The 246,286-nt window shown below is 35.4% G+C and overlaps 1 protein-coding gene across 1 annotated transcript; it reads left to right on the forward strand.

Annotated features, from left to right (window-relative positions):
- The first annotated feature begins 26,731 nt into the window (after positions 1–26,731).
- Dad (Daughters against dpp) lies at positions 26,732–230,964 on the forward strand. Its single transcript, XM_085945399.1, has 5 exons — positions 26,732–27,470; positions 90,938–90,994; positions 164,639–164,716; positions 228,216–228,494; positions 228,988–230,964. The coding sequence occupies exons 1-5, from the start codon at positions 27,149–27,151 to the stop codon at positions 229,308–229,310; spliced, it is 1,059 nt and encodes a 352-aa protein (XP_085801525.1). The 5' UTR covers positions 26,732–27,148; the 3' UTR covers positions 229,311–230,964.
- Positions 230,965–246,286: the final 15,322 nt, after the last annotated feature.

A 246,286-nucleotide genomic window follows, 5' to 3' on the forward strand; every position in this document is an offset into this window, starting at 1 on the left:
GGTACTATTGAATATTGATGGTAAGATGTATACGAATTTATAGCTTTTGCGGCATGCAGAGGCATCGGAACCGGGGACCATGGCATACGAGGCCGGAAGAGATGTACTTTTTAATTTCTGTATTGATGTAATGAAAAGAATAAAAATAATAAATGGTGACATGTAATGATGATTCATGCCTTTCAGATCCAGTGACTGCAGTCATATAAGATAGGATAAGTATATGCTCAAAATATCAGTCCTATGCGACATTTCTTTTACCACGGGAAAAACTCGGCTACAAGTCGAAGTCGTCAGTTCCCAATGAATACGACAAAATATTTATCAGAATCACCACCGCCTTGCGCTACAAATAATTTTCCAGGGTTTTTGCAAGGCAGTTTCATAGGCCCTGGCCGAATTCAAATTAGTAATACCCGATGCGGGTAGAAGAATAGTTTTCAATAAGGCATATTCTCTCAGCCGGCACAATTTTCATTTGACTAGCATCAAGTAGAGTAGTTTGCGAAACCTCGATAGTAAATGTGAGGTATCCATAAAGGCATCTAGAAAGAGAAAAAAAGGCATTGGAAAAGACACGCGACAAGCATTTCGCCCGTAGGCTTTTACGAGAAACTTTCGCGATTTGAATATGGGTGGAATAAAGTGAGATATCATTTTTGTCGTGGATACAACTATTTTTTGAAACACCCGGAGCAGATTTGAATGGTTACGTGTAAACTGTACGTATTACGTTTCTCCGTAGCAAAGTTTACCATGAGTTGTCTTACTAGAAAGAAATTCCGGTATAATATTGACATAAAAAAAAAATCATTCTTCGTGGAGCATTGCAGACAGTAAGTAGATATTGATTGGCATCACATGTTTGTTAATAACGATGTCATTATAATCATATATTTGATAGGTACTACTTGATACGAGAACCTACCAGACATACATTATACGATATTATTATGGTTGCATTTCTAATTTACTTACCTTCCTATTTTTTCTGTATTTCTCGTGTATTCTGATGGGTTTTATAACGTATTTTAAGTGGTTTTTTATGTAAGGAATTGATTTTAATATTTTATTTCCGATCTCACGATGAACTGTGTTATGGCAAAATACATACGTACAAATTTGACACTCGCAAGTCACCGGACACAGATTTGATGGTCTCTACACACGCACGTAGAGTTGGGTATTTCCAGAGAAAATCTCAATCTCGAGATTTCCTGAAAAAAAATCTCGAGAATTCTCGAGATATCGGGAAACTTAAAAAAAAACCTGTAAAAAATCCTAAAATCAGTGTAAAAACAGACAAATTCCAAAAAAATATGTTTTTTTTATTTATGTAAGAAGACAAACATATAGAAGTAGGAAATCAGTAGGAAATCAAAAATAATTCAAAACATTACTTATTAAAATAGAATTTCAAAAAACACAGACTGTCAATCGTTGCGTCTGACAATCGCTTACGTTTATGAGACACAAAATTCCCTGACGTTGAAAAATTGCGCTCATTTTGAATAGAAGTTGGCTTAATTGTGTTAAATGCCCCGATCAGAACGTTTTATGTTTTCTGTCTATTTTTTTCATATAGAAAAATCGTTTTTCAATTAATATTTTATAATAAAGAAATCCCGATTCCCGAGAAAAGATTCTCGAGATCCGGGATTTCCCGAAATGTTAAAAATTTCAATTCTCGAGATTCGGGATTGAAAATCTCGAAAATTTCTCGAGAATTCCCGAAACCCAACTCCACACGTACGTATCTAAGAAATGCTGTAGTTTTAAAGAGAAACTCGCTTCGCTTCCACTGGTTGGTGGTAGCTGGCAGTAGCTTCGCTAATGGCCTATACGGGTTGAATGAATCGAATTAATTATTTCTTCCGATGAAACTTTATTGAAGCAGACATCATAATAATGTTTCTCTTTTATTTATTACAATAATTATTTATTACGATACATTGACTTCTTTTCTGTGTTCTACTTATTTGCTTGCAGATTCGTTAAAACGAAACTATTGTATTTTATTACCTACTTCTGTATGTATTATGTCATATTGTCTACCTAGTACCTACTAGTAACACTCAATTATAAATCAATGAAAATAATAATTATACTTTAATGAAAATATTAATTAAGTTAGCATCATTTTTTGTTAAAATTCCACTTTACAAAATGTTAATATTTATAAATATACCTCCACACTCCTCTACACCAGGGTTTTTCCATCACCAAATTTAACTGTGGCCGCACAATTGATATTGACAGGTCTATGGAAACATCTGGTGCCCGCACCAAAATTCACGTTTATTGTGATTGAAAACATTAAAGCTAAATTTTATTTAAGTACTAAAAAAATGGATCAATTTATTTATAATCCATTTAATAAAAGACATTTGAACATTTTAGTACATATCTATTTATTTAAAAAATAATGCAAATGGAAATTCCTCAATATGTAGGTACTCCTTTTTTCTAATGCGAGCCGCATGGCTGCGTCTATATTTACATCTGTCAACTGGCTTCGATATTTGTTTTTTATGAAGTGTATTATACTGAATGATCTTTCACAGTGTACAGTAGTAGGGAAAATCGAAAATATGAATGAAGCAATAATTGTTGCCAATTTTTTGAATTGACTTTATTCTCAGAAACGGACTATTTCACACATGAATCTCATCACAAAAACACATTATGGATCATTTGAGCGTGGAAAGAAATTTAAGACAAGTCATGTGTATTCAACCAATTTCATAATTTTATAAATACATTTTTGAAATATTATTCTGTAAAGCGCTAGTGGCCGCAGCAAAATCCTCTGGTGGCCGCACATGAGAACCACTGCTCTACACACGGGCCTGGGAAAACTGCATATATTATAATAATATAAATGGTGAGTTTGGTGTGTTTTGAAGTCCAATTTTAATTATTTGTTTGTGGTTAATTAATTAATTAATTCAGAAAATTCATATTTTCAGTAGTTGAGAATGAGTCCAAACGGAGCTCTTCATGGGAAGGTTATCTTTTTTAGCACCTTCTTAGTAATCTTGGTAATAGTTAATGTCCCCTACTCCCCCCTAATGATAAATACCTTTCCTTAAGATTCTCGATATGTACGCGCTTTTTTACATTTTTACGACTCAATTCCTATGGGTCTACGGTGCGATCGACGCGTTGAACATGCCTGCATTAGACCAATTATTTCTGGATTCATACAAATATTGCCACTAATAATACAGGTACTATTATAAATTATTACTTCTCAAGATTCGATCCTGTGATCCACAGCTTGAGCAATATAACGCAATGAAACTCTATTAAATCTAGTTTTTAGTCCATATTATAAAGGTAGATGGTAAGTATAAGAACGAGCAAACAAATTTCAAAGAAATCGGAATCTGCAACCAATGACGCCGTTGGTAGGAACATAATATTATTATTATCTGTCTGCACTTTTGGCAAATCCATTGGCCACTCAGTCGCCAAATTTTCCTCTACATAAAGAAATCTGTTTTGTCTAAAAGAACATTGAAAACTTTTCGCTACGGAATCGCTAGGCACTGATTTATTTTTGTTAAAAATACATGTCCACATTTTTTTTGTTATTATATTATTGTTATAAATTATTATTTTATAATCATAACTAAATATATACAAGATTTAAGAATTTTAGATTCGTTATTATTACAAATACACCATTTAAAAAAAATCAGTTACAAAAGAAATCCTACGTATGTTTTTGAGGAATCTATATACCTATTCTTATCATTGATAGTTTAATACTGTTAAAGTACGTACCTAGGGGGGCAGGTTATATGAAAGTATGGTGAAGCAGGCAAGTATGGTGAAAAAGTATGGTGAAACAGGCTGGTAATCAATTTGCGGCAAAATTTCCACGTTAACATTATATTATATGGGTACGTTATAATGACCAAAGTAAATCCTCCGTGATGGCCTGCATTTTTTTTATCTCGTCGCCATTTCTCGTGAGTTATCGGCATGCTTCATTCAATTGTATGAGGGAGCGAAATCGTTGCCTATCTATACTTTTAATACATCTATGGCACGTACCTACTGTTTTCAATACAAATAACTCAAATATCGTAGTAATTGAGTTCTACCACGTAAACGCATGCTGTATTTATATGTATTTTATCATCTTCTTCGTCGGCCATGTATGCTACTTACACATGGACACCACACGGCGCCTCCAAGAATCCCTGTCACTCGCCAGTCTTCTTGCGTCATTCCAGGTCATACCAGCATCCCGTAGCTCCGCCGTATACAATATATAGATAGTATTTAGTGGCCTTCCTTTACGACAGAATCCGGTTGGCTTGAAGACAGGCAAGTCAAGTTGAAGTTCTCTACGGGCGTCCGCAGCAAGTGGCCGAACCAGGTCCAACGTCGCATCTTCACTATCAGCGTGATGAGAGACTGTTTGGTTCGTTCTTTTATCTCATCGTTACTTCTAAAGTCATACCATCCGCACACTCAAACATCTGTTCACGGAGCTTAGTATACGGTTGCTATTGAACCTTCGCAAGATGCCATGATTCTCTTCCGTCGAATAGGCGATATTTAATAATTGTATGTAAATGCTATGTATTTTATACGCTTCGCTACGTATTTAGCACGAATCAGATAACCTGGAGAGACTGAGAAGGACCTAACTGGTTGCAGCCGTCACTCTACCTTACTAGAAGCAGAGTAACGCGAAGGGTGGAGGTATTAGTCGTGTTATGTATACTTACTCAAATTAATTATGTAATTTTAAATGAGTCAACGTTATTGCTAGCTTCGATTCTGGCTGGAAATAATCATTCATTGTTATACTAATTTATCGTGTTGAACCTTGTTTAATTTTGGTTTCTTTCATCATCGATCTTATTCTTGCCTATCCAGAAATATAAAAAACATTCTTTCGTTGGACTTCTAACGAGTAGCACATATTGTAATTATTATGTTAAAAAATGAAAAATAAAAGGATAATATTAATTTACCTAATCTAATATATAAAAATTAATATTTGTGTGTTTGTTTGTTCGTATTTATTGCGCAGCCATACCGTTCATCTGATTGCGATAAAACTTTGTAAACTTATTGCTTGCACTTGCGGGAAGAGTATAGGCTATACTAATATATAAAAATGAATGTCTGTCTGTCTGTATGTCTGTCTGTCTGTGTGTCTGTCCCGTATGCGTTCCTATACCATTCATCCGATTGCAATGAAATTTTGGTAAGTGGTTGTATGCATACCCATAAAGGTTTCTGAATTAGAAAAATCATCATCTTCTTCTTCTACTTCATTATATTTTCTTTTATTCGTATGGTTCCTATACCATTCATCCGATTGCAATGAAATTTTGGTAAGTGGTTGTATGCACACCCATGAAGGTTTCTGAATTAGAAAAATCATCATCATCTTCTTCTTCATTATATTTTCTTTTATTCGTATGGTTCCTATACCATTCATCCGATTGCAATGAAATTTTGGCAAGTGGTTGTATGCACACCCATAAAGGTTTCTGAATTAGAAAAATCATCATCTTCTTCTTCTTCATTATATTTTCTTTTATTCGTATGGTTCCTATACCATTCATCCGATTGCAATGAAATTTTGGTAAGTGGTTGTATGCACACCCATGAAGGTTTCTGAATTAGAAAAATCATCATCATCTTCTTCTTCATTATATTTTCTTTTATTCGTATGGTCCCTATACCATTCATCCGATTGCAATGAAACCTTCATCAGTTGTTGTGGTAACACCCGCAATGGTTTTTTAATTAGTACAACCATCTTCTTCTTCTTCTTCTTCTATTCTATATTCTTCTATTCGTATGCGTTCCTATTTCATTCATCCGATTGCAATAAAATTTTCGTTAGTAATTGTGCCTACACCCGCGAAGGTTTCTGAATTAGTACAACCATCTTCTTCTTCTTCTTCTTCATTCTATCTTCTTTTATTCGTATGGTCCCTATACCATTTATCCGATTGCGATGAAACCTTCGTCAGTTGTTGTGGTAACACCCGCAATGGTTTTTGAATTAGTACAACTATCTTCTTCTTCTTCTTCTTCTATTCTATATTCTTCTATTCGTATGCGTTTCTATTCCATTCATCCGATTGCAACAAATTTTTCGTCAGTAATTGTGCCAACACCCGCGAAGGTTTCTGAATTGGTACAACCATCTTCTTCTTCTATTCTATCTTCTATTCGTATGCGTTCCTATACCATTCATCCGATTGCAATGAAATTTTGATCAACTGTTGTGCTCACGCCGCAAAGGTCTCTGAATTGTTACAACTATTTTCTTTTTCTTCTATTCTATCTTCTTCTATTTGTATGCGTTCTTATACCATTCATCCGATTGCGATGAAATTTTGACCAGTTGTGAGCACGCCCGCGAAGAGTTCTGAATTAGTACAACCATCTTCTTCTTCTTCTATTCGTATGCGTTCCTATACCATTCATCCGATTGCAATGAAACTTTGGTGAGTTGTTGTGCCCTTGCCCGCAAAGGTTTCTGAATTACTACAATCATCTTTTTCTTCTTCTATTTGTATGCGTTCTTATGCCATTCATCCGATTGTGATGAAATTTTGACCAGTTGTTGTGCGCAAGCCCGCGAAGGTTTTTGAATTAGTACCACCATCTTCTTCTTCTTCTATTCGTATGCGTTCCTATACCATTAATCCGATTGCAATGAAACTTTGGTGAGTTGTCATGCGCATGCCCACGAAGGTTTCTGAATTAGAAAATCATCTTCTTCTACTATTCCTATGCGTTCCTATACCATTCATCCGATTGCGATGAAACTTTTGTCAGTTGTGTGCGGTTTCTAAATTATTATTATATAACATACAAAGTTTGTTGTTTGTTTGTTCCATCCAATTTTGATTTTTTTTTTATTACATATTTATAACATTAATAACGTTTTCATATTTTGGTTTCGATTTTAATTTAGTGTTCTTATGTTTGACCTTTACTCCTATTATAATTATTTTCATATTGCCATATTGTATTACACAGATATTTTAATATTAAAGAAATAATTACCTCTTAATATTTTTCAAATATCTAAGATAAATATAACCACGAAGCGACCCCGTGCGAAGCCGGGTACTTCAGCTAGTTATTAATATCTTTTAATATCTCCAACCCATAACAATCGCTCAAAAGATGACTGCATTTCAGGGTGGTCACGATCCTCACTCAGCCACGAGGAAACGACCGGGAAACGCCTTTTCTTCTTCACCAGATATTAAAATAGAACCGGAACCAAACCTTGTAATCCTGAGAACCACTAAATTAATTTAGAACCGGAACCCTTGATTTCTAACACCCCCAGTCACTGTGTTAAGATTGCCTGCGACCCTAAACGGTGGCGCTTGCATTCTATTTCTTGAGGAATTATTTATTGTGGAGCATACCAAGGGTACCAACCCAAAATACAGTCACACACATTATTACTTAATTAACTTATTTAAACTTATTTAAAATACCACCTTCACTCTTTAATGTCCCAAAAGTGCACAATAGTAATATTCTGTGACGAATTATTTTCCGCAAGGTATTTAATAAAACATATATACATAATAAGACGAAATCAATAAATTACTTTTTTCAAATATTCACTATCGTTATTTTGGCGTTGCAGAGTCTATGAGTAGAGCGCCGACGTAGCAGCGTAGCAGTCCGTAGCGCTATTCGCGTAGCGTAGACGCCGTAGGTCGCGTCAAGTCAAGACGCCGGCGGCAGTTTCCCTGTCCCCTCCCCTCGCAGACGACCCCTCCCCTGATTTACACGAGATATTTACAACACTACAGCATATCTAATGATGCCAACTCCTCGGACCATTGATAAGGTCTCGTGAACGCATACGTGTACACATGTACGGGCGACAGATAAAAACGGCACGCACACCGACGCAGCGAAAGTACAGAGTGACACGTGAACATGTGATTTGATCGAAACGTCAAAAAACTGTCGTGAATAACATCGTATTTTTCATATAGACAATAATTTATTTTATTTTCGTGACTACTTCTTCTTTTGGTTTCATATTCTATTGAAGCTTGACTATCGACTTGCAGTACGTCTTCCTGTATGGGCATAATGATAATGCAATCGATTCATCAGAAATTTAAAAGGGCCTCGAAACAGTTTATTTATTTATTTATATAAACAGTATTACGGCATTACAGCTATTGGCCAATGCGCCATAATACATAATAAATACAAATGTATAAAAATATCTTAATTACAAATAACAATAAAAAGACAGCATGTGTAAATATTAATGAAATATGATAATTTATACAATTATAAATTTAGCCTATTTAATACGTCCACAAACATTATATAGTTAATAAAAAACAAATCAACCTGTATGGTGCCATCAAATAAGCTAATTGCACGATACACAGCATCATGAAACATAACATCTGTCCTGCGACGAGGTATCTTGAAGACCATGGAGCTACGAGTGATATTGGTGGGAAGGGAACATGAAAATTAATATTTGCCAGTATATACGGATTGTAAATAAACCCACGAAGAAGTAAAAAGAAATGCTTTAAAAGAACAATCACTCTTCGGGTAGACAGGGATTGCATTGATAGCGTACCCAGAAGAAAACGAGTCGGGAAATTCATTTTATTGTCATTATCATAAGGAAAGAACCCATATGTTCTTAAGTAGAGAAATCTAAGAAATCTATTGTGGACTCGATCCAACTTAATTGTGTGGATGGACCTATTAGGACTCCAAATAATGCTGGCATATTCAAGAATACTCAACACAAATGATACGTATAATGTACTCGTACGTAGCACTCGGACGTTTTAGAAAGATTTTGAAGTTGAAACCAGTAATGCAATAATACATAAATTATACCAAAATCATAAAAATGCGTATTTCTCACAAATTGAGTATGTATACAATATTACCCCAAAGTCTATCATCAAACAATGTTTGATGAACATAACGCTATTAAAATAAAATTATTGTGTCATCAGTGTTATCCTCAATAATAAATGATTTTAATTAAAAGGGTCTTAAAATCAGTCAATGTCAGGCCTCCACGTCGCTCAACCCGCCACTGCCCCTCCAAATGAACTCGCCAAGCATGACACCCGGTCTTAATCGGACGTATCACGAGGTCGTACTTTTCGTGTGAAGCATCAGCAGTTTTTACGCCTGGAGATATATCAGGACTCAGGAGTACCTAGATACCCAAAACTTAGGTTGCCACGCACTCAATTGTGGTTTGACTGACTGTACTGAGACTCGCTAATAAAGTGTCCATGGGAGAGAGGGGCACGGTGAACTAACAAAAACAAATGACTCTAATTAAAAATATATATATCTAATATATTAAAAAAAGCAAAGCTAAAACAATACTTTGACATTGCACCACTTACAGGGGTTGCGTAGTCAATGAGATGTATCCATACCTACGCTTTTGCTGCGCACTACCTTCTCCTGCATTACAAGTTGAAGTAAATCATACTTTCCATTGAGGAAAATATAACCGAAGTATGCTACTTTTCTGCGTTTGATAATAATAGTTATACCCATTGTCTTATTGTTTCCTCATTGGTTATGTTATCAGCCCTAAATCTTTATACTATACCGAGTACCGACACACTCACATTTTTGAAGCCTTCAGTCCTTGCTCAAATGCTTCTTGACATCTCAAACCTGATCTTAATCTCATGGTCTGGTCTCCAGTCTTCATGTAGACGGTAAATGAGGTTTTACATACTAAACACTCTTTACAGGCCTGCCCTCATTGTACAAGCAGACATCTCCAACTTTTTGTTTACTGACAACCATAAAAAATGGTTTATTGCATATTTGTACTAATTTGCCCAAGCAGTCGATATGCGTTATTTAATTGTGGACAGTGTTTACTTTAGTCAGTAAACGTTAAAGGTCGTCGGCATCATCCACTGTGTCGTCGGCAAATGGAAGATACTATTATAAAAAAACGGCTGTGATCCGGAATTGATACCTATTCCTTAATGATTATTATTGAAACTTTGTTTTCATTAATATATTCTGGTTTCAATTCTGAGTTTAGAGCACAGCGGCCCGATTTCCTAACTATCATCTCGTGTGACACCAGACGACATGGCGTAATTGTGCCGTCAGCCAATACACGCTCAAGCGGGCGGCATGTATTGGCTGACGTCACAATTACGTCATGTCGTCTGGTGCCACACGAGACGATAGTTAGGAAATCGGGCTGCAGTCCATGTACCTATATCAGGCATGTCCAACTTCAAATAGGCCGTAAGCCACTATCAAGTATCAATACTCTCTATCATAATCTCCTATTGTACTGCTTCAACTTGAACAAAATATTATATTTAGCTTAGGACATTGGTGCGTTACCAATGTTATTGCTTAGTTCTCTATAAATTTATAACTAATCTGTTAAATAATGATAATGATATCGTTAAGGCTAATTTATAAATTCCAAAACATTGTATATTCCTAATCCCAACTAAATAAATAATAAAACACGATGTTTTCATTGAATTGTAAATATCGGTATAAGTAAATAATATATAGGTACCTATGTTCTAATGTACGCATTTTTATTCTATATTTTATTAAAACAATAAGTCATAAAAATATGCTTATTTACCGTAATTCTTCATGCACACCCTGTGTCAATACTACCAAAGAACACCAACACAACTGCAAATCGTTTTTAGCGTACAACAATGCCGATGTAGAACGAAACTACTATACCATCATAAAGAAATACCAGTCATCGTGAAAATGATAAGTAAGCATTTAAGGTGAGCCAACCCCACTAGCGAAGGGTGGAGGTAGACTGTTAAGATCCGTCATAAATAGTGCACACTAAACTTTGTCAGTCATACGTATGTGTTTTTAGATGGATTTGGTTAATTCTTAAAAATTAATCAAGCTCTGCGTAAACCAAGTCATTATTGATAATAGTCAAAAAATAGTTGTCTATCTTTAAAATATCTAAAATTATGCCATTAAATCAAACATAGTTTTAGATATTTTATAGACAGAATAATATTTTTTACCTCTTGTGGTTTGTTTTAAACCAATGCCTACCATCTGTAATATGTATTTAAATTCAATGAAAACAAAATAAACAAGACTGGAAAAGTGTGCACTATTTTTATCGGATCGCCCATATCACACATAAACTATTATGGTTTGGTTTAGGCAGAGCTTAATTTATTTTTGAAAACTAACCAACACTATCTACAATAATTGTAGTCTTAGTTCAATGAAAACAAAAATACACATGGCCGACAAAGTTTAGTGTGCACTATTTATGTAGTATTTTGACAGCCTACCTCCACCCTTCGCCACTGGCCGCCCGCCCAACCCTCAGTGTAAAGCGTGGGAATTAATATCTTATCTTTCTCTCATTCCTGCAACAGACCGTCCGTGCTGCAATTCGAATCGAGTTATACTTCGAGGTCAAGTGTTTTTTAAGTAAGTTGGTTGAAAATATAAATAAGAATGGTTAACGCTTATAACGCTAACGGTTATATTACAACACTGAATTTTAATGCTTTACCAAAATCCATCACCAATCAATGCGTGGGACACACCTTATGCATGTGATGCAATGATTCATTATTGTAATAATACCTCGTGCTTTTCGTAGTGCTAAAATGTTACATTCTTAAATCTTGTATACTTTTAATCAATCTTAAATAAAATATAATTAAAATAGACTCCTTAAAACTAGTTTATTACTTTCATGGATTATTTGTATTACCATCTTACAATATTATCTTGTACGACATTCTTTATTCGAGTGTGTTTTTTCTTGTCGCATGAAGTATCTAATAAAATGTTTATTTTCCATGTCCCCCGCTGTACCGAGGAAGATCGGCGTCGTCACATTGGTATCGAGCACCACCTACCAGCATCTTTACGCTGGCGCCACGACTAATCTATCGCCTAATTTATTTTTTAACTTTATTGCCAAAAAACAAGATTCATTGAACCATTGCGGGCAGAGAGAGAGAGGGCTCCATATTTCTGAAGAATAATTGTACGTAACACATAACACAATATCCGTGATGCTAAATCTAAATAAAAAATGATTTATTTTGTTTACAATGAATAAAATAGAGTAATATAATTAGGTACTGAATATTCTCATATATACGGGAAAAATACAAATACTTATTAAACCGTTTTTATGCGGTACACTAAATTTCCCATCAGCAGACCAGCTTCCACCAACGTCAAATGCATTTTATTTTGAATGTTCTATATTTTTAAATTATATTTTAATTTTTTTCTGGCAATCACCTCCTTCATATTTCTATTCACCGGATACATCGACATCTGCTACCGGCATTCTACGACATGCAATGGCTTTTTCAGTGGAAGATCTGTGGCACTCGTGAATTATTGGTGCAACCATCTGAGACATCCAATGTTTGGTTTAATATTCTGACACGGCATCTCTAAAACATAACAAAATTATAAACGGACACTAAATATCCTAAAAAATATGATTCGCATGCGACAACCAATTGCAGATACGACTGGTCGCAATAACTCATATATGAGCACCTGTATGTATAGCTGCAGATCAGGTCTTCAATGCTATAATCAAAATGCGGAGTGTTTGGGTATGGGCAATGTACCCGGAAAAACGCAGGGTCCTCGGTTAAAGTGATGAGAAACCATGCGTAGTAGGCGGTGTAAATGCGGAAGTTAGTGGCACCTGTTAGATTTTTATAATGCACATTTTTTTAATTGGACCCCCCCATAACATTTTTCTGTACGCGCGCCTGTTTTACATAGTATGCAAATTGAAACAAAACGAATCGACAGAAATTGTAGAATAATTAATACTGTCGTATTTTATATTATTTACTATTTATTTATTTATTTATTCAAATCAATAAAATCGTTTGTTTATAATTATTTTCACCATTTATTTTAAAGAAGTTTATCTTCTACCGACGTGCCTTGCGTATTTTAATAGTGTGATTTTTATCAAAAATTAAAGGCGAAAGGCAGAAACAATGACGATCTACGTACACACTGTAATTGTACGCCCACGATGGGCGAGCGGTTTACTATTCGACTTATAATGTCTTGGGTCCCAGGTACGAATCTTGGCTCTAGCAAATACAGATATTGCTTTTCAATTTGTTGTTGGAGTCAGAGTATGGACCGAATAGGTTGAACAAGTGGCTAACATCCATTTAACGTAAAAACAAAAATCTCTTAATATAAACATCCACTCTGTGGAGGCCAGTGGCGCATCCAGGAGGGGGAGGGCAAGGGCCCCCCGCACCCCCCAAACATGAAAATTATCAGAATGATTTTAAACATTGAAATTGAAAGCCAATAAACTATACCTTGGGCCTAAACAAATAACACGGCAAAAAAATGATTTGTAATTCTCCAGCAACCTTTTTAGAAAAATTCCTTAGATTTTAATTTCTAACACAAAAATTGACACAGACAGGTGTCGATGGATCTGAAAAATAATACATATTACATATCCCTAGAACTATTATTGCTCTATGAACTATTATACAAACTGTTATTGATTTTGTGATACAATTTTGATTTATGTATTTACAATGGAATATATTATCTTCTGTGTGAAAAAAAAAAACACTAATGTCAGGTTTTTTTAGAAACCCAATCCCTAATGGAACTGTCAAAAAATTCTCGGTGTCCACCCGAATTCCGGAGTGGTGTAGGTCATGGCTGGGGAAGGCTGACAGGGTTCTAGCCTGGGGGCCTGGGCTGTGGGGGGCCCGGCGTGTCGGGTTGACCAGATAAGTGAGATAAACACACATCATAAATTAGCTTTAATAGTAAAAAAGTCACCTGCGGCGGTATTATACTTCATGACCATGAACATTTTCAATTATATAGTTGTGCAATATATTTTTTGATTACTATGTGTCGATACTCGACAGCTCCATTATTATAAAGATGTATTAAAAATCGCCAATAATTCACTGTATAAGTACCTTAATTTGAACTAAAACACAATTTGAAAAACGTTAATGTAGTGTTTCACACTGCCTTTAATCTTAGCGGTAGGTAGGGGGCCCGCCAAATATCCTAGCCTGAAAACCCGTTTCAGGATGTGGGGACCATGATGTAGGTACACCGAGTGCAATAGACAAAAGACTGATAAACGAGAAATTAGGCTGTGAAGAAGCAAAGGAGCCTATGGGACTAATTTACATCCTCCTCGTTGACCCCCCCAATATTAAATCCTGGGTGCGCCACTGGTGGAGGCCCATATAATTTAACGATCTTATTAGGATCGGGCATGGTAAAAAAACTGATAGTTTCACTCTATACATAAATAATATTAAAAAAATACAATTTCACTGACGTTTAGATGTTACATGGATATTTAATGCTTTGAGGTACGCCAATGAAGCTTCAATATGCATGGTGAGTGGTGACTAATAATTAGTACATAGTACATAGTAGCCAATCATTAGTATTTGCAATGCAATAATGACAATATTGACTTTAATAAAAATGAGTCCATAGATTTTATCGCTAACTAGACAGAAGTTGAACATACTCGAAGAAAACAAGGACGTCTGGAATTTTGGCGCCAAAATACCTATGTATATTAAAATCACTGCGGTATAAAACCAATGCAAAGAGTGCAATACGAAATAAAAATATTATTATGTGGCTTAACTACGTATGTAGGTACTATGAAAATGTAAAATATATATATCTCGGAAATTAAACTACTAATAATATATTAGGATATATACATAGTCAAATGATGATATGCATGACCCCCACAAGAGGGGGGCTAACATGACTCTAGCCTGGGGACCCGGGCTCATGGGGGCCCGGTGCGGCGAGTCGACTAAAAAAGTGAGTTCACACATCACAAATTTTCTCTAATAGTAAATAGAAGTATTTTCTTTAATAATGGTTATATTTCAATATATATTGTGATTCAAGTGGAGGAAAGTATTAAAAAAATACCCTTAATTTTACCGTGAACGCCATTTGGAAAACGCTACTGTAGAGAGTCACACTGCCTTTAACCTTGGCGATAGGTAGGGGGACCCGGCAAAGATCCTAGCCTTGGAGCCCGTTTCAGGATATGGGGGCCATGATGATATGACAGATGAACATTTTGTCGTCATTCGCGACGCACTGAAAAATAGTTATTACATAATTGAAGTATACGTGCATAGTATAATATAATGTTGTGGTTGTCAAAACACTGAAGAAAATTTTGCAAAGTATGAAAAAGATTTACTGGATGGTTTTAGAAGGCATTCTGGCCATTTGGATGACTTTATTAATTTTATTATTAATTATTGTGAAAATAATATTTTTCCACGTGCAAGACATTTTCCTTGGGAAGGTAAAACATAATGATGGGATTAGGTACCAAATTTATTGGAGAACTTTAGGCAACATTTTTCTTTAATATTACATATGTCACATTCCTAAATTATTATATATATCAGCATAAATAATTTACAAGAATTTAGATATTAATTTGTACATCCTTGGATGGGGAAACGTAATTTAAAGGTTATGTAAAAAAAATAAGAAGCAATCATTTATCCATCATCGGGGTTGCAATTACCTCGAGTTGTTCCAGGTTTCCTTCAATAGCTATCTTCGCCTGTCTCCATCACAAGTGGCTGTTTTATAATTCGGCAGGTATCTACCAGTCTAGGGCAAGTCGTAGGTAGAACGAGGCCCGATTGGAGTATGGGTGCGAGGCGCCTAGATATAATTATTATGTTCCCCTCTAGACACGGTAGAGGTGTGCTAATTATAATATATGTAAATAAAAGATTAAAACACTATACCTTGGATTAAAGAATAATACACTATACCTACCATTTCTGCATCAACAACCCATATTTTGGATACCAAGTCACGAAAGGAGTATGTGACCCAGAGCATAATAATATGTGATTTTCAAACATTCACTGCGAAGATTATCCTGGTGTGTTTTAGGAAGCATGGTTGATGCCTCAGCCTTAATGGAATACATTACAATAATTATAGATATAGTCCCTAGCTAAATACTAGAAGCAAACACGTAGTGACTAGAAAATAATTTTGTTTTGTTATGCAAAAATCTTCAAATGAAATGTCACTTTTAAAACATAAACAAATGAATTTCGCGAATCAATAAATTTAGTATGACGCTGACAATTTTGAAAATGGAATACAGATAATATTGATAATGTTGACATATAAATAAATATATTGATCACAGTGGTAATACTTGTCAATGAAAGAAACTACATAGTTTAAAATAATAATACGGAGGGGAATTTATTACAAGTTGTCCAACTAACTAACCCCTGCTTTCGGGGTTCCCCATGCGGGGCGAATGGCGCCAATGGTTATAGAAATGGATGGATGCATCACCCTATTGCTTTTATGAGTACCAAACTATGTTTTCTTGACGCCACAAAACAAACAAGCATCTAAATAATACGATATCAGTCTTATGCGATATTTAAGTGCAAATTTCAAGGTATTCAAGTTGCATATAAAAAGCATTAGGCATAAGATGTGTGTACATACATTATTTATGTATTGTTTACATAATAATAATATTTATATGGTATTATATTTTCATGCAGTGTTATTAAAACTTGACACACCGCAAGCTGTTTGAAAAATATAATTATTCCAGACAATCTCTCACAACATAAAATTGTTTTTGAACATATTATCTTTCCTTGGCAACTGATTTAAATTCTAAGGAAGATTATAATTTAATTGAGAAATCTTTTTAATATAATATGAGATAAATGAATGTAGAGTGATATTTTGTGCGGCTAGAAGTTGCCAATGTAATGCTGCTTCTAAACTCATTCGATTACCCATTACGAACGAACCCACGACGAAAGAGTTAGATAAGAATGTTACATTTTATGTTAGAGTCTATCATCACAATTTCGCTCTCATGAAACTACGATGGCGCACACACATTACAGTCAACCATAATTATGTCGAATATGGTTGAGGATGCTCTTATTTGGAGACATGAGACCCTCAGGAAGAGGTGCGAGCCGTCTCCTTTACGGTCCCAATCACACGAGGTGACCGGAAGCCCCAAATGTTGCATTCAGGGCTGTGTTCGGGGGATCTCAATCAACATAACCTACCAGTGTTTCTCAGAAAGGGCGCCAGCTCCTATACTTTACTGTAAGTAAAGTGTAAAGGAACACATCTATATTACCATCAAGATAATTAAAAACTAGAGTAACTAAAAGTTAGATAGTATAAATTCACTTCAAAAGTAATTACATGGAGTCTTAACTAAATACAGTGGATTAGATGTAAATATAATAAAACAATAACGAAGACTAATCGATGATGCAAATTGAGAGTATGTGAATGATAATTGATTGCACGAATGTATTACACCAACGAAAATACTTCACTACACGTGACTGCAGTTCGTAGAATTTTATAAATTCTCTAGTGAACAAAAAAAAACTGTAAGAAAGGGAAACATTTAAATTTTTCTGATGAATCGATTGCATCTTTGCGCTAAAGAAAATTGCCGTTGGGTGTAATGCGGAGAACACAATTTGTTCTGTGGAATAACGCCAACATGTCATAAATATTTTTGTGTCAACATATAGCTATGTATATTGTAAAACAAAAAATGTTTCACTTTATAACCGGGGTCGGTCCATTACTGAATGAATTCCTCCCCGTGGCTTAATACATTCATTCATATTGATTGGCGATTTTCAATTCGTTTTGACAGCGGCATTACTCCTTTTATCCAACAGCCTCCTCGCATAGCGACATGTCCAGCCAATTGTCATTTCAGTAGGTGGTTGCATGGATGTAGATTTGAATGAGTCGAGAAATGTAGTAAATGATTGTGCTTTGCTGAGCAATGTGTACAGACAGTCGGCCATAACACATATTTTTATGTACTATAGTATAATATTTGGTTGAGCTTTTGTGGACTGTAATTTGGAAGGATGCTTGTGGATTCCGGATCTGGGAGGGAGGGGGGGGGGTGATTTAAACAGGGTGCCAGGCACCGACCTTTGATGTTGAGGGCTGGCGCGCTATGGAACTGGTTCAGGTCATGCACTCACGACTAGTAGGTACATAGTGTTGGAGAGTCACTCTCACTGTTACACTTGAGATGATATGAATGATGATGACGTTTGTATGAATGATCAGACACCCTATGACGGTAACACGGCTTGAATAGATGTTCTGATTTACTGAGCTCGTATGGAGACACGTATTGAGTTCTTGCTTAAACGACGGCTACACTGTAGCGAGTTGATTCTCTCATTGTCTAGTAATAACTGACTGTCATTAAATCACGGTCTACTGATGACCCGTGATTGTAGTGCCTGGATGACAATAATAATAAGGATGGTGGGTGTGACATATTTTTTGCGGGTTTAACGATGAGATTGGTATCATAATCGGCCCAACCAATATTATTTTATTATACTTAATATTATGAATCATCTTTTAAATAAGTACTTCGGTAAGTAATATATTAAGAACCTATCATATGAATGATATAAAATTTATTGTAAGGTCCAAGCGTCACCCCCCTCAGTTGTTTACGCCAAAATGACAATTGCCGTATTCAATGGAGGCATGCCGATGAACTGTTAAAATTGTCATCGGTTCGCCGTTTGTTCTCTTTGTTTTTGGCTAGAGCTTCGGCTCCGCACAGCCTCCGAGACGTCGGCCGGCGTCGCGACGTCTCCATGGCGACGGCCGCTGAATATAAGCGACGCCTCGCCCGCCACGAGGGCCATTTCGATGCCGATTGTCGCGTGGACATGTGACGCGTCTTTAACTCACGGATCACACGTCTTTTAAAAAGTTTTCACGATTTTTTAAACTCAAAAAAAAACGTAAAATATTATAAATTAGTGCTAAATAAATACTAATGGGAGTAATTAAAAGACTTTTATTTTAAATCAATGACTTTTGTATGATAATTAAACATTGTTTTAACTTAAAAAATAAATATTACATAATTAAAATAATTTATAACAAAGAAATAGTTATTACAATAACTATGGATACATTATAAGTACTTAACTGTAACCGTGTAACCAATGTAACCTAACAGTAGGTAACTAACTAATTAGAAAACTATTAAAACACTTCTAGTGAAATCTAACGAATTATAATATTAATTCGATAAATAATCAATTAATTAGAAACGTTTAATTAGTATAAGTCAATAATTTATTATTAAATGACAAACGCTGTATATGTGTGCCTTTTCAAACGAGTTTCAAAATTTGAAATAGTTACTTATTGTGTCTTTGAAAATTGAAGTTTTCATAAGTGCCTGTTATTTGTAATGATTATTAATTGCCATGCGAGACATAATTAATAAAGTGTGACCCCTTTTTCTTCTGAACCTTCTAATATACATAATAATAAAACATAAGATTAACTTGTAAAAAAAAAACTTTAACTGTTAGTTATATGTGTAGAAATTATAGTGATTGACACGGATGCATTTTTCGAGAAATTATGGGTATGTACAAATTAACTTTAAACTATCATTTCGTACCCTCAATACTACAACTAGATAACTCTGATTTGGTCACTATTGGGTAAAATAAAATTTAAACTTTACTTGACTAACATAAATTTAGGCTATAATTATTATTATTTAAAATAAAAATGGAAAATTGTGCTTGTCTAATCGGTTACAATTAAATAATGCTAAACAATTAAATAATGTAGATAATATATTATTTTATTTATTTAAAGCATTTATGGTTTTTAAGTTATCTAATATTTTCAAACACAAAAGTAATACAGTCCCCATTAACTTCTGACTTACCTAGTTTTATCATTTTGTAGAGAAGGACATGTAGAATCATATTCAATAGCTAACTCAAAAACAGTGAAAATCAAGTTATCTAGTTGTAGTATTGAGGTGACGATTTATTTTGAAATATATATTTTTAATTACTAACGTCATTGCGTGAATATTTGTAAGTATATTTTTAATTATTTTAATTATTTTTACCATCGATAATATATTAAATTATATCTGGAAAATGTCATGAAGACTGAAATATTTTTCTTCTTGTCCCATCCCCTATGGTCGACCACCATCAGTGCGATTTGTATTACTAGGAACGGTTCGGTGAAGCTGCACTTGTACCAATGACAGAGACTCTTAATTGAGTAATATAATGCGTCCTCTTACCCTGCCTCGAATCTGATTAATAATGAGCTGGGGGATATTATGCTATACAGTGTTGGTTATCCGTGAAACAGATGAGGTGGTCGATACATCAGAAAGTATGAACATCTTATGCGTTTGTTCACAATCTGAGTGTAAAAAAAACTATCAATGAATTATTAGTAAAAAATCCTGCCAATATTTTCTGTATTTGTGCCATCAATGACGGTTTATATTTTTTGCGAAGGGGCCTCCAAACCTGCCAGCGCCTCGAGTCTACCGCACCTATAACCGAAATAGCTGTTATTGTATACATTAATGAGTAATCTATGTAGGTCCCAATAGTCATCACATCACATATTATTATTAATCATTAAATTAACAATATTAAATTTAGATAAGTAGGTACCAATATGACTAATATAATTTAAATTAACATTACTACCGAAGAGATTGAAGACTGGGCACCGTCCAATCTCTTTGATTATTACTGTGACTGTGTAATAATTTCCCCGGTCAAAATGAATTTAACTTCTATTTATATTATATTTGTAGGTAAGAAGATAAATATTAAATTATGTAGTAATTAATGTCTTTTTCTCTAATAATTGATATCTAACTAAGTAGGTACGTAGGTAAATATATTAACATCTTCTGGAAAATAGCTTGAGTTTCCCAGGCTTGTTATAATTTTCCGAAAGTTTTCTTCGATTGACATCTAGCGGCAGTCTATAAAACTTTAATTGGAAAATAAGTTCGCAGACCAATAAAGCCTTTGTTCATAAAGAACTTTCGAATTTACGTAGTTTCATTGTAAAAACAAAAACATAATATTATATTTTATGGCTGTTTAATATAACACATTCATCGACCGTAAAAAAATAATGTTCTGTTTTGTCACGAATCCTTTTAAGTTTTAGTATGCATAGAAAGATAAGAGTTATAATTCCAAATATATATTTCGAATTCAATAATTTCCTTGATTCCATTTTAAATTCTCGGAAGCTTTTAAATATAAAGAGATCGCATTTTTTTATTACGGGCATTCTTTGAATTGTTGCATATTATTCTTATAAAAATGAACAACCAACAGAAAACACAGACTATATTTTAGGTACCTATGTAATATTAAAATGTATCTATCTATAGTCTATGGTACCCACCGAATGCATTGTCTCATCGGTGTCAATATTCAAAATTTAAATTCTATATAGAATTAGAAAAGAAAAAAATAATAATGTTCAACGTATACTGATTAATTATATCGAACAATAATTCATATTGCATCTTACTGATTTTTTAATTGCAAGCTTACATTTGACTTGAATGTACCTACCTATTTTCCATGTATTTACAATTAATTAAAACACTTTTAAATAATATGTTTTCAGCACAATGTCGTAAGATATATTATATCCCTATCTGAAGCCCCCTTCCCCAATCTCAGTACCCTATCTTTGTAGTCTATAAATCATTTTTAATAAAGTGGAAAAAAATAATAGTAATAAAATAAAACTTCGTGGATTATCCATCAGAAGTCCTCTCTCACTATTCGTTTGTGATGAATTATTAAACATTTTCTTTCATGTCACTTTTTTTTCATCTGGCATATCGGGTCTAGGACGATTTGGCACCGGACAACTGGACGCCACGGAATTCGAAAATAAATAGACGTTAGGTACTTATAGGTACTTGATAAATGATTATATTATGATTTAATAGTTGGTGAGAATGTAAATATGCAGACGTAAATAATGATTTAATCGTGCATATGTTTAAGTTCCAACGAAAAAAGAGTTTTTTTATTTTATATAAAGCCTTAGGCATGGTAATTCTCAATCCGCAATAAGAATACATTATGTTTAGAGTAAAATGAATTAAAACTACTAAGTAGTAGATAGAAACTGATTAAAATACCTCGTCTACGTTCTGTATACGTGTCTACGACAGTGCGGCGTCCAATTGTCCGGAGACCAGTCGTCCCATTCCCGGCATATCAATCAATGGCTCGGGAATACGGTTGTTGTTAATTCTAAAATATTGAGATATCGATAGATGTTTCAGCAGTGAATCCACAATGAAAAATTATGATTTCAAATCATCTATTAGCAGTAAAATAAGGTAATTATATGGGAGGAAGACGTACCATTACCAAATGAAGGCGTCCAATGGATTATGTATCTCTCCTAAATCCTAATGTTTAGCTGCCTCGTATTTTCGGTGAAGAAAGCAGTTTGATGGTTCAGTTGGGTAAACGTGGAATGCCCCAAAGAAACCCATAGAAATCATCTTGCGACTCTTGGATTGGGAAACAGTCGTGGTCAGTGCTTTGAGGTATTCCTCCATGTAAAATAATATAATGAATCAAATCATAATATTGTTACCTACCTATCATCAGAAAGTTTTAACCAAGTCGAGTTCTATTCGTTCTATTGGTCTCGAATCCGAAATCGGTTGACTATTAATTATATAAAACGGAAAGCTGAAAAGGCTTATAATACTTTCCCAGAAATTTTAAAGTAAGTGGTTCTAATTGCATTTCAAAGAATTGAATTAATGTTTAGTCAACCTAGCATCTGAAGAATTTTATGAATGGCAATTTCCTGTGCCTACGTATTTCTTTGAAGTATCTTCAATGGCCATTGCCATAAAACTCCGAAATCACTGACTGTTTGCACATTTAATTTAAACAATGCCTCGGTATTTGTTATCAAGTTAATTTACATAAATAAAATGTGCATTTACCACAAAAAACTTTAATTATGCATAATATTTGAATTTAGAACTCTTTGTGGATGTAACATTTTTATTTATACCAGAGGTGGCACCAAATAATTTTAATTCGAAGAAAAAAGTGATAAATATTATTTTTACACGAGATTGTCGATTTTATATAAATAAATGAACGAAAGTTGTTGCTGCATAAAAACCAAGTACCTAGTAGAATACATAAATACGTGAGCGTATTTTTCAGCACAGGTTTCTAAAATCATTGTATTAAACTTGAGACTCTACCAGCTAGTATATCAATGCAGCTACCATATTTTCTATTCCACGGAACTAAAGATTAATTAAGTTTTATAAATTCAACGAATCTAATGATGCTCTACTGATAAGTATCCAAAATACATGCACATTTCGTTTTTATTCTACTGTTAGATTAAATCAGATTCTTTTCAGTTAGGTATCGATATCTGCTAATGTCTGCGATAAAGGAAAAAACATTATAATGTGCTGAAAAGTAGTTATTACCTAAATAAGACAGCTACCGATGCATTATCTAGACAGGGTGATGGGATCGAATCATAAACAAGAAAATTATTATACTTTTTTCCCACATTTTTTAATTGGGAGTATTAAAATACCTGCATTGCGGATTTTTGTGACAATTTTTTACCTACCTTAATTTAAGAAAATGCGTATTTAGAACTATAACAATAAAATATCAAACATCACAAAATGGGAGGCTAACTCCCAGTATCCTCATAACAGCTATGCTCTAAGGGAGACTGATTATTGTAACGTGTATACATCATACACATGCACGATCAGTATCGATTGAAAATGAGGCAAGTTTTAGTAAGTATGCCAATTGCATTAGCTGACATAGTAGTAAGAGTCCAGGGCTCGAAATGGACCGGAACGCACCGGAGCGCCGTTCCTGTTCGTGAAATCGGTAAAATTATCGCTCCGTCTCGTGGAATAAATAATTTGACCGTCTGAGCTGGATAGGCCATATAATAGAAATTCTAACACACTTATTTTTATGAAAAATAAACACATAAACTTTGATAACTTTACTATGTAAAAATCTTCAGAAAACTGTCGAGCGCTCCGGTTCGTAAATTTTTCCATTTCGAGCGCTGCCAGGGCTCGAAATGGACCGGAACGCACCGGAGCGCCGTTCCTGTTCGTGAAATCGGTAAAATTATCGCTCCGTCTCGTGGAATAAATAATTTGACCGTCTGAGCTGGATAGGCCATATAATAGAAATTCTAACACACTTATTTTTATGAAAAATAAACACATAAACTTTGATAACTTTACTATGTAAAAATCTTCAGAAAACTGTCGAGCGCTCCGGTTCGTAATTTTTCCATTTCGAGCGCTGAAAGACGAATTATTTACTGTTAAATATCACGTCTTGTTACCAACGTTTTCAGCGTTTTACTCTCAAATTTATTGTATCAACTATTTCGTAGTATTTCTAGAATATCAGAATAGAACACGTCATTTGTTTATTTTGGCATTATAAACTCGAGAGAAGCTGCTTTGCACAGGCCTGGACGGAAGCAGATGCTGGTGAAGGTTAAGACCATATATGGTTGTAATGCCAGGAAGAAGGCATGTTTATTTATTACACCTATGCTCATTTAATTGTAGTACGCTACAAATGTATAATTTTATCTTCAATTTTAAATATTGGTGATCATTATTTTCCAATTGGTAATCGTTTTTAAATTAAGCCTCTTGTATTCGTTATAATATTATTATCCTTCGAACGGCACATACATTGCGCCCCATCCAGATATTATGTTTCTGCAGTGTTATTTTTGAATTTAAAGAAGCAGGATAATAAAAATACATGTAAACTTAAGCAGGTAGAAAATAACTATAATTCTAAAATTAAAAAAAATATATTAATCTTCTTATAATTTTGTACTGAATTACGCTCGGGCGCACGTCACTGACGACATCTCTGTGCACATGCGTGCGTAGTACACATGCATGCAAGTGTGCCTCGTAGTATACGTGCACGGCGCCGTGTGAGTGTGTGTGTCTTGTGGCGCCACACAGCCGACCAGACTGGCGACCGCTGGAGGCCGACCGCCATTGGTTAGTTATCTCTCGACGTAATGGGAGATTGGCCACTATCTAACTCTGCTTGGCACACGCGTATTTTTGAAAAACGAACATTATAGGATTCATTAGACGAGTGTGAAATAAATGAATCCTTGTAAACAACCGTGACCATGCAACTCATAGTCTGCCCGAGTCCGCTCATACATATTAGTAAACATAAATACAAATTTGTTTGATTTAATAAAACGCATTTTTTTTGTAGTACTTATTCCACTTTTAAAACTGGATTCTGGAAAAAGTACTACAAAAAACTTGCGTTTTATTAAATCAAACAATAGAATGCAGTTCCACCATGAATTGACAGTTAACAAAATAAATGAAAATAAATACAAATAAAATGGTTGAAAAATTAACTATACCTACATTGATATTGCATTACCATAACGGCGATTTTTATAGATTTTCGTCACATGTCTGACCAATTCTGCAAAAGATGTCCACTTTAGTGTTGATATTTTGTATGGGAGGTTGTATCCTGTAAATAGTGTAAATCAATGAAAAAATATCACAAAATTCTCATGTTGAAAATGTAAAATGGACAATACCAACAAACATCGAACTATGTTTATATTTGGAAGTTTTTGCACATCATTCTAAGATATCTTCAATAATTCAATGCTCACCTATGAGACTGCTACCTGTCGCATACATACAATAATTAATTGTCGTGTTGGCGTGTTCTAATGATTAGGATCGAGTGTTTATTCGTCCGCGTAACAAATGAGGAATATTTTGTATAGAAATAAATATAATCCATCGGTGATACAGCTTGGCAAACCGCCGTCAGGCTACTACCGCTGCCTAGCGATGATTATGAGAAGCTCGTAACCAGTTGCTGACTGTTGCGACGCGAACTTCACAGCAGTCTTCTCACAATGTCGGCCGGGGTGAGTACGTGCGGAGTGTCAGTGATATTGTTTTGTGCATTGCCGGTGGCGTGTTCCTCAAATGTCGCGTTATAATCCCGCCGCATCGGTGTGTTATCCATTTTGCATAATCAAGAAAAGTGCCTGTGCTTTCGTATTATTAATGCCGTCCGACGTTTCGTCATCATAACCTATCGCCCGCGCCTCTCGAAAAATAGTTCTACTGTCGAAGTACATGCGAACAACCGCGAGTAATAGAAAAATACATTTTTTGTGTCGTACCGTAGCTTGTCGCGACTACAAAACAACATAATATCATAGTTAATAACTCATAGCTTTTTACGACAGTTTGTCATCAATAATCTAAAGTTTCAAACAATATCATTGCGAATTTTTTCGTGCACTGTTTTGACGTAGTGATGAAAATAACAAATACGGAAGAAAATCACTTTCCGTACGCCTATTCGGATTGCGAAGCAATTAGAGTGAATATCAGTGGAAATATAGATCATCAAACGGTGACTTGCTTGTGGATACGTCTTGTAAATAAAATACACGTAAAAGTAAATAAATACATAACCGGAGTGCTTGTTTATCAATTTGAAACTCCGGCGGTATTCGCGGGGCACGGGCCCGTCGAAAACCCACTTCATATCAATTTGCCTAATAATAAATAAGGCAATAATTCTTCAGTAAGGTGCTTTATGATAATAAAACAATAAATAATTAATTTAATTAAGATATATATCAAATTGTTTCCCAGCGCACTGGGACATATCGATAAGACGTTTTGTCTGCCAACCTACTTACGTTTACAATATTATATAGTCATTAAAATACCTAGTTTTTAAATATTAGAAACCGCTTTATTTCAATCAAAAAATTCAACATATCAAAATTACACATTTTGTAATAATATTATATGGTGTGGGTGAGTGAATAAAAGTGTCTTGTATTGAAAGTTATCATATCAAATTTTCGTGAAATCCTCACAATTACATGGATAGTTTTGTTTCTTTTATTGGCAGAGGTATTCGGAAGTATCCTGTCGAGCTATCCAGCCAGTGTCGTTTGTCGGCATGCGCGCAGGTGGTGCAATGCCGGTGAGTTTCATCCAGTGGCACAGCCGACTGCGCGCCAAGTGAGGACCGTGGGTTGTTCTTGTTCGTGAGAGGCGAGAGAAGACAGAAATCTGCGCAGATGCGCGCGCGCCCTGATGTTCCTCAACAGGCGATCGTTGGCGGGGCGGCGGCTGCTGGCCTACGCCGCCGCCCCGCTCGACCGCACCCCCCAGAACGACGACTGCGACGTGCTGGCGGCTCTGCCGCAGCAAGACCTCGACGTTCTGATGGTGGCCCTCAAGTCCCGCGGCGCGGAAGGCGGCTGCGTGAGGGGCGGTCCTCCTCACGCCGCCGTCGCCTCTTGCCGCCTCTTCCTCTGGCCGGACCTGGCCGGCCCCGGAGACCTCAGGCCCCTGCCGGAGTGTGCGGCTGGCCTCTGCTGCAACCCTTATCACTGGAGCAGGCTCTGCAAACCCGGTATGCATACCACACGACTACTTTTAACCCATCTCCACGTGTATCTATAACGATTTTATTATTGACGTAAGGCACCCTGCAGTAAGAAGCTTTTTGGTGTTTCCATCAATATGTACCAATGAAACTTTATTTTATGAGATGACCGAATCTTACATTGTCCACTATCAGTTTGGACTTATTTGAAGTTAGCGGCACAATAACATAATTATTATTAAACCTCATTGGTTGCACATTACCTCTTTGCTCATTCATAACAATGTGCGGCCCCGATTGCGTTACGGCTTACCCCTTCCACGACACGTAAACATATCAAAATAATATGAACGCTTAAAAACCCTGTGCAAAGTCAGCAACTATAAATGACGATGCAGATGCAGTAGCTTTTCCGATTTAAATTAATATCATGCGATATATACGAAGCTGCTGGTGTTTGTCAATTAACTATGCCAGTTCCCTATTAAGACACCAAGATCAGGAGCTCTTGCGTCGACAGACGACGGTCCACGTTCAATACTAAAATGAATTAATCGATGGTGATCATTGATCAACCAAATACAATGCTTCCAGCCGATTAGGTAAAGTAAATATCTATTCCATTTTCAAGGGGATTAGAAGACCCATCATTTTGTAACCATACCAATATGTTAAATTATCCTTGAATAATTAGATTTCTTATTAATATTGAATCGCCTACGTCTGGCTCGTTATAAAAAATATTTTTGTTTAACTTTATCGGCATATTTTTTATCCGATACACCAATTTGCATAAATGCAGCGGGTATTACGAATAAAGAGCGGGCGCCTGGCGCCTACCGCCCATGTCTCCATTTTATTTATAGGCACGTCACTGGTGCGCCGTATGTTTCATCTCGATGCGATTAACCCTATCTGTGCATGGGTGCCTGTGTATTTTATTTCAAATTTATAATATTATCTTCCCGCCAACAAGATGCACTGGTTAATTTGAAATATTATTATGCTGTTACCGCATGACAAAATACTACAGAGATAGCACATTCTCCGGCTACAACATGTATCGATTTAATTACAATTATGTACACATACACCTCAATTATCCGGATTAATTATCGAGGAAGTGGTCTAGATAATGAATGAATGATCAAATCAGTTGTCAAAGAATCTCACTCTAGTAGTTGACAAAGTAACAGCATTTTCTTCAGCTTTTGTTAAATTGCATTTTATTAGTGATTTACATGAAAGTATGACTGAAGTTTTGTCATCAGAGACCCGCATTTCACCATATTATCCCTTGATGATCTGTACTCAGGACCGGTGCCTGGCGGGAGCCGATCTGCTGGCCTTGTCCAGATAAGACCATACAAACCATAGTAATGACAAAGCTAGTCGCCATGGACCAATGCTTTGAAGTCGGATTAGATTTATTATTTTATGACAGTAATACCTAGAACCAACCCAAGAAACGGTGTTCTCAAATATTACCAATATTGAATGCGCGTTTCGTTTACGTGACACATTTCAATGCATATTATGATTCAGATAAGACGTAACTATTGAAAATAACATAGGTAGGTATTAACACGTTTTTAAGTTTATCCCATAATTATCCACATTCTTGATTTAACCTTGTTACTTACTTTCCATTATTTTGTATCCCCTGTTCGAGTCGAGACCCTCCGACGCTAGATTCGCTTTTCATGCGGTTAGCTGTTCCTTTTCGGGCGAGACTGTCAAATGTATAATAATTGTCGCCATCCTTCTTAGCCCTCGTAGCCAAGCTTCTCCTTGATTTAAATTATACCTTATTATGGACATTTGATCCCATTTCATGACATGACATGTCATCGATATTATATAGTAGGTATGTACCTATCTCTCACCAATCCTGTCTATAGGTACGGCAGCATGTAAGAGAATTCCATAAAACACCCCAAACTAACACTTTCCACTTATTTTTGCACATGTTTTAAATGTTTTTCAAGTAGTTTTATTCAATGTTTGTTCATCTGTTCACGGAAAGAGATATATTTATCTTGGTCCGCACTAGGTTTTTAATTATGTATGGAAGATGTTGTTACATCAAATAAATATAATATAAGTCTTATATAACTACAGAAATTAATAATACCGTCGAAATGCCTCGCAAGTATATTGAACTCTTGAATATTATGAGGTAATCTTCCGCGATATCTGCATCAAAAGCGGTCCCCCGACTCAGGTGCCTTCAGATTTCAACACCACCTGTGCAATTAACACGTCTCTGACCTCCAAATACCACTGGGTCCACTGCTAACAATGCAACCGACATGCCACCTGTCTTCTCATTCTCGAACCTAATACCTCTTTTTGGTTATGCATTCCTACTAGCTAATGTCACAATATGCATAATATCAATGGCGCATTTTCGCTTTAAATTTTATTTATAAATTATAACTTCCTGGATTTATTAAGCTGTTCACTATACTTACAAGTCATTTAATCGCTTAGGTAGTAATGTTTATACACATTACTTAGCAGTGGCGAAGGGTGACTTTTGGAAAGAGGTAGGCTGTGGAGATATGATAAAAAGAGCACACTTGTCAGGTATACTTACGAGAATAGTACGATATTTACTACTAATGAATAGGCACACACTAATAAATGATAACGGCACACTAATTCAATGAAACTTCAAAAACTCATTGACGACATAAAAATGAGCGATGTGTTTAAATTACGTATTTTTCAAAACATGTATACTTACCCATCAAAAATCATTAGATAAAATTTATTTTTATTTTTAAAAACAATCTATACTTACTTATTTATTAATATTCGATTAAACGCCGTTGAAATTATTTTTTTAATTATCTAATTATTAATGATTTTGGACAAAGTGCGCAGTCGTGACAACAATATTATGCGCGAATGTTTTAGGCTCTGCGAAAGGAGCTTGCCTCATTTCGTACAAATCAGCAGACTTGCTGAGGTTACGAGACGTAAAGTCCATACAAAAAAAAATCAGAATTATTCCAAACATAATCGGAAATTTATTTACGTCGAGAAGTCGCGGCATTTATTATTTAATTTACGGCGCGGCGCGCTGTGGTTTTTTTAATACCTTTGCAGTTGTTTTGTAAACTGTGTAATACTGTAATACATTCCTACATATGCGATCTCGTTGGCAAAATAAATTATTTTTATATAACATAAAATAATGAAGTGATTAAGTATATAAATATGTCAATATGCAATTAAAAAATATTTTTCTTAAGAAGGTAGGCTTTAAATAATCGCCTAGTATGGAGTCTTCGCCACTGTTACTTAGTACCTATAACATTTTAAAATATAACTTTTTTCACGTTATTTGGTACTTTATAAAAGACATTGTAATATATAATATCAAACACTTCATAATGGTTATTTATTGGATTGGCATTTACGTTGTGGAACTCCATTATAGTGGAAGCAATCAACTAATTCAATGCCTTTAGGACAAAACAGTTGTAACCACCGGTCATGTGATTAATAACATTGTGGATATTAGTTAGGTTATTTCATAATATTCGTAATGGATTTTATACAATTTTCAAACCTGTACCTGGCCTGAACGTATCATAATCCCAGAAATTTTGCCTTATATTTCAAAGAAAAGATTATCAAAAGTTTCTTTTGTTTACTACCAATAACCGATAACGTAACTCATTTAATTGGGTGTAATTCGTCGCTGGAAGTACTTGTTATTCACCTGATTTAGTGGGGCAGTTATAGTTTCACAAACTTATTTAAAAAAAACTGACATAACAAAACAATTTCACTCAACAAAACGTAGACATAATACGGATTAGACTCAGATTAGAGTGTCTTCTATCTAATTTTATATACATTGAGTTGATTGGATCAATTGTTTTTTTCTTTTCATCCATTTCTGAACTGAGCAACTAGATTCTAGAAAGACAATATTATAGGTATCAATTGTGTTTAATGACAACTAGCCTAGATTTAATATACGTTGTGCTTGAAACTGCGTGATTTATGGAAAAGGATGTACAAACAAACCCCTTACCTTTTTTACACACTGAATTGAAAGATCTTTCATTCAAGCCACGTAGGTCGTGGTTTCCTCATACTATACCTACTACGGACCAATCAATATGCATTGCTATTTTTTCCCTCAGCCAACTTCGGACAACTTTGCAAAGAAAGCGAGATATAAGGTGTTTTTTTCTCAATTGGTCGAATAGTGCGTGGGTAGTTCAATTCATAAAATGTATGTCGGCAACGCAACAGATCGATTCATAAATAATTATGGATGCAGAGAGCCTTGGCGTGCGACAGTAAACTAATTAATATTGGATGCATAAATAATGCGAGGCGTCTGACGTTTTAAACATTAACCCGTCGACGACAGGACGCCGTCTTTGATAGTAAGTAAGTCATTTATAATTATAAAGATTGTAAGCGTAATAAAAAAAAATACTTCCGAGAAGGGAAACAATGGTGGAATCAACAATCAATTTTATCAGGTAAAAAGAATCTTGACACATCTCATATTTTGCTAATAAATTCCGTCCCGTGGCGTCACATTACGTTACCTTACTATTTGTAACTATCAGTGTTGCCAACCGTACTATAATTATAGTACAATACTATAATTTTGATTCTGCAATACTATAATTTTACGCCAAATATGCCAAAATACTATAATTTTAAAGGATTTAAGCCAAAAAATGTTCCTGTACTATATTTTTTACAGAAATACTATAATTTTTACGCCTTTCTACTATAATCAGCATGGAAAAAGATGGCAACACTGGTAACTATACGAAGCTATGTATTTTTCAGTGGCGAAGACTCATTATAGATTCACCAGTATAAGTTGTCCGCTGAGTGTGAGCGCCACATGCTAATCTTGTGAATAATTCGTTGAACAATAGAAATGGTTTATTAAAAGTTGTTGGCAAGTTCAAGTGGACGTTATAACTAAATATTTGGTGAGAGCCGGGCGTCGGTTAGTAATTAAGGCAATTAATATTCCTTGATTTAAAACACAAAAACCTATAGTCAATAATAACGCAATTTAATAACATTTCATGTAGGACCTACTAGTTTAAATTATCGTAATTAAGTAGGAGGCCTGTAGCTTTAAAGCATATTGGCGCGATACCAGTGGATATACAATCCCAAATCAAATCCCGTCAGGCATCGTATTTTTTCTAGTGGGTATATCTGAGGTGTTTTCAATTGTTCTATGTTTAATACTAGACATAATTTAAGTTTAAAGTATGTATAGCTTCAAGGTTCAGCGGAATTACGTTGTAGCGAATAATAAGGGACCGATAAGAGTGGATAGATCTTGAGGAGGCTTTCAACCAGCAATTGTAACAGCTGATGATGGTATACCGTCGAATAATTTAGTGATTACTTAGTATTATATTGACTTATATTATGAGGATTACGAAAGAAAGCAAAATTAAGTAGGGCAAAGAAAGATAAGCATTGTTGCAGCTGACGTTTTGTACGATTTGCTGACGTTTGGAGAATGCACGACGTGCAATTAGCTGTCAGTTCTGATGAACCTATATTTGAGGGGTGTATTTTCAAAGTGAACTTATTCCACTTCAACAAATTTTTGGCAAAAGCCAAAAAACTGTTTACGGTGTTGATGTTACATGAATGTTTTAATAAGTAAGTTACTTTTGTAACTGATACCGATTTTGAAGTTGATTTTTCTCCTGTATTGAATTCTATTAAGTTCTATACAAAAAATATTTCAAAATTTTATCCTTTAAATTCTGGCATTCATAACTCATTTTCATCAAGTAGTGGAATAAGTTCACTTTGAAAATACACCCCCCATTTTGATAATCTCTATGATATATTATTGCCTATATGACATGTATATGGATTTTACTTTGAATTTCTTATAGTTTTCGGGTAAAGTCGAAGTAAATGATTATTTAATAATATCAATGTGAAAACTGTCATAATGTTAGAATCTCGCTAATATTGGTGGACCGATTCATTCGAGTGTTGCATGTAATCACCACATCCATTTCCAATTGGTTAGTGAACCATTTTAAGAATCGCATATTTTTTTTAAATCTCAGACCACTTTGTAATAGGAAACCGGAATATTATACATACTTTATGATATTGTGAATAATGCTTACAAAAGTTCTCGCCTGATTTACCAAGGAGTGAGAACGGCTATGATCAGCTACATGTATTTTTTAATGGCACCCAAGAAATTCTTCAGCGCGGTGGACATTGAGATGGAAATACATGCGATATAGATTTACTTTTTCTTCCTCTGCACTCTTCAGCTTGGTTCCATCCTCTCAGTATTCAGTGTTAAATTATTATACCTAGTTACTTGATGGATAGCTATTCTAAGGATGTACGAATAAATATCTAAGTTCTCTGTAATTATTAGGAACTTTATGCTAGCATCTAGAATTTAGGAACGTGCCTTAAAATAACAGAAAGATAATGTCAAAAGCCCCCTATACTTTGAAGTTGTAATTTTGTTACCACCACAAGGAAAATGTCTTATGTAAATAAGTATTCTTTGCTCAATTAATAATTAATGATTTGAAAAATGTTCTTCAGTATTTTAGTTTTAGACAACCACAACAATATTTATACCTACTTAATAATATGCGCGCATAATTGAATTGATAACCATTTACCCATTGCGTAATACGAATGACATCAACGCCATTTTCATTTGTTTTGTTTTTCATCTGTCATCGGCTTCAAAATTGTGTTTTTAAAATTGTAACTGCGCAGAAGATCAGTGCGCATTTTAAGATTCATTTTTTGGAAATAATAAAATTATATTACATGATATTATGTAATATTATTATTGTGCCTCATCCGTTGACAGACGTCGGCGTTGATTTTGGCAACCTTTCCTTTGTCTTCGGATCCTCAGTATATTCATTCATCATATTATTATGCCAGGGTATCGCGCATCAGTAATCTTTGAAATCGAATCTGATATTGAAAACGTCAGTTTCGTTGATTGCATTCAATTGCATTGTAAATAAATAATTACCATGAAATATTGTGACTTATTGAGAATATGATGTTTTGACAGCGGCGTTGATTGAGAATTTACTTTTTGGGGTTACGCGCTGCAATGTGCAATATTCGGTGTTAAAGAGTATTTCACATTGACTGTTCGGCATTTGCATAAGTGCACCGCGCGGCAGTGGCGGCACCCGCCGTCCGCCGGTGTGCGGGCGGGCGCCTGGCGCCTCCGTATCGCCCCCCTGCCCCGCCGGCCTCGCCGACCGCGCCGCGCCCCTCGACGGTGCACTCTGTTCTATTCTACCTTACCCGTCACTGGCTTGGCATTTTGATATCGTTACAATTTACTATCGCACGTTTAAAATATCATTTATGAATGTTACTCTGCGATATAAAGGTATTCGTTTTGGTATATAACACGAGCTGGGAATTATTAATTGAATATTTTATACCTAGTTGCAATACATGCATTGCAAATACTTATCTATAATACTGATATAAATTCAGTTATTCCCAAAGAGTACGAAATCGAAAAACTAGAAGGATTTCAAACGTTTTTAATGTTATTGAATTAGTACCAATATAAAAATATTATTACTAGGTACTTAATTACATTTCGTATATTTATGATTTTTTTTATAAGCAACAGCTTTTCTATCGTCTCGGTGTTATGTACGGATGGTCATAGTCCTTCTAAATATTATTAATAAGTGTTCGGTGTATTTGTTACTTGTTTGTGGTCTATTCCTTCAGAGCTATATTTTTGTCTTTTAATGTGAATGTTGTCTCAAGCTGACCATGTGTTATATTCGAAACTATAATCTGTACAATATTTGATAATTTATGAAAATTAGTGATTATTGAATTAAAAATGGTTTGTATCTTAAGTATTTGCGGTTTTTGACAGATGCGGGCGGTAACGTGAAGTTTGATACAGTTGAATCTGGAATGCATTTATGATTTTTTCTCATAATTACATTTTCAGTGCTGAACTCAGTTGAGTGGGTTTAGAAACAATTGTTTGATTATACTTAGGTACATCTAGATTATAGAATACGGGGGAGACCGAAGCCATTGGGAATGTATGAAGTTTAAGCCGAAAAAAGGTTACTACGGCTAATCATTCAATTAGCTGCAAGTTATTTCGCATTGCAGATTAATTTGTAACATTTAACTCATCGGTTCACTTTATTCATTCGATGATTGATCAACCTAATAGTACCTACGTTGTTATTTTAAGCCAACTTTAAGACAGCTGATTAACTCGGGAGTAACTACCAATTCTTTTTCGTCAGGAGAATCCCTGTGCCATTATCGAATTGGTGCGTCCCATCATCGAACCCCTCGTCTGACAAATTCACATGATGTTTTTCTTTGTATGTTTGATACTGGGGTTCTACCCGGGCTAATGATGTATCAGGCGAACAGCAGAGGTGGATTAATCGGAAATCAAATTCCCTGTCGTTTCCTTTTTCCCGCCTTATAATGTAAAATACAAACTAGAATGTATCAGGCGAGCAGAGGTGGTTTTAATCGGAAATCAAATTCCATATCGTTCCTTTTTCTCGATTCGTAATTTAAAATAGTAGGTAGGTACGATAGAATATGCATTGACACAGTATCCACTAATATGAAGTGGATTTGTATGCATACTAGGCGAATAATTTGGTAAGATTTAGATTTAGGTGGTATTGTCGATGGCGAGCGGGCTAGCGCCTCTGTTGAGTTGGGCGGTGACCTCACCGCGAATAAAATAATGGCGGAGCTGTTCGGCAGAACAGCGGCGCCGCAGACGATGATGTCATAATCGCTCTGCGCCGGCTCTTGTCTTGTCTTTGACGTCTATCGAAAGACAGCACTGGCATTGCTGGTTTACTTTTTTTTTTTAATTTATGGCATTTGCGCGATGTCGATTTATAATATTATTTATGGTCGTATATTGCACTGCTCGTGCAGTCTCTATTTTACGTATGGCTGTGTTGTTCTTTTAAATTTAATTCGATGTTTGAAATACGTTTTGAGTGACATTTAAAAGACTGTTTTGAACACCCTAATAATTGTCATTCATACAGCGGATACTGAAAAATCTATTTTGCACATAATATGTACAAATATAGGTATTATGAATGTAATTAGCAATATAGATTATTCGAACGAGTGACGAAGGCTCGATTATTAATAATTTAATGTTACGAGCCGTACTTCAGTAAAACGGCAAATAATTTTCAACAGTAGGTGCGACGAAATTTGGCACTCGTCGCCAATCGGAGACCGACAGTCGAGGTGTGTGCACGTCGATTTGTTTTGTCATGGCGTCGGATGAATATATTCTTCGTGTAAAGATTACTAAAAAACTTTACGTATGGACTTGAAAAAGAAAACATGTCAGCGAATATACTATTATTATCAGTAATATAACAATAAACATAACATTAAATGGACGCATGTCGAATTTTTATGACAAATTATATTTCGTTCGGTACGCGTCATGCACAATCCGCGCATCGCCTAGCCACGATTTTTTAGACCATGCCTCAACTGAAGTGACTTAACATATTGATTGCCTAAAATAATTTATATATGTACAAGAATTCTCTAAACAATAATTGCCATGTACCTTCTTTTATTTGTTTTTCCACTTGACACGTAAAACAGCTTTAAAAACTAGCGACATCTATAAATAGGTATTGTGAAATTATTGGGTCCGTAATCGTACATAACAAATATTTGTTTGTACTATAGTCTATACAGATAAAAAACTTATATTACTCAAGCCGAAAGAGACATCTTCGCAGTAAATGAACATTTTATATTGCATATTATTTCGTTTAATTAAACATTATTATCTACAAATAATTGCCATACTAATGCATTCAAAGTATGGATCAATAACTAGAATACGATCGAAGTTTAATTTCGTGTCACGGCCTGACTATTAGTGGGCCCTGTTATTAGTCCCACCGTGGGGTATTGAAAACGGAAAATAACTGACTGTTTAGTATTATTATTATTATTGCTTGGCTTTTATGCGAGGGATGCGTTTATTTATATGAATGGCAACAATGCTAATATAATAATAGTGACGTGCATACATAATAATAATAATATTACAATGAATACTAGCAAAGGACACTACTTTCGTTTTCTGTCAGTCCGGGGTTCGTTGACCCCACCCAGCATGGACACTCTTCGTTTGCTTTGTGAAGATTGCCTTGCCAGAGAATTCAAACTCACGTACGGTATTATTATTTTAACGAAATGCGATACTAAATGAATATAATTCGCATTTGTATTATGCAATATGTCTAATTTTGTTCATACTCGTTAGTAATGGTTATATCGCCGATTTGGTAGAGGAAGGACATATTATTTTGGCATTGCGGCTACGACGTAATCACTTTGTAACGGTGTTAGTGTCATTTGAAAGTGACGATACCAACACCTAAATGAGTCGCCTGCAATGACTGCCACAAGAATCTGATACCATTAGAGTTCTAGACCGTAATACCTACTATTACCTACACCATTGAGATAATTATACAGCAACGTTCAATCGACGGCTCTTTAATCCCAAATTCAATTGTATTCTCTAGAAAAATATCGTACTTAATACTCTGGACTTAAAAATGTAAAATACTATAATTTTACGGCAAATATACCAAAATACTATAATTTTAAAGGATTCAAGACGAAAAATGTTCCTGTACTAGTGTACTATATATTTTTTAGAAATACTATAATTTTTACCCCTTCGTACTATAATCAGCATAGAAAAAGATGGCAACACTGCTTGAAACGTATTACTTTTAACTTGTTAACACCTATACAACTGTCTCAAATCATTCAATTAGTGTGTATCTGGACTGGTTTTTTATTTTTAATAAATTATCTCCCACCTTTACCAAATATTATAATATGCAGTCATATGGCTTGGTTAAGAGAGGCGGTAATGTATTGAGGAGAAAGGAAGTAAAGTACACGCGACAACCAGTAGACGTTTACGTCGCATGCCAATTAGTGTTCCGGGACGGTTTGGACATGGTGATTTTACGAGGGGACACGCGGATGTACCTCGCGCGCGTCAATCCGGTAGAGCAAGTTGTATACGTGGAATGGTGGAGTTTTGGTATTTCAAGGATTAATTTACTTTTAATTCGTGTGGAAAAAATAATTTAATTACAACGTTAATAGCTAACGACATCTATTAATGGTATGATTGAAATTATTGAACTTTTAATTCTAATCATCATTAAACTGCTACCTACCCTTCGAAGTAATAGTAAAGATGCAAAATTTTCAATTAAAAAAATATATGTTTTGTATGTGTGTGTGTGTAGTTATTCTATTCGTGTATTTTAATCCAACATACAGTCTTCGCCATGCATGTGCAACTTACTGCGCTTGTGCATGCCCGTCTTCCATGGCGCTTTACGGGTAAACCGTCGCGGTCGACAATTCGAAACACCTGCCCGCGCGTCTGCACGAGATGCAGGTTGCGCGCCGCTCGCAATGGGGCACCCGCCGCATCGCAGGTACCCCTCCCCCCGCTCAAGCCTTGCGCCCCCCGGGTCCCCTCCGGCGCCAGAGCCCCGCTCGGCCGCACAAGAAGGGCCCCAATCATAATAACAATAACGCGAACAAAAAGGGTATGATTGATTTTATCGACTTGTTTGGCTTTTGATTCGGCCTGTTAGCGGCTGGCTGTAGGCCTCGACTTGTTTTGGAAATTGTTTTTTAGTTATCGTTTTGCGTTAATGCAGCTATAAAATATTCTTTCTTATTACTACCCTAATGATGGTCTTTATGGAGACAGATTAAAACAGACCCTTTATAATGTTTCTGATATTAGTCCTGCAGGTCTCATCGGGTGTTATCAGTTCTCAATATTGTCATTCTAATATCAAGAATGTGTAAAATTTGGTGGGTATAATAAAATGTTAATTTTTTTAGTCAAATTAAACATCTGATCACACACATACTGTCCGACAACAAGATCTCATCGATAACAAGAAGTCGCTGTAGTCGCATATAGAAGACTTCTCAGTGACGTACCTGTCATGACGGCAACGCGTGTTTAAACACTAAATCGGCTCTCTTTTTAGCAATAAACCAAAAGTTTACTAATAATATTTTTTACATCACTCCTGATCGTTTTAGACATATATTTTTTTAAATTATAAAAAGCATCGTTACGTACATTGTTAAAATACGTACACCACGGAAGCGTAAAATGAAATGATAAATTTGGGGGCGTTCCTCATCTGAAAACGGAAGTGCAGATTAACTGCACAGGATGGGCTTGTTGGTTCACTGTTTTAACACGTGGACAAGAAGTTATGTTCGACAATACTTACTACTTTATATAAAATTTCTGACACTTTATATATATATAATAGTGCAGTACCTTCTGATGTAAACAACTTCGTGAAAAAAACTTCGCTAATAATGATGCCACAACAGCACTGATGTCGTGGTTCTTCGATACGAGTACCTACGGACTTTCGGACGAAAATTCTTTCAAAACCCTTCTACACCTCGATATACATACTTGCTGGGAGGTTTTAGTGAGGTCCAATCAATACTTGTCGTTCAATACGATAATTTTTATCGACGTCAAATTCGGAAGCATTTACAAACTCGTTTAGTGACACTGCTCTCTGTGTTTCAATGCATATTTTCTTGATAAAGCTGTCATTATTATTTACTTTGGTGGGTACATAATATATAATCAATAATCATCGTAAACTTACACAACAAGTACTTTGATCACAATCAGTTTGGTGATGTCATCTTTATTCCTTGCCTTGTTTATTTTTGTTCTATGAAGCTAAACATTATGTCGGAATTATATCCGTTTGATTTTTTTTTATAATAGCTGCCAATAATAATTGGAAGGAGATGTTTACAATATAATATAATAATATTATGCCGGCGCTATCTGTACATGCTGCAATGCTGTTTTGTTTTGATTTCCTCTGGGATCGAATATTTGTGCATGGCTTGGTTAATGTCATCCACCAGGGCATGCGTTAACGTTATAAGTTACCGATATTTTGTCTTCCCGCGAATAGTAATCTGCAGCCCTATGTTCTAACTAGTGGTATCAAGTCACCCGACGACATGACGTAATTGTGACATCAGCCAATACACGCTCGAGGCAAGCCGCCCAACACACACTGCTCACCATAGATATTATTACGCTGAAACACCTATTTGTGTATGGGGACAATGAATAACGCCAGCATTTGACTAGCGTTATTTTCTCGAATGCTATTATCACTCCGGTAGTACGTCACAATGATGTCATATGACGTCATGTCGACTACAACTCGTAAGTTCTAACATAAGGCCCCTGGCGAATTAACTGGCATGCATATGGCTGAGGAATTTCCGTAAAGTTCTCACTTTGCAAGTGTCAGATCACGGAATACGTCGTGCAGTCATGCAATTTGAATGTTTATGTGACTAGTTTTAAGATTTTATTTTTGTGTTGTTTTTTAATCGAGGGCATCCGTTGTTTGTTCTCCCAAGGTGCGGAACTAACTTGCCATTCGTAATGCCAATTGGGAGGGCAGTAACCATGTTTAATGAAATCGCTTCGGATATTGATATATTCCACTTACGTGAGGATGAGTATAGGTGGACGTTGTTTTATAAGTTTTTAATAGTTCACTCTGCTTCCATCTACTTTTATTTTTGTTATTTTATTTCTTTTCTTATTCTATTTCTTTTCTTATTTTATTACTTTTTGTATTATTAACTCACATTGCTCTGTAATTTTGTAAATAGTAAATCTGTAAAATAAATTGGAATTGAATTTGAATTTGAATTAAAAAACCAATTTTTCTATTACCATCGCCATTTGATTATATTATTATACACAGCACATACTTGTGTATCTGAACTTATGATACATAAGTACCTATGTGGAAATCAGTGATAAGTGTACGCTATTTCAGATATTTTCTCTATTACATGTTATATTTGTCTTTATTTAACTGTCTGTCCGTCTGTAACGCACAAGCTGTCACTCTCACGCACGCGTCTTTGTTGCGTGATCGCATACGTAGAATACCCACGTTGCACCCCTCATGCGCCCTGCATTGATGATTCACGTATATACATTTCGCTCTTGAGCATCGGTTTTCAATACCTTCGACAAGAATGTTGACTTTGAAATTGTCGTTGTCTGCCTTCGTGGAATCTATCTCTTATATAGGTTCGTTTGTGTTTTTTTTGTGGGATGTTTCGTATCTGACGATATTCAAACCTAAACATATATTGTAAAAATAATGCACTTACATGCAACATTCAAATATACCGCACCTTAGGTAATAATTAATTACCTCGCTTATTATACTTTCATAATATATACTGGTTAACATACGTAAGGTACCGGTTTCCCATTAAGTATGTGATAACGGTAAAAAAAACGATGTTTCGTAGTAACGACAAACCGATATCGCAACCCCTAATATAGTCATGATTATTTTACTTCTGGTGTAAATAATTCCCGGGATTGTGTCTGGCATTGGTGTGCACATTGCCACAATGTATTCCGCGTATCCTATAGTCGAGGGTTTTCCGTATTCGCCCACGCATCACATGAATCGCACTTATCGGATTTTCACGAGAAAACTTTTGTTTTTATTTCCAGAACCTTTCTCGCAGCCTTTCTATCTCATTTTATAATCTGGAGGTTTTCATAGACACCATTCTAAATGATAGATTAGGTAGGGTATCAGGATTGTGATTTATTTATGTTTATATGTCGGTAACAGTGATTCACAATCACTGATCCTGTGTACAACAGTTGTACAAAATAATACAACATTGTTAGTTACAAATACATCAATTATCTATCTTCCACATTTTTGATTACCTATTCATGTGAGAAGACCTTTTCGACCATGTCAGTAATAACAACGAAACAAAAACCGACTGGTTATCAATGCAATACTTCGTCTCTGAAACAACACTGAAGCCATGTTATTAACTATTCTAGTAAAGATGCAGCAGCAAATTCCTCACTAATCTTTTAATACTAAATAGCAGTGGCGAAGGGTGACTTTTGGAAAGAGGTAGGCTGTAGAGATCAGAGAAAAAGAGCATAGTTGTCAGGTATACTTATGGGAGATAAGAAGATAATACTTACCTACGATATTACTACTGATGAATAGGTGCACACTAAAATGAGAACGACACACTGAATCATTTTACAACTGCCAGTTAAAAACGAATATTTGTCATATAAATTGTTGTGATAATATCTAATATAAGTTTATTTTGCTGTGTGCAAATCTAAATGAACCCTTGACCTTCCAGCTTTGATAATATATGATTTTTTAACAAACGTCAAACTCAAGAATGATATTCGTAAAATTTGATCTGTCGTACTTATGGCAATTTTCAAAATCAATCGGAAAACTAGATGTTTAATAAATACTTATATTTATAAAGCACTGACAAATGACTTAGGGTACAAAATAAGATAATCTATCCACATTCAGAACACAATAAATCACTGAATTTTGTCTAACGAAATAAAACTTTACCACCGTGTTTCGAACAACAATCTGACTGAATTAAAATGATATAATTTATGTTTGTCTATGACTGAACTAATCTAAATAATAATCAAGAGATATAATTATTTATTATTTTTAAAAACAATTAATAATTAAGTATATCTGATTGAACCCAATAGACATTATTTTTTTTAGATCATCTTATTTATTTATAATTTGCTTAAAGCGGCAGGCATAGACAATAAAATTTGCATAAAGAGTTATAAGCGGTGTCTCGAGCGCTTACCAAACGAGACAAAATTTGTAGACTTGCCTGAAGAGATGAGTCATCATTAGTATAGAAAACAATTTTCGATTATGATATCAATAATCGTCATTCAAAGAACAAAAACAGATGTCGCTACTCGCGTTTAATTTTTTGTTTGATTCTAAACTTGACTAATAAACAGTCGCCATTCTAAATGCAAATTCTGACCATAGATGGATGACTCAATATTTTAAAATATTCCTCATTTTATTAATGTGTTTAAATTTGAAATAAATACTTGAAGATATAGTTTTCTTGAAGGTAGGCTTTAAATAATCGCTTAGTATGGAGCCTTCGCCACTGCTAAATAGGTACCTATCACACTGTTATATGTATGTTTGTACTGTATAACTGTTATATAGGATAAACATACTAATAAACTAAATATTATAAATAATAGTTTTTTTCTGCATTCAGTGTAAAACAGTTGAGAAACACTACTATAGACGATTCAGGTCTTCAATTGTATATCTATAGTTATCCAAAATTTTGTGAGATGTGACTTGGCTGAACTTAGAATTAATCAACACATTTTTATACTGTCTCTTATTTAGTCATGAAATATAAGTCGGTGGACAGTAATATTTGTAGGATAAGTGCCTTTTAAAGTTTGACTGTTTAAATAATGACTTATTATCTAGTTTTATGTTATTTTCATGGAATCATCTGTTAAAGCAGGTCGGGTAAATAATAATAAAGTGTAGTTATCATAATGACCTGAGAAAATACGATGACCTCTCCACGATTAAATAATAAATTCATTTGAAATTATTGTATATTTATATACCTATTCATTTGTGTAACATGATAAGTGAATAATTGACAGAGCAAAACATTAAGCGCAATTAGACTACAGCAGATAGTGAATATTATAATGAATTATTGCTAAATAATAAAAAATAATACAAGCAGATTATTTATACGGATAATGGAAACTAATGTTATTTATTATTTATTGCAATATATTGAGTGCAGCTGCAAACTACCGGTAAATTAATCTATAAAAATGATTTTAGCAACATCTTAAACTCTTCTCACACTCCATAGGTTCATTTCTTCTACCTCCACAGTACTAATTAGACTACATAAAAACAAATGTAAATTCCTGTACTCTTGTGACGGCTCACTATGTGTCGTTAAAACAATTTTTGATTCGTTTCGAATGTTCTATATTTAAAATTTGCCTTTATTGTTTTCGAGTTCGTTTATTTTTGAATCGAATACCTCTTCTCACATTATGCTGCCCTGTTAATTTATGATATTTCGTGACGAATTTTAGTCTCACATTCCTTTCTTCAGATAATATTACGCTAATATAGTTAATTAGTCTACAATGATTATATAAATTATATTAAGGGGGGACATGCTCGTCGAAGGTCAAAATTGAGTTTTTATTGTATTTTCAAACCATGATCCTGGACACTCCTTAGACGTTGTAGATAATCTATTTATATAATTTTGAAGCCTTATTATCCTTTATAGTTATTTTAAACATTTGATAACTGCATAAAGTATTTTTGTTACATAAAATAGTATTCTTTTAAACCTCTCGCTCTAATGTTTTAGAATATAGTCATATTTCGGTACATAACTGTGCAGTAGTGTTAAGATTTTTTACATTTATTAATTTTTAAACGCATTTATAAAACCATTAGCATAATTTATTACGAGATAATTTTTGTAAAATATTCACGATAAAAAATTATATTGATAATCTCTGTGATCCCAAATTTGACAAGAATTAGGCATTTTATTATTCAAAAAATCGGCAAGATTAACACATTTCAAGATGATTCTAAAGATATTTATTATAAGCTATGTCTTTGACCATTCAAGTGTGATAAACATCTTATGAATAATGATTGCTTTATAATAATTATTGACCTAAGAATAAGGTAGTGTTTTTTTGAAATACGCCATTTCTTTTGTCATTCCCCAGTGGTTAAGCTACAACATACGGCCGTAGCCATAAATTGACAAACTATAATTGAAGTAGGGAGTAAAATGATATTGACGCGCGTGTTTGAACATGTACCGTTTAAAAAAAAAAATAAAAAAAAAATTGGTTAGGTACATGTTCAAACACGCGCGTTAACATAATTTTACTCCCTACTTTAATTATAGTTTGTCATTTTATGGCTACGGCCGTATGTTGTAGCTTAACCACTAGGGAATGACAAAAGAAATGGCGTATTTCAAAAAAACACTACCTTATTCTTAGGTCAATAATTATTATAAAGCAATCATTATTCATAAGATTTTTATCACACTTGAATGGTCAAAGACATAACTTATAATAAGTATCTTTAGAATCATCTTCAAATGTGTTAATCTGGCCGATTTTTTGAATAATAAAATGCCTAATTCTTGTCAAATTTGGGATCACAGAGATTATCAAAATAATTTTTTATCGTGAATATTTTACAAAAATTATCTCGTAATAAATTATACTAATGGTTTTATAAATGCGTTTAAAAATTAATAAATGTAAAAAATCTTAACACCACTGCACAGTTCTGTACCGAAATATGACTATATTCTAAAACATTAGAGCGAGAGGTTTAAAAGAATACTATTTTATGTAACAAAAATACTTCATGCAGTCATCAAATGTGTAAAATAACTATAAAGGATAATAAGGCTTCAAAATTATATAAATAGATTATCTACAACGTTTAAGGAGTGTCCAGGATCATGGTTTGAAAATACAATAAAAACTCAATTTTGACCTTCGACGAGCATGTCCCCCCTTAAGAAAAATTACAAGTGATTTTATTAGTCAATAGCTATTTAGGCTCTACTGAAGTATTTAACTCACACAAATAGACATGATCCCCTTTCTTGCTCACTTTTGTGAATTCAGGAATAATGCCCTATTGTACAGTATGTTTAATTAATTTTAGTTAACGACAAACAAACATACAGCTAAATCAAGAAAACACTCGGTTTCCTTCGCTTTGAAAATTAGCCACGCTAAGGCCAGTGGATGATCGTCTGTTTTATTCGCTCGAATTTATCTTTTTTTACGTCTAAAATATTATCCAATCAGTACTTTTAAGTATTAAATTGGTTCTGTCCATATGATTTCGTCATCCGCGTGGGACACGCTTCCAGCAAAACTTAACTGTTTTTTACGAGTTTTTTCGTGCGGCCACACTGGACTGACTTAATCATTCCCATATTTAGTAAGGGCCATCATTAGGCTATCATCAAAATGTCACGACAGATTTAAATCCGCGCAGAACCGCCTCGTGCGAGACGATCGGAATAATTCGATTGTTTATATATCTTCCTCGAACCCGAGAGGTGAACGGTGTTGATTTTGTGCTTTTCAGGTGAAAGAACACACACCTTCTCTAGTTGAGCACATTTTAAAAATATTCAACATTTCAATGTTATTGTTGGATGCAATTACCTATTGATAAATAAAATAAATATTAAACCCTTATCTACATAAGTTTGAACGGATAAAACAAAAACACAAATAAAGTCAATTAATGCTCGTAATGTGAAGTTAATTCTAGCTTTATCCATGTAGTATTTTGAATTATTTCCTTTAGTTTAAAACGTATGCCTTTTAAAATCAAATGTGTATCATGTTATAGCTATCGAAATAGGTAACGTACACATAATATCCATTGCTAAAGGCGAATGAAAACAACAATACGTTTTTAATATAACTCATTTTACCTGTCGGGTCCAGATGTTTTGATGTTTTCGTGAGTCATTGAATTTGAAACACAAATCACTCCATAAATATAAATAATTTAATTCACATATACGTCTCAATGTACTCCGTATTTTATCTCTTTATTTTTGTGTTGGTTTGAATTTTTAGTACAGATTCATCACATTTTAACGAAAAAAATGGTATTAAGGAAATATTCATAGAATAATAGGTATATAATCGTATTTGTATTGCGCAACGCCTGTTTGTTTGTATATGGGAAAGGAAGCTCGGCATTCTGTTGGGCCGATCGGCTATTCGTTTCATAGGTGTATGGCGGGATGTACGTCTCTTCTCCTTTTTGTGATCAAACTGAAATCTTTCATACTCACATTCTATCTCAACTACATCTGTCAATTTTTTATATGAAAAAAAAGTAAAAACGGAACAATGATGCGGTTCGTCGAGTGTATGCGTAAATGTGGAATAACTTTATGCGGCCTAATTGTAATATAATATAATTACTTATTTAATATAATCATTTCTAATTTATTGTCAATCTTGTATGGAGTGATGTGTTTTTCAAAATTCTGTATCAAATCGATGATTTTACCTGCATGCCTCGCTTTAATTTTCTTTACGACTTTATGTTAATTTCTTATCCGCGACCGATTTTGACAAAGAAAATGGAATTCAACATTCAGGTCTGGTCGTGAGTGCCTTCTTGGGTAATAAAACGGCGCTTTCCTGCATTATTAATTCCATGCATTTAGCATATACTCATCATACAAAGAATGCGATAAACTCAAGCAGTCAATAAACTTTGCCGGTCGCAGTGCGGTCCTGCCGATGCACACGTACCATCAGATGCCGCGGCCCCCCTGTCACTCACCATGATAAATATGTGAATTTTACCAAGAGAACAAAGGTGTTCGTCATTCCTCGGGTATATTATCCTCCTTATTAATAATTATTCTACATTGTTTGCTTTATTTGCAATTGGCGCCACTTTATCAAATTATTTGCACTGTGGGAAACCTTCCGATGCATTCGAGACATGCACGGAATCGTAATTATAAATAGTTGCACGTCTAAATAATATTTGCAGTGGATATTATTAATGCAATATTGCTGTTGGTGTAGGTACATTAATTTGTTAAAAATCTAACTATTGTTTAATAAAATCATGCAGTAATCTGCCATAAATTTGTACTCGTAGGTAGACGTACTATAAACATATTACAATACTTTCATCATATTTGAATAACAGTAAGGTCCAGTCCCAATATTGTTTGAACAAGTAGGTAGGCATTTTAGCTTATGAAGTTGTGCGTCGCTAATTCACACGTTGTTTTTCAGCGTGCGTTTGTATCCAAGATACCTCTTTGTGATGTAAATAATACAAATTTGAAATAAATACTAATTCATCAAAGTGTTCGCTATTTCGTATGAATTGGGTTTAGTGACCCGGGTTTCGCATTTTGGTATTTTCATACATATGATACTTATATTAATGGCACACATTATTGGTGTTACTTACAGTTAAGTGTTAACATAACATAATGTTTTAAAAGATCGTCAAAATTATATTATTCATACATAAAGAATAGTCTGGGTTTTTGAGATTCTCAATTGTTATAATTTTTTAGACTTGTTGTTTACTTAGCATACCTATAAACAGTAATTAAAAAAAAATCCTACACCTTGACCGATGTCTCTGGCTGGGGAATTAGACATTTATTTATTTATGATTGTCATGTTTACATTAGAAAAGTAATTCATAGTCTCTGCCGATTATGGAATTCACAATTATTATATTATGTAGGTACATAGTGATCAGTGGGTGAAGTTGCCGAAAGGCGAAATCAGGGCCACTAAAATCGATTCTTAATTTGAATTAAAATCCCATTAAGTGCCCTCACTTGATGGTAATATCAATATACGGTATACAAGAGTTCAGTATTATTTACAAAAGTAATAGTAGAAAACATGGAAATAATTTTTAATACGCATTCGTCAGGTCTCCTTTGACAATCGGCTCTCAATCGCGTATCCCCCTCGTTAGTAATTTATGTTCTCCGGATGTCTGCACTTAGTTTTTGTCGTTTATACCTGAGGTTATCTGCAGCTTTTACCTTATATTAGTTTCGAATACCTCCTCTTATCCGCTGCGCTCCTTATTGGGTCGGATCGATTCAGTCATATTATCGCCACATCCGAAACGTAGGCGCCAGCTCTTACGAGGTTAATGGACATAGTATCATTCGTATCACACTATTTTTTTAAAATCCATTCATACTTATTACTGCCTAATACTTTTTATTTTGGTTCTCTTGAAAGTTTTTGAGATATTGTTTGTCATTCCATAATGGATTCAATGAAACGTAGCATTCAATAGATTTAGTAGGTACCTAAGTATATCGTGTTGTTTAATAATAATATACGTATCAATTTAATGTAAATAATAATTTTCAAACAGTTTTTTTGTTGATTTCCCCACCACATCAGGAAAACACATTTAAGCGTAAAAGACTTTCGCTTTCTTATCTTTTAATGTATAATTAAATTAGTATAGAGATATTCATAGGAATGTTGTAGAACAAATACTAATATACACAGTATCAGAGCTAAACAACAGGTTTAAGTTCATTCATTCCTACGCCAAACACATCTCACAAAATTTAATATCATACTCGCGTCTGACCACCGGATGTATGCATTCAGTTTTCCGTCTTTTATTATCATCACTTCACCCAAACCCACCGTTATCTCGTTCGGTTTCCACACCGCGAGTGTCGAATCAACCTCCTCGCACGGTCTGCCCTCCTGGCATGCACTCTCCGCGGCCTGCGCGCCATGTCCGCACAGGTATCCCATCCCGGCCCGCTAAGTTGATTCTCGTGTTGTCTCGCGATGGCCCCCGAGATCGGCGACTCCGCCCGGCGCTAGGGCCCCGCGTGGGAAGATAATACTGCCTACCTACCGCCCCCGCCAGCCTTCTTTCTCGTCGCCTGCTACATTCGCCTTATTTTAATCCATTCTTTATTGCTGAGAAATCTCGCTCTGAGTGGACACATTGTGACATAAATATCCAATTCGTTCATTCATAAATAGATTAGCATATAAAAGGCTTTTAAAAATTAGTCATCGGAATAAATTCATCTTATTTTTATACCTTATTGGAGAGGAGTTCTATGGGTGTTTATTTATTTATATTTCTTAATACATTGAATAGGATTTTATACATATTTAGAATGGGACAATGACTTCCTTGTTCTATGTTTCGTATGGATATTATTTCGGACGCTAATGCAAACTGTTGCCATGAGTCTATAATATAATGGTGATTTATATAAAAAAATATGTTTATAACACAGAACAGATTGATAAATAGAATTCTGATAGGCTATATTCAATACACTACATTTTGATGCAAGGTTTTGAATGTGTGAGTGTCCTACGAAAATGAAACACGCATTATGCACGTGCAATAGTGTGTGTAATACACCCATATTAAGGCCGTACATCAGTTGAGGCACGGTCTAAAAAGATCGTTGCTAGGCGATGCGCGGATTGCGCAAATCCGCCTGTCAAACGAAATATTATTTGTCATATAAATCCAACATACGTCCATTTTATGTTCTGTTTATTGTTCTATTAGTAACAATAATAATATATTCATTGACATGTTTTCTTTTTAAAGTAAATGGGTAACGTTTTTAGTCATCTTTACACGATTTAAGAATTAATTGGCCCGTCGCCATCACGAAGAAAAGTGACGTGTTTATAGCTCGACGTTCTCTCACTGAATGCAAGCGAGTCCAAAATTTCGTCGCGCCTACAGTTGAAAATTATTTGCCATTTCACTGATGCGTCACCTTAAATGAGCGTCAATGCATAAACCGAGAGCAGTTGTCAGTATTCGACGTACCTATGACGTATTCTTGCCACGTGTTTTAAGTTTATCCCGGATTCTTCCTTACTCGAGATCGGTTGCCTGCTACTCCTTACGCGTTAGGTATTTCAGTTGTCGTTATTTCTGAGTTTCCTAGTTTATAAGTTTCACACTATGTTGAATGGTTAGTATGTATGTCTTCGTTTAAACTTTAAACATTACACATATTATAAAGAAATATTAACATTCATTCATAGATAGTCGTAATCTGTAATAATCCTTCAAAACTAGTCATCATTAATTAGAGCAGTGGTTCTTAACCTTTTCGAAGTCACGGTGCACTTTTGATCATAAGAAAAAATTGCGGTGCACCAAAATCAAACGGTCAGAAAACCGAAAAACAGAAAAAAAGTGATGTGAAAATCAATTAATGTGATACTTGAGCTTGTCGGATTTTGCAGATTTCAGAAATATTAGGTCGACTATTACCCTATAGCTAACTAATAGCTACCCCCTAAATTCGTAAGTCGTATTTTAGTTTTTATATTAGTTATTGTTGAGAAATCGAGCTCATACAAATATTATGATGTTGAAAACTGTAACAAGATTTTCAGTGCCCTCATGTAGATAGCTGGACAGAAATCCAAAATTCTCCATAATTATATCAGAAAATGTAATCTTTAGAGTACGATCTTTTAAGGTGACCAATTATTCTTCTTCTTCTTGGTGCATTTTCATAATTTCGCGAAGGACTTTTTCGGTTTTCACTATTTGGTCGATTTTTCTGCTTTTATCATTTTTTCGCGGTGCACCAGTTAAGAACCACTGAATTAGAGAATTTTTATTTAGAATTTACAATTGAAGACAAGTGGATGAAGGAGTTATGTTACAAAATCAAAGTTTTGAGTAAATCGAGGTCGAAAGTTTTTTTGATGTATTTTTTTCAGTTGAAGATAATTTAACTAGTGACGTATTCAAGTGGTAACTAAGGATCACACAATTTTACTAACGTCGGAAATAGTTTGTTAAAATCTTCAAATGTGTAATTTATTTATAAAAACGTGTACATGACACCTTCATCCACTAAAGAAAATAACAAACTAAAACTAAAAAAAATAAAGTAACATAGTCCCTTCATCCCTTGCCATAATGCCAGACCAATGAACATTTTAAGATGTTTGATACATCCGTATAAAAGATGGGTACATATCACCTTCATCCACTTGTGTCTTCAATCGTTGTTTTAACTTTGAAGTCGAGTTACTTAACTTGGTCACCAGTAAGTAAGTGCACTAATTATTGTAGTCCTTCAATCTTCGGCTCCTATTTTGGGAGTTTAACAAACGTAAAAGTAATTTTATATTGCGTAACTATATGTGTGATTGGATGTTTAGTTTTACAGAAATCATACGTTAGTATATTTGTTCAATTTTCGCTCGGACGCGTTGAAAACTAAATGCATTTACCGTAATGACGGCACAACTTGTATAATTCGAATTCCTCCAATGGCATCTTCTCTCGCATGGGCAACGAGCTGCATCTCGACGAACGCATCGGACGCTGGCTCCCTATATCGCAAACCGGTCGGATTCGGATCCCGGTCGGGCGACACTCGGGAGTCTCCGGCCGTGATGGCGTCCAATACAAACATCCCTGGCCGAATAAATAAATGATGAAACTAAAAAATAAATTATAAACCAACAATCTCTGGACCGGCAAGACTGTATATCTACCGAACAGCTCGTTCGCTCCCTGTATCTCTTTTTTGTATGAGTATAAATTTAATGTGACCAGTCACATAAGAATGCAGTGATTGAAATACGTCTTGTTTTGGATGCAAAAGATAAACAGATAATTATTTAATTCATTACATTACATATTTATATTACCGTGCCCTTACGTTATCATTTGGGTGGTTAGCGTCAAATCATTTTGATTTTATTATGTGGATTAGTATTACTGCTAATTACTTACATACATGCCTTCGCACTGTTCTTAAACATTTCAGAAACAGGTGCCTATCAGAATCTTCAAAAAAAAATATGCGACGCTGGGCAGGACTAGAATCTGCATCCATGGAATTCCGGCAATGCGCTTTACCAATTTAGCCACATGCGTCCTATCTATTCTCCCCTGCCAAGTAAACAGACAGTGTTACTGGTTTTAGTGAAATTGCTGTAGGAGAACCCAGCTTTAAAACTACCTTTTGTCTTATATTATGTAACATTATTGGATTGTTTTGACTTGGTCTCTAAAGTCTAAAGCTATATATTATTTATAATATAATTTGAAATTCTATTAAAATAGTTGGTTTATGTATTTTTACATCCAAATACATAAATAGTGTGGTTGAGATGGTTGTTGTAAGTAAACAAGCAGTGTTTCATAATACTGTGTTTATATATTATACAAATTGTATGACAATATAATGTGTTCTTAATGTAGTATATTGGCGCCTGGCTTTTGAAGTTTGATGGGTAGGTACTTACCTTAATTACTAGTCAGCTTCGGGAATTTCTCAAAATTTTAACGTATTCACGTTCTTGCACTTGCTAATAATTTTATACACATTTGAGAATATAACATTCGTTATTAAACATACTGGAAACTGAACCGCAGAAAACGACTCAAACCTGAGTTTTTCTGCATTATTTTGTTTGGATTTTCTAATATCAATTAATAAAACCTTAATTTACTTTCTGTTTCTACTATTTATTAAAATTCATTCATGCAGGTAGGTACTATCGAGACATTATGTTTAGTATATACATGGATTTTACTTAGATCTAAATATATATCTCGGGTTTCTTTATCCATAATTTTTTTGACCCACCCATATGTACATAATAATATGTACGTAGTTCAATTTCATTAATGAAATATAGTTTGAATATTTTTTCGTATGATAAATTTGTGGAAAATGACATGCTTAGCGTCCCCTTAATTTTTTTTAAATATATTATTTTTATTTGCTTCGATGTCGTTATAAAATGTATAGCATTGATCAATGTGAAGTTTAAGTATGTAATATATATTATGTTGGCGAATTTCAGAATGAAAATCCTCGTTATTTTACTGGCCAATTTGATACTTTGTCTTTGATAGAGTATGTGCGGTGTGGACACTTTGTCTTAACACTTATTTTTCTCAGGTGTCAGACGAGAATTTTGTATATTTATTTCGTTTGCTAGACATTCGCGACAGTTGACGTGATAACAACGCGGCATCACAGGGGATTAGAAACTAACACGGGTAGCAGAATCGTTTCATTTTTGACACACTGTTATCTCTTATCACCTGTCATGTATTTGCATACAGACACATAAGATCACACCTATTATATACACAACATCGTGTCATTTAGACACGGGCAGATTCTTCTCTAATTGGCTAGGTATCTTGTGTTCGTGTCAACGGGATATGTAGGTACCACTTAGTGATGAATGTTTATCAGTTGAATAATTAGCGTTTACTTTAAACGTAATAAATTGGAACATGATCTAAATCCAATGAATGCTTCAGAGTGATTTTTAATGTACCGTTTCCACAGTGGAAATAATTATGTACCACAACCGCTAGACATATTACCATAAGCCGCAGGTACAGATCTCTTCATCAGGTCGGTGGAGATAATTTATTGTGCAAGAATTATGCTCCGTTTTATTTTTGTTGAGTATTATTACAATGGTGGTTTTCTGGATATTCCCAAGGCGTCCACTATAGTCAGACCGTGACACCAAACTGTGACAGCAAACTTTGATGATAGTGCTAGTTATTGCTCGTACTTCGAATATAATATTATGGTCAACTGTTTGTTGAAAATGACGATTTTTGCGTTTTGAATTATGTGGTAATAATTTAAATGGAGTAAGCAATCGAACATCTTCATATATTGCGGACAGGTTACCGCATTGCATTCGAAGATAATCATGCAAGGTAGGTAATGCGCGATTCAGTGCCACGGCCTGAATATTGTCGGCCTTGGGATATTCCAACGTACTATGTAATGGAAGATGGCGCAACAGGTAAATTATTTGTGACCACGAATTAATAAGATTTTAATATGAAAGCCAGTCGCCATGAACCAAGTGTTTTGAGGCCGGGTTCAGTTTATTACTTTATGACGGTTACTCATACTATTCTGTTTAACTGAGACATTCGATATTGTAAGACAAACGGGGTCTTTCGCCATCAAAATATTTTTGTAATTGTTTCAAAATCATTTTGTCATCTTCTTATCAGTAAATACTTGGGTAGAAATATTAATTTTCCCGTTGTGAGAATGAGTATTTAAATAAAGACATTTTTGAAGGCACAGTTCTTACCAAATTGTACCGATTCCTTAGTATAAAAATGGCCATGTCTTGGTTTTGCCTTTTCTGTACGTCCATGGTGTGAATCACAGTCCATTCGCCTGTGCCAGGCTCAAGAAACTCATGGCATTTAGTTTGTATTGCACTGTTTGAATGTTGTGACCCTTTGCCACAATTATGATTAATGTATGTATGTATATAAAAACTTTTGTAGAAGAAAATTTTAAAATATAATAATGCAGATTGGCCCTTCTGCCATCCGACTACCGAATTGCGTGACTCTTTGTTTGGTAGCAATTTAGTCAAGTTTTATATCTTGTAACATTTCAGCACGAGGAGGTAAAGTGGTCAAATGGCAGCAGTGGAATGAAGACATGCGGATAGAGTGCTATCACTGGTTATTTTACTATGACATACGCCTCGTATTATCTGATTGCTTGGGCTTGGTGATTTGTTGTTATTTTTGCAACACTATGATTTTGTTACTTTACTCCCATAATCATTAATACTTAGCAGTAATAATATCTCATTCTGGTAAAACTATGTGCCTCCTAGAACGGCTAACTAATCATTGACTAATGATATCGTTAAATATGATATCATCGCTCTGGCGCCAAACTCTATTTTTTTATTGTGAAAATCATCGCTTATCAGTATGAAAAGAATTTAATATAAGCATCTCTCAGACTCGACGCTTATAATATAATAAGTCTCGACTTACGATGTAAGATATTTAGTAAACACATAAATATTTGTTTTAAAATAATGCGGGATTTTTTCTAGAAAATATTAAATTTCATGTTATCAGGTGAAATTATTATTTTTCTTGTTGGAGTTACTTGTCTCTGTTTCTGAGATCTAGAATGAGAGCAGGGAATCTAATATTTTTTTTTTGCCTGTGCCAATTCAATTTAGATATTATTCACAAAATATACAATAATTGTACCCTATCTTAGAGATTCATTTATTAAATTCTCGGGCCTCTCTTATTTCACAATGTATGCGTACTTGAGAAAAGTTGCGTGCGCACATGTTTAATGTGTAGATGCGTAAAAGACAGTAACTTTTGAGATGGCACGAATTAGCTAAGGTTACACGAACAAATTAAAAAAAAAACAAGGCATTCATTCATACATATACACAGTAAATACAGCAGCTGTATACTGACGATTTGGGGGGCAATCATTTTTCATTCAATCATCCCTTAATAGTTTTAATTAAATTATTCGATTAATACGAGTAAAGAGTTGACACTTTCTTTTAATTTACTCGCCCCAATTATGCAAAGCAACCCGAATAGTCACTAATCTAATGAACCGCGTTCTGGCTTCAGACGAATACGCGGGGGGGGTCGCGGTATTGAATGGTTATAATTTATAATGTTTTTGGTGAGGGGGGTTTGGTGTGTCAGGATGAGCACTGCTTTATTGTGTCTAGAAATTATAAAAGTTAACAGTAGCTATAGTATAATATTGTATTTTATCGTGTGTCAGTATTTAGAATATTTATATTTAGATAATCTTGGGCACAGAGGCTGTCATTGGATATGAAACTATTTTTTGTTCATTTGGGGGAACACACGTCATAGAATTGGGTAATATCGTAAACCAAAATGCGTTACATATCGTCTTTACGACCGAACGCGAGGAATCGCTCCACTACACGTCATGTGTTTGCTGTCACGAGTAGTTGGGGTCAGTACCCACATTGGTAGTGGGTAATGAACTTTTCCCATATTTTGATTGTCGAATAATTCATTGAATTAAAATTATCAAAGTTTCCCCATAGTACCGATCATATTATCTGATAGATTAATTTACGTTATTAGTGATTACAAGAAAATTGATAACACGTCTTATTCTTGTGAAAATTATGTTAAAAATGGCACCTCAAATAATGTTAGAAATCTATTTTTATACTGTACATAGCAATCCGCTATCTGGGACATGAGACTATGGCCTTACTAATGAATATTAGATATTATGTTATTTATAATAAACTACAGTGCGATTTTTATGAAGAATCGTGGCAATTTTGATAACTAAAATGCTAAGTATTTATTTTCACATACGTATAATTATAATATCTATAAGTATAAGTACACCCACGATGGCCGCGCGGCATAAGTGTTGGCCTATTGCGTCGTGGGTCCCAGGTTCGAATCCTGGGTCTGGCGAGTACACATATTGTTTTTCAATTTGTGTATGAGTCAGAGTATGGACCTAATAGATTGAGCAAGTGGCTGACATCCATTTCTCGTAAAAACAAAATCTGTCAATACAAACCTCCACTCTGTGCAGGTCCATATGATCCTATTAGGATCGGACATAGTCGGAAAAAATTATAATGATACGTTTGCTCTCGATTCTTCCTAAATAATTATAGTATGCCACTCTGTAAGAATCAATTTTTAACTCTGATTTGATTGAAATAGTTATGTAGTCATCACTTTGGAGGGCAATCAAATTTAATACTGTCTTAATTCATCTACAATGGCCGGTATCTTGTGTTCTCAAAGGAATGTTTCCAGAACTCTGACGTTCTGTTTTAATTTAAGGTTTTGCATCGGTTTCTTTTAACTATGAGAACATTTTTGACCGTCAAGCTTTCGTCAACTGTAATTTCCATGAATTACGAAGTTTCTAAAAAAGTCTCCAGGCGCCAGACAGGTAACTATTTACGGTTCTGTCTCTGTGGTTCTTCGTAAAACGTCGAAACAACGTGTTATTAATTATTTTTTTCCGACGAAAAACAATGACACAGCCGCCAGCTACCCTTCTCCACATGCTTTGATATTATAATCTGTATCGAAAATAAATTTAATACCGTTTTTCTTCAAAGTAAAGCTTACGCCTACCTACAGCTACAGCCGTGTCATTCTACGGTCGGGTGAATTTCAAATTATATTAATATGTTGGTTTTTTTACCTGTTTAAGAAATCGTTGTTTTAGTTCGTCCTTGTTTGGTCTTCATCGTATTATTAGTATGGATCCAACAACTGTTGTATCTAATTATTTTAAACACAGAACTGCTGGACGATCTCCATACCTACCTAATTGTAGAGTAAATTTTAAATACGTACCGAACTGTTACAAATACATTCAGTTACAAACATATTTTAGTTCCATAAAATATGACAAATACTTTTTTGTATGAAGTCTTAATCGTGTTTTTATTTCTTGGAAAATCAATATTCTCAATGTTTCATAAGATAACTGCAAAAATCCGTTTAATAAGGAATCATTTTGTTTTCAATATTAGCTGATGATTTTATTAAAAAAATAGATTATCATCATATAAATTAAGGTTATAATGGTTCCGTTTGTTCATCAAAATCCTCACATAGGTATACAAAAATTCGTGATAGTTTCACAATACTTACCTAGTTTAATTATATAGTTGACAACGAGACTTGTCTCGACCCCTAAACCATAACGATTCTGGTTAGTTTCCTCTTGTTTTGTTACATGATAATGAATCCACTCAATTTATTTTATAAATAGTATTCTGTCAAAATTAGAATATAAAGAATGTGTCGTATTAAATTGTTTCTACATTATTACACCATCTACTTCTTCCTAAGAGGAACGTGCGATGTTTGTGTCTGTATGCAAAAGGAAATGGGAAATGAGTCTAAAATCATTACTTTTCATGAAAGCTAATAGAAGATTGAGTTGTAGACAACTTTCTGTGTTATTTGTTCATTTAACGACGTCAATTAGACTCTTTTCTGTCCACCTTTGCGCATTATGGTTAATTTGAGGCATTCAAGTAATTTTCAGAATGCTCAATTACAATCAAATTACTTTTAAAATGTTAATAATATGTTACGTTGACAATCAATTATTGCATTTTTCAGATATCATTAATTTTAAGTTTCTTTTATTTGACTTTGATTAATTAATGTATCATTCATCTTGAAAGTTTATATTAAGTATTTATATAACTTATGTTATACACAGTGTAGTAGGCATGTTGTTGTTTTGATGTCTCCGTTAGTCCGGTTTAGTCGGAATAATTAATTTATCCTACGTATTCATCATTATTTAGCAGGCCAGATATCATGAATATCGCGAATCGTATAAAATCATCGCTGTAAAATTTTGATTGATTGCATTTTTATAATTGAATTCTGAAAATAATAGATTCGTATGAATAAATAATTAACTGCCCGACCACTTACGGGCACGACGTATTAATTATCCGTCAAACTCATCCGCTGGATTTGGTTTTTTTTTTGTTATTTTTTCGACGGAGGGGTGTATTGGTTTTCTTATCTGATTTATAATCTTTAATTATACGTCAATTTCGTTGGATACCTAATCAATTTGACGACGCGGTGCCCACACACGGCGTTCATCTTCCACCACGTTGTATACTTAATCGAATTCCTTGTTAACCTAACTAACCAGACGAGGCGGGAAAAAGAAATGACGGGGATTTTGATTCCCGTTTAACCTCCTGATCGCCTGATACAATTTAACTTCTATACGCCGATACTGTCATTTCAATGGTTGGTGATTTTATTTCTAAAATATATTTATCACTAAAATATTATACTTAATATTAAGAAAGCACTATCTATTATTCTATTGGTTACCCTGACGAAGTAATGCTTCTTCATATGAGGCGGGAAACGAAATGTTGTGACATTCTGATTTCCGTTTTTCGTTCTGATCCCCTGATACATTTTCGTATATTTTCGCTGATTATTATATATCACCAATATGTTACAAATCGACTATCTATTATTATTGCTCGACGTATTACCTACCTCAATGGAGTGAGGTTATTTTCAGACGAGGCGGGAAAAAGAAACAAATTCGTTTTTTGATACCCATTGAACATTCTGCTGGCCTGATACATTTCAACAGTTACAAGCACTGACATATTGTTACGAATACACTATTACATGTCATTTAATTGACTTATCATCATTGTTACATTGCTCAAGTGATATTGGACCATTAACCAAAGGTTGATTATTATGGTTTTAGTCTTCTTTATCTCACTTTCCCCCACTGAACGAACAACCATAAAATACCAGCTACCATACTCAACGCTATGCAATTCGGTCAATTTTTAATTTATGAAATTATCTCTGCTCAAGAAACCATCTTAACGTAAGTCAATTTAATTCTACTTCTTCATGCACCCCACTATTCTGCATTGTTTTCATCGCCATCCTATTCATATTTTGAAAGTAATGATGTTCTTTTGTTCGAACTGCTAACGCAGATCCAACAGCCAGGATATGCGTCTTATCTATCTCTATCTGATCTCCCCCCCTCGAACTTCTGTATGATTAACTGAATCAGTGCATATTAAATGTGTCATATCGTTTGGTGTGGCCAACGAATAAAGTATATTGGTTTTCTCACACTGAATTCATGTTTTTTTTAACCCGTTTATTGGGGTCCATCTACATACATAGTTACATATTGTTTACAGTTTACATGACAACATGTCCGACGATGTTTCACTATCTTATACTATTACAGGTGTTCTCTAATCGTTAATTTTTGTCGCAATCGATCTATTTCAATATCATTTGTTATCTATATGTTTATATTTATCTAAATTGTATTGAATTGGATGTCTCATCATTTCGACAAAATTTCGTGCTTCCGGCAACAAGAATAATTCAAAAATTCTAAAACAATCTGTTCAGGATTGCATTTTGCAATCCTTAGTGGAAACTCTAGGCTTCCTAATACATAGTTTTACTTATTTTAATCTGTTCAGGATTGCATTTTGCAATCCTTAGTGGAAACTCTAGGCTTCCTAATACATACTTTTACTTATTTTATAGCTCGGCGGCTGTGTACTATGTACATAGTTAATTCTCACACTCATTAGATAATAACTATTATATAGCATGACATAGTGGGAAATTATTATCATGTTCTTTGTAATATTTGGCCAGAACAAACGGTGAGATTATCATGAGATACAAAATATTTATTTTGCAAAGAACTTTGGCGCCATTCAATAACATTGAGCAATCTCTAAATATATGTATTGGTAATCCTATCTTATCTCTGTTTACCTATGTACCTGTTCTGGAAATAATACGTTATTATTCTTGTTGTTAGGCATTGCATTATTATCTGCGTTATCAGATATCTTTCGCCGTTTCCGCAACCATTTCTCGTATCGTATGATTCCAGTATCATGCAGTTCAGCAATAATAAAACTTTTAAACTGAATATTTAGGTTATTTTTAAGATAATCCGTATCTCGTTTATTGCGTTTCTTAGTAAAGTTATGCGATCGCTGTGAACTCTGTCAGTAAAAATAAAGTGATCGAATTTATTGCATACATCGAATATTATGTTGATAATAATAAGTAGTCCGATTATTAAGATAGTGATGATAGGTATCTGTTTGATTATGATCGGCGAGACCTGGTTCACCTGGAAGTCACGTCGGCAGTGTATCCATGGTGGTACATTAATTAATTGTTACTATTTATTATGAAGTTGTATGTATATAATCACCGTTTCTCCACGATTGTCATTTGCAGTGGCGAAGGGTGGAGGTAGGCTGTTAAGATTCGATATAAATAGGGCATACTAAACTTCGTCAGTCATAGTTATTTGTTTTTGTCGAAATAAGAATACAATTTGCTGGTTAGTTTTTAAAATTCAATTAAACTCTGCCTTACCAAACCATAATAATTTAGGTATGGTCATTTGTAAGATACGAAACGAACCTGGTGAGTCCGACCCCAACCCAATTCAACGTTCGAGCCAAAGGGATTGATACGATTGTAGCCCGAAACATCACGATGCATAAATGGGTTCCCTGCATCAGGGAATGGCCGTAATTTATTATTATAAACGTATTTAATTATTAATTAATTATGTTGTATTGGTACTAGGTGAGGTAATAAGTATGTAAGACTATTAGGTGCGATTTTCGGCAAATTCATCCGTCGATAATAATATAAGTAAGGTACATTGTTCCCGCCCACTACACGATGATATTATTCGTTTAAATATAGGTACATACAATATTGCGAAGTCCCTTCAAGGGGGGAAGTCGTACAAGACAAACCGCGTAGAATGTTTGGCCATATTTTTCCATACAAAACTGTAAGGACCAATAAGCATACTATATTAACTTATGCGGGTATATTCTATGCTTATCGATCGCTGAAGTGATAAATATTATCAAACTTAGGGTAGGTTTGTATCAAAGTATTAGCACTTATTATAACAATTACAAGAAGATGTTTGTAATATAGTAATTGTTACAATAAGTGTTAATACTTTGATACAAACCTACCCTAAGTTTAATAATATTTATCACTTTATCACTTTAGCGGTCGATAAGTATAGAATACCCTCTGGTACATATAGTATTACTCTACAATGGTGATTTAAACTGTACAGTGCTCCACTAAATAATTTTATGTAGGTTTACGAAAGTGTACCCCCCACTCTGCTGAGCAGGATATTCTGGAGCTGTGGGTCTATTCTATACTTATCGAACACTAAAGTGATAAATAGTATCAAACTTAGGGTAGGTTTGTATCAAAATATTAGCACTTATTGTAACAATTACACGAAGTTGGTTTTTATTGTTGCAATAAGTGCGATATTTTAACAGCAGCAAGATAGGTGCTGTTAAAATATAGCACTTATTGCAACAATAAAAACCAACTTCGTGTAATTGTTACAATAAGTGCTAATATTTTGATACAAACCTACCCTAAGTTTGATAATATTTATCACTTTATTACTTTAGCGGTCGATAAGTATAGAATAGACCCACAGGACGACCAAAATTCAAAGGTGATAATTTATAATAAATTATGATGTGGTAGAGGTGGAGATGCGTCTTCGTCATGTAAAAGAATTGCTATAGCTTTTGATTTTATAGATACATTCACTGCTATTTTAGTAGGTACCTTGATAATTTTTGAACATTTTCGGTTCCCGAAGCATGGTATGATTAAGGCTTTGGAGCTTTTTTAAAGCACGCAGCACTCAGCTTGGGTTCGGGACGGCAATCCAAGGCATGTAATTATGACCGTCTATTCTTCTCTTCCCTAACGCATGCGTTTCTGAAACTTTTTTTAAAATTCATACTAAGTACGTTGGGATATTACCTACCTATTCAATATATTATGTAATATAGTATTTTCATTTTTATGTTTTTACATACGAAGGCTTTATAATATCTACATATTATATTTGTTATTTACTGTGCATGCTATCCAATGCTAAAGCTGTCGTATTATGGCGATGTTTTCCTCTTCCGATTCGCTACGTCTCGACGTATGCGTGGCGTACTGAAACAGTTGAAACGTTGATAATGGCTTGAAAAATACACATAGATACATGTACATAATAAAACACATAGAATTTAGTTGCGATACATAATAGGACATTGAGACAGTGACAGTTTCCATGGTCCGCAGGAACGCAGTATTGGGGTGAAGTGTGGGAGACAGTTTTAAGCCATTGTCTTGGGGCGGGTGGTGGACTCGATGAAATTACGATGAACTAGCTGTATATTGACTAATTTTGATTACGGTATCACACCCGAAATTGACAATCATTAAAAAAAAATCAGGGATTTGAAACGGTTTTTTGTAATATTACCCCTTTTCAAACTGCAATATAAACCAAAACTGTCCGAATTTTCCTTATAATGAAGTACCTACACATTTCTTTCGGTGTCAAGAATTAACAAATACTACTGTTATGACTGATCTCTCACCTCAACCTGGCTTGCTTGTTCTTCAAGCCGACCGGATTCCGGCGTCCTGGAAGGCCGCTAAATATTATATATATTATAGTGTATACGGCGGAGCTACGGGATGCTGGTTTGACCTGGAACGAAGCAGGAAGACTGGTGAGGGACAGGGATTCTTGGAGGCGCCGCGTGGTGTCCATATGCTCCGACTAAAGGGCGGATATGGCCGAAGAAGAAGAAGAATGATACTCCTAAAACCGAAGCATTTCATTAAAAACATCGCCATTTTAAGTTTTTGAAAAAGCGGTGTTTTTTATGTCAGTAACGTGGATAGACGTTAAGTTAAGGCTGTACTTCAGCTGGGACACGGTCTTAAACGATCGTGACTACGCGACACGAAGATTGTGCAAACGACGCGTCCAGAACAAAACATAATTTGTCATAAAAATTCAACATGCGTCCATTTAATGTTGTGTTATTGTTCTACTAGTAATAATTATAATATATTCATTGACATGTTTTCTTTTTCAAGTAAATGGGTAACGTTTTTTAGTCATCTTTATACGATTTAAGAATTAATACCTCCGTCGCCATCACAATACAAATTGACGTGTTCACATCTCGACTTTCGCTCTCCGATTGCCAGCGAGTCCGAAATTTCGTCGTACCTATAGTTGAAAATTATTTGCCGTTTCACTGAAGTATGCTCTTAAGATGATGTCTTCGTGTTCTAAGCGACTTCTATTGTAGGTACTTTATTTACATGTTCATACGGTAAGGAAACCCTTGTTCACTCACAGCACCGCGATTTCCTAACTCTCGTCTCGTGTGGCACCAGACGAGATGACGTAATTGTGTCGTCACGCTCGAGGCATGCCGACCGCGCACAGAATAACCATAGAAAATATTATTATGATACACCTATATGTGTATGGTGACAATGAATAGCGCCGCTGTCGGAGTAGCGTAAAAGTGGGGCCACACCGAAAACAAGTCGCGCGACAACTCGTTAAATTTTACGATAAGCATGATAATTATCGTAAAATTTCTTAAGCAATTATGATAATTATCGTAAAATTTAACGAGTTGTCGCGCGACTTGTTGCCGGTGTGGCCCCACTTTAATATTCTCGAGTGCTATTATCACTCCGGTAGTACGTCATAATGATGTCATATGACGTCATCTCGACCGGGAAGCTTGCACTCGCAAGTTCTAACATAGAGCCCCTAAGCTAGGTTTTTACAGAAGGCAGCAGCTTCTGTGTGCAATTTTAAAATCATAACCATTTGTATTTTTAATATTGATACTTGTTTTTGAGCCATCTAAAAATACGTTTAACCTTTATATTCAAGATTCTGGGCACACTTGATTCGTTTAAGCTTAAAATTATACCTTGATAATGTAGGCAAACACCAGTAGAATGTGTGTGGATACTGTGAGAAAGATGATTGAGAATCGGTACGACGATAATGTCGGGCATGTGAGCCGCAGCGGTCGGCAATCTCCATGATGACAGGTCGGCGCATCCCTGCTCCCCTGGTACCTTCAACCATACCACTTTAACTCCCAGACAATTTCACTCAGAAGAAAAACTCATTATGCATCCTGTATTTACTCTTGTACCGTCTCTGTTGTTCTGATCGCCTGGTAGGTAGGTAAAATATTTAGAAGATTCGTTATGAAACTGACTTAATATTTTTTTTTCAATGTTTAATTATGTCATAAAGATATCACTGAAATACATTTTTACACAATTTTACTTATGTTTACATCATCACTTCAATTAGTTTGTACGGAAGTCTTGTTTGTGTAAATATTTTTATTAATTTGACCTCATACTTTCACATGATATTAAAATATTATATCTTTAACAAGTCATGAATCTCGGTTTCGTGAATTAGTGATGGTTACTGGCAAATATATTTTCATAATGTATCTACAACACCTAGACGTGAAGGTGCCTACATTATTGCATATGAATGAATATACCGTGGATATATCCATTAGCCGTGCACAATGACAGATATATGAATGCGTAAACATAACATAATTTTGTAGCAGACCACCTATGTTCAAAAATGTGTGACGAAGAAACTTCTACTCTATAGTCGTATATTTAAATTCGCATCTACACTTTCCATCAAATATAAATTTGTTATTTTTTTTTATTAAGTTAGTAGGTACATAAATGTACATAGGTATATAATATTAAATCGAGCGATCATAAATCCTTAGCACCTCTGACATGAACCGTGCGATACAAACAAGCTTATGTTGGGTCACTTATTCGCTTCAATGTTTTTTGTGGTAGATATTTACACCTACCCTTAAAATGATCTTTTGGCTTAATTGATTTCGCAACTTCTTGTCAAATCTACGATTCTTAATGCAAACCATTTGACAAATAACTGCGGAATATACTTTATTTTAAGCTGGCATACACGTCACACGGAAAGCATTGTGCCATCGCGTTCAACTGTTGCAAGTTTTCAATGGGAGGAAACGAGATGGATGCTGAAGCGGGAGGAAACCGGCACGCCAGCTTATAGAAGACATCATTAATATACTACTGGATGAATCATGCTTCTTAAAATGACGCCCGATTTTCAGCGAGTCGGCCTTTGTTAAAACTTACTGAGTAAGCCCGGTCTAGCTTGCATCTTACTCTAACTAATAGTCAGCGCATGACGACTTGCTCTGTCTGTTTTGCGTTGCAGCACCCTTAGGTTCACTATTCCAAGAACGCAAATTTAGTTTTACAGCCAGGGCAATACGGGTGAAATTCGGGGATCCATGTTAACGGTCTTAACGCATTATACCTACAAGGAAATATTATAAGACGATATTCGTTATATCTTTTGTGGTACATTTTTAAAATGACACTTGTATGGGAACTGCTCATCTAGTAGTATATCAATGGAAGACATACTCTACATATTTATGATTTGCAAAGCATTGGGTTAATGAGAGAACCAATGAATCAAATTAATATCAGACACGGATGCAATACGTAACTAAGAGCGCGATGCAGAATAACTTAGCGATACACATTGCTAATTTAGTTTGACTTAGTTACGCCTGTCTTGACTGTATTTTAAATAGTTTTATTCCGGGTCCATTATGTACCTCTTTTCCCTAGATTTACTACCTCCTGTATGACGTATTATTATTACATTATGTGTAGTGTATACTGTATGCGACGCAATCTATGTTGCCGTTATTGGCCTCTTAAAGATACTGAAGTAGGTATGTATGTTCTGAGGTTTTTCATAGATGTACGTACTTGCCAAATAAAATGGATTTGTATGCTAAATAAAATATCTTGTGTAGATTCATTCAAAGACAGATTATTCATTAGGTGCCTAATTTCTTTTTGTACCTACATGGTCTAGTTTAGGTCCGTAAATTAATTCCTTTACTCCCTGAACGGCACTGCAATCGAACATTTTCGTTAATTTAGGTCATTTAGGATCTTTTTATATAAGTATTCACGTTTCCATGACATTTATTACAAACAATTGCCCCAATTTTTAATCGGACGGTTTAATTGTAACGTTGAGGTGATATGCGAATTGCATGTATGTCGTTATTGGAGATTTAGCGCATTAGTCATTGGAGAAAGATCTAAATTCTCGATAAAAAGTAGACTCCTTTGAAATATATTGCACGCCTGCGCACTAATTCCGTATAGATTGAAGATTTAGCACGTTAAACTCTCATCGTCTCGTATATTTGGCGTCCATCTTCCTAATAAATTATTTTCGGCCAGACACTAAAAACACGACATCTAGGATTTTGGAGTAACATTGGAGAAATTCATATGCAATTTTTGGCGCTGATTCGACAACGTTTTCGTGAAGTTAAATATGTAGCCATATACATTATTATTATGTACGTTGACGCGTTGAAAGATTGCGGTATTAAACTCTAATTCTAAATATTCTAAATAATGGTGGTTCGGTGTATTTGGCTGGCCTGTATATGTACAACTAATTGAAGCAGCCTACTTTCACATGCATTTAAGTCTTCGCGTGTTTTATAAACGAATGTTTGGGTTTAATTCAAACGTCATGTTTCGTGGAAATCTATGTAGTAATTCAAAAACAATACCATCGGTTCCATTCGTGGTTTATCTGGGAAATTATCGTTAAATATTATGAAATTTATGCTGGATTCTATAATTATTTTGGAAGTGTCAAAAATAACAGAGAAAGATTGGCTAACCTTTAACACATATACACGCTATATTCATTGGTTTTGTTCATCTGTCATCGACTGTAAAATATTGTTTTTAAAGTTGTAACTGCGCCTAGAACCCGTGCGCATTTGAGGATTACTTTTGTAAAATTTAAAATTATAATATATAATATAGAATTGCCTGATTTGGGTGAATCTAAAATCTATTTGGAATACGCATGCTACATCAGTGTTAGTTTGATACAAATAATAATTATGCAGTATGGAATTACCTGTAGTTAATTTAATTTCCTTCTGTCTTCATGACCAACGGCATAACTATTTGATACAAATAATCTGACAGTACACAACCGAATTAGCCTGTGTTAGTTAGATGTAAGTAGGATCTACAACTTTATCGCAATTTCTACGAATTACTTAGACTCTTATAAGCTTCGATACGCTTATCATATAGCACTAATTATTTTCGTGGAAAATAAACATGATTTTACGGACTTAACCTGACGTATTTTAAATTTTTAGTGCTCCAGTGAAGAAAAATGACAGTCCTTCTAAACTAAACCTTCAAGATGTCGTGGTACGAGTCGTACATCGTAGTCGACGTTTTATATCTGTTTCTTTCATTTGACACATTGAAAATGTATATAACTTTCTCCAATATTTATGCCCATAAACTTTTGATTTGAGTACTACGAATATTTTGTATTATAAAACTTCTGTACAAAAATATATTATCTGCATTATTTGCAATATAAGTACTTATGTGATTGTTGATATAAATAATTTTAGTTCATTGTATAAACAAAATCATCATTTATGCTTGTAGCACTAATGTATGATGCTTTTATTGCAGTGTACGTGTATGGAGCTCGCTACAAATGAAATTGCAGCTGATTTAATGAGTAGTCTTAAAGCCATAATATTATTCTACTGCGGACGCCTTTAGTGTTGGTCTGCGGTATTACAAAAATCACTCGCTCTTTCACATATGTATATTCCTCTACTCGTGATATCCGCGTCTGCCGTTGGCCATGTCGCACATTGAAAATCGTCTCGTCCGGGATATAGTCATAAGTGCGCAATGTTGTAACTGTCTTCCGTGCGCATACGCGAGGCCATGCCGGAATAGTGACGTCACATGGTAAGCCGAAATGAATAACGAAGTGCAACATTTCAGGATTATACCTGCGCTTCACGTCGAATGAAGTTTGTTGCTGGCGACACCAGCTGCTTTTTTCAAATTAAAACGATGCACTCTAGCATTGTACGGAGGTATGGGTAAACCATTCCACAGTGGCACCATAGGCGATTCGCTCGTGTATTGAATTGCTTGCGGCAATGTCTGTTTCAATGCTAGCAAACAATACCACTACACTGTGTTCACTTTGACGCGACAAAACAATGTTGTAAATATTTATTTATCTTTCAAGATGAGATCGCAGTCTACTTACTTACTGTCTTTATCTAATAATATTTTATTGTGTAAGAGTTACATACTTCAGACAACAATTATATTAATACGATGGCGTCTGCGATTAACACGTATTTGATAAAATGCTTAGAATAACGTCTTAAAATAGCGATGTAGGTATTAACTCGGGGAAAAACAAAAATACTAAATTTAACATTGTACTAAAATTGTTTTTGGACCTCGGACCGGCGATTGAGCTCCATTGGCGCCAGGCATGAAACGAATCAATCTATCGGTGGAATGCTACCCACGTTTATGCCCGATTTTACGGGGAAATTATATGCCCTGGCGTACCTGAAGTGCATCGTCTCACTTCGACTGCAGTCGTTTTCGATGGTCCCATCCTTTTCGTTTTCATCCCAGACAAGTAGTGTCTAACTGTGGTTCGAGATTTGATTACATACTTATTTTTTTATGTTTATACTAGTTTGTGATATGTACATACTGGGATTCCATTCAATTTATTAATACCGATGTCACGGGATTTCAGAATAATACTTACAAATTTTATTTGTAGCTTACCTAGATCGGTTGAAATCTAGGTAACTTTTAGTATGCCATCTGCGCTTACTAGCAGAGTCCACGGAATTACGGTGGTAGTGCTAGTGCTAGTTAGTAATAACTATCTGCGAATGAAATGTGGTAACCTGTTCGCAATAAATGAAGATTTTCTATTGCATATTTCGTTCAAATTATTATAATTCTTTTCAACTAACACTACGATCGAAGTTTACAGTTTCGTGTTGTTACGAAAAATTAGCACACGTCATATTTAGCACTTGCGATTCTCGCAATTTATTCTTTTAAGTTAACGCAACTTCATTCCATGCATCCGGGGAACACAGAATTGATGGGAACTGAAATACCTAACGGATTTGAAGTAACAGGCAACCGATCTCGAGTGTGGAAGAATATGTGATAAAATTAAACACGTGTCAAGAATACGTCATTCTAAGCCTGTTCTTCGTTCTGACAAGTGCTCTCGGTTTATGCACTGACGCTTGTTCAATATTTGTGTATTTGAAGGTTGTAACACACAATTGCATGTCTATAATTTATAAATATGAAGCCTCCCCCTCAATAATGATCTGTTACATTTTGGCAGTTTTGAACTAAATATGCAACAATGATCTACATCACATTGCCTCTGCTTTGGCATTTTTTTTTATCTAGCAACATTAAGTCACTTGTCTTTGATTCGTAATATTGGCCTCCCTACAATAACGATTTATGCATCTGTCAAAATGGAGGATGACACGAGAGTTTTTGTTAACTCTGCGGATGCAAAAAGACTTCACAGAGAAAATATCACATGGGAAATTGCAAGAGGAATACAAATAAGTGATTGAGGAATTCAGGAGAGGCCTTTTAATTTTAAACATATCTTCTCTCCATCGATTATCTCAAAATGCCAAAAGTCTCAATGTGACATGGATCATTATTGAGTGGACGGCTTCGTATATATAAATAACATTTTCGTAGTATACTCACACATTCAGAACCCTGCTTTAAAATGTAGTGTATTGGGGTATATCGGATTTGTATTTATTAATCTAATGAAATAAATAGTTTATGAACAGTTTGAGAATCCCCGTCGATTCGGGATGCCGGTCATTACGTCAGGTATTTCGGGCCGAAGGAACACCGATTATTTAGATTGGTTTAAGAAAATAGTATAATGGAGGAGTGAACGAGCAAGCCCAAAGGAGAGCTTAGCCAGTCTTTGTTATTTGTTTATTATTTTCGTGTTCGCTGCGTGGTATTTGTTTTGTGTGTGTTTTTTTTTATTATATATTATTCGACGAAGGGTTGCGCCACATGAAAATAATTGATTTACGACCTAAGGGCTTTTACTAATGGCCGATTAAATTGGTGCATGTTAATAAATTTCAATATTATGGAGTATATTTTACTTATAGGTATTCCCATCAAATTCTCCGGCCGAGATGAATGTCCACATAACGTTAAATCGATATAACCTCGCAAGCTATGCAAATTAAATGACAGATACGAAATCCTAATTAACAATCAATGTTGTTGCATTTTTAAAAGTCCTATGTCAGACGATTATAAAAATATTGTTAGAGTGAGGTAACTGCACAATGAAGTTAAAGTCCCTCCACCAAACCCGCCCCGTACCACCCTCGGTCTTAATCGAGAGTATCACGGGACCCGTCAATTGGTGATGTGAAGCATCTAAGAATTGGCCTGGGAGTGTCCTGGGAGAAGATGCCCAAGACTTGGATTGCTACGCTCAAAGTGAGCTCTGACTGAGTTTACTGAGTTTACTCTAATGCAAAGTGCCAGGGAGAGAAAAAGCACATGGAAATTACTAAAAAGAAAATGAAGCTACTTGTTATATAATATTGTTTCCTACAGTGGCTGTTGCAATGCTATCAAACAGTACCTACCCAAGGATGGTTATACCTATTCAGGCCGTGCCGCTGAATTGCGCACTGCGTTCGTTGATTGATTATCTTGGAATGCAATACGGTAACCTGTTCCCAATAAATAAAGATTTTCGATTGCCTATTACGTTCAAATTATTACCGTTTATTTCAATATGTAACAATCATTTACAAACAGTTTTACCATATTGCATTTGAAGTATGAGAATAACTAGCACTACCATCGATGTTTACAGTGTTGTGTTGTGTCACGGTCTGATTATTGTGGGGCTTGATGTATACCTACTGTGTGTCTGTAGGCCCCTTTTTTACAACGTTTTTCTTATGTCGTATTCTTATTTGTCCGGTGGTTGTTTGTGCGGTACAAATCTTGCAATCGATTTTTAACTAACTTCCCGACTAGCTAGACATATTAAACTTTAAGAATATTTCAAAACACGATGCCAATGCATTTTTTAATACTTTTAGCCATCTTTAAGTAGAATTGAATTCATTTTTAGTTAATTCTCTTTTGTATGAAAAGTTATTTCGATACCATTTATGGTTGCTAGGGGGTCCTAGCAATTAAATTATTAAATAATATATACGTGCGTTACTATGGAAATCAATATGAAATGACATTCCATTATTCAGTATTTCTATCAAGTACAATTTTTTTTGATCGTTTAAGCTAGTCAGGCCAAGTTTATATGATTCAACAATAAATTTAAAAACGTTGAATATAAAAAGTTCTTTTTATCTTGTAATTATTATTATTGACAATGGTGACTAAATGGTATATTTTGACCATTAATTCAAATTTCATAGCTGATTTCGGCAAAATTCATGAATTCAAGAATGTAAACCTAACCTAGCAAATAATCCAGTATATCGGCTATTTTCAAAATTTGTTAGCTGCTGGCTTCCTGTAAAGTGTAAACCGACAAGAACCGTGTTTTATTTAGACATGAATGTTCTGTCATTACTGTACGACCAAAGAGGTTGGACGGTCTTTAATATACGGCCATATACCTATTACCGATACAACATTTCACGGTGAAGTATGATACGGGGAGCTGCATACGTACAAGTTTCCGGACAGGATATCAACACAATATTCCGACTGTGAATAATGTAAAAATAATTATTTAATAATGCTAGTCTGTCTTGTTTGCATATTTATAATCTGAATTTTCCTTTGTCGGAACAAGTAAAGAACATTAAAATCTTTATTTCATTTCTGGTTAAAAATGATCATTGTCTCTGATTAGTCTCCATTCTTTTTGAACCCGTCGCGCGTCCTTTGCGCAAGATGCGCGCGCAGTCTAAACTGAGCGATAATTCCCAGAATAATGTCTAATAATTGGTGATTACTTCAGTGACATTGTGTGCACCTCGACCTCGGTGTCGAACATTTACGTGTAATTTAGCAATAGAAAGTTTAAGTTTCCTGGATAATAAAAAAATATTTATTTGACTTGATCATCGCCACTTTATTGGATTGTCGTCTTCGAGTTTGCAGACGATTAAATGAGTTCCACCAGTGGATTTTTCACTTACTGCATTCGTTATTAATAAAGATAGAAATATTTTTTCTAGTATGGATTCGAAGATGTTACGTTTTATTTTTCGAAGAGAGTTATCAAAACATTCAAAACTATCCAATCTACAGTTTGTAGCTCTTATAAACCGTTGAATTATTAGACGTTTTGTGTTTACAACTGAGATTATTGGATTATTCCTTTTGTTGGATTAATAGTTAACTACATATTTTTCAATATTACGTAGTACGTAGTTAAATTTCTACAGCTAAAACAGCTAACGCACAGGGTTGCCAAGTCTGATAATTATTAATTTACGCGCGTTATTTAAATAAATTATACATCTGTTGGGTTTTTAACATGGCAAATGCCATTTTATGTGGTAATTAAATAATTACTTTGTAATAAAAACGGATCTTAGCGAGATTTACGTCCATAAACAAGTATTTAGTTTGACGTTAATTACCTTATCGTTTATCCATATAATTAATTTAAATCCCTTGTATTTAGTTGGCAAAACCCATAAAGTAGAATAAGTAATTATGTACATATATAACAGACCGTATTGGTTATAAATAAGCGAATTATACTTGTGTTATTTCGGTCAATTTATATAATACGTAAATGCTAATTATTATGTGTTGGGTGGTATGTATACAGTTTTTACATTAATTTGGAGATAAGTCACATAACACGATACGTATTATTATGTCACAGAGTGCCGATGTGTTCAAATAATTAATCATAGATTATCATTGGACAAGTCTTATCTAATGGTACCCAAAATATTACATTAAAATACAATGGCGACGAAGAACCCGCTGGATCCATAAATAAGTGATTTTGATAAGTGACCATTGCAGTGCAGTTCTCTACTGATTACGCGATGCGTATGGAGATATTCAAGGTTTAAACTTTTCCGAATGAACAATGACCAAAGACAATTAATATTGAAATGTTTTCCTCGCATTAGTATAAAGTTTTGCAATAATTAAACGTATCATGTTCAATAGCTGGTGTTGTCTTTCTCACATTATTTTGGCTGCGTGACGTTTTAACAAATGGTTTTTTCGTGTCCTCCGATCGTCGAATAGCATTTTTCTGAACGAAAACACGGCTCCGATAATTTTTCGCTCGTTTTACAAAATAATACATTATTCATTATGTGTTTTTTTTCGGCCAGTGTTCAGGATTAGAAAATAAACACTCGCAAATAACGCTCTGACTAATATCATTTTGAGCAGATTTATCGCTGGCTCGATTTGAAGATCGTGCAACATATTTTAGTGAAATATAATTTTGTATAACTTTTTGTGTATACGTCAGTGCTTCCCAACATTTTTTTCCTTTGCGGGCCTTGAGTTATTTTTTTAAATCTCGGGAACCCACCCCACATGATTGGTGGACAGTAGGTTTCGATTGATATCTATAATATAAAATGTCGCTAAGTACTGTGTATTTATATTCATTATTATGTCAAATTGATGTATTTTACATCTATTAAGTACTAGTCTAAAATTCTAAATTCATCTCGTTCACTTCAAGGCACTCAACACTTCGCATGGAAAAAATTAACAGTATTTAACAATATTTACTTATATAGAGAGAAAAAAAACAACCTAGGTGTATATAGACAAATCATAAAGTGCATCGAATGAGCCAAGTTGACCATAATATTTTAAAGTAAATTAACGTATTGTTGTTTTTATTTAATAAAACGCAATTTTTATGTAGTACTTATTCCACCTTTAATCAAGAGATTAGGACCGGCCTCAGAGGGACATTGTTGAAAATGTCCCTTTGAGGCGGACGAAACCAGTCCTAATCTCTTGATTAAAAGTGGAATAAGTACTGCATAAAAAATGCGTTTTATTAAATAAAAACAACAATACAATGCAGTTCCACCATGCATTGACAGTTAACAAAATAAAAGAAATTAAATTAATGTAGGTAAGTACCTACTTATGTATATTTTTTATAAAAGCATTTGTTGCATAAGAATTATAAATTTTGATTGTGTATTTTGAATAATTTTGTGAGACAAATATTCATTTTGATTTTCTGTTTCCTAAATAGTGTAGGCAAGTGAATATAATTTTATTCAAGAAGGGAGGAACCCACTAAGTCTATTAGTGTTGATAGTTGGCAGTAAATAATTGCCATACCTATATGGATTTTTTCTACAGCATGATGCTTACGAGAAAATCTCATCGCACGCCTTTGGTCTTTGGAAGATCCCCAGAGAAATTTCAGTTTATTAGCGTCCTATTGTAGTAGTAAATCTATGTAGTGGTGTTACTGTATATAACGTTAGTGTACTACTTTTAAACGCTTTGGCAGAAATACAAGGAACAGTGCGTAGTAGGCGGGAACATTTATGGCCGAAAATTGCATTCTTTGCCATTACAAGATATATCTTCCCGAGTAAAATTCCCACTAGGTACTTGAAAAATAATATTTATGACACGATATCTATTTGTCAAAATGCTTTATTATTTAAAAGTGTTTTTTCTCTTTTCGGAAGCTTTTATGATTTCTCGCGAACCTCTGCCACAGCCCGTGGAACCCGGTTTGGTATCACTGGTAATAAGCTCTGCCATTTAAATAGAAATGCAAGAATATATCTTGAAGAATCCCGGCCTTCGTTTATACTTAGCAGTGAGTTATTAACCTTGACTTTGAATAGAAACCATCAGTCAAATGATGTACCTATACACTGCTTGCGTATATTATAATATAAAACATTCTTATTAAGTTATTGCTAAAAAGTATTAAAGAATCAAAATACTCATTTATTTGTATTTTATAAGTAAAAGCTTGTGCTCTTCGCTGTACTTGTACTAAGTACCTATTTATTTTTTCGACCATGTCCGATCCTAATAAGATCATTATGGGCCTCCGCAGAGTGGCGGTTTGTATTAACAGATTTTGTTTTTACGAGATATAGATGTCAGCCACTTGCTCAACCTATTAGGTCCATACACTGATTATACACAAATTGAAAAACAATATGTGTAATTGAGTTAGCATTTACATTGGTAGAATTCCATTTTACAAGAAATGAAAATATAAATAATATTACTACAGGTTTTTGATGGTAGGATTGATGAAGGTTTTGTTGATAGCTATTTCGGTTGTAACACCATTATCAAGATTATTTAGATAGGCCGTTTGTCTAAGGTCTAGCAAAGGTAAACGGCCTATCGGAATAGTCTTGATAATGGTGTTACAAACGAAATAACTATCGACAAAACCTTTTTTAAAAAACCTGTAGAATTTATTATTATTTATATTTTCATTTCTTCTAATATGTGTACTTACCATACCCAGGATTCGAACCTGGGACCCACGGCGTTAGAGGCCGACGCTTAAGCCCCGCGGCCATCGTGGGTACCTATTAGTAAGACAATATTGCCATTCGAATGAATTACAATTTTACAATGGGTGAGTACCTTTCCGGAAATGTGGAAGATGTCAAATGTTGCTACAACTACACGCATGTAACTGTTCTCTCTGCACCAGTAGAAGTTCTAGACATGATCATTGCATAGGTAGCATGGTGTCTTCAAAATTTGGATAATTTATAATGGCATAGTATCTATAGTCTGAGAATGGCATGGTTTTAGAGCAGGCCGATCAACAGAAACCAACCTGATGTTTGGGGTGTTGTCATATTATGTGTCGGATATGTAAATGCACGGATCATGGACATGTTCAAAAAAACGAATGTTGAATATTTTCATAACAGGAAATATTTGGAATACCTTACAGAAGGTCACAATATCTTGCAAGGATGTTTTTCAAAAACTCCCACATACCTACTTGCGTGCAAAAGTGAGTGTCTTTTAATATGAACTCTCTTGCATCAATTTTATTACTGTATTATGTATAATTATCATATTGCCAAAGTATTATTCAATATAATACGTGCACATAAGTATCAATAATCGAGGTTCTGACTTCTGGGTATAAATCTATAAATGGTATGTACACCTATGTACTAAAATATTGTATCGAGAAAAACACGTTTAAACGTTTTAATTTATAGAAAAAATGCGTATTCACAACTTAATTCGTATTGCAGCACCAATGGTCTGCCACAGGAGTGAGAGAAAGAGACGACGCGAATCCCCGCGCTTTAAACTGAGGCGTAGTTCTTTTAACCGTCGCGCAATAGTTTCTTTGCACAGTGTTAGAATGTGTAGTGTGATATTGAGTGCCTAAAAGAAGACCAAAACTCATTCTCACGACTAATGAGAAGTTGAGGTATTTGTAAAAGCCAAGTGTTGTTTAATTTGTAATTAAGCAAATCTAAATACGTTTGTTTATAATGTTTAAATTGATAATTGGCAATGAGAGACTATGGTAAAATGGAGATCACACACGTCACGCCTACTTGAAGTTGGACATGCCTATACCATAAAATGAATGCATTCAAACTACCCGGATAAATGCAGTGACAATATCGCGTATGTCGCAAACCAACACAGCTAAAGCGTTACAAACAATCGCGCACATAGAGGCGCGAGTCATAAAAACAAATCGTAAAAATTCTATATTTAAATTTGTCCGCCGCTAACGTGGCGCCTGCGTTCACGCACACCGCCACAAAACAACTCTTTAGTTAGAAAGCACCTGTGTGCTCTGCTGATGTGTGTGTGTGGGTTTTCTCATTTCGTGGGTGTGAATTTGCGAAACACCCGGAAAATTCGCATGAAGTTTGCGACGAATGTTTGCAATTATTGTTAGCGATTATGGCCGTATTTATTGCTGTGAAAGTATGACGATTTTGTATAGTATTAAATAACATAACAAACAATACATCAAGGCCGAATATAGTCGAGCCGCGGCACTACTGAATTGTCAGTTACGATGGTAGTGCTAGTTATTGATTATCTTAGACTGCCCGCCCATGGCATATCACACGGCTCAGCTATTTTTCCACCTATGTACACTAAAAACGAAACAATGATGCGGTTCGTCGATTGTATATGTACGTATACGTACGAATACGCGGTCATCGGCTGCCAGGCATTTCTCTCGTCTCCCCATACGCACGCACACTATCGACCGACCGCATTATTGTCTTGTTTTACTGTACACCACCTCGCAACGCACACTCCACCGTATTGCTTCTACAATCGCAACGGCGAAAAGGTGCTGCGAATTCGTAGCAAATTTATTCGAACTGTGTTGATTCCAATTTGATTAATTTGTAAACCAAGTAAGAAGGATCTGCATCGCAGTCTGCGTCGATTTAGTTACCGTTTCTGACTTATTATGTACCTTTTAGTTTACGTCCATCCATCACCAACATTGGCCGAGGGTAATCCATTTTGATTAAGGCTCCCTTGGATATCTAGTTTTCTCTGTGACTTTAATGCCACCTAGACTTTATTAAAAGGTTAAGTGAAAAATTATATCATACGGTTTTAAAGCTCATTTTCGGCAATAATCGATTTGGATAATATTATATGTTTACGCCAACGCCACATGGTGATTTAAAAATAGATTAATCCTCGTTTAATCGTGTAATGCATGACATTTAATAATTTAAAATCAGAATTATGTGGAATTGCACAAACACAAAAATCAATTATTTAAAGAGAAAAAAATGAATCCTCTCACCCCTAATCGTCAAGCTTTGTCACACAATCTTTTACTCCCCTGTTTAAAATTACGCCGCATTGTTAACCATCCCTTAGTTAAAAATATTCGTTGAGAATATTGTCAATTTCAGCAAAAAACATAGTTTATATTGTTAGTTTTGAGACGCACGTTTTCTACAATCCCTCCTAAACCCCTGGGTCACAATTCATCACAGTATACTTATACCATAACTAGACCCGTTACTCCTTATTTAGTTAAAATATCCAAACTCTATCTATGCTATGATCCCCAAACTGGGCTTCGCGAGTTGCGTCAGGGTTAGCCGTTTGGATTCGCAAAAGCTTGTGATGAAAGTAATACTGAAAACATTTTTGAAGCAAAAAAGGGAAATTTTGTAGAGACATGGATCGAAAGGGTAGAGTTTTCAGCATGGCCCCCACATCCTGAAGCGGGCCCCCAGGCTAGGATCTTTGACGGGCCCCCTACCCATCGCTAAAGATAAAAGCAGTGTGACGCTCTACAGTAGCGTTTTCCAAATGGTGTACGCGGTTAAATTAATGTGTACCTATATTTAGTGTTCAATTCATCTATTTGGATTATGGAGTTGTCGAGTATCGATACACAATTTAAAATTGTATCGTTAAACCACATAATGTTAAATAATAATAATATTGATTATTACTATTGATGACTTTTTTTACTATTCGAGATAATTTGTGATGTGTGTTTAAATCACTTATCTGGTCGATTCGCCACGCCGGGCCCTTCCTGAACCCGGGCCCACAGGCTAGAGCCCTGTCAGCCCCCCCTTTGTGGGGGCCATGGTTTTCAGTAATGAGTATCATCACCTTTGCATTATTCCTTTTGTTTTTGTCAGAACGTTTAAAATTGGAAAATTAACCTTACAGTTAGTAGGTACCTGAATAATTATCCATATTATTAATACTGTACTAAAATATTATATGTAATATAAAATTGAGATGTCGATTTGGACAATATTGGAATGAGTGGAAATATGTTTGGATAACTAATTCGTATACAAAATAAATATTATTTTAATATATTTTTAGACTTCTTGTGTCTATCGTTAAAAATTTTCGTCATCATTTTTAAGTTAAACCAATTTTAATTAAACACAGTAAACTTGTGGGATTTACACGATTTTTTGTCGTTTACCTCGTGTGTCAGCCTAGTAAGGGTTCCCCAAGATTTTACAAAGTGCTTCAACGGTTCCGTCAACCAAAAAAAGTTGTTAATCACTGCTCTAATATGCCTATAATAAATTGGGCGTAATATTCAAGTACTTTAAACATATATTTCATTTTTATCCATCCATGTTGGTTGGACACAGAAATACATGCATGCCAGTAAACATTGGTAACGGATAACGACGGTTCTGCTTTCATATTGTATGACGGCTTTCAAGTCTAAAAATTTATTCGACATTGTCATGCCATACTAAAAAGGCTTTTTATTTCCTGCGGAATTGCGGTAGTACATATTCAATATCGTACCGATCTTGTCAGAGGTTTATCGCTACTTCATTGCATTACGTATTTGTAATAAATTGCACGTACGGTAAACTACTCGCCGTAACATTTATGCATGATTCGTGCGAATGTCATGGCAACTAAATAAAACTACGTAAATGTATTATAATAAACTAGAAAACTAATATTTAATGAATATTGGTTGTTAGATGTTAGCTAGATACAGGTATTGATTGGAAAATTACGTACTGACTACCACAATGGGATGCGTAGTTGTATTATGTATTACATTAATGTTTAATTGTTTCTTTTTTAAACCTATTTACTAACTTCACTCCATTGGCGTCCAGAAGCAATGTTAATGGTTTTTTCACGAGTGTTGTTTCTTGTTGTAAGTCGTTTGCTGAATCTTCTTACCGTGCCATCCCCTTTTTAAGGTCGGTCACCTTTTCGGCAACAATTTGATCTATCATCTGCTACACGGACCCGTTTAGTAGATCTGCGCTCGTACCAATTACGGAGGTTCTTAAGCCACGAACTGCGACGCCGTACTCTGCTACATTTACCGTTGATCTCTCCTTAGCCTCATTTGATTTGTAAGGACGAATTTCTTTCCTTATTTTGGTCCCTCCCGCAGAACAGTTTAATAAATATAAATATAAAACCGATTGCGATAAACCAAGGTTTTGAAGCAGTTATTAATCATATGTTTCGTTGCATTGACGTGACAAACTTTAATGCATATTATTATCATACATCCTACATATTGAAAATAACACATTGCATTTTTTCCACACTCGACATCATTATTCTGTTATACCACACCCAGTAGAGCCTGAGCGAGTTCCCATAAATTTTGTGTTTCCCAGTTTTTTCATTAGGACCAGACCACTAACGTTTGTTTTGTAGCCAATATAATCTTCTCTAGTATTTTTTAATTCCATTGATTTTTTGAAATTCAGTTGTGTTGGCCATTTCATGTTTTTGTGATTTTCTTATCTTTCAGGAATTCTTGTTTTTGCAAAATTGCTCGCATAGTTAACCAGGTGCTCGACCTATGTCCTATTCATATGACAGGCCAGCGAGTTTTCCGTCTCGACGCTGCTTTTAAGGTCGAGCGTCGCGACGCTATTTTTTAAAGCCAAATATGTTGAGCTTTCAGGCGCCACCTGAATGTACTACGCGCCTAAGATTCCAATACGTTTTTTAAACGCCATAGGTACTATTAGTACATATTATTTCATTACTATTACTTATGTACTTTGTTGAAATAATGAACTGTACATTTAATAATACAAGGAATTCGCTGAAAAAAATGTTTATAGGCTGGTATCGTATTTCGGCACGCATTAAAACGAAGAGTAGTAAGTATGAATTATTATTCATTATTATAATTATTTTTGTTGGCATTTGTTTTAAAATAAATTCCAATCAATTATTTTTATTAAACGACAAATGAATAACAAAAATAATGAAATTCAAATTTATTTATTTTACATATAATGAACATAACAAATTATAAATTTAAAGCGTTCACGACATGACATAAAATAAGTGTTAACAGTTTTTAAAATAAAAATGCAGAGAAATGTGAGTTAGTAATACAATAAGTAATAAAATAAGAAAAGTGAACTTCGATGGACGCTATCTTAAAAAACATATAAAACAACGTCCACCTAAATTCACCCTCACGTAAGTGGAATATATCAATATCCGAAACGATTTCATGAAACATGGTTATTGCCCTCCCAATTGACATTACTAATGGCAGGTTAGTTCTGCACCTTGGGAGAACAAACAACGGATGCCCTCGATTCCTAAGGTAATTATCAGAGACACACAAGCCAACACCACCAAGAATGGCAGAGTTCACATTTACGCCGCGTATAAGTCTGAAAAAAATATGTAGCTAAATAAAGATCCCTTTTAAATTGTAAGCTACAGTATGTATTGTATGTACCTACGTAATGATATTAACAGTAACCGGAAATTTGTACGTATGTAGTTGGCTGTATCACAGTTTACAGTGAGCTGTTGAATTGGAAACCGATGGCCGTATAGAATTTCGATCAAATTCATCTCCAAATATGTAATTAAAACCACCGGAATTACAAGGGAAAGACAAGAAAATAGGCTGGGAAGTAAATTAGAAATCCAATAATGTATATATTTAAGTATAATATACAATTCTTAATGATTCACAAATTGGTTAGCAGATGCTCGTAAGTATCTAGAAAATTATGTTCTTATTGAATCTGATTTAATATATTTGGAACACTTCTGTCTGTAATGAATTTATTTACGAAAAATGCGTCATCTCAATGCTATACGGCGATTTTCCAGTAACAGCTCACGGTAAAATGTGATTTGGTGAAATGTACATACAGTTTTCATGTAACTGACATTAACGTGTATTGTACGACAACATCTTTTTGGCTACGTGTTAAAACTGTGTACTAACATGCTCCGCCCATTTAGTAGACAACAGCGCCTAGAAGCGTAGCCAAGAAGATGTTGTCGTAAAATAAATATACATATTATTGATAATGTAACATTACGTAGTCACTCTCAACATATAAATTTGAAGTTGTTACCTACTACGATGTTTATTTGTCTCATTATTTTGATAACCATCCCGTTCATACTGGTAAGTGAATACATATACCAGAGATTAACACCAATTTCGTCCAGATGGCAAACGCCTAAAATTAGGGGAAAACCACGTGTATGATGGAGAATCACTAGTACCTACATAATAACTAAATAGGTAGCTGCCTCACATTAAGTTGAAGTGGGACGTCAAACCGGCGCCGTCCCGACGCTCGGCGTCGTTCGCTTTATTCGAGTAGCGCCGGCCGAGTGGGCGCCTATGCCCCCATCTCCCCCCCCCATACCTTCTTGCGCACTCGTGTTTACTGTCAAATTGGCCCGTGGAAAAGTAATTATTGCCCCAAGACAAGCAAACGCGGTCTACAGGTGATAACGGCGTCTGTTTCAAATACGCCTATTAAAATTTACCTTCGTTTAGTAACCTGCGTATTTTTTCTATAAGTAAACAACACACGATAACGTTTTACGGTTGAGATGCCGCGAAATTTAACTATCTACCGATAGTACCTATATTAATTGTGAATCTTGAAATTGTGTTCATTGAAAGTATGATTACGATATTATAAGGATTGAATTATATTGGTAGCTATTTACGCCTTATCTTATGTATTAAATTCCGCATCTTATGTCGATTGATGAAATATAACGTTGTAACTGGTACAAAAATTTAACTAAAAGGTGGAATAAGTATTAAAAAAAATGTGTCTTATTACAAATAATTAATCAAATAATACAATGCAGTTCCACCATGAATTAGCAGTTAACACTATAAAGGTAACCAGAAAGAGACCAGAACTGCACCCACAAACTTGGTAACTAATGACATTCAAAAAGTCTTTTACCTCTTAAAACAAGTTTCATTAATTTCTAACATCCGGATATTAAAGAATTTTAGTTTTTATCCAAATAGTTCAAATAAGGTTTCATAATTTTATAAATTTTATTGGTAAGTACCTACCTTTAACTTTTCGAACTGTTTTCTTCGTAAGTTTTAAGTGATGATTTTATCAAACAACATCGTCATATGATAAGTTATCAAAATAATAATATGTTAGCTGATGTATGATAATATTATTATCATCAGCCGTGGTCGATCCATTGGTGGATGAAAGCCTCTTTTAACTCCTTTCAGTCCTCACAGTCCCTAGTTCTTCGTTGTGCCACGTCCTTCCACCGAAGTTTGTCTTTATGTGTTTTAATACTATCGACCGAATGACTTGATGGAATTTGAATTGAAGTCCATTAGAATTTATGTGTTTTATGGCGTCCTTATGGTCATTTAGTGTCTCTTGGGTACCACAGGATGATAGTAATTAATTGTCGAGCCGATTGCCATTTGCTTTGTACAACTAGTAAATAATTATTAGACTCATCATTCTGTCTCTCAATTTACCGAATCCGCACAGTTTACCAAGAATACCACCCCTCGAAATATTATCAAAATATTTCTCTGCCATTGTTTTATTTGCTGTGGGATTTCGCTGAATTCCCAAGCCGGGATGCATGCTTTGCTTATATTTTGCGGTTGCGCCCCTCTGCCTCTCCTGTAATTCCCTCTGCTAATACCGCTAACCCGCCTGGGTGGGCCGCCTCCCGTATGTCTCTGTCAGTATTTTGGACCTACCATAATACTTCGTGTCTCGAGGAGGGAAGAGTGCTCGCCAAAACATCTCTTCAGGTCGGTGGATATAATTTATTGGCAAGAAAAATTCTTTGCTTTATTTTTGTTGATTATTATTACGATGCCGCTGGTGTTTACAGTACTTCTGAGATATTCTGACATAAATAGAATGACATAGTATGCAATGTAAGGTGGCATTTTTACTACTAACTGCTTGAGCAGGTAAATTACTTGTGACAGTCAAATCACAAACGTTCCGGAATATTTAAATATTTACACTTGAATGAGACGAGTAAATATCCATAGTTTTTCAGACTGAGTTCCCGTCTATGTTGTGATAAAAGCAAGTAACTATTAATTATGCTAAAATCGTTGAGGAGAAGGAATAGTTTTTTTTGCGACATACGTTCTGACTGCGCTATGAAAAAATCCTAATGCACCAAGGGCACCGAATAAATTTGGATTAGAGAGGATAAATTTTCCCACCTCGGAAACAAACCCATTAGATTAAAAAAAAAAAAATATATATATATATATAGTATATATGTGCATATATTACGCCGAATGTGCGAAATTGAATATTACATGAAATGGGCAAAATTTTGCCTAAATCATGAAAAATGCAAGCCCGTTGCCTTATTCATGAATTAGACAAAATATCTGGAGAGTGCGTGAAATCGGCAGTAATTTTTCTGCCTACTTCATGTCTTGGACAAATTAGATAGTAGCGCTACGGTGGTATTTTTTGCAACTAAACTAAATGTATCAAATGCTCATGGATTGGTCAAAATGTACATTTATATTATCTATGGTCAAAATAGATGATCGCGCTCCGTGGTGTTTTTTGCAACTAAACAAATGTGTCAAATGTCATTGATTATAATATAAAAATATACCAATCAATGACAATGACGTTCATATCAATGGACTATGCGCAAAAAAAATTCTAGAACTATAATATGATAACGGAAGAATTTTATTGAAAAGTATTTTCGCGATTTGATTCGTGCTTGGGTATCAATTGTGCAATGGTCGATTGAATGTTTGTGATAGTTTGTTGACACTTGATAGCTAACCTCAAAATGGACATTCAGTTGAATAATTTCATTCAGAATTACAAAACCTAATCTAACCTAATAATAATAATATTATATTATGTCCAATTATAACTAATAAAACCATCCGTATTAAGTTTACTTTTTCTTCTGTCATGTTGACAGTTCAAGAATTCCATACCGTGGCGAATTCATGTACTCAGCAGAAAAATTACCTAATTCATGAATAAGGCAACAGGCTTGACTATTACATGAATTAGCCAAAATTTTGCCCATTTCATGTAATAGTCAATTTCGCACATTCGGTGTAACACATATATCTGTATAAAGACGTTGCCTATACAGATTAATATAACTACCTACGCATATTTTCGTTTCTAACGCTAATGATTACATTTTTTGTTTTCTGCATTTCACATTGCAGATTTGTGTGTAGCAAAAGCCAAACTGTTATCGTTCGTATCTTTGATAAAAACCGCCAGAAATCAATACGATTTTAAGAATTTCTAATAATGAAGAAGTCCTGTTTTCGAATTTTCGATGATTTTAAATTAACACCTGCATCAAATTGATGTAAGTGATTTGGCCAAAATTACTAATATTGTGTAGACTTTGGACACTGAGCTATAATATAATAACTACTTATAATGATATGCGCTCCCAAGTTTTGCATTAGCGCCGGCAAGCTTTTGTGTCTTTATTATATTTCCTTGCCGTTATGGTCGGTGTATCCCTTTGCGGATGACACGTCGCGTTTATTATACCTTTTCATATAAACTTTTATTATAATTACGCCTCCGAATAGCCTCACGGCTCAACAAGGAAGGGCTTATGATCTCACCGCCACTTGTTCAATATGCAAATGCAGTATTTCACGGTACGCATTGAGTACCCACTTACATATTTCTCATTGATCGGCGCCGCCTATCAAAACAGTGTTTGTGACATTGTCGTATACATAATAATATTATATATACCTCCTGTCATTTGCTGCACTCCTGATACTTTTATCAGGTGTTATGTTACCAGAAATCTGTGATAAAAGGAAAAAATTGTGGATATAGGTGTTGGTACTTACCGTGTCTGAGTGCGGTGAAATTTAATCCACGGAGTATTTTATAATATGTACTGTAGGACAACGTTTCGTACCTATGCGGTATTTACGTATTTCTCATTGATCGGTGCTGCTTATCAAAACAGCATTTTGTGATAGATAATATTATGATGTACTGCCTTATATCATTATACACCAGTGGCGAAGGGTGACTTTTGGAAAGAGGTAGGCTGTGGAGATATGATAAAAAGAGCACACTTGTCAGGTATACTTACGAGAATAGTACGATATTTACTACTAATGAATAGGCACACACTAATGAATGATAACGACACACTAATTCAATGAAACTTCAAAAACTCATTGATGCCATAAAAATGAGCGATGTGATTAAATTACGTATTTTTCAAAACATGTATACCCATCAAAAATCATTAGATAAAATTTATTTTTATTTTTAAAAACTATCTATACTTACTTATTTATTAATATTCGATTAAACGCCGTTGAAATTATTTATTTAATTATCTAATTATTAACGATTTTGGACAAAGTGCGCAGTCGTGACAACAATATTATGCGCGAATGTTTTAGGCTCTGCGAAAGGAGCTTGCCTCATTTCGTACAAATCAGCAGACTTGCTGAGTTTACGAGACGTAAAGTCCATACAAAAAAAATTCAGAATTATTCCAAACATAATCGGAAATTTATTTACGTCGAGAAGTCGCGGCATTTATTATTTAATTTACGGCGCGGCGCGCTGTGGTTTTTTTAATACCTTTGCAGTTGTTTTGTAAACTGTGTAATACTGTAATACATTCCTACATATGCGATCTCGTTGGCAAAATAAATTATTTTTATATAACATAAAATAATGAAGTGATTAAGTATATAAATATGTCAATATGCAATTAAAAAATATTTTTCTTAAGAAGGTAGGCTTTAAATAATCGCCTAGTATGGAGTCTTCGCCACTGTTATACACAGTATTATTAATATACATACTTCCTGTCGTTTGCTGTACTCTTGATACTAAAATTCAATTTTGTCAGCTGTTTTGATATGAGAAAACTCTGATAAACGAAAAAATGTTTTATAGGTAGATAGGTACGTGCCACAAAAATGTATACTCTTATCATGCGTGAGTGCGGAGCAATTCATACCACGGAGCTACACACTAGTTTTGTTATGTTGTTAATTATAAATTCCCTGTTGGTCATTTGCTGTACACTTGATGTCTGATTAAAAAGTGATTAATGAAAATTTCTCCATGAAGAAGAATTTATAAATTTCGTGTGTACACCTAATAATTGAGCAGTAAATACATTATCATTTTCAACGAATTACGTTACCGTCCAATTGTGTTACATATTATGTATTCACTGTTGGGCATCAACGACACCTGCTCTGTTCGCAAGTGTAAAGTGTGCATTGCTCGAGGGTGGCAAAACATCCATATTTATTTTCTTATATTAGTATTAAATTTTTTACACGTCGGCGACTGTCGGTCGTCCTTCAAAAATATATTCACCCGTCTTTCTCTCTACCATCCGCCACGTCTCCCACGCTCGTTCAGGCATATATACACATTGGTATAACGAACGAGAAAATTATGTATGTAGCGTCTTATGAAGAACTTCTCCACCCATAGGTTGTGTCAGATTATTGCTAAATAATCTCTCCTATGAAAACCAGATCCCGTAGAAATCCTCACAATTTACAGCTTCCAAAATATATATCATATGACGTGTCATAATATAACTATTGAAATGGTTACATTAGCGAATTCGCATGTCATTTACTCAGATAATTTTCTCGAATACGTAGTCGTTGATCATGAATGATGAACCTATCTTAAATAAGTCTTAATGTATTGTCCTGGAGACCCATTTCCTTGGCAGTTCTTTTAACTACATCTGGATCACTGGCATACATGTCCAAAGAGTTGCGCGTCTTTATTGAATACGTAATACTATATCGCCACCATGGCCCCCACATCCTAAAACGGCCCCCCGGCCAGGATCTTTGGCGGACCCCCTACCTATCGCTAAGTTTAATGGCATGTGTGACACACAACAGAATTGTGTAGAGGTACAAGTAAGGGCCTTCGGTCTATTTTTATGGATTTTTAATACATCTACTTGAATTATCTAGTTGTCAAGTATCAACACAAAACAATCAAATTGCATCTAATACCTCATTTTTAAATGAAAAATTACCACTTGTGAAATAGTGCCGCAGGCGACTTTTTTTACCTACTATTAGAGCAAATTTGTGATGTGTGTTTATCTTAAATATTTGATCGACCCGCCACGCTGCCCCCCCCTGAGCCCGTGCCCATAGGCTAGAGCCCTGTTAGCCCCCCCCTTGTGGGGGCCATGATCGCCGCCCTTGTTTAGATTTCCGAATCTCTTTCTAGCCCTGTATTCAATAGTAGACAAGAAGGGCATTAGTTAGCTGGAAATTAGATTACTCGAACAGTTCAAATACAAATTCTGGTATCAATAATGTCTAAACTAATCGACCCGTTAGATGCCCTTGTTCCCAACGATAAGATTAGGAATGGGGGGTTAGGGGCGGCTGGATTCCTTGGAGCCTGCTCTGGCGCCAATCAAAGACATTGTCTTAAAACGGCACTGACGGCATCAGCCAGTAGCATTATCATATCATTATCATGCGGTTATGTTCTTTAAGATATTCCGCCGATAGCGTCTCGGTTCGCCTGCAGAATTTCAATGGCATCGATTCCTAGAATTCTGGCGAAAACTTGTATAAAAAATTCGCGTCTGGTGGGCCGGGCCGGTGGTGAGTGCTTGTAATGAAATTACCAGGCAACATAAAATCATGCGTTTAGCAATAATATGTACAAAATATGTGAAGATTATTCTTGAAATTACGATGTAAACATATCTATATTCTCATATCACCGCATTAACCAGACTCATGTCACCAAATAAATAGTGATACGTGAGGGTTTGTGTCAGGTTGTTCCACTTTAATTAAAACCAAGGATTCGGGGAAACTGAACATTACGTGTATTTGACTTTTCACATGAGATGATAATATATGAGACAAATATATGGATTGAAGTAACAAAACTTTGGCACGAAAAAAAAAGACTGCGAGTTGTGTTTGACAGTTTCAAGGAAGCTTCCCCACTCCCATCTCTATTCATTTTTCGCTTATACCTACGTGGTGTGAATGAGAACTCTGCCATTCTTGGTAGTATTTACTTGTGTGTCCCTGATAACTATCTTAGAAATCGGGAGCATCAGTTGTTTGTTCTCCCGAGGAGCAGAACTAACCTGCCATTGGTGATGCCAATTGAGAGGGCAATAACTCTGTTCAACCAAATCGCTTCGGATGTTGATATATTCCATCTACGTGAGGATGAGTATTAGGTGGACGTTGTTTTATAAATTCTTAAAATAGGGTCTGCTTAAGTCATCCGGTGTACTTCCTTGTACCTATATACTTTATATTTTTTGTATTTACACATTTATACTGTAGAATAACTTAATCTCTTTTTTATGTACCTAATACTGTTTTAATAATATTTCTTTGTTTTTAAATGTCATGTTGTGAACGTCTTGAACTTATAATTTGTAATGTCCACAATATGTAAAATAATTAAATTGAAAATTCAAATTCTATCTTACAGCCTCGTTGAGCCAAGATAACGGTATTTTTTCACCATTTCATTTCAATTCCCAAATTCCTAAAATTGGCTAGACGGGTAGGGGGAAACAGGTGTCGATAACTGCTTTCCGACGGGCATTTTATGTGAATAGCTAGATGTTTATGCTGTACTTGGTAATATATATCACTATTGAAAAAAATCGCTGAAAAAACATAAGCTGGCCGGCGCATTTCGTTAGTTAACCACTGATTATTTTCATGTTGATTAGTACATTACTTTTCGTGATTTAGATACATTAATTCATATTATGCTTATGTACAGTAAAATGGTTGAATCTACCAGTATGCCCATACTAATAATTGTTATTATTTTTTTGTTACAGAGTCCCCACCACCCCCTTATTGCCGTTTCGCTATGGACGATAAGCTTAAACCCGAAGGTAAGTCTCAATTAACTTATTAGTGTTATTCCCCATGCCAAGTCCGGACCCAGATACATCGGTGTGTTAATAATAATTTGTAATGTTTTGATTAATAGGCACAAATTTTGTGCGACGTAAACTGTCCAAACTACATTTAATTTGACATCTGATAATGAATAGCTATGTGGACGTACTTTGAGTTTTAAAACTTGTATGAACATAATAATATTATTATGTGTTGGGATATTTTGTTCACTTTAAGGGGGGACATGCTCGTCGAAGGTCAAAATTGAGTTTTTATTGTATTTTCAAACCATGATCCTGGACACTCCTTAAACGTTGTAGATAATCTATTTATATAATTTTGAAGCTGTATTATCCTTTATAATTATTTTAAACATTTGATGACTGCATAAAGTATTTTTGTTACATAAAATAGTATTCTTTTAAACCTCTCGCTCTAATGTTTTAGAATATAGTCATATTTCGGTACATAACTGTGCAGTGGTGTTAAGATTTTTTACATTTATTAATTTTTAAACGCATTTATAAAACTATTAGCATAATTTATTATGAGATAATTTTTGTAAAATATTCACGATAAAAAATTATATTGATAATCTCTGTGATCGCAAATTTGACAAGAATTAAGCATTTTATTATTCAAAAAATCGGCAAAATTTACACATTTGAAGATGATTTTAAAGATATTTATTATAAGCTATGTCTTTGACCATTTAAGTCTAATAAACATCTTATGAATAATAATTGATTTATAATAATTATTGACCTAAGATTAAGGTAGTGTTTTTTTGAAATACGCCATTTCTTTTGTCATTCCCCAGTGGTTAACCTACAACATACAGCCGTAGCCATAAATTGACAAACTATAATTAAAGTAGGGAGTAAAATGATATTAACGCGCGTGTTTGAACATGTACCGTTTAAAAAAAATAAAAAAAAAATTCGGTTAGGTACATGTTCAAACACGCGCGTTAACATAATTTTACTCCCTATTTTAATTATAGTTTGTCAATTTATGGCTACGGCCGTATGTTGTAGCTTAAGGTGACGCATCAGTGAAACGCCAAATAATTTTCAACTGTACGCGCGACGAAATTTTGGACTCGCTGCCATTCACTGAGAGAATGTTGACCCGGGCACACGTCACTTTGCTGCGTGATGGCGACGGGTCAATTAATTCTAAAATCGTGTAAAGATGACTAAAAACGTTACCCATTTACTTTAAAAAGAAAACATGTCAATGAATATATTATTATTGTTACTAATAGAACAATAAACAGAACATAAAATGGATGTATGTTGGATTTATATGACAATTAATATTTCGTTTGACAGGCGTCATTTTCACCCGCCACCCGCAATCCGCGCATCGCCTAGCGACGATCTTTTTAGACCGTGCCTCAACTAATGCATGGCCTTAACTACTGGGGAATGACAAAAGAAATGGCGTATTTCAAAAAAACACTACCTTATTCTTAGGTCAATAATTATTATAAAGCAATCATTATTCATAAAATGTTTATCACACTTGAATGGTCAAAGACATAGCTTATAATAAATATCTTTAGAATCATCTTCAAATTTGTTAATCTTGCCGATTTTTTGAATAATAAAATGCCTAATTCTTGTAAAATTTGGGATCACAGAGATTATCAATATAATTTTTTATCGTGAATATTTTACAAAAATTATCTCGTAATAAATTATGCTAATGGTTTTATAAATGCGTTTAAAAATTAATAAATGTAAAAAATCTTAACACCACTGCACAGTTATGTACCGAAATATGACTATATTCTAAAACATTAGAGCGAGAGGTTTAAAAGAATACTATTTTATGTAACAAAAATACTTTATGCAGTCATCAAATGTTTAAAATAATTATAAAGGATAATACAGCTTCAAAATTATATAAATAGATTATCTACAACGTTTAAGGAGTGTCCAGGATCATGGTTTGAAAATACAATAAATACTCAATTTTGACCTTCGACGAGCATGTCCCCCCTTAAGATGTATCTATTTTGGTCTGGACTAATCATCATGATAAACGTATTTAACGATAGTACCTACTAGGATGGTTAAGAATTGAACTCTTGTGAAGAAATATTGATTCTGGTTCCATTATGTTCCAATGTGTGATTGATATTATTTTCAATACGACATTGTTGATGCATGCCATGTCTGATTCGATCACATCATGCGACATTGCGTGCCCGGTTTCACTTGAATTGACATTCGTATAATTGTATAGATACCTTGCCAGGTAATTTTGTACGAAAGTGACAATAATCGTATTGATAGAATTTGATTTCGATTTGAGCAGACTTAAAATGCCAGCCTTTTTTAATTTTTAGTTTTAAATTATAAGAAAATTTGTTGGGTTACCTATCTTCCTATTTTATTGGTGCCTATTTATTTTCTGCAGCAAAAAAATGCATATACATCATCCACTGATGATTAGAACATATGAGTGTTTCACTAGCATAGTGAACCAAGTCCATTCTGGTTATTTTTGAGTAAGCTAGGTTCAAATATAATATTTGAGTATTTCTTATTCTGTAAGGGTATGATTTCCCTTACAATAATAACTTAAATGGACTCAAAATAAACCTTAGAATTGCAATCATACCCTTACAGAATAAGAAGTACTCAAGTATTATGTTTGAACCTAGCTTACTCAAAAATAACCAGAATGGACTTGGTTCACTATGCTTGTGAAACATTCTTTTTATCATATCCATGAAACCTACTTTCAAACATCGGGGTCTTTCATTTAGATACCTGATACATGGAGGTTTGTAAACCCGCCACTGCTCTCAAAGGTTGTAATATTCGTATTCGTTCCTACATTTTCCGCCCCTTACCATCGCATGGCCTGCCTACCACCCCCAAGTGACGTACTGGTTGCGTCTATTATCAATACCGATCGGAATATTGGAAAATAATATTATATCGATTACGTCCTATTTCTTGCCTTTATACGTGGACGACCACTACAAGCAATCTGCGAAACTCGTGGATCATATCCCTCTAAAAGGTTAACCAACTACTATCGGCTCCTGTCTCGTACAGTTTTATTGTCGAATGCATATCGACAGGGCGGGTAAAACATGAACCGTGTCGGTTAAAGTGGCTATTAAGCAAACCGCGTGTTTATTACCCGTATCGAATAAACGATTTTAATGCTCGACCTATATTCTTATTATTACATGCATTAACTATGGACAGTGCTCGCGAACCGTCAAGACGGTACTTTAGTGAAACGGCAAATAATTTTCTACTATAGGTGCGACGAAATATCTGATGAAAATATAGACTGGCTGGCAATCGGAGAGCGAACGTCGAGCTGTGAACACGTCAATTTGTTTTGTGATAGCGACGGGGGAATTAATTCTTAAATCGTGTAAAGATGACCAAAAAACGTTACCCATTTACTTGAAAAAGAAAACAGATTGACGTGTTCACAGCTCGCTATCGATCTCCGAATGGCGACTAGTGAGAAATTTCGTCGCACCTACTGTTGAAAATTATTTACCGTTTCACTGAAGTACGCTCTTAATTGATTAGTTTAACGGCTAGATTCGTGACGGTGAAATTGGTTTGTCATTAGCCGTTGTTGATCCACTGCTTAATAAAGGTCTTATCTAGCTTGTTCCACTATTCCCTAGTTTTTCACTGCTTTCGCCGACCTTGACGATCCAGCGGGTTTTAGGATGTGATCGTTTAATCCACCTCCGGTACCACTGCGACTGCATTTGTTGAGCGGGTTATCCAGCAACATATCGACCGATATACAAGTTGTTCGTCGGAATTAAGTGATCATGATCATTGTTTGGCAGCTCATCTACACGATGATCGATCAGCAAACTGACCCCTTTCGCGTTTAGAGTGTCGTCAATGGTTCGTCTGTTCCCGCGCCGTGTCCCTGTTGACCGTTGTGATTCGCACTTTGTTTATACGGATTGTCATGTCCATGTGTAATGATTACTATTAGCTGGGTCGTACATCTGAAGTCGTCCCGACTGCATTTATTGATTATCTTCACTGGTACCTACTTATATCGTAATAATATCATCTTTATTGGAGTGCACAACGCAAGTTGTAACCGCATCTGCGGTGCATTTTCTTCGCCATTAAAACAAAGTGGTTAGGTCCAACATGTGGTTTATTGGGGGATTCACAATAATATATTATACTATTACCCCCGTTGAAGACGGGACACCGGTGTCGCGCTCGTATATAATAAAGAGGCCTTTGTATTCGAATAAAGGGACCTTTGTATTATGTTTATGAACGCCCAGAGCTAATGAGTCAACGCATAATTTCGCGTTATAAATTAGAACATAAACTGGCTGCGGTAATAAAAACATGTGTATCGGCGGCTTGAAAATGTAGCGGCCGACGGAAAAGTGTACCGGACACGCTTTGACTCATTAGCTTGGGGCGTTCATAAATATAATACAAAGGCCCCTTTATTCGAATACAAAGGCATCCTTATTATATACGAGCGCGACGCCGGTGTCCCGTCTGAAACGAGCCTTAGTGTCGAAGGGTTGCTATTTACGTGTAGTACCTAGTTTCTTCTGTCCCGTTTCATTTTAGTACAGTTCCGATTTTACGGTTGTTCGTACATTGTTGAATTCGTTTTTATTTACTACAATTTACGTCCGAAATATTCAGAATTCAATTAATAATATAAATAACTGTCTTAAATGTACGTATTAAAATTATGAATCCTATTTATTTGAACACATTCAAATTCAATGCAACGCGATTCTTTTAAATTCTAATCGATTTTAGTTTTGTAGGTACTATTCCATTTCAGTATGCTATCCGGGTTTCACCTTTCGGCATCTTCAGACACAATTCACACTCGCATACTGACAAAGAATGGAGTTAATTCTTGTTTATATAATAAATTTATTCAACAAAAGAATGTAAAAACCTTATTAGGTACCTTCTTCTTTTTTTTATTTATACCCGTTCAAATAATGTCCTCAGCTAAGATAAACACTTGTCAGTTTAAAAGAAAAAGAACTTTCTCGAATAGGTGAAAGAACACGTTGACATGATATACTTCAAATCAATTTGTATATATTTTTTTGAATACTCCCCAATTATATTAGTTTGGTCATTTCTTCAAATAGTTAGGTACGTAAATTGGGGTTTCACTGTATGCTACGGTCTTATTCGCTGTTACGAAAAGTAGGTATATCTTGGGAATATTGTTAAAATGATTTATTCCAATATACTGGCTGGCAACAGAAGTGGCATACTACTTCCAATACACTCTTCATATTTTCGTCTATGACTGAATGCTGAATCTCATGCGTTGAGCGCACTTCTATTTTCAGTCGTTTCTCTTGTGTTCATTTTGTTTTTGCTACATCAGCTGTCAAACGGGATGATATTGTTTGTTTGGAACTGTTTGGAAAACATTGTTCGCCGGCAGTCTACAGACCGTCTCGAGCGCCGTGATATTTACCTGGCGATATGGCTGCTGTTCCGGAGTTATTAATTCGATATAGATACCCGGTATTTCGTATCTTCAGTTCCGACCACCCCGCTTATAAAACATCAATTTTTTTTTTTAATATGTATCTGCATTACACATTCGAGTGGTTGTCATTATATTTAGCTCTATAATCCGGTGTGGATCTCCAGTTTTAAAAAACCGACCCGACCGTCAGAGGCGGTTTTCTTTAAGAGCATACATAAGAAAAACGGCAAATAATTTTCAACAGTAAGTAGAACGAAATTTCGCAGTCGTCGCCTATTGATAGTCGAGGTGTGAGCACGTCAATTTGTTTTGTGATGGCGTCGGAGGAATATATTCTTAAATCGTGTAAAGATGACTAAAAAACATTCCGCATGTAGGTACTTGAAAAAGAAAACATGTCAATGAATATACTATTATTATTACGAATATAATAATAAACATATTAAAAGGACGCATGTTGAATTTTTATGAGAAATTATATTTCGTTCGGCTCGCGTCATTTGCACAATCCGCGCATCGCCCAGTCACGATCTTTTTAGACCATGCCTCAGTAATTTAATAAACAATAAACAGAACATTAAATGGACGCATGTTGGATTTATATGACAAATTATATTTCGTTCGGCACGCGTCATTTGCACAATCCGCGCATCGCCCAGTCACGATTTTTTTAGACCATGCCTCAGTAATTTAATAAACAATAAACAGAACATTAAATGGACGCATGTTGGATTTATATGACAAATTATATTTCGTTCGGCACGCGTCATTAGTCTGAAGTATAGCCTTAACGGAGATAACGCAATCGATTCGTCAGAAGTTTTAAAAGAGGGGAGTTTCGAAACAGGTCTAACAGGTCATGTAATTAATAAATTAAATATTAGCCACTCGAACGTTTTAAATTTATGTTTTTTTTATTATCGTTTTTATCCCATATCGTTCCGCCTTTTCTAATCATGTGCTTTCAGTAAATTCAGTCTACTCAAACGGTAGGCGACCTTACGTGTCACGTTCGATGTATTCTTTTTAGGACCTTTCTTATCCACCGATCATCCCTTACCATCTATTACCGTGACCGGCCTTGTGCCACTGAAGCTTGGGTTTCGAACGGACCGACGTCTGTGAGTTTTGTTTGAATCACATAATTTTATTCTATGTTCAAGTGTTACCCCCTGATACTAGGTAATTCATTCCGCAACCGCGTATTCCCGGGTATACAAGAACCAGTGGCGAAGGGTGGGGGTGGGCTGTTAAGATCCGCCATAAATAGTGCACAATACATTTTGTCAGTCATACGTACATATTTGTTTTCATTGGAATAAGATTTACAGATGGTGTTGGTTAGTTTTTTTAAATTAAATTAAACCCTGCGAAACCAAACCATAATAGATAATAGTCAAAAAATACTCGTTCATCTATAAATTATCTAAAATTATGCAATTAAATCGTACATAATTTTAGATATTTTATAGATATAATAATATTTTGTATCTATTATAGTTTGGTTTAAGCAGGGCTTAATGAATTAAAAAAATGAATGTAATATGTATTTCTAATCCAACGAAAGCAAATAAGTAAGAATGAAAAAGTGTGCACAATTTTGTCGTACCTATCCCCCAAATTATACCGAAACTATTATGGTTTGGTTAGACAGTTAAAAACTAACCAACACCATCTGTAAATTGTAGTCTTCTTTTTTCTTTCGACCATGTCCGATCCTAATACGATCATATGGGCATCCACAGAGTGGAGGTTTGTATTGACAGATTTTGTTATTACGAGAAATGGATGACAGCCACTTGCTCAATCTATTAGGTCCATACTCTGACTCATACACAAATTGAAAAAAAAATAGGTGTACTTGCCAGACCCAGGTTTCGAACCTGGGACCCACAACGCAATAGGCCAACGCTTAAGCCGCGCGGCCATCGATGATCTCAGTTGTCATCGGTCACGCGGTTATCGTGGATGTAGTCAGTTCAATAAAAACAAATACGTATGACTAACAAAGTTTTAGTGTGCCCCATTTATGGCGGATCTAAACAGTCTACCTCTCCATCCTTCGCCACTGCTAAGAACTTTACTAATAAATGTCACCATTATTGTGACAATTTTCAGTTGTTACGTCGTATTTCGTAGCTTAAGAAACTCTGTGCAAAGAGTAAAGATCGCCCTGATGGTAGCCAACCTCCGTTAGGGGATACCACGAGAAGAAGAAGAAAGACAATACGTTACATGGAAAGAGTACATAAGCGGAAATTTCCACTCTAATAATTATTACGTTTCAATTGTACTTACACGTTATATTTTCGCGTGCGTACATTTAATCGCGGAATTTTCCATTGCTTTTTTTTTTCAAGTGGCATATAGCTGTATTTTTTCTCGTTTCCATAGTAAATTAATAAACTATTAACGTAGAACCAGTTTATTGAAAAAATCTAATCAATGAAATGCGTGCGAAGGAATCATTAAAATAGTAAAATATGTAAGTATTCATATTGTCACGTTTAAAAAAATATTTTACTTATCAATAAGTATTGTTTGCAAAATAGAGAGCGAGCTTTGTGCCTATCTCATTCCTTGTTTATTTTGGCACACGTTGGAATTGGGAAATTATCAACTTAAAATGTAAATTTTTAAAACGAACGAACAAGACTTCAACGGTAAATCATTGATGGTTAATAATTCAATTTAATTGCTCATAAGGATATATTCTGATAGTGTCGAATATTGCCCATTGTCTAGAAGTAAACTACTAAAAGTAACTAAAATAATATAAATTACACACTTAGTAATTAATCTACCTCCTGCAGTAACGTCTAGTTAAGCCATTTTAATTTTGTTTTATCATAGGTATTCGGTTTACATAGAAGATTGTAGAAATTCTGACTTATTTTTGTATAGATATGGGCGAGTTTATAAACGGTCCGCTTATGAAGTCGTGGGTCATAGATTCGATCCCCGCGTCTGGTAAATTCACATGCATTTTGATCCAGAGCATGGACTCAATAGGTTGAGCAAGTGGCCAACATGTTATAAAACATATTCGGGAAGCAGCCAAGATGCATCCATGTTGAATTGTAGATAAAACGCTTATCATCTACGTCCATAGAAATATATTAGTTACGATTACAGGGACAATAATTTAATAGAATTTAAAAGTGCCGCTATAATTTTATTTCATTCCTTACTGTCGGAGTGATGAATTAATTAAATCTCGCTATTCGCGATGATTGTCTTGTTTCGGTCACGTGGCTTAAAAAGTACATACTTGTACTTAATTTATTTTATAGGTCAAGATAAATAATCGTTCAGGATCGGGTCTTCGTCACTGGTTTACATCTTCGCTTAATAGTTTATGTAAGAAAACAATTACATTAGTCTCAGGATATCTAATTGTAATAAATTCTAATAATCCTTTTCAGTGTGAAAACTATCCGCATACAATCTTTGGATTTATTCATCAGAATAAATATGGAAATCTGTTTTGGTGTAATTTAATCAGTGTACTATGTTAATTATTCTACCAAAGCTCCACTGCCAGAATACTGTCATATTCGATTCTTGGGGTAATTAATGCGACTTAAATTATTCTAGATTCCGCTTATGGTGTCGTGTTGTTTTTATTCCTAGGAATATTCGCGAATGGTTAGCTTCAGTAGCACTTTTCACATCTACAGATTCTGTTGTACTATCTGGCATGATGTTTATAATACTCTTCTCATTGGCAAATAAACACGAAAGACGCAGTCATTCAGCGATAAACATTAATTTTTTATGTATCTCACGATGAAAACCAGACGCGTGAAACTCGTCACTCGCGTAATATAATCAACAATTCAAACGAATTCGTTTTGAATTAAAATTATTGCTCTTAGATTATCAATACGTTCTTTCTTCCTACTTGTTAATCCTGTACGATCTATACCAGGCATATCCGATGTCAAATAGTGTGATCTACTATCCCGTATCAAAACTGGTAGTGATAAACCATACTCTCTCCCCCATTGTCATTCTAAAATGGTATTATATTTAGCTGAGGACAATTAAACACCATTTACTCGATTATCCCACTGTTCAAAGAGCCTACTGCGTGACGGTTAAGTGAAACTACTTAATTTAAAGCGCGGTGATTCACATCTTCTCTTTCTCTCACTCATGCGTCAGACTGTGTTTCCATAAATTATTTCTACTAATTCGTCCTGCTGCATCAAATGTGAAATACATAGGAGTAATATGTTATTTTATGTGTATTTATTATATATATATACTATATCGACGTTTTGATTACGACCCGTTTATCGTCTCATCTAGGCGAGGATCCGTTGTTAAGGCCCAACGGTTCTGTTTTCGTATAATTCAACCGAGCTATTTTACCCCCACATAGGTATCTTCCTTTCAGAGGTGTACAGCAGCTTCCCCTATCTTTATTGTGACGGGTTGGAAATTCGATCCATAGTTTGAAGAGCTTCGTATTATATGTTTATAGATTTTTTTTATTGTGTTGCTTGCTCTGTGGCTCTCGACAATATGTATGAGACACATTCTGCAGTTTGTTGGACATTATTTTTCGGCGCGGAACGGACAACCTGGAGAGACTGGTGGTTTTGGGTAGCCTCCAGGCCTGAGCTGGAGCGACCGAGTGAAGGAGCTGACCGGGGGCAGCATTCACTCTGCCCTGACAGAGGCAGAGAGGGATGTAAGGAAGATCGTTCAAAAGATGACAACATTCAAAGGTGGCCACGATCCTCAGCCATGAGGAAACGACCAAGACGATTTGATACTTAGAATTTACCGACTACAACTACATCACATTTCATCATCAGAGCAGAGCATAGGCAGATTCAAAGTTACTTCCATTTCCCTCACTCTCAGTCTCGTACGTGCTGTCACGTGAGACTTGCATGCCGAGAGGGTCAGAGCCACGTCGATATATTTCATGCCTGTAGACCGCGGAGTGTCGCATTCTCAGGCGGCATCCGGATCACATGTCCCAGATAGGTGAAGCACATTTTCATGATCCGTCACCAATTAATTTCTTTTGATTTGAAGAGGTGATGACAATTCAGCGGTTTTGACTGTATTGCACACGTCTCTGGTGCTGTTTCCCTCTTCTGTGTTCGCTGCCAGTTCGGTCAGCCAGCCAAGTATCGTCTCTGATATAATATATTAATATAGCGATAATATGTGATATGAGTGTCGAGTGCAAATCGATATTCGGCGGCGGACTGAATGAAGTGGCAGGCGCCGGCTGGGGGCGCCGCGCCCCCCGCGCATACTTCAGGCGCGCCGAAGACATTGTTGAGTCGCCGACGACGAGAACCTCGCAAGACCTCGTTCGCAGTTTATTTGTATACTGCGTAAAAACACCAGCAGTCGCTGATTGATATGATCAGGTTTGCATTAAAAATTTCCACACGAATAAAGTATGTGTTGTTTATTATTCTACGAACGGAAGTTTTTCTGGGTAATTCAAGGTCTTCTATGAAAATTATATTTGCGTTATATCGACGTTACCGTGCACTCCCCGTATTGCTTCCATGGTACTTAACCATAGAGCAGTTATTCCTGATCTCGGCACTGAAGGGTATCTTCTTTCTCGATATCCTTCATTGGTTTTGTTACTCAGAACAACACTAACGTAGACCCCTCCGAACCAATCCGCCTCTCAGCATACTCGGTCTTAATCGAGCGTATCACGAAGCCCTACGTTTGGTGTGAAGCATCAGCAGTTTTTTTTACGCCTGGCAATGTCTCGGATTGGCGGCTCTCGTGGTGCAGTGTGTAAGGCGCTGGCCTTCCACCGGAGAGTTCTGGGTTCGATCCCGGTGAGCCTGGGTGTTTGTGATTGTTCAAAATTATACTCGCACGATGGCGTCTCTGACGTATCCCCACCCCCGCCCACGCGATTTAGAACGCGCGACGGGAATTGGGAAAAGTTTGAAGAGGTGCTTTCCAAAAAGCTTGACAGGACATCTAGAACCCGATTTCTGGACCTACACTCGGCCGCCTCACGACTGACTGAAGACATCACCGGATCAGTCGAAGCTTCACTCGGACGCTGCAAGCCCAAGCCACCAAGCCAGTCGCCGTGGTGGACGCAGCATGTTTCGCGCCTGCGTGACCTTTTCAGAAAAGCACGCAAGGCCCATCAACGTGCACGCCTGCGCAAGCAACCACCTGCCTCCATCGATCCCCTTGCAACCATGGCCAAATCCACCCGAATGGAATACAAGAAAGCGATTACTCAAGCCAAAAAAGACTACTGGCGTAACTTCGTCACCATTGAGGGAGGTTCGGACCCCTGGGGTCCTCCATACCGTGCACTGAGGCTGGGACTCAGACCGACGAGCCTCTTGTGCGGCATCGAGAAACCGGGTGGCGGATTCACCAGTACCGAGTCTGAAACGGCTGCGGTCCTACTCGAGGCCCTCATCCCCCTGGATGACGAATCCAGGGATGATGACGCCATGAGGATGGCCCGCTTTGAGGCTTCTCTTCCCATCGACACGGATCACTCATCGTTGCCTTCCGAACAGGAGATCAACCACATCATACGCACGTTGATTGCTGGCAAGGCCCCGGGCCCGGACTGCATTGACAATTTACTTGTCAAACGCACATGGGCCATCGCCGCGCCAGAGATTACAGCCCTCCTCAGTGACTGCATCAGAAGCGGCACGTTCCCCGACTGCTGGAAGAGGGGCTTACTTAAGGTAATCCCCAAAACTGGCAGCCGAGAACCGTCTAGCCCCAAAGCCTACCGCCCTCTAACACTTCTGCCCGCTCTGGGCAAAGTGCTGGAGAAGCTACTGTGCCACAGGATTGAAGCCCACCTGGAGACACACTCGCCGCTTTCCGATAAGCAATTTGGATTCAGAAGAGGCAAATCAACAGTCGACGCCATAAGGAACGTGATTGCCATTGCTGAAAATTCTCGCCGTAAATACGTCCTAGGAGTTTTCCTGGACATTGCAGGTGCGTTTGATAGTGCGTCTTGGCCTCTTATACTTCGAAAGCTCCGGCTGAAGAGACTACCAGGAAATTTGTTCGCGTCAATTCAAAGTTATTTCACCAATAGATCGATCGAGTTTCGAGTTGGTTCAACCACAATAAAGAGGAACACCAGCATGGGATGTCCCCAGGGCTCAGTCCTCGGGCCCCTTCTCTGGAACGTACTCTTCGACGATATCCTTAGAATTCCGCTTCCAACCGACTGTACTGTCATTGCCTACGCAGACGATGCGCTGCTGCTGGTCGAGGCCGACAGCAGGGCGAAGATTGAGAGCACCGTTGGCGAAGCTTTAGCATCAATTGAGGCTTGGGGTAGATTAACTAGACTATCATTCGCACCTTCCAAGACAGAAGCCATTGTCCTTAAAGGACCGAGACGACTTAGCTGTTCGAGACTACCCACAGTCCGATTCGGTGACACGAGAGTGAAAGTGTCGAAGATCGTCACCTATCTAGGCGTCAAAATGGACACAATGTTAAATTTCCTACACCATGCCGAAACCCAAGTCCACAAGGCTGGGGTGGCCTTCCAGAGGATCGGCCGCATGGCTGGTGAAGGATGGGGCTTAAAAGTAAGGGCGCTCAAGATCGCCTACGGCGCCATTTTTATGGGAATCGCGGCTTATGCCGCCAGTGCTTGGTGCCCGCGCATTCCCAAAAGTGTCAAACTTAGAATCTCTCTTTTAAGAGGACAGCGCATCGCGCTTCTGTCCATTACCAAGGCCTACCGTACTACCTCAACTGACGCGCTCCCGGTCCTGGCCGGCATTCTCCCACTTGACCTGCATATTCAGGTCAGCGGCGCTTCAATATTGCTCCTCAAGGGCGAGGAGGCCGACGTTGGTGATTTTCACCTCGTCCCTCCCCCTCGGCTAGCTGGCGAAGGAGTAGCATTATTGAGGCGCAGAATTAGACTCATGTCGCTTAACGCGGCCATTACGACCTGGCAGCGAAAGTGGGACGAATCGACCAAGGGCCGGCACACATATACGTTTTTTCCAAACATACAGTGGCGAATGGAGATAACCAAATATCTGACTCCAGACCATTACACCAGTCAATTTGTGACTGGTCATGGTGGATTCGCTGGCAAGCTCTTCGAGCTTGGACTTGTAAGCCGTCCGACATGTCCATGCGGAGGGGAAATACAGGATGCCAACCACATCCTATGGGAGTGTCTGAGTATGTGCTCCGAACGGGAGGAAATGCTCAGGTCGGTCCAACCAGCTGTTGGACCCATCGGCCCGTCCGACCTGGTTGCTACTAAGGCCAATTATCTTGCTTTCAAAAAATTTGCGGCGTCTTACTACGGGCGTGAAGATCTCTTCACATAAATTTTGCTGCCTGTATGATTAGCTTCGTTCTTTAATTTAATAAACAAGTATTTTCATTTTCTTTTTAGTAATTTCCATGTGCTTTTTCTCTCCCTGGCACTTTGCATTAGAGTAAACTCAGTAAACTCAGTCAGAGCTCACTTTGAGCGTAGCAATCTAAGTCTTGGGCATCTTCTCCCAGGACACTCCCAGGCCAATTCTTAGATGCTTCACATCACCAATTGATGGGTCCCGTGATACTCTCGATTAAGACCGAGGGTGGTACGGGGCGGGTTTGGTGGAGGGAGTTTAACTTCAATGTTCAAAATTATTAACAACCACTTTGTACGAAAAAGCAAGGACATGGTTATTAATAAATCTAAATCAGTTACCCAAGACTAAGGTGAGTTTACAGAAACCCATGGAAGACACAACCATAGTGAACTAACAAAAACGATCCTGTTAATAAATATATTGGTAGTACAAAAAACAAAGCTAAAACAATACGGGTAGCCATTCAAAACTATGTGAAGAGATTTTGTAATTTTTTTATGTATATGACGTTGAGGTACTTTCGTCTTTGTTCTTCGCCTATTTAGTGTTCCTTGTACGTGTCTATGTCTGATGTCTTTTTAGTCATCAACTACTTTCAAATCAGGGGTTTCTATTACGTGCCAACCTTCACAGAGGTAGAGACCCGTGAGCAGTAACAATATAGACATTGATAGAATTTATAAGATACTCTAGAATAGGTTAAGTTACAGTTTACGTTGGAATTGGAATGCAGTATTCCGCGATGCTTATTCGTGCGTCGGGTGCATTCGTATTCGTTCAAGTCACTTCGGATAGATTTTCCCCGTTTAAATTTATCGCAGTCACGATTTTCCTTTTGAAACGCCTAGTGATGTGAAATGTGAAGGGCGTTTCTGTTAAAATCAATATCTTAGTGTTTTATATCTTCGGGTGTATTTCCCGAAGGAAAATATAGCACAGAGTTCAATAGTTGAACTTTAACGTGGTCAAAAAAAAATCCTCTGTCTCTATGTTTGAGAATCGGGTGAAAATTCTTTCTAGTAAACAAAAATTTCTAGATATTTTATGAAATCATCTTTTACTGAAGTGAAGGTCTATGTTTCGTATGCTTATGTCGGTGATTCACAACCCGGAAGCTCAGGGAGCTTCTAGAGGTGCAGGTAAAACATCCATTATTTAGGGGCAGCACATTATAAGAAGTCGAGGAATTAAGGATTGAAAGCGAATAATACATTATTTGAGAGTTGTTTCCTTGGAGATGTTAAATTTCGCCTGCGGCGCTGGCGCTTAATCATTGTATATATATCAGAGCTTTAATGAATTTGCTTACATATATCCGTTGCCGAAATAATATAAAACAACTTGAGGCTACAGATAGTATGTAAAGGTGCTGACTCTGTTTATAAGCGGCACTTTGCTGATATCCTCTTCTTCGCCCCTAAGTTGCAGGATATAGATACCACGCGTCGCCTCCAAGAATCCCGGTCGCTGGCCAGTCTTCTTGCATCGTTTCAGCTCATACCAGCGTTCAGTAGCTCCGCAGTTTACACTCTATTATAGATAGTATTTAGTGGCCTCCCAGGACGCCGGAGTCCGGTTGGCTTGAAGAAGAGGCAACCCAGGTCCAACGTCGCCTCTTCACTCTCAGCGTGATGAGAAGCTGCTTGGTGCGTTCTCTTATCTCTTTGTTACTCCTAAACTCCTAAAGTCATACCGCACACCCAGTATCCGTCGCAAACATCTGTTTTCGAAGCTTAGTATACGATTGCTCTGAACCTTCGTAAGGTGCCATGATTCCCTAATGTCAGTGCTCACTAATTTATGTGCCTATTTTGTAATAATTTACCACTGTGGATCTCAATAGGTATGGTTTCCAGTCACTCGTTCGAGCCGTTGATGAGGGCTTCTTTCCGATAAGTAGGTATATTCACAATAATTTAATGGCGTTATATATTGTGATATCCGCACGTATAATTGCATAATATTTCACGGTTTCAACATTTCACCAACCGGCGGATACTCCTGATAGATTTGATTAATATGAAAAGGAAATTGATATATTCTGTAATTGATTGGCTACTTGCTGATTAATTGATTCGTAATAATAATTAATACATCATTCACGAATAATATCTAAATTTCATTGGGGTCATAAAAAATTGAAATCACGATAATTTCAATATCGATAGTTTTTTTGGGACTCCCTACCAGACTGTTATTAGTTATGTTATAATAATTATTAATTTGAATTATGTACCTATTGAGTAAGCATACTTATATAATAATTTATTTTATCCATAATATGTCGTATTATGTGTTACTGGTTGGAGAGTTTTGTGGGCTCTTTTTGATCAATCCAAATTATTGAAATAATGATTCTCAGTTTACACAGAAACTGCGATTAATGGTTCAAACTTTAGTTCTAATGGATTTAAGTTTTGTATTATTCCATTTGAGTGGATTGGGTGGACAAATGGAATAGTACAAAACTTAAATGCATTAGAATTTAAATTCAAATTCCATCAAGTACCTTCGGTCGATGCTATTAATATTCAAACTTTAGTACTGAAAAATATGTTTTGCTTTTTAGTGTATTGACCAAAGACTACACAGACAGATAGATATACGTATATCTTGTGGAAACAAATACATCGACTATTTTGTGGTTTGAATATAATAACTTAATAACTTTTTTTATATAGTGTAAATTACTGTAATCTGTCAATTCATGTTGGAACTGCATTATATTATTTGATTAATTATTTGTAATTAAATGAAACACAATTTTATAGTAGGTACTTATTTCACTTTCTTTAAAAAGTGGAATAGGTAGATACTATAAAATTTGTTTCATTGAATTACAAATAATTAATCAAATAATACAATAACTGTCTAAAAATCCTTATTAAAAGGGTTCTTTACTGTTGGCATAAGCTATGGATTGCAATACATATTTTATGACCAGTTTCGTCTCTCGAATTTGTATCTTCAGCTCTACATAATATCGTCATCCCATTTCTAATAATATGCTGAGTTTTGATCTTCACATTATGTGTTTGTTTGCTATTATATTTCGAATCATTAGCTTGTGTCTTTGATACCGTAGTAATGATCTGTCCACAGTCATTATCATAAGCCTGCATCATTCTACTGCTGGATGATATCCTCTCCAATCTGATTTCATTCCTCACAGTTATTTGCGTTGCACTATCCGTAGATCTTAACTGAACACCAATGAATCGTACCTTGGTGATAAAAACTGGATACCTACTATATTACTAATTGCAGTTATAACTATACTAGAAGATACATCATACATTGACCTATCATCACTTGATCCAGCAATAACCATCTTACTGCAAAGCCAGACAATGATACTATTAACAATATGATAAACAAACAAACCGCCCCCATTGTAGCATTCCGCGTGGGACGCAATTCGTGTCTGTGCGTCCCGTCAGCCGGCGACTTCACTCTTGTCACGACTCAGCGGCCGTTCCCTTCCCTGCGATGGGCGTCCCGAGACACGCAGCGGTGAATACCTACAAACCCCACTGCGGAGATTCCTCTGTATTAATCGGGTCGATGGACCATAGTTTCCTTGAATTCACCGGACAGATGATATTATTATAATGACAATTTAATGTCCTCTGATCCATAGAGTTACATGTGTAGAAAGGCGTGGTGTTTTTTGTTGTTGTAAATATAAATATATATTTTAGTATTTTTAGGCTGATTTTTTAATATTACGTGGTACCTTCCACTGAATGGGTCTAGGATTATAGAGATAATCACCTCACTTTTAGAAACACGGTTTAAAGATTCGCTCCTGGGGCCTTATGTTGTAACTTGCGAGTTGAAGTCGCCCGGTCGACATGACGTTATATGACATCATTATGACGTACTATCGGAGTGATAATAGCATTCGAGAAATTAACGCTACTCAAATACTGGCGTTATTCATTGTCCCCATACACAAATAGGTGTTTCAGCATAATAATATCTATGGAGAGTCGTGTGCTTGGGCGGCTTGCCTCGTTGCGTGTATTGAGGTTACGTCACAATTACGTCATGTCGTCGGGTGACTTCATGTCACAAGTTATAACATAAGGCCCCTGGCTTTGCTACTGACAATGTAGACAAGTGAATTCGTCGAAGTATTACGCCGCTGAAGAAAGTAACCTAACCATACATAACAAGGAATTAATTAGTTTTTATGAAGAGTTAAATATAATAACGTGACATTTGTCTGAAAAAAATGTTGAAAAATTTGGTTGCTGGTAATTGGACACGTTAGTCGTCATCATTTCGTCTATTTAGATTTTACTACTATTTTCTACGAAATTTCTGTGTGCGAGGAGCTTGGAAAGATTTCTCCTGCTGATACGACAATAACTGTTTTGACCCCGGACCATTACACCAGCTAATTCTTGACTGGAGATGACTTCGCTGGCAGCATACATGAGCTTGGTCTTGGAGAAATACAGGGTACAAACGACATCGTTCTAAAATATGTACGTACGAAACTGCTCTAGTCAGTTCAACCAGCAGTTGGGCTCCGTCCGACCTGGTCGCTACAAAGGCCAATCTTGTTGCATTTAGACAATTTGCTGCGTCATACCCACTTTCAACGTGAAGTGTTTACTTAGAATAATTAGATTGTTCGCCAGTTTTATACCAGTTTACATAATAATTAATTTTAACGTAATCATATTGTAAATTCAGTATGTGTATGGCGACCTCAGTCTTGAGTAAGTGCTCCCGAGACATTCCTAGTCATACAAAATACTGAAGTTCTCTTCTCATCCAGATGTAATGTCCTATTAAAACTGGTACACGACACATGGTTTTGATAGAATAAGTAGGTACTACATAATTAGTTAAAACAAAAATCTCAACTAACTTACTAGTTAATCAATATAATGTGATTCATGTCTTACTGGGAAAGATGGACACCCAATCTGTTTTAATGGTTGTAACCTTTGTTACTTTGTCTAATTGTTATTAATAATTATTACTTGTCCGTGGGTGCGTTGCAATTCAGCGTCGATTCAAATTATACAAAGATTAATTACAATAATAACAATGCGTTGCAGCATTGGTAACTGCCATCATGATTTATTGTTGCTGTTCGTAATATTATCTACTGTTATTTGTATGTGTTTACAATTCCATTTAAATGTAAGCGAGGGGGAGGTCCCAGTCCTTATATCTATTTTTCAGATGAACTCGACCAACGTTGCTCGACAGAAAATTCTACAACCCAGAGTAATAATATAAAGAGAATGGCTATTGTTCGGCAAAATGAAGCCGTGTTTCTAGCGTATAACGCACAGTAGAACTTCAATTTTATTATTATTAACTTAACGTTGCTTCTCAGTACGGCTACCAAATTTAAGTTTAACATATTTTCTACTGAATTAACTAAAATAATAAGCACTACATAACTTTATATTTAATACAAAAACAATAAGTTTCAGCAACACGTGTTTGCAGTTTTTAAATTAATGTAATCATTCAAATCAATATTTACCGGCGACGTTTCCAAAAAATATTTAATTCAGCCGTAGAAATTCTATCTTACTCTAACGCATCTTGCGGAGATATAAGCGTGCCGAATGCTTTCTCATTCGCACCTATGGTCCGTTTTTGTTAAGGCCTTGCTTACAACCGTTTTTTTTTTGTCGAGACTAGGCCGCACCCTTGGGATTCATGGGGCATATTTTAGCAAAAACTGTTTAATGTTTAATTGATGAGAGTTCGGTGTGAGGACGAACCGATACTTACAGTTCCCACCGGTAGGTAGTTATCATAATTAACAAGTGTTTTATTCACCTCAGTGGAGGCCCACATACAAAAAAATAATATGTATGATTGACATGGTTTAGTGTGCACTATTTATGTCGTATATTAACAGCATATCTGCACCTTGCCCACTGGTTAATATTATGTGTAGTGTAAGTCAGGCATCTTCAACTTGCCGTGCTGTGATCTATACTATCTAGTAACATTCTAGTTGTATCAAAGCTGACCCTTAAGTGTCGACCTTAAATATAAACAAACGCATTATAATTGGGTAATGCCACTGGCGTGGCGTTACAACTTAATCAGAAACTCTTTCATGAATAAATAATCAATTTCTGATGGGGACACTCTTTGCACTCATCATCGAAATATTTTTTCCTACTATGATAAGAGCCTACTGCTCGACGGTAAGAGGGAGGTATCATTTAGTTTAAAGCGCGGGGTTTCGCGTAGGTATTATCTTTATTTTACTCCTGTGATACAATACGAATGAAACGCTACTAATAAGTCATGCGGGCAACCTTATAGTTAATTTGAATATGACTCCTGAATGCTTCTCCTTCAAAATCTCAATGAAATCATAGTATATGTAGGTATTACTACTGAAAGTACACGTTTTATATATTTCCACAACCCAAATTCTTGTGAACTTATTGTGTGATTGATGAAATCCATACCACGATCTGTTGACATATAACGTGGTGTATGTAAATGTGTGTTCACACTGCCTAGTGCAAAACCATCCTTAGACCACACAGATAATTGCCATTAATGTTTTTTTCCCCATTGAAAACAGATAATAATAATTATCATTGTGGCGCCGCATGCAACAACAGTATTAGATGTTTGAATGTAGCGACGAGCGATGCATTAAAATTATTGGAATGTTATGTTATGTTTCGATTCGACTGACGAGCGATTCCATATTCTTACCGTGTTTTGCTAACTCGTACAAGAATATAAATTGCAACTAAATAACGTGTCTGAACGTGCATACTTATATATTATTTTATAAACACCATTTTCAATTGATTTTGAATCAAGATTTTCCGTCATAAAATAAATACATTCACAATTATACAAACTATAGGTGATATTACTTCGTAGCGGACATGTCCAACATAGGGTCATAGAAATTAACTCGTGAAAATGAGAAAATGTAAAAGGCGTGTACATTCAGTTATAATATATAATATGAATTCTTTGTTATTTTGAAGAGGAGCATTTTTATTTTTGAAAGTAGTTTTCTAATTAACCATGAGTAATTCTGTGTTTACTCTTTATATGACATGATTTGTAATTGTATCACTTACGGCCTGACACAGGAATGGGTGTGAGAGAAGATGTGAATACTATGACTGTCACGCAGCAGTGTTTTTACACAGTAGGAGAATAGTTTGACGATCACTGCAGTGAGTAGGTACAGAAGAAGACTATTAGGAAACACTTTCACGGCGAATAGGAAATTGAGTATTTTGAAAATACAAGTGTTTTTGTTTTATTTGTAACGAACAACAGTAGGATCAAAATTATGATCAATCACGGACGTAGGTACTAGAGGTGAGTTGGAGATACTGTCGCCAGTTTGTGTACTCAAGTTTCGGATGAAACTACCCATGCCTCAGTATGTGTGGCCCAATAAACTTATTCCAAAAAACTTGTGATGATATCATCGCGAGTCGCTGTTCTGTGCACTCGCCAGTTGGTAGACTTTCAACACTATTGACATAAAATGCGCACGAACGAAATAGCACTTGAATATAGGTATATTTTAATTTATTAGTCTATTGCGTTCGAATGTATTACATTTTGTGTTGCAGCACAGTGGTGAGATGACGCACAGGCTTAGGCTTGTTATATACCACTCAAAACATGTTTAAAATTAAAAAAAAAACACTGTTATTCATTTTTGTTAACAATAATATTGTAACCTAACAGAAAAACAACTCATAAATTTATAATTCTATAATAAATGGGACTTTTCGACAAGCGGAGCTCAGCGTATTTTTAGCGATTATATTGAAGCCGATACACAGTCTGAGTTCCCTGAGCCGATACGTATTTTAAAATACTAATAATATGGAGTTGGTTTTAGTTTCAGTTGAGTATGAAACTTTTGTCGCAATACGCACGCCAAACGATCTATATAGTATTCCAAATACTAGTAAGTATTTTGGGACAAGTTTATATACTAAGTATTTTTTTATACTGGTAGTAAGTATACTTAGTCTTCAAAATCGACCAGTTTTCCCATCTCTAGTAGGTACACTTCACTGCCACGATAATTTTTCGTGTGTAGGTACTTATCATCTCTGTTGGACGAACCACAGAAGAAACTGCGTAGCTCATATTATTACACATACGAAATTCCCCGTAGCACCCGCTCTATAATACCCTACACTTCAGTTGTTTCCATACTTTATGTTACTAAGCCTCCCTTTAAAAAAAATCTAATCTTTTCGTCTCCCCCCACTATATTTCATTAAATAATACAGACACCTTTTTAAATAGCCATAAATGTCTGTACAATAATGATTGTACTGTAGTAATACAAAAATGAAAAAAAAACTTAATTATAAAAATAATCAAGGTTTTTAAATTAATTTATTTTTCATGCGACGGATGTGCTTGTTTATTAGCACAAAGTGATCTTTTTCTACTAAACGGGATCGATATTTGGATTTCATTGCAGCTAATGCAGAAAATCCCGTTTCACATAAACACGATGTTACGAATCAATGGTAACAGTACTTTACTTACATCTTGCATTGCTATTATTGGCACAGTATTGTATTATTCTTCATTTCGGTTCAACCAAAATTGAACTAGGGTTTTTGTTTCAATGAATTATCGCATGATAATTCTATATTTTTTCCTTTTCAATAGTAGTCAATCCAAACTCATCATCGTTCATTGACAAATGGATTCTATCATGGGCCCCACATCTTGAAGCAGGCCTCCAGGCCAGGATCTTTGTCGGGCCCACTTACCTATCGCCGATGTTAAGGGCGGTGTGGTGCTTTAAAGTGGTGTTTCCTAAATTATACACGGGAGTTATCATTTAAGTATAGCAATCATATAGTATCACATCAAATTGCAACGCACAACCACTTGCGTCTTTTTTAGACTGTAATGCCCGGTCCACACTGGTAACATGTCGCCGGCAACCTCGTTAAATTTTACGATAAGTGTGATAATTATCGTAAAATTCCTTAAGCAATTATGATAATTATCGTAAAATTTATCGAGGTTGTCGGCGACATGTTGCCAGTGTGGACCCGGCATTAGAGTAAATGTGTGATTGTTTTATGCCCAGGCACTTTATAAACTATAAATTTGCAAACCTGTGGCTACATTTGTGTTAAACTTTTCGCGCCTCCCTTTGCAACACACCGCGCCTCTCAGTTTATACTAAATACAGTAATACTTATTAATGATTAGGCTGTTTGAGTTTCCCGTTATTTGTCAGATTGAATATTCGTTGACGTATGCACATTTTAAGTAATATGATACAGATTAGAGTGCTAGTTCAGATCAGAAAGTGCACATATAGGAATACGTACCTTCACAATACAAAGAAAATAAAGCTCAGATGTCTTAGAAGACATGAACTGCGATATTTGGATTTTGTAAAAAGATGAATAGCATCCTCGTGGGTGTAGTAACCATGTTGATGATGACGTTTTTAAAATCAATTTACATGTTTTAAATATTTTTAAAGTCTTCGCTGGTGAAGTCAAGTATCTATCATGTTAAAAATTAAATTATCCATTACACATAATAGTGTAAATATTTGTTTAGTTCTAAATAAAGACGATTTTTCCTATACGCCATTAAAAATAATATCTATGGCCGTGTTTATTCAAGCCATTGTGTGCGGATGGATGTGTTTTAGAAAGCTTTTGAAGTATTTTTTATTTGATAAAAAACAGAACGAAAAAAAAGCTACCAGGCGGACATAAGTGCTTATTTGGTGTGCTCAGTACACAACCCCAAGCCTGCATACAAAATAATAACCGACGATTCGAAAAACGAACAAGTGCATCTCGGCGACCGGTCTATTTTTAAACATCAATCCGAGCATCGCAAGAAGGCATGCGTGATCTTCTCTTTCTAATGTATCAAGGGCAGGCACACTTCCAGTGTTCTCTGACTGACGTTTATGCGCTCCGGATATCGGCATAAATTCCATCTGTGACCACATTATACTGACTTTCGCTGATCAGGAATATTTATTTGCTGGTTTTCCTTGTAATTCTGAAAATGTTCTGTATTATTTTCTTCTCAAAGTAAGATCAATTTTAAAATAATAAACATTTCTCGATCACGTATGGAATGTACCAGAACTTAATCTGACAATATAATGTTTGAGACTTTCACGGTTTTTTATCGTAATAGATTTTTGGGTTTCCACCGTGTGTACTTCTTATTTATTTCCTCGACGTTTCAGGCTCGTTGCAGAGGCCATTATCAAGAGATGATAATGTTTTCCGATTAAGTGTAGTGTAGGTGTATGAATGCAAACATCGCTCTAAGAAAGCCAAAAGAAATCCTATTATCTAAAAAACGTCACAGCTTCCAGCACTGTCAGCAAAGTCCAATATTCGATCCGGTATCTCTGGTCGTAACGATTGACACATTACTCTGAGCAACGTTTGCTCTTAATTAATCGGATTTTTTTGGCATTATTAGAGCGACGTTTGCATTTATACACCTACACTACACTTCATTAATCTAACAAATTCAAAAAAAAATCACTCAGTATTGTTCCGTTGTGTCCAAGAATTGTGATCTACAGATGTTAGGAGTTTAGGATGTATTTTTTGTTCTTAAATTCTCGTCCTGTCCAGAATCCGATCATCCGGCGCTACCAGTTATGTAGCAACATCGACGCCGACTCACTGTATAAAAATTGTTTTATTGAATTTATATGTGAATCCGGTTGTATGGGTTTGCAAAGACGACGCGCTACCTATCAGCCGAATACCTGTTTGTAATGGGTATTACAATAAAACGTGTCATATGTCTAGGTGATAAATTTCTCATGCCATGTATTTAATAAGCTAAATTTTATGTTCTAAGTGTTATCTTATGACGTAAAGTATTAAATATCTTCTCGATTATTGATAATTCTTTTTCTTAATCGACTTGGAAGATTTTTTCTTCTCATCTCCAATCGTTCAATTTTTCAATAAATTTTCTATGACGTTATTCATTCTTCTTTTTATACGATGATGCTATAGGTCGAGGAACTACCTATCACTGACCTTCTCCGGCTGGTTCTCATCCCCCTTTCACCATCGATCTTCACCCTTATTTTCATGCCTTAGGCATTGTCTCTGTCTCGGGTGACAAATTTTGACGATTTTGATAAGTCATGCGTATTATGAAATGACACAATTACAGCAGGTACTCTGGAAACATGAGAGGAGAAGTCGTTATTCAACGAAAGATAAACGTAAACGTAGCTGAGAAAGATGTCGCATTTCGTGGCTTAACAACCTTCGTTATTGGTATGAGCAAAGATCGCCCCGATGTTGACCGCCCTCCGATAGAGGATGTTACGATAAGTAGATGTTTATGAAAGCTTTGTATTTTTCATAATGCTCGTTTTTAGCTATACCGTTGGTACATCAGGTACAGTTACAAAGTTTGAATCTCATCGAAATACTTTTTGATTGATCTGGCATTGCCTTGTTTTATTTTTGCTAATATTTAACCTTTTTTAGTTGATAGGGCTTCAAAAAGATCTATAGCAAACTAATTATAAACAATACTGAATTTACTCGCAGATACATTTTAATACATTTTAACATATTATTATTTATGTATTATCATAAATGTGTAACTGCATAATTACAGTGGTGGTCAAGCGTCTCTAAACGACCACAGAGACGCGCTAAAACCAGCTGGATAAAAATTGGGTGGATGTACGTGGCAGTGTAGAACTAGGGACTCTGAATAGTGTTATGAGCTACGGGATGACTTCATTCAGCAGGGGATCCACCCCGGGTGATGATGATCATAAATACTACGATTCGTAGAATATTTGTATTGTCACTATCACTAAAATATCAGGACACCAGAGAATTGAGGAGGTATTTTATAAATTGGCTAAGAAACGTTGTAATTATCGCAGATTAGTATGTTTCTCTCCACAACGATTGATTTATAAAGGACTCTCTGATACTGTATCAAGTTGAGCAGATTATGTATGTACCTATGTTGATGTTTGCTTACAGACTACCATTAACCAGCTGTTATAAAATATTATCAATATGAATCAATACCTATATTTATAACTGACTAAAATCCCACAGTATTATGTTATATTGTTAAATATTATAACAAGGGATGTTTTGATATATATACATAAGGGATACCTTTTAGATTAAGCACTGATTAGACTAGATTTATTGTGTAATTTTAAGAACTAGCTAGCTATATTTCCAGAATATTGTGGAGGATGTACCTAGTAACATGAATTGTAATTGTTCATGTCATAACATCGATAGTTTATAATGTTTTTCTGCTGTTCCACTATACATATTATTATATCTCTAGATAGGTATTCTCATCTTGATTGACCCATGTCCGTGGGAACATATCGCAAATACGATAAATTTCTATCCAGTATCCAAGCTATATAGGTATTAAGCATCTATTCTAGTAATGTTAAATTGACTCTTGTATCTGATTTACATCTAAAATTGTCAATTAATTGAATCCAATAAAGTATTTTAATGAGATAAAATCGTTAATTACTAATTTTGAATAATTTATAACACGGCACCTAATGACGATACCTGCATAGCCCGCGTGCAATAGAATTGAAAACATTCATTGACAAAAATGACAATCCATTCGTTCGTGGTCAGGTTAATTTTTAATTTGAATACCTATTTAGATTGCACAAATTTTACCACTTCGTTTGCAGAATAGTGACTATTTCATAGCCAATGTACGGGCACCTAGTTACATACAAAATATGTGACAAAACAGGAGTGCAAAGCGCCGCTCGGATAGATTCTATTTTTAAACTGAAAACACCGCGGAGCTATGGCGCCTGTTGCCTCCTACCCCTCGCCCCCCTGATAGACTAGCCGCGCGACGCCGGTTGTCTCATTTCGACCTCCCCCTCGCCCCCCGCCGCTATAGTCGTCCCAAGGGCAACAACACTCGATTCACCTCCTCACTTCTCGTTATCGGCGCAAATGTATGATCGCCTGATACATGTACTTTTCGGACATGGATTACCACACTTTCGTCTGGTCCCCTGTTTGGGAAGTGTTTCCACACATTTTTCTTGCGAGACCGATCCTCCGTATTCAATAATGTTCATTTGAAATAAATTAGTATAGTAAACACCTCTTCACTTCTCTGAATCCGGACAGATGTATGATCGCCTGATGCATATTGTAGTTTTGTAAATGAATAACCATAGTTCACCCATACCCATTTTTTATATGTTTTTGTTGTTATACTGGACCCCAATAATTTACAATAATAAAATATTTTTTAAAATAAACAAGTATGATCGCCTGATACTTTTTAGATAAGGATTACATACATAATAATTGTGAATTAATTATTATTTATTACACTCCTTATTGTTATGTGAAATTGAAGTACATTTGGACACTCATATGCAGAAAAGATCCAATCCACAACCTACTAGTTTTGAGATAATTGAGGAAATAGAAGATTGGATAAATAAAAAATCACAGTAAACTGCCAACTTTCAAAAGTTATCGTAAATAATGGAATGCATATCTATCTTGCTAATGATGTACAGTTTATTCGAAATTTACATTTCATTAATGAGTTATATAGTAATTTATGGGGTTGGATCATTATTGCTTCGATGAGAATTGGATCTTTTATGAATTTCTATTATGATTGGAAACATGCGTGAAAGATCCAATTCATAACCTACGTTTTGTTGTATAGTACCTAACAACAGAAATTCTCGATCATTTTTTTTTGAATATTATGTAAAAGTTTTGTTTTGTTGTTATCTAACAATTTTTTTAACAGGATATTTTTAAACAAAACAATTATTAAAATACAAAAAATCAGTGTGAGTACTTATGTACGCGCGTTAGAAGTTATATTTCTTTGGCGTAACCAAATAAAACTTGTGATAACCTAGATTCTTCGACTAGCTCTTAATTATCTTGTTAAATTACACACTCAAGAAAAAGGGCCGCTTATTAGAACGCCGTTGATTTATTTCTATACACTTTAACTTATATTAATAAATTATATAATGGTTTCTCGTTGTTTTTATTTTTCAAGTAACAACTGTCGTTCAAGTAACGTTTGCTTACGTAAGGAATTGCAACTGGCTGACAGTAATAAATTCGTTGCCTAGGAAACGCAACAATTCTACTTGTGTTTGTATACAGCTGACTAGGGAATCCAATCCCGAGCCAAAATTCTGATCCCGGGATTTCGGGATTACAATTTGACAATCCCGGGATCCCGGGACTGGTCCCGGGATTGGCATTTTTTTCCATTGTTAATATAAAATTTTTATATTTACAAATAACATTGATAAAATCGGTCAAAAATAAATCTAGTATAATTTATACTATTTAAGACATTTATTGCTAATATTGTATAACTTCGATCTTGGAAATATATAAGTTTAATGGAGTAAATAATATTGCAATATAAATAATAACGTGAATTTAATATGAGATTGCTGTTTTTGATAGTAAAAGTTTAATGAATGGGTTAGCGAGATTTAAAATAGTAAACCAAATCATGGTGTATCTTGGCCTTTCCGCTTCATAAATCTAATTAGTCAGCCAAATATGAAACTGCCGTAAAACGTATGAGATCATGGTGAAATTACTTTGTTAATAGTGCGAAGCATTGTTTTTTCCAATCTTTCTCATTTTTATTAATTTATGTGAAAAAATAAAATGAATCGGCAACTTACACATGGATATAAATCAAACTTCATTCAAACTCAGTTTATTTCTAATGCAGTTATTTGTTATTAAAAGTATTTTTTCTGTTATATTTTCGTTTTTATTTTATTCTCCATAAAAATTTATAAAAAAATCAATCCCGAAATTTTTGAGAGTATGTTTATCAATCCCGGGATTCATAGGTACCGAAAATAGCTCGGGATCCCGAATCCCTACGATTGGAATCCCTACAGTTGACTGATTCGCATCTAACTTCATGCTGTCGCGCACTTTCGTAACGGTGTGCGCGCGCAGCTCTCAATTTCACTCTCTACCAAACGCCCCAAAAGAAGTTTAACTTTAACAATAAAAGAGGTTTATTTATATGAATCTTATTTGGTAAACAAACTATGAAAATGTTTTATTTAAAAAATATCAGAATGCTTCATATTATAGGAAAAAGTCTAATGGACCACCATAACCTCCGATGTCATCATTATAGTTTCTTCGCAATTTATATTATCATAAAATGACTTAGCATCTGCAGGTATCAGATACATTATTGACTTAATATCGTTAAGCTTGGCAGACAATATAAGTTTTCCCTGTGCCACAGTGGAATCAAATGCTCAAAATGGATTTTTACCGGCCTGCCCTTCACCATTCGCTTTAAGCAAACTTCTGCTTCAGAACCGTCCATTTTTATGAAAATATAAAAGGGTTGGTCTTTTTTATACAATTTTTCCTGGTTATTAGTGATCCAATGCCATAGAAAAAATGTTGCCATTGCGAAAGTTAGTTTCAAGAACGATCCAAAGCCAATTGGATCTTTTATACAAAAATGTATGTCATTGGAATGAAGACCAATTATCACTGGACTCTTTTCGCAAAATGTAAAATTGAAGATTTGCATTTTGGCATTATTTTAGAAATGGATTGGCGCGAAAGGAATAACTTTACGGGCTGGATCTTTTTTACATATAGGTATATGAGATATCCTCAATCGGATTATTGAATAAATTTAAAAAAGATCCAATGAGCTTTGGATCTTTTCTGCATATATGGGCATTTTCGCCAAAGTTTGTACATGTTTGAAATTTGGGTAATATTATTTTTTCACTCAAATTAACCATTTTTATATAGCTAGCAGATTCCTTGTTCTATTGCTGAATTGGTGATAGCAATTTTTCAGCAAAATATTGATTAATACAATATTTATATCATTTTTATTATGAAATTGGGCATAATAAGTTTCCGTTCCGTGACTACGAAACTTAGCTTTTAAAACATGAATGAAACACTTTTTATCACTTAAAAGAGCTCTATTAGATTAAAAAAACCATACACTTCAAAATAAAACTACAAATAGTCAAAAAATATTATTGAATTTTAATTCTTGGGCACATTTCGTTCCCCTCCGTTACCCTATGTCTATAATGGCAGAGCATTTTTCCTTTAGTATTTGAAAAAACCAATCAATGTTCGTTCTGCTATTTTTTTAAAGACAATAATCACTTTTACTAAATTTTATTGGAAAAATAAATAAGTTTCGTTATTTAATAATCAAATGAAAAATAGTTAACGTTCAACTTTTTTGGGGACATTTTCGGAATGGAACGAAATGGTAACGGAGTGTAATTTGTAAAGCTTAAGTTACATGTTACCATAAAAACAAATTTTTGTTTTATGAAATTTATTTGAATTTTTTGATAGACAGATAAATATTCAACGTGCGTCAAAATAACAAAACAAATCAAACTTAATCACTAAAATAGACATATTTTATAATAAATTTCACAATACTTGTAAAATAAGGTAGGTAATAATTTTGACACACTATACATTACCATAACTTTATTTGGCATTTATATTATTTGTAACTCAGATAAAAAATATTTTTAAGCAAATTAACAATATATGAAAAAAAAAATCAGCAAGGGATTCAGACGCGAGTTCCTAGCGCGGCACGGAGTATATAACTTTTACGAAAATAATTATAGTCAAACTCGGTTATTACGATCTCTGACATAGCGAGATCTCGGATGTAATAACGAAACATTTGTTGACAATTGGTTTATGATTTTCGCCATACATTTAATTTTTTCACTGTTATAACGAGCAACTTATCGGATATACCGAGCTAAAATACTGTTAATGTGTCGACCGTTTTAAAACATTTCGACCCTAAGCAATAAAATCCGATTGGAAAGGATGCCGCCGGGGTCGGATTACGTTTATGACACTAGTAAAGTGTCTAAGTACCTACCTTATTGGTGTTTCACCGACAATAATAAAAAAGTATCCACGCATATGGTTGAAAAATCCAAGGTTTGTGAAGTCCGTAGGTACCTACCAGCGTTAATTACAATAAACAACTTCTTTTGTAGTTTATGAATGCCATGCTCGTTTCGGGGATTTTTACGATGGTTTCCAAATTTTTTATTTTCGGCTTTTTGTGTAATGTGACATGCTCATTTAAAAATACCTATTCTCTGATATAACGAGTAACGCTTATAACAAGCAAATTCAGTCGGTCCCATCTTCCTCGTAATAACCAAGTTCGACTTTATGTTGTCTTGAAATTTAATTGTATTCATCAACATAAAATGTAGCTATACAGGTTGATTGTAATCAAGACGTACTTTTCTGACATTTCGTGAATACCTACAGTTCTAGGTATTAAATCTAATCGAGTACACATTTCTGTTAAACGTGACAAAAAAATACTTTTTCATACATTTTTATAAATTTCTATGCCTAAAATGTATGGAGAAGTTTTAAAATTTTGGTGGCGTATAACAGAAAGAGTATGACAGAGCCAGTGCCTGTCTCGCAATTATTTCAGTCTGGTGTTTTTTCTTTTCCTTCTGTTGTTTTTTTTTATCTCCATACTTTTATGTGCGCTATTTTTGCGTATTCAGACATATCACATACTTTTTTAATCTTTATTATATTATTATATTATAGTCAGGTTATTTTCTATATTTTTTAATGAAAATATTTTTGTTTTTCATACGAACAGACAAAATAATTTTTTTTATAATCTATGAAGAACTAAACACACACTGTAAACCCAACTTTATGCATGCCATTTCGTTACTTTTACATTCCACATATACGTTACCACCAATATAGTTTCGGAGTGGAAGTAACGGATTCTGTTTCAGAAGTGTTTGAAGCCAAAATTTAGCTTAGTTTTATTGTTAAACCTGCGATATGTTTTATTATATCTGTAGTATGAAAGATAAGCTCCATATGTGTAGTATGTGAAATAGAAATATGTGTTTTCTTACCTTATAAATCGTGGTAACAGTAGTGGAACTTCTTAAATGACCAACCCAGAAAGCAACCTGTTCCGATAGCGATACCGACACACACCAACAATTTAAAGTGTACATGGCGATCAGTGTTATACAAAAATGTTGCTACATTAAAAAAAAACATATTTATAGTGAAAATTTTTCGCCTTCATGCTAAAATCGTGGTAACGGAATGTGGAGTTCCACTTTTTCAAATATCCTGGGACACACTTTAAACGTGATTTTTTTTCAATATTGGTACAAATTTACGAAAAAACTATATATTTTCCAAAAATATATAATGTAAGCTGTTGAAAACACTACGAATTTAATTTTACACACTCAAAATTAATGACGAAATCAGACTTTGTTTATTTGAATTTATGGGTGGGACATGGTAAAAACGCACTACCTTTCGATCTAAATAATCAATTAAAAATATATACAGGTCAGATAGTTGTATTTAACTGATTGAATAGAGTAAATTAATAAATTTGCATGTTAAAAGTACATAACTTTCCAACATTTTATAATATAATAACTATGAAAAAATCAATCAAAGTCATGGGACATGCCAAAAACGCAATGTACAAACTTTGGCGAAAATGCCCATATACGTCCATTTGGTACCTACATTGATTTGAATTGGTTTCCTAAAAATTTGATTGGTTTTTAGTTAAAATCGTATAGGTTTGACGCGCACGTAATTTATATTATTTAGGAAAGTAATCAGGACCGTTCATTGGTCCAGCCTATCAGTATTAGACGGTGTGCGTCCAATGAGATATCGCTAATATAATACAGGGTGGAGGTGAATCAAGAGGTCACGAAGAAAATATGCATTATTATTGTTTTTTTAGTATGATATCCAAGGGAAGGAAGTTTCACATTTGAATCAAAATATACACATATTTGATTTATGTTCGTTGTCTTAAATTGATAATAATTAAAATTATATAGCGTTTATGATTATTTATGTTGTTTTTACTGTACATATTATTATTATATCAAATACTAATCCATTATATTTTTACAAATTGACGCGCCACAGGGATTTATTTTTGTTTTTCCCCTCCAATAAATATGACAAGTACCCACCCTTTGTGTAATATTCAAATTCAATTAAAAATTAACATCTTAATTGTATCTAGATATAATAAAAACAACTGTTGCACAATTTCAACCTTCATGGACATCTTTTTATTTTTTGTTTTTCATAAATTGAAAAACAATAATATTTATTTATTTAAAAAATTAAAACACTCATTACTTAACGTTTCCGTCGTTTTATAGCTATAAAATTAATTTGAAATATGTACTTACATATTTCTAAAGAGCTTGTTTTTTTAAAACCACGGTAATCTTTACGATTTACTTGAATATGTAGTTATGTAAATTGCAAATGGTTTGATAAAATTTTGTTTTGTCTGTTTGATATGTAATATTCCAGGTGTTTTTAAAAATAATATTTGTTTACTTTACATTTTTACAACATGTTTTAAGATTTTTTTATTTAGATATGCATATTTCCATAACGTAACGCATATATGTAACTATATTTTCATAATTTATTTATTGGCAATAATTGGTTTGATCAATATTGACAAGAATGCATTTAGGTACATATATGCATATACGTTGTGCTATTTTTTCGTCAACGTCATTGTTGTCGGCTGACGAAATTTTTCTATTGACCACTACTTTGCTAGACCTATTAGGTGCATGCTCTTGTTAAAAAACATGTGCATTTGCCATCACATACTACCACATCTCAGTGGGGACAATTTTTTACAGGTATGCACGCGTACACCATTTTATTGAATGTTAGTACCTATGTAATAATTAATAATAATACAAACTATTTTGTGTAAATACGATAATATTCTATTCATTCTCAGGGTTATGTATATTATCAAATGTAAGCACAATGTTTACAGACTCAATTCGATTTCTTAGAAATCGTTGCAGGGACGTACATATTTGTTTGGACAAGAACAATATATTATTATGCATTGTACTTATTGCTAAGTTTTGCTTTATGGCACAAACAAAACAAATAGGCATAATATAGAAAGCTAGCCATCAGTTTTGATTAGTGCCAACTTCTTTTGTTTCCATACATAAATTCGCAGAAATAAAATAACATTTTATTATCATTCTGTTTGTGCTACGTTCAAAAATATACTTATTGTGTAATTTTACACTGGCAGATGGATAATTTTGATGATTCTAATCATACCTTCTTCTCCGTCTTGGTCATCCAAATGATTGATGATTATAGAATAAGTACTGTAGAAGTCAAGATTAGCTCTCTCCAATTTTCCCTATCTTCTGTATGTTTTGTGGTGGATGCTGAAGATTATTTTCTTGGCTAAAGCAATGATCTTTCCCAAGGCTTCTCGACCACAGTGTGTCAGGAGAATTGCTTAAATATAAAATGACACAGGCATACCGAGAACAGCCAGATGTGGAAATACGTCGTGTACTTTCTTTTACCTGGCTCATAATATTCAGAAGTCTATATACGAAAATTACATATCTAAAATCGAAGAAAATGAAAACATCTTCTATAGATGGCAACGAAAATAATGTATGAGATTAAAAAGCATAAAAGGACCTCCGGTCTACTGATTAATTTAGCTATAAGTGACACTTCATATATTAGGGTTATTTTAAGAGAACTTCACCTTACTACTATAATTATTTTAGGGTCAACCAATTAGATAATTACACAAGTACATTAATGACTAAGTACAAAAATATTGGTGTATCAAAGTAGATTATTTTCTCGCCAATTTTATGTAGGCAGTCAAAAGCAGTACATTGACCATTATTTTTAAGATGAATAATCATGTAAAACACCGAGAAATACGTACGTAGGTTATGTAAACAAAGCAGCAGCTACAAACCAGAACGCGAGCCGCCATTTTGTTTATTGGGGAAGAACTCAATTGAAATTGAAAAGTTTCTTCAAGAAGAGAATTTTCAATTTGTTACCAATACAACCACACGTGTATAGTTCGATTTGAAAATCGAACTGCCTTAAAAAATCCTAATACAGAATGTGTCCCAAGTTATTTTCATTATTACAATGAACCGTCAGACTACACAATTATCAGGTATTGCAGAATCGCTGACAATATTGCGTTTCAATGTATGATTCATTGAAATTGATATAGTACCTACCTATTAATTACCCTTCAGAGCATTTATTTAGTTATTTCGTTCTAGAGAAAAAGAAATATCGCTCTATACGTCCTTTTATCTTTGAAAGTTATTTATAGATGGTTTCGATACTTTTTATACCTATAAAAAGGCCTCATTAAAGCATTATCTAATATTACGATGTCGTTATCAATTTTATCGGTTATCTACGCTATCGGTGTTATCACCGTTATCACACTGACAGTGACGATTTAAAGCGAAACAGTAGCTGACCTGTTCGATTACACGACATACCTGTCTATTGACGTAATAAATTTCCTAATCTATTGTAATGATTCTGAGATTGTTTAGCCAAAACGTTGTAAAGTGACAATTTGCGATTTTACATGATGCCAAATTTTATTGATTTCGCCATATTATGTTTTTCACTCCCTATCAAAAATAGTTCTCGCGGAATATAATTTTTTGGATGCTGAAAATTACATTATATACTGAAAATACATCATTTTGAAAAACACTTTCTGAGAGAATAATATATTATAACCAATTGAAAAAATCTTTTTTTGAAAAAAGTAGGCCACCAAGAGCGGGGAATCGAACCCTGAATCTCCCGGGTTTACGCCCCATCCGTGCATTACCACTATGCTACGCATTGACATACTAATTGCGACAAATTTTAACTATTGGTCAATTTTAATACCTACTCATCAGCGCTGTTCCAAACCAAGCTACTTTGGCAATCGATTTTTGTTTCTTAAATCAAAGTAGATCTAAGTAGATCAAAGTATCTAAACTTTCGTATGTAAACTTTCAACACGTGCAATGAACTTAGGTGAGAATATTATGTTAATTACCAATACGTAGAATTGTCTTATTCACTCCATATATCCAGATAACTATATATACTAATTAGTTTTGTTGATTTGTAGGTACCTACCGATTTCGTATTTTTTTTTTTCATATTATGAATCGCTTGTCAGAAAAAAGTTTGATAGCATTCTATTACTTCGTACGTTTTTAATATTAAGGACATTTCTGTGATAACTACTCCAATGGCGCCTATTTGAGATAATACAAATTACTGGGAAAACTGAAGTGTAAACGAGCTGTTTAATACCTAATCATTGTTATTTGAATTATTGAGTAGGTACCTAATTACTTCAAAAAATTTGCTACAAAACGTATAGGTAACGATAGTCGTTTTTGTTATTTTAACGCGTACGTACAATCTACTTTTTTGGTAAATACGAGTATGTTTTAATTCAAGTACATATCTACCACATTTATTTTAAAAGGCACTATAAGACCTAAAACCTCTCATTTTATAACAGAAAAATAAAATAATATAGTGTGCGGTATCTTTATAATACAATTGAGTGTATCGAAGTATTCGAAGTCCAGGGGCACATACAAAGTACACACTAAACTTTTGTAATTGGATTTGTACCTAAGTCATTAATTGTAAATTTGTATTTTTAGTCCAATGAAAACAAATAAGCATGACTGACAAAGTTTAGTGTGTACTATTTATGTAGAATCTCCACAGCCTATCTTCACCCATCGCCACTGATATTAAATAAAGAATGTTAAATTCTTAAATGTTGTGAATTATTTTATTAATAAAATGATTCAATTACAAATTTGTTGGTTTTTTAAATTACTGAGTTATATTATTGTAGGGAGGTCTAACTGACATATTCTATGTTCCAATACCTTGGATTTCAGGAACAATGCTATTATTAGCGTGTTTAGTGGCACTTTATAATATAATTAACCCGCTCTAGTATATAAAAATATATGGAAAATGTAGAGACAAAGATTTTGCGCTCACCTTTCCCCACACTGTAAACGTATTATATATATTTTTATATTATCAATTATTATAATATTTGGAAGATGTTTATTATGTTTAATAATAATTAGATAGATACCTACGTAGTCGGAGTCAGTGGTGGGACGTCAACACACTCTCACTCGATCGGCCGAGGAATGCGAAGGTTCCTCCCTCTCCCCTCCGCCCTACCGGCCCTGCGTCATTTCGGAGGGACGGGAGAATTCCATTCAGATACTCGGAAACTTTAAATTCCAGAGCTGATCATCGCTAAAGGACGCCCCGTTTGTTTGTTCCCTTTGATTCATGGCGAAAGAATGCATCAAGGCATATAATAACTAAGGCGTACCAACTAGGAACAATTTACATATACGTACCGACCGTTGATTGCGTTTGTTATGTGCCAAATGTAGATACTAAAATTAGGTTACCTACGAAATTCTTAATTATTATAAAGTAGGTGTTATAATTTTTTCAAGTTTGAAAACACAGGTTTTCGGCAGATTTAGTGTTTATTTGATAATTCATCGGTATCATTCACGTTTATTATAATTAAAATTATGTATTACAAATAAATTGTTTTACAATACGTGTTTCATTCACCGTATCAAGTGCAAGTATCGAAAATAATGTTTGAGTTTATGAAATGTTTGGTGTGACTGGAGAGGGGGATTACGTTAAATAAAATACGCCGTTTAAACAACCAAATTTTGAATTAGTTTAATTAGCTAATCGGTAGTGACAGAGCGTATGTATTTTTAAGTCATAAAATCAGGTCTGAATCCCGCGTCTAGGAAATTCACATGTTGTTCATTTTCCACTTGGACAACCCTCATTCTGTGAGGTACATATATGTGGGGCCGGATTTTTAGCGACATTTGCAATTTGATGTTTTACTGAAACCTCATTTTCAATAATCAATTGGCTTTTTTATTGTGTGTCTAGGACGATTCGGCGCCGGGACAACTGGGCACCACTCAGTCGAATGAAATTTGAAAATAAATAGACTCATGATTTATAGGTACTTTTAAAATATATATTTAATACTTCGTGAGAATTTAAATATGCATACGTAAACAATGATTTCATTGTGCATATTACATATTATGTTTAAGTTTCAACGAGAAGAGAGTTTTTTTAATTTTGTATATACAGCCTCAGGCATGATAATTCTTAATCCGCAATAAAAATCGTCATTTTACGAGCAAACTGAATTAAAATTAGTAAGTAGTAGAAAGAAACTGATTAAAATTTCTCGTCTACATTCTGTATAAAATCGCAATGAACGTATATTTATTTCATTCGACAGTGTGGTGCCCAAATGCACTGGTGTCCAGTTGTCACTATTCCTTTTATTCTTCTTAATTTATACCAATATCCCTGCGATTATAAAAAAATAAAACTGTCGTCATGGTTTTAAATTTTTTTTTAAAAAAAAAACACAAAAACCTGTTCCAGTAGTAGGTACCTAATTAATGTATGGTTTACCATTATATGTATTATGTAGATAGATGTACATAATAGCCCTATATAGTTATACTGCAGCACTTACCATTTGCAATGTTGGGAACCTCTACGCTATACCTAAATGAAAATTTTCGAGTGCATATTTCGTTCACATTAATTGTTAACATATGGTCATTATTTTCAATCAACAGTTTACCATATTGCAATCGAAATATAAGCAACAATTAGCACTACGATCGAAACGTTTCGTGCCACGAACTGACTGTTAGGCGTAAAACCCACTTAACGCAGCAAGTGTGGCTCTCGCGCAAAATTTCACAAGTGGCGCGTAAATCAACGAAAATATAACGTAATCAAATACGCCAGCGCCCACTGGATTTGACGACGCATTATACGCGCCCGCCGCATGAATCATCGTTTTTTCGCGAATCACCGCTTCTCGGCGATACGAATGAAAGAAAATACAATGGAGTCCATTCATTGAACACAGCGAGCAAAATCACGCTCTATCTGGACGGCGTCGTCGATCGACGGGCGAGAAGTCATTATTTAATAACAGAGATCTCATTGTTTAATTTTATTGCATGTCCTATATTTCGCTGGTTGAATAATGTCGTCGTAAATATTAATTACAAGCCCCGAAATAATATAATATTTTTATTGCTTTGTTATGAGAGACGCTGTAATAATAATTATTTTGTGCTGCTTGGGCCGCTTATTACATAGGTGAAGGGTAATGCGCGGAAAGAGACGTGTGATTATGGTTATGAATAAACGCTTCATACGCCGACTTCGCCCGCTCGACGCGTTCTATGGGCACTATCGCTTATAGTCGGCATTGAGTGCCACCGTAGAAAGATTTACCTATACCTATGCATTTACACTGACTCACTTTCATTCAATTTCCATCCTACAATTTTTTCGGTCATTAGCTGAATATTGGTCGTGTGTTGGAGGGAGGAGGAGGCCTAAGAAATAAAATACCACCATATTCTGTCCAAAATTCTTGTCCGATAACCCCTGGTATTATTCATTGCGTGACACATTCATAAATTACACCAACGAACGGTCTTTCCAGGCCATTTGCTGTGATATATTTACATTTCGTCCAAGCGTGCATTGACCACTGCATAATTTTTCATTTCCGATCGATATAGAGACACGCCGGTTGCATTTTAACAATGCATCAGTTGCAGTGTGCCATCGTTTCTCCAAGCGAATGCAGTTTCGTCGAAATTATTCTAGCTGAAACATCGAACTGAGGTTACATATTAAGAGCGTTCTTCAGTGAAACGGCAAATAATTTTCAACAGTAGGTGCGATGAAATTTCTCACTAGTCGCCAATCGGAGACACACAGGAGGTGTCCGCGCGTCGATTTGTTTTGTCATGGCGTCGGATGAAAATATTTTTAAACCGTGTAAAGATGACTAAAAAACTTTACGTATGTACCTAAAAAAGAAAACAAGTCAATGAATATACTATTATTATTCCGAATACAATAATAAACATAACATAAAAAGGACGCATGTTGAACTTTTATGACAAATTATATTTCGTTCGGCTTCCGTCATTTGCATCCTCGACGACCCGCATTCCGCGCATCGCATAATCACGATCTTTTTAGACCAATGATACTCAACCTTTTTTTTCTTCGGGCCAAATACATCTATTTGTAAAGTAACGCGGGCCGCATCACTACTGGTGTGACGACAAAAATCATGGAACACCCCTGTTTTACAAAAAAAATTGAGATTTTAAAAATTATGCGAATTTTTTTAATTAATCGTGTGCAATAGCAACACTCTCATACCAGATCTGATGTGGACCATAATGACAATCCTCTTCGGGTGTCACTATCTGTGCGTCAAAGTCGAAACGAATCTAAAGATATACGAAATTCCTGATAATAAATTTGTTTCGGGCCGCACGTAAAAGCTTAAAGGGCCGCATGCGGCCCGCGGGCCGGAGGTTGAGTATCGCTGTTTTAGACCATGCCTCAGCTGAGGTTATAGCCTTAATGATTAGTTAAACTAAAACAAATTACAAAATTTTCTTCTTAAATTTAAATAACATTCCTGATTACTTCAATAATTACTGAGCGATCAACTAATTGATAAAAGTTCGTGCTTCACTGAAAATCACAATCGTTGTTTTTTTTCACTTCCAAATGTTGGATTCGTTCAATTGGCCTTCTTCGGCTTTTGTGTAGGACGCGACTGGCATGTCAATTTGCACGGTTGCATTCTTTCTCGCATTGAATTGAAAAGACTACCCGATAGTCCTAACCGCTACAATAACGCTAAAAGCAGCGTCATTGTATATGCCCTCGGTCCTTTTTGCTACCTGTCTTTTAAAGACGCAATCCACCGAATATAAACACATTTATTATATTCCAACGTGATAAATAGCCTCACCGCAATCATTCATAATATTATTAACACTGATGCATTATAATGGCTGACAAATTAATGGGGTTTTAGGAAGCCCCAAAATGGGATTTTTATGCCATTATTGTCGGATTACAATAGGCGTTATGTCAAAACGACATCGGATTCAATGGGGCGTATTTATTTATTTCGACAAATGATGATTTATCAATACAAAATAGAAGAAAATATCAGTAGTAATGTGACAGATTATTTTAAACACATCTTATTTTTATTCGCGTTCAAAGTTGTGATAGAACATTAAAAGTGGCTTAGTAGTGTGATTAAATTTAATGCTCGCTATGCAAAATGTTTTATAGAACATAAATGAAGCCATTAAAACTTAATTTATTTTATAACAACGCGTATTGGCTAATTATTCTTAGTAGGAATCGATGGATTTATCAAAATTATCGGCGTGAAAACTTACTTATGTAGATTTTTGAATATCAAATAAGCACCTAAGCATTATCAATGCGACAAAAATGCGTTTAGTACGGTAATATAGCTGTATAGTGTTGGATGCGGATGCTGGTTAAACAAATCTACGAGTCTATTATCAGCGAACAATTCATCCAACTATATTTGTTATACCCAGGACGTTGGAGCAGACCCGTTTTTGAGTTGCTCCGCTCCGGGACATAATACTTGCTCCGGCTCCGCTTCGGGTAAAAAGTTTTAATAAATATTATATTATTGTAAGTATGTAAATGTTGAAAAAACAAGTAGTTTTAAAAAGATAGTCATTTTCATTACCTATTAATTTTATTAAACAAACAAATCATCTCTCATTATTTGCCTTTTCTGTCAAAAAAGTGAGGTTATTTATCACTCGGCAGTGTTGCCATATTTCAAATAATTCCAGTGCTACAAGGTGTCAAAATATACTATTTTCATTGGTTTTAGGACGAAAATTTAATAATAAAAAAAAACATCCGGAGCAGTGGAGCACTACAAATTTTCGGTGCTCCGGCTCAGCTCTTGCTCCGGGTAAAATCCCATTGCTCCAGTGCTCCGTGCTCCTGCTCCGAGCTCCGCTCCAACCCTCTGGTTATACCTACCTAGCCCGCAAGAAGGATGACAACCTGGAAAAATGTTGCAATCAGGTCGAAGTAAGGAGAGGACAAGGAAGAGCTGCCTTCAGACGTGTTCTACATTACCGCAGGCCCCGAGTGCTGAATACCGACATGGGTGAACTGAAAGGGGCGACCGATGCGTGGAGAATGCTGCCCAACGGAACAATAATTATCCGGTTAATTAAACCTCAGTCGTTGCCGAGTGTAGAATATTTATTTAAACTCTTGAGTTAAGTTATGGAGGAATACGATTTAGATATTGAAAGGTTGTATTTGAAGGAATTTTGGTACTTGTCGGTTTACAGGAAGTCAGGCGGAAAATTCATGAATTCAAGAATGAAAACCTAACCTAACAAATAATCCAGTATATCGGCTATGTTCAAAATTAATTTGCCGCTAGCTTCCTGTAAACGTAAACCGACAAGAACCGGTATTTTATATTAATTTTAATCATTTACGTCGGAGTTATTGGAATATGGATGTTAATTCGACGAAGTGATGGGGGAAGCATGATGTCGTTTCCGGGACATTGGAACATTTGGTTCTGTAATTACAATTCGTACCATCTATTAGATGCGTTGTCAGAGTGATGATGGATGAAGAAAATCATTTGGCTTGAATGATTTACTCCCTTTTGTGTATTGGCGTCATGTCTTATGCCAATTTTCCTGCAAACAAATCGTTTTCGTAGAAATTACCGCAGACAGAACACACGTCTCAATATATTCGCTTTGTGACAATGACTTTCACAATAATCTCAATTCAATTGTGTACAGAGCAAGTGAAAGAAAATTCCTCTAAAATGTAATTATGTATGAGTCTCGACCACAGAAAAAGATGATGAGCAGTTCGACGACGAGATTAGAATTGGCACACATTGGATGCTTTGGAAACACCACAGTAAAATCTACACAATTTGATAACATACTGAACGTCTAATATAAAATTATAACTCATCGATGTAGGTACTGAGTAATATTAGTACCTACATACATAAAAGAGAACACTTCCCCGAATAAGCAATGTGAGATTTTGCAGTATTGCCTTATGGTTTCTGTTTTAAATATGTATTAGAATCAAAAGGTGAATCGATTCAAAAAGATAATATGTAAATCTAGGTGACATATTTGTATTTAAACTAATTTTCCGCAAAATCGGTCTTAATACACACATTCTCTGCGGTAGGTACAGATATTAGTAATTAGTTGTTTAGTGGATTTTAATTGTTTTACATATCAAAAGGGTTTTCTTGCTTTAACTCTTGGGTCAGTTTATAATTTATTCTTATTATTCAATACATCGGACATCGATAAAGAATAAGCTTAACATTTACTATGAAGTTATGATATTAATGTCAACCCCCGAAATTTTCCTACGCTACGACAAAAGTTCCTTAGCGATTCAATGACGAGTGAATAATTACGAATAATCACGGTGTTAGCTTTACTGCCCTCGAGATCGTACTTCGACGAAACCCTGAAAGTCTTACTTCATTATAATACTACCTACTTCTATTAGGTAAGGAGTCGTCAATGCGTCTATTTAATTAGTGTTTAAAGATGGTTTAAAGTAACAGAGATTCATATTAAATTATGTTTTGGGGTGTATACGAAATATCACTTTCGGCGAATTTGGTTTACGCGTTTAATTTGTTTAAAAACAATGCGCAATAATTGTATTTACACAATCATCTGACTTATATTCCTGTATTGAGAAAAATACCTCGAACTCATCTACTGAGTAAGTACCGATATCCACTACATTGACTTGGGTGATTTTACAATAATTACTGGGAGTTAGGTTAGTTAGAATAGGCTTAAGTTTGGCCATTTCCTGTCAATTGCAAAATGTTGAATTTACAGGAGAGCAATTTTGTCCCATAAATCTCGGTTTATTTTTTTTTGTCTAACATTGAGAATACATTTTAAAATAAAATAAATAAATGAAGATGAATATGGCAATAATTATATTTAAAATTATTCCACTAATTTGATCAAAATATGATAAGGTCTTTGGTCATGTTTTGGCACAAACTAACCGCTGTAATTTGTTCACATAATATCACCATATTATTACTATGGCGTTTTAAGCATTTTCAAATGAAATACAGATAATATCCAAGCTCCTTACCAAATGGAAGATGAAGATACTACTATTGTTACACATTTTTTACATTTAACATTCAATTGCCAAAAAAGCAGTTATCAGGTTATGCCCCAAACAACAACGAATTTAATAATATGTAATAATTAAAGATTTAGTTGGTTGGTTTCTGTATTAAAGATTTAAATGTAACAGACTTCCTGCTGAGACAGTGTTCTGGCCGTGAGCCGTCCGGAGAAAACAACTCGGTAAAATGGAGAGCTCGAAGAAGCGATGATTACCTGGAGATTGTCGCCACATACCAGGCCGCTTAGCTCCTGGCATTTTAGTACGCCGGCATGGTGTACCGGTCTTTCGTCCTTTCAATTAAGGCTATACCTCAGTTGAGGCATGGTCTAAAAAGATCGTGGCTAGGCGATGCGCGGATTCTGCAAATGACGCGTGCCGAACGAAATATAATCTGTCATATAAATCCAACATGCGTCCATTTATTGTTCTGTTTATTGTTCCATTAGTAACAATGATAATATATTCATTGACTTGTTTTCTTTTTCAAATAAATGGGTAACGTTTTTTGTCATCTTTACACGATTTAATACCCCCGTCGCTATTACGAAACAAATTGACGTGTTCACAGCTCGACGTTCGCTCTCCGATTGCCAGCGAGTCCAAAATTTAGTCGCACCTATAGTTGAAAATTATTTGCCGTTTCACTGACGTACCGTCTTAATTGAAATAAATAAACAAAATGATGTATGATGAATGAAACAAACACAACGAAAATGATACATTCAATAAGAAATAATGTTGGAATTAAAGTATTATCCAGGCAAAAATACTAAAAATAATTGAAATACTTACTGCAACCTGTAAAATATGATTAACGTCACTCTGTTTCGTGATGGCGACGGGCGTATTAATTCTTAAATCGTGTAAAGATGACTAAAAACGTTACCCATTTACTTTAAAAAGAAAACATGTCAATGAATATATTATTATTGTTACTAATAGAACATACGTTAAAGTGCCCACCACCACCCGTCATATATGCACAACCGTGGATATGCACGGCCGCTTTCTATGACGCTTTAAACGTGTCTGAAAGAAGTGATTTTAAGTGCTCATTCCGTCCCGAGACGGAGCCGCACGGGACTGATGCTGACCGTAGTGCTTAAAGAAGAAAGTTAAGAAAGAAAATGTTTGTTTTTGACTGGCTCTGCTGTCCGCTGACGTTAAGCGCTTTGTGTACCCGCATACTGAGTGTCACGAATTGAAATGGATGAGTCTACAGAAGAGTCGATAAACAGAACATAAAATGGACGTATGTTGGATTTATATGACAAATTAAATTTCGTTTGGCATGCGTCATTTGCACCCGTGACCCGCAATCCGCGCATCGCCTAGCCACAATCTTTTTAGACCGTGCCTCAACTGAAGTACAGGCTAAATACGTACTTATCCGCCGTCGAGTTCTTGTTGATTATTGGAATTCGCCGCCCTTCGGTGGTAACAATACTTATGTTGAACATTATTTCTACAAATTTAATATCGTACGTATTTATCATAATACGTTACGATAACACGCTATTGAATTCCTTGAATGGGCTCAAACAATTTAATACGATTCCATTGTGTCATTGTTGGAAAGCGCGCGTGTCCTTTGGGTTGACATCTTGCGTATGCGTCCCTCTACCGTCAATAAGTTAATACATCCTTCACAATCTAATGCTGTCCTTTTGTAGGTTCACTTCACCTTTCTTATATTGTAGTAGTGTGGTTCCTTTGTCATATCATGAACGGATAAATGCTTCTCTCACGATCGTTTTATTAATAGGGCTATACCTACTTACATCGCAATGGTAGATTTTTTTGTTGTTATTTAAATATTTGCATACAAGAACAGATAATAATATAATTCCGATAGACCACATTCAATTATTTTGATGCAGAGTTTTGAATGTGCGAGTGTCCTACGATAATGAAACACGCATTATGCACGTGCAATAGTGTGTGTAATACACCGATATTAAATGAGTGCCAATGCATAAGCCGAGAGCAGATGTCAGTATTCGACGTGTGACGTATTCTTGACACTTGTTTAAGTTTATCCCGGATTCTTACTCGAGATCGGTTACCTGCTACTCCTTACCCGTTCGGTATTTCAGTTCCCTGATTGTATGTCAAAATGAGAATCACTATTGTGACCACTGTACCCCGGCCAACTATGATAATCATGCGATGACACGAAACTATATACTTCATTGGTAGGGCTAGTTTATTGCGTATTGTAATAAAATAAGTAATTTGAACAAAATATGCAATCGATTTATTACCACCAGGTTACCGCATTGCATTATAATATAATCAATAACTAGCCATGCCATTGTAATTGGCAATCCAGCACAATATTGAGTTGGCGCGTTGATCAGTTTTAAGCACCGTTGCAGGGTGAAGAGGCGTCGATCGCAGTGACAAAATCCTTGAGACCGTGCGACAAGGGTAGGTACGGAGTGTCGCACTTTCTGGCGACATCCAACACATGCATAAGGCACGTGAGCGTGTCTTCGTGACTACTTCAATCATCGAAGGTTGACGCGTCCGCTCACAAACTAGAGTGTCTGTAACCCGGTCGTATGAGTGTACCTCTAAGTTTCAGCGGTGAAATCGATTCTTTTACCCCCTTTTCAATGTTTTTATAATTATATAAAACACTTAAAATGTAAATTATCAATGAATTGTCTCAAATTGCAAAGTCTGTATTTTCCTGCTAGGTGCATCTGGCGGGCTGATTATTCATTCATTACAAATGTACTTCTTGTTTCAACGTTCTGATTGTTTATCTTGTTTTTGCCTGCCACATTAGTTTACGTTTTATTAAACCTTTCCTATAGTTATATCTTAATTTAAATCGTTATAATAATGAGAATTTATTGCATTTACCTGACTCGTTCGTTGTATTCTCATTATTTACCACAGTGTTTCAAATAAGTGTGATGTTTAAATGATTGCTGAATAAGTAGTTTATTGAAAAAAGTATAACATTACTTATTGTATGTACTTATTAGAACTCGATACCATACATACTCGTAAACCGCTATCCACACTTATTTAAAAATTTTGCGGATGTAATCTGGCATTAGTCAAGATCACTAATTTCTCCAGCGGGGGAGGGGGGGGGGACTTTGGGTGGTATTCCAGCATAATACAAATAAAACGTGATATATATGGTATGTCGTATTCCAATAGTTAAATGTTAAGAACTATGCAATGAATGTAGATTATGATTTGTATCAGCACCCTTGGCAGCCGTGCTAACTATGTAGATAAAGGGTGATACAGAATAATTATTTCAATCTTTGTTCGGCATTTTAGAAAAATAATACTCGGCGCACTTCTTGTTGCCGTTTTGTCTAAGGGCCGTTTCAGACGAGACATCGGTGTCGCGCTCGATATACATAATATAGGAGGATGAGATTCGAATAAACAGGCCCTTGTGTTATGTTTATGAACGCCCAGAGCTAATGAGTCAGCGCATAATTTCGCGATATAAATCAGAACATCTGGCTGCGGTCATAAAAACATTTTTATCGGCGGCTTGAGAATGTAGCGGCCGATGGAAAAGTGCACCGGACACGCGTTGACTCATTTACTCTGGGACGTTCATAAAAATTATACAAAGGCCCCTTTATTCGAATACAAAGGCCTCCTATATTATATCCAGCGTGACACCGGTGTCCCGTCTGAAACGGGCCTTACACGCCCGCCCACAAGCTATCAAATATGAAATTATCACCTGACACACGTTACTATGATATAACAATTACTTACTGCGATATAGCGTGTATACAATTCCAGTTTGATATCTTTTTAAGATTGATACAAAAAAAAATCTTTTGGCATCCCGCATGCGTATTTAGTGAACTAAAGATTCTATGGTACGAGTATTAACTAGTTGGAATAGTAATTTAGTTGTAATAGAAGCAGTCCCAGAAAATAATATATGAGTAAGTACTATAATACCCCCAATAAGGCATAATAAGACATTTTAAGTCCCGCATCCTATCTCGCCGAACTAAAAGCACTCTTTACAAGACACTTGTAAAGCCAGTGCTCACTTACGCAACGGAAGCCTGGAAATTAACTCTGCGAAATGAACGAGCCCTGAACATTTATGGAAGAAAAATTCTCCGCCGTATATGTGGAACGATCAGGGACGGCACCAATTGGAGGAGAAGATATAATGCTGAGCTCTACGGGCTATACGAAGATTGCAGCGCAGTTCAATCAATTAAGATTGGGAGACTGTGATGGCTAGGTCATGTGCACCGTATGAATGACAATGAACCGGCAAATAGAGTGATGTCCGGCAATCCAATCGGGCGTAGAAGAAGAGGCAGGCCAAAGATTCACTGGTTGGATGGAGCTGCCAATGACTGCCGTGTTCTAGGGGTACCAAATTGGAAAGCGGCCACACTGGATAGGGACAGGTGGAGGGAGCTGTTGGAGGAGGCCAAGACCCACACCGGGTTGTCGCGCCCCTGATGATGATAATAATAATACCCCAATCATTAGATGGTTTTATAAATTCATTATTAATCCAATTCAAAGCCTTTTTATTTCTTGATCTTCTGTTTTATATTATTGGAATTATTATTTCAACCAATTTTTACCTTTTAACACAATATTATACCATCATTTTTTAAATGTGCGTTCATCTATAAATCACCACGCGGATTAAAATTCTTTTTTTGTATTAATCTCAAGCGATGACGGACTTATACGGTAATTTATTATTGTGGTTCTGGGGGCTTTTTTTACCTGCTTGCTTTGCTTGTATACAAATATACCATCACCGCGGCCTGAAGGGTCACTCGCTAAAGGCGTGCCTGTTTTGTATTTATATCTATCTTATAAATTTTCAAAAATATTGAAGAAAAAAAAACAACCAATGTACTTAATATCTGTGGTCTTTGTTTGCCCTTGGTCAAAGTTTGATAATTCAAAATTTATAATAAATAGTATTACAAAGTTTTCTCACGGCTTTCGGTCAATCTAAGTTACAATCACAGTTTTTATGGTTATATTTATAATTGGTCGGATCTAATTTTGAAAAGTTGTAGGTTACATGCAATTGACTGAGTTACTGTTGAGTGTTGGTTTATTTTATGAGATGTTAGATTAATAAACATAATAACGCTGTACCCACAGAGTGAAATCAAAAAGATGTAAAAAAACAGGTACTGTTCGGTTATACCGGAGCCAGCGGAAAACGCATTTTGAAAATAGTCGATAAACTGGATTATTTGTTAGTTTGGGTTAGTTTAGGTTCGGTTAGGTTGGGTTAGGTTAGGTTAGGTTAGGTTAGGTTAGGTTTGGTTAGGTTAACCTAACAAATAATCCAGTTTATCGGCTATTTTCAAAATGCGTTTTCCGCTGGCTCCGGTATAACCGAACAGTACCAAAAAACACATCAAAAATAAAAATCTTGGAAAAAATACGACGCCGGAAAGAATATTTTTTTTTAAACATCTACTACGTATTTTTGTGAGGTATTTTCAAATTATGTACATATAACCATTTAAAAATATTACATTCTCAAAACTTCTGAATTATTCTTTGGTATATTCTTTGAATAAAAAATAGTTTATTGAGATATAATATACTTATATGTGATGTTACGCCACTGTTATTTATGCAGCAAGCTCAGCATAAATCAAAATTTAAATGGACGCACAGGATCGTTTTACAAATAGAAATAGTGCATCCCTGCATATATAATATTATATCAACCCCTAATTATTATAATAACCCCACCCCACAGCAGCATAAAAATTGTTTACTTTACTTTAAAAGATTGACATAAATTATTCTTATTATAAGGAGTTAATTATATTTTCCAGCGTTCGATTATTTATTTCAATTTATTACATACTGTATTCCGAGCTGGTTATTACGAAACTGTTTAGTTTAACATTTGTGTAGATTTGAGGCTTTATAGTCATATGTATAAATAGTGCGGTAACGTCTTTTTATTGAAATCTGATAATAATATATTCCAGGCATATCGAACGTCTTGTGATGGATTTTGGTTGATCGTACCATATAAGGAATTGAGTCGTGAAAATGTAAAACGTATATACATACATCTCTCAAATATAATATGATTTCATTGAGATTTTGAAGAGTAAGCATTAACCATTCGTATTTTTATTTCCTTGAACAACTTACATGCAAATTGTTTAAAATTAAATATGTGGAAGCCCGTGTGACCTGTCTTATCACTTGATTCGTATTCGCACAATGGCGGCCGGCCGCAGGTGTGAGAGAATGACAAAATGTGAATCCCCGCGCTTTAAACGTAGACGTGATTCGGATTCGTTCACAGCTTGGAGATACTGCTCATGGTTGGTTACGTAAAAAGTAAATTATATTATATACACCTTGACACCGTACCGATCGATGCGCGCTGTATCAATCAAATCAAGAACTCAACTGAATCTTCGTCGGCGTCGCCAATTTGCCAACTGTGCAGAACAGAAGACGCTAACGAAGACCAAGATCATCAGTAAATATGGCAAGCTATTTACAATGATTTGTTCAAAACTCGCTTCACAGTGTTTTGTATAAGGTATATAATGATGATTCTCCATGGACACCCTTAGGCCTGACTTCCCAGCAACAATAACCCTCGTATTATTATGTAGTTCTTTAAACTAAAAAAATTCAAATTATGTACTTTCCTACGCTTGCATAAGTAATATATTATTATACCTACCCCTTTCGCATCCAAATTTTATTTTTGGGGCGTGTACCTACCACGAAAACTTCCAACGTTATAATTATTATTTAAATAACCGTCGTTCTCGATAATATGCTCTGTAAACGATCCTTCCTGTGCTTTTTAGTTTTTACTGGGTCGGTCGTTAAAAAGCCCTCATCTCACGGAACTTTTGATGCACTTGGGCAAGTCGAACTAGCTGTTGTTTAAAATAACGACCAGTGGTCGCACATCTTTGCGACGTACACACCGGTCCATTCTCCAGATATAAACGAATTCGTAAATGTCGTGAATACTAAGTGATTCGACGAGTTTTATAAATTAAATATTGTTTATCTAGCTGTATATTAAATTTACCTTCCATTCTTCAGTTCTGAGGCGTGGTGTTGATAGTATTTGTAGCAAAGGTGAAAAAATTGTAAGAAGTGTTTAATTTTAAATTATATAAGTACCACTTAGGTACTAAACGTTTCTTGGTCGCACAGTGTAGATTTAAAAATGATTTGGAAGAAAATTAGCTTCAAGTTTAGTAGTTTAGTGGAAGCCAGCAGTCAATTAATTTTGAAAATGGCTGATATATTGGATTATTTGGTTAGGTTAGGTTATCATTCTTGAATTCATGAAGTTTGCCTCATTTACTCTATATAATTTATTGAAATTTATTTATATTGATAAATGCTGATTATTTTATTTCCTTCTAGTTCAGTGGTTCTTAACCTTGTTGGAGGTACTGACCCCTACCAGTTTCATATGAGCACTAACCGAACCCTTCTTTTGGAAAAATAAAATATGATTTTTTTTCAAATTCAAAACATAGGTATATATTTTACTGGTGCAAAAAATGAACCGTGCATCAACATCACTGTGTTCAAAGAACAAAACCATTAAAACATGATTTTCACACAAAAACAATGAATATTTACTGCAAATCAGTGTGACTTCTGTTGTTGCCTTTCAGAGACCAGTTCAGAAATGCGCGGCTTCACCTTGGCAAGTGCCACTCTCATGTCATTTTCGCAACAAAGTCTGCTCCTTTTCTTCGTTTTTATGTCCAGCATCCTCGAAAAGGATTGCTCGCAAAGATATGTTGTAACAAACGGTATGAAAATCTCCAAAGCTTTCTTAGCAATAACAGGGTACGTTACCATTTGTTGACACCAAAACGTTGAGAGCGTTGTTGTTCTGAAGAGTTACTGTTGAACCTGGCTCTGCTGAATTTCAATGATTTCATCGAGGTATTCAGCACAGATAGGCCAAGCGATGTTGCGTGATCATCTGCAGCCAACGATGGCCAAGCGGGGCGTATCATCACGAATCATATGAGTCGGGTGTGTGTCTTGACCTCCGCCGAACCCCTGAGACTGACTCACCGAACCAGGCTAAGAACCACTGTTCTAGTTGTACCTATAAATAAATACTAATTGATCAATTCATTTATCCATCGACAACACTCGTGATGCAACTCCAAAGGTTTAGTCGGGAATAGTCATTGAGTCGTCATCCTCATTCAGGTCTATCCTTCAATCCGGAAAGCCGATCGATCGTGAATCACTGCTTCGCCCAGACGTTTTCATATCAAAAACTCTGGGCTGGTAAATCTCACAGAACTAAAGTTATTCTTTTTATCATCGCATTTTACAATTATTATTATTTGAACAAACAAATATGATATCAGCCATAAGTAACTGAATAAACCATTAAATAAACTAGGTTGTTTAATTGGTTTAAGATCACTGGTATAATAAACTAAAGCATTTTCATTGAACCGAAATATCCTGTCTTGGGAACTGTGAACTGCACTCGTTTTGTATCATATATTATTAACCCCTCTGACATAATATCATGTTTCATATTATATTGTAATGCAAATTACCCTCATTTAAACGACGATAGGTATGCCTTATTTTGTTCTGATTGCTGGAGATTATTTTTTTTTAAATAAAAAAGTATTCATTTTATATTATAACAAAAGCTTATCTATGCATTTCGATAGAATGCAGAACAAAAGACAGCTTTATGACAAAATTTCTCACGATATTATTGAATCCTGCGTCTAGTTAAGGTCTAGTTATAATATTCTTTAATTTCACTGGGGAAAACTACTAACCTTATATTCAAAAATCTGCACACTTAACTAAAATATTGTTTAATTTAATTGGTAGTTTAAATAAAAAAAAATATTCAGAAGATAGTATTTATATATAAGTACTAATAATGTAATAACTAATCAGTGTAGGTACCTATAGGTATTTTATTTATTTATTTAAGAAAACAAAACATTGTAGACATCAGTGGCGAAGACTCCATACTAGGCGATTATTTAAAGCCTACCTTCTTAAGAAAAATAAATTTAATTTTCATATTGACGTATTTATATAAGTAATCACAAATAATAATATATTCATTATGCCCAAAGACATCTATCGTATAATTGTCTAATTTTACGATCTTTTCCCATATTTCAATAAGCGCCATCTATGGCATCTCTCGAAAGTTTAAAAAAATAAAACACCGCGTTTCATTTCACATACCCATTGTATAGAATTATTTTGACGTGAATCGTCGGGTTTTTCAATATGAAGTTTTTTTCTCATAATTCCAAAATGTGTGGCCTCCCCCACATACAAATCTACAAGTTGTTTCACTAGCGCTTACATCGCTAGAGCACATTATTCAAAATAATTAATAAGAAGATAATTTAAAAAATAATTTAAAAAATAATTTCTATGCGATTCAATAACATAAATATGTATTGATTGTTGTTAAAAATATAAAATAATTTATCTCGTGATTTTTAGTCCTGTGTTTTAAATATAGAAGTATTTTAAAATGTCTAGTTTTACGGGTTAAATTATAAATTGTTATGGAACATAATATATACATAACAACGGATGTTGTCAAATATGATAGGTAATATATTTTGAGCGTATGCTACGTTTATAAATGACAAGCACGGTTACTCCCACAGCCTACCTCTTTCAAAAACTCACACTTCACCACTGGTGGACATAACATCTCACAAAAGGAAGAAAAATAAAACAAACAATTTTATACAGTAAAATAAAGTTTCAAAAATAAAATGTCATAGCACATCCATTGAGAATGACTTTAGGGGGCGCATTGACTAGTGTTGCACCCACAGAACAGATAATAAATAGAATATCGATAGGCTATATTCAATACGCCACATGTTGATGCAGTAATTTGAATGTGTGAGTATCCTACGAAAAATGAAGCACGCATTATGCACGTGCAATAGTGTGTGTAATACGTCAACATTAAATGAGCGTAAATGCATAAACCGAGAGCAGTTTTTAGTGTTTGAGGTAAAACGTATTCTTGACACGTGTGTAAGTTTAGCCCGGGTTCTTCCTTACTCGGAGTCGGTTACCTGCTTCGCCTTACCCGTTATGTATTTCAGTTCCCATTATTTCTGAGTTCCCTGGTTGCACCCCTCGCTAAAAATGTACCTATGTAATTTATATTATGATGAGATTGCTCGCAGAACCAAACCGGTGTGGAGTGCATGTGGGCTCCTGAATAGTTAATCTTCAAAATTAACCTCCAATTCTGTAGTAAAATGATCACGTATGGGTTTGAAACGTGGACTGTTACTGTTGGAAAAATCCAAAAATTTCTAATAGCGCAACGTGGCATGGAGATGTGCACGTTGAGAATAACGCGGAAAGATCACTAAAGAAACCAATGGAGACGTCCGCGAGGTCGATATGCTCGATGCTGCTCGTCAAATGGACAACAGGAAAAAATTGGACAAATGCCGTCATGGTGGTGGAATGAGAACGGTTGTTTTCTTTTTAATCTGTATTTTTTTTTTAAAATTTAATTGCCTATGAGCAGTGGCGGGTTCAGTGACTTGGAGGTCCGAGGCACTAAGTTTTTTGAGGACCACTTTCCATTTCATCTTTAAATAAGTATGTATCACCTCATATTATATTTAAAAATAATTGTTATTGAAGATGTCAGTCATATAATAATAGTGGTTCATTTCTGTGTACGAGTAGGTACAATGTAATATATTTGAGTGGTTATGTTATTTAATTTTAGTTGCAGGGATTTTGTCATGATTTGTGTAATATAATATTTCATATTTTTTTGTCAGAAATATGTATTTTTTTTAAGATTTTAGTATACTTTAATAATTGGTTCGAACTGTTTCGATCCCCCCTTTTAAAACTTTTGACGAATCGATTGCGTTATCTGCGTCAAAAAAAAATTGCCCGCTATAACCCTGGCGTCGGGAACCCCTGTTAAAAATATCTCTACTTTGAGAGAATGTTTATGTGCAATTGGTAGTATTAAAAGTTTCGGCTATTGGAATATGTAATTATATTAATTTTTTTACCTAATGCATTTCGCGTATTTAGAACAGCATGTGCAGCCAATTGCACATTGCACGTGCAAGGGTCATCGTTTCGTTATGCGCCGGCGCCGCTGGCACTCCACGTTACCACACGGCTTACATGTCTGCCGTCTAGACGAGTCATGGCAAATCATCGGCACAGGGGCTGTTCATTTATTTATTCATGATTCATAATTATTAATGTAAATGCTAGCTATTGGTTCGACCGATATTTGGAGCTATTAAATGATACGTCATGTGCATGGAACAGATTAGTGATTAATAAGATATATATGCGAAAGCCAGTAGCCATAAACCAAGCCTATAGAATCAGTTCTTGCTTATGACTTAATACCGGTCTGACTATTAAGCGTGTGAATGTTCCCAATATTGAATGCGCGATTTCTTTTACTTGACAAATTTTAATGCATATTATTATGATATAGAATACAGATAGACATAAATATTGAAAATTACATTATTATTCTCTAACGCGTATTAATGTGTTAATCTCATGTTTCTTTACACCCAGAAGGTAACCCACTTCCCTTATTTTTGTGTTACCTGGTCAAGTGTAGGTAGGTACTATTGTACCAGGAACTATTAAATGGCACCTCGGAACCCCAATTCAATATTATTATGTCATATTGGTAAACCTCTTTTTTGTGCCATACATCAGAATTCTCATACTGGAGGTCGACCGCTATAAAACGAACAAGGCTTTATGGTATATTTCTCGGAACAATTCATGGAACTGCACCCTTACCAATCACGGATGTTCTTCTGCCATAAAATGTGGCGTCGTCCTCTGTTACTTACGTTTACCGTTAAAATTTCCTTGGATACAATGAGAATTCTGTAATTTTAGTGTTGCCGAGGAACTTCAGCTTCTCAGTTTAGGTTCTACGCAAAACTTCTTGGTCTCTTCAGCCTCCATTTGTTTAAGGTAGTCAACATTTGTCAGCTTGTCCGGGGAATTTAGAGACCCCGTTTATAATACTGCCACAGCTCGAAAGCCTCAGCTCCCCGTGATATCTCATTGGTTTATCGTGAATTCTGATGCATTTTATGACAGTTTAATACATTACTATCTCGAGGCCCATTCTTTCCCGGTATTTAATGCGTGTTACTAAATTTAATTATGGTTTATTATCACTAATCTGGAGTCTAGACTACAATCGGTTTACACGTAGCCAACAATGTAGCTGTCTACTGTACGAGACAGCAGTGACACTTTCACACACGGCGATAACTAAATACTCAGGAACAGGGAATATCAGTAGGTAGCAAATGCTGTGGCGTTCAGAATACATACTCTTATATTATTTATAAACAGTGTGCTATTTTCTACTATTAAATATTACAATTGAATGTCAGTGTTTTTAATAAACATCTTCTTGGTGTACTTAACTCATCTGTTGAAGGTTTACAAGCATTGTGCCAGTAGGTAATCTTGTATATTAACTGTGCAGCATCTCGTTGGACGTTTTAGAGATATTATGTGGTTCACTGTGTACTGAATATTTCTTTACGTGCTGTGATTGATATCTTACTGCAATCATTCGACAGTGGTCCATGTGTATCTACGGCTGAAATGATTCGCACTAATATGGTACTGTTCAAGGTCCACAACTTCGATGGTGGTAGGTAAGTAATTATCTGAACGAAATATGCTTTCGAATATCTTCATTTATTGCCATCAGGTTACCGCATTGCATTCGCAAATAATTACTAACTAGCATTACCACCATAATTCGTAATTTAGTGTCATGACGTAGTGCTTGGTACCATTGCAACAGCCATTGCAGCAGACACACCAATACATTTGCAAATCGCTTTTGTCGTACCTATGGTACCACTGTACAATGATTTCAGTACCTATATAATTATATAAATGACAATACAACAATTTGTTCGACGAACTGTTTAAAAAATAATTACAAGATAAAAAGAACTTTTGATATACCTACCACGTTTTTAAATTTTCTGTTGAATCATATAAACTTAACAATTCTATGGATTAATAATTTAGGACAAATAAGGCATTTATTTTTTGCTATTTTGCAACAGACAAACAAATATAGAATAGTGAAATGTCATTTAGATTTCCATAGTAACGCACGTATATATTAATAATTTAGTTGCTAGGACCATCCCCTTAGCAACCAATAATAGTGGATTGGATTACGGATTTCTTCAAAACAGAATTAACTGAAAATGAATTCAATTCTACTTAAAGATGGCTAAAAGTATTAAAAGAATGCATTGGCATCGAGTTCTGATATATTCTAAAAGTTTCAAATGTCTAGCTAGTCGGGAAGTTAGTTAAAAATCGATTGCAAGATTTGTACTGGATAAACAACCACCGGACAAACAAGAATACGAGTAAGAAAAACGTGGTAATAGAAACGAATTTGAACGACGTTTTTCAAATTTATACTTTTTTTTGTTGTCATGCATCCTTTTGTATTGAAATTATTAGTATCTAATAATTTTGACTAGGTATGAGAAAACGTAGATAAAGATTAAAACAATTTCATTACACAAATGACACATAATAAATAATACACACAGAATTTAAAAAAAATATAGCTTTTCTCTGTTCATGATATTCAAGAAAATAGTATTCCTATATACCTAATAGTAGATCTTACTATTCGGGTGAATCCGTATTTTTAACATGACGTTTGTGGGATTGTTATTATTTGAAAAGTTTTAGGTAACCATGGTAACACTTCTGTAAGAATTAATTAATTGCTTGATTTATGTATGTACTCAAATTGAGATTAAATATTTTTTTATATGTTGCATTTATAACAAGTGCGGTTATATTATGTAAGCACCTATAGTTTAATTTAATAAGCGCGCACTCACTCGTTTATTGAAGAAATGCTTAGGTAGCTTTATTAACTGAACGTGACGTGACTGTGACGCCACTGATGTGTTTGTTTTTAAGTCGCCGGATTATTAAGACAGCGATATCCCACGTAAACGATACAATTTAACGGTGTCGCCAAGGGTTATCCATTGTGGCATTTTACAGTGATAAGTAGTTTTCATTCTAGGAGTATGTATCTCTTAGTCTAGTGCTATAGAAAATGCATTAAGGTCTTAATGCATTCACTTTTCATTCGTTTAATTTATACAGCGGTATCTGAAGTATTTTTCCTCGTTATCTACAACGTATAACGATGATTTTGTCCAATATTTATGTTACCTATAGCCATCGTTTTTTTATGGCTTAAATTTTGATTTGATTAAATAGTACAAAATTCGAAGGTTTAATTAAAATTTACATATCTACTACTACTCTAACAACACACCGCCCTCGTCGCTATAGATGAATATGGAATGGAATCGCTGGAGAGAGAGGGTGGAATGATTTTGGTGAAGGGGATTGCTTCTAGGTGAATTCCTGATTTATTGAGACTTAGAACGCGTCTAAATATTATTTCTCTCCTTGATAGAAAGCGTGTCTTGATCTCGCGGCTGGAAGGTAGATACTGAATACGACAAACCACTGTTTATTTTACGACCGGGAACGGCTGGACTCGTATGTATAGGTTACATGTAATTTAAAAGGGGTATGTGTTGATGTTCAAATCGTTGCCAGTGCATTCAAAATTCAGCAGGCCAGTGTGTTGCTAATAAATTATTGATAAATAGTACTTATGACAATTCCGTATTCAGTTAGTTCCCTTCCTTGGTAATAAAACAGCCCTGTCTTTCAGCGGGATCTTGTCAATAAAATTTTTGCTTTTTAAACTTCCGGCGCTACGTTCGTATGTCGCAACGAAGCAGTGTCATGTTGACGGTCCGTGTTGTGACATGTGTTAATTCGACGCAGCCGCGAGATTATCTCTTAATGGCCTGATCGTATGGGCGGACCAGACATTGTTATTCTCCTTCGACACACCAATAAGTCGGCTTAGCTCTTTCAATCATTCACTGATCCTTGCTGTACCTACTTAGTGACTCGCGTGTTGACAAAGCGGCAGTGGAGGCGCCTCAATGACGTTTCAGTAGTGGCGAAGACATGTTAGTTACTAAACAATTTATTTTTATTAATTATTATTAATTAATATATTTATTCAACGCTAAAAAATACCAATCTATATCTAACTATTGCCTGCAGGATTCACATACACATATATAAACAAAATTCATGTCTATAGATTCTTCTACTTACACATCCAAACAAAGTTTTGGGATAATCCAATGTTTTTTTTATGTGTGATTTGTTACGATTTGTCCTTGTGATCTTAGCACTGTCTGCTTCATTACGTAAAACGACTCCTGCTTCATATACCTACACATAGACCAACAATATCCAATTCTCTCGATTTTTTTAACTGACACATCCAAATAAAGGTTTGGGATAATCCAATGTCAGGATGTCGTCCAAGGGCACGACACATGGGTGTCCCCCGTTTGAACGCTCCCATTTAGTTATGTGTAAATGCGGAATCTCAGCCGCGCCGGTTGCTCTAAAAAAAAAGGCGACACTCGTGTGTCCCGTCTGAACACTCCCTAATTCCGAAACCACCAATTTTGCCATATTGTTCAGATATAATAAAAACCAATAATATAATAACACAATACTGTTAATGCATTCTCGTATTTACCACATAGACTTAACTATACATATTTTCAGTAACATGATGGTCATTTCCTTTTCCCAGGTCTTGTATCATTTGATTATCTTGTAATTATTGATGTACCCAGTGTTGGCAACCGTATTATAATAATTATAGTAAAATAGTTTAAAAATATGGCAACACTACATCTACTTACCTAATGCCGATTTATATAAGTATCTATTTATATTCTTTGTCTGATTACTGAGAATGACGATAAAGCAACCCTACGCCGATCTGATTGCTTTAACCCTCAGGTTTAGTTAAACAAACTGGTACATTGTCTCTATACAGTATTACTAATTAATAGTTTGCCAAAGAATTTACGCTGGTCACATCGAAAGGGACGAACCGCATTATGGCTGTGCCAATGGCATGGTAAAAGTAAAGCTTGGTTGCGATGTAGCGACACCTGCATGAAATCGCCTGAACTAACAATTTTATTTATAATACTTAATCTGTGTATGCGATTCACATCCATAAAAATAATATAAAGTAGGTAACACAACTCTGTATTCAGATAGGATACGGCAGTTGTCTCGCCAGTGTGGTACGGGCAGACATAATAAATTGCTGATGGTATTAAAAAAAAAAGAGTACGTCGTCCTCACGTAGAGCGACTGCTTGGGTTTTGAATGAAGACTACGCCCACAGCGCCGGCGCCGGCTGCTTCCACAATCTAGTTTCACAAACACACATACTAGCCCGAGTCTCGAGTCACGTCGAACTTTGACACACATAAAATTGATCATTGCCCAGTCTAGTAATACGAATTTATTTACTTAGTGTCTGTGGATACTTGGATAGTAAGTGAATCTAAGCATTGCTTTTAAATAGTAGACTAACTTAATTTCATCCTTTTTTATTCACAGTTTCCTGGTTAATTTTAGTTACGGAACACCTTCATATTATTTTCTTAAACAATATAACGGTACACATTAAAATGTTTAAGCGTAGTTTACACAATATATACAAATAATGAACTGCGAATTTCTTCTTTAAGTTGAATGTTCGAAAACTGGGTTTTATTTTGCTCCACAGGTGAGATCCAAAATTGCAGCATACGGGGCAGTTACGAAATTATTACGTTTTTTCTTTCGTGTAAAAAATTATACTTCATTTAATTTTGTGAATGTGCCGGCAAAATAATACGCAATTTGGATAACCACGATTTATTTGTTAATCGTTATCGATTAAACCCTCCTCTCGAAACGAAGCTCCTGCTGCAGTTCAAACACTCGGATTACTTTACTTTGTAACGGGCATGCCCAACGCGTCGATTGCACCATGGTCCGTCCAGTCCATAGGAATTGAGTCGTGAAAATGTAAAAATCGTGTACAGCATCACTCACATGCTTGCTGCAGGAGTGAGAGAAAGAGAAGTTGTGCACCCCCGCGCTTTAAACCGAGGCGTAGTTTTTTCTTACCGTAGCGCAGTCGGCTATTTGTGCAGAAGAAGAATTGTATTACGATTAGTGCGCGACTCAACCGGAGACCAATGTATACTACACAAAATATAATACGTTCGTTTAAGTTTAAATATGACAATGGGAGAGGTATCGTAGATCACTGACAGTTTTTTTAATATTGGATAGAAGGTACCTAGATCACAGCCTATTTGATATTTGACACAGCCTGCCTTGTAATGTCATATTATCAAACCCTGCTCTATCTAACACGTATGTCTTGTTTGTTATGTAGGTATTATATTATAGATTATTTAAAGGCAAACAGTGATAGCGATTTTTCGATTTTTCTTCCACACATTTTTTGGCTCTACCGTCTGTCAAATCTGCACGACGTAAGAATGTTTCCTATGCATCAAATTATGATTGCAAATTTAGTTTGCATTGGGAATTTTTTCTCTTCTGAAATGTTTACAATATTAACTTTTGTGAATTGGAAAACAACATATGTATTTGCTGTCAATTAACACTCCTGGGTAGTATTGCTTTATAATTTCTATACTACACCTATTATACGAAAAAAATAATACTACAATAATTATTATTATACGCGTATTTTTTTGTATTCCATACTAAATTTACACAATATGTTAAAATCAAGAATTTAGTATTGCGGCCTATTTGATATAGCGCTGGTACCAGAAACCGTGGGAGAGACAAACAAATGCATGTTGCCTTTCCCAATGTGTGTGTTGGATCTAGTTCAAAGTTTTTAAGTTTGGAGAGCACTCTTTTTTTAAATTTCTCTCTACTGTTTGCATTTTTTTATAACTGTGTTTACTGTTTGACTTTGTAATGATCTGTGTCTGCCTGTTATTGGGTCCATCACTCGTTCATTTATTTTATATCTACTTGTATGGTAGACCTTACTAAAAAGACACATTTCTTTTATTCTGCGGAGGTATATAAAAATGCTTATCCACTACATGGCAGCACAATATTATGTACCTACTTTGAAGAATTTTCCATGATACACATTTATAATAGGGTGCAAAAAATTATTACAAAACAACGGCCGATCAGTTTCAGTTGAAAATATTTGTTTGAAACCAAACCAAACCAGCCCCCGACGTTCTGACTTATTAACATATGTCGTATGTTGGTTTATTATCATAAGATTTCCATTATGTACTATGTACTCTTAAGTTTACATCATAATAATATTATATTCTTACACAACGGTTATTGTTGATCTATTTTACAAGGAAATCCGCTAAAAGTGCGCTACCTCGATGACTAAAAAAATAACCGAAAATAATTCGACATAGTTTGTATATTACGTACTTCGAATGATGTCATTTTATTTAGAATTAATTACGCTAATAATCGATACAACTGCCGTCTTATTCCAACAGGTAGAGGAAGTATTTTTTTAAGAACGATCGGGTGCATATTATATTAGTTTCTCAGTGTGCTTAATTCCGCTTTAGTAGTAAACGCGAGTGCTAAAATAAGCCCCCTAATTTTGCTCGGCGCCCCTTTTCGACGTCGATTGTTTTTACGTAAGTATTTATTTATGCGATTTTCCAATACGGCCGGTACGTAAAATCAAAGAGATTCGCGTATGTTTGACCTTCTGTCAACCATTGAACTATCGCAAGCGCACACACTCTCTTATACACGCACAGGTTCTATACGAATAACTATAGATGAACGATTGCCTATCTCAAGTCGATTAAGTAAGAAATAATTGAGTAAGTGAGGTTGTCGTTTATACCGATTGAACTAAATAAATTATTAATAGGAAAAGTCTAGCGGAGTGTATGAAAACTCAATCCGTAGCGTTCTGCAACTGTAGGGTCTACGAGGCGTAGAGGTAAGTCTCTTGGGCGTAGGCCGTAGATAGTGAGGGATCACCGATGAAAAATCACGTATACACAATTATATTTAATCATCCACCGTTCTCGTAATATTTTAGCATTTATTGGATGATGTTGAATTATTGACTTTTAAATTATCGTAGTGTAGGAATTTTGTAAGTAATAAATATTGATCACAATTTTTTTATTTTTTGGTTTTTTTTTTAATAATTTATTGTTAAAATGTGAGACTAAATTATAATAACAAAAACTTTACTTACTAATTTACTCTAAAAATTAATTATTGGTTCAAAGAGATATACAGGTATAAGAGATATTGAGATGCACATAAAATAGGTACCAAATCTTTGAAAACTGGCCGTGGTTGTCTTTCTTCTATTCGAAAAATACATGTATAATAATAATAATGATATAATAGGTGCAAGTTATAAGATATTGACTAAAGATGGTGGTTGATCAGTTCGCATGGAAAATATACTGTCTCGCTAAGAGACGATGATGAATCGAGAACAACCCCCTTGAAAGTACCTGACGCTTATCTGCTTTACTTTCACCGATTACTATGGTATAAAGTGTTCTGTTATCTTATCACTCGACTCTCTTCAACAGAGCAAGATTAATTCACATACGAGTATACACTTACACATGTCCATTCTCACGCTCGCCGGAGAGGTCGCCCTTGAAATATCTGCTGACCGATGGATTCTGCACTCGAAGCCTTCCTAGCCGAGTAGCCGATTGATTGATAATTTCATAACAGTACCCAGTCTGATCGGCAAGCCAACGAAATAAGTATTAACTTTTTACTAACGACGTACATAATATATATACATATATGTATATATATATACACTGCAATAGAGGAAGTCAGTTACTCATTGTTTTACAAATATTGATTAACGCATAGTGTTGATTATTGCGTTTCATTTCGATAATAACCTTGTCTATGAGCATAGAAGGAGAAGAATCATTTAGTGTACCCACTGAAAAGCATCATTTTTTTAACGATCAACATTCTGCAGTGAGCCACGAGTAGAGTTGGGTATTTCCTGAGAAAATCTCAATCTCGAGATTCGGGTTTTCCCAAAATGTTAATTTTGAATTCTCGAGATTCGGGATTTCCAGAAAAGAATTCTCGAGATATTGGGACATTTAAAAAAACCCGTAAAAATCTTAAAATCAGTGTAAAAACAGACAAATTCAAAAAAATATGTTTTTTTTTAATTCATGTAAGAAGACAGACAAAATAGAAGTAGGAAAACAAATATAATTCAAAACATAACTTGATATCATATAGGCATAATCCCGAGAAAAGATTCTCGAGATACGGGATTTCCCGAAATGTTCAAAAATTCAATTCTCGAGATTCGGGATGGAAAATCTCGAAAATTTTCTCGAGAATTCCCGTCGGGAAATTCCCTAAACCCAACTCAAGCCACGAGCGACTAATAATTATTTAATAAGACTATTAATAATTGGGAGTGCACGTACTTTCTTTCAATCGAAATACATATTCACTAAGTTTATTAGTTGCGAAATCATGAAAAATAAGTTAAATATTTTTTGTATATCTTTATCATACTCGTACCTACTCGTTGTAACCCTCGTGAGTCCAGCGTTACCATCTTTGCGTTTTTCTTGCCAGGTCTAGTATTTTTGAATATGCATCACTAGCTTGTGGCGTTAAATCTAGCGTTCGTTATTCGACATTGAAAATAGTTTAAAACATCTCATAAAAAAATTAGAATATTACACCAGATTTTCTTGAAAATTAAGTTTGGTTCCACTTTATTTCTGCCAATAAAGTAAAATGTAACATACAATATTGTAGTGTATAATTTAATTTTAATTTATTGTGAAACCACAAATTCTTCGTTATTTTCGTTTAAACCATGAAATAATTATTAGTTTTCTTTGTTGATTGTTCTGAAATAATGTTAGTTTAGATTTTGATTAAAGATTGTGATTTCTCTGGGTTTCGTACCGTGACATTTGGAATCAGTTTTCTTCAATTTCCTCTATCCCCTGCAAGCCTTGTGGTGGATGCTGTCGGTTGTTGCACCCCCCCCCCCCCCTAGTTACTTATTTAAAAGACAATCAATTAATTTAATTAATCACGAATATTCTTGAAAGTTCAAATATATGAACGTTAGTGACTGAGTAGGTATAAAATGTTTCGTTTTAATTGCTTTTATATAAGCGATTTAAAACGAATAGAAACCAACCTTGGTGTATCTTTTATATTAGGTTGCAGAAGTTTGTCAATATATTTTTATTATTAGCGAGTTTTATTACCTGCTATTTAAATTGTACGTGGGCAGCGTATTACACCTGTGCCACCATAGATGTTTAAAAAAACCAAATTAGGCATCACTAATTAAAAACAAACAATAAAATACAACATCGGATCGTAAATTGGCCATTGTGCAAACACACTGTCATGGTCAAGATTTTTCAAATTCAATACGTAGTTTAACTACTAATTTGGCAGTGGTGAAAACAGTCTCTTGGACGAAGGTAAACGAGGGTTAAGGTGGGAAAAGGACATCGTATCTTTCCATTTTGTATTGTATATTTATGGAATAGAAAATGTAACAATAACACCAGACGCGACGTGGTGTATTCCCAATTTGTTCCTTCTTTTTCAACACGCATACATTGCATCTAATTACCTAATCACTGTCTGTGGTGTAATGTACCGACATTATATTATATTGATTCGAAAAGTAACATATCGGTAATTCGTTCTGGCATTAACTTGCACCAAAAATTTAATATTGGTTTTTTAGAAACTTCCTGATAGTATGAATCTTTTTATCATTAAGATGTCGCTAGTTTCTCGCGCTATAATTTCAATACTCACGTATACTGTTTAATAATAAACCAATTTATACTATTTAGGGCGATTGAGTTGTCATCAATTATTGTACATATTGGAACACCGACTTAGCTTGTTCAAATACCTTTCAAACATTGAAATGCAGTTTGTCTTGGTGAAAGCCCATCTGTTCCATCTATTGGTGGTTTCTAAATCCATTTTTGAGTGCGACTGTTGTCTGCCAGACAGTTTACTTCTTCAGAAACCAGAGCATAATCAAGTAGCAAGTAAATTAGACTGCGGCAAGTTTAACGTGAAGCGTGGCCATTTAGAGAACTACAATACGGACAATCCTTTCATAATATATCGCAGTACCACGACGGCGGCCATGACACTTCAACTTATAATTTTCGCACTCTAGTAACAAATTTCATTAACATTTACTGGCGTCGAGATGGGAATCGCCCAGTTCTTCTGTCGTCCAGATGGCGTCGCCTAGTCAGCTTTTTTTATTGTTTAATATCGTGTCCATACGGCAATCGATATTAAATATTTTCACCGTCGTTATCCATCCTTCGCATGCAGATTTGCCATATATTTAGGTGAGACCTTTCGTTATGAGAAAGTTGATTGTATATTTTGGCGGGTCGATGGAGGCGGGTGGAGGCGCCGCGAGGTGACTGATTACACCGTTTTCTAGCGCCGTGTCTTGCTGAAACAAATTGCATGCAGCGTGGTGCATTTCGACCAAGCCAACGCAAGCCACTTGACAGAGCGCCATGTAAATTGTTTATCTCATAATAACATTTATGTGTTAAGCACATAACAGGTTTTTGCTACATTGTTTGCATAGATCAGGATGTAATTGTTAAATTAAACATTTTATACACAGGAGGTTTAAAAAAATACAATAATGCTACAGGTATTTCAGACACAAAACAGGACATTAAATAATAGGAATAAACTAGGACGACAAACGAATGTAAGTACCTACAAGTGGCGAGTGGTGGAGGTAGGCTGTTTAGATTCGATATAAATAGTGGACACTTTTTCAGACATACTTATTTGTTTTCGTTGATTTAAGAATTTATATTAGAGATCGCGTTGTTTAGTTTTAGTTAACCTTCAAAGCCCTGCCTAAACCGGACCATAATCGATATAAAATATTCTTCTATCTATAAAATATCTAAAATTAATGTATGGTTTGACAACGGCATAATTTTAGATATTTTATAGATAAGCGAATATTTTTTTGACTCAATGGCTTGGAGATTAGGCAGGGTTTAATTGAATTTTAATGTCTACATATTGCAGTCTTAGTCGAATGAAAACAAATACGTTCGACTGACAAAGTTTAGTGTTCACTATTTATGCCGGATTTTAACAGCCTACCTCCACCTTTCGCCACTGGTACTTACACCACCTGCCTAAAGAACGCCCATATATTTATATTATGTTCAATGAAAAGTACCTGAAAATTATGAATTATCTAAAAGTAGGTTATTAATTACCTACCATAATAATTATTATAAAAACATATATAAATTAATGCAAAACTATCATTTAAATTATTTTAAATCCAGTTAGAACTTACTCGGAATAACATTAATTTTGAATCTAAAAAGACTCAAATTTTCCTCGACCATATCGTGTCATTTGGTCTCACTGCTATACTGCCGCCTGTTCCCAGTACAAAATCTTACGACGATATGGATACGTACAAATTACATGGAACAATATTTCTGTACTGTACCTACTTATTATTTCGCAATGTCTTTTTAAGCGGGATGAAACCGGTCTTTATAAAATCGCAAATAATGGGTAACCTAATCTAACATAACCAAACCAAAACACAAAAAGTGCAGAACATATTATTATTATTCTGTATTTTTACTTCAATTAAAAATATAATGTTTGTTCATACATTTATATTGGATTGGGTTTATCACTTTGTCTTTTGCCCATTTGCGATTTCGGTTATCAGATTGCAAAAATTGATGATTTTCTTCTGCCTACGTATTTAAGTCTCGGAAGTCTGTCTTCTATAAGCTGGCGTGCCGGTTTACCCCCCCCCCCCGCTTCAGCATCCATCTCGTTCCCTCCCATTGAAAACTTGCAACAGTTGAACGCGATGCCAGAATGCTTTCCGTGTGACGTGTACGCCAGTTTATAGAATACAGACTCTATCTATTATCCTCTCTCTCACTCAATTCAGACCGTATTAACTTAATTAACTTTATTGTAATACAGGTTATTGAATGCTTTGTGATTTCCATGCCTCAGATGTAAACATGTGTAAATTATTTAGTCAATAAACCATATTGGTACCTGTAATTTCTCAAATTGGTCCCATAATATTTAATTTTAATGGATTAATAAATTCAACCATACTAAAATCCCTCTGGAATCATTATTAAATGTTGTATGTAATACTTATGGATGATTCCTCTTATAAAAAACAATAAAAACATAAATACGATATAATATATAAATAAGAAAGTCAGACGTCTCCCCGAATGGGTTAATATTATGCTCTGTCTGATTGCGTCACGTATCATATTCACCTGACGCCCATTTTATCTTTATAAATAAGTTATTCCGCTTATTTTGTTAATCAAGCACGAATACATTATACGCTCGATTTGATTAAGCCGAATCAAGTTTTAGTCCATTCATACCGACGAACATTAGAGGTAAGCTAAGCGGCCGAGAGCTACACGATATTCGCAGATGCCAAGGAAATATAATAAATTACATACAATTATAATACCAAGTATCCAAGAGTTTAGGGGGTCCATTTTAAACATAATATTATCGATTTTTGTGGCGGCGAGAGGGGGTGGAGTTAATAAAGTTTAGTAGCTACCACCGACTTTCATATTTACCCCGTTTACTACTTATCGCTTCACTTGCAGAATACCGCAGTTCTCCAGATACATTCCCGTACTCAGACAATTCCTATTATGGGTCGAGTGATAAACACCTGTCCTGCCGGTATAACTAAGGGTATTCACATGTGAGTTTAACGGTTACAATTATTAGGACCGTTAGTGTCGCATACCACATCGGAAAATCATAGTAAACATTCGATGCGCCAGAGAGTTACACCAATTTTTTCCACGGGTGTCTTCCAGTTGCCACAGGACTTGCGTGTCGTCGAATGCCGAGAAGAGTGGGCACAAGCCGTCCAGAACGCTGTTGGAAACCCAACTGTTGAATGAGATCATCGTTATAATTCCCAGCATCTTATGTCGTGTTATTACATTTCTATTTTTCTCATAATCGTTCTATTTTGACAATATGATTTGTTCATGTATATGTCAATATTATTTTGTTGTCATATATTGGTAGATATAATATAATTTAATTGACTAGAAAAGTTCTGGATCGTTTTCAAATCTCATTCCGACCCTGGTTATATCCCACGATTTATATTTAACGTATGGGCCTGTCTTCAATTATGAGATTTTTTTCAATGAAGTAGCCATTTACGAATTAATCCCCGTTTCGTCCGTATACTTTTCATTTTGTAAGGAATCCCCAATTGCACGGCGCCGAGCAAGTCAATCCAGTGCACAGTGTTGCCAACTGCAAATATGCCAGATGGGGTATGAAAACAAGCTATTTGGCAGGAAAAAACGTTAGATTTTGAGAAAATAAAATTTCAGTACTTACCCTTTTTTGCTGATCGAAAAAAGTGCAAAATTTGAAAAAATATAAAATCACACATTTTCCCAGAAACTCATTTCAAAATTGACAAAAAATAATTAATTAATCTAATAATCTACGATAAGTAATAATACCAGAGAGTGGAATCCCTGATAATTGTCAATTCGATGCCACATGCAAGCACACATTAAATTATAATATCTGATACCAATATATCACTATAATGCCAAGAATGCTCATATTCTTTCATTGTATTGTTTAATTTCTTAAGTATAGACCTACCTTCATTAAAAATCTGAATAAATAAACTAAAAATCTAGATTTTTGAGCACATTTAACGCTGTTGAAGGCATCAAAAAATGCTAATAAAAACGCTATAAGTTAGATACATTTTTTGCAAGCTAGATGGATGCCTATCGAAAAATGCTAGATCTGGCAAGAAAAACGCTAAGTTGGCAACGCTGCCGGTGCATCGTCTGCGTTAACGGTACCACGCTACCGCGTTACCATCCGCGCAAGGTGTGGTCTTCGGGTTCGACTCCCAGCTCTGCAAAAAGCGAGCCTCCTCCCGGGAGGTCGGAAACTAACCACTCACGTATACACAGCTTGGTATTACATTATGCTTACTCGAAGTAATAAATACTCTCCTAAGTCATGGGAAAATTCAATATTATGCAGCATGGACAGTGTAATCGTAATGTACGAATATATTTATATTTATATACGTTTGCAACTGCTTTAAGCTCCCGCGATAGGTGAATGTCCGCTTATGAAGCTGTGAGCGACGGGCTTGGCAATTCTGGCAATCTGGGTTATCTCATATCAGTGGCGCACCCAGGATTTAATATTGGGGGGGGGGGGGCAAGGAGGAGAATGTAAATTAGTCCCATAGGATCTTTTTCTTCTTCACAGCCTAATTTCTCGTTTATCGGTCTTTTGTCTATTGCACTCGTTGTACCTACACCATGGTCACCACATCCTGAAACGGGCCCTCAGGCTAGGATATTTGGCGGGCCCCCTACCTACCGCTAAGATTAAAGGCAGTGTGAAACACTACATTAACGTTCTTCAAATTGTGTTTCAGTTCATATTAAGGGTACTTATACAGTGAATTATTGGCGATTTTTAATATATCTACTTTAATAATGGAGCTGTCAAGTATCGACACATAATAATCAAAAAATATATTGCACAATTATATAAGTAATTGAAAATGTTCATGCCCATGAAGTTAAATAGCACCGCAGGTTTTTACTTTTAAAGCTAATTTATGATGTGTGTTTATCTCACTTATCTGGTCAACCCGACACGCCGGGCCCCCAGGCTAGAGCTCTGTCAGCCCTCCCCAGCCATGACCTACACCACTCCGGAATTCGGGTGGACACCCATTGACCAGTTCCATTAGGGATTGTGTTTCTAAAAAAACCTGACATTAGTGTTTCGAAATTTTTGTGTTAGAAAATAAAATATAAGAAATTTTTCTAAAAAGGGTGCTGGAGAATTATTACAAATCACTTTTTTGCCGTGTTTTTATTTTTAAAATGTCTGTCATTGTTTTTGCTTCTGTCTGGGTATTCGTTGACCGGGGATACATGATCTGTCTCCACATTATCATGTTAACTGCTGACAAAATTTGAGTTGTGTAAACCACTGTAATCGAGGTTTTATTTTCTTCCTAAATGTAAGCTTAAGCCCTAGTCCTAGCCTGTCCTAGAATGTCCTTGTCTCCTTCAAGAATACCTCCATCTCCCCTTATCCTGGTCCAATCTCCTCCAGGTGTCTGCATACTTGCTGATGTTGTCTAACCATCGAAGTTTGGGCCTGCCAGTCAATTTCCGACCATCCGGTTTGCTATTCAGGATATGATCATCCCTGCGGTTGGACACATTTTTCGTACATGGTCCGCCCATTGGAATATTATCACGTTTAAACGAATGCGGAGATCAATTCTTTTTGGAAGAGGTTGTAGAGCTTCAGGTTATGTCATAATGCCATTCTTCTCCTTCTAGTATGGGACCATATCGTCGTTGTTTTGTAAAATGGGCGAATTAACCAAAATGCTACTTTACAGGAGGAGGATTTTTAACTTTTGACATTTATTTGTTTTTTACCTGTAGATGATTATAAATATCTAACAAGTTTATAATAAAACTTAGAAAGAACACTGACATTATAATAGGCATTATTATATAATATTTTAAATGGCCTAATATGTCACATTCGCTTTATATTTCGTAATTTTAATTAATTTAATTTTAGTCGATTATCGTTTTTAAGTACTTTCCTGTGGAGATAAAAATTCGCCGTTTTTACACAACAAAGCTAGTGGGGTACATATTGTATTTTCATTAAAATCTCGATTTCGCCAAAATGGTTGATTCGCCCTTTTTACAAAACACCGACGATATATGTACGCAGTATCTTTCTCTCGAATACAGATGGAGAGTCCAACAATTCGACACGCAGGTCAATCAATATTGGATCAACGTTTAATGATTCAGAATTTTTGTACGACGAGATACCTTTGATTTTGCTGATCAAAGTGACATCCGTTTGCTACCACAATTCTCCATCTTCCCCCTTCTATATGCATCCTTATTCCACATAATATTATTTGAAAAGTTTATATATAAATTTAATATTTTTATAATACGTCTCCCAAAATAGATAGGTAAGTATTACATTGCGTAAAAATGCATAATTTTCACGCAACGTCAGTGTCACATATTATGCAAAAATCGCACGGTTTTTAATGTCGTGAGTCCCAGGTTTGAATCCTGGATCTGACAAATACACATCTTAGAATCGGACATGGGTACCTACTAGGCAAAGCGATCTTTGCAGGGAGGGTACGGTATTTTCATTATAATTTCACACGTTTATTTTATACTATCATTATATGCGTTGGGCGTTAGCTTTTTGTCCCGTGTATTTTTTCGGCCGTGTCCAGGAGTGCAAATTGCAAATTATAGCAAATAACAAAAATAAACATTGCTTGTCTCAAAAATTCAGACCGTTTTATTTTGTCCCGTTGACAAGATAGCAAAGTGGCCACCGCGAATGTCATGGCTGCCTACCATCTACTCCAGTATTTTTTTGTCATCCAATTATTACAGCATTATCCTTGAGGTATGTCTACCTGTCGTTATTAATGGACCACCTGTCTTGCGGATTTGTTTTCGTGTCTGCAAAAAGTAATTTTTATCTCAATGCAGTTATTTTAATTGTTAATGAGTTTGGTCGTTTTTACCTGGTAATTGCAGTTTTTCGTGCAATTATTATAACCATCCAGCCATCAGAGTAATTATAATTATATACCTATGTATTGTTTTCCTTTTCATTAAGTATGGTGTTAACTCAATTCTTATTGTAAAAACATTGTGTTAGAGTTAAACATACATAATTTGAAAACATATGTGGGAAATATATAACCACTAACCTAACCTAATTACTACACTAGAGCACATGAGCTCGAATCTCAGGGAGCGGGGGCTCGAATCTCGCTGGTAGTCGATTTATTTTAAAGAAGTTTTTTTTTATGTATGTATATATTATTTTGTGAATTTTTCTGACGGGTGTTTTTTAATTATGTATGTCCAATAAAGAACCTTACAAGAGTTACATTTATAGATCTTGTGTTTCGTTGAATTCGTTAAATAAAAAAAGATAGTCAATTAGACGTTGCATTAATTAAAATAAATTCTACACAATTAAAGTTTAGTTCAATAGGACATTGCCAGTTGATTAAAAATATAACTATATTGAGTGGACTATGGGGTGCCAAGGACAAACGGCATTTTACCCTTCTCATATGTTTCCATCTTCAGTGTATTGCTTGTACGTTCTTATAGAGCACCTGGGCTAAGCCCTCTATCTTCTAAGACTCGCTATTGTATACATATTAACGAAGAGCTCATGGCCCTTGGTCGTGGGTCCGAAGCTCGGAGCAATAATACTAGTATTATCCGGCTATATGAAACCATTTTCTTTCCACATCACGCACAGTAGAACCTTAATTTTTTATTGTTAACTTACTTACGGAACGTTATATCATCATCTTGCTTTTCAGTACGGCAATTATTGTTATATTGGAGAAGTATAATAATATTCATGGGTGTTTATTTCTTTGTTTCAGACCGAGCACCAAGTGAAGATTCAAGGCGAACGGATCATGAGCGGCTACAACCTGAATCCCTTACCACAGACGGAGAAGGTAAGATTTTGGTTTTGTTTTTACTATTTTATCACACTCAAATTTGGGTGGTTCAAAATAATTATGGATCAAGTCCATCAAAATGGATCCTGAGATATTTGGACATAAAGTTAAAACACCTTTTGTAAAATTCAGGAATGTTTTCACTGGAATATACTTACCATATTTTGATATGACAATTGTATTAGGCAATTAATGTTGGCAAATACCTCTTTATACTGCTGAAGGAACTGTCAAAATGGACATGATTCACATTCAATTTGATGTCTTATCGATACTAGTATTGCCATTTATGCGGAAAATTGTAGAGCTACGATTGTGATATTATCACACAATATAGACAGACATCTGTTTTATCTAGCCACTGAAACAAAAAAAATCGGTGTGTACTTATGTACGCGCGTTATAAGTTATACTTCTTTGGCGTAACAAAAACAACACTTGTGATAAACTAGATTCTTTGACTAGCTCTTAATTATCTTGTTAAATTACACACTCAAGAAAAAGGACCGCTTATTGGAACGCCGTTGGTTTATTTCTATACACGTTAACTTATATTACTAAATTATATAATGGTTTCTCGTTGTTTTTATTTTTAACGTACCAACTGTAACGTTTAATAGTTTGTTTACGTAAGGAATTGCAAATGGCCGACAATAATAAATTCGCTGCCTAGGCAACGGAACAATTCTTAACTATAATATTATACTGTATAATCGTCACGATTGCAGTATCATAATGTGGCGTAATGGTAGTGCGTTCGGCTGATAACCGAACAATCGGTGATTCGAATCCAATCGAGTGCGTTTTTTTTCGTGTGAAAAAATAAATTATGTGTTACATGTCACACGCCAAAACACTGATCTGATTTCCCAAACGCGGCAAAAGAAATCGAATACATATTATGAAAATTGGACTTGATCCATAATTATTGTGAACCACCCATTCTATACGACCACGAGTGATAGTGAGGACGCACCAGCTAGTGCGTCCTTACTCCCACTCGGAGTCGGAATACAGCGGTCCCACAAGGCAACGCAAGCGCAACGCCCGTGTGGCCTTGCACTAAGTAGGATACGCGCCTATCTTAAGAGGCCAGTATCGGCAACTTATATTGCGTCGCCTAATAGCAGAATCAAACCAATTAAAATACGGTCAAGACACGCCTAACCATGTCGATCTAAATTAGCAACTCTGGATGGTGTATATTATTCATCTGTTTTTTAGTTATATTTAAAAAAAAATGCTAGTTTCAAGACAGATTTTTTCCTGCCAGCTAGCTTATTTTCGTAGGTCCCTGTCTGGCATATTTTTGTAAACAACAGTTGGCCTCACTGGATACAACAGCATGTTTATCGTTTGAAATTCAATATTTTTGTTGTCAAGACAATATTATATTGTATTGAAATTTCATGATTCTTTCGTACATATATATGGCTTCTGAAAATAATATTATTTTTTACAATCGATAACATCTTCAAAAATCGAAAAAAAATATAGGTATTGTATTGAATTGCCATCACATTAAAAATATGCAGAGATGTGATGATTGTTATTTTGTATTGTGTGAAATGTGTTATTTTTTAATCTGCTCGATGATGAATGTTATATTTATTGCATTTTGACAACGTTACGTCATGCCACCGCAACCCTCGCCCCGCTCTCCGCCGAATTTCGATCGATCAGGAAGCGAGTGCATGCATAATAATATAAATATTATCAAGTCGAATTGTTTGGACCTCATCCGCCCGCGGTGTTCATTGTAATAATATTGCCGGCGAATTGTTATTTTTTTGCGATGCATTTTTTTCTGAGATATCAAAATGATGAATGGCAGCCAGTTGCCTTTCAAATTCACAATAATGGCGCTCATGCCCATTTCAGAATGAAATAGGAGAATGCAGATAATTCTAGAGGAGTAGCAGATCACCGTTATAAATATAATGGCAATGCATGTAACTTCCATACGGTTACTTGAATCCAAGAGCACCTCGTCGATCCGCGATGGACGAATGGTGGACTATATTATTTGCTTCCTAAGCCGTGACTGCCAAAAATTATCTATCTCTCTGTCACATAATATTATGGAGTATCATCCTTGAGTTGAGGGTGCTAAATCTTAGCCTATAATCAGCGGATAACATCAGGTTTCATCATATTTTAAATCAAAGTAGGTATTACTTTAATTACTAACCGACGTCACGGATTACTCCAAGATTTTTTGTTGTAACTTACTTGAACTTGCTAATAATTTAATTAACATTTTTTTTATTCAACGAATAATTTTAAATACAAAAGCCGATTGCCAATAGTTGATAAGTAACTCAATTTGGATTTCGAACTTCAGAGAGTATTGTAAGTCATTAGTTAAAATTTGTCGCAATTAGATAGCATTGTGGTCGATGTGCGTTGGCGCGAATCACGAGAGACGCAGGTGCAATCCTGCTGGGTGTCGTATTTTTTATATTGGTTATTTATTATGTATGTATTATATTTTTTCAAATTTATGTATGTTCAACAAAAAGAATGTTACATTCTTAAATCTTGTGAATTATTCGTTGAATAATAATAAAAATAGTTAATTAAAATGTAATTTTTTTTTTTTTGATTTTGGGGTGGTATTTATTATTAACTTGTTGTGTAGTAAATAGTGATGCATATTCAAGTTAGTTTTTGTGTTTATTTCCTCTAGTCTGACTTTGGACCCCGATTAGTTGTGCATGACAATTTTTAAGCGATGTTGTATTCCAGCCGGAACATAATATGGTTTACGACGCATAGTACAAAATTAACATGAAAGTCGTTTCTCCAAACAGCCCAAGCGGGTCATAGAAACAGAGAATACTTTTCATGCTCGGCATTTGGAAGATTTATGGCACAATCTAAATAAATACTCCGATACTCGGCCCACGCGTTGCGTAACTAAGGCATTGCTACCCTCAAATTGTTCAATCAGGCGCGCACTTGTGTATGAGAGAGTTTTGGTTCGAACTCCCTCCCATGTATAAAAGACAAGACGGGTGGACGACACAAACGGACCCTAACTATCCTAATAATCATAACCGTTGGGCCACGGGCATTCGATAGTCACTTGTGGATGCGACAGATCGCAATAACCGATAGGTGAGCACCCGTTGTTTTATCTGCAGGTTAGTGTTCATAGATGGATTATAATTGAACGTACTTATGCAGAATGTAGCCAGTCCACAATAATGTCGAGCTGAGATAATTGCACTTTAGCAACAACATAATATTAATAATGTATGTAAAATGTAAAATTGTAAATAGTATTAGTAATTAATAGTAGTATATAGTAATAGCTTGGATATTTTCAGCAGAACGTAGAGAAAACCTTCTCGCATCTGATCTATGTCATATCTCTTTTTTTTTTTTAAATAAATTTGTGGACTGACTACTTTCTGCATAACTATGTCTAATTATGTGTCTGGGTATGGGGTATGTAAACGGAAAAGTGCGGAGTAAATGCGGTAAATCAGTGGTATTTGCTAGATTTTATCCGATGTCTTAAAAAAACAATAATTAATTATAATAGATACTCGTGTTTTCTCAATCATCTGTCATCACTATTGACGCGTACAATGAATATTTTAATTACAATTTAACAACAGTTATTTATAAGAAGTAATAATGATAACAAAAATTTACCGCGATTTTTTTCCTATTCGTCCGTGCATACCTGTAGCAGGTTTGTTAGTAGTTATGTAAAAATGTATGACATTGATAGCTTCGCATGAATACCGAGTTGTAGCAATTCAACATTTTGCATAATTCGAGTGATAATAAAAGCATTTTAGGCGATCGTCCGTCATTCCGGGTCGTCTATCAATCACCTCTGTATCGTGTCATATCAAAAAACAAATACTAGTAATTTATTGAGAATCGGTTTATTATTATATTGTCTTGTTGGTGGGTCCGGACAATATTCGGGCCGACCCGATGCGATCTCTACGAGAGAGAAAATGGACGCAAATGAATGATGTCATTGCGTAGCAAACGCCACGACAAGATTTGTTTCTGTTTGTTTATTCAATAGACTCAGTACATTCAGTCGCAAGCTTCAGTGCTTTGGCATGACAATCTCAGTTTCTTTCCTTCCCCTCTTCTCGTCAATCAAAATTCTCACCACTTTGCCGTCAATTGAGAAGAGTCGCAAATGACAATCGCGTCAATTGCATCTGTAAACTATCGATTAGTCGCATCAATGAGCATTGTTCAAGTCACGTCGGGTTTTTCTATTAAGTATGCACGAGATGTTTTTAAAATATGCATGTTCAATATGGTTCCATTACAAAACAGAACAGTGACATAACAGAACAACGATAAATATAACTCTGACCTTTCAGGAAAAATATAAATTTAATATTGAAATTGTCCTATCTCTAATTATGTTGATAGATTTTTAATAGCACAGATTTTCAATGCGCCATATAATAAATCAAATTATACCTATACCTAATTTCTGCATTCCTAATCGCTAGAAAGCCTCAAATAAACGGGACTTAACTCGGTGTTGCCGGCAAGCTTAGGATATCTCATCTTAATCAATATAATATGTTCAAAATGATTGGGTACAACGATACAACGAAATAATGACCTAACCTAAATAGATTCCACAAAAATTAATGTTTCATTTTTCCCCTGGCTGTTCTGTTTTGTCATGTTCTGTTTTGTCATTTTCTGTTTTGTCATGTTCTGTTTTGTCCGGTTTTTCAAGTATCCCTTTGAAATCGATCACATCCAACAGCCATTCTTTTAGACCAGGATAGTGGTTTTTTCTATCAAAAACATACAATCTATCCAAACCGTGTAGGTTTTACGCATTACTTTGTGACGATAAATGCAACTCAAACATCGCATTCCTTTGGGAACCGAGTGTCTTAACCTCGCGGGCACCTGTGAACCGGTAACTATCGCTGTTTGCACACCTGTCTTTGCTTTATGAATTCTTCTGCTCGCATAATCTTACAGCATTGAGCATACAACATATCGTGATACACTTCAGAATAGAATTAATAAAAAAAACCCCGTCCATACCAACAGCACAATTATTTATTATAACTTCATAAAAAAAACTATAAATACATGTCTATTATTTATATTTAAATATTGTTTATTAAATATTGCAGATATACCAGTAAGTGTAGCTTGGATTTGTGTCAGTAGGTATATAATAAAATATCATTCATCATATTCACTGGATATTAATTTGGGATTATTTAAAATGTTTATATGTTTAAAATGTATGTGTATTGCAAGATATATACACCTACAATATATATTTTTCATATTATCAGGTGTGACTGTAAAGAAGGTACGATTTAAGTGTTGAGAAAAATTTACTTGTTCGTTCAAATTGTCATCATTTTCAATAAATCTTTCTTTTTTCTTCTTTAGACCATGTCCGATCCTAATAGGATCATATGGGCCTCCACAGAGTGGAGGTTTGTATTGACAGATTTTTGTTTTTACGAGAAATGGATGTCAGCCACTTGCTCAACCTATTAGGTCCATACTCTGACTCATACACAAATTGAAAAACAATATGTGTACTAGCCAGACCCAGGATTCGAACCTGGGACCCTCGACTCTATAGGCCGGCATTTAAGCCACTCGGCCATCGTGGGTTTCAATAAATAGTTCACAATAATTGCTTAGTGGGCCTTGCCACCCCCCCCCCCCCCTCCATAAACCACGATTCTCTGCGAATCGTCTTGGAAATCAATTGTTGTACCTATGTGCATTATATATTTATTATTATCTTGTGATATAATAAAATGCAAAATTAATTCTGTAATAAAACTAGTAAAGGAGGTTGTTTCCTTGTCACCGCGAAGTTTACAGTGAACATCTTCGTTGTATAGTAATGGCACGGATATTGGCGATGATTTAGCGCCCGCTAATCCGGATTAGCGTAAGCGACGGAACGCCCACTTCAAAAGAAAGCGGGACAAATAAATAATATGTAACGTGTAGGAAAAGCTGTGAAAAAATCGGTTGTTTTTCCGGACGGCGCGTTCATCGCTCCCTGAACGTTTGGGACGTCGTTGTGAACTTATGGGACGATTTTCTTTGACGCAAATAACGGTTTCGAAACAGTTCATTCCAATATAATTTATAAATTAAAAAATATCTTCAAACAATGCACATTTCAAAAGCATAATAAAATCCGTGCGATTCACATCAAACCGGCCTATAACATAACTACTCAAACATATAGGCACCTACTCTACAATTTGTACACAACAAAATAAACTGTGTCATTGCTGTCATCTTCGATATTAATTATTTTTACTTATAGCATATTGTGATGCTACGAAATAGATTTATTGTTATTTTTACTAGGTACGTTGGTAGTTGGAATTTATGATTTTTATTCTATTTTTTTTTATCGTGGGGCCTCACATTCAGTTGATGCCTCAAGGCCTCCCCAAGTCTTTTATTATTTATGACTTCTTCAATAGGTCACAGGTTTTATTAGTAAATAAATTGATAATCAGTCTTAAGTAATATTCACATAATTTGGACGTTGTACTTGAAAAGAATTGTATTACCTATTAACTTTTTAAATTATGTACAACATAATATAACATTTTGATATTGATTCCGAGATGATTGGTTACTTACTTCAGCACCTACTTTTTTGCGGTATTGCTTGATTTTTAATCTAAATAATGGTGAATCATTCATTATAATAAAACATCTTTTTAGTATTTTCAATGTATACCTAATGTACTGTGGTAATTCATGATAATATATATTATGTACCTAACTTGGTTATCACTTGCTATTAATTAGATATCATCATTATCATCATTTCTGGCACTGCAACACTCACGTGTCTTTGAATGGTCAAAAATCATTTTCCATCATTGGCGATTAGTGCTGACGTGTTGGTTGAGCATCATTAAGTTTCCTCTGGCGTAGTCCAGCCATCTCAGTTTCGGACGTCCAGGTCTTTACTTTCCCACAAAAGACCCGTAAATAGTCCGCATAGTTGATGACTCGTGGCTGATCCAGCACAGTCTGCATTGTCAAGTGTCACGCAATCTTTTCGCTCTCGTTAAGTGTGTACAAGTGTACACTCGTCATTGTACCGCGACTTCCAAATGACTTGTCCCGACTCTTCATTCAAAGGTGTCCATTTTATAATCCTGTTTGCTGAGTGCCCTGCATTATGATACTGCATACTGCGAGGTAGAGTTCCATTGAAGAAGAACTTTGTATTGCGAGAAAAGGAGAACTCATAAAAAATTCTCAGTTACAAAAATTGAGCAGAGGGAGTTTCATAAAATGAATTTTTTATATTATAATACCAAGTTATACATACATAGACTACAAAAATACTTCTTTTAGGATTGTAATATTTGTGCAAGATGTTCTGTTCGGCTCTGGAAAATAAATATCAGTGGGGACCTGGTACGTGTGCTACAAATAAATCGTCAATGCGAATTGAGTTTTATTAGTTATATATATTTGACAGTCTGTAAAAAACGTGTGGAACTAAAACTATAATTCCCATAGGTATTTACCATGTGTTGCGTTCTTGTGTTCGTATCCTACCGCTGGATTAAAATTAACATGTTTTTAATGTGTTTTACCTATGGGACATATAGGTAGATCGAATTGTTAATAATCATCTCCCCTAAGGAGTGTGTTAAAACATATTATAATATGCTTCCGCGTATCATTCAAACTAACATCCAATTAAAATGTTTTTTAACATTAATTACGACAGTTAAGTTTTTAACAACGTTACGTTTTTAAAATATTCGCAATAAAAACGTAATACGCGAATAAAAGGTTCACTGCGCCTGTAGTGAAAATTGCGCGCCGCCATGCAGCATTCCCGAGCGTCGCGGCGCCCTGTTATTTATGCGTCGGTCTGCCGCTAACCATACTTCAGGAAAAACATTTTGGAACAATTTATTAATTTGCATGATATCCTACTTGTATATGTATATAGTTAGTAGTAAATTCCAACTATGCGGTGTTATTTATTTATTTATTAATAGGTAACTATATTTTTCAAATATATCGTATCATGCACACATTGGAATATTGATAGTAAATGTATCTACATTTATTACAAATACAGGGAAAACGATATCTTCAGGCGCTGTAGCAATGTGTGTATTATCTATGTATTGTGAGCTATTTATTAGTTCTTCAAACCGCTCCTCTTAAAGTTATTGATGTCGTTATCTATGTCGTTTCCAGTTTTATATTCGCATTTCATTAATTATTATTATTCACTTTTGTCCGTGCTCCTCTCCCGTGGCTACTTTTAATTTAAAGTCATATAAACTCACGTCACATCACACATATGCGTGATGACCTCAGTCTTGGGTAACTGCTCTTGAGACATTCTTAGGCATACATAACTGGTGGTGTTTCATATCCAAGCATATGGCCTCGTGATAATGCTGATTAAAATCGAGTGTGGTGCGGGGCGGTTTGGTATGGTGGGGTAAATTGATTAAAAAGAAACGATGACACTCATTTCTATAGATGTTATTCTTGTATGGTGGACCAGCCACTCATTTTCAGACAGTTTGTTGCGCTAAATAATTGACTGCTATTACACTATTATTTATACATTATATAAATTGTAATTATGCGATTGTTACTGCCGGTGAAATATTTTGGTCACCCCACTGGGCAGGTGCGGTAGGCGCCGGCGCCATACACCGACACACCAACACGTGCGCGCTCACGCACACTCGTATCCGCAAATAGTTCGCAGGCGCGTAACTAACTACATACTCAGTCGCGTAATTTTCGAACACCGTGTAATGTGCGATTTTGTATTTAGAACAATTTAAATCCAAATTCAAATTGATGTAAGTAGATACAAGTAGGTCTAATATTACCAAATGCGTTGATTTTTTAAGGCTATACCTCAGTTGAGGCATGGTCTAAAATGATCGTGGCTAGGCGATGCGCGGATTGTGCAAATGACGCGTGCCGAACGAAATATAATTTGTCATATAAATCCAACATGCGTCCATTTAATGTTCTGTTTATTGTTCTATTAGTAACAATAATAATATATTCATTGACATGTTTTCTTTTTCAAGTAAATGGGTAACGTTTTTTAGTCATCTTTACACGATTTAAGAATTAATACCCCCGTCGCCATCGCGAAACAAATTGACGTGTTCACAGCTCGACTTTCGCTCTCCGATTGCCATCGAGTCCAAAATTTCGTCGCACCCGTAATTGAAAATTATTTGCCGTTTCACTGAAGTATGCTCTTAAGTATTTGATTATGTCGTCAAAACACTTACCACAGACTAGTCTTTTGGTAAATGGTAATTTCGCGCTATTACCTTTTATAAAAAATCTTTTTATTGGTTATATTTTATAAAATACTAGCTGAAGTACCCGGCTTCGCACAGGGTCGCTTCGTGGTTATATTTATCTTAGATATTTGAAAAATAATAAGAGGTAATTATTTTTTCAATATTAAAATATCTGTGTAATTACAATATGGCAATATGAAAATAATTCTAATAGGAGTAAAGGTCAAACATAAGAACACTAAATTAAAATCGAATCCAAAATATGTAAACGTTATTAATACTTTGGACGCTGAAGACGCACATGCGCGTAATGACCAGGCGGCCGATCGATGAAATTAACGTGCATTTTAAAGGTGCTAATTAAAATCTCATTATCTACTCAGCAGCGAATGCGTTAATGTTATTAATATGTATGTAGTAAAAAAAAAATCAAAATTGGATGGAACAAACAAACAACAAACTTTGTATTTTATATAATAATAATTTAGAAACCTTCGCAGGTGTGCGCACAGCAACTGACAAAAGTTTCATCGCAATCGGATGAATGGTATAGGAACGCATACGAATAGTAGAAGAAGATGATTTTATAAATCAGAAATCTTTGTGGGCATGCGTATGACAACTCACCAAAGTTTCATTGCAATCGGATTAATGGTATAGGAACGCATACGAATAGAAGAAGAAGAAGATGGTTGTACTAATTCAAAAACCTTCGCGGGCGTGCGCACAACAACTGGTCAAAATTTCATCACAATCGGATGAATGGCATAAGAACGCATACAAATAGAAGAAGAAAAAGATGATTGTACTAATTCAGAAACCTTTGCGGGCAAGGGCACAACACTTGATCATAATGTCATTGCAATCGGATGAATGGTATAGGAACGCATAAGAATAGAAGTAGAAGATGATTTTCTAATTCAGAAATCTTCGTGGGCATGCGCACGACAACTCACCAAAGTTTCATTGCAATCGGATGAATGGTGTAGGTACGCATTCGAATAGAAGAAGAAGATGATGGTTTTAATAATTCAGAAACCTTTGCAGGCGTGCGCACGACAACTCAACAAAGTTTCATTGCAATCGGATGAATGGAATAGGAACGCATACGAATAGAAGAATATAGAATAGAAGAAAAAGAAGAAGAAGAAGATGGCTGTACTAATTCAAAAACCATTGCGGGTGTTACCACAACAACTGACGAAAGTTTTATTGCAATCGAATGAATGGTATAGGGACCATACGAATAAAAGAAGATAAAATGAAGAAGAAGAAGAAGATGGTTGTACTATTTCAGAAACCTTTGCGGGTGTTAAAACAACAACTGACGAAGGTTTTATTGCACTCGGATGAATGGTATAGGGACCATACGAATAAAAGAAAATAAAATGATGAAGAAGAAGAAGAAGAAGGAGATGGTTGAACTATTTCAGAAACCTTTGCGGGTGTTAACACAACAACTGACGAAGGTTTCATCGCAATCGGATGAACGGTATAGGAACCATACGAATAAAAGAAGATAGAATAAAGAAGAAGAAGATGATGATTTTTCTAATTTAGAAACCTTCATGGATGTGCATACAACCACTTACCAAAATTTCATTGCAATCGGATGAATGGTATAGGAACCATACGAATAAAAGAAAATAGAATGAAGAAGAAGAAGAAGATGATGATTTTTCTAATTCAGAAACCTTCATGGGTGTGCATGCAACCACTTACCAAAATTTCATTGCAATCGGATGAATGGTATAGGAACCATACGAATAAAAGAAAATAGAATGAAGAAGAAGAAGAAGATGATGATTTTTCTAATTCAGAAACCTTCATGGGTGTGCATACAACCACTTACCAAAATTTGTAGTAATGGTGTAGGAACGCATACGGGACAGACACACAGACAGACAGACATACAGACAGACAGACATTCATTTTTATATATTAATATAGCCTATACTCTTCCCGCAAGTGCAAGCAATAAGTTTACAAAGTTTTATCGCAATCGGATGAACGGTATGGCTGCGCTTTAAATACGAACAAACAAACACACAAATATTATTTTTTATATATTAGATTATAGACTACTGCACTAAAAGATTTTATAAAAATATTTGCATATTTGTCAAAGATCTACTGGCCTAATATAATATCTACCTACGTAGGTAAATAATAGCTATTCAAATGCCATTATCGGTTAGTATTGAATGTGTTCTCGGCGTATTGTTGATTAATTAAATCTACTAAGCGCACCCAACCTGCAATTAGCCTGCAATTAAATGCAATCCAATAAATACTTCCACGACATTGTGTCCGCTCTAATGTTTAATTTATGGCCTATGATTATTGCAATTAATCCAGACTAATTGCTGTGTCGTATCACATTGTAATATAAAATAAACGCGTTCTATGTACATTTCTTCGGATAATTTACATACAAAATAATGTGCAGCAGTGATTTACAAAGTGGGTGCTACACAACCCCTCGGTTTTTACTGTAATCTCAATTCGCATTCATTCATCGTCATCAAAAAAAGATGAACGGTAAACGTAGCAGAGGGAGGACGCCTTATGACCTTATGTCGTGGCTTAAGACGATACATCAGTGGCAAATAATTTTCAACACTATGTGGGGCGTAATTTCGGCCGCGTTGCCATTCGGAGAGCGAAAGTAGACCTGTGAGCACGCCAATTTGGCGTCGGAGGAATATATTATTAAATCGTGTAAAGATGACTAAAAAACGTTACCCATTTAATACTTGAAAAAGAAAACATGCCAATGAATATATTATTATTTTTAGTAATATAACAATAAACATAACATTAAATGGACGCATGCTGGATTTTTATGACAAATTATATTTCGTTCGGCTCGCGTCATTTGCACAATCCGCGCATCGCCCAGTCACGATCTTTTTAGACCATGCCTCAGCTGAGGTATAGCCTCAGGAGCATCTGTAATTTTTACGTGCAAACCGAGCTGTTCCTGGGAACAGATGATGGAGCAAAAACTGCCCTTATGGCGGCCGACCTTCGTGAGGGCACGTCAAGTTAGGGCGCGGAATCAAGTGGGGTGTTCAATTTATGTGTTTTTGGCACTGATAATTAGTATTATTTACTCCACCTGCAATAATTAACCTTATCGCAATGTATGAGTTAATAACTACAGAATTATTATGTTTTTGTACAATAATATATTTTGGCTATGGACGCGTTTACATAGTGCAACATCGGTGCAAAACTTCGTCAATTCGTCGATTTCGCGCCATTTGCACAAAAAGACATACTGTCCCGCAATGCCCATCTAAGAATCGAAGTAATAAATTGTTTCCTTTTTATTAATTATATATTAAAGTAAATCGAAGGCATATTTTTTTCTATTTCATCCCGGAAATTATGAAGAATTACTATAATAACTATGAAGAATTAGCTGGCTACCACACAGTATTGACAATAATTAATTATAATATTAGCAGTTTGCGGTACTCATACTTGATATGTTTCACCATGTGAGCGAAAGATGGTATGGTGAATACCATTTTATAATAATCTACAAAAATAACAGCAATAACAATAGTTCTTTCACACAAATGTATTTTTTTATAATTTTATATATTAATATAATTTTCTTTTTTATTTCAGGTAAGCTACGCTCGTAATCATGACACTTCTGTGACGACTATTGCCCAGTGTTTGGTAAGCTTTTATCTCAAGTATGCTGGGTACATTATTATAATAGTTACACCTACTTTGCCAAAAATATTTATTATGACATGAATTTTTCGCGTTATTTGCCATCTTTAGAACACATACTTAATTCACCCTGTTACGCCCCAGTATTGTGGCGCCACTTCCCCTTGTCCAGCGTCATGTCTCGTGCCTACCGCCATGCGAGACCTGCAGCGTTTAGACCCCTTTTGTAGCACCGCGGCAGGATAAGGAAGGGACGGCCACAGCGACGCAACCCTAGAGTACGGAGTTTGTAACATGATCATACCAATGTACCTTATGTACCACACTCCTCCGCCGGTTTCCAGTCTTCATATCGAGGTGGTGACCTAGTTCAAATACTCGGGTATGCATTTATCCAACTTGGAGTCAAACGGAGTCCACACGGTTGTAATCTGTGAGGACCAAAAAATGTCGTTTGTTCAACGAGTGCGTGCTAAAGTATCCTCCACCTAACCTTGCCATTTGGAATAGATTTTTTTGAATTAAAACGTGAGTAAACCAATCAAGTGCTTGGAATTTACTAATACAATTCATTATACGGCGTACGTGAGTACCTAAACCAATCAGGTGACTAGCTTTTACTAATACAATAATTATACGTTTGCGTATACACACAAATCCTTGTCACTGTGTACAATGGCAAGGTTATCTGGAGGATACTCTACCTGTGCTCATATTATATAGCTGTGAGTCATCGGCATCTTACCGAGCTTTTCAACGGTCTTGACTTTCGAGCTTTGAGAATATTTAGAATAGGTAGATATTATTCTTCATGGGGGGGTGTTCAATTTATTTGTGCTTTGAGTGTGTATATGTAGGTACTTACTCCTCCAAGTACAATGACTATTTTAGTCATTTACCGACATGCGGGTAAATTTGCGGCCTCTGAAGGTTACGCGGTCTCAGTATAGCCGAAACAGTCGAACAGGTGTTGACCGCCTAATTAATTGTCGCGTCTTCCCGCGTCTGTAAATCTCCCGCAGCGGCAGAGGTGCGTCCGCGCGTCTGATGTCGCCGCGAACGCGATAAACTTCACACGCCGGCACAGCCAACGCACGCTAGTTCGTTTACCTTCGAAACGCATTTCACCTGTGCGCGGTCTTTTTTCTCCGGTGAGAATTATTGTCATTGAATTTCTATCTACTTGGGATACTGATTTAGTAGAAGTCAACTTTACTGTGGTCACTGGTCAGGATACATTGACACTAAGGCCCGTTTCAGACGGGACACCGGTGTCGCGCTCGTATATAATAAGGAGGCCTTTGTATTCGAATAAAAAGTCCTTTGTATTATGTTTATAAATGCCCCAGAGCTAATGAGTCAACGAGTGTCCGGTACACTTTTCCGTCGGCCGCCGATACACTTGTTTTTATCACCTTAGCCAGTTTTATGTTCTAATTTATAACGCGAAATTATTCGTTGACTCATTAGCTCTGGGGCGTTCATAAACATAATACAAAGGTCCGTTTATTTGAATACAATGGCCTCCTATATTATATCGAGCGCGACACCGGTGTCCCGTCTGAAATGGGCCTAAACTTCCAAGTATAACGCACTTGTAATGGAGAGGTCTTGGCTTGGCTCCTACCCTTCTGTAATTCAATGATAGTGTCGTAAAGCAATCTTTTTTTAATAAAGAGTAGTAAATACCAAGTGATAAATTGATTTTATAAGTTTGCCACAAAATAAACGTGGCACAACGTTGAATGGGAAGCGTTGGGCACCACGCGGAAAGACAGAAAATATAGCATAGAGGAGCAAACGATGGTATGCAATGTAATTAAATATGCCAACATCCTTTAAGTTTAAATGAAGATGGGTCGGACACATAGCTCGAATGCGATTATGTGTACCTAAAACAAGTGATAAGCCGCATCCAACGTTGGGTCAATGAAATATCAAGGTTCGGCGGAACTACATGGCAGTGAAGAAAAAGGAACTGAGAAGAGTGGATATAGTTTAAGGAGGTCTTTATCGAGCAGTGTATTGAAACAGACTGATGACGATGAAACGTTAATCTCTTGAAAAGATTCACATATTATATACTTATACATAAGTATATAGGTCAAAATGAATGGTCTGATTTTTTTTTTTACATAATATACCTATAGTTGACCGTAGTCCGTATTCGAGTTCACTGTGAAATATTCTATCGGAAACAGATGGGCGTGTAGCATTAAGCTTAAATTCAATTCTAAATAAAACCACCGGAATACAAGGAAAAGACTAAGGAAAATAGGTAGGTAAGAAAATATCGTATAATTTAACCCTTTGGCTGCTACGATGTTGTGCAAAATCCGGTCGAAGATTGCTACCAATAATTGTCGATAAATTAAAGTATTGTATTATTTTTAGACACCTTACCACTCTAATTGATTCTGCGAAATCGGAATATTATGAAAACACGTTTTGTAATTAGTTTATCCTTTTGAATAGATAATGAGGCTATTAGATATCCCCCACTTCGTCTGCCTTTAAAATTAATTGACATTCTCTTTCTCGCTCTATCATACTGACGACCACGTGTGCGAGCGAAACGAACTATCGAGTTTTTATTTTTAACAGCTATTGGAAACAATCCTACACGAGGATAATACAAAATAGTGGAATTAGGAAATTACCCGGCCGAAAAGAAAAAGTTTGCATTGTTTGCAGTAGGAAAAATGGTGGCCCCGTTAAAAGATCGCGTACAATATGCTTGAGTTGTGAAAAAGGTCTTCATGGTGTTTGCTTATCGGAATATTTAAAATATTGCAAATGATTTTTATTTCATTATTTTTTTTATAAATGAAATTGTTTTTTATATAGTTTAAATCCACTTTAATTTAATAGAAAATCTACGGTCCCTTCAGGGAGTCACGATCCGTGTATTTTACTTTAGTAAATTAGAAATAAGTAAGTTAGTATAATCTTTAGTATTTTTAGGGAAACACTGTTCTAAAATACTTTTCCCACTGTTTCAAATGTATAATATTAAATAAAAAATTGTCATTCCACCCAGAATTTGACTGTAAACAAATAAAAAACGAAATTTGTTTATATTGTAAACTGAAATTTGTATTTGAAATTAATGCTTTTATTATAAAAATGCTGATGCGATAAAAAAAATACAATAGTTATAAGTTCTAACCCTACCCAGTCACAAAACATATATAAATCAAGTTATATTACACAACAATAAAACTAAATATATCAAAAATGTTTCATACCACTGAAGCAGTAGTATGTTCCAAAATTAACTTATCATTTCAGGCATCAAATGCAAAACGACGATCGTTGTGGCCAATATCAAAAACAACGATAAATCGTTGCGTAGCATTCTAAGGGTTAAATAAAATTCTGGTAGGTACTCGTAAGTATCAAGTCGTACCTATCAAATATCTGATAGTAATAAAATGTCAAATTAATGTTAATATTGAATCTAATATAATTAGAACGTTACTGTCTGCAATGTTCTACGAACAACGCGCCATTTTTTTTATCTCAATGATACACGGTGATCCCTTTCCTCTAAGGCAGCTCACGGTGAAATGATTACGTACAAATTGAATGTAACCGAAATTCACAGTTTTCCATCCATATCGAAACGTCGATTCCAATATTCTGGTATGTGTTAATTACATATTTGCATATAAAACCAATTACGCTTACCGTTTCTTCAAAATACTGTGCAGACTGGGTGAACTTCGTAACGGGTATCAAGGTAATTTGTTATCCGGAAAAACGGTGAGGCATTCTCATTGACTCACACCCAATTAATAACAATTACTGAAGCAAACATACTAGATTACATAGATTGCGGCTTCTCACAACAATTTTCACTAAATATTATATAATACCTATTTACTCCGGACAAATTAGTGTGAAATTGCAGAAGGGGAAAGGTGGAATATTTTTGGTGAGTGGGGTGGGGTGTGTCTGGGATATTTCACGATGCACACTTTTAGTAAAAGCGATTTATTGACATTTACATTAATATAAATTATAATAATAAATAATTAAATTAAAATTATAAGAGAGAGCGCTGGACAGAGATGCCTGGAAAAACGTTGTGCAGTCGGCCATGGACCTGAACGGCCCCTAGCGCCAGTTTAATAATAATAATGGGGATGTCGCTACCTACTATCATTAATTGTTCAAATAGTTCGGATCGACCAAACAAAGGAGCTCTACTATAAAATAATAGTATAGGTACAATTATTATCAATAGCAGCTGCGGTCAATCCACTGCTGAACGAATGCCGCCTGTAGCTCCACTCTTTAAGCCTTGTCCACACTGGCAACAAGTTGTGGGCAACCTCATTAAATTTTACGATAACTATCATAATTATCGTAAAATCTAACGAGGTTGCCAGCAACTTGTTGCCAGTGTGGACATGGCATTACATTCACCGAATTTTATGAGTCGTACACCAGTAATGTCCAGCCCATAGCCTTTCATATGCTTGGCGACTTGTATCACGTCGCGTACTCTTGTCTGCTTATTTATCCATTGTTTTCTTTTGTGGTCTTTCCGCTTTATTCCCAGCATCCACCTTTCCATGCCATGGTGCGCTACTCGCATTTTTTGGATTTCTCTGACATTAATGCCCGTTTCGGACGGAACACGGTGTCGCGCTCGTCTATAATAAGGAGGCCTTTGTATTCGAATAAAGGAGCCTCCTATATTATATCGAGCGCGACACCGGTGTCCCGTCTGAAACGGGCCTAAGAGTCAGTGTTTGACATTCATATACGTAGACACTGGTAACTTTGGAAACTAACAATATTGGAGAACTATTTTCGGTGGTATTATCACTCTAAAAAGAAGAAGAAAGTTCAATATCCAAAAAAGGTTTGTCTGATGTGTTGTCCCTGTGATCCTTTTATTTTGAAAACAGCATGTTGGAAAATCCTTGTTCTATATTAGATGTATATGAAAATAATGTTCTATCCTTACAGTAAGGGTCTGTGTTTCACACGCATACGTGAGCACTGGTAGCATTGGAACTGAACAATACTTCAGTTAAAATACAGAACTATTTTATCAAATGAATTCGCTATCATTGTACATTATCTAATATATAAAAATTAATATTTGTGTGTTTGTGTGTTTGTTTGTTCGTATTTAATGCGCAGCCATACCGTTCATCCGATTGCGATAAAACTTTGTAAACTTATTGCTTGCACTTGCGGGAAGAGTATGTCTGTATGTATGTCTGTCTGTCTGTGTGTCTGTCCCGTATGCGTTCCTATACCATTCATCCGATTGCAATGAAATTTTGGTAAGTGGTTGCATGCACACCCATGAAGGTTTCTGAATTAGAAAAATCATCATCTTCTTCTTCTTCTTCATTATATTTTCTTTTATTCGTATGGTTCCTATACCATTCAACCGATTGCAATGAAACCTTCGTCAGTTGTTGTGGTAACACCCGCAATGGTTTTTGAATTAGTACAACCATCTTATTTTTCTTTTTCTTCTTCTTCTATTCTATATTCTTCTATGCGTTCCTATTCCGATTGCAATAAAATTTTCGTCAGTAATTGTGCCAACACCCGCAAAGGTTTCTGAATTAGTACAACCATCTTCTTCTTCTTCTTCATTCTATCTTCTTTTATTCGTATGGTCCCTATACCATTCATCCGATTGCGATGAAACCTTCGTCAGTTGTTGTGGTAACACCCGCAATGGTTTTTGAATAAGTATAACTATCTTCTTCTTCTTCTTTTCGTATGTGTTTCATCCGATTGCAATGAAATTTTGATCACTGTGAAGTGTTGTGCTCACGCCGCAAAGGTTTCTGAATTGTTACAACTATTTTCTTTTTCTTCTATTCTATCTTCTTCTATTTGTATGCGTTCTTATACCATTCATCCGATTGCGATGAAATTTTGACCAGTTGTTGTGAGCACGCCCGCGAAGAGTTCTGAATTAGTACAACCATCTTCTTCTTCTTCTATTCGTATGCGTTCCTATACCATTCATCCGATTGCAATGAAAATTTGATTAAGTGTTGTGTTCACGCCCGCAAAGGTTTCTGAATTGATACAACTATTTTCTTCTTCTTTTTCTTCTATTCCATCTTCTTCTATTCGTATTCGTTCTTATATCATTCATCCAATTGCAATGAAACTTTGGTGAGTTGTCGTGCGCATGCCCACGAAGATTTCTGAATTATAAAATCATCTTCTACTATTCGTATGCGTTCCTATACCATTCATCCGATTGCGATGAAACTTTTGTCAGTTGTGTGCGCACACCTACGAAAGTTTCTAAATTATTATTATATAACATACAAAGTTTGTTGTTTGTTTGTTCCATCCAATTTTGATTTTTTTTTTTACTACATATTAATAACATTAATAACGTTTTCATATTTTGGATTCGATTTTAATTTAGTGTTCTTATGTTTGACCTTTACTCCTATTAGAATTATTTTCATATTGCCATATTGTATTACACAGATATTTTAATATTAAAAAAATAATTACCTCTTATTATTTTTCAAATATCTAAGATAAATATAACCACGAAGCGAGCCTGTGCGAAGCCGGGTACGTCAGCTAGTGTTTTATAATATCGTCGCTTGTAATAAGTTTCATGATACAATCTTGAAATATAATAATTTTCACGTTCTTAAATTTGTCTTGTAAATAACCGGCCATTTATTATTTTATTCAATCTTAAGCCGACTCCACTTTATTAGCTAACTTTTTCTCACAAACTAAACGATTATTATCTCTGTCCACCATATTTCACCGCGGCGGCACAATCATTTATCGTTTCTGCGAACTAAACCGAAAAATAACGCACTGGCATCACAAAAATACTCCTATACCGGACTTGTACCGACGGAACGATATACTTTGAGATTTTTTTTACTTTGAAGTTTTACAACATTCAATAAATCAATGAGATATTTTGTGTTTGATAGGATTTTTAATAGGTAATTACTTACTCGATGGATTTAATTTATAACATTACTATATATTATTCTCGCTCACCTGTTCCTGTCAATCCAAAGATTCAACATACATACTTGCATTATAGAGCATAATAATGTAGAGAATTTTTTATTAAGTTCGTATGCAGAACAGTGTTGTCAACCGTACTATAATTATAGTACAATACTATAATTTTTAATCCGCGAAAAATGTAAAATACTATAATTTTTGGTAAATATACCAAAAATACTATAATTTTGAAGGATTCGAGACGAAAAATGTTCCTGTACTATAGTTTTTTCAGAAATACTATAATTTTTACCTTTTGGTACAACATAGAAAAGATGGCAACACTGATGCAGAAGCAGGTATGTATGTATGTATCATTGATATACTACTGGATGAATCATATGCTTCTTAAAATGACGCCCGATTTTCAGCGAGTCGGCCTTTGTTAGATTCGAGACGAAAAATGTTCCTGTACTATAGTTTTTTCAGAAATACTATAATTTTTACCTTTTGGTACAACATAGAAAAGATGGCAACACTGATGCAGAAGCAGGTATGTATGTATGTATCATTGATATACTACTGGATGAATCATATGCTTCTTAAAATGACGCCCGATTTTCAGCGAGTCGGCCTTTGTTAAAACTTACTGAGTAAGCCTGGTCTAGCTTGCATCTTACTCTAACTAATAGTCAGCGCATGACGACTTGCTCTGTCTGTTTTGCGTTGCAGCCACCCTTAGCGATGGTGCCCACAGAACGCGTCGGGCGCCGCACTCGCGCAAAATTTCTACAAGTGGCGCATAAATCATTGAAAATACAACGTAATCAAATACGCCAGCGCCCACTGGATATGGCGACGCATTATACGCGCGCGCCGCATGAATCATCGTTTTTTCGCGAATCACCGCTTCTCGGCGATACGAATGAAAGAAAATACAATGGAGTCCATTCATTGAACACAGCGAGCAAAAACACGCTGCGCGAGGCATCGTCGATCGACGGGCGGAAAGCAATTATTTAATTACAGAGAAGTCATTGTTTTATTTTATTGCGTGTTCAGTTTATCGCTGGTTGAATAATGTCGTCGTAAATTTTAATTACAAGCCCCGAAATAATATAATATTTTTATTGCTTTGTTATAAGAGGCGCTGTAATAATATTTATTTTGTGCTGCTTGGGCCGCTTACTACATAGGTGAAGGGTAATGCGCGGCGAGAGACGTGTGATTATGGTTATGAATAAACACTGCATACGCGGACTTCGCGCGCCCGACGCGTTCTGTGGGCACCATCGCTTAGGTTCACTATTCCAAGAACGCAAATTTAGTTTTACAGCCAGGGCAATACGGGTGAAATTCGGGAATCCATGTTAACGGTCTTAACGCATTATACCTACAAGGAAATATTATAAGACGATATTCGTTATATCTTTTGTGGTACATTTTTAAAATGACACTTGTATGGGGACTGCTCATCTAGTATATATCAATGGTATGTATTTACAATGCGCCGATCGCGGGCGGGTATGGATTCGGTCGATCACAGTGTAAAAAGCGTGTTTTAGGTATAACATTATAATTTCATTGATATTTTGAAGGAGAAGTTTTAATGACATCTATTTTTATGTCCCTAACCAGTTTACTTAAAAGTCGTTTTCAAATTAACTAAAATCGTTTCATTTCGTTCGTATTGCATCACGTACGGCCTGCCGCAAGTGTGAGAGAAAAAGAATATGTGAATACCCGCGCTTTAAACTGATGTGTATTTTCTTCTTACCGTCGCGCAGTAGGCTCTTTGCACAGTAGAATAAAAGTTTGATGGCGATTTTGACAAAATGCTCATGCGTGTGTGTTATAGTATTTAATACATTTATTTCAGAAGGCCTAAAAGAAAACTAGAACTTTTTTTTTGTGATGTAAGTACTAGTCAGGAATATCTACCGTAACAATAATCACATTCGCCCTGATTAATTACTGCGCACTAGAAATCACATTTGCGCATGTCCAATGCAAAATTGTTCCACTAAATCGTGTCCACTTTAATAAGGAGATTTTGTATGATGGCGTATGGATGATTTCGAAGTATTCAAAAATATAGTACGTTACCGTACAAAAATACGGAGAACACTAATGTTTGCACAATTATTAATTTCCTCGATCCTTCCATATGGACTATATTATAGTGGTAAGACGTGCCATCGCATTCTTCGCAACTCGTGTGCGCTTTCTTATTCCTGCTTCATGTCCTCCTTTTCCACTATACACTTGACTAGACACAGACTTACAAATTTTCTGAGTGTACTTGCTGCCGGTAGAAGAGAAGGTTAACCCGATCGATTATCGTTATGAATGAAGTAGGTACTATGGAATAGTACAAGAGTTAACTCAATTAGAATAATTTATATTACGTTAATTTTCATTCATGAACGATGTCGAGCTATTGAAGATGGGTTGATGGGCAAATCCCATTTCGAGTCGCGTCATTGTTTAAGAATATTTCAGTGTAATAAGTATATATAATATGTTGTAGTATGTAAGTATACGGAAAATGATAATGAATTTGAAATCAATTATTCCATAAATTAACAATAACTTCATTACAAATTGGTGGACGTTCTCCCATTGAATAGAATAATACGCCGCCTTTGTATAATATTACATTTCGACATTGTAATAACAATATTATTATTAAGATATTCACGAAAACTTGTCCGACAATTCGTAAACATCAATTTTATTTAAATTATATTATTATTTTATAAACTTAAATAAACTGTCACGTCCAGAATGTTCTTTTGGCGTGTCGCATCTTCGAGGTGTTTTGCATTATTCCGAGATTTCCTTGCGCGATAAGACCGGCTGTATATCACGGGGACGTGGTTGAAGAAACTGGTGAATGAATGCCAAGTCTTGACTCTGTGACCCGACCAGCACGTCTTGATGTACAGTTTATTGCTTATTGGATATTTATGCGTATTTTTCTTACTTTTTCGCTTTTAAATAGTATTGAAATTTAGATTTTTTTCTATTATGTATTCAGTATTACTCGGATTAGGATTTACGTGCTGATTTAAAAAAAAATCCATTCTGAATAAGGCCTTGTGAATGTCATCGACATAATAATTATTATTGCGAATATATTTTGTTATTTTTCAGAATCTGTTCAAATTTCAAAGTCTTCTTTTTCTCGGTACATCCCTTTGTTATAATTTCTCAACCCTCTCCCATTCTTTTCAGAACTTGAACAATAATCACCATGTCTGTACGTATGGACGTATCGTAAAAGTTTTTCAAATATGTTCTTACTAAGTGCTTATAAATGCGTTCTAATTAATCATGGCCCCCACATCCTGAAGCGGGCCCCCAGGCCACGATCATTGGCGGGCCCCCTACCTATCGCTAAGATAAATGCAGTGTTACGATCTACAGTAAAGTTGTGTATTCCAAATAGTGATGAGGTAAAAATTCAGGGTATTTTTTTAAGGGATTTTGTGTATTATTAATATTCAAGTAAAATAGCGCCGCAGGCGACATTTTTTTACTATTAGTGCAATTTTGTGACGTGTGTTTATCTCACTTGGCTGGTCCCCAGGCTAGAGCCCTGTCAGCCCCCTTGTGGGGTCGTAGTTCTAATCACATCCTCCGAGAGTGAAGAAGACTCATACAAACTTATGCAATATTTGAAGTATTACAATAGCTGACATATTCAAGAATGATTTCAGTTTGATTGAATCGGTAGATTGCTTACTTGTGGAAAATGTGTGGAAATCACTTTTTTTATATCGGCGCCTATATGTAGGTACGCCGTTCAAACCCCGCTTTCAATCGTTTCAAGTCGATTTGCCGCGTATTTTGGTCTATGATTCGTAACCTAATTCATCAATAATTGTCGAACTAATAAGATGCGTTCTTAAGATGCCAGGTCCACACTGGCAACATGTCGCGCGACAACCTCGTTAAATTTCCAACAGCAACACGTACATATTATTTAAAAGATTGTTATAAATTAATTTTTAAATTTCTCACAATAAATCAATTTTGCAAAATTAGTGTGCATCCTCCTGCCATAAAAACCAATCTTTCTCTCCCACGGTATCTACCTATTCGTTCGGAGCCAGTGGGTGGTTTGTTTGTCGGAACCTGCATTTGTGAGTAAGTTTATGTGGTGCATTCATAAATATTGTCATTCATAATGAATGCAGTACCTAATGTTATTTATATTTATACATTGTTTTTACTCTCAAAAAAAAATGCGAGATTGACTTGAAGCCAACTTCATTCATGGACCGGTGATCCTTTTTTGCTTAAATTTATAGATTTAGTGCATTTAGGCTGTCTATAGAATATTATTTTTTTCAAATCTTTGGTTTTACTGTTTTTTTTTTTAGACAAGTTTTTATTATTCGGATACCTATGTTCTTTAATCGCTATCGGAAAGCCTATATTAAATTTACTGAAACTATGTCATCGGTTGGCACTGGATCCATTCCATTAACCTAAAAATTCAAATGTCGTATCAATTTTATGAAGCGCGAGGAGTGTGCGGGTTTTCACCAACTTCCATCCGATTTTCAGGTAAGTTGTAACAATATGTTGGTAATATATTAACTTTGAATGGCAACTGATTTTAATTTTACCCCATTCAGGAAAAATAATATATTATTAGATTAGGTACTAGCATAACAAATAGTGTAAAAGAGAAATCGAAATAACTGCCAATTTTACTGTCAACTCACCAATGGAATTATAATTCATTGTGATATTATTAACTCTACCATTTTCGCATAGAAACACAGTAAACATGGGCTATTTTAAAATACTTTATATGAGGAATGTTTTTTTAGCTATTTGCTCAACCCATTGGGTCTTTCTGGATCAAAAAATAAACATTGAACTGGACGACACTGGCAAATTTGAATCGGAGTGGTCATACTGTCGTGAAACGATACACATTAACTTACATATCTGACAAATCTGACTATATATTTACAGGTTTGGCGTAGGCCGTAGACTGTAGATTAGACAAATTATAAATAGGTACTAGGTATGTATCTTTTTAAGGTTAAAACTTATAGCTCACTAGTGCCCCGTTTAAATGTTTGAATAGTTTGCGAAAATGATTGTGGTATGTATTTTATTTATTTAATTTCTGACAGGTTGGTGGAAAAAGATAAAAAAAAGTATAGTGGTGAGTTGAAACACAATTTTTAAATTGATATAGGCATGTATGTATATTGCGATAGTTATTGTTTGATTGGCTCGATTCAATTTTTTAGACATTTCGGAAGTGTTTAAATCGAAGTGATATTAAAAAAAAATATCAACAAAGTGGCGTATAGATAAGAATATGATTTGTAAAATGAGTGTTGTTTATGAGTGTACCCAAAACATTGTCATTATTTCTGTCTACGCGTTATGGTTGCGATAACCTAACCTACCTACCAGATAAGTGGAGTATTTTTATATTCTATATTATTGAAATAATATCGTGAAAGTAGGTCCCCAAGTGAAATGCCTACGCGTAATAATTGATAAACAGTGTTGGCTTATTCAGAAAATAGAATATTGTTTGTAAATAAGTGTTGAGGCGCTCCTCGGCCGTCTGCGATTTGAGGGTCGCTCGGAGGCGCCGCGGCGTCGTCGCGTGACGTCATCGGGCGCCGTCCTGTCCGCTCGCGAGTCACGACCGCCGCCGGCACACCTCACCACGCCTCGCCCTCGTCCGCGTGCTGTGTGCAACATTCGAAAGACATCAACGCGATGGTTTATGGCCGCCATATTGATCTTTTTACGGTGATAACGTGGCGGACTTTTCGATCGAGTGCATTATCAGACACGATAATATGCTTTGCATCCTTCCAAACCCGTTTGCAAGTTTCCAACATACCTATGGCATTTGCTGTGTACACACTTTTGTGGTCCTTTGACCGGACAATCTTGAGTACATAATATAAGCCATAGGTACCTACCTACTAGATAGTTTAGTGCTAATATACTCTTGTTCAATACATATTTATATGTAAATGAATGTGTAGAAATTATGTAGACACATGAAAAAGTTTATTTAAATTAAAGTCTTCCATAATTATCACTCGAAACGTCAAAGTTAACACTTTCACTACTTGTGTCAACACCTACACTCTCTACGAATTATACTCTCGTCAAAAATAGTATCAACGCATCAACCATGCTCCATGTAATCTTCTTCCAGGTGGATTATGATACCAAAAGTCTTCCATTCTTCTGAAGTAACGGTTTTAAATGCATCTTCGGTTATTGTTTTGCAATTACATTTTTCTCTGCTACCCTTCTCTTAACGAGCGTTCAAATATACTACTCAATCAGGTTTAGGTCACAATGGTAAGGGGGCAAAGGAACGACTGTCGAGCCTTAAAGTGCGACCACACCGGCAACATGTCGCGCGACAACTCGTTAAATTTTACGATAATTATCATAATTGCTTAGGAAATTTTACGATAATTATCATGCTTATCGTAAAATTTAACGAGTTGTCGCGCGACTTGTTTTCGGTGTGGACCCGGCATTAAGTTAACACCCTTTCTTTGTCCACTCTATGGTTTCTAAATCTTTCAGGAATGAATAAAACAATCAAAATGTGTACTTAACTCAATGCATTGGCTATAATTTGTAATTATTAAACAAATCTACAAGAGAATGGATTGGTATCAGAATTAGAACTGTTCAATACTTTGGAAACAAAAGTAGAACTCTTGAATTTGAATTGAATTTCTAATCTCTAAATGTAGAAACATATTTCATGCTATTATATAACACTAAAAAACCCAACAAAACGTTTTTCGTCATTTTCTCGAAAATATGAATAACGCACAGATCTACTTTTGATACTATACGACTCAATTATCTACAACATAATTGAAAGATTTATAAACATACATATTATTTAATTAGTGTTATTATCTATGTAAATACATCATTATCTTTGATAGAAGGCTGCCATCAATAAATTTAATACTTATAATAATAGTTGGCTTATTATTGACTTGTTATACCTACCTATTCATGGAGACAAGACGAAAATAATTATGATGCATTTAATAATATTAACATAACCCGCGTTATTAAATAATATATTATTGTTTTTGTTGAATGTGACATTGGCTTTTTTTTTATTGCAAAATGGCGGACACGCGGCACTCTCGCTAATCGACCACTTATCACCCCGAGGAGGCTTCACGCGTAATTAGCAAAACCAATACAACGAGATGCATTAGGCATTTTAGAATGCAAAACACATAATTGCTCATTACAATATATTAAAATGTACCTAATACTTCTGTTTACTGTCGATCTTCAGCAGAAGGTCGCTGTATAATAAATTGGAACTGCACATAGTTATATCATCATCCATAATAGCTACTTGATAATGAAAGCAACGATCATTTTGCGACCTCTATACACTTCTTGTCGCCAACCGTCCCAGAATGGATGTCCCGGTCCAGGATTCTCTTTTGATCATATCCAAGACGCAGTTGGTGCATTACGTTTATCCGGAAGCCAGAGTGGAACTATTGACATATTTCTCTCGCCAGTCCAAAAATATTTGTCGCCCATTTTAAAAAGTGGAAAACTATTTAACTCTAAGCTACAAACCCATTAAATTATTGTCCACATTTTCGACTACCTTTTCATTTGAGATAACTTTTTCGACCATGTCAGAATTTCAAACGAAACAGAATGGATGTCAATGCAGTGCTTCGTCTCTCCGAAACAAAACTGAAGGCACGATCATCAAAAATTCTAGCAGAGATGAAGCAGCAGATTTCGAATTATTAAACATTAATTTCTTAATTATTAATTTCTATGTTAGTGGTCCGCGAAATATTTCCTTATTATTACCGGTTCGCAAGTCTAAAAAGGTTGGTTAATACTGCTCTAATTGGTATGGGCTGCTGCTCTAATGGGCGTAGCAGTGGCCAAAGACAGATGGGTTTTCGTCCAAAGTGACATTATATATATTCATGTCCCTATATTTATAACTCTTAAAGTCCTTGGTTTTTGGCGGGCTCTTATCAAAAGTCGCGTAGTCCCCCGTCGATCTGCGTTTGTGGATTGGAAAATTGTCAACATTACTCTCCCCTTGCAACGACCCCTCCCAAGTGTCCCATTCATAAGTGGTGTGCGAAATGGGTAGAGGTCAGAGGGGGATGTTGTCTCCATTCATTGCCACGGCACCCCTATTTGATGAATGAATCTCCCGATTATTTACTACCCCTTGCAAATACGGGTGACGACGGCATACCTGTTACTTGAAATAATTGTGAGATTAAAGCATGGCTTTTTTATTCACTGCAGATTCAGAATCACTTTTCAGTGGACATATTGCGTATGTATATCTAATTTAGTGACATTAGTGAGTATTGAAAATAAGCCCCGAGTTTTTCACTGCACGAACATTGTGAATTAAATTAGAAATATTTTATTTGTCATTTGAAATCAATCTTAATCAGAGTATTATATTAGCCACACACTAATTGCCTTAGTGGCGGAGCACACTGCGAGTGGCCGTGCGATGCGCATGTGGTGCAGGCGGCATACACGGCACTTGCCTTTTGCGCCACGTTGCATATCGCATCGCACGGCCACTCGTAGTGTGCTTTGTCGCTTAGACGTAAGGATTAATTATTTATTAATCTCCCTGCGTACTTACTATTTATATGTGTCACATGTAAATTGTACGTATTACATTTTACCGTAACAGAATTTAGCTCTTAGCGTGAGCGTGAGCGTGAGCGTGACTCATACCGGAATGGGGTGGCCGTATAGCATCAAGACAGTAATGTTCCAATTTTATTAGATTCCATAAGAGCATTATTTTGTTGACATTGATTGTTATTAAATGTATGAAAATGACGATTTGCCATGTTTTTAACGATGTTCTAGTTGTAGAATCAAAATTATCATAGTATACTGTTCACACTTCGACATATTTTCAGTGTTGCCAACTTTCATTCACAAAAATGCCAGATGGGGTAAGAAAATAAGCTTGATTTTATCAAAATTCGAAGTGTCTTGAAACGAGCATTTAAAAAGAACTTTGTAATTTACATGAACAAAGATCGAACAAGAGTTTCGTAATTCACAACTAATAAATAGGTAAGTAGGTGTGTATCTAAGTTGTAAAGTTTTGAAAATGCAATGCATCATTTTGTGCCTTATTTTAATTATTAATTGTTTTAATCTTATTTATACGATTATATTTTATACGATTAATTTTATTTAGGTATAGGTACGATCAATTACAATCGTACAAAAGATCACCATGTTGTTTTCAAGCAACTCTGGTATAATATTCTAGTTTTATTATAAGTTTTAAGCTGTTTGCTGTGTCGAATAATGCTGGATTTAACGCCATAAGGCACTATTAAAAAATGCTACTTCTGGCAAGCAAAACGAAATATTATCAATGCTGCCCCTTCTATTGAAATTAATTATTGTCAAGATGCAAAATAATATTGTCTCGTTCCTTCGAGTACCTATCTCCGGGTTGGATAAATAATTTTAGGCGTCGCCCGTAAAAATAATATAATTCGGGCGCCAGGCGTCGCGATTGTGTGGCGCCATCGGAAATGTCCCCCCCTTGTAATAATAATGTATCTCGTATCTTACACACAAACGAGTGCGTGAAACTCAAAATATTTCCATACGCACGTACCAACTATGTGTATTATTTTTAGATTATCTATTGCTAGAGACAGTTTTGTGGACACATTTTTTTGGCTACTGTTTTCCGATAGCAACACTATGATGTATAGATTTCAGTAGAGATGGACCTACGTTGATTCTGATTTGTAGTATTAAACTGAATTAATTCATTATTATTGTTATTAAATAATAATTTAATTACTTATAAATAATTTTATCTATTATGTAATTGTATATTTTCAAAGTACCTATAATTCGTCTACTACTTATTTTCGAATTTTGATTCGTAGCCCAGTTGTCCCCCGGCGCCGAATCGTCTTCGATCTATTTTTTTCATAGTTAAGTTATAATTGGCATACTAAAACTTGTCTAATTTTCAATCGATCTTTGGTCCTTACCTGCCCTAAACATAACATCCTTGAAACTAAAATTAACGTGATTACACCACTCGAACTGATTTCACCGGTACACCGGTACAAACATATTTCATTTTACCTACCTATTTGTTCCTAATTATGTATGTTCAATAATAAAAGCAACTTTTTTTAAATATTGTGTATTGGGAGCCTAACTGAGAAACAGGAGAAGGCTGGCTATCCAAGTATTCGAAACCAAAATTCTCCTCAGAATACTGGGACCGGTTGAAGAAACTACAGGTGGCGCATCCCTACGAATATACTGTGAGGTTCTGCGGACAATATAAGCTCAATCTAGTCAATGTCTCTAAGGTGCGAATGGACGGTCACGTTGTTAGATGCGATGGATCTAGATCTATCTATATAGTTTAGAAGGAACCAGCGGATCTATTATAGAATAGACACAAGGCGACTATCGACCGCTAAAGTGATAAAGTGACAGTATTTATTACATATTTGTATTGAGGTATTATAATTGCTACAATAAGTTAGCCGTCTAAACAGTCAAAACTGTCTATCTCGCTCTAAAGTTTATCACAGCCAAGAGAGGTGCTGTTAAAATATAGCACTTATTGCAGCAATTACAACCAACTTATTGTAATCGTTACAATACGTGCTAATACTATGATAGAAACCTACCCTAGTTAGCCGTCGTATTTATCACTTTAGCGATCGATAAGTATAGAATAGACCCGCTGAATGGAATTTAATTGATATCTACCTTGATTTAATATACAAAAACCGATAGCCAACATTTTGAACGCAATTTGATAAGCATTTCATGTAAGAATTACGAGTTGAATTCGTCGTAATTACGTAGGATGCCCGTAGCTTAATTGGAAAAGCACATGCAGCGGGGATACAAGTTCAAGTCCCATCGGGTGTCGTATTTTTTCTAGTGAGTTAATAACATGTGATGTTTTCATAATATATTCGTTGAACAAAAGAAACAGTTTATTAAATATTTATTCTTATGTGGTATTGTATCTACATTATTATTGTATAATATACTTGTATAGATCAGTGTTCTTAAACCGGTGGTCCGTGGACCGGCGCCGATCCGCAAAAGCTTCCACCATGCTTTCAACCGACTATGCTACACGATTCAAGGAATTCCCACTCGATTAAATGCTGGCCGCTGAATCAGCGTTACCATGTCTACTAAAATTTCAGTAGATTTACTATAAAATATGCTTAGAAAGAAGCAGCAGCAGTTGTAGGACTAACCAAAACTAATTATTTTATAACATAAGATTTAATAAATAAAATTCTATCTGTGTTGGTTTTTATTTTCTGGCTGATACTGGTGTGCGAAATATTTCTCCTATGTTCGCCGGGCCGCAGGTGTTAAAAGATTGAAGAACCCTGGATAGACGGTATTAGTACCTACACATATTTAGGTTCTTATTAATAAGAAGATAACGGTTTTATTGATAATTTATAGTAGTTATACGTACACGTACCTTTCGGCGACGGCATTTGTTCACTCGGTGCGTCTCTGTGTTGGAGAGATAAGGGGGCGGCATCTTCAATATTGGTCGCCCTCTTGGCGCCGGGGTCACGAGTACAGATAGCAAGTGACCCCCTTTCATCTCCGCCGACACGGTACCCATTATGCACATCTCTACTTATTCCGTGCTGCCACTAGGGTTGCCAACTTTTTTTAGAAAATCACTTGGGCAGTGATTCTTAGGGAAATTCAAGACATTCCGTTTATTATCTGTTGACCAAAAAATAATTAAGCCATTTTTTAAACAGGGAATTTTGTTAATTTCTCGATAAATAAGAATTAAACCGACAATCTCATTAATGAGAATTGTCGTAATTTCGGATAATTGGTTGGTTACCTTTTAATTAAATTCAAGGATATTTATTAATCATCCCGGGTAAGCTCCAACCGGGAACTTGGGCAAGAACTTTCTTTAATTATGGGACGATATCGGCTAAACCCTTACTCATAGTTGCGACGTTACTTGAAAAGTGTATGCAAGAAGTAGTCAGGCTGGATTGACCCGGGGGGATGTATGTCAGTGTTGCCACCTTTTTCTATGCTGGTTATAGCACCGTGGTTAAAGAATTATAGTATTTCTGTAAACAACTATAGTATTTTAATTAATTTCTACCGTAGGTATATTTATTTTTGTTTCTAATACAAGTTAATATGTCTTTAAAAGAAATCGCTGATGCTAATGAAACAAAAATGTTTGTTTTTTGTTTTAATTGTTACTAGGTACCATCATCACCCCCTTACACCTCTAAGGTGAAGCTGCCACTGCAAATAAGTGCTTTTATTTTATCACGTTTAGTATGTAGATACCTAGATATGTTGCTTAGGAAAAACCAATTCTTACTAAGCTATATTTTCATTGTTTAATTATTATTGTTGTATCCATATGCGATTCGTTTAAATTTAAAATGTATACGTCCACGTGTCGCGCTGTGTAACCTCGCCGTAAACACATAATTCGTCCCCGAAAAACAATTAGCATAATTAAAAGTAATTTTTACATCAAATCTCTGTCCTCTTCGATCGTGTGCACGCCGCTTTATTGTCATGATCTGCCGCGAGAGAGGACCCCACGCTGTGACACGCCATTCTCTCGTCTTTTCTGTTCTTTGCCGTTCGCCGCGGATGATGATGATGGTAATGATTTTCCATATTGAGCAATTTGTGTCTATTGAAGGTCACGTGGGCTAGGCATGACCGTAAAATATGTACATCGATGGAAGGGTAATCCCCTTCGCATATTATTATCTTTCTCGGACAATGCATTTTTTTTTTGTTTCAACTAGGTACAAATTAACGCAGTTTTCACTAGCTATTACGAAATTCCGTATATTATCCAATCGTGCCCGGAAATTAATACGTATGCAGTACACCGCGAGATGTTAGATGGCCGTTTAACATTGAAATCAAATTTGTATATAAATAATTACAAGAGGAAAAGAACTTTTTATATACTTACAACGTTTTTAAATTTTCTGTTGAATTATGCTCAATATGCTCAAACTTGTACTTGATAGTAAATAAATAAAAAACAAATAAACAAATATAGAATGTTGAAATGTCATTTTGACATTTCATTTTGATTTCCATAGTAACGCACGTATATATTAATAATTTAGTTGCTAGGACCACCCGCTTAGGAATGCATTGGCATCGTGTTCTGATGTATTCTAAAAGTTTCAAATGTCTAACTAGTCGGGAAGTTAGTTAAAAATCGATTTCAAGATTTGTACTGGACAAACAACCGCCGGACAAACAGGAATACGAGCTAATAAAAACTTTGTAATAAACATCGTTATAAAAACCACCGGAATACAACGGAAAGACAGAAAAAATTAGCAAGTAAGTAAATTAGAAATGCAATCATATCTTTTATATTTTTTATATAAAATTCTGAATGATTTAAAAGTTGGTTAGTATGTAACAAACATCTGATAATAATGACAGCGTTATTATCATATATTTGATACACATCAAAATCAAATTAATTTTCTTATTGATCTTATTGAATCTAATGAAATTTGATTATAAATGAATGCTTCACGAACAACGAGTATATTTTGGATCTCATTGCTATACGGCCACGCCTTTCCGATACGACAACTCATGGTGAACTGTGATACGGTGAAATATAATACGCACAATTTACTTGCAATCACATACATGTGACCATGAAACCAATTAATAGTTTTGTATGGATTTGAAACCTGGAGCCTAATAGTCCAAACCAAGATATTATTATATAGGTTCGTGAACAAAATCTATGATTAAACCTTCACATCTTCAATAAAATGGTAGTTTTATTTTCACATAAAATATTTCTGAAGAGCCGCGTGATTTAGCAAAATACTCACTTATCGTTATGGCATTAAATCAAACGTTTTTTGACATAATAGCTTTTAATTTCTCATAAAAAAAACTATAATATTACACCAATTTCCTTGTAAATGAACATACCTACTGGCCTTTTGTATGCATGGACTACGACCAAATTTCGTACTTGATCTATCTTACGTTGTATGATTTACTTACACCGTACGCGAGCCGCGATTTTCCGACCTCTTTCGTATGAAAACTGCAGTTTCAATATTTTTCAATCGATAACAATTTCCGAACCGCAACCGAAGAAAAACCAGACAGTGCTCCACAGTCCTTATTGGTGGATTAAAAGTGACGCATTTTTTTCACATTTTCATCGATATACTTTTATAATACCTGCATTTTATATTTCTCTCTTCGTCTCCTTTCGAAATTCCAGTTAACTTCGCTGCAGTCTCTCCACGTACATGGCAAGACCGCCATAGCATGACAGTCCTCTGGAAGGGCTTGGTTAAATATATCGGTTTGATTGGAAAGTCCGCCTGGGCGCATTAATTTTTTCCAACCTTACATCTTCGTTTAATAATTTCTCCTGCCACGCTATATTATATCATCGGAATTTAGAGCAACTATAATGTCGCACCGGATCAGCATCATATTGTGCAGTACCACCTTATATGATAGTTGTGACATCGTTGCGGGTGGGGAAAGAAGGATCAATCTGTCAACCACTACGACGTAATCCATGGGGTTGTGGTTTGTAATATTGGAGTGCGAAGTTTCACAATATCAGCAGCGGAATCCTGAAGACATGTCCATAGTACAAACGTTGTCACTCTTCCTGATTACGTTTATTACCAGAACGTTGGAGCAGTGGAGCGATGGGGTTTTACCCGGAGCATGAGCGGAGCCGGAGCACCGAAAATTCGTAGTGCTCCATTGCTTCGGATAAATAACCTCACTTTTTTTGACAGAAGAGGCAGTTAATGAAAGCCGATTTGCTGCCGACAATTTCGTTTTATAGAAATGTGTACTAATGAAAAGGACTAATTATTTCAAAATTACTTATTTTTTAAACATGTCTATACATATAATATTTATTAAATTTAAACCTTCAACCCGGAGGGGAGCAAATCGTGGAGCGGAACTGGAGCAAGTATTAGGTCCCGGAGCGAAGGAACTCAAAAAAGGGTCCGCTTCAAATGGTGACATGTAAAGATGATTCATGCCTTTCAGATCCAGTGACTGCAATCATATAAGATAGGATAAGTATATACTTAGAATATCAGTCCTATGCGACATTTCTTTTACCACGGGAAAAAACTCGACTACAAATCGCAGTCCTCAGTTCCCAATGAATACGACAAAAATATTCATCAGAATCACCTCCGCCTTGCGCTACTAAGAATTTTCCAGGGTTTTTGCAAGGCGGTTTCATAGGCCCTGGCCGAATTCAAATTAGCAATACCCGATGCGGGTAGAAGAACAGTTTTCAATAAGGCATATTCTCTCAGCCGGCACAATTTTCATTTCACTAGCATCAAGTAGAGTAGTTTGCGTGCCAAAGTCCTTAAGAAACCTCGATAGTAAATGCGAGGTATCCATAAAGGCATCTAGAAAAAAAAAATCACAGAACAGATAATAAATTATTTCTGAGTTCCCTGGCTCCAACCCTCTGTTTATTACCAGCGAAAGACACATTGATTCGTGTAGTCACGAGTTATCCTTCATTATTACTTGGGCCTGTTGGGCTCCAGCATTGGAGTATTGGTCTCTCGGCATGTGGGACCTATCTTATATTTAATTTGGTAGGGGTGTCCATGGCATCGGTTTTCGTGCAGCTGTACTACAATGTGTCATAATACCGTTAACGCGATGATGTCTGTCACGAAAGAAAACTCTTACCAATCTAGCTTATAATAAATTAAATGAATTCTTATCATAAATGCAGCATAAAATGTACGCGTGTTGTCACATTTATTTGAATATTCTTTGTAGCCAAATCATTGGCGAACTTTTTTTAAAATTTAAAAAACCAGCGGATGAGGCTTGAGGCTCTTCTGTTGGAAGTCCATCATAAATCCATCCATGTATGGGTGCGCCGTGGTCAACGTCGAAAGACACCGCCTCATTATCATCAGCCGATACATTATTTATAAGGCTCCTTCGCATATCCACTGAGCGCTACTCAGTCACTCGCATTATTATTGTAATTTATTAGACGGTGCCGAGCTGCCACGGCGGGGGCTCGGCTATCTTCGGGCCCCGGGGTCCGAGCAGAGTGACACCGAAAAGCACAACTAGTTTTTGACCAATAAACACGGTGGTCTTCGGACATTCCTCGCGAGGGACGTCACCAATTATTTCATTATCAGCGAGTGCGTTTCGGATTATGTTCCATTTGTTCTAAACGTCAATCTTGTCACTGAATCGATGTTTGGTTCGTTCTTTTTCCACTTCGTCGTCAGTGGATCTGGTCTTGAATTTTTATTTTATTTCTTACGACTCACAAAATTTGATTGTCTATCTATACTCTGGCCTTCCTTATTGATTGATGGTCGGTGCAATAGTCATTTGTGCAAGTGACTTCACAGTTAATATAATATAAGTAGGTACCTACCCCATGATAAATTATATAATCAGTAAATAAGTCATATTATTTGAAAAATAATATGTAGGTACATTATTTATTCATGCGTCGTAAAAATATTTATATTTATTAACGATTGCTAGTAGTTTAGTGTTAATTAGTCAACACATTCAAATTATATACGTTTTTTTTATATTGTGTTCTATGAATGAATTATATTATAACAGTAACTCGAACGTAAATTTGGTGCTCATATTTGACAAAGAGATCCATGTAAGTGATTAACCCATTTCATAAATTGTAAAGTAAACGCAAACTCAGCCACCCTTCTCTTAATTATACCAGCAAAGTATTTTCTAAAATAAGAACCATTTTCGGTCCTAATATTAATACCTATAACTTTATATTAATTCCTATGAATCCTATGATACGTTCCTCAATCACGGAGCATGGAGACCACTGGCATAGATAGTAGTGTAGTGTGACGATTATGACTCGTGTTCGCTTGAACTTCATGGCCAACTATTTCGTAGTATTTCTGTGTATAAATACTCGCGTCTGTTTCTTTACTATATCTATGATGTTTTATAGATTAGGTAATTAATGTATGTAAGTAAAGCAAGTATTTCTGTTGGTAGTTTACTGGCAAGAACCGTCGTTTGACTACATGCAGACAAATGTTTAAATCCCATTCGACCCAGATTAAATTTGTTCTACAATTTTTATAATAGTTATGTTTCTGAGACTTTTCCAAGCTATTCTCTTAAATGTGTAGTCAGTCTCGAATGAAGGAATATTTAACTTAATAGTCCTACCTATACGTAATATAAAATACCACCTTATAAGTCTTACAAAATAAATTGGTTCTTATTACTCTGAACAAGGATTAACAGTTTTAAAGCAGGTATTGTACCTATCAACTATTTCTTGGAGAAAAATCACAGTTAACATAGATTATAATTATTTGTTATAATAATTGATTAATTGTGTGCCAATGGTTGACGATCGCCAGCTGCATTTCTGTATGCTTTACTGCAACGGTCTTATTGCAATGTTATTAATCATTATATTATTCTTTTCACGAGACGCGACGTATTTCTGCATTTCAGTGGCCTGTTGGGAGTTGACGGCGAGTAATCGAACATAATAATGCATTACATACTTTGATGGTCATGCTTACGGGAGTTTAAGACGATACTTCAGTGAAACGGCAAATAATTTTCAACTATAGGCGCGACGAAAGTTTGGACTCGCTGGCAATCGGAGAGGGAACGTCGAGGTGTGAATACGTCAATTTGTTTCGTGATGGCGACGGGGGTATTAATTCTTAAATCGCGTAAAGATGACTAAAAACGTTACCCATTTACTTGAAAAAGAAAACATGTCAATGAATATAATATTATTATTGTTACTAATAGAACAATAAACAGAACATTTTATGCACGCATGTTGGATTTATATGACACATTATATTTCGTTCGGCAGGCGTCGTTTGCACAATCTTCGCGTCGCGTAGTCACGATCGTTTTAGACTGCCCCAGCTGAAGTATATATAGCCTTAAAGGGAAGCAGAAGGCTAAGCGAAAATCGTACTGTTGGTAATCGACTTCCGATAGAGGGATGGCGGAACAAGAATTGACGGTTAGTATTGTATACTATCTCGGTCACATGAGATGGCATAAGTATGATATTCCCAGCTCATTATCCAAAGAATGTTCGGTATACGGATTATAGAAAGACTACATTTCGTGAAAACAGCCCTGCTGGTGGTAGACCTCCGTTGGTAATTGGGTATAGTACAATAAGACGAAGACAATATTGTAATCATTGATACTCACTCCCTGTTGATATTTGTTGAGGCTTATAACTTTTCCAATAGTGTTGCCATCGTCCTTGTGTATTATCAACAAATATTGGAAGGGTACATGGTTGTAGACTACGCTTCACGTCAACGTTCACGGTTCGCAGGTATCAGTATGTTCATTGAATATTGTGCCGTGTCTAAACGGTAAATGGGAACATCCGACGCGGAAAATGCGTCTGCAAGAATGCGACCATTCGCCGAGATCTTCCAGCCGATATACTCTTCAACCAACTGGAACCGCACCAATGTAAGCATCAAGTGTGGAGCCAACAGTATTGTGAATCTATATGAAATGCGATTTCTATAATACATAATATAGTGCAGGGGTTGCGAACCTATGGCACGCGAGATGAATTTCCACGGCACGCGAACGAAAACCAATAAAAAAGTTTTACAAATAAATAGTATACTTACCTACCTACATATAAAAAAATAATGACGAAATAAAAAAAAAACGAGCCGACTGTTTGACACGTCAGTCAGTCGAAAAATATATTTTTGGGAAATTTTGGCACGCGTATGTAAAAAGGTTCGCAATCCCTGATAGTGCATACACGCTAAATACTACTGTTTGTACACACACAAGTTCCAACATCATACACACGTCAACGCAGTTTGACTCACCCATTCATAGCGCCATACACACACGGCGACAACGAGATGTTACCACGGTTTTGACATTGGGATTTTATACGGGAGTACAGTAAAAACGAAACAATGATGCGGTTCGTCGATTGTATATGTACGTATACGTACGAATACGCGGTCATCAGCTGCCAGGCATTTAAGACGGCTCCCCATACGCACGCACACTATCGACCGACCGCGTTATTGTTTCGTTTTTACTGTACCTCGCGCACACCAATCCTGTGTGGATAGCTAGCTGTAAGTAGAAAGGCGGCGCGAACTGCATATTCCACATTCCCCGTATCACCATAAAACATCGACCCAGAATCTAGGTCTATTGGATAAGAAGCTCGACTAATAGGACCGTATATTTTTTAAGTGAAATATCTATTTTAGTGTAGGTGCATTGTCTTTTTTAGTGAGTATTAAATCAGTAAAATACTGAAAATGAAGCAAAGCTCAAATCCCGTTAATATGGCTGCCCTAGGACTCTGCCACTGCATCATATCCATTTCCGTTTAATGTTTTTATAGCAAACTCAATTCCCGACATACGCATAAAAACAATATACTCAATCATCGGGTTTTGAAACTGCGACCCACCGATAGAAAGCACGTCTTCTTAACCTTTGCTCTACGGTGGGCGGTAGAATTACTACTAAATCGTCGTACTGCCCTATTATTACGTCGTGTCTCGTCTAGTCCGTTTGATTGATGGAGTCGAATTTATATGGGGTCAGTTAATTTATCCCGATTAAAAAAAAGTTGAACATGACGGGGATCTGTCATATATCCTAACGAATCTATCCTGATGATTTTAACCACAGGCATGCCATTACTTGCTTTGATAGTGATGACTTCTTCGCCGGATGTCCAGGCTAGTGGACAATTAGTCCATGTGAAGCGGAGTTGCCTACGCGCTGTAACGAGGATGTCACGCTGAACGCTCCCAAACAGTTCGCCAGAGTCTATGTTTGTTTTAATGATATTATTTTAACGTACCATTTATCTCAGATTCAGTTTTCGTTGACTTCAGTTATGGTCAATTATGGATACCTTGTCCAATAAATTGTACGTAAACGGTTGTTTAATAACAGGCAGCTGAAATAAATTAATCATTTTCTGACTCATCATCGCCCTAGAACTGTTTTGCATTTCACACGAACTTATCCTCACGTCGCATCAGGTGGACGATTGTGTTAATGTGTGTGTACTGGGGGGAAGGGTGTAAAAGTAGGCTGGCGGAACTCGAACCTTCCGCCCGGCTAAGGGCGCCGGCCAGTCTGCCAATGGCGCCGCCTATGTAATAAATAACATGAGAATGCATTAATCACAACACAAATGCTGCGGATGTGTGAAACCAACTAAATGGGTCACTTCCACCCGTGACTTGACGTCGCCCAACCCCCGCGTAGTCATCGATAGGGTTGAAACAATGATAGTTTTCATAATAATTATTAGTAGACGAACCAGGGAAATAAATGATGGGAACTGAAATACATAAAGGTTGTGGAGAAACAGGCAACCGATCTCGAGTGTGGAAGAATATGGGATAAACTTAAACACGTGTCAAGAATACGCGTTCGCATTCGTTCTGACAATACTGCTCTCGTTTTATGCACTGACGCCCATTCAATATTGGTGTATATCACATACTATTGCACGTCTATGTGTGGTTCATTTTCGTAGGACACACACATTCAAAACCCTGCGTCAAAATGTAGTGTATTGGGATATAACCTATCGGCTATCGAAATTCTATTTTTTTCACATTTTCACACAACAGCGCGTTATCGAAAGCTGCATACTAGCATACTGGGCATAACGCGTAAGGACTAAAACGAAATACACAAACAGGGGAACAAACAATGTGGGTCGTTCTGTATTTTTTGTAGCCCTTCTCCCATTATATTTTTGCTTCGCAATTTTTTTTCACCACCCTGTGAAAATTACGTCACATTCGAACACCCCCCCCCATCAGTTAAAAAACAAATATGCACGTTGAAAATGAGTTCAGTATGCAGTCTTACGAAATATGGATCACATTATATCTGACCTTCACCCCTTTGGGGTTGGCCTCACATTTCTTGTGCCATCTCCGATATGAGATCAGGATGATTGATCTTCGCTTTAGTTTTGGTAAAATCTCAAACCGTCACACAATTCCATGGACTATCCTCAGAATGGGATCAAGTATCATCAACCCTATTGATTCTTCTAAATTCTTGCGGCAACAAATTAATTTAAATTTTTTGATGATTGAAACACGAAAAACACATTTATATTTTTATAAATCGAACGATTACAAAATTTTCAAAATTGGAATCATTTAGGTTTGTTCTGTTTCTCTCCCATAGATGTAGTTTCTCCCAAGATTGCTGGTTTTTTTCAATGCAACTTTTACCTTAATGGATTATGAACACTAAACAGTAATTGCCTATTAAAAAAAACACTTTTGTTTTACGTTTATTAATTTTAATCTAGAGATTTCAAATAAGTAAATTAAATTTATGATGGTTGTCTGCTGTATCCTTATTTCACGCGGAAGTGGCTCAATGCTTGACGTCACACGTCATAGACATTATAATGCGCCCGCCGTAATTCCTTTGTTACACACATAATTTCGTATAAATTCCAATTATCCGTGATTTTTCACCATGACGCTTTGGCGCCACCGTAGTTGGTTATTTGTTCTTTTTGTTTCCTTTGCCGTGTCGCCGCCATATTTGATTTTATCACAGACAGATCGGCGGTGATAACACAATCAAATTATTACTGAATTAATTGAGCATCTGATTATAACTGGCCTTATTCGTTCAACTTTGTTTACGGAACACAAAGCAAACTATGTGTAATATCTATTCCATGGAATAGTTTGGAGTGTTTGGACTATACCTACAGGCATAAATATAGTAAATAAACAGATGTAGCGTTTATATAATATTTATAGAAATGCTACGAAATAGTTGACTATACAATTTTAAGCTAATCCGAAAGTCACGATCGCTAAGAACGTCTGATACGTCATCATGGTATTTTTTCATAACAGCCAGGGTTCGTCACTATTATGCCAGTAAGTGCAATCAGCATACTTCAAACCTCATTTTTCATCGATTTATTGGTATGTATGTACTTGTTTCGAGAATAAACTGACCTGATCTGTTCATTATTTCCGTATAGTTCAGGTTTGTTATAGGTTACAAATTATAATAAGTCTGGTGGGTTAAATGTTACTAGAAGTAGCACCCCCCCTTTTTACGACGGTATCCATCCTCCTTGTCTTCAAGCGGTCGTAAAAAAACCAATTCGCCACGCATTTGGTTAACGTTACCCCGGATTCACAGAGTTCATTCTTCCTCATTTGAAAGTGTTTTAGTATTTATCTGTCTTTCTGTCCCAACACAAATACACGCATTCGATCATACTCTCTTATACACGCGGTGTGCAATAAAATAAATAATATATATATATATTTCATTGTACGTACGCGATTTTAGACGCTTTCTACATATGTGCTCCAATACTTTCCCCGCACACGCGTTGTGCAAACACAATATTGCATAATATTTTTGTAATTTCTACTGTCAGTTCACCAAAACAATGTTCTTTCTGAAGCAGCACAACCCCTCACCGAAATAATTCCACCCCTCTTGCAATTACCAAAGGGCGGGCTATTAGTAGTTAGGTACTAATTTTTATTCCGAGACAATAATATCTTATTACGAAATGATAATACCCACTCCGATATTCAGTTTTACTGAAAACATCTACTGTGGTAACTAGCTAGACTTCGGTTACGATTATTAAATTTATAAATTAGACTAGACAGATTTAAAGTTCCCTAAATTGGATGTTATTTTCATCTACCTACCAACACTTATCGTTATGATTACTAGCGTTCCATTGTTTTCCATTCCAATTTCAAATTTGTGCGTATGTTCACGAATGCAAGAGCGAGAGAAACGTATATAATAAAGAGTGGGCCACAAGACACCGACAATCATTAATGGCGGGAAGTGTAACGTTAATTTTGGCGCCAGTCATCGTGTTAAGGTTATGTCCGCCGGCATCTGGTAGCCGGAAAGTCGTAAACGCCTCTTCAATTACCCGCGAGAAGATATCGTAATGTGCGCGTCGCTCGGTCGCTTTTGCTTTATCTGTCGGGTCGTAGTCTAGCTGACGGCTGGCGCCAGCTATTGTATTATTTTGTGATGTCGTGTCACGCGACCTACACTATAAAACGTTGCATCTTGGCTTCTGACTGCACGAATAAGTAGCTCTTACAACTGACTCGTCAGGGCTTATTTTACCGTGACCGCCTTGTAATTTTGGTTCGGAATTTTATTTGTACACAATATTATATTGTTGCTTTTATAGGAAATCGTGCGTCGGTGGAAATCTTCAGTTTTTTGCCATTATTTCCTTTTCGTTGAATTTGTTTTCTGTTTTTGTCATTAACGTTTTTATCGCGTTCTTGGATTTTTTTATTGACACGCCCCCAAAAAGAGTTCTAAGTAAATGCGTTAAAATAATAATAAAAGGTACTAGTCAAGTAGCCCAACGCACTTCGACCGTTGAATACACAGTACATAGCCATGGGCACCACATCGTGAAGCGGGCCCCCCTTCCTATCGCTAATGACGCTCTACAGAAGCGTTTTCCAAATGGTGTAGGTACGCGGTAACATTAATGTGTATGTTTAGTGTTTTATTGTATATGTTAATACATCCATTTGAATTATGGAGATGTCGAGTATTGATACACAATTAAAAATTGAATCGTACAATCACATAACTTTAAATAATAATATCATTGAAGGAAAAGGCAACTTTTTATTATTATTAAACCAAATTTGTATTGTGTGTTATCTCGCTTATCTGGTCGACTCGCCTCGCCGGGGCCCTCCTGAGCCCGGGCCCCCCAGCTAGAGCGTTGTCAGCCCCCCCTTGTGGGGGCCATGTACATACCTATATATGTACGCGTTGTCACATATTATACAAATTACAATACTCGTCAACACGACTGTCATAATATGTAACTTTGAGATGTATGACACATTTTGAAACATCATTTAATATCTAAATCAAATTAACGGTTTCGAATAATAACTAGGTAGGTATATTCAGTCTGAAAATCATAAAAAGATGACATTTCAACTATAGTTCAACTATAGATAGGTACCTAGATACTTACTTAACATTAAGGATAACTAACTACCTTATGTATTTCTTATCATTTTACAATATCGATTGTAAGTGATATCGCGATTTTTGCAAACTCACGCCATCCGTCAATTTTATTTAGCTTATGATCTGCATGAATCACGGCGGCGCTAAATTAAAAGGCTGGGGCGCCAAAAGTCGCGACGCTCGACGACCTGTCTCGTCTTTCGACCCCTAACCAAACTTACTTCGACCCCTATTTTTTGATTGACAGTTCGTGCCATTATAATTCTTCACTTTTTAAATAGGTATTTGAATTTTACAAAATGGGCACATAGTACACTCGGGGGTTATTCTTGGTTCTGATGATGTATACACGGAACTGGACAGGTTAAAAATGTCTTTTTCTACGTACCTATGAGCCTTATGGCATTATGTTATAGGTATTGAGTAGTCAATATAGATGCTATATTATCAACAGTCAATATTATGTATGGCAACGCCGCTTTCCGCAATCAAAATTATCTCCACATTTTAATTGACATAATATAGGTACTTACAGTGATAAACTTATTTAATTTGCATAAATACTATTACCTAATGTAATTATCGTAAATTAACAGACACTTTCAGTAATTTTATGGTTAGTTTGTCACTGCAGATAAAGTATTCCTAGCATCGTTTTCATATCGACTGTGGAAAGGCAAAAGGAGTTAATCCACACTAATCAAATTTTACAGGAGACACAAAAAACGTTTTGATAAGGATTTTGGGCCAAAGTCTAAATATAAAATAGACACAAACTTGAAGTGCATGATGATTAATAATTTGGTGTTTTTTCCCCCCAATCTATAATTAAATAATGAAGTTATTGAAGAAAAACTAATAAAAATGAGGGTTAAGTCATTTTACCTGACTAAAAATTAGGTAGGTATTAACATATTTGGAGTTAGACACATACATTTTACATGCGATTTATGTTATTACTATAATATATTAACATAAAATAGTGCATAATAATGATATTAGTCTATTACAATGATATTAATCGTAAATTAAAGCGAATTGAAAACAATTTCAATTGAGAAGTGTTTTTGACACATGACATAACCTATAAATCGCATGGCGGTGTTTTAAGTGAATTAGCAAATATTGTATTACTTTTCTCAGATATTATGAAATCATCAAATCAATTAATCGATAATCGACAATTAAAACACAATATAAGTTGTAACAGGCCATTTTATACCGATATAGATAGAATTTACAATAGCTCTTCTCGTGTGTGATATAAAAACTTCAAGATGTAATTTTAAACACTAACAGTTCTTGACGGGATTATTTGTTGCGTCCATATTAACACCACACATTTCAAGAATCATTTTGCTTCGTTCTGTTACCATTTTCACTCAATGCTTAAACTTTAAATGATTTTTTATGAAAAGACTGTCGAAATCTATGGTAACTGTCAAACGACCGACCGAGAAATGTATGTGGCTTAAGTCTTCCTTCTGGTTCATAACTTACCTGGTCGGCCGGCAGAGTTTAGTATAACTACCATTTTTTTCATACATTTGCAACTTAAGATGCATAACGCCTTTTGCCTTTCCGTAAAAGATTACTTGAAGGACTAATAATGTCATTGATGTGGAATAAATCCTTTTACCTGGACGCAAATTTCAAACGCCCTTCTTTTTTAAAAATTAAAAGCTAAAATTTGATAATAATTTGGCATTTTGCAGCTTACATCCTTTAGACAGAACGTGTATTTGGTTGTGTGCAATGCTATTTTTCAATAAAACCTATTTTGCAAAAAGTGAGGGTTAAATCCTTTTGCCTTTCCACAGTCGATATGAATACGTGTATTAAATAAGGCTCTAAGTACCAAAAAGTAGTATTGCCTGTAGTTACAAAATACCGAGTCATTGCAGTAAAATTTCATGAAGAAGACCTTTTGAAAAATGTAGTTTTACAGTGTGAAGCAATCATGGCAGATTCTATAATTTTAGGTATTAACCCCTTACCGCATAGGGTGCCATATATGGCCGCAGCACAAAATAAATTTTTTGGGTGTTACGAAAATCATTTATCGTTTTACTGCATATAGAACCATATCGGGCAATATTCATCTATCGAATACTGCCACCTAGCGGTCACTAACCGAATTTTTCACTCAGTTATAGCAATTTCAAACTGCAACGACAACACGTGTTATTTGTTGCGTTTTTAAGCGGCTATTTCAATGCAACTGTGTACAGTATGAGCGAAAAAAAAAATATTTCATAAGATCAGATATTGCTGAACACAACTGTAATATTTTGGTAAGTATTTCTGTTTCAATCATTATTATAATGTGATGTTTATGTAAGGACAAATCTGGCACTATATGCATTGAAGACTATATGTATACGGCCATATCTGGCACTACATGCATTAAAAGTTATTTTTATATTTTCCACATTTGGCACTACATGCATTAAAGGTTATTCTATTAATAAACTTTCTTTATGAAGAACTAATGACGGTGTTTTTTTTCGTCGCATCGAACTAGATGCTGGCAGATTCTATGGGAATGGAATTTTAGCATGGAACATGCTTTAGTCCTTTTTTAGTCCGTTTAGACCACCCGGGCGGATTCATTATGAAAACATTGCACAGCATTGCATTGCGGTAATGAAAACGAAAATAACACGAAAGTAGCGCGGGCCGCGAGTGGCTTTAGAGTTCACTTGGTCGCGAACGGCGCTTCGGCAATGGCGTGTGATCCGCACCCCGCAACCTCAATTCCATCGACAAAATTGATTCAAAAAATATTACTTATTTCAGCTATCATAAGCCCATATCCATTACTTCTAGCGATTATATATATACTATATGAATTTATAAATTTTAGTTTTTAGAAAAGTAAAATTGATTAAATCCTTTGGATTCGGTTACTTTAACAAATACATTTTTTTCGAATTTGGACAACCAGCATTCAGAGAATCAGTTGGCAAAGCATGTTCCATGTTTAATAATTTTAGCCGTCAGGGTTTAAGTAATCATCATTTGAGGGGCAAACTGCTTTGCCGAGTTTCATATTGCCTAATTTCTGTTTTCTTTTTATTTCACAATTTTCTATTTCATTCATGTTTTTTATCCTCAATAATGCATGAGGTGCCAGATATGGGTACATTGTTAATATTATCGTGACTGCATGTAGTGCCATATATGGCACAATTAATTATCTTTTAAATATACTATAAATAATACAGCAAAAATTTTTTAATTATTTTTTACTAACCTTTCCAACCATGATTCATAACATATATTTTTTTCAAAACGAAAAAAAAACCCATGCGGGAAGGGGTTAAGAACTCGCAAGTGTCAACACACCATCGTCAGCTATTTTATATTGAATGCCGTTAACCACTGCAGTGCTACTTACACCATTATAAATAAAACACGCCAACGGACTTACAACGTCGACAAGTTTAATTATTTTGCTGTGTTTTTTTGACTTGCTTGAGGCACTTAGACTATAGTTGAAGTTATTGGCGTTGGTATGTAGAATATTTTTCCATAAATATGTCAGTTTTTATTAATTTGGTACTTAGCGCCTTAATTAATACACGTATTCATATATTATTGAAATGTTAACACGCTCTCCGAGTTGATTAATTTTAATTTAAAAATCTCACTATCGATTACAATTACATAATCCACAAAATGTACGAGGTTTGCAATTCCCGTAAATACATACGAATTACTAATTGATTTTTTTGTTTGTTGAAAGATATTATGTAAAATATTTACTTGACTTAGCACAATTTTCTGGTATGGTGCATGGTACATAATAATATCCACTTACATATAATATGACTAAGTTCACTGTTTATGTCACTCATGGCCCCCACAAGGGAGGGACTGGCAGGGCTCTAGCCGGGGGGGCCGGAGTGGCGGGTCGACTAAATACGTGGCATAACACACATCACAAATTTGCTCTAATAGTTGCAAAAAGTAGCATGCGGCGCAATTTTTTACAATATATTAAAATTTTAAAATATATCGTTGTGCGATGAGATTTTCGAGTATTGTGTGTCATACTTGACAACTCTATAATTCAAGTGGTTGTGTGAGTATTAATACAAACAATCGCTAAAAATACGCTGAACACATACTCATAATTTTACCTCGAGCACCACTTGGAAAAAGCATCATACTTAGAGTTGGGTATTTCCCGAGAAAATCTCAATCTCGAGATTTGGGATTTCCCGAAATCGTGATATTTTGAATTCTCGAGATTCGGGATTTCCAGAAAAGAATTCTCGAGAAATCGGGAAATTTAAAAAAAAACTGTAAAAACACTAAATTCAGTGTAAAAACAGACAAATTTCAAAAAAATATGATATTTTTTTTATTTATGTAAGAAGAAAAACAAAATAGAAATAGGAAAACAAAAATAATTCAAAACAATTCTTATTAAAATAGAATTAAAAAAAAAACAAAGACTCAATAGCTGCGTCTGACAGTCGCGTACGCTTTTAAAACACAAAATTCCCCGATGGTTGCAAAAATTGCGCTCATTTTCAGTCGACGTTGGCTTTATTGTGTTAAATGCCTCGATCAGTCTTTGAACGTTTTGTGTTTTCTGTCCACTTTTTTCATATAGAAAATCGTTTTTTCAATTAATATTTGATAATAAAGAAATTCCGAATCCCGAGAAAAGATTCTCGAGATCCGGGATTTCCCAAAATGTTAAAAATTTCAATTCTCGAGATTCAGGATGGAAAATCTCAAAAAAATTCTCGAGAATTCCCGTCGGGAAATTCCCGAAATCCAACTCTAATCATACTGCCCTTAACCTTAGGAGGTGGGGGTCATTATGTCACTCTTGCTCTAGTCTCAAAAGATAGAGTAAGCACAAAATATAATGTACCATTTTCCCAAGTGCGTGCAGTCCTGGGTTATTCCTCTTTTTTCGTGTTTGAATGTATGTATTTATTTAGGCAGGGTGAGAGAAGTTTTGTCACTACTACGTGTACATATTATTGTGTGACGTGCATAGAATTTAATTAATTAGACGTTGAGATTGTTGTGAAATTAATTTCTCAAGTAATAGATTTATATTACTTGTTTACATAATATACTACTTACTGAATAAGTAAATAATTTAATGACTTTTATCGGGTTAAGGTCGCGAAGTCTGATAATTAATTTCTAAATAATTTATTACTTAATTATTGCGACATTATTTGTCAACATATTTTTGATTTCGACTGAATTTCATCTTTTATCATATTTTCAAGTGCACAAATATACAATGTCTAGTTTTAAAGAAATTTAGTTATACACCAACTAAACGCGCTATGCTCTAAAAATCTTGTACGTTTGCGTATGATAGGTCATGCAATGGCGAAGGGTGGAGGTAGGCTATTAAGATTCGACATTAATAGAGCACAATAAACTTTGTCAGCCGTACTTATTTGTTTTCATTGAACTAAGAATACAATTTGAAGATGGTGCTGGTTAGTATTTAAAATTCAATTAAATCTTTCCTAAACCAAAACATGATAGTTTAGGTATACTGTGGGCGATCCGACATAATATATTTATTCATATTGATTTGTTTCGTTGAATTAAGAATATATTTTAAAGAATTGGTTATTTTTTTTTTAATTTATTAAGCCCCGCCCAACCAAACCATAATCAATAAAAAATATTTTTCTATCTATATAATATCTAAAGTTTTGAATGGTTTAATGGCATAATTTTAGATATTTTATGAAAAAAAAACGAATATTTTTTTTACTATTATCTAATATGGCTTGGATTAGGCAGGGTTTAATTGAATTTACGGAAGCATGCACGATGAAATTGCTCGAAGAACAAAGCTGGGATGGAGTGCTTTCGGACGTCTGAATAGTATCTTCAAGAGTGACTTACCATTATGTCTTAAGCGTAGGGTGTTCAACCAATGTGTGCTACCCGTGCTCACGTATGGCTGCGAGACGTGGACCCTCAACACGAGAGATGTCCAAAGGCTAAGAGTTACACAGCGAGGCATGGAGAGGTGTATGTTGGGCATCGCGCGAAAGGACCGTAAGAGAAACGAATGGGTTAGGAAGCAGACAAGAGTACGCGATGTAATAGACGTTGCCAAACAGCTGAAATGGAGATGGGCGGGGCACATTGCTCGCCGAAAGGACGGCCGCTGGACAAATGCCGTCATCCAGTGATACCCAAAGGGTACGAAACGGCCACAGGGTCGCCATAAAAGCCGCTGGATTGACGAACTGGTAAAGTTCGGCGGAAATACGTGGCAGCGAACGACACAGGACCGAGAGCGTTGGAGAAAGCTTGTGGAGGCCTTCATCCAGCAGTGGATTGACCCCGGCTGATGATGATGAATTGAATTTTAAAATCTAACAAACTCTTATCTACTCATTGTAGCCTTGGTTCAATGAAAATAAATACGTTTGACTGACAAAGTTTAGTGTGCACTATTTATGTCGGATCTTAACAGTCTACCTCCACCCTTCGCCACTGGGTCATAGAATATTCTATTTTAAAAGATATTGTCTCATTCAAATACATAGTAGTGTCTATTTATGCATCACTGGGGATCGTGAACGGGGTTGATTTGGCCGTCTGACATCCTCTTTCACGGCTTGGCTCCATCCCTCTCGAAATTCAACGGGACGCAAGGCCTGTGTCAATTGAAAACCCGTGGCATTCTTGTTTGGTCCATCCCTCATTCAAATACCACGAGGTTTTTTTTAAATTGTCATTCTCCCTGCGGGCGTTATTACTAAAAACAATTAGGGAGTCTGGCAAAGACTAAAACATATCACATATCAGTCATATCACATATCGATATGTATATAAAATCTTACTAGTGGATCATTACCTACTAACATTATAATTGTTATTATGTGTAGGTATTCATATTCTTTCTGTCACCTGTCAAAATGACACAATGACATCCATGTCTCCGTCGTCACTGCAGTAATAATCCCGCGAGCATTTTGGCTGCAGATCTTAAATTAGTTTTTTTTTTGCATCGCGTCTTCAAATGAAAATATTTTTTGAAATGCAACTAACCCGAAAGTGACAGTTACGTTTTTTTTTTTTTTTTTAATTGGCTCCATGTGAAATATTAACGGATCTCTTGGGGGCATGCCAATAAGAGAAAATCTGATATATATCGTCAATAGATATTGTAAAAATATTAATGGATGCAAGCCACACATTTTACAATAGTTTATTGTCAATCATTAATACAGCGGTTTTCAAATGTATTAAAATGGATCGCGCCCCCAGCTTGGAAACCGATCGAGCTTTGTCAGAGGATTTCTTTACGATGGTGCTAGAAGGCACTCGTGTTTCTCACTATTATTTTATGATATATCAACGATTCGCGTCACAATTATCAATTTTTAGTCAGATTTTAATATACATTAAAATATACGTAGGACGACGTTTCAATATAATATCAAAGTATTTGTTCCTGGCGCCAGACATGCCAATGCAAATACAATTAAAAATATGTGCCGGGGGTTAAACTCAGATAGCGAAAGTCACCATTTTCTGTTTGTGTGACATGCTTCACTATCTTTAACGCGAATACATAGTAATTATTGCTTGACATGACGTGTCCAGCATTATTTAGATTTTGACTGTCTATTATAAATTAACAAACAATTATTATAATATTATCAATGCTATATTGATTAGCTAGAATGCTAAACTTACTTGACGAACTGAACTGAACGTTATGACTTTAAAAGAATGTCCCAGTGTGCAGTGAGTAAGGTACTGATCTCTCATCCGAGAGTTCTGGGTCGATTCACGATGAGGACACAATATATTTATGTGATTTTCTCAAAGTCTGGGTGTTAGTCATTGTTTCATTCAGCGCTCGAAATGGAAAAGTTTACGAACCGGAGCGCTCGACAATTTTTCTGAAGATATTTACATAGTCATCAAATCGTATATGTATTTTATTTCTATTCTATGGCCAGTCTAGCTCAGACCGTCAACATATTTTTTCCACGAGACGGAGCGTATAATTTTACAAATTTCACGAGTCGGAACGGCGCTCCGGTGCGTTCCGTTCCATTTCGAGCCATGGTTTCATTTCTATTATTAAATACACTACTGTCATTGGGTATATAGGCCTGTTGTAGTGTTTAAAAACTCAAGTTTAATGTTCTTTTACTGTAGGAATTTCATTTAGTATAATATGCCGCCGATCTTGTCCCCTTTAATTGAGTTTAATTGAATACAACATAAGAGATACGATAATTTCAATATTAAATGTTATATTTTTCCTGAAATGTCCTAATTCTGTTTATCGCTGTTCTGTTTTGTCACTGTTCTTTTTATTCGTATTCTGTTTATCCGTATTCTGTTTATCGCTGTTCTGTTTTGTGACCGTTCTGTTTCTTGTTCTGTTTTGTACGGTTGCGGTATTCATATTATAATTTTCCTTCCTGGTAGTTCCAATAAAATTATTATCTTATCTCAGAGTTGAATGTAGGTACTCTAAAGTTTGTTTTTGCTGTCATGTTACAAAATTGATGTTACATACCTATTATGCGCGGATGACGTTTGATCTCGATATACCCTACCTGACTGATTCCTTCTTAGGGAATGTTCTTCAATTCCGTTAGACGTACACGGTCATTTAATACTTCGCCTGTATGAGTATGGATGGGTAAATGCCTTGTTTTGCCATCATCATTTTGATTTCGGCCTTGCGACGGGCGAAGACATGGAGGGACCGTCCTTTTATGTGTACCATCAAAGAATTCCGACTTTAAAAATAATACAAATGTATCATTATTACTAGTTCCTTCAAAAGACAAAAAAATGGCATCTATTTTTGTCGTAGTTTTGCCGACTTGAGGCTATACTTCAGTTGAGGCGTGGTCTAAAACTCTGAAAAGATCGTGACTAGGCGATGCGCGGATTGTGCAAATGACGCGAGCCGAACGAAATATAATTTGTCATAAAAATTCAACACGCGTCCATTTAATGTTATGTTATTGTTATATTAGTAGTAATAATAGTATATTCATTGACATATTTTCTTTTTCAAGTAAATGGGTAAAGTTTTTTAGTCACCTTTACATGATTTAAGAATATATTCCTCCGACACCATCACAAAACAAATTGACGTGCTTACACCTCGACTGTCGGTCTCGGATTGGCGACGAGTGAAAAATTTCGTTCCACCTACTGTTGAAAATTATTTGCCGTTTCACTTATGTATGCTCTTCATAATACGTTGCCCCATGCCCGGATCTAAGAAATCGCGAGCCTAATACTCAAGGTTCTAAGTGTTCGTCCTTGAAAAAACAAACCCAACAATGAAGTAGTATTCTAAGCTGCCTCATTGTTACTTTTGTTTCTCCAAGGACAAACACTTAGAACCTTGTAGTTCTCCACTCACGAAATGTCAATATGTAGGTACCGGACATAATCGATGGGAATCATTTTTCAACTCATTCAATATGTTTTTTATGAAATGGAGAAGTAATTTTATTTATTAGAGGTAAAATTTTCGTCTTACTACATGATCGTTGTCACACCATTATCAAGACTAAACATTGAGTCTGTATTCTATAAGCTGGCGTACACGTCACACGGAAAGCATTGTGCCATCCCGTTCAACTCTTGCAAATTTTCAATGGGAGGGAACAAGATGGATGCTGAAGCGGGGGAAAACCGCACGCCAGCTAATAGAAGACAGACTCTACTGTAACTAACTACTAATAATTATTTATTGCCGCTTCAGAAGTATTTTTATTTACAGAAAGAGATATCTAGGTAGGTAGTAGTAAATTTACCAAGTAGCCATAATAATGTTGTGCTCGAAAGGATCAATCATTTGCGCAATGTGCTGTGCAGTTTGCACAAATAATTTGAGTGTATTTATTGTACGACAAGCGGCTTGGAGTGGACCTTTTATGAATGAAACGAAAATTTTCGAAGAAATTTTACATTGCAAGTGCAAATGGGATAGCAAATGTGGCAAGGCTGCATTTCACAGGAATGAGAGAGCGCTATACTAAATGTCAAGCGATGAAAGGGACAGGTTCATTAAACGGCATTCCTTGATGTCTTATGATAGATGCAGTGGTTCCAAACGGCATTGTTTTTCTCACGTTTACCATTATTTTAGATTAATTAATTTTAATATTACTTTAACGCAGGTACCTTACAAGCTATTTAAGAATCGCAAAATCGTCTGAAGGGAAGGAATGTTTGTTCATAAAATCATTAATGAGACTCACGAGAATTCGAGAAATTGCGACCGCAACCAGCATTTAAAAAAGAATTGCATGCGAAAACCCCATAATCGACTTGTACCAACATTTTTTTATACCGAATGAGGTACTTACCACTTACTCTTGTATTCGTCACTGATCATCAAGTTAGATTCCATGCACTGCTGGATGAATCTTCGAGCTGATTTCACTTCCTCGGGCCTGTGATTTGTCACGTACTTCCGTAAAATTAAGGATTTCTTAGATTCGGCGGTCTCCTGTCTACTTTTTAGAATGTTCTACTTATTTAACCAAGTACCACTGGATGACTAGAGTTGTCTAGCGATTGTACCCTCTTCAGCTATGTATTCATTTAATTGATTTATTTAATGTTAATTTTATTGCCTATGAAAAAAAATCATATCGGCGTACGTCAAAATTACCGCTGTTTGATTTCTTGCCAAAAACGTTCGCAACGTGTTGAAGTTGTCCCCGTCACTCACTATGAAATAATGTAGTGCCGTCCCTCTCGCTCCCGCCAGCCTTGCGCGGCAATGTTTATATAGCTGCGTCTCCCTCTATTGTATACTGCCCCGTCCCGCTCTCGCCTGCCTTCAGCGTCCGGCACATTGGCGCCATTTGACATAATCAAATCAATTCCCCTCAATCGGTAAACATGTCATATATATTATTATTATTTATTTTATTTTTATTCCAAAGCGAATTCGGCCAACAGTTTATTATTTTTATTGGTCGCAATCAATTCAAATTATCGTTTTGTAATATTATTCACGTCTCGTTTCGATACAAGAATAGGAATTGAATGATACTAATGGAATTTGGATTCGGCACATAATAAATATTTGGAATGTGTTGTCAACAATAATGATTATTAATGACGTGTGGCCGTGGTGTGGTTGTTCAAATATTTTGATACGGTATCGTGTTGTATTTCGTATTACAGGCGGCTGAAGCATTTTGAACGTTAAACCTATCGAAATTGTATGAACGTTTTGGACACTGCATTGGTCCCTTTTAAAATCTATTTTTTAAATGTAATTAATTTATACAAGTAGGTACATAAATTTAATGAAATGTATCGAAAGATATAAGTACCTAAATAATCATTTTTATTCCCAACATATTCCCAACATTAAAGCATGTTTTTACTTTTATTACAATGAACGAATAATAATCATATGATAAATAATTTGAGCAGTTTGGCTTCACATCTCCTTCAAATGCTAAACATATTGTTACTGCATTGGTCCCTTTTAAAAACTATTTTTAAACGTAATTAATTTATACAAGTAGGTACATAAATTTAAAGAAATGTATCAAAAGATATAAGTACCTAAATAATCATTTTTATTCCCAACATATTCCCAACATTAAAGCATGTTTTTACTTTTATTACAATGAACGAATAATAATCATATGATAAATAATTTGAGCAGTTTGGCTTCACATCTCCTTCAAATGCTAAACATATTGTTATATTAACTAGAACTCTATTATAATGGTCTTGAAACAAATTTATTTTTCTTAAATCTACTTTGTTTCAAAATCACTGAAAATATTAAAAGTCATAGAAAATAATTATTTTATCGTCCTAATTGTAAGGACCGTAGGGGTGGAGAACTCAGAGTAGTAATACTGAAGTGAGATGGTATTGTACGGCCATATGCGGTCGTTTGCTTTGCGTATGACGTGGTGTGGAACCCCAATTTTATTATAAATTAACTCCCCTATGAAGCTTTATATACCATAATCTTGCTTCTCAGTACGGCTACAACATTTAAACAGAACACAGTTAACTATCTTTCATACTAAGTTATCTAAAAATATTTACCGGTTTCATTTCCTAAAACCTAACCTCCTTCATTCATATTCATATTCTTCTATCTTACTCGGAATTGCGGAGATTATACGTGTACTGAATGCTTTCTCACTTGCATGGTTAATTTGTGTCCAGGCCCTTGTGTACGCGCCTGCCCCTTGTGTGCCACTTGTATGTAATTGGATTGTCTAGTCACTCTAGATATAGAATAAACTTAAACACGTGTTAAAGAATATGTTATTTTCCAATAGTTACGTATTGCCATCATTTGTCGGGGATGCCACTGCTGGATGAAGGCCTCCCCTACCTCCCACTACTCTTCTCTGTCCCTAGAGTTCTTTGCTGCCACGTACATTTAAGTTAAGTTACGTTAAGTGCCCATTGGGTACCACTGTATGACGGCATTTGTCCAGCGATTGTCCACTCGCCAAGCGACGTGTCTTCAGCCCATTGCCATTTCATCTGCTTGCGACCTCTATCAGATCTCGTACTCTTGTCTGCTTCCTTATCGACTGGTTTCCTTTGTGATCTTTACGCGTTATGCCCAACATGCACCTTGCGCGTTGCCTCGTTGCGCTACTTGTAGTTTTTGGATTTCTCTTACATTCAGAGTCAATCTTACGTATATAATACCATAGTTACGTATACAATATCATACTAATATGCATTAATGCAGTGGTGCATAAACTATTTGACAGAAGGGCCGCAGTGGGTGCAAGTGTCGACAAATAATGATATTGTTGTTTTTATTTAATAAAACGCAATTTTTTATAGTACTTATTCCACTTTTAATTAGTATATTAGGACCGGTTTCGTCCGCCTCAGTGGGACATTTTCAACTGAATACAGTTCATATTCAGTTGAAAATGTCCCACTGAGGCGGACGAAACCGGTCCTAATATACTAATTAAAAGTGGAATAAGTACTATAAAAAATTGCGTTTTATTAAATAAAAACAACAATACAATGCAGTTCCACCATGAATTGACAGTTAACAAAATAAAAGAAATTAAATAATGATATATTATAATGATATATTATTTCCACTCAATGACATTAATATGGACGAATCATCTGGAAAAGAAAATGACACTCACTTTATTGTCGGGTCTGCCGAATGGCATAATCTGTTCTAACGCCATTACAATAAAGGTGATATTGCTATAAATTCCTGATGCTTTTTGTTGGGTCTGCCGAATGGTTTGGTTCGAACGGGTTCGCTCAAATGAACATTGACATTAGAAACACTGCTCTAATGCCATTACAATACAGGTCATATTGCTATAAATTCCCGATGCGTGATATCGCATAATGGAAATTGCGTGACGTCTACCTATACATGCGAATGCGCGAATTTACGTGCTAGCTACTGTATTGAGTACGTCGTCCATTAATAATGTCATTGTTTCCACTAGACATAAAGTTTCGTTCATGGCGTTGGCCTTTACATTTCTATCTTATTAATCTGTCTGTTTGCGAAACAGGCTTTATATATTACTTATTATTTATTTTATTATTATTAATTTCATTTAACTTTGGAAATATTATTTGTTTTTCTTTTAAATTGATATTAATATTTATCTTGCCTCACCTCAGTTTTGTAGGCACTGGGACAACTGGACGCCAGGACAAATAGGGCCAGGGCGAAATAACTTTAATTATTAATGAAATAAATAGACGTTCGTTACGATTTGATACTTAAAATAGACGAGGACGTTAATAAGTTTCTATCTACTACACGGTAGCTTTAATTCGTTTTGATCTTAAAATAAGGTTTTTTTATTGCTGGTTGAGAATTATTATGTCCGACACTTCATATAAACATAAAATATCTCTCTTCTCGTCGAAACTCAAACATAGTATGTACAATTAAATCATTATTTTCGTGTACTTAGGTACATATTTAAATTCTGACCACGTATTAAATAATATATAAGTATTAAATATACATTTTAAAAGTATTTATAATTCACGAATGTCTACTTTCATTCGATTGCGTAGCGTCCAGTTCTCCCGGCGCCGAGATCCGTTTTGTAGCAGTTTGCGGTACTTATTCTCGATCAGTGACGTCCCGTGGGGGTAGGCAGATTGAGCGTCGCTTGGCGGCGGCAGTTACCCAAAGGGCGGCAAATCGAGGAGAATCACTATATATATAGAAATAGCTACCTAAACTTAGTAATAACGGAAATATCTTTCCCTTAAAAAATTCAGCTCACTGGTTGGAAACAAAATGTATTAATTAGGTAGGTACTATACAAGTTTTAACAAGATTTTTTTGTCGGGTCCGCGATGTCTAGTTTACTTCCGTTGTCATTGGACGTCACGTTCTTGGTGAACAGCAATGACACGTGCATACCTAATTTAAAATTTATCCAAATATGTTTCCCAGTCACTCGGGAGTTTTGGAAGTTGTCAAGTGTATTTTTAAATGTACCTACCTATCTGAAACCGTAGAGTCGCAATATTGTCTATTGAAAAGCAGAGGTGGTATTTAAATTAGATTTAGTGGTATATATATTGTTAGTAATGTATCCATACAACACATTTCTTAGATATTGGAGTCATGAAAGGATGATATAAAGTACTGTATGTAAAATGTGGCGGCATCTTGGCACTGCCTAGGGGCGGCATTTTGTCTAGGGACGTCACTGTTCTCGATACCGTAATTATATTGCTAATAATCACTATTATATCTGTGGACATTGTCCAGTGCTTAGGTCGTTTAGGACTTACACATTTACAATACCTACGTGATGATGGATTTTAAAATATAAATAAATACTAGCGTGAGATCGATCAATATTAATGTTACGACAAGCCTATAAATTATTTATTTTGATAATAATGCAATCAGTAAGAATTACTCATTGTTACTCATCATAAGTTACATCGAAATATTTAGTCACTGTTTTGTGCGTGTAAGACAGTTATTGCCAACCTTTTTTGGTGACCGATTCCTTGCAACATTTATTAAAACTCGGGAAGGGCATATCTGGCTGTAATATAGAGACATAATTTATTATATACTAATTATTATTTACAGTCCAGCTGGGTTCGTTCTTAGGTGTTTCTTCAATTCTTCAATAATGACTGTGCTGCGATATCTAATCGGGCTAACTTTTTTTTTTTTTTTTTAATCTTCATTGTTTTTAAATGGGTATGGATAAATCCTTTTTTTAGTCAATTACCAAAATGGGATTAAGGTTTTTGTCACCAAGAAGGCTCCCAGAACCGGGTTTAGAATCATTGGTGTAAATAAGATATAATGTTTATAAAATAAAATAATCTTGTTTATTATTAAATTGTATGTATTCTTCTTAGTACAATGATTTGAACAATCTTTCAATGAAATACTGAAATGTTTTGTTTTAGAAATCTTCTACAAAATTCCTTGTTATTATTTCTCGAAGTAAGTCAAAATGATTCCTAACGTATTATTGGTTTCCTTCTAATCGTGAAGTTATGAAACATAAAATTTCCTACCCCTTTTATTCGGCGTTGAAATTATGTCTAGGTTGTTAACAGCATTATCTAGCGGATTCCCAGTCTTGTATCATTTATTAATTGGATACCTATCCTATTTCTTTCAGTTGTAACGTAGTACCTATTTATAACGTATGTATATAACACTCGAGATTTACTTTAAAATGCTACTTCTTTTTGTCATATCGGGCTTTCAATTTTTATCACAACGGCCTTCATTGGTGCCTGTTTCTTATCAGTCAAGTCGTATCCCCGGCGGAATGAAGTTTATATTCTTTATCTTTCGTTATCATTGTTATCTATCAATAATAATTTTAGTTGTTACGAGTGTTGTATGATTTGACAATAGCTGTGATTAGCAAACGTCTTTTATATAACGAAAAACAAAACATTTCCCCGCACGCATTTAAATATTTTTAATATTGTTTTATTACCCTCTCAAAATGGCTAGAAGTTGGATTAATATACTATATTGTTAATTATTTTCTTCTCCGTCGACTGATTGAGAATCGGGGCCCGGATGATTGGGCAGGCTTTTCCACGGGTTGGTTTCAACTTATCGGAATTCTATTTATTAATCTGTTCCGTCAATAAAACACTTCCAAATACGTAATTAAATACACCGGAACACAAGAAAATAATTATATGTAGGCAAGAAAATTAGAAATACAATCATAGTGTATATTTATATTTTTATAAAATTCTGAATGTTAGGCATTTGAGGCGGTATCAGTGAAAGACTTCGTCCGTCCCGTCCGTCCATTAGGGAGATTTTCCTCGTACTTCGACCTTCAACCTGACCAAGTATTCCGAATATTTCCAGGATGTCATCCACTCTTACGGGTTACCAACATGTAGAAATCGATAAGAGTCTGATGATGAACGCGTTTATCCGTTTGGCCGTCCACGAGACTCCAACACCACATTGAAATCGCTTCTAGTCTATATTCTTATTTATTTCATTATTACTGTCCAATGCGCAAGACATTGGCCCGTTTCAGACGGGACACCGGTGTCGCGCTCGATATAATATAGAAGGCCTTTCTATTCGAATAAAGGGGTCTTTGTATTATGTTTATGAACGCCCCAGAGCTAATGAGTCAATTTCGCGTTATAAATTAGAACATAAAACTGGCTGCGGTAATAAAAACCAGTGTATCGGCGGCTGACAGAAAAGTGTACCGGACACGCGTTAACTCATTAACGCTGGGCGTTCATAAATCGACTGAAAATTAGGCAACTTTTATTCAGTATACCATTTACGAGTGGTAGTATGACTAATTATTGCCTGTGTTGTGTTCCGCGTATACGACTCTTGGAATTAGCATAAAATTCACTATTTCGTAGCATTTTTGTATATAAATACTACATACATCTGATTATTTAAATTGATTTGAGAAGGTACCTATCTGATTGTCTCAAAGCCTGGGTGTTTTTGTGATAATGTTTTAATGGCATTGGGTCACATGACATCCTGTGTTATGGAGGGGGAAAAGAAAAGTTTCATCTGTAAATACTATTTGTATCTATTCATCATCATCAGCCGGGGTCGATCCAATCCCAGCTCCCTCCATTTTTCACAGTCCCTAGTTATTCGCTGTAAGACATATCTACAGAACTTTATGAGTTCATCTAACCAACGGGCGTTTGGGCATCCCTGTGGTTAATTTAAGTCGTTGTGTTAATTTTAAAGAAATTCAACGATCATTGCTATGGTATGAAAACCTCTCCGATATATTGTGAATAGCACACGATTAACATTTTTCTGTTGGAACACTTCATCCACTCATTTGACTAAACTGTCCGCCGACACAAACCACTAGACGTTGCATTTGATCTGCTGCTCGCCTCTCGACCATTCTGCCGTAGGCAATGTTGCAAATGTAAAGGCCAGCCAGCTAGAAAACTCAATGTCTAGTGGTTATGTCGGCGGATAGCTTAGTTGTTCAATTATCTCATGTTATGTGTTTTTATGTTATTCGATGACTGTAAAGTTGAAAGGTTCATAAATAATTGACAATTTAAGTCTGTTATTAGTCGGTCAATCACTGATACATTTTAATGTCATGTACTTTCAATGATCGCAGTGCAGTGCCAATTTTGTAAATAGTTGTCATATTGCTAGACATATTCCTTCTTTCAACATTTTTATGAGCTGACTCATTTGACTGACACCTTAATTGTCTACACCTGCTGCCTACCTCTAAATCTAAACCAATGTTTTCGGAATACCTAGATTGGTAGACATGCAAAATTATGACATTATTAACTGGTCAGTTTTTTCTTTGTTTTATGCCTTATTCTTGTATAAAACACGTCGCTTTCACAGCATTTTAATAATAGGTGTATCTTGTTATGTGTGATTATTTTTATTATTAACGAATGTGTACATCACACATACGATTGTCTATAAAAATGATCACACGTGTTTCGCTGTTTTTGATGCACTTCAACCCATAATTTTAGACCAAAAATACCCCCCTCCCCAAATGATATCACATTTAAAATCCCCCCCCCCAAATAGGTAAAAACAAATTCTGTAAGTTCTGTAAGTATGCTCATGTTGTAATATTTTATTCACTGAAGTTTATATCAGTTTATATTTTCAATCTCTCTTATTTTTGTTATATCAGATCCCCTTAACATATGACGTCACATATGGACGACCCCTAAATGTACTACGTTACACTGTTGGCGATAGCGACCATGTACAATAAACTATTTATCGTATTATAATTTATATTATGCATACATGAAAGAAAGGATGATTTTAATCAATGCATTTAAGTAGGTAAATTATAAATTTCGTGAGAACATAGTAAGTTAACGTGAATTATGAAGTTCTCCAATTTTTTTTTTGCTTTCGTGAATTGTTTTGATTTTAGGTTATTCTGCATTTTTTCGAACACTACATTGCGGTTAAATTAAAATGAAACTAATTTTCAATCGGATCCCACCTGTGTGGGTGATTTGTTTACATTTATAATCGGGGCTAAGTCAGAAGACGAAATGTTTAAATTTAATGTTGTTTAGTTTATTAAATTGTAACCATTGTTGGGCTCCATAATGTGATTAAACAATTAAAATATAAAATGCGTTTAGACGTGTTCGGCAACCAGCAGTCATTGCACATTTTTCTCTGCGTACCACGTGTTTCTTTTGCAGCGCCAGGGACTTGTTTGCAGGTCGCGCCGGCCGGCGGACTGCATCTGTATGCGTTTGTCGGTGTGCAGTGCGCCCGTGTGCGAGCGAAACTGTGAAAGGTTTGCCTGTGTGCGGGCGATTAGTTGCAGTGGCGCCAGCGCCCGATGACATCTGGCGGCCACCGCGGAATGCTCGTTAAACTGTCCTTTTTTTGACGGTTTGCGTCTGGGATGCGCGGGAATTTTGACAGCTCGGACGATGAAGCAATCTTCTCGCGACGGAATATTGTTTTGTTTATCGTAAAACATTGCAATGCTCGTAAAATTCGCGCAAATAGAACGTAACGTGCAAATTTCATTTTAAATACGTTATCGAAATACGCCTATAATTATATAATTAAATAGGTACACGACTGACAATATTCTCATGATCGTCTCCTAACTTCGAATCTTTCTTGCTATTAATTCTCATACAAATATTAGTTTTGATTATAGAGCAACAGTTTCATATACCATTTAACTAAACCATCAATTTGTCTTATTTGTGTTTATTAATGTTTTTTATAAGGTTCAGTAAATTATTGTTTTTTTTATATAAATGGTTTTTTATTGTTTTTATTGCAGAAAAACTTCGTCCTGGTGGTCGAGAGTGGTGCAAGTTGGCGTACTGGGAGCTGGCGGCCAGGGTGGGGCGGCAGTTCCCCGTGGACATCCCCTCGGTGAACGTGTTCAGCGCATCGCCGCGCGGCCACGGCCTGTGCCTGGACACGCTGGCCCGGGGCGCCACCCACACCCACGCGCAGCACCACCAGCTGTCGGCGGGTGCCACCACCTACTGCACAGGCTACATCTCCCCGGGTGCCGCTGTCAGTGTCGAGAAGACGCGCGCCAAGATTGGCCTTGGTAAGATTTCTGACGTTACTTTCTCATGTTGGATTAAACCATCGAAGCAAAACTTCTTTAGCTGCGAAAGTGTGAAATCAGCTGAAAGAAAGGAATTTCCGATATTGCCAGGATAACAGTGGCGAGGGGTGGATGTGTACTGTTAAGGGTTTAATTTATTTTTGAAAACTAATCAATCCCATTTGCAAATTGTATTCTCAGTTCAATTAATTAAATAAGTATGACTGCCAAAGTTTAGTGACAGCTTACCTCCATCCTTCGCCACTGCAGAATAAAACTTTAAATAGTCTCTAAAACTAAGTACAATAAATAGCAGTTCAAATTCTTTCAATATCTTCAACTATGTTGAAAATAACTAAATTTATAATTGATGTCTTCTTCAATATGTAATCAGTATTTTATTTGAAATGCGATATTCATAAATTAATATAAATATCATGATTATGAATGAGTTGGTTGCATTATTAGAACATTTTGATTGATATCATTTCAGGTGTGACCCTGAGCAAAGAGTCCGATGACGTGTGGGTGTACAACCGCAGCGAGCAGCCCATCTTTGTGAACTCGCCCACCCTGGACGACACGGAGACCAGGTCCCTGCTGGTGTATCGGGTGCCCCCCGGCCACTGCTTGTGCATCTTCGACCAGTCGCGGGCTGGGTGCGTCAGACCGCCCTCCTCATCCGCTCCGACGGGTCCCATCGACCCCAACTCGGTGAGGATCAGCTTCGCCAAAGGGTGGGGCCCCAAGTATTCCAGGCAGGACGTCACGGCCTGTCCCTGCTGGCTAGAAGTCCTCCTCACCGCCTGCAGATGATGAAAGCCGCCCGGTCCAGGCCGACTTTCGCTCTGCACCGCGTCCCACTTCGCCCGTCCCGCTGTGGACTACGCAGCTGTCCTTATCAAACACATTTCACTAAGATTAACAATGATTGTTGTTACGACTGAATATTTGCATCTTCTTCTTCAAAGCTGTGTTCTCTAGACATTTTTATGATATTGCAAGTAAAATATGTAGATTTTGTATTTATATATGTTTGTTATTTGCTTACGATCTGCAGTGTCGGTATTTCACTGAGCTTAATTCTGCTTCGCTATATAGAGACCACACTAGTCTAAAAATTAATGATGCTCAATCATTACCCGCCTGATATCAAAGATCCATCCGATCAGAACTATGAAGTTGTCTGCATACACACGATAATAACTTATGGTGTGCGTTTGCTCCCAGTGGGGTGTATGGTTTCACATGTATCAGTATACCGGCTGCTAAAAGACAGTGCTATCGATTATACTAAAGAATTCTCGACAAGGGGACATTATTTTTGTTTTTTTATCTCTGTATAAGCGAGGTGGGATTTTCAAGCTCTTTGAAATATTTATGTTTTATTCTCTCCGAATTATATATGTAAAAACCATGTTTGTATAATCGCGAGCCTAATACTACAAGGTTCTAAGTGTTCGTCCTTGGAAAAACAAACTCAACAATGAAGTAGTATTCTAAGCTGCCACATTGTTACTTTTGTTTCGTCAAGGACAAACACTTAGAACCTTTTAGTTCTCCACTTGCGTAATGTCTACCTATATTAACAAATTTTGCAGTGATCATTTTATTCTGTTGACTGGCCGGTAATATCGTTTGTAAGTTTTATTATACCAGAACTGCTGCAGCCCTACCCAATTCACAAGTGTTCGGCTCCTAGGGAATACAATTAAACGGTTTCGATTCTGGTTAAGTTTCATGCTCAAATGAATTTAATATGAAATACTAAATTTATGCAATAATTAAGTATTTATTTCTTCAACAATTTACCGTCAGTAATAATTTAAAACAGTCTTAAGGTATTTCTACTTTGTGTTAATATATTTTTATAAAGTGCCTTGTACCAAAAATGTTTTGAAATTGATATATATATAGGGTTTTAATTGAATGGATACTTTAAATTATTCAAAGACTTTATCTTGGTTGTTTGGACAAGATCACAGGATTTAACTCAAATTTAAAAAAATGAGTGCCATAGTGTCTTTCATTTAAAAAAAAAACACATTTTCGACCCAGATCTTGTTTAATTTTGACTTATTTTTCTTAGCCACAGAGAATTTTGTTTCCATATTGGATTTTTTAAAAGGGATTTATTGGCGATGACATATGGAAAATTATTTTTTGCCATTTAGTTAGTAACTTTTGTTATACTCTTAATTTGGTTGTATTACAAACGTGGTTTTTACAGTTAATTTGTTTTAAATTCAGATTTGTAAGGACGGGCGCATATTGCTATCAGTGTTGAGAACTATTTCGTATAAAAAAACACTTTTTATAAAAATAAACTGATATAAGATAATTCGACTGGTTTATTTGTTAAACGAGTAACGCAATTATAATTTATTTTTAAGAATAGGGCAGTGTAACTATTTGGTGCTGTAAATACTTATTTTTTCAATGACGTTTAAAGTGAATTGGACTAGTGATTAAAAAAAACAAAAACTGTTGAACCAGAAAAAGTGACTGAATTGTATAATAAAATATAAGATGATAAGTGTTAAAACAAGGAAAGGACGATTTTTATCAATTGACATTTAAAAAAATTATGTACTAATACATATTAATATGTACGACGTACGTTTAGTTTTTAATACCAACGATGAGATTAAACTCCTGATGATGTTGGAATTTTGTTTAGCGCCATTGAAGAAAAAAAGAGTTGGATCAATGATTAATTGTTTATGTCTAAGTTTTTCTATTCATCTCTGACTGTAATGTGAAATGGAATTTAAAAAAAAACTGTTTAGAATCGATCACAGATCACACAATTTGTCATATTGACATCATAGGTAATACAGCTAATGGCTAGTCGCTAGTGTCTTGCAGATTTATTATCCTGGTATCCACATTTTACAATATCGTCGTTCCGATCGTAAAATGAAATATGTATGCGATATAATTGTGGTTTTTTGATTGAATTAAAGAGCAAAGTGAAACCTTGAACATTGTATATTGGAAAGTTGTATCAAAATTGTTCTGATACTAACGATTTTGGATTTGTGTTTCTCTACGCAGATGGAAACGTTGAATGTTTACAGATGTTTTTCGTCTGGACTGGGCTTAAGAAATCTAAGTGAAAAAATTAAATTTTTACTTTTCGTATTGCTAAAATAACTGAAAGAATGGACTTAAAGAGTTTCACTTTAAATTCGCACAAGATAGGTTTTGCAGGTACATTTGAATTTGAAATGGGAACAGCGATACATTATAAATCATCTCCTAAAGTTATTAAACGATGTTTAATATTTTGTCTTTACCAGTTTAAGAAATTCTGCTCTTAGCATTGATAGCCGACCCTATTATAATCTTAATTAATAGTCTTAAAATCAGATGGGTGTTTGCAATTTTGAGTGTCTTCTCACGTGGCTACATGGCTAAATGCAAACTGCAATATGATGACAAAGCAGGTCTTCTCACGTGGCTACATGGGTAAATGCAAACTGCAATATGATGACAAAGCAGAGTTGTACTTTTTTTTTACTTCATGTAAAATCAATATCTACATAATGGTTAACTTATTAACGGCAATTTAAATATATTATAATCATTGAAAAATATATACATAGTAATCCAATTTGGAAATATCACAATTATATAATAAGATTTTCCAATAAAATGTATGAAATCGTGTCATCAGTGTCAATTTTTTATGACAAATTTTGTGATCTGACTAGTATATTATAAATCTTGCCATTTTTTTTTATAAACATGCATATCGACTGCAAAAAAAATTTATTATTATGGATATTTGGTACCTAGTTATGATTTCAATTATGGTTCAACCTGGTTACTTGTTATAATTATTTGTCAAGATTCAAGAATCCTCAGGCAATTTTTAAATTAAATAAACATTATCGATTAACTATAAGAACATTTCAATATTTATTTCCTTACAATGGATATATAAAAAAATCTTGGGAGTCATTCCATGTAATTACGATTTAATTTATACAAATTAAAAGTGTCACATTTTGCTGTGTGGGATATGGCTGTTTCTTTTTAATAGTAGATCTAATACAACTGTCAGAAAGAGACAGCGTGTTGCATTATAGAACATTGGGAACACGCATTTTTTTGGATTTAATTAATGAATTATTTTTGCAGTCGTTTAAAGCATGCGTGATATTTGAAAATTATCTGTTTCATTTTGTTGATACATTTCTTTTCGTAAATTTAAATTCATTTACGATATGAACATAAATTGACAATGGAAAGATTCTGCAAAATTTATTAAATCTTTGTATTATAAAAAAAAGAGGGAGCTGTTTGAGAGAGTGGGGTTTGCCACCTTAAGGCGGTTAAGTATACCTGATATATATATTATTTTTTTATTCTAATAATTATAGTAAATAAATGATCTTAATATTTTTTCTTATTGTATATACATAAACTTATATATTAGAAACGTCACGATACACCTCTCCCTTTGATTGTACATTTGAATAATATGTTTCATATTTGTTATATTAAATGTTTACTGTACGGTATACACAACATATTAGTGGTTGGATTTTAAATAGATATTATGTAACTCTTTCATTACTCAACTATATCCTATTTTATATTTTGGTATATCTACTTATTTAAAAAAAAATGTGTTTCAGTACAACAAGGTTGTATGTTACTTGGTAGCAATGGGAAATGATCAAAAAAATATTATTTATAGAACATTTAATAGTTTATTCCAACTATTCTGGGATATCGAGTCACCACACCATACAAATTAAAAAAAAATACATATTTCAAATAACATGTACTTACCACTGTCCACTTCCATTTTAGAAAACTGTACCTTCTGGATCCCTCCATGCACAACATTACCTAAAATTTCTTAATATGTTCTAAAAAGTGTCTATGTGCAGTTTTGAAATCCACAAAGAATCTACGAATATAATGTTGCCAAAAATGGAATTTCCATTTTAAAATTCTTTCATACCGTGAAACGAGTGAGGTACTAACGCAATGTGACTCCACCGGATAGAACAGAATGTATTAGCATAGTAAGGATAAAGGTTCATAAAGCCATTTGATGAAGTATCAAATTTCGTGGTCTTATGATCAAGTATCCATTATCACATTACAGCAAAAAATATATGTTACATACAACTTTGTAACATTGATGGTTTAGTCATATTTGCAGTATTTATTTTATTATGAAACAAAGTGTTGTGAATTCTACAGCTTAAAATTATTATTAGGATGTTTTGACACTTAAATATCAGTTTGACAAAATATATTTTTTTCTTATTACCTAATGTCAAATCCTATATTTTATTACAAATATTTTAAATATCTATATTGTCATTCGAAATTCAACCACTTGTGTGTGCAATAATAATTCCGTACAGCGTACTATTGTTATTTGGATACGCACTGTATTTTTGATAAGTACAGTGTGTTCACAAAAATCCCCGTCCTTTCTCCGATACTGTGAGTAATTCATTAATCTCATACACCGCTCTTTTGTACTGTATCTGTTGTTGATGAAATTTTATACTTTTTATGTTTGTATTTATTGAAGACAAGCGGTGGCGACTTGGTCTATTTCTTGCAAAGCGTTTTATTATCTAAAATTATACAAAGAAAAACTTGGAGAATTTTTTATATTATTTATTCTTTATTAGAATACAATATTACTGTTACAATAAAACAAGGTTATATATACCAATCTTACTTAACAATACTGATAAAATGGCTTAACTACAGTAGAACCTCGGTTATCCGGATTTCTTTTTCATTATGACATGACAATTAATGATTTTAACAAAACGGTACAATTTAAAATATTTAAAAAAATAGACGCCGAATAATGTAGATAACCTAAAAAATGTTACATACAACCTTGTTATTTTAAAGTAATAATTTAAACAGGGTTGAAAATTTAATTAACACAGTATTGTTTCCAAATATCTTTTGACAACAACATGTAATCTAATCAAATAATAATTTACTTACATTGATTGTGTAAAAAAAATTGCATTGTATGAGATAGGCCAGGGTTCCACTGTTGTGTTATGTAAATATTTTGAGGACACGTACTTTGTTCATTTATACACATATCTATAAATAAATATTTAATTTAGTTGTATTATTGTAATTTATGTATAGAAAGGAGAAAGTGCGGGGTGCCAAATTGTGCCTTCATTGTTTTTGTTCATTTCGCTAGGAGATAATAATAAATTAGATGATTAAAATTCATCTGGACATTGCAACGGCTTTATTCGTTATCACATACAATGAAATCAATGTATTCTAATTTATCTTTCTGATGTTTTGATCATTTGAATATTTATTTTAACGTATTCATAGCCTTCAATCAGTAAATGTAGATACCAGAGAAATTAATTAACCATTCCTGTTCTGTGATGTCAAGTCACGTTACACATGTGTCTTTATTTGACACGTGTTTACTAAAACTGATACAACTGTTTTATTGTATGTTTCATTACAATATATGTATTTAAAATCATGGTTTTTAAGAAATATTTTTAAATAAAATTAACGCCGATTGATCAAAATTATTTGGTCAATAGTGATGTCAAAATAGCACTGATTGTCTTCATCGGATTAATAATATCCAATATTATATTTTAATATGTAGATATATTCATACGAAGACATATTATGTTGTGAAAACATATTGTGAAATTTGTACAGTAATGTTATGTGATGCCACAGGACGGAACGGAATATTCTAGGTGTTGTCTAAAAATGCAGGCTTTGACAACACCAATTTCATTAATTAATTAAAATATTTTTTGTTTTTCGGTTTATTTCTTATTTATCATCCACAAACAATAATATTAATATTATTTACCTGCGTAATGTTTTTACATCATTGCAGTAGAACGCTACCATTTTACTGTGAACATAATATCACATATTATAATCAAATACATGCCTAATATTAAATTAATATCACGAGACATATTAATCCAATCTTCAGAGTTTTTTTTCTACATTAAATTGTGACATATTAGCAGGAATTTCAATTTAGTGTGTTTTGAATCATAAAATTGAATTAAACGAGGTGTTACGAGAATACATTGGTTTCAATTATATGTACTTCCTTTTTTTCTATTTATTTTTCACAGAACACAACATTTTATTTATCCTCAGTAATATAATATTAGTATTTATGTATAAATTCATTTCTAAAGACTGTCAAAAAGTGCAATTTTTACATTGATGATAGTTTGTCATATTCGGTTGATCAAAGATATTCAGTAATTCCTGTCTGAACAATACATTCATACTCTTGTGAGAAAGTTATTAATGCATTCGGCCGTGATTGATCGGCAAAATTTACAATGACATTTCTGTACCTATGTAAAAGGCCTAAATGTAAAATATCTTTATGTGTTGTCTTCTAAACGATGGTTGGCTATTTGATTGGGTTCTTGCTTCTGGACCAAACATGCGAGAAGAACAACACTTATCTGTAAATGCCAACTCAATTTAATTGATACGATCATTGTCCATGCTTGTGTCTATGAGCAACCGTATTCTAGCAATTGTGTTTACCGGTAACATGAGATTTAGCATTTCTTCTTCCTGGCACTATACCCTATTTGGGCCTCATTTATTAGCACCAGCCTCCATCCAGGTGTATCCAAAGTCTTAAATCTAACGTCTTCATTTGCCTTCCCGATTTGCAAATGTCAGTTTATTTGTCTTAAACCTGCTCAATTTAATGGGCACCCGTGCAAAGCATTTCCTTGACGCAATAAAGTTTGTGTATCACTGTAGGTCAAAGACATCCAAGAAGGCCTTCTTCTATAGAGTTAGCTTAAACACAATATTATGAAAGCGAGGACCACTAATTTTATACAAAATTTTGAAATAAGGTAGTATTCCTACACTCTTTTGCAGACTTCACTTTGCCAACCTCAGAAGGTTCCATCTGGAAGAAGATTCAACATCTTTGTATGCGAGTGTTAAATTTCTTGTTTATAGTTGGTAAATATGGTTGCTAAGATACATCTACAGGACTAATGAATCTTGCCATATAAATAGAAACGGAGTAGGGTTATTTCAGTCAGTGTTGCAGGTGAAACCAATTAAATTGTTACTTTTTCTTGAGAGATACAAATTATTTTGTAAAAGTTTCTTCTGAAATGAATGTCATTTATAAAAGATATATTTTCACATTCAAATGAACCATTATTGATTGTCTTTATTATGGAAATGTACTGTTAGACTAATAAATTTGTTTGTATTTATTTTGAAAAATAAAATTTGAAAACATTGTAATACTAAAAACACTATAGTGCCTTCTGATATCGCCCAATTATTATTGTTTTAATTAGGACTTTTATATGAGCTTTTTTTATTTATTTCTAACATGTATAAAATAATATTTAAAATGTTTTGTTGTGGGAAGATAAACAAGGAAACGTTTAATTATATATTCGTGCAATGTATTCAATCTTATGGTTAACGAGAATTTTGTACAGGGATCTGTTTTAGTGTCTTCTTCAATTTCACTGTCTACCAGCGGCGAGGGGTGAAGGTAGGCTGTTAAGATTCGACATATATATAATAGTGCACACTAAACTCTGTCAGTCATACTTATTTGTTTTCATTGAACTAAGAATACAAATTGCAGATGGTGCTGATTAGTTTTTAAAATTCAATTTAACTATTAAACCCTATTAACTATTTTTATATTCAACAAATAATTCACAAGATTTCAGAACTCTAATTCTAATTATTGAACAAACATATTTTTGAAAAAACTTCTGAGAAAAATGGGCGCGGTACCTGAGAGATGCAGGTTCGATCCTGCAGGGTTTTTCTTACGTGTACGTTTTTCAAAAAGATTTTTTCTGTTAGTTATAATATATTTTCTCAGAAGTGTTTTTATAATTAAGTATGTTCAAACATTAATAGTTTTGGTATGATCTGGCCAAAATAGTGCACACCTTTTCAGTCATACTTATTTCTTTCGTTGAATTAAAAATTATATTTACAGATGGCATTGGTTACTTTTTTTAAAATTCATTTACCCTTGCCTGAACTAAACCATAATCGATAAAAAACATTCTTTTATCTATAAAATATCTAAAATTATGTGTATAAATTATTATTACAATATTTTATAGATGAACGTTTTTTTTTTACTATTATCTACTATGGTTTGGATTTGGCGGGTTTAAATGAATTTTAAAAACTTTCAAATACTGTACACACTGTAGTCTTAGGCCATCCTCCCACGGCTCAACTTATGTCCGTCGGAACTGAAACTAAAATTCCAGCCAGTATCTAGCTAATGTATTTCAATGGCGGCTCGCTGACGGCGAGACTGGAATCTCTCGGCTTCAAAACGGTAGCGAAGAGATGCGACATGCTAGTCGCGCGGTCTCTCAAGTTTCCAGTCACCGTAAAACAGTGGTACCAACATCATTAGATTCGGTGAAAAATCATATTTTCTTACCAAAATTGGTAGCACTGCGAACAAGTGTCATGCTATAAAAACCATTTACAACCCAAGACGTCAAAAATACAAGACAAGCAAAATTGAAATAACCTAATTTTATTCAAGTAAACGCGGCAGCGTGCGTGTTGTTGGTTTTTGTACAAAACAGCTGATGGTCCAGTTTGACAGTTTGAGGTTATGTGATAATTATTTCAAGTGGTTTCAGTAGCACCGTGTGCGAATCATCACATTGGTCAGTTTATGAGTACCATCACCAACCAGTTCCACCAGATTTCGGTTGCGCCGTGGGAGGAGGGCCTTAGTTCAATGAAAATGTTTGACTGATAAAGCTGTGTGCACCATCTATGTTCGATCTTAACAGGCTACCTCCACCCTTCACTATAGCCATACCTTATCTATGGTATGTATACAGCTGACGACGAATAATGTTATTTTAGCATACTAGATATTTATATACTAAATGAACAACATATACAATCATTATAAGTACAAAAGAATTGCCCAGATAGTTTTCGTATTCTAAGACTTATTATGATATAATATAATTTGTTACGGAGGGAATAGAGGGTTAAATAAAGTTAAGGCTATACCTCAGTTGAGGCATGGTCTAAAAAGATCGTGGCTAGGCGATGCGCGGATTGCGGGTCGCGGGTGGAAATGACGTATGCCGACCGAAATATAATTTGTCATAAATCCAGCATGCGTCCATTTAATGTTCTGCTTATTGTTCTATTAGTAACAATAATAATATATTCATTGACATGTTTTTTTTTTAAAGTAAATGGGTAACATTCTTAGTCATCTTTACGCGATTTAAGAATTAATACCCCCGTCGCCATCACGAAACAAATTGACGTATTCACACCTCGATGTTTGCTCTCAAACTGCCAGCGAGTCCAAAATTTCTACGCACCTATGGTTGAAAATTATTTGCCGTTTCACTGAAGTGCCTTAAGCAACAAAAATCGACACATGTGAATGCGGTATAATGTAATAAAAACTTTTGAATATCTGGTAAATTCTTTTGGTCTTCTAAATAATTAATGTATTTTAAATAGCAACGACCAAGGGCTATGAGCTCTTCCTTAACGGGTTTACAATTGAGAGTCATACAGATGACAATGATTAAACACCGTCCGCCCTTGGTGTTTTATATTATATTATCTAGAATACAATTATAGAATTTGTCAATTGTATACATACCTACTATAGATTGAGGAAGATGCTGAAAAGTGAACTCCTGATTGCTAAAATGGATTCATACAGAATATTATAAGATTCTCATTAAAACAATTTACATTCTTATTATTTGTCAAAAAAGGTTTGTAAGCTTAATTCCCAGGTTCGAACCTAATTGAATGTCACCTTTAAATGTTGTCGGGTGATACAATAAAATATTTTAAATATATATTTTTTTACTGTATAATATGGATTATGTAGCACATTTTCTCCAAACCAAAACGTAAAATTTGTATAAAGTCGAATAAAAAGCTAAATGTTGTTTAAGATGAGGCGGGTGGAAATGAAAACAAGCAAGTCATTGTTAATTATTATATATTATTATTATGGTAATAACTATTATATATAATGAATTCAACATTAATATAAAATATTATTTTTACAAATGCAGTTTCAATAAAACAAAAAATCCTCTCCATACCTTTCATCCAATGATATACGTGTCTGGTAAATTGAGGCATTTAAAAACAAAAACGGCAGTTTCCATCTTCATAAAAATGTTGGCGAGTAATTAAAGATGTCCCGTATCTTTCTTATAGGTATAATTTCTGAAAAAAGAGGGTTTTAAAATGTTTATTTACTAATAATACCGGATATACTGGAATACTGGATTAAATTTAATAAGGAAGACAAATGAATGTAAGTACACACCGGAAGAATTCTTAATTAACCTAAAGTAGGCAGAAGAAGTACTCGTTACTACTTAGTGCAGCTAATATAAAACAATAATTACCCACAGTGGCCGCGCGGCATAAGCGTTGGACTATAAAGCCGTGGGTCCCAGGTTCGAATCCTGGGTCTGGCAAGTACACATATTGTTTTTCAATTTGTGTGTGTGTCAGGGTATGGACCTAATAGGTTGAGCAAGTGGCTGACATCCATTTCTCGTAAAAAACAAAATCTGTCAATACAAACCTCCACTCTGTGGAGGCCCATATGATCCTATCAGGATCGGACATGGTCGAAAAAAAAAAAAAAAAGTAATGTCAAATTATATATTACAATGCTATTGGAACATCACTCACTCTTAAGAAAATAAACTATCTAAAAAAAGAGCATGCGCGTACAAAATGACCGGTATAAAAGCTTATGACGATAATGTATACGGCAAACTGCGTACTTATAAATTTACATAATGACCATATTTCTCTACTTATCAGTTCGCAATATCCTTTTAATAAGCGGACGAAACCAGTCCTTAGTTATTTAGATGAACAATCACACAACATCGCAAATAACGAGTAACTTAACCAGAACGTAAAAAGTATATATAGGTACTCTGTTTTTACTTTTATACACTTTCACCTGTTATTACAACAGTAAAGCATGGGTTGAGTTGGAAAACTCCACAAATATTAAGATCGCTCAGTTGCCATTCCGATTTCCTTATATATGCGATGGTGGCCATTGTTTATGTTCATTGTGATTACTTACTCGAGTTGCTTATCTACTCATCGTGATTCGTGATGGATTGTCTTTTTTTAACGCCCTGAAATTGGCAAATAAATATACCTACCAGTAATGTGAAGTTCTTTGGAAATGTACGTACCTGCAATCTCCAATGCGAAGTCACTCGTAGCTAATAGCATGTCTGGACCAGCGGTCTATTTTGGTTCAATTTCATGCATTTAGGGGCCCATCTCCATATCAGGAGGTTTTCAACATATAATTTGCACCGTAGCGATAATGGAGAGCAGTTTAATTTTTTATTGGTGATTTTTAAAGGTGTTCGACAATGGGATATACACTCACCTACACTTTTCAACATTTTTTGAGAATATAATAATGAGCAGGTTACTTAAGAACTGGGAAAGAGGTTGATACCGTATAAACCATGGCATCCTCAGAGGATCCAAGGCCATGAGGCCTGAATCATCATTGGGCTGATTCATGCAAACATGAACAGATCGACTGAGAGGCAAATTTCTAGCCCGTAAGCAAATAGTAATTATTAATATCATTTTTTAATATTATTACCTACATTAGCCTTCATCCAATTTTGACCAATAGGTATTAAATTCGTACACTTACCTACATAAATATTGAAAGCAAAGTTCCCAGCCATACAATGTACCTAACACCTAGAATATCTGATTTGAGATTACTTTGAAAAATATGTATTTGTACCTAGTTCAAATATTTCAAAATATGTACCTACCTAGCAAAGAAATGCAGTCCCTTTCAAACCAGGTACCTAAAAAACGTCTGACTGACTATTTCTGTTGTGAGCGAAATTCTCAGAAATAAGCCAGGTACATAATATGCAGAGTGTTTTTGTCATTTTTGAGTGACAGAATTTGTTTGATTTTATTCTTGCCTAGAGTTGACCTGCTCTCCAAAAAGGGATTATTCATCCCCATTCGGTTTTCGGACTCTCGAGGAGCGTGACGTCGGCTGTGGCGCCGCGCTCGCCGGCGTCACCGCAATTTTAAATTTTTTTTTTTTTTTTTTAAATATTTTGTACGCTGTACTTTACTGTATTTATATTCCGAACAATAAACGCCCTGTTTTCGCCTGTACTTCCGCGTTGTCAATCAACATAAGCATGTCCCCGAAAGAAGAAGCAGACGATACCACCATGACTTGACGATGACATTTCATCATCAGGGGGGTCCAGCGCGCTCTCATCCATCACCCCCCCCCCCCCTTTCGGAGGCGACAAGGTGAAAACGAAGAAAATTTATCTAACTTTTAAAACATGGGCGACACTACCTATACTCAATGCAAAATTTTGAATATGGAATTACTTCACTCGCATAGAGAAAGAAAGTAGCCCTGGGTTTTGAGATCAACAAATACAATACTAAAACTGTCAAAGCTCGACTTTTTTACTCGTTCGTTGCGTCGTTCGTTCGTAGCAGAGCAGGGGTGGCGAACCTATGGCACGCAAATGTTTTGTTTTGAAGAGAGAAAAAAATAGATAATATAATTTGAAAGATATTTTTTTTACAAAAAGTTTTACAAATATATATTATATAATATTAAAAATGCGTATTCTCTTCGGTTCAATAATATATTTTATCAATCAGTGATGAAACGGACGGAAACGACGAAATTCATGCATAAATGACAGATCGCATTGTATGAAAAATAACAGGCAACTAATACTCTTGAAGAATAAGCATTATAGTTAATTTAAATTGCATAGATGGATCCTTAGGTTTTATGCGTCACATATAATAATATTATAGCACCTGACCTCATCAGGCAGTGGGGTAAGCCAAACCTTTGATTTTGATCGATTTACAATAATTTTACAGTACTTGAGACATTAGCCTTGTAGCGACAGGATGCCTCATCTGATCCGAGCAATTTTGGCGTCAATTTGTGTGTAAAGAACCAAACTAAGTAGGTATTATAGTAATAATACTCAATTGCTTATATTTTTTGAACTTTTTTAATAGAATTTATTCTTATAACTGTTTTGTACCTTTGAACTAGGTACTCGAAAAACTGCTCGGCATGCCAGACAGTCAAAAAATAATATTTGGGAATTTTTGGCACGTGTACGTAAAAAGGTTCGCAATTCCTGGCATAGAGTATAGACAAATATCGGACGACCTGTTGTCTTTGGACTCTCGGCTCTTCAATGGAGCGCCTGCATACAGAGTTACTTTGGCATTATGTGATTTTCAGAACTCGATAAATTCAACAAAAAATCTCTTAAAACCCCCACTTAATATAGAACTAATAGTGAATAAATCTAAGTTTATTTTCAAACAGCGTCTAAACCAGTGGTTCCTACAGACCCCCAGGAGTCCTTGTGACCGCTGAGGGGGTCCGAGGCAAATTTAAAAAAAATGGGGGTTCGTGGACAACGTCTGGGTTCCGCGAAAGGCTTAATAAAAAAAATATTTGTAACTCATTTTCATTAATGAACGTTAAAATAAATCGCAGTTCGTTATGCACTCTTTGTTTTAGTGTTTGAATTCCTGGATCATCAGGTTCACCCATCTCATTGAAAAAAAAAGTGTTTTTGTGTTTTATTTTTAAATCGCCATTTACCACTCAAGACATCAAAATTAAATTTATAACTTTTCTATTATGCTGTTATGTTAGGTATTTCACTTGGGAGTTCATGGTCAGGTTTTTGCGAAGGGGTCCATGGGCATACCGCATAAAAAGTTTGGGAACCAACTCTAAACAACTTCAACTAGTCACGTCGTCGCAAAAGCTGACGTCATCATACTGAATGCTATATATTAATAATTAACGTGATACGACGTGTTTATCACGTCTACAACTGTATTATCACGAGTGCCACAGAAATTCTGGGGGAAAACAAAGCAAAAATAGATGCAGGATGGTTTGTTGATGATTAATCGCAGGCAAGCACTGTTTGAAAAAAATGAAGCAAGAAAGAAATGCCTACAAAGGGAAACGCGCCAAAATTACGAAACTTATAAAGAAAAGAGAAAAACTGCAACAAAGCTCTGTCGAGAAAAAAAGCGAATGATGCTCAAAAGAATACTCCAAGACATGGAATGTCAAAGAAGAAACAATGATCCCAGAAAATTTTACAAGACTCTTCGAAATCTAACGAAATCCTATCAACCCAGATTAAACTCCTGTAAGGATAGTGAAGGACAAATGCTGATCGAAAAGGAGGACATTATGGAAAGATGGAAAGGCTATTTCACAACACTTTAAAGCAGTAATGGTCATGAGGAAACGGAAGAAGTATTATACCACACTGCTGAGGAATTTATTGATGAGCCTACTCTGCCTGAAGTAAGAAGAGCATTAAGAACGCTGAAAAATAATAAAGCACCTGGAACCGACATGATAACAGCCGAGCTGATGAAGAGTGGTGGCCCAACACTGGAAGCAAATATCCACAGGATAATTCTCAATATTTGGGAAAAAGAAATTCTACCTGAGGAATGGAAGATGGATATAATCGTGCCTATTCTGAAAAAGGGAGACAAAACAATGTGCGATAACTACAGAGGGATCACAATTCTAAACACAGCTTATAAAGTTTTCTCATCTGTACTGTATAGCAGGTTAATGATCTATGGTGAGGAAATCCTGGGAGAATACCAATGCGGCTTCCGACCAAATAGAACCACCATAGATCACATCCATCTCATGAGGCAAACTATGGAGAAAGCGCACGAATACAACCCTACATTCCACCACCTGTTTATTGATTTTCAACAAGCTTTCGACAGCGTGAATAGGGATAAGATGCTGCAAAGCCTAAAAATACTGGGAATTCCCTTAAAACTAGTAAGGCTAATAAAGATCACACTGACGGATACTCAAACAGTTGTCACTGTGCAAATGAGCAAACTGAAAGCTTCAAAATCGAATCAGGTGTGAGACAAGGGGATGCGCTATCCACTATGGTATTTAACTTTGTGGTGGAATCCATAGCTCGTGAAACCAACATAAGAGGATGGGTAGATAACAGTACAACGCAGATGTACGCTTATGCTGACGACATAGTAATTACAAGCAGATCCAAACAGAGGATGATCGACCATGGTGGCACTATTAAAATAAAAGCAGAAAACGCTGGGCTGCAAATAAACCAGTCAAAAACTAAGTATATGGTCAGCACATGCGATCAGGTACCGCTGCAGAATATAGACATAGGACAGCATGCATATGAAGGGGTGGACAAGTTTACATATCTCGGGTCCAGCCTAATACCCAAAGTAAGACAGCAGAGGAGATAAAAATCCGCCTTATCTCCGGGAATAAATGCTGGCATGCCTGCAAGCGACTGGTGGGGCCGAAAATTCTAGGCCGAAGAAGTAAACTTCTAATTTATAAAACAATTATAAGACCAGTGGTCACTTATGGCTGTGAGACTTGGTGCTTAACTCAAAACGTGAAAAACAAATTAGCTGTCTTCGAGCGCAAAATACTCCGCAAAATCTTTGGACCCACGTTGGAAAATGGGAACTACAGAATAAAAATGAACCATGAGTTGGAAGAGCTGATTGAACAGCAAACAATCATAATATACTTGTAAGTCCCAAAGACTACGATGGGCGGGACATGTGGAGAGAATGCCTGAAGTTAGAGCGCCAAGGATCATGACAAAGTAGCTACCCCAACGGAAGAGACCCAGAGGCCATCCAAGAAGGAGATGGGCTGACGCCGTAGAAGTGGACTGGCTTCATATAGGAAGACCCGGTAACTGGAGAAGTGTGGCGAGAGACCGGAGTGAGTGGAGAGCGGTTGTGGAGGAGGCCAAATCCCAGCCCGGGATGTAGCGCCGTGGAAGAAGAAGATACGACGTGTTTATTTTCTTGTTGATAATCACAAACATTTTAAGACTACGCGAAAATATTGCATTTTCTCACATTGTCAAAAAGTGGATTTTACCAAATTTTAAAACTACCTACCTCCTTTTACGGTTGGCAACACTGCAGTCGACCATAGACAACTTTTATTTCATATTGCAATAGGTATGTCAGTATAATGAATCGATCTATATAATTAAGTATTGTATATTATTATGTTAGCTCGGTCGCATATGGAAAATCACCTTAGTTGGGACATGGTCATAAATCAAAACTACCGGGAATGTTGCAACTCTCTTCTGCGCGCACAGGCGATACCATGCTGGGACAGTGACGTCATGCGGCTAGCCGAAATGAATGAAAAGAAGTTTCTACACATGCGCCGTTTCAACATTTTGCTAATCTACATGTAGTCGAGTGAAATTTGTTGCATGCGACAAGCAGATGTTTTTTGAAGTTATACTGCTTTTGGCGCGTTTAGTAGAGGGTAAAATTGAAAGCGGCGCGCGCACACCTTTACGAAAGTACGACATGATGAAGTTAGCCGTGATCAGGGTATACCCAACGCGCATGTGCGAATCAGTCAGCTGTATCCAAACGCAAGCGGGTCTATTCTATACACAAGCCTGCTTTCGGTCCGCTACGGCAGCTAAATAGGGTAGGAAAGTATTGAATTATTAACACTTTTTAACACGAGTCAAGTTGTTGAGATGATAATAATTATTGAATCACAGAACAGATGTTGCCACTGTATTGTCCACCGGAAAGAATTCCTAATGTTTTAGCAGATTTACACGAAGTACTTACTACGTAAT

The sequence above is a fragment of the Rhyacophila brunnea genome, unplaced genomic scaffold (genome assembly GCF_057557595.1).
Source record: "Rhyacophila brunnea isolate RB1 unplaced genomic scaffold, BYU_Rbru_1.0 scaffold_18, whole genome shotgun sequence".
NCBI classification, from domain to species: domain Eukaryota; kingdom Metazoa; phylum Arthropoda; class Insecta; order Trichoptera; family Rhyacophilidae; genus Rhyacophila; species Rhyacophila brunnea.

Bases quoted from the DNA above. Each gene is read 5' to 3' on its own strand.
- Dad (XM_085945399.1), top strand. From the start codon at position 27,149: ATGTTCCTCAACAGGCGATCGTTGGCGGGGCGGCGGCTGCTGGCCTAC. The intron at 164,717-228,215 runs GTAAGATTTTGG...TTTTTATTGCAG, and splicing joins CCTTACCACAGACGGAGAAG to AAAAACTTCGTCCTGGTGGT. The intron at 228,495-228,987 runs GTAAGATTTCTG...ATATCATTTCAG, and splicing joins GCGCGCCAAGATTGGCCTTG to GTGTGACCCTGAGCAAAGAG.